General features: G+C 50.2%; 3 protein-coding genes, 1 long non-coding RNA gene, 1 other non-coding gene and 1 pseudogene across 7 annotated transcripts; 2 read left to right on the top strand and 4 right to left on the bottom strand.

Annotated features, from left to right (window-relative positions):
- Positions 1-22,514: 22,514 nt before the first annotated feature.
- LOC112299692 (U6 spliceosomal RNA) lies at positions 22,515-22,618 on the bottom strand. Its single transcript, XR_002974284.1, has one exon. It is a non-coding gene; the product is annotated as a U6 spliceosomal RNA (small nuclear RNA).
- Positions 22,619-34,566: 11,948 nt separating this feature from the next.
- On the top strand, positions 34,567-51,884 carry LOC123479151 (uncharacterized). Its single transcript, XR_006654687.2, has 3 exons — positions 34,567-34,704; positions 50,300-50,401; positions 51,759-51,884. It is a non-coding gene; the product is annotated as an uncharacterized lncRNA (long non-coding RNA).
- Positions 48,515-93,124, bottom strand: MYOM3 (myomesin 3). 2 transcript variants are annotated; one of them, XM_024554822.4, is made up of 37 exons: positions 93,027-93,124; positions 89,674-89,852; positions 89,339-89,419; positions 88,495-88,654; positions 87,641-87,798; positions 83,586-83,681; positions 81,908-81,996; positions 80,205-80,249; positions 79,596-79,736; positions 77,950-78,111; positions 77,200-77,341; positions 75,863-76,062; positions 75,079-75,132; positions 74,606-74,733; positions 71,918-72,101; positions 69,261-69,435; positions 68,131-68,252; positions 67,585-67,772; positions 67,253-67,379; positions 66,679-66,857; positions 63,841-63,955; positions 62,700-62,856; positions 61,866-61,975; positions 60,512-60,556; positions 59,823-59,959; positions 58,064-58,208; positions 57,868-57,927; positions 57,449-57,516; positions 56,346-56,456; positions 54,600-54,687; positions 54,014-54,052; positions 53,651-53,759; positions 52,356-52,519; positions 52,107-52,143; positions 51,895-51,917; positions 50,077-50,132; positions 48,515-49,134 (listed from the first exon to the last, which is right to left on the bottom strand). In XM_024554822.4, the coding sequence occupies exons 2-37, from the start codon at positions 89,832-89,834 to the stop codon at positions 48,871-48,873; spliced, it is 4,320 nt and encodes a 1,439-aa protein (XP_024410590.2). In that variant the 5' UTR covers positions 89,835-89,852; positions 93,027-93,124; the 3' UTR covers positions 48,515-48,870. The 2 variants fall into 2 exon arrangements, with proteins under 2 accessions (XP_024410590.2, XP_053777277.1); XM_053921302.2 differs by lacking the exons at positions 83,586-83,681; positions 87,641-87,798; positions 88,495-88,654; ... (1 more) ...; positions 89,674-89,852; positions 93,027-93,124 and adding an exon at positions 82,374-82,625.
- Positions 93,125-97,729: 4,605 nt separating this feature from the next.
- On the bottom strand, positions 97,730-113,117 carry IL22RA1 (interleukin 22 receptor subunit alpha 1). Of its 2 annotated transcripts, none has more exons than XM_045190977.3 (7): positions 112,992-113,117; positions 110,405-110,537; positions 109,344-109,522; positions 107,039-107,214; positions 104,519-104,657; positions 101,191-101,312; positions 97,730-100,070 (listed from the first exon to the last, which is right to left on the bottom strand). In XM_045190977.3, exons 1-7 carry the CDS (start codon positions 113,032-113,034, stop codon positions 99,222-99,224), a joined length of 1,641 nt encoding a protein of 546 aa, XP_045046912.2. In that variant the 5' UTR covers positions 113,035-113,117; the 3' UTR covers positions 97,730-99,221. The 2 variants fall into 2 exon arrangements, with proteins under 2 accessions (XP_045046912.2, XP_024409867.2); XM_024554099.4 differs by having other exon boundaries at positions 97,730-100,097.
- Positions 113,118-120,299: 7,182 nt separating this feature from the next.
- On the bottom strand, positions 120,300-140,592 carry IFNLR1 (interferon lambda receptor 1). Its single transcript, XM_024554918.3, has 7 exons — positions 140,480-140,592; positions 136,395-136,518; positions 128,637-128,824; positions 126,484-126,626; positions 124,811-124,970; positions 124,382-124,503; positions 120,300-123,481 (listed from the first exon to the last, which is right to left on the bottom strand). Exons 1-7 carry the CDS (start codon positions 140,535-140,537, stop codon positions 122,738-122,740), a joined length of 1,539 nt encoding a protein of 512 aa, XP_024410686.1. The 5' UTR covers positions 140,538-140,592; the 3' UTR covers positions 120,300-122,737.
- Positions 140,593-150,571: 9,979 nt separating this feature from the next.
- Positions 150,572-151,065, top strand: LOC112299592 (protein tyrosine phosphatase type IVA 1 pseudogene; annotated as a pseudogene).
- The last annotated feature ends 68,137 nt before the right edge of the window (positions 151,066-219,202 follow it).

Below are 219,202 nucleotides of genomic sequence, written 5' to 3' on the forward strand. Positions count from 1 at the left end.
GTTCTGCATCTTCTCGCCTCTCTGTGCCTCTCTGTGTCTCTGCACCTCTCCACGCCTTTCCATGTCTCTCTGTGTATCTCCACATCTCCATTCTTCTTACCCATCTGGATGACTGTGGCTTCTTTAAATCCTTGGTTGTTGGACTTCCATACAGCTTGATTTTCTAACATTTCTGGGTAATAGTTGATTTGTAGTCTAGATGTAATTTTTGCTGTAGTTGTGCAAGGAGGCAAGGTGTGTTTACCTATGCCACCATCTTGACTGGCAGGAAAGATATTCTTGAAAAAATGTTTCTTGGGAAAAAAACATTATAAAACTGTATGTACAATATGAATCCAATTTTAACAATTATATAAATGCATAGAAATACATGAAAGTCTTAATAGTTCTGTAATTAGTTCTGAGTGGTAGGATCACAGGTGATGTTTGTTTTCTTTATTTCCAAAATTTTAACGGTAAACACAAGACGTTTATAACTGGGGGAAAATGTTGTTTTAAGACACTAAAATGAGGCTAAGATATAACAAGTGACTTTACCTTAAGGAGATTTCAGGTAGCAATCTGTGCGCTAGAATAGATTATCTGAGCCTTAGATTCTAAGGCACAAATGCGTGCATTAGCAGTGAATCCACCCACAGAGCAGAGCTGGTGGGAGCCAAAGCTTAAAAGAAGAGCCTGTACTTAGGTAAATAAATTCTGTGTGCCCCAGAGTTTCCAAACCACAAGTAAGGAATGTCTGAAAGGGAACACTGAGTCCTGAGTGGTGTGGCTCAGTTGGTTGGGCTTGGTCCTGCAAGGTGAAAGGTCCATTCCAGGTCAGGGCTCATGTCTGGGTTGCCAGTTTGGTCCCAGGTTGGGCATGTATGAGGGCAAGCCAGTCGATGTTTCTTTCTCCTTTAATTTTTTCCCTCTCTTTCTCCCTCCCTTCCCTTCTCTCTAAAAATAAATAAAATCTTTAAAAAAATAAAAGAAAAAGAACACTGAGTCCTCTTTAGTCTGGGAAGTTGGCTTGTTGCCTACATATTAGAGTGAGAAGGCATATAGGAAAATGCCAGGCATGCCTTATTAAATAAACTTAAAGAGCATGCTTCCAATCGATTCCGTGCCCACGCAGACAGAGACAGTGCTGCGACCATCTGTGACAATTGTCTGAATTAAACAATTGTATCAATAAAATTAATCTTTATGTATTGACTGAAGGTTTTGATTCTGCTGATGGAGACAGGCTTAAAATTCCACGGCTTTAACACAGAATATGTCCTTATGAGCTCCCTTCCAGCAAGTACCATGCTTGCTCTGTTTGTAAGAAAGAAGAGGGAGGGGAAGGATTTTCTGTGAATACATTAAAAGAGTACATTCCACTACATGACTGTAGCATAACTGATTTATATATAAATGGCATGATGATGATACTGAAAGCTAACATTGAATAAGAACTAACTGTATGCCAGATGCATGCTAATATTTTATCTGCATTATCTCATTTAATCTTCTTTACTGTGAGGTAGGTGCTATAACTCTCCCCACTATACAGATGAAACAACTGAGACTTTATGACATTATAAGGCTTTGTGACAATATACAAGGCTTAGGGAGTAAAAGATAAGACAGTTCCTATCCAGCAAGGTCATGGTATTTGTAAAATTAAATTTAAGGTTAGTTTTATATAGTTTATAATTCAGTCATCTTAATTTTCACCAGTTTAGTTTTATATCAGTCAAGCTACCCATCAAGTACTACCCAACCCCAGAAAGTAACAAGTACAAAACACTGTTGTCAGCTTGCTTAAAGGTATTTGCTGATGTTATAAGTGTCACCGAGCCTTTCGTCAGAGACTGTTTGAAACGAGCACACATGAGCAGACACAGTCAGCCTGGCTGGGCGATGTCATTTGGTCAAACATTATTCCGGGTATGTCTGTGAAGGTGTTTCTGGGTAGGATCAACATTTGAATCAGTAAACTGAGTGAGGCTGATTGTTCTCCCTAGTGTGGGTGGCCTCCATGAAATTAATGGAGGACCTGAATCACACAAAGAAGCTGGGTAAGAGGGCACTTCACCTGCCTGATTGAGTTGGAACATTGGTACTCTCCTGCCCTTGGACTGGAACTTACACCGTTAGCTCTCCTGAGTCTCCAGCTTGCCAGCTGCAAAGTTTGGGACTTCTCAGCCTTCATGTTCATGTAGCCGATGTTCATGTTCATTCTTTAAAACAAATCTGTTTAAATGAATGAATGAATGAATCAATCAATCCTTAATCACACACATCTTATTGGTTCTGTTTCTCTGGGAAACCCTAACACCTATGGCTATACTATAATCTGTTTATTCATTCACCTCTTGCTGGACATTTGGGTTGTTTTGGACTTGGGTCCATTATGAATGAAACTTCTATGAATACCTGTGCACAAATCTTTTGCGGATATATCTTTTCAGTTCTTTTGAGTAAATAGAAATGGAATTGCTAGGTCATATGGTAGGTCATCCAGGAAACAGAGGCTAGGATGGAAAGAGAGATGCAAGAGATTTCTTTGGGCTAAGCCCTTGAAAAATAAAAGGAAAAAGGAACAGGAGATGCCAGGGAGGGTCTTCAGACTGAATCTGACTCTGTAAAAATAGAGGAGGAAGCAAGAGAGATTGGATGGGGAGAACCTCATATTTCAGTACAGATTGAGAAAGTTTCACCAGCTCAACAGGGAGCCATGGCATAAAGATGGCCCATGGAAGAGTCCTATGTTGGGCAGAAATGGCCAGGCCCTAGTACAGTCTTTGGTTGGACTGGCCTGGGAAGAGCTCGGCCTCAGCTCAGATGCTGCAGTGGATCCTGAAGGTGCTGCGGCTGAGACTGTAAGCTAACCACACACCTTGTGGTAGGGCCACTCTCGAAGGGAGATCTAAGCGGCACACTTCCCTGGTGGCCAAAGTCCATGCCTTGCTCAGTGTAGATCCCCTTATTCTTATATTCTTGGGAGCAGCTCCCTCATGGGTTCTGTGGGTCTCTCTTACTAAGGGGAAAACTCAGAAGAGAGAGGCTCTTGGGATGAACCACAGTCCCGTGGCTGCAGTTGGTGTCGGGCCACAACCAGTACTTATCCTCTCCCTCCTCACTCTCCTCACCTCACAGTCATCTCTCAAATATTGAAGCTTACCCAGTGGTGGTCCGCGACCCTGGTCACCATGCCCCTCTTAGGCCGAATTGTCAAAGAATAGTAAGAGGAACTTACTGAGATCACGTGGGTTCCACAGATATTCCTTTCAAACCCCGCAGTATAACAATAACCCTACGGCTTCCTATTGATAGGGTTGATTGTGATCGGTTGTTAGGAATCATATCAAGGACTCAGCATTAATCTTTGTACCTGGCTGGTTGGCAGAAGCTAAATCAGCCTTGGCAAGTGGGAATTTATGCCAGGGGTCAGAAAACCACAGCACTTCGGGCCAAATTGAGCTTATAGCTTGTTTTTTCATGGCCCACGCACAGAGAATAGGTTTTACATTATTAAATTGCTGAAAAAAAATCAAAAGCAGATTAACATAGGCCCTGATTGGGTAGCTCAGTTGGTTAGAACATCATCCCCTTATGCCAAGGTTGTGGGTTCTATCCTAGGTCAGGGAACATAAAAGAATCAACCAATGAATGCATAGATGAGTGGAACAATAAACTGATGTTTCTCTCTCTCCCTTCCCTCCACCCTCAAATCAATAAATTTAAAAAAGATTCATATTCATTTACTTGTTTATTACCTGACTCCCTCTGCTAAATGTCAGTTTTTTTAAAAAAGGATTTTATTTATTTAGTTTTAGAGGGGAAGGGAGGGAGAGAGGGAGAATCATCAATGTGTGGTTGCCTCTCACACACCTCCCTGCTAAGGACCTGGCCCACAACCCGGGCATGCGCCCTGACTGGGAATCAAACTGGAGACCCTTTGACTGGCAGGCTGGCACTCAATCCACTGAGCCACACCAGCCAGGGTTGAATGTCAGTTTCTTAAAGCAGAGACTTTGTTTTATTCATGCTGGGACACTCTTGCCCCACCAAAGCGTGCAGTGAAATTCTAACCTATGGAACCCTTGTGCATTGCATGAGGGTATAAAATGGTGCAGTTGCTGTGGAAAACATTTTGGGGCTTCCTCCATAAATTAAGCATAGAATTACCATACGATCTAGCAATTCCACTCCTGGGTATATACCCAAAAGAACTGAAACAGGCGTTCAAACAAAAACTTGGGCGTGAATGTTCGTAGAGGCACTATTCACAATAGTCAAAAGTGGGAACAACCCAAATGTTCATCGACTGATAAATAAAATATGGTACATTCATACAATGGGATATCGTTAGGCCATAAAAATGAACAAAGTACTGATACATCCTACAGGGTAGGTGAACCTTGAAAACATTATGCTAAGCGAAACAAACCAGACACAAAAGACCACACGTTGTATGATTCAATTTATATGAAACACCTCAAATAGGTAAATCTACAGAGACAGAAAGCAGATAGCGGTTGCCAGGCCTGGGGGCAGGGAGAATGAGGCAGGACTGCTCAACGGGTAGGAGGTTCTCTTGCTGGGTGCTGCAAATGGGCTGGACCTGGGTAGTAGTGAGGTTGCACATCACTGTGAAGGCATTAAATGTCACAGAATTGCACACTCTAACATGGTTACAACGACAAGTTGTGTGTGTATTTTACCACAATAAAAAAAGAAGAGAAATGAATCTATTAGTAATGTCGGACATTTGCAGTAGTTCTTAATTTTTATTATTAAAAACAACCCTGAAATAAACACCACTGTACATCCAAAGTTTTGTACCTTTTGGTTAGGACAAATTCCTGAGTGTTGAATGGCTGAGCCCAAAATAAGAAGTTTGATGACTCGATATACACAAGCAAATGCCCTTTGGAAAGTTGTACCAATTTCGCTGTCCTTATTCATTCAGTAAACATGCAATAAATATGTGTGAAGTTTATACTCTGGGCCAGGGACTCCGTTAGGGCTGGCAATAAACTGAACAACAAGCCACAGTTCTCAGGGTCTGAAATCTAACTGGGTGATACAGCCATGTAAATAGCCAGTAACAATAAGGTATGATAATAACAGCTGGAAATTTAGGGTGGCGCTGAGCAGCAAGGATGAGGACTGAACTCCATCTCTGTTAGGAAGGCAGGTGATAGCTAGGAGATCTAGGAGTTTTCTCAGCCTGGGTCAGCCACTCTCACCAATTCCGGATATTACCTTAAAGAAGAGGTTGCAATTTTTATACCTTGAAACTTTTACTTCTTGAAACTATGTTTCTTTGACTGCTAGTGAAGATGAAGATCTTTCTCATGTTTACTGATCATGTCTATTTCTTCTTTTCTCCACTTTCCTATTGTGATGGAAATGTTTTTCTTAGGACTTTAAAGAGTTCTTCATGTAGTAAAGATATCTCTATTTCAATTATTTTAATGACAAATACATTCTGCTAGTTTGTAGTTTGCTTTCAGATCCTGTGTAGGGGGAGTTCTGACTAGTGTGGCTCAGTTGGTTGAGCATCTGCCTGCAAAGTGAAAGGTTGCCAGTTCGATTCCCGGTCAGGGCACATGCTTAGGTTGTGGCTTTGATCCCTGGTTGGGGTATGTGTGAGAGGCAGCTGATGGATGTTCCTCTCCATCTCTTTCTCCCTCCTTTCCCCTCTCTAAATGTAAATAAATAAAATCTTCTAAAAATCTTGTATAGGGTGGTTTTTACAGACAGCATTATTGAGGTATAATTTACATAATATAAAGTATACCCATTGTAAGTGTACAGTTGAATGATTTTTAGTATATTTTTAAATAAAATTTAGTACATGTATACAATTCAATGATATATACATATATACTCTAGTTTGGGCTATATATTAAGCATATAAATACATAGTAACATTATACAATTGTACAAGGTAAATTTTATTTTATTTTTAAAAGATTTTATTTATTTATTTTTAGAGGGAGGGGAAGGGAGGGAGAAAGAGGGAGAGAAACATCGATGTTAACACGTTGACTAGTTGCCTCTTGTCCACCCTCAGCTGGGGACCTGGCCTGAGACCCAGGCATGTGCCTTGACCAGGAATGGAACCCATAACCTTTAGGTCTGTGGGACGACACCCAACCCACTGAGCCACACTAGTCAAGGCACAAGGTATTTTAAAATATATATAGCTTTAATGGTATGTAACCAGAGTTTTATTATTATTATTTTTAAGCCCAAGTTATTGTAGAGATGAAAAATACCGGTAAACAAGTTTTTAAGATATTCTTTTTGGAACCATATTCTGTAATCAGTTGTTTATTTTCATGTCTGGAACATGAGAGGAAGCACAGAGTTATGGGGGAAAATCACAGTAGGTTTTTCACGTGAGAAGTTAGGCACGAAAAGCAACAAATGCAGAGATTTAATTGTTGAGGTTCTCTGCTGCAGTCCTTGCGACGATGTAACTTAACGTACAACTTGCAGGCAGGTGGGAGGATCAGGTGACTTGGAGCCCTTGGTGAGAAGCTGAAGCTGTTACGGAATCCTGATTCAGTGCAAGATTCGGTCTGTTTTAAGCCTGCCCTACCTTCTGACTTTTCCTTCTCTCCTGGCTCTGAACGCAGTGTCCTACTTTAGGGCATCTTTTTTTTTTTTCTTTCTTTCTTTCTTCTTTTAAATTTGACTCCTTCTAGAATCCTCTTTGCTTGGTGATAACTGTTGGAAAGGAATGATTTCTGGGTCATCTGCATTTTTAATGGAATTGCAACCTTGGTCTTTGCCTTGATGATCAAAACATAATCACCTGGGGTCATGCTCCTTACAACCGTTTCACTCCTGTCCTGGGAGTGTCTCCCCTTTCCCCAAGCTGCCACACCTGAAGGCAGGAAGCCTTTTCCTTTGTTCCCTGGGCTCTCACTCTGTGAGGTGGGTGTTATTATCCTTATTTCCAGCTGAGCAAGCTGAGGGTGAGAGAGGGTAAGGGCTTTCCCCAGGACCCACAGGTTAAAACTGCCTTGTTTGGGGAATTCCCCACTTCGTGTGTCTCGGGGAGAGGCAGGGCCTGCCTCAGGGTTTTATTGCTCTAGAGCCCACACTTGTTTTCCCAGCCTCCCTTCCAGCGCAGGTGTGGCCTGTGATGTAGGCTTCACCAATCACGAGCCTCTTTCCCAGATTTAGACAGCAGGGTTGGAGCTGCAGTAAAGTAGGGGCCACAGAGAACTCTCCTTGGTGGCTGTGGTGGCCACATGAGTGGGAAGGACCAGTGTCCAGCACCACACAGCACTCCAGCAAGGGCATCTTCTTTGTTGGACGTGGCATGTGGGACCCTGGGATTTAAACCCTCAGCATCATGGGAGTCTTGGCAGTGAGTGAGGTCCCTATGGCGGGGCATGGAGGGATGGATGCTATCAACTGTCATCTTTCGATGGGCCATGTGGCTTTAGGTAATGAGCCTTTCTTTTAGAGAGAACCTTGAAAACCTGAAATCAGAGAACCTTCCCCCAAATTTCGGGATTGCCTAAGTGCCCTGATACCCGAGAACAATTCTGGGAAGGGTGCAGGCTGTTAACACGTAACTAAGATTATCTTTTTCCCCTCTAAATAGGAAAAGCTCGGAACCAGACATAATTTGGAGCAGAAAAATAAAGAAAAGATTGTATCTTGCATTCAAGTGTTATTGAGCAGAAAATATTAGCTGTACTTGAGAAATAATTCACACATTTTAATTTTATTTAGATCTCCACTTCCCCCACCCTTATAATCATAGTCATAATGATTTGACTATTCACACTGAGAGGGAAAACCTGGTCTGGATCTGAAACTTGCTCATTAGGGTGCCTCCTAGTTCTGTTGAGTGATGCGAAGACAGGGTCTTTAAAGGAGCAGGCAGCGTCGTTCATGTGTCAACCCTTATGAGGAACATAATGCCTGATTCATAGAGAAAGGTCCCAAAAGCTGGAGACACCAGAGGGGAGGAAACAAGGGCTACTGACAATAAGCAACCATCTCAAAGCCTGTATAGAATTAAGTTATCAGATCCAGGGTCTTCGGGGTGAGGGGGGAGTATGGGAATGCCCTTTGGGAGGCACAGAGAAGCAGGGACCACAGGGAACTCTTCTTGGTGGCCGAAGTGGTCACAAGAGTCGTACAAGAGTGTAGGTGAGGCCAAAAAGACTAATGAAGTCTTTCCTGGTACTTGAATATCCTAAGAACTTCCCAAGACATCACCCCGCTTTGATAGGTGACAACCCTGAGGCCCATGGTGACACCATCAGGATGGAAATTGGTGAGTACTGGTGTTCTCTCCAGTGCATCTGTGCTGTGTTACTGCTATTTCCAGTTAACCGAATGTGCTCATTATTTGCATTTGTTCAATGAGGTCAAGCTGTAGGGAGACTACAGAGCATACAGAAGGTGCTCTCATGGACCGCAGACTGGAAACAGAATGAGCTTTGGATCCTCATTGCAGCCACTTCATAGCTGTGGCTGTGAGCGCTGGGGCAGCTTACTTAGTCTCGCTGAGCCGCAGCTTTCTCGCCCAAAGATAAGGAGAGTGGTTTATACCTCATAGGATTCCATAAGGATTGAGTGTAGTAATGTATGTAAAGTGGCTTGCTCGTGGTAGGTGATTAATAAATACATTGTATTAATGTTCTTGTCCTCATTTCATGTCCATGAGGAAGAGTTAAGCAATAAAGGAGTCCTTTGCTCAGTATCACATGTTAATGTAGTTGCAGTTCTGTCGGTTGAGACCCAAGACCAGTAAACAATGGATATTAAGAAAATAAAATGTGAAACCTTAAATATTCACAAATCGAAGAGCTGCTAAACGTGGACGTTGAGGTTGTGCACAGTGCAGCACGGGGGTATCGTTTACACGGACTACGATGTGAGTGGTGCCCTCCGGATTTGTTCAGTATACAGCCTGAACAGTCCCATGTGGTGGCCCGAGGAGAATATATGATTAAGAGTCTTCAGTGAGTAGTAATTGGATGTTTTGTAACAAGGAGAGCAGAAAACAAAGGTGTCTTCAGATTTTACGATTAGAAGGGCCTGTGGGGGTTATTGGGTTTAACGTGCTCATTTTTCAGATGAGGAGCCAGTGATCCAGAGGGGGAAAGGGACGTACTCCGTCCAGGGCAGAACTGGGACAAGAACCACGTTGCTAGTTCTTTGCTAATTGCTCTTTGTGTTCATGAACCATTTCCTTTGTTGGCAGGCGTCAGCATTCTGCACCATATCTTAAAACCTCGATAGGAAGAAAGATTTATAGCTGCTTTGCTTCTTCTTACCTTTGTCAGGAGCAGACTCAGCATGGCTAAGCAAACTTTTGTTTAGTTCTAGGCCTCTGCTTTTCAGCATCCTGCAAGGTTTCTCAGGGCCAACAATTCCTGTTGATCAACATCTCTCCGAGTGCATTTTGTTTGCTTCTGTCTTTGCCTGGCTATTAGCTGGCTAGCTGTGTGGTTTACGAATACCCTCAACCAGCTTGCTAGCTTGGCAGTAATCTGAGAACAGTGTCTTTGGAGGCCAACTGAATTTCTTTGAAGTTTGCTATGGAGAATTGACAAACTTCTTCAAATTATAACTCAGCCTCAAATAGGCAGAGTCATAGTGGGGCCTAGGGGAGGCGTCAGAAAGCTGATATTGGGCAGTAAGTGCCTTGGGCTTCAAATTAATTGCCCCTTATGCACTGCCAATTCATTTTCCCTATCCTCCATAGCCAGGTATCAGCCAGTAAGTGGATATGCGGGAGGCAATATGCCACTAGGTGCTGCGGGGGAGCCAGGGTGGCTAGCTGGCCTCTCAGTGGCAGAGACTAGAGGCGGTCAGACAGGGGAGAGTCCTGAGGGCTGGTGCCTTTGGGACAGGGCTGTGTGGAGGAATGGGAGCTGAGCCATGCCTCGAAAATGGGGTCGTCTTAGTGGAGGCGAGGCTGAAGAGGAAAAGAGATGGGGAATGCCTTTTAGGTGGGGGAAATGATAAGCGCAAAGACTTAGAGGAAAAAATATACAAGTTGCGTTTAGTAAATAAAATACAGATCAGTCTAATTAGAGTAGTGAGAAGCTGTGAAAGGAAGCTGGGTCTAGCTGGGAGCTCCAAGCTCTGAGGTTTTGACTTTACTCTGAAGATAATGGAGAGCTATGAAAAGCTTATAAACAAGAACAATATAAGATGAAGGCCGTGTTGGTAACTAACGTCAATTTAGTCTCTGAGTTATAAAATATTTAGATGGAATTGTGATGGGGCTATAAGAAGATTTCACATCACCCAGAGATGAATACAGAGATGGATTTTATAGTTCACTTTTTTTTTTTTTTTTTTTGGCAAGGGGAGAGAGTGAGTCCTTGCATATTCTTAGGAAGGAAAGCATGAAATTGTTAAATTGTATGAAAGTCAAATATAGGTAGAAGAATGAGAATGAATGCTGAGTAACCAAAAGGATAGGCTGTGCCAATCATGTGCCTATTGCTCGCAGCCCTTACCGGCGGCCCCCATGTGCTCGGCTACACGTCAGAGAGACATTACATTTTCCAGGCTCCTGTGCTTTCTGGTTTCTGCTCAGATTTTGTCAATGAAAGACAGTGGAAGGTGGAGAGAATCAACTCCCTTCCTGCCTCCGGTTTCTGGTAGCATCTTCTGCAGCAGTGGCAGCAGCGCAGCCGCGATGGCAGCGTTGGTGGTGGCGGCAGCCCTGGCTGTAGTGACAATGACAACAGTGGATATGGATAGTGACTGCAGAGATGGAAGCAACCACCTGCAAACTACAGGCTCCTGGGTTCCTGCTCAGACAACTGGACTCCATCGGCCAACAGGGCCTTAGGGACACTGTGCCTCTGAGCTTTGGGTAGCGTTTCTGCTCCTCCAGCCCACAGTGGGGATGGTTTCCCGAAGGTAATAATCTTTGAGTAATCTCCCTTCCCATCCTCTGCTCCTCCGTCTCTTCTAATCCTCCAGTAGCCAGTTCCTTTATCAATTCCTTCTGTTTGAAATACCTAGACTGGTTTTCTTTTCTTTGATTGGTTCCTGATTAATATAGTAGGTAGTATATTTTCCTCACTTGGTTTCTAGGAGGGACATTCCTAGAACATTCCTTGCATCCTAATGGACATTCCTTCTCAGTCTCCCTTGCCAGCTGGTTCCTCCTCTTCAACTTGACTCTTAAAATTGGAGTGCCCCATGAGAACTGTTAAAGACTTTCATGTGAATAGTTAACTTTTCAAGTAATATAAAGATCTAATCTTATCTGTAATATAATTCTATCATCCAGGAGCACAGGAATTAATTAATTTCATTTCACAGGTGAGGAAGTTGAAGATTTCTTGCCCTGGGGACTATTTCTTTCTCTTTTTTTTTAAAGACTTTATTTATTTATTTTTAGAGAGAGGGGAAGGGAAGGAGAAAGAGAGGGAGAGAAACATCTATTGGTAGCCTTTCTCACTTCCCCAACTAGGCGCCTGGCCCAAAATAGGCATGTGCCCTCACGGGGAATTGGTGACGTTTCTGTTCGCAGGCCAGGGCTCAATACAAAGAACCACACCAACCAGGGCACCCTAGGGACCACTTCATTGATACCTTCTTGATTTCACATATTACTTCTACTTCTGAAGCTGAGACTTAATCCCAGATCGTTAGAGTGAAAGAAGAGTCCCTTCTGGGGTGTTCCTTCATAAAAACCTCTACAATCCAGGTTCCGATGGCCTCCTTTGCCGGTTCAGAAATTACTTTTCTGTCGAGCTTATCCTGAAATCAAACAAATTCAGCAACACAGAGTGTCCCAATAAAATGCTTACACTTTTCAGATGTTAATAGTATAAAGTATAAATCACCATTTTAAATAATGAAATACTGAGGGGGGACTTTTGTAGTTTTAAGATAACTAAAGCATTTCAACAATATTCAGTGTTCCAGGCCATGGACATGGTATCTCTCCATTTAATAAGGCGAGAGCATCCTGTTAGCATTTTGACCTCCTCCACTCCAGGACCCTTCACCTCTACTTTATCTAAGGTACCCACTGCCACAGCCACCCCCTGGACCTTGAATCACCTAGGATTCCCTCATTTCTTAAATCTTAAATTTAGATATCTCACTGCGACCACACCCTCCCACCCTTCCACATTTTTCCACCCAGTTGTTCCCACTACAATTGTTCTTCAAATTTATTTTTTAAAAAGATTGTATTTATTTATTTTTAGAGAGAGAGGAAGGGAGGGAGAAAGAGAGGGAAAGAATCATTAATGTGTGGTTACCTCTCGCATACCCCCAACTGGGGACCCGGCCCACAACCCAGGCATGTGCTCTGACCGGGAACCAAACCAGCAACCCCTTGGTTCGCAGGCCCATGCCCAATCCACTAAGCCACACCAGCCCAGTCTGTCATTGCATTTTTATTGTATTTTTTCCATTACCACTTAACCTCCTTATACCTCCCTCCCCCTGCTGTTCTTGCATTCATGCTCAGCCCCTTTCTCTTCCTGTTCTCTCTTCTCACTTCCCTGCAGGTTATTGCTAAGAATGCTTCCTAATAGATCATTGCACAGAAATCTTCACCTCAGGGTCTTGCTTTTGAGGAACTCAGTCTCAGACACTCTGCACCCAGCTTTTCCTCCTTCCTTTCATGATGGAAGAGGTGCTTTCCCTTTAGTATGACCCCCAGATATCCGCCCTCCTTCTCCTTCCATGTCCTTCCCTTTTGCACCCACACAGTCTTCCTGGGCAAGCTTTGTGTAACCTCATGGTTTAACTTACAGTCTGTATTAGTTTCCTAAGGCTGCTGTAATAAAACACCACAGACTGGGTGACTCAGGCTGTTACAGAACCCCAGCCTACGCTGCCATACTGGAACAGCTCTGGGGTCTGATTGCCCGCCACCAAGAAGTGTGACTCCAATGCCAGAGTTTGGTGAAAAGGAAAGGAATTGTTTATTTAAAAGTTATACAGATTTAAAATAATGATGGAATTCTGCCATTAAGTCCCTCCCCCTTTAAAACACCCACATACACACAGTCCTGCCTCCCTTTGCCAAACCAGGCCAGTTTCAGAATACGCCAGTCAGAGGTACTGTCTTTCAGAAAAACAGAAGTCCATGGCTCAGCATTCCCCGTCACAGTTCAGCACTCCAGGTACCTCCCATTTACTTGTGCTTGGCCGGGCAGGTCCCTGCAATTCCATCAGCTGTGCCACCGTGATCTCCCCGGCAGGTTTCCCAGCAGGCCTTCTCTTTCTTCCTCCAGCTCTTAATCCAAAACTGCATGGCATCTCCTTACTCCAAACCATGTAGCACCTCCTCATACACCAGACCTCATGGCGGGCCAGTGGGGGGCCCTTCTATACCCTTTCAAACCACATGGCCCCTCATCATGGCTGGCCGCCCTAATTTTAAATGCTTACCTGGGGCTTCCTATGTGACCTCATACTTGGTACTACACGTACTGTTATGAAAAGTATCTTAAGCTGTTATCATCAGCTTCTTCCCTTCCCCCAACCATGGCTGTGGGGGAACATGCTCTATATTGGGGGGTGGGAGGCACTTTGGCTTTGCACCATGTTTCAAAACAACAGAACGTACAGTTTCACAGTTCTGAAGCCTAGAAGTCTAAGATCAAGGTCATTGGGGTTGGTTCCTTCTGAGGGTGTGAGGAAAACTTTGTTCCACCCCTTTCTTAGTTTCTGGTGATTTGTTGGCCATCCGTGATGTTCCTTGGCTTGCAGATTTCTGCCTTCATTTTCACGTGTGTGTGTGTGTGTCTGTATTCAAATTCCCCTTTTTGTAAGGAAACCAGTCCCGTTGAATTAGGGCCCACATTAATGATCTCATTTTAACTTGATTTCCTCAGGAAAGACCTTACGTTTACATGAGGACATATTCTGAGGTACTGGAAGTTAGGATATCCACATATGAATTTTGAGGGGGGGGGCACACAATTCAACCTGTAACACCATTTCCATGCTCCCCAGCTCAGGTGGCCCCCTACTCCGAACTATAGATATGCCTGTTCATCATCTACCCATCGCCCCACAAAACAGTCCTCACGTCCCACGTGGACAGTCGTGCTCTCTGGCTTTTCCTCACTGGCGCTGTTTGGGGAATTTCCAGCCTCAGAAGTCCCATTTTCTCAAGGTGGAACCCAGAAAGGTGTTTCCCAGTCTCTTTTGCAGTCATGCGTCAGGCCTCTTAGCCAGTCCGCACCCGTGGGACTCAGTCACAAGCGACTCTGATTCAGAAGGGAGCAATGTGAGGATGGAGGCGTCTTCCTGGCCGGGGCGGTGACAGAGGGGACTGGCTTTCAGGGGTGCAGTAGTTGCAAGCTGAACTGAGCTCGTGATGCCGAAGGGCTAGCCTGACCTGGTGCGGCAATGGTTGGAGTCACACAGGGATGCCGATTCGAGCGCCCGTGATGGCGTCCGTGTGTCCTGGCAGTGGTGGTGGGAGCAGCAGTGTCTCCATCAGGCCAAGTTTTCAGTTTTAGGTAGTTTTCTTGAAAGCTCAATCCTGAGCCAGTTTGCTTAGTTTCACACAGAATCTGTGGGCTCATTGAGATCATTTTAATACTTTTACTTTCTGCTTAATCAGCCAGAATTCGCTTCTGTTGCTTACAGTTAGGAACCCTGGTGCGTGTAGATGTTAGTATTTTAAGGTGGTGATTTTTCTGGAAAAAAACAGACTTTAAATTGTGGAACCGATGGACTGGAGGATGCAGAATGGTGGTTCACGAGGTCCTGGCTGCAGCAGGCCGGAAACCTGGTGACCCTTGTCAGGCGGTGGAATTTATTCAAACTATTTCCTGCCATACAGTGTGGGACAGAGTCATGCCAATCAAAACTAGAGGAAATGGTAGAAAAATTTAGAAGGTTGCTGTGTACTGGCGATTTCCTGCCTCTTTCAGCAAAGTCCTCCACAAGAGGGTTACTCCTTTTGAAAGGGTTTTCCATAAGAATTATCTGAGAAAGTAAATTACCAACAAAGAGGACATTAAGGGTGTTTCCTTTCCTACTCCAGCCTCCCACACCCATGGTTTTGGATTATGTTAAGACCAAGATTTTTAAACTAAGTGAGAAGAGGATTAGCAGAATACAAAGGTGAAAAATCAGGTCTTCAGACTTAAAGGCTCTGTAGGGGAGGCAAAACTTACCTCTGTTCTCTTAGGGTCTTTGGCTTGACCTGAGAATTAAGTTGACAAGACAGGTAACAAGAGAAAAGCATACAGATGTTTCATGGACCAGGGAGCCCCATACAAAAATGAAGACCCCCAAATCGGATAGGCCCAAGTGCTCATGTACTAGTGTGGACACTGATGGGCAGTGGGGACAGTAACTAAAAGACATGGGGAGACTAGAGGACGATGAGTTATTTTCACAAGGTCTGTTTATAGAGGTTTCTCTGTGCCTTCACACTCCCCTCCTCCCCCACCTCTGGTGATAAGAATGTTTCCTCCTGGTATGGGAGGGTGACTTTCACAGGGAAATTTTATCTCTTGCTTTCCAGAAGAAAGGGGGGAGGAGAGTCAGAATGTCCTTCTTACACCTGCTGGTTTTTAAGTATCTTTAACTCAACATAAGTGGCATATTTTGGGATGGCACGTTCTGTCACTGTTCAGCTCTATCTGGACAAGATCTTTAGGTAAGGGCTGTTCATGGAGCTGAAGGCAGCTAAGATCCTGAAGGTCTGAATTGTCCAAGAACGCCCAGAGCTGCTCGGCACAGCCTGCGCAGTCCCCAAGGCAGCGGCCATATGTCCAGAATGAAACTCATCACCTTCATCCCGAAGTCTACTTCTCTCTCTGAGTTCCCTACTTAGTTTATTTGACTGCTGCCTATTCAAAATCAGTGTGTAACTTCTGGTGACTCTGCTCCAGGACAGACTTTGGGACTTTCCAGTAAGTCTGGGTATTTGGCAGGGAGTCCCATTGGCTGCCTGGACTGGGGGGCCCCCAGGGTGCAGATATGGAGACTCCCTAGCAGCTGCCAAGTGATTTCACTTGGGGACTCTCATCCGACTCTTGGCACCTCCTGTTGTCTTCACATTTGATTGAATCATTCTACTTTGGTTCAGGTTAGAATCCCAGGTCATGACGTCGATCATTAGGAATCAAGGTGCCTTCTGGGCTACAGAGCTCTGGCTGGTGTGGCTCAGTGGACTGAGTGCTGGCCTGTGAACGAAAGGGTCACTAGTTCCTTTCCCAGTTAGGGCATGTGCCTGTGTTACGGGCTGGGTCCCCATTTGGGGGCACATGAGAGGCAACCACACATTGATGCTTCTCTCCCTCTCTTTCTCTCTCCCTTCCCCTCTCTCTAAAAATAACTAAATAAATCTTTAAAGAAAGAAGTATCAGCACAGTAACCCAGATTTGCCAACAAGCAGTGAGGCTGAGGTTTCTTGGGTTCCTGATTGAATCTGGCTAAAGGAGTCTTATTGGAAACAGGAAAAAGATCTCTAGGTAACAAACAAGAGTTCCCAATACCAGGAAACAGTTAAGAGTATTCTTGGGAATGGCAGGCTACTGCCACATTTGGATTCCAAATTTTGGCCTCATTGCTAAACCATGACTGGAATACAGCCCTTTAGAATGGATGAAGGGGTACTCTCAGGCTTTTGAGTCCCTGAAGGTGCTATCCCAGCACCTGGCTCCTGCACCAGCCTTGGGTTTTCCAAACCTACTAAAGCCCTTTCAATGATATGTGCACGAAAGACAGGGCATTGCCCTAGGAGTCCTCGCCCAAATACTTAGTGACATTCACAGTCCATCGTGTACTTGTCAAGGAAACTAGATCACATTGTCCAGGGGTGGCCAGCCTGCTCGAGAGCTGTGGCAGCCACCTGCAAGCTCTTACAGGAAGCTGAAAAATTTTCTTTGGGACAGCCTGTCACCATTTATGCACCCCACCCAGTGTTGAGCCTGCTGGAACCAAAGGGAAATTTGCGGATCACTGCTGGAAGAATGGGCAGGTACGAAGCAACTATCCTTGACAATCCCAATGTCTCCCACGAAACTGTAAGTAAGTTAAATCCTGCCTCCCTTCTCCCAGGGCCTGACTTGTTTGCACTGATGCATGCCTGTGCTGAGATAACTGATGAAGTGTGTTCTAGCAGAACTGATCTACAGGACCAGCCTCTGGAAGAGGCAGGCTGGACTCTATATGCAGATGGAAGCAGTTATATGGACAAAAGGAAACGGAAAGGCTGGTTATGCAATTGTGACTCTTGAAGGAATAGTGGAGGCCAAGACCTTGCCGCTGGGAACCTCTGCCCAGAAAGTTGAACTGATTGCGTTGACGAGGGCACTGGAATTATCTCACAAAAGGAGAGTGAATGCGTGTACATACTCAAGATATGCTTTCCTAATTTTGCATGTGCATGGTTCAACCTGGAAGGAAAGAGGACTATTAACCTCCAATAAAAAGGAGATTAAGCATGCAGCAGCAATTTCAGAATTGTTAGAAGCTGTTCAGGTACCTTTACAGGTAGCAGTCATGCACTGCCCAGGGCATCAGAAAGGGGACACTGAAGTGGCTAGAGGGAGCCATCTGACTGAGTGATGCAAGAAGCTGCTGTATGAACATATATAATGTCTTTGGACCAGTTCTAGACTTGTCACAATTTGACCCTGAATATTTGTCTGCAGACTTAGAGAAAGCTAAGAGTGGGGGTTTTGATGGAGGATGTGCTGATAGTGGATGGAGAAAGAATAAGAAAGGAGTTATACTGCTTCCCGAACATTTGGTAGAGCCAGGCATGAAGCATTTGCATGAGGCCACTCACTATGGAAGATACTCATTAACCACCTATATCAAGCTGTGGCTCACAGGACCTGGAACTTCTAAAGCCATATGAAAAGTAATTGCTAGATGTGTTGTGTGCCAGAAGAACAACCCATCAAAAGAAAGAAGAGAAACAATACCAAGGACAGTGCCCACTTGAGGACTGGCAAATACACTTTACCCAGATGCCAAGGGTCCGAGGGTGGAAATATTTGTGGGTCTTTGTTGACACCTTTTCAGGATGGGTAGAAGCCTGTCCTACTAGAATGGAGAAATCCTTCAGGTAGTGAAAGCCTCACTGAAGGAAATAATTCCTTGCTTTGGCCTCCCTGGCAGCATCCAGAGCGATAATGGATCTGCTTTTGTTTCAGAAATTACACAGAAGGTTAGTGAATTTTTAGGAATCAAGTGGAGATGCCACACAGCATGGGGATCTCAGGCCTCTGCGAAGGCAGAGAAGATGAATCACACCTTGAAGAAAAACATAGCCAAGCTGGGTCAAGAAACTCATCTCTATTGGGATCAAGCTTTGCCTATTGTCCTACTTAAGATGAGGGCGGCTCCTCGAAGTGGGATTCAGTTGAATCCTTGTGAAATTGTGTATGGGCGACCATTTCAGGCTGTGAGTAGGGTGGGAGCTATGTATATAGATCAAGAAGTGAAGGTAAAGAAATATGTACAACATTTAAGTCAGACCTCAGCTGTCATGAGTGACCTTGCTGGTATTAGAGACCTCTCCCCACAGGTTTGGCTACATTCCTGTGAGCCTGGAGACAAGGTGTCACTCAAGACCTGGAAGACAGGATCTCCAGAGGGCCAACTAGAAGAAGAGTGGACTGGGTGTTGGGACGTGCTCCTCCCCACCCCCACCGCAGTGACATTGGCAGAAATAAAACCTTGGACTCATCACACCTGAGTAAAGAAAGCACCAGAGAACAATGGACTGCCGAACCTCAAAAAGACCTGAAAATCATCTTTCAAAAACAATGACTTAGGTTCTTTTCATTACTTTTTATTTAACCCCATGGGATGGACATCTTATCCCTTTCAAATGAGATGAAAATATTTGGGAATATTTAGCAAAACATGGTCTAAACATATCTGACTTTTGCCTTGCAGGAGGAACTTACGTTGAACAAGCTTTCACTTCATGTCCTGTAGGTGTTTGTACTCCCTTGGAAAGCCTTCAAAATTATACTGTGTTTGAGCATATTGGTAAGAAAATGACCTACTACAATATTTATAATTGGGGGCCCGTGGTAACTCTAAAGGACAGGGGAATGCTTTCCTTAAGGGTCGCTAGTAGAGCCCCAGCTAGAGAGTGTGCAACTTTTGTCAATGTGCTAAAAACTGTTCCGTGCTCTCAGCGGGTGTGAAGACAAATTGCACCACCACCTCTGCCGTATCTTATGCCTTTGGTCCTGGTAAATTGCCTGCAGGATGGTAATACGTGGAAGGCCTGTTTACTCCTATGTTCCAGCAACCAGTTCTGGGAGAGCATGCTCTCTGGGAAGACTGACAGTGTTTATGTCTCAGAAGCCCCACCTCACCTGGGCTCGCGGGAGCGCTCCCTTGTGCCTGATCGTAATGGTGATTTGCACCTTTTTAGCCCCGCGGAACACGTGTCTTTGACTATATTTGTAATGCCAGCCATGGTAACCTATTTGAGTGTAGAAATAAGTAGATGAGTTTGTGCTGTGGCAAAAGCTTTGAATGCCACCTCATAGGCCAACAGTGCCATTAGTCAAGACCTAAGACAAGTCAGAGAAGCCGTATTGGAGAATCGTGCAGCTATAGACTGCCTCCTTTTAAGACATAATCATGGACGTGAAGAATTTAAAGGACTCTGCTGTTTCTGCCTGACTGATAATCCACAGCTCACAGAGCGTAAAATAAAGCAAGTAAATGACGAAGAGAGGGATTCTTTGGTACTGATGTGTCTAACCTAACCTCCTGGTAGCCTAGTATTACTGGTCTTAGAGACGCATTTGCTGATTTCATTTTCTTCAATATCGTAGCTTGTTGCTGCATACAAGGTGCCCCCTCATGTAGATCTGCAGTTAAGTGTATTTTGAAGCCCCCTACCAGGTGGTCTAATGCTAAGATACGTGCTTAACAGCAAAATGAGCACTTCCCCATGAAACGGGCCTCATAGAAATAAGCTCGTTTAAATTAACAGTGGGGAAATGATGGGGGACTGAAATGTTGGAAAAATTTTAGTTTCAGGTAATAGCCAATAAGCTTAGTAATCAATGTATGTAAAAAGCAGCCCTGGCTGGTGTAGCTCAGTGGATTGGGAGCAGGCCTGCGAACCAAAGGGTCACCGGTTTGATTCCCAATTGGGGCACACGCCTGGGTTGCCGGCCAGGTCCCCAGTTTGGGGTGCACAAAAGGCAACCACACACAAACATTTTTCTCCCTCTCTTTCTCTTTCCCTTCCCCTCTCTCTAAAAAATAAGTAAATAAAATCTTTAAAAAAATTCCTTAAAAAAAAAAGCTATTGTTCCAGGAACTAAAGATATGACCCACCCTGGCTCCAGGAGACCACAGGCAGCTCCACCTTTGTGCCTGGAAAGGATGGCCAGCGGTCAAGATGCTATCTGGGCCATTGTCCTGCTGAGACACCCACTGCCGGGACAGGGATGAAAGAATGCTGCGGCTTTGTATCTGATTACCTTTGTCCCTGAATTCCAAACCTCTTAGCTACACTTTTCTTCTCCTTGTAAAAAGGATCAGTTTAAGATGGAATTTTTGCCGGCCATCTGAATAAAGTGCCCATAAAGATTCAGTCCCTGTCTCTGCCTATTGAGTCTGGTAGGCGACAGGCAGCTCCAAACGCCGGCTTTTCCGGTTTCATAACCCTGACTTCTAGCTCTTATGTGTTCCTCGTCCAAATACATAATCAATCCCTAAATCTTATTGATTCAGTTTCTTAAATCTCTCCCTGTCACAAGTTGAATTGTGTCCCCCCAAAAGATGTGTTGAAGTCCTAACCCCCAGAAACTCAGAATGTGACCCTATTTGGAAACAGGGTCACTGCAGGTGTGATTAGTTGAGATGACATCATGCTGGATGGAGTAGGGTTCGGTGAGGTGTCCTTAATCCACGACGACTGGGGCCCTTGTGACGTGAGGAGACAGGCATGTGGGGAGAACACCACGTGATGGCAGAGGCAGAGGCAGACACTGGAGTGATGGCAGCTGCAAACCAAGGACACCAAGGACTGATGGCCACTACCAGAAGCTGGGGAGAGGGGAGGAAGGTTCTACCCCGAGTCTCAGGGGCAGCACAGCCCTGCTGACACCTTAAGTGTGGACTTCTAGTCTCCAGAGCAGCGAGATCATCCACACAGTTACAAAGTACTGTCATAAAAACCCTGTTACTTAGGCCACCAGGTTTGCAGGATTTTGTTACGGCAGCCCCAGGAGACTAGTACAGCCGTCATCCATTCACACGCTACCCCGGGCCATCAGACTCAGTTTGCTGCAAGAGCCTCTGAGCTGGTTTTCCAGCTTCCAGTGTTGCTTCTTGACCTTCATTCTCCATATAACAGCCTGAATGAGCTTTTGAGGCTCAAATTACTGCCCTGTTTACATGTCAGTGGCTTACTAGGACTCAGGTTTTCTGACTTCCATCCAGGACTCTGCTCTTTCACCATGGGGAAGCTAGTTGTGTGTTGGCGCAATGTTTAACAATAGGCTCTCTAGCGGGGGAAAAAGTCTTGATTTGTAGCATTTACTGGTTTCTGTGGTGTAAGTACTTTCACCTTGGTGAATTTCAAGGTATGTATGTATGTGAAGTCACTGAACCAAATTCTATGCTCTCTGCTCTTTACTCTCTTCAAGTGTATAGTGCTGGGGAATCCAACCATTCAGAGAGTGGTTGTTGTCAGAACATGCAAAAGTCTGTCTATGAAATGACGCAAAGGGCTATAAATAAAAAGAAAGGATCCCAAAGGGATGACCTGTTGAAAATATGCCCAGACAGAAGACTCCTGTGAATAGGAAGTGCTGTTCACGGTCATGTGTTGGAACCAAAAGCCAGGGGGAACTTCTGCAAAGATGAGTTGATGGGCCAGAGATACAAGTCCCCGAAGCAGGCCCACCTCATCTCTGTAGCTTTTCTGATTTACCTCGAGCAGAAATAATTCCTCCTTCCTTAGTAGTTCCTGTATATTTATATTCAGCTGCTTTTTAATTTTTTTTTTATTTTTAGAATTGCCTACAAAATATATCCAAACTTCCTAGCTTGGCAGAGAGGTCTTCTACCAAATGATTTTCCAAAGAAGTTGAGCCAAGACAGCAGGAACGCAGGCTTTGGGGCTTCATCAGCTGTGGGTTCAACTCCTGAACTGCTGCTTAATGCTGTGAGGTCTCCTGCTGGTGACCTGACCTCTTGGCCTCAGTTTCTTCATTCTCAGATTCCTTCCTTGTAAGATGAAAGCCAAAACAACATGAGTCATGTCAGGTGCCTCACGTGCCACCTGGCACATGTTAAGGATGGAAGACATGCCTGTTCTCTCCTTTTATAGGTTAAATATATCCTGCCAGTTCAAATCACCTTTACATTTTTGAAGACCTTGTTTGCCAAAGAATGAATTAGTTCATTTACTCAGCCACTGTGGACTCATCTCTGATTCCATTGTCTTTAAAAATCAGTGGTTTTGCAGAACTAGGACACCGGTAAGTTCTTGGGCTCAGGAGTCAGGGAGGCAAGGTAAGTTCCCATGAAATTTGTTTTTCTTTCTTTCTTTTCTTTTAAAAAATAGGGTGTACTTCATGAATTTATGTGTCCTTCTTGCACAGGGGCCATGCTAATCTTCTCTATATTGTTTCAATGTTTAGTATATGTGCTGCCAATGCAAGCGTGAAAGTTGTTCTTAAATGTGGACCAAGATGCTGAAGGGTGGTAAGGAGCGGCCTGTTCGTGATTAAGCCTCACCAAGTTAAAGCTCTAACAGTGAATGCCACTAGCGCCCCCACTAGGGGCTGGGCACTTAACCCATAGCCTTAAACTCACTCCTTTAACCCTCGCATCAACCTTATGGGAGGAATATTATCCCCATTTTGCTGATGAGAAAACAGATGTTCAGAGAAGTCCCTGCTCTGTAATATTCCCTGCACATCTAGTATATGCCAGGCACAGTCGTAGGCATGTGAGATAGAGTGCGGACAAAACAGATAAAAACCCCTGTCTTCATGGAGCTGACATTTGAGGAAAGAGTGCAGAAACAAGATGGAGTCACTGTAGTCAAGCTGACAGAAATCAGAGTGGACGAGAACATGAGGACAATGATTTTATTTTACTTCACCTAGCCTGGGACCTTAAACCTGTGAACTTTCCAGTTGGGTATCAATGCCTGGAGGCATCTAAATTCTACAGATAACCTTCTGAAAAACTTAAGAAAGAATGTTCGCATGTCTAGCCCATTGGACATCTGGCAGATCACTATCTCGGACCAAATCAGAAGCTAAGAATGCAGGACTGATTCTTCTCAAATGCATGCTTTTTACTATAAGAACTCTCAACTTTTTTCTTTTCTTCAGAATACGCTGCATGTTGCCTAGTAGTGTTTCCTGAGTTGTAATTCACTCGCTTAAGATCCTTGAATAAAACTTTGTTATTTAATTCTAGCAAAGCCTCTGATTCATTAATGCTTGGTTGACACATGAACAAGGGAATAAACAAGATAAAGAAGTAAAATATATTGTACGTCAGGTGGTGCTAAGCACTATAGAGAAACGTAGAGCAGGAGTTTGAGGTGCGGGGGTAGGCTGCGTTTTGATTTAAGGTGATCAGGGAAGGCTTCACGGAGAAGGTGCCCTCTGTGCTCTCATGTCAGCAGGCCAAGTTTTTCAAGAGGCAGTGCTGCTCTCCTCCAAGCTGTGTGTGTGTGTATGTGTGTGTGTGTGTGTGTGTGTGAGAGAGAGAGAGAGAGAGAGAGAGAGAGAGAGAGAGAGAGAGAGAGAGAGACATCCATCCCTGGGCTGATCCTGCTGGAACCCTGACCTTCCCCTACTGACACCTTCCACGAGTGGTGGTCTCACATTGTTGATTTTCATGAAAACTTGGCAACTTCCTAGTTTCCCTGCTCTGAACCCCGTTCCACATTCCAATGGCTTTATTTGTGTGCTTTGGAGCCCTGCCAGGGCTGGGCCCGGGACAGATTGCCATGGTGATCTCCTGCTCTTTCCAGACAGAAACGTCTGGAGGATGTTGCCCTTGGGCCTGAAATAGTTCAGGCCTGCTCTCAGCAGGCAGCAGGATGAACTCCGACTTGGTGAATTGAGCTAGGAAAGCTACTCCTTTTCTCCAGCTTTTGAACTTGTGCAAACCTGGGAGAGACTTCTGGGGAGCCTGCTCCAGGGCCCCGAATTACAATCCAGTTGTTATATTTAGGGCCTGCCTCTGAGAGATGGGCTGAAACAGAACAGTTTTTAAAAGCCCCACTTCACTGAGATATAATTTGCATACAATGAAATGCACCCATTTGAAGTGTACAGTTTGCCCTGGCTGGCGTGGCTCAGTGGGATGAGTGCCAGCCTGTGAATTGAAAGGTCGCTGGTTCAATTCCCAGTCAGGGCACATGCCTGGGTTGCAGGCTAGGTCCCCATTTGGGGTCCTGTGAGAGGCAACCAATCGATATATCTCTTGCATGTTTCTCTCCCTCTCTTTCTCACTCCCTTCCCCTCTCTCTAAAAGTAAATAAATAAAATCTTTAAAAAAAAGAAACCATAGGAAAAAAAAATAAAGTGTACAGTTTGAAGAACAAACAAAACAGAAACAGATTCATAGATACAGAGAACAAACTGTAGTCGCCAGATGGAAGTGGGATTGAAAGCCTGGGTGAGAAAGGTAAGGGGGTGAAGAAGCACAGACCGGTAGTCACAAAACAGTCGTGGGGAGGTAAAGGACAGCATAGGGAATGCAGTCAGTAATATTGTAATGACTATGTATGGTGCCAGGTGGGTACCATACGTGTTCAGGGGGATCACTTAGTAAATTATATCATTATGCCGTACACCTGCAACTGATATAAAACAATATTGAATGTCAACTGTTATTGAAAAATTAAAAAGTTAAAAATTAATAAATGAATCACTTTCAGTTAGTACTAGCTATTTCCACACACACGGTTCTCATTATTCACAGTGTATACACACACAAAAATAAAGTGTACCGTTTGTTGAGTTTTGATAATGTATACGCTTGGGGAATGACCACTACCACGAAGATATACAGCGTTCTCATCGACCCCCTAAGTTTCTCCCTGTTGCTTTGCATTATCCCCCTGCCCCTCCACTGACCTCTGTCACCAGGTTCGTTCTGCCTTTTAGGGTCCAGAAGTCCGTCTAGACGGAAGCACCGAGCACGCACACCTTCAGTGGAGGGCGTCTGTTGCTCAGCATACTGTTCCTGAGCTTCATCTGCGCGGTTGCCTGTATCAGTAGTTCACTCCTTTTCATAGCCGGCCCGTTGTGTGGAGTAAGCAGTTTGTCCATTCTCTTGGCGATAGACGTTTGGGTGGCTCTCAGGTTTTGGTCATTACCAATAAAGTTGCTGGAGTACTTGTGTATGAATCTTTGTGTAAACATACACTTTTATTTCTGTTGCGTAATATCGGCAGTGGAACACCGGGTCATTCGGTAAATGCACGTTTAACTTTATAAGAAACTGGGCGCAATTGGTTTTGGCTCACAGGGACTGGAATTACTAATGCCTCGTGAGCTGGGTACAGAGGGGGTTTCAGGAAAGGAGAGCAGGGTCCTATTTCAGTGAATAATTTGCCTGGCTATTTAAGGAAGTCCATGACCACCTGCCGGTAGGAAGCTGAGAACAGGTGGGGTAAGAGTCAGGTAGGGAACTGGCTGTGAGGGGTAATGTTTGAGGAGCAAAGTTAGGTAAGGAACTGGGTGAAGGAGGGTTGTGGGGACTTTGGAAAGATGTGGGTGAGAGGGTGGCACAAAACAGGGTTCAGGTGCAGGCTAAAAAATCTCCGTATGGCCTGGTTTCAAGTAATCGGTAGTTCTCCTAGGGCAGCTTGCTTGTCTCTCTCTGTCTCTCTCTCTCCCCCCTCCTGCCCTCTCTCTCCTCTGTCTTTCCACTATTGTCCAGGAGAAAGGAAGCCAGCAAGAGGAACACACATTTGCCACTCTGTGCTGCGCACTTGTCATATTTATCTCCTTTCATCCTCAGAGTAACACAGTGAGGTCTGTGTTCTTCCTCAGTGTTTGAGACCAAGGGTATTTTAATGATTTGTTGTAGACAATCTTCAGAGGAAGGTTAGGTGAGGTCACCGCTGTTCGTAAGAGAGGGACAGCTCGACTGCAGGTAACGCCTGAAGGGGTGTCAGCAACTGAGAGAGAGGAAGAGGAAAAGAGGTTAAGAGAGGAACACTTGTGGCAGCTAATAAAAAGAGAATTTGAGGAAGGAGTTGAAAGGCGGCAGATGTCATCCCGCAAAAGGTCGCTGGATAGATTCTCTCCTCTCTTTCTCCCTCCCCCTCTCTCTAAAAATAAATAAATAAAATCTTAAAAAAAACAAAGTTATTTGACTAGCGGCCAGTGCCAGAAGGGCACCTTGACCTTCCCTGTCTCCTTGGATGCAGAAAACAAACCTCCCATGTGAAAGAAAGGCACCTCCCCGCACCCACCAGGAAAACACCCTCATCGTTAGAGCTAAACAACTCAGAGCGGAAAGGCCTATACAATCAAATCTTACTGCCTATTTTCTAATTTATTACTGTTTCAATCCCTCATTAATACATGCCCAAACCTTGTTTGATTCCTGACTTTCTTTGTCCGGTCAACTTTTTTTTTTTTTTTTTTTGGTCTAAAAAGTATAGTTTCCTGGTTTGATCATTTCTTTGAGCCTCATTTTATGAAAGCATAATATTGTGATTCTTCTGTACACACATATTAAATTGGCTTTTCTCCTGTTAATCGAGTCGAGTCAGTTTCATTTTATCGCTAATCCAGCTGTAAGAACAAAAGAAGGGCAACAGCACCCCCAGACAAACTTTGTCACAAACTATCACACCTCCCACGTGTCCCTCTAAGGGCCCATTTGTCTTTCCTACAAATCATGTACTTTCTCCTGAGAGGCCAACCCCCTCTCCTCTTTCCCTATTAAAATGGTATTTAATCCTGAATTCTGGAGCCACCTCTTCGGGGTATTAATTTTTCCTGGGCATCTCCCATGTATGGATGATATATGCATGTGTCTGCTTTTTGCTTTTAATCTGTCTTTTACTACAGATGTCTCAGCCAAGAACTCAGAAGTATAATAGGGGTTATAATGATTTTTCCTCTCCTACGGAGCCAAGACTTTTTGGAAGTTTTGTTGTGTAATGTGCACTGTAATTCCCTCCTTAAAACTTTCAGGACAAACACTCATTATATTCACTTTGCTTTTGAAGTCGGGAGCATACGTGTGTGTTTTAACGTGCTTACGGGCGAGATTGCCTTTAAGTCTCGGGTAGGTACAGGGGATTCAGTTACATCTGAGTTGCATGTAAATGGAAAAACAGAGAATAATTTATTTGAGAGAGAATAATTTGCCCAAGATCACCCAGCTGGATCCAGATTGACTGACTCCAGCATTCTTTCTTTTGCTCTGTATGGTCCTGCTGAGGTTCTAGGAGCTTGCCTTGGGTGCCAGAAGAAGGTACATTCCTCAGTTTTGTAATCCCCAATTTTCTTCAGTGATTCCACCTGCAGATGGATGGCTGGTCCCACACAACCTGTGAAGGAAACTAGAATATGTCACCCCGCAACATGCCTCTTCAACATAATTATTTAGAGTTGAAGGAAATTAAGAGATAGCAAATGCAGGAGAAGCTCTCTATACCTTTTCCCTTCCTGCCTAAAGGCAGGGTATAAAATTTCATTTACTGAAGATGACTTTAGACTCTTCTCAGCCCAGAGGTGGCACCAGAGGAACCTGCACACAAACCTTACTTGGTTAATTTTTCCCCATATATTTATCTTCATACAGTTTGCCAACCTCGGAAGCCTAAAACCACTTTTATTTGTCCTGCCATTTCTCTACAAATGTATTGTTCTTTGTTGAAGATGCTACATAAGCCTGAGTTCTAAGCCATCTCTTTGAGTTATGCGTCCCTGAGTTTCTCCCATGTACACGTGAGATATATGTTAATAAAGTCCTGTTTGTTCTTCTCTTGTTAACCTGTCGTTTGTTACAGAGCCCCAACTGAGTACTTACGTAGCTATAGGATAATTTTTTCCTCCCCTGCACCTGACATCCAAAATCCACATTTGTGGCATTTGAATCACGGAAGCACAAAACAATATTTGTCTTTAGAAGTCTGATTAGGAAGCTCACATCCCTCGGCCCTGACTTCCAGCTGTGTCCGGATGTTGAGCTCCCCGCAGTTATCTGATTAGTTTTGTAATTTGCATTGTGTGAGGAATATGCCAGAGTTTCAGAACTGGAAGTGGCCCCAAGATAATTAAGCCCAATTCCCTCATTTTTTAAAAAAATATTTATTTATTTTTAGAGAGAATAGGAGAGGAAGAAAGAGAGGGAGACAGATAGCAATGTGTGAGAGAAATATGGGTAGGTTGCCTCTCGCCCGCCCCTAACCGTGGACCTGACCCACAACCCAGGCATGTGCCCTGACTGGGATTTGAACTGGTGACTGCCACGTCCAGTTCCAGTACGGTCAACCATGTTGTTTGACAAGGTCCAGACATGGGGGATATGTCTTCAAGGAAGCGTATTCTGGCCTGGAGGACGTGGCATTACTTGGGATCTGTGTGTGATTTTGTTCTTTCTCTTTCTTGGAATCTGTATTTTTACTGCCTTAATCATCTGGAATCTCCTAGAAATGATCACCACTCTTAGAATTGACCCGCAGCTGACACAAACAGGATATAATCAGACCAATGTGTCTCTAGTCAACAAGTCCCTGAATGTCTAAAAGTCGTTAGAGTAACAGCCCCTCCTTTACCTTGAATAAGAATATATATCAATTAGACAGCCATAGAAATAAGAAAAGCTGGTTAGCTATTAAGCATATAGAAACAGTTACTATGAAGTTAAAGTTTATAGTACACAGAGAAACATTTTAGACAGAAAAGATAGATAGCTAAGTTAGATATCACAAAGGCCTTATTGCCTCTGCTCAATCTACCCTATACTTTTGCCCTATGAACAATTTCTGAAAATGTCTAATCGTCTGATTTATAACTCTCCTGGTTAAGATAATCTTTGTTCACTATAACTGAATCTATGGAAACTTTGGTCAAAACAGTCCTTGTTTAATATAATTAAATCCATGGAAACTTTCGTACTTTTCCTAGTTACCTTTATATTGATTTTTCTGCTTAAGTGATCATGCTATATACTTGGAAATGTTAATCTATGCCAAAAAGGAAAATATAAAAATCCACTTGTACTTGTAATAAACGAGTCAGTGCTTCACCCGCCTTTGAGCTGTGTAGTTGCCTGATCTCCACGCGCCGACGCCTCATAGCACCTTCGGGACCCCCTGGGCTCTGCTGTGGCTGGACCGCGGCAGATGACCTTTTGGCTCAGTCCACCGAACCACACCAGCCAGGGCCCAATTCCCTCATTTTAGTGATGAAGATTTGAAGCTTAGAGAAGGGAATTGCCACCCCCTCTGCCCCTACTTTCCAGTCCTTCCACATTTTATTTAATCAGCATTTACTCGTTTCTGAGCGTCCTTGGTGAACTTTTTCAACCTGTCCCGCTGTGCCCATTCCCCACCATGCCCCATGGAACCGGTCATTTCTTTGTGCCTTCCTGCTCTCTGCACAGATGGCTCTCACAGGTGGCCAGTCCATTTGCATGCTTATCACAGGCTGGGAGCTTTCTGAGGACAGGGACAATGTCGAGCTCATGTTTTTTATCCTAAGGCTTAGCACAGTGCCTGGGACATACCGGAGTACTCAGTGAATTTCCTTTTATGTTAAATGGAACGCACATCTGTAAACACTCAGACGTATGGAAGGTGATCTTCCAGATGTTTTCTGTGCACGTACAAAGAATACGGAGGTGTATGTATCTTTAAAAACGTAAGACTCCTGCTATAGAAATGATTGTTGTTTATTTCTTTTTCCTAATAAACATTTTGCCCAAATTCCCTTCACTGTATTAGTCATCTATTTTTGTGTAGGAAACCATTCTCAAGCTTATTAGTGGCTTATAATAATAATCATTTGATTTGCTCAGGCTTCTGTGGCTCAGTATTTGAGCTGGGCGGGGCGGGGTGGGTGTCAGTTCTTCTGCTGGTCTTGTCTGTGATCACTCTCTAACTGCAGTCACCTGGCAGGTCGGTGGGGCCTCAGCTAGGATGAGACACTACTCCTTGGTCTTATCCTCCAAAAGACTGGCCTGGGCTTCTTTGCACGGCAGGCCTAGGTCCTCTGAGGCTGGCTGCTTCCCCAGGTTCTGTTCAGTAGTGAGACCCAAAGCCCCTCAGGGGGAGGATCCTGGAGCTTGTTCAGTTCTGGGGGCCCTCTCTAAAGAAAATTAAAAAATTACTAATATAGAAGCAGGTATAGGAGTTGGCAAGAGGCCTCCGCGGGTGAGGTGCTCCAAGCTTGAGCTTCGTGCGCTGCCAGGTGGTCCATCTTCCTCTGGTGTTCTCTGCTCCTGTGTGAGCCTTTGTGGATTCCATTGTCATTCCCGTTGTCAGGAGTGGGCCAGGGATCGAGGATAGCAGGGAGCAGTGACACAGCACCGCCCAAGCCTCCCTGCTCTCTCAATCCTGGGGCTGGAAAAATGCTCTTACTTGACTGCACATCCTTCTGAACGCATCGAGACATACGTTTTATGTTCTGAATCTTTCATGACTTAGATTTTAAAATTCAACACTCTTCCCCCTTTCTCTCCCCCTTCCCTGTTTTCAAATATAGCCTTACCATAAATTTAAAAGGTCTATTTTGAAACTCAAAAGCTAAGAATGGACTCTTTGTTCTGCTGTATCCTCCCTTGTCCCTCGCTTCCAGGGAGAGAGCTTTACTTGCACTAGCTGCTTCTGGAAGAGGGGGAGCTTCAGGAGCACAATCCACATTAGTAACAATGTAAAATAACACCCTCCCGCATGGTTACAGCTGTTTATTCACATAGGCCTAGGAGCCCATGGGGTGGAAAAATTTGAACTTTGCTCTCACTTGGGGATAGAATTTATTTGAGCATATTTGGTGAGTGGGGGTGGGGTGGGATGGGGGTGGGGAGGGTGGATCCTCACAAGCTGAACTGCAGGTGGATTGTGCTCCAGGGAGGGGTGACAGTGGGGAGGAAGGACTGGCCACTGTAAGCCCAGATACCTGGTCTTGGTTGAGATGAGAGTGGTGGGTCTCTCACTGGGTGAGGCTGTAACCAGAACGCAGGGATGGTGGCTTACAGTTACCCTGGGGAAGGAGCATGCTCCGGGCATAAAAGCTGCTGAGAGTTGTGATATCTGGAGTCCTTCCCCTGCCAGCAGCAGACAGGCGAGCAGCAGGGTCAGGTACATGGGTGGCAAGCGGTGGTGGTGCACTGGCTGCTTGTGGGCAAGAATAGAGGTTGGTGGAGGCAGGCAAGAGGGGGAGTAAGCTCAGCAGCCCGAGGGTGGGGGTCTGGGTGGTGGGTAGTGAGAACTGCAGGAGCACTGTCCAAACGCCTGCACAAGAGACCTGACCAGCCGCAGCAGGGCTTCTAGCAGCCTAAGGCGGTGCCCTTGGGAACACCCAGCCCCTTTTCAGTTCTAATCTGGTAAAGTTCAGGGTTGTCAAAAGAATTTATTATTTGTTCTAGCCAACACTTGACAGAGGCCTCTGACTTAGTGCATGTACTAGAAAAGGCTTCCAATTCCTTCCTCTGCCCCCTTGAGATATATGTGCATCTCTTACAACTCAGGAGGGTCTTTCTCGAGGACCCGAGAGCCCTTCCTGTGAAAGTAACCATCGGGAAGGGAGGGCCTGTCTCCCAGTCTCTTCCTCTCCCGACTCAGTCTCCCTTTAAAACACCCTTTGCAAGTTGGAATGGAGCTCGGCAATTTCCTAACTATCAGTAGTTCCTGAGAAAGATCTATTTTTGCTGTTTGAACTCATGCCCAGCTTTGTTTATCTTTGACAGTTGCTAAAGGGTTGGCCATGGCTGTGGAGAACTACTCTAAGCTGCTGCCTCGATAAGGGGCAATGACAGTGAGCTGTGTGTCCAAATCAATGGCATGATGCCCGCACTGGAGGGCCGGCCAATGGGACTGGTGCCTTGGGCACCATTTGAAGGTACATTAGAGGCCACTACAGGGGAACATGGGGACTTTGGCCCAAGAGGGGCAGCCAGGTGTGCGGTCTGGAGCAAACTGATGTGGGGCATAGAACATGAGAGCTCCCCTAGAGAGACAGAGGAGGGGACCAGGAACCCAGGAGGAGGCAGCTGGGGTCCTGCTGTTTTGCACACATTAGTTGTTGAAAATGTCACCAGACAGGGGACCTGGCCCCGAGCAGGTCTGCGCAGGGTGGCCTGTAGTATGTGGCTTCTTGACTTCGTGCAGGAAAGATTTCACAACGTGAGTCCAGATGATTTATTTTATTTTACTTTATTTATTTTATTTTTTAAAAGACTTCATTTATTTTTAGAAAGAAGGGAAGGGAGGGAGAAAGACAGAGAGAGAGAAACATCAATGTGAAGACAAACTTTGGTTGCCTCTCTCATGCCCCAGCTGGGGACCTGGCCCACAACCCAGGCACGTGCCCTGACCAGGAATCAAAACGAGCAAGCTTTCGGTTCTCGAGATGGCACCCGACCCACGGAGCCACGTCAGCCAAAGTGAGTCCTGGTGAGTTTTAGAGTATGTTTATTAAAGCTGGGGACAGTGAAGCAAGGATGGGCTTGGGACAGTGGAAGCAACAGGAGAGGGACTAGATGGGGAAGTGAGCCTGGGCTGGGCTGCTGTGGCTCACTAAGAAGTCAGAGAAAAGGGGGCTTTGGGGACAGGTTCAAACTGCCACTGGTGGGAGTCATCATTTTGAGGGGTTTTAAAAGCTGGGAGTTTAGGGGAGGTCTTAGGGGAGGGTCTCAATAGAATAGTCATCAGTTTTATGCTGGTGTGCCAAAATGAGACCTATTCCCATAACTTCATATGTCCTTGGGGGTGGTTGGCAAAGGACACTAACTGGATTTCTGCTATCTCCCAGGGTAGGGTGATTTAAGCTGTTTACCTCCTGGCTGAGGAGGAGAGGTGTAAACCATTTACTCTGAAGTGTCCTCGGTTTGGGGAAGATGGGATTTACCAGATGGCTGCAAACTGCTTGTTTAACCATCTGTCTCAGTTTCCCTGTTCCGCTTGTCCTGGCTCACTTAGCCTGTCTCAAAACCACGATCAGTCGATCTGTCGATGGACCTCATTGGTGCACACAAACCGCAGATACAAACCCTGGTGTGTTACCGTGACAATTCTTGGGGATTTCTGTTCACCCACAAATCTCTTTGTTGGGAACTATTTCTGGAGGTCATGGTCTCTGTCCTCTTAAATAAAAGGATTCTTTCTCATTTTTCCAGTGGGAGGGAAAAGGTTCTTTTGAGGAGAAAAAAAAATGCCGAAAAGAAAATGCTAGTAAGTAGAATATGATCTGGAAGTCTCCTCATGGACTTGATAAGCATAAGGCAGCTTTTTTAGGGTGAGATCCGACTTTTGGGAAATTAATGAAGCTCTGTTTAGGGGAAGAGAGCTGGAAACAGGGCACAAAGTTGAGAATCCAGCCTGCCTGTCCCTTGGGGACCAAGAGTGACAATTTCAAACCTGGATTTCAAGTGATATTCAATTTTTATATGGGGACTCAAGGTTTGCTACGTTATTTGCAGACAATTATGGTTCCTTAGACATTTTCATATTGAGATGAATTGTTTGTTTTAGGCATTTTTTCCCAGATACCTGAAGTGGGGGCCCCCAGAGTGAATGGTACTTTGTTGATACTAGGACTTCAGCTAAATGAGTTCAGCCACCCTCTGACTTATGCTCAAAAGTAAACTTTTCTTTTAAGATTTAAAAATATATTTAGGGTTGAGTGGAAGAAGCAAGATAGCAAAGAGTAATACCGTATAATTCCAGCGATCAGGCAGAACCTAACATAAGCTTGTAAAAATCCGAACAGTGCCCACCTCTGAAGCGGCTTGACTGGCAAAGGTTCGTGCAGGTTCATGAAGAAACCTTCTGTGTTGGTAACAATGTCCTGCGTCCTGATTGAGGTGTTGGTATTCTTGTCTTATATATTTGTCCAAATTCATCAGACTGTACACTTAAGCCTTGTGCATTTTTCTGCATGCAAAAGGTATCTCAACAATAATTTAAAACACAATTTTAAAAGACACAGTGAGCTCCCACATTTTAGATGTTGAACAAGCTTGGACTGATCTCTTCCTTAAAACCAGCTCTGGAGGAACTCGAAGCAAGAGAAAAACCTACATTCCAGAGCCTATGGAAAATAACCGTGAGGCCGCCCTTCTGCTCCTTGCCTGGCCACCCCGCCTGTAGGCAGAGTCTGTCTTGAACCTGAGTGTGGTAGGTAGGTAGCTACTGCCTGGGGAGGAGACCTTTGAGGAGGTGGGGGGGAGTCCCCAGTAACCTGGGGTTACCTGGGGGTGGGGGTGCTCACGGTCCTGGGGCTCACCCACTTCCCTCTCATTAAAGTCATAAGGCTGACCTAAATTGGGACTTAAACTTGGACTCTTCCCGCTACTTACCCAGACATTTGCTGATGGACACCTGATTTGATTCTTATAATTGAGCCACACAAACTGAAAGCTTTTCAGTTTCACTTTCCTTTTCCCCTGCTGACTCTTGATTGCATGCATAAGCGTAGATTTTTTCCCATAGAGCAGGCTTTATTTTTTGTCTTTTAAAACTGTTCCCACCGTGACAATTCCTTCCGTACGCACATGTAACATGAGTTTCCTCATTTTCTCACCATTTTCAAAGTAAGTATTATTTCCACATTTGTTTCTTTCATAATTGCCTCTTCCTGGTGCTTTCGGGATTCTCACTGGCCTTATGCTTATTGGCTATTACGGGGTGGATAATGTAGGAAAAGTTACTTGGGCACATGGACAGCAACACAATAGAGTAACGGACCGTGTGCCGTTCAGAGCGGTGAGTGTAAAACTACCTCTCACTGTAGCCGATGCCATCTGTCGGTGGAGGGAAGAGTTGGCATTCTTTTTTCTGGAGTTTTAATGTCTGCGGATCTGTAGACATTGAAATTTAGGTGGGAAAGCTTCTCTACACATGCTGTTCATTACATGTAATAGACATCTTGTCAATGCGTGCAGGTCTCCTTCGTTCTTCTCATGGCAGCCTAGTGGCCCACGGTGTCCGGGTCCTACACCATCGCTTATTTGATCGTTCCCCTGTTGATGGACATTGAGGCTGTTCCTCGGTTCCTCTTTCTTACACTATAGATAGTCCCATGAAATGTGTATCTTTAGGTTGAAATGTGCATTTGTTTGATTTTCTATGAAGTTGAGCATCTTTTTGTATGTTTATCGGTCATGTCCATAGGTAAACGTCTACTGCATGATTTTCAGGTGCTACACAATAGTAAAAGGTATGGCGACGTCGCAGCTTATCCGGGCAAACTATATCATGTTGAACATTGTGTTGTTTCTTCAGTGGCAAAATCAAATGCCTTTTCTATCTCCAGAACTGTCTTAAAGAGGGAAAAGTTGTCCAGTCGACCAGCTGTCTGAAAAATGCCCTGCAGTTAGTGAACTGCCTTTTGACACCCGTGTCAGGGGGTTTCAGATATTTATATTTTACTGTGGAGATAGAAGAGCGTGATTTTTTACGTGTTTGCCTGAAAACTGACAGCCAGCCAAACTTCTACACTCTCCTCTATTATTCTAAAAAAGTAATTGTCAAATTGTAGTTGGATAAGCATTATACCAGAACCATTTTGATTCATATGTGTGTGTGTGTGTGTGTTTGTATACCTGTCTTTTAAATTAGGACCTGTTTTATTTGTCCATGGGAAGATTCAGAGCATCATAATTTGTCAGAAAAGGGGAAACATAGACCTGAAACTCATAGGACAAACTTTTTAGCATTTTAAGGATTTTTCTTCTTAGCGTCCCTCAAGGGCACTTTACTTGACCAGTTTATACGGCTGAGTAGTATCAACATTAAAGATTTTTACATCAGCTTGAATTTTGTTTGTAATTGGTTTGTCCTGCTGTGTTTATCTTGACTTACGACGCTGCATCCTAGTTGATGGATTTAACACATCCCCTTTGAGCAATCGGCAGGTAATTATAGACCCTGTGATTTCCTACCCTGCATCCTCGGGAAGGACCCTTGCCTGCCTGCCTCCCTGCTTTAATTTTTCTATTGAGATTGAGACACATATTGTGAAATTCATAGCCTGCACTAATCCTCAGTGCTTGATAGATTTTTGGATATGAACACATCCATGTGACCATAACCCAAGTCAAGATGGACAATGTTTTCGGCAACCCAGAGAACTTCCTCATGCCTCTTCTGAGTATATGTCACCCCCTTCTGGAGGTAACCACCATGCTGACTTCCATTATCATCAGCTTTGCCTGTTCTTGTACATACGGTATGTGTTCTTGTGTGCGGCTCCTTTTGTTCAGTCTTCTTTGAGATTCATCCACACTGTTGAGTGTGCAAAGAGCAGTTTTGTTGTCTTGGCTGGTGTGGCTCAGTGGATTGAGTGCCAGCCTGTGAACCAAAGGGTCGCCGGTTCAATTCCCAATCAGGGCACATGCCTGGGTTGCAGGCCAGGTCCCCAGTGGGCGATTGCGAGAGGCAAGCACAAATTGATGTTTCTCTCCTTCTCTTTCTCCTCCCTTCCTCTCTCTCTAAAAATAAATAAATAAAATCTTTAAAAAAAGCTCTTTAGTTGTTGCTGTGCAGTATTATTCTATTGTATGACTACCACAGTTTATTCATCTGTTCATCTGTTGATTATCCAAATTGTTTCCAGTCATTGGCTCTTATGCAAAACATTCTCGTACGTGTCTTTTTGCGCAGTTATTTCTCTTGAATACTTAGAACGGGACTTGTTGAATGAGAAGATAGCCATATATTTAGTTGTAGAAAAATCTGATGCTAAATATATGAACAGATTTCCAAAGAGGCTCCACCGTTTATACTCCTACCAGCAAGAGATGAGCATTTCCGTTGCTCCAGGTCCTCATGAGCACTTGTCATTCATTGTCAGTCTTTTTAATCTAGCCATTCTGATGGTGTGTTGTGGCATTTCTTTGTGGGTTTAGTTTGTATTTCAACTAAGGCTTTAAGTTTTTATCTATAAGCCATTATATTTTGTGCAGTGGAATATGCCAATCACCTAAAATGGCTTCTGAGATAACTGGGGAGCTGTCACCAATTTGCTATTCCCAGCCTGGGAATCGGTATCCTGCTGGCTTTACGAATGCCTCTGTGTGTGTGTGTGTGTGTGTGTGTGTACTTGGCAAGTCTTTGTTTTAGGGAAGAAGCTTTCTCTAGAATGCTCTTAGCCTATGCAGCCATGTCAGGTGACTCCACCTGTGATAAACCCTTCAGATAAGGTAACTTTTGAGTTTTAGTAAAGATCTTTGTGAGTCCATGTCCCAGAGAGTCAGTTCAGAGCCTGTTCACATAGGATTGGGAAGGGAAAGGTGAGAAATTTGAGTGGTTCTGCCTCTTAAATACCAATCTGGGTGAGAAAAGCCTGAGGGAGTGAATTTTGCTGGCGTAGACACACATTGTAAGTGCTGTAGCCGCCTCCAGGGCATGTTGAATGGGGCCATTGTTGGATCAGAGGTAAACCTCCGGACTCTAAATGACAGCGCAGGCGTTATCTGCTCGGTGAGGCCCACCCTCTTCGCTCTATTTAAAATGGAACGCTCCCAATCCTTTTTACCTTGCTCCTTTTTCCCCATTACCCTTACCATTTTCAAACAAAATTTATCTATTTATTATTGTGCCACTTACAAGGTATGGTTTCTACTCTGCAAACTACATTTCTGCTCCTCCGGTTGGTCCCCACTGGACTCGGCAGGTAGACGATGCAAGGGGAGGCTGCAAGGGTGGTGGAGGAGGAAGAAGGGACTTGCTCCTTCCAGTTTGTTTCCTGTTCCCATCAGGGTCTCCCCAGCAACAGATCTTACTCCAGCATAGGCAGCAGCTGACGCTTCTAACAGCAGAAGCATCTGCAGGCATGACCCTCACCAGCACCAGCACCAGCCAAGCAGCGCCTCCTTCTTAGGGGTCTGACTTTCACTTCTGCAGGGCTCGCCTCCGAGTTTCTCAGTTTCAACTCCTCCCTTTGTTCCCCCTGCCCTGGCGTGCTTAGCTGCTTCCTGCCCGTGCTACCTCTGTGAGAGCTTAGTCTTCTCCTTTCGCCCTTCAGTTACCAAGTGAACAACGTTATGCCTTGTTAACAATTCTTTATATTAAATCCTCTAGGTTCACATCTCCGATGTGATTTCTGTCTCCTGAAGCCAACCTTCCTTCCTTCCTTCCCTCCTTCCTTCCCTTCACAATGGGGTAAATCAGAATTATTTTTTATGTCTTCTTCTGACAAGATGGTATAAGCTCAGATTAGATCACCTGTTGGAGTTTCTGCAGTGGTTATTACCCAAAGAGGAATAATTTAGGCCATTTAATATTTTTAGTGGCACATATTTTAGCCAAACTCACCTTTCAGGAACAAAATTTTAAATTGCTCCTGAACTCTGGGGATCACAGAGACAATATAAACTATGTTGAATCAGGAGGAATTTTGAGATGTTTAAAAACAACCTTCCAAGTGAAATGAGCACCTCTGTTGCTTGAAATGGACAGGGTTGGTCTCCAGTGGAGATTAATATCATGAAGGCGTTTCTTAGCAACCGTGGCAGAAACAGTATTTGTACGTAACAGGGCTTTAATTCTTCCAGGAAAAGAAACCCCACTTTATTTAATTATGAAAGAGCACTGACAGGAATCAGCCTTAGGAAATTGAATCAATGTCATTTGGAGGTGCAGGAAGGGACCAAGAGACATGGGCCTCATCACTCACTGTCTTTAGGGCCTCCCCCTTATTGTACGTTTGGCAGGCAGGGTGAGAAAGAAGTCCAGTCCAGGCTGAGATAAAAACGGCAGACTCTCATCCAGCTGAGTTTCCCCTTCCCCAGACTCAGAGTCCTGCGGGGTGGAGACAATGTCTTCTAGGCATCTTCTCTGATTCGTCCACCCCTGCTGCTGCTTTGGGTCTCCCCAGGGCTGGGGAAGGGGGAAGGACAGGTCTTCCTTGGTGGCTTCAGTTGTCATCTGGCATTGGTGCCTGGGCGTGTGGTAGAAGTCCCAGGATGGCTTGTGAGCTGCTTGTTGTGGATTTTTTTGAGATCCTCTCTCTGGGGATCGCTGCTGGCAGTTCCACAGAGTGGGGGACAGACGCCTCCTCTGGCTGGCCACCCCGCCTCACCTTCTGTGTCTGAGAGTCTCAGAGCCAGCCTCTGCGTGGATGTCACCTGGCTTCTGGCAAACTCTCTTGGGCAGATTTATGTTTGGGCATCTCTCTCCTGACAGTCCCCTTGGGGTCTGCCCACGGAGAGCACGCGTATTCACCATGCGGTAGGTTAAACTTCTCTCCCTGCAGACAGATATTTTACCAGTTTTTAAAGCGTGCATTTCAGTGGCATTGTACATTCACAATGTTGTGTAACCATTACTGTTTCTGTTTCCAGAAGTTTTCATTGTTCCAAATAGAAGCTCCACGCCCTTTAACAGTAACTCCCCACTCCCTCCTCCCAGCTCTCGGTGACCTCTCTCCTACTTTTTATCTCCACGAATTTGCCTATTGTAGGTTCCTCTTGTAAGTGGAATAAATACAACATTTGTCCTTTTGTGTCTGGCTTTCAAGTCTCCTCTATGTTATAGCATGTGTCAGAATTTTATTCCTTTTAAAGAATAGATGATATGCCGTTGTATGTATCTACTACATTTTGCTTATCCACTTATCTGCTGATAAACGCTTATGAGTTTTGACCGCTTGGCTGTTGTGAATAGTGCCACTGCGAAGGGTACACATGTCTGCTCGAGGCCTTGTTTTCTCCGATTTGGGGAATGTTCCTGATGATATTATTGTTTATTTGTTCGCGTACTCATTGTCTCCCTTCCACCAGAAAACAGACCCCAATGCCTAGAACAGTGCCTGACTCACCGTAGGAGCTCAACACACGTTTTTGAAATGAACGAGTTTCTCAGGTAAACCGAACAGGGAATTATAAAAGTAACCCACCTCATGGAGCTGGTAAGGGGGTTACATGCAACCCCCCATGTCGCACCGCAAGGCCCCAGTGCCTGGCCACAGTTCACCTTACATTAGCTCTGAGTCTAAAGGGATACTTCCCAGCCCAGGTTCCTGAAGATCGTGACTGCTTTTTTGGCTTCTATTTACTCTCTGTTTCTAGCTAAGATTTTTTGACCTTCTCCCATTTGCCCAAAGTCGAGAGGGCACCAAATATCAAGATGATTAAGCCCTGGCTGGTGTAGCTCAGTGGATTGAGTGCCAACCTGTGAACTGGAGGGGTCGCTGGTTCGGTTCCCAGTCAGGGCACATGCCTGGGTTGTGGGCCAGGTCCCCAGTTGGGGGTGTATGAGAGGCCTATATATTTTTTTCTCTTTGTAAAAAAAGCATATAGGGCAAGTTTATTATAGAGATTTTGAAAATACAGATAAGAGAAGAAAATAAACATGAGTTGTAATCCCATCATCCAGAGAATTCACTAACATGTGGATGTTTATTTTGGTCTCTAAAAGGTAGAGTTTTCATTTTAATAAGATAAAATCACCTTCTGTATACTGTTTGAAATCTGCCTTTTGATTTTTTTAAAAGGTTTTATTTATTTAATTTTAGAGAGGGGGGAAGGAAGGAGAGAGGGGAACGAGAGAGGGAAACAGCAATGTGTGGTTGCCTCTCACATGCCCCCTACTGGGGACCTGGCCCGCAACCCAGACATGTGCCCTGACTGGGAATCCAACCAGCGACCCTTTGGTTCGCAGGCTGGCACTCAATCCACTGAGCCACACCAGCCAGGCGAAATCTGCCTTTTGATTTTTACAATCTATTCTGAACAACTTTCCACGCATCTCAATATTTTTTCTGCAACATCATTTTTGAGAATGGCACTAAACATGATACTGGGTTGTAATTGTATATTATGCAGATTAGCCTTAGAGCTTCCATATAGGTCACAAATACTTTTCTCAGTTGGCTTTTACTTCCTAACTTTTATGGCGAGCTCGTCCTTTCATTGGCTGGCCATGGTCCAATAAAACCAGCCATTCCTCTGGGTAGCCACCCGATAAATGGCATTTCTCCTGTGGGCAGGGCCCACGCGTGTTCTGCTCATCACTGTATGGCCAGAGCCTAGAGTGAAATAGCAACTCAGCAAATATGTGTTGGCTGATTGGCTAACTTCTGACCGTAGGGGAAGGCCGAGGTGCCATCACTGGTTGCTGGTGTCCATTCTTACCATATAGCTTGTCTGTTTTCAACCTCGTAATTCATGCCCTTTGACCCAGTAATTTCTCTTCTACAATCTATCCTAGAGAATTTTCCAGAGATGCCAGCAAACACTTTTTTATCTATATACAAGGATGTCCATCCCAGTTTTATTTACAGTAGTGAAAAATTGGAAACTATTTCTAGCAATATGGAAATGATACATAACTACATAGTAGAGAAACACTAAAATGGGGTTTGGAATGCTTTTTGCTGATGTGAGAAAATCCTCATGGTTTAATGGCATATGAAAAACACAGAGTGTAAAGTCATATGTGAGCTCTCTCAACTCGGTTAAGCCTAGCATGGAGAACACCAAAATAATCTTAACAACTGGCGCATGAATTGGGAATGCTTTCAGCTCCAAGGAACCAAAAACCTGATTTATGGTGCCATAGGCCCAAGGGGCTTATTTTTCTCTCCCAAGTAGTCTGGAGGTCTGAGGGCCTGGGGTCAGCCTCTTGGTGATGTCAGGGGGGTATCCCTGCCACTCTCTTTTCTTTATGGTCACGGGATGGCTGCGTCAGCTCCAGGCATCCTATCTAGATTTGAGGCAGGAAGGGAGAAGGGGATTAACACTGCCTGCAGCGTCTGTTCCTTTATTGGGATCATCAAGACCCTACCGAGGTGCCCCAGCACATTTCTGCTCAGGTGCCAGAACCGTGTCCTAGGGCTGTGTCCAGCTACAAGGGCCCTGGGGACCTGAATTTTTAGCTTCGCAGTCTGCAGAGTGGAGGTGGCAATGGGGAAAGGGTAAGAATCCCTGTTGGGTTAGTTAATAAACTGTGTCTTCCCTCTGTGCTTATTTCTGGCTGGTGGACTTATGGATATTTTTGCTTTTCTTCCCGATTCATTTCTTTCCTGTCTAATATGCCTACCAGAAGCATTTATAATTTCTGAAATTGAAAAAAATACAACAGATACCTACTTTAAAATCCCCCTGTGAGGCTGTGGGCTCCTGTGGAAGTGTCTACAATGTCATCACTCAAAAATGTACGGAAGAAACTATTTGATTCTGTGGCAGCTGGATTGACCAGTCTATCCTCCCCAGCAGACTGTGGCCCCAGGGCCCCGCTCCCAGGCCAGGGAGTGGTTGCGAGGGGAAGTCTACCATTTGTTTCATTCCTATCAGGCACTGTACTAGTCACTTGGTAAGCGTCCCCGCATCTAACAGCAGTCTTTCTTTTTCAGACGTGGTGAAAAAGGCTTAAATAAGAAGTCACACATGACATAAAGTGAAGCTGGACCTCAGAGTATAGTGTCAAGCTCTAATTTTGTATGTTCCTATCATATCATAAGCTCAGCAGAGATTGTGTTGAACGAATGCAGAGTTGATGGATCATTTGGATGTGTAAAAACTATAGCCGTGACTTGATAGTTCTTTCTTGTGGGGCATCTACGTGACCACTAATTTTAATTAGTGAGGTTAAAAAATGACAGGCTATTTAAATTGCCTGCAAGAGACGTACTCTGTGCTCACTTGCCTGTGTCTGTTGCCCTTGACTAAGTGCTGGATATATAACTAATTTGACTCCAGATGAAAATGCAGCTGAGGACTGATTGCCCATGGCATCTTCAAATTTCTTATTATAAAGAAATTCAAACACATACAAAAGTAGAGAGAATAGTAGTATGAACCCCATATATTTATCACCCAGCTTCAAGAGAATTACAATATTCTGCTAACTTTTTCATTTATATCCCTTCCTCCCATTTTTGCCCCCCAAACTGGAGTATTTAAAGCAAGCACAAACACTCATTCCACCACGAACATTTCTATGATTGGAATGAAAAGATTTTTGTGTGGCCCTGCGTTTCTCTTTCTTTAGATCGGCTAGCCCAGGAAGCGATGACTTAGAAAAGTCAGGCGCAGAGACTTCTGGGAGGCCCAGGAGAGGAGAGGTGCACTCCTCGCAGGCTGTGCAGTTTGTTCTGCTCTCAACCCAGGGCTCTTCTTGGCTGAAACTCCTCCAGCCTCAGGATTTATACTTTTCTCGAATGCTGAAAATAAGAAATCTGGCTTCCTGTAACTGGAGACATCTGGGGAATGTTGCTTCTGAATCCGTTTTTGGTGTGAACATGTCACCCAAGTCGCTTGAAGTGATTTGGAAATTTTAAGGCATCGAAAGCGTCTGACTGGAGTGGAGGCTGAGTGGGTGGATGTTCATTGTTACACAGGCCGGTTGTTTTCCATTGTGGCTCCTGCTTCCTATATCTTTCCTGTTTACCACTCTCAATGCTTATAGGCCAAGGATGGCAGGTATTTGAAAGGGACTGATGGGTGAAAGGTGGCAGAACAGGTGTAGGGGAGGAGTGGTGGCCAGTGGTATGATAAAGGGGGTATCTACTGGTTCCCAGGCCTTCTTCAGCCTGCACACCCCGCCTGGCTGCCTGCAGCCCAGCATGCCGAGAGGTCCATGAGGGTTGCTGGAGAACGCTGTGGTGGTGTGTTTGCTGCTGGGCTCCAGCAGATAAGGGAGACCAAGTTCCTGACTTCCTGAGTCCCATGCAGGGTACCGGGACCAGGCTAGACCAATTGAGATATTTCCCAGGATAAGCCAGTAAAAGAATAATGCAAGGAGCAATCGGAGTTATAGCTAGGGAGGAACAAGAGGGGTCCAGCAAGCAGGATGCTGGGAGTAGTTTAGGCCATGGGCAGGAGTGGAAACCACTGGGACCAGATCGGGAACAGGAGAATAGAGTATGAATGAGGTGAAGCGGGAGAGTCTGGCTTCATTGGAGGATGGCATGCCACTGCCACCTACTACCCTGGGCTCGGGAGATACAGAATAGATGAAATGGAGAAGACCCCGTGGGGAGGGAGGTAGCTGCTTTATAACTCTGAACTTGTTTTGGTTACAACATTTCCGACAACATTCTTTCACTGTTGGTGAGTTTTTCCACACCAACAACCAGTTCTCCAAGCCCCCAGCCCCCGGATGTCAGAATTGTTACCCTACAGTGTTACTTCAATTCCAACACTAATTACCCAAGGCCAGTGTCAGATCCCACAGGTTTGAGGGCTCAGTCCCACAAGACCACCCTCACTTCAGATACCAGTCGAAAGTCCCTGTGCCACCTGCACTTGTGACTAACCAGCTGTAACCCGAGGGGTCCCATGACTTCCTCCTCAGACTCGATAATTTGATAGAACAGCTCATAAAACTCAGGGAAACATTTTACTTCCATTTACTGGTTTACTATAAAGAATGCAAATGAACAACCAAGGGAAGAGGTGCAAGGAGTGTGGGGTGGAGTTACCACGCCCCCTCTGGCTGTACTGCCCTCCAAGCACCTTGATGTGCCCACAAACCTGGGAGCCCCGCAAATCCCATCATGTAGGGGTTTTTATGGCGGTATCGTTACTTTGGCATGATGGATCAAATCATTGATCATCGGTGATTCAGTCAATCTCTAGCCCTCAATCTCTAGCTCTTCTCCTGCCCCTGCAAGTTGGGGGTAGGGCTGAAAGTTCCAAGCCTGTGATCATGCCTTGGTCTCTCTGGAGACCAGCTCCCATCCTCTAAGAGCTCATTAGCATACAAAAGACACATCACCCTGGAGCTTCCAGGGGTCAGGAGCTGTGAGTCAGGAACCAGGGACAAAGACTAAACATTTATTTTTTATTATATCACAATATCCTTCAGCAAGGTTTATCCTACTTTCTCCTACCTGAGTGGGTTGAGGTTTCAGTGGGATTAAGTGGGAAGAACTAAGAGAACAGTGAAAGTTCCCAGGGACCTCCAACCCCTCTGTCCCACTCTTGGGACCTGCCCTGTCCATGTCTTCCTGGGTGGGACCCTAAAGTTGAATCCAGCTGAGCCTGGGCTCTGGGAGGTGGAAGCAGGGAAGAGAGGGCAGAGCAAACAAGGGTGATGGGGGATGTGGGTCTTCAGGAAGCTTGCTGAAGCATGCTGCTCTGGGGATTCTGTCCAGGGAGACCAGACAAACAGAAACTGTCCATATGCAGCACAACAGCTCAGCTCCCAGATTGGTTTCTCACCAAATAACAGAGTTCATAGCAACTTCAGCCACATGATGCACTGCTTCTGAGCGGCTTCTTAGCATGCAAAGCTCACTTCCCACCAGCAGGGGGCGCTCACACCGTGTTCCAGGAGGGCCAAGAGTGGGATAAATGGATAAATGCTACTGGGAGAACTTGTGACAAATTGCTGTGTACCATGGTCCCCCACCTATTCCCCCTCCTCTGGTGGAGAAAAATTTACCCTTCCTGAAAGATGGAGCCAAGAAGCCACTTCCATTTACACATCTGCTCACTGATTTGCTCATTCATTACTTTGGCAGTTCTCACGTGTTTATTGAGAATGTATGATTGCTTCGCCTCTGGGCTCCAGGCTCCATGTAACCCTCTGCATTGCTCAGGGCCAGCGTGGCAGAGCAGAATGTCCTCTGAACCAGGACAAAGGGGCTCTAGTTCTTGTCTTGACCCTGCCATTTACCACTCAGGTTCTCAGCTGCCATATCTGCGAAAATGGGGCTAGCAATGCTGTTCCATTAATCTGGTGACCACTGAGATATTGAAACCCGAAAAGTCTGTGTTCGTGCCGCCTGTCACTACCAGAACCAGTAAGTAGAGGCAAGGATTGAATCTTTGTAGGCGCTTTATTCAGATGCTGTGATCTATGAAGACAGTGGGTTATATATCCTCAAAAACCGTCTTAATATCTCAAGCTGACCTTTTTATGAGGAGAAGAAGGGGTAGTAAGTAAGAGGTTTGGGAAAAAGGTCAATTGGATAAGCGTTGCAGACCAGGAGTGATTTTCTTAGAACTTTTTTATCCGTTGATCAACAGCAACTCACACACCCTCTCCACCACTTTGTGCCCTGGGGCACAAAGGTTGAATTGCTTGTTGACCTCCTGGAGTCAGTAGTCTGCATTCCAGTTCCTGAATAACAGCTTTCCACACGCCTTAATCACTTAAGCCTATCAACTAAGGCTAATCAACTAAGGCTAAAATATTTAACTCGTGAGTTCCCCTGTCAATATGAGAATGCTTGGTTTGTGACATTTTTCGTGTGGTGCCTCTGACATTTATTGTCATTATCGCAATCTCTGCCTCCCTCCCTGTGTTGGAGTGATGATTACATGAAGGAGAAGGGAGGGTGCTTTGTGTGAAGATGAAATACCTATGTAAGCGTGTCCAGGCTGCTGTTGGGAGTTAAGTGCATGGGTACTGTGCTGTGCTGATTTCTTTGAAATTGGTGACATCCTCCATCGATGCATGTAAGAAGCCAAGTCTCTCCACTGACATTCCAAGTATGAGAGTGGGAGGGAGAGTGAGCACAAGCCTTTTTCTTTACCGTGTCATCAAGAGAAGAGAAAAGCAAAGGAGGACTGAGTTCTGGGAAGTAATAAAGATCTCAGTGTCAGCTTGATGGGGCACTCAAATGTTGGAAAAAATTTTGTTTCAGGCAATAGCTAATAAGCTTAGTAATCTATGTATGTAAAAAGCTATTATTTCAGGAGTTGAAGGTATGCCCCGCCCTGACTCCAGGAGACCGGAAGCAGGTCCACCTTTGTGCCCCAGGAGGACTGCAAGCAGTCCGGATCATATCTGAGCCATTGTGCTCCAGGGTGAGACACCCACAGCCCAGGGCACAGATGAAAGAATGCTACAGCTTTTTATCTGATTAACTTTTCCCCTGAATTCCAATGCCCTTACCTACTCTTTTCTTCTCCTTATAAAAAGGGCTGGTTTAAAATGGAATTGAAGACGGCCTGTTAGGGTACATAACCCGTCTTCTTCTCAGATCACCGGCCGTCTGAACAAAGTGCCCCAAAACATTCAATCCCTGTCTCTACCTATTGGGTCTGGTAGGTGACAGGCAGTATGAATGCTGGCTTTACCAGTTTCAAGCTGAAAGGGCCCTCGGAAATGAACTTTCAGCCTTCTTTTTTTAAATTTAATTTTATGTATTGACTTAGAGAGAGAGAAGAAGGGAGAGAGATTGATTTGTTGTTATGCGTTCATTGGGTGATTCTTGTATGAGCCCTCACAGCAGATTGAACCTGCAACCCTGGCACATTGGGACATGCTAACCTCGCCATGGCTCAGCCTTCTTTATAGGCGGGAAATCGAGGGCCAGAGAAAGGAAAATAATCACCCAAGGTGTGTTTGCCCCTAAGACCTGCACAATTCCCCATACCCATTCCCAGCCAGGGCACGTTCGGGTCCCCTGCCTCCCTCCTGCACCCTTGAACCCCTGGCCTGACCACCATGAGCCCAGAATAAGAGCTGGGGGATATAAGTTACCCACCATGCCCGGTGCGTGTGCAGGTGGTGGAGGGAGGAGTGATTCATTTTACCTTAAGTTCAGAAGTCATTTCAGAAACCAGAGGTACATTATCTTCCAGTGCTGGAACTATAGGTGATTTTTATTTTCTCCTTTATGGTTTTCATGATTTTCCAACATTTCACAACAAACATCTAAAACTTTATAAACCTCACCCAATCCAAATCTTGTTTTCAATAAGAAGAAAATTGGAGAGTGTTGAAATGCCCAGCTCTGAACTGAGGTCTGCCAAGCAAAGCCACCTGGTGTCTGTCACAGCAGGCAGAGGCCCCGAGCTGGGAGAAGTCCCGAAGGTCATCCAACTCACCAGCCTGGCACCCAGCGCCGCCAGGGCAGCGTCACCCCACCCTTGCCTTTGCTCTCACCATGCCCCACTCTTGAAATGTCCTCGTCCCATCACTCCCCGCCAACTTGGACTCATTTTTCAGGGTCCAACCCAATTCTGCTAGTTCCGTGAAGGGGTTTTAAAGCCCTCGTCCCTTTGGGACAAACGTCTGCCTCTCCCCTGTGACCACCAGTGGCACTTTATTTGCACCGTTTTATAACCCTTAGCCTCTGCCTTGTCCTGGAGCCTTTGCACCCAGGCCTGACTCTCCCAGTGGGCTGACGCCTCCTCGAGAGCGGGGCCTGGATAATATTTATCTTTGTGCTCCCAACGCCATCCTCAGCCTGGCACACGCTGGGTGGTTGTGGAACTTACAGGAATGGAAAATAGAGTACCCTAGAAGAGGGCTGTTGGGCTATACGGCTCTCCAGCAGGGCTGACAGCCCTGGCACTATTCACACTTGGGGCTGGAGAAGTCCGTGAGGTGGGGAGCTGTGGTGTTTCGCAGCGCCCCTGCCTCTGCTGATAGACACATCTGTCAATAGACACCCCCACCTGTGCCAACCAAAAATTTGGACATCGCCTTTTGCCCCCCAGATTGAGAACCACTGGTATATGGTTTATAAAGGGTGTTCATAAACGACCCCCAGGAGTAGGCATTCCCGTCTGGTAGATGAGAAAGGCAAGCTCATGGAGAGTGCAGAGTTGAGACTGGGTCTCGCATGTGGATGTCTCATTCCAAGTCCAGGGCTGATCCCACCATCCTGGAGGGCTCTTGGAACCCCAGAAATGTCTTTGCTGTTCCACTGTGGTGTGTCCACTCCGTCCTACCCCCATGTCCCGGTTTCCACCTTGTCCCTTTCCCCTCTGCCCAGCCCCCTGGGCCTGTGCCAGGCTGTGACTCACTGGTTGACCTTACTGGTCCATGTAGATGAGGCCTCAGGCTGTGCCTCATCATATATCCTTCAGCACCTTGAGCTCCTCCCCATGCTTGAACACGCTGATGGTGACCTGGCCCGTCTCCGAGCCGTACTTATTCTTGACGAAGACGCCATAGCGCCCGCTGTCCTCACTGTTGACCTTCTCAATGGTGATGGTGACCTCTGACCCCCTCACCTCCATGTGGTAGCGGTCAAGGAAGGTGACAGGCTGGTCATTCTTCAGCCAAGAAATTTCAGGGGCAGGGTCTCCTGAGATGATGCAGGTCAGGCACAGGGTCTGGAAGGATGGGGAGGGAACACTTAGTCATCTCAATATAACCCCGGCATTCACCTCCACCACCCCGGAGAGCTCCCAGTGCAAGCTGTCCCTGTGATAAGTCCTTTCTGCGTGTTTTAGTGTGCCACATAAAGAGAACATTAAAGGGAGACACTTTTTACTTTAACCGCACGTCCTCCATCCTCAGCTTTTCTACAAGAAGACTCACGAGTGAGGATCTCAGGCCATTATTATTCTGACAATTAATGGGCCCTAGAATGGCCTGCACTTTGCTTTATTGCTTTCTGTTGCATGTATGTCATTATGCAAATAAGGCTATGTTGCTTTCATACAAAGATTTATAAATTAAGTTTGAAAATTCTTGAAGAAGCTATAACTCAGAGCCTTATCGTGGTCAAATACTCAGAGTCTGGAGCTGGGTTGCCTCCGCTCTGCCCTTTCAAGCGGTGCAACCTTAGGTAGGTCCTTTAGTCTCTCTGGGCCTCAGTTGCCTCAGCTATAGAGCGTGCCCAGTAATAACACGCCATTTCATGGGGTTACCTGGATGGTTAAACAAGCTAAAATAGGTAACACGTGTGCATTATAGTGCCTGGCACAAAGTAAGCACCGCGATCACGGTAGCTCTCATTTTCTAGAATATTAGACTTGCATAATTTCAGCCCTGGAAGGAGTTTTAGGGATCATCTCATTTAACTCCTAATGGAAACAGGTTCACAGACATTAGTCTATGACACTCCGAGATCCGGCAGAGCCGAGGGGAGCACCCCCCGTGGGCCTGGCACCAGGCTGAGGGGCTTTCCTTTATACTACAGGTGACCAGTGAGGTCGCTTGGCCAGGCTCTGGAATCCACAGTGCTACGCTGTTTTGTGTCGTGACTTTTGATGGCTACGTGAAGGAACACGGCACGGGACTGCCGGCTGTGGGCTGGGGACAGTCAGTACCTTATCCTCCATGATTGTGGCCACATCTGGCAGGCCCCTCACCACCTTGGCACGATCTGGAAGGCAAAAGCAAGACCCCCAGTGGTGAGTGTTTCCCTGCAGACTGCTTCCCAGAAGCAAATTTCCACCGAGTTGAGGCTTGTTTTTAAGCAATGTTCTTTTTTTCTATTTTTAGCATTTTGGGGTGGAAATCTTTACGTTGTTTCCTTGCCTTCATAAATAGGGGACATAATGTGTTTCTGTCACTGACTTGAAGTCACCATCATGATGGGTGGTACCTGGAGGTGACAATGAGGTGCTCCTCCCTCAAGAATTGGGAAAGAAGGTAAGTCAAATTGCTCAGAGCCTTAAACGGGCAAATTGCACACAATAGGGGTTGATGAACCAGAGATCCAAGAGGAGGGACAGGAAAAGTGGGATGGAAGCTTTTGGGATAGTGAGTCTGGTCGAGGGGGGACCTGGTGGCCATTGTGGGTGGGTAAGAAGACTGGTTGTACATCACTAAGCAGGAAGTCAATATATTCCTGAGGCTGCATTTGAGGCTGTGGGGGTGGAAGGGGTGGGTACCTCGGACCCTAGAGGACAGACCAGGGAGGTGCGAGAGCCTGGCTGGCTGGTGTCAGTCTGCTGGACGTAAGGGGGCAGGACACTGAACTGGGGAGGGGGGAGAAGGCCCCAGAGATGGGAGCCGTTGAGTGTCCACCAGGTGGGCGAAATGGTTCCCTTCCCTTGACTCTTGATTCCAAAGGCCCAGCAACCATACATGGTAGATTCAGCTTCCTTCTTTTAGAGTCCTGGACAGGTGTCCTGTCTAGGGACACGTATTCCAGGATGGGAGGGGATAGTCTCGCTGGGTAAGTGATGAGAGTGGCAGCATGACGGGCTTGAGGTCCTCCACGATCACGTCAGAACTCCTCCTGGCAAGGTGCGGGAGGAGGGGTCTCCGGGCTGCGCTCTTCCCCCCAAAGAGGCCACCCCCCTGCAAGGACTCCCCACTGCACGGTCACATAGACCCCCACCACGGCCCCTTCCAGCTTATATTTATGAACACCGATGCCTGCACTTCCTGCCAAGTGGGGACACTCAGGGACAATGTCTCCATGTAAGGTGAATTCTGTGCCCCCTCAAGTGACCCCCAAGCTAGCAGAGTTTTCGTTCTTCTGTTTCTCAAAGTCATTCAGTTTCCTTCCTTGTTGTCACGCTGTGGGGGGCTGCTTTGCTCTGCGGCCAGAAGTCTTTTCCTCATTGAAATTGCTGCTTCTGATCTGCTGGGCCAGTGGGACCAGACAGTCAGTCTCTTAGAACTGGGTAGTTTAGAACTGGCGAGGGCAGACCTGATGAAGTTCAAGTGCACGGACTTGGTGGTGGCACCCTGGGCACCTTAGACACTGTGCCCTATCCATCTGGGTTTGGGGCTGGGCCCTTGATTAGATAAGGCCTCAGGGTCCCAACAGCCAGAACCAGCTTCAGCTTTAAAGCTGTCCTCTCCCTACACCTCCCTCGGAGAGGCCAGCCCAGCCTTGTTCTTGTCTATCCCCTGCCTGTCGGGTTCTACCTGACATTGCACCTGACGTTGCCCATGAACCTGCTCGGCACTGGGCTCACGCTGGGCGCTTCCACACCCACAGTCTCAGGTACCTTCAGACTCCGTATCCATCTGTCTTCACACTGCCACTGCCCAGGTCTCCCTGGCAGCTCCGTGACAGCTTAGAGCCACACAGACCCCAGTGGGACTTCCACAGCCTGCGAGGAGGCATAAGCTCCCTGGAAGCCACCCCAACCCCAGAAATGAAAACAGCAGAAAGACTGTGGACTTACTCTTCTCGATGATGGCCAGGGCTCTGAAAAACAGAAATGGAAAAAAAGGCTCAAGGTTCCATTTGTTGAAGGACAGTCCTGCCCGGGTAGGGGCGAGGGGATGGCGAGGGAGAGGAAGAGCTGGACAGGGATCCCAGAAAGGACTCCTGTGCACAGTTCACACCATACCAAGGGGCCTATGATTTACACTGAGAAATACAGAGGCAACTTACTTCAGTCTCTGGTGCTCAGCCATGGCGTCCTCAAAGGCTGTGAGAAGGAAATAGGGGAAGGGAAATGGGAGTGTCAGGGCGTCTGCCGCTGTGACCCCCAGGTACAGGGCTCAGGGCTGACGGGTCCTGCACGCTCTCTTCCCTCCCAGTCCAGTGTTCTCTTGGGGCAATGCCAGGTTGGGTGGGGGTATGGGAATCCCCCCAAAGCCCATGGGGTGTTCACTGAGGACAGACAGGTGGACGGCTCACCTTGCCCCGAGAGATCGGTCGAGAGCTGCCGGGCTTCCTTCCCGGCAGCTATCTCCAGGGTGTATTTGCCCTTGTCTGAGTCTTTGGGATCCAGGATGTGGAGCCAGATCTCATCCAGAGTGGTGCCAGCCCTCACCCGATCGCCGCTCTCCAGGCGTTTCTCTCTGAATACAAGGGCAAATGTGTGGTTAACATGGTGCAGCCCGTCGGTGCTGCTCGGGGCAGGCTGCCTGCCTGCAGGTCTGCAGGCCTCCTGCCCCCAACTCCTCTCCGGGGGGTTTGTTTCCAGGTTTGTGGTGACCACCCATGAGACATTCCTTAACTCTCCATCCACTCATCCATTCATCATCCATCCATCCATCCGTCCAGCCAGCCATCAACTCCTGTGGAGCATCAGCGATGTGCCACTGTTCTGTCTGTACTTGGGACCTGTCCTGCAGGCTGGGAGTGGGAGGAAGTGGTGCTTCAGGGTCAGTGACCGCCAGTCACTTCCTCACCTCTTCATCCTCCTCATCTAAACCCTTCAGGGTTTCTCCCAGTCACTCCTCTAGCCCTTAGAAAAGATATAAACTTTTTTTTTTTTTTTTTTTAACTTCAAGTTCATTCCTGGAGCAACACGTCCCCAGGGTTGTGTTGTAGAAATGATAACTCCAGGCCTAGTCAAAGGGCCCAGAAACTCTAGAGAAGGAGCTCCATTGTCCGGGAATTCAACTTGGCCTTGGCTCTCACTCACTTGACACACTTGTCCAGGTCAGTCTAGCCTTCTCCACAGAATGAGTGCAGCAACGTCTGCTCCACAAGGCTGAGGCGTGCAAATGGCAAGACACCCTGGGAAAATTCTGCTCTCCAGTGATCTGGGGTCACTAAGTTCACGGCCAAGTCCTCATGGATACCTTATCTACCCTGCCTTCAAGTCTTGACTCTCAGTTAGTTATCAGCCCCACAGGCCCCTCTGCCTGAGCCTGAGGTTACTGAGGCTGCAGGGACCCACGTGGGCACCCGGACCCACCTGACTGTCTGGTTCTCTGTCGTCCCTGCACCCTCCCCTCCCCCAGTTCCAGATGCTGCTCTAAGACTGTGATCCCTCTGTGGATATGGATATTCTTGGAAAATGGTCCTACCACCAGGCTACCCACTTTCTCTGGGGGATATCCCTTCTGCTCCCCATTCCTCACTCCCTCTGTGGGCAACAGGACCAGTGGGAGACCCTGTCTGCCGGTCCCTTGGGACGGGGCCGGGGCAGGTGCTGGGCCCCGCTACAGCCTGGCTAGGGCTCTAGGGGAAAGCCGACCTACTTGTGGAACCAGGTGGTTTTCATGTACTCCACGTTGTAGTACTTGACCTTGCTGAAGATCCGGATCCCCTCCTCAGTCCCCTGGACTTTCAGCGGGGTCGCAGAGAGGACTGGGGAGGCAGAGGAGAAGCGTGAGTCTTCCCCAAGCTCTTTTGGGCAGCATAGTTTGCGGCCCGCCAGCTTGTCCCTGCTCTCAGGGTGCAGTGGGGGGATGCAGTGTTGTGAGGAGGCGGGAACTTCTCCTCTCCTCTGACCCCCATCTTTGAGTTTGGAGATGAAACCCACCCATAGGAGCCAAAGCCAGTTGTAGGTCCCCTGGAGGTGATTTGGCATCTGGGCAGGGCAAAAAGAGGGGCTTACTTACCACCAATCCTGCCCAGCTCAGTGAAGACGGCATCCAGGGCTGGAGGGAGACAGAGAGAATGGTCAACTGATGTCAGGCTCCCCTGTGGACACATCAGGGTGAGGACTCCCTAAGAAGGGCCGTGGAGCTCATGAGCAGCTCTTGGGGCACAGGGAGCTCTGCCGGATGAGTCCTGTGGCTCAGGGATGGACAGGGTCTAGGGCACTCAGTGACTGATGGGGCGGGGCACCACGGTTGGAGAACACCTGGGCCAACCTGACAATTTTCTGTCTAGCTGAGCCAACCAGCTGGGTGAGGAGCCCTGGGCCCACTGTGGGGCAGAGGAGTGAACTTGGGCCTTGAGTCTTAAAGCCCGGACTCGCTGTAGTGTGTGTCAGTGACTGTGGACACCAGTGTCACACAGACCAGGCCCCTGCCACTGACTAACTGTGCAGCCTTGGGTGGGTCACTTAACCTCTCTGGACCTCAGTGGCCCCCAGTGACGTGGGGATCCCATTCATTTTAACCCACAGGTTGCATCACTGTCTCTTGGTTCCATGTGATCACCTTACAGCCCTCCCAGCCCATCTCCACTGCCAGCTCCTACCTTCACCTGTAAGGTCCAGTATGGTGTCATCCTCCCCGCGGTCATCAGAAACCACCGCTCTATACGTTCCCATGTCCTCTTTGGACAGCTGGAAAGAGGGGTGAGTGGAGGCAGGGTCAGTCTGGGCTCCAGAAGGAGTCATGGACAGCAAGGCAGCCATGCTCCAGGACGGCCTGCCTGTCTCTGTGATCTCAGGCAAGACCCTTCTCCTCCCTGGGCCTCCGTTTACCCATCTGGAGTGGGGGAGCTCTAAGGCTCCTGCCAGCTCCAGAGCCCTCTGATTCCAACTCGGAGCTTGTCTGGCTCTGAGGAAGTGGTGGGGTGCAGAGCTGAGAGCAGCTGCCCTGAGCAGAGCATGGGGACCCCTCCTTGTGGAGCTTGTCTGCACCTGGCACACCCTCCACCTGGGCTGCCCTGCTTCCTGGGGGCCCCTGGAAAGAGGGACCCCTCTGTAGTTCTCCAGAAAGGGGTATGTGATTTCTCCCAGGACAAGAGGGTCCTCTGTGGCACATGCTTGTTAACCTCAAAGTGAAGCCTGAATCAACACTCAGCAAACCAGTAACTTGGGTGGCCCTTGTAAAGTGAGGTCCAGAGGTCAGAGGTAACCTCTCAGTACACAGTGTCTCCTGCAGGGCCTGAGGAGCCCTGCCTCTGTCACCTCAGAGGGCCTCCCACCCCGACTGTTTCTACGGAGTGTGCTGTGAGGCAGCACCCCAGGCAGAGGCAGCTCCTAACTTGGGGATCAAAGGGCTGAACCCCAACAGTCTCTCCTAGGTCCTTTCCCTCCTCCCCCAGGGCAGGCTCCGAAGTCCCCGCCACACCTCAGGGAAGGTGGCTGGAGTGACTTCTGACCCCACTGTCTAGCCTTGAGCCTATGTCCTTAAACCCTCTGAGGCTCAGTTTAGAGCCATCTAAATGGTGGCGTGATCCTTGCCCCAGCTACGTGCTCTCGCTGCTGCGAGGGTCAAGGGAGGTGACTCTTCGAGAGCCAGAGAGTTCTGCCCCAAGGGGCCGGTTGATTATGAGACTCAGCTGCCATGAAGCACCTTCTCGATGCCAAGCCCTGTGTGAAGAGCCTACACCATGATGACAGAGTCCGACCTGGCACGGTCCTGGCTAGGGTTTGGGAGAAGACCCTGACACCATCATTCCCTTCCCAGCCAGCAAACCCGCCTTCACGCCAGCCCACCTTGGCGGCCAGGGAGGCTGCAGAAATCTGCAGCAGGTCAGAAAACATTGATTGTCTGGGAGCAAGACTTGCCTTTCCATCTTAACCCGGTCACACTCCTAGAGGCCATGGGGGACGTGGGTGGGTGAACTGAGTTCCAGCCCTGGTGCGCAGGCTTCCTGCCCTAAATTCCCAGACTCTCAGGGCAGGAAGGAGGCTTTGAGGGAACATCCCTCCCAACCCTCCCATGTTCCCTGTGGAAACCGAGGTCAGAGGGGAACAGTGCCCAGCCCGAGGTCACACAGGGCCAGGGCCAGGGCTGGAGTCCACACAAAAGGAAAACCAGTATCACTGATCCTGCCTTTATTTAACACAGGGGTATTGTTTCCCCCATGGTCTTTTCTTTGCATTAATTTTGACTTTTAAAAATATCGTGTGAAATATTTTTTATCTCGATTACTGAGTTTTTAGTGGCCCCTGAAGTTTTGTACCTGTGGTGAGCGCCTCACGTGCCTCAGCCTAGCCCCAGCCCATTCCCGGCTCCCGGCCAGTGCTCCTGGCACTGCGGCCGCCCTCACCTCCTCAATGCAGAGAAGCCCCGCTCCAGTCTGCGGGTCGAACTGGCCGTCGGGTGTCTCTTTCTTCTGGAAGAACCACTGGAAGCGGGTTTCCTTCTTGGTGTTGGTCACCTGAGGGAGTGGGGCACGAGGCTCCATCAGGTTTCCTCTTTCTAACTAAACACTCAGCTCATCAGAATTTTTTTTTTTACATGTGTGACCCCCAGACTCCTTGTACACACACACCCTCACCGTATGCATCAGCCATCTTCTCCCTCACATGTACGTCTCTGCTGGCTTCTGAAGTTTGGACTTTGGCTAATGGTGTTCCCTCTGCCTCTTGATCCCTCCCTCCTCTATTTTTCCTTGTAAATGCCTATGCATCTTAGATTCAAGTTAAATGTCACCTCCTTCAGGAAGCCTTCCTTGAAGCACCCCAGAGTGCTTGGATCACAGCAGGAGGCATGCTGTTTTCCAAGGGTCCTGATTCTGACCCCTGGGCTCCTAGAAGCCCACTGCCTTGTAGAGAGTCTGGTGCACAGTAGGTGCTTTGAGTTTGCTGAATGGATGTGCTTCTGGGAGAGTACCCACCCCACCTTGCCCTCCCCTAGTTTCCTAAAGAGGCTGCAAGGTGCTGAGAAGGAGCACCGCTTGCAGTCAGGCAGACACTAGGTTCCACCTCTTGGTCTTGAGCTATTTCCCCATTTTTCTCATCCGTAATGTCGGGGGAATAACGCCCAAGTCACAGATGCTTGTGAGGCGGAGACATAAAATGCCGTGAAGCACTGGGCAGAGCATCTGACAAGGCTGCCAATAGACACAGGGGACCTCCTCAACATATAGACCCCTCACTTGCTCTCAGACACCTGGCCCCCAAAAAACCCTTCCGGTACAGCTTGGAGATTGGGTTCAAGGCCAACCCAACTCACACTCATTCTGCTCCCTGGGCTGGCTTTACCTTCTGGTTAGTCTCCCTGGGGCTACTTTCCAGGTGTGGGATCAGCCAAGCCCAGGGTACTGATTTTGGGGCAGTGGGGCAAATACAGCCACCCGACTTGGGGGCAAGCCAAAGATATCACCCCAGTGGGCCCGGGAGCAGGGCTGGAGGCAGGGACGGGATTTGCCTTGCATGTCAGCAACACTTGGCAGTCCTCTGTGACCTTCCACTGTAAGAACTCCTCGAAATAGGGACCTGCGAGTGCAAAACAAACACACCTGCCAGTCAGAGCTCCAGGCTCAGCCAGCTGGGGTAAGGGCAGCTAGTGGTCACTGGGATCCTCAGATTCTGTCCCCACCAGGGCAAGAGCTGGGGGAAAGCGGGGCAGGAGCTCAGGGTGCAAAATTTAAGAAGGTGTTGAATTCTCTGGTTGGACAAGTATTGTTTGGTTCTGGCATGGGGACAGAGCTGGGTTGAATTGCAGTGGCCCTCCCTCAGGGGCCCAGCGGGGCTGAGGGACCTATTAACCCATTAGCCCAGAATCCCCCAGCACTGACCACTGGCGTGGTGTTCCAGGCCTTTGAACTTCACCCCAGAGACTCTTACCTTGTTTTCTCTTCCAGTCCCTTCTCTTAGCATCTGCCTTCCTCAGAAGTTTGTCAAAATCTGTGAACACACAGGGAGGGACCAGTGTGAGCCAAGAGGAGAACAGGTCCAGAGAGGGGCAGCGGGTGCACAGAAGAGCCCAGAGCTGAGAGCTGAGGCTGGACGCATGGGGCGGGGAGGGCAGGGCGCAGCTGACCGTCGTCCACCAGTGCCAGGGTGATCTGGTTTTTGGCTTTTCCGTCTTGGAGCTGAGCCGTGTACGACCCTTTGTCGTCCTCGGACAGTTCCTGGATGATCACTTCCACCAGGCCCTTCTCTCGGTCAAAGTTGATTTTGCGGTTCTGGGGAGAACAAACCCCGAGAATCATTGTTGCTCTTTTCTGATCCCAGGGAATTTGCACTGTGAGGCACCAACTGGGGTGCTGTTGCACTTGGGGGTGATATGTGCAGAGTTAGAAGCCTTCAGAGATGGGGAGGGAACCCTGGATAACCCTCTGCTGCTTATAGAGTTGGGTTCTCCCCACACTCAGTCCCCAAAAGCACACCAGAGGTCCAAAAGACATCCCTAAGGTGCCACTTTTTTTTTTGTTATTTTCTACTTCTTTTACAATTCTTCATAAAAGTATAAAGGATAATATTTAAAAAGCCTGCACACTCGCTACCCAGAGTTAACACTCATTTATGTTTTGCCATGTTTTAACAGTTTTTAAAAGTTTTCTTTTCCAGTTTTAAATCTTTTTTAAAAAAAGATTTTACATATTTTTAGAGAGAGGGGAAGGGAAGGAGAAAGGGAGAGAAACATCAATATGTGGTTGCCTCTCGTGCACCCCCTACTGGGGCTTTTCCAGATTTAGAACCTTATTCCCTCTGGCCTTACTTGTATGTGTGGTTTGAGTGAACCATCTAGTTTTATTTGTATTTCTACTGGGGCCACCGATAGTCCTGGTGCTGCGTACTAGGAGTCTACACTTTGTAACACTTCCTCTGCCATGTGCCAAGGTCATGCTTAATTGTAAGCAGAATATTCAAACTGATTTTCTCATTTGCTCCTCCTGATTCTGGGACAGCCAGCCGCATTGTGCAGATGCAGAAGCGGAGGCACAGAGAGGTGAAGGGTCCTGCCCCAGGGCGCACAGTACAACCTGGGGGAGGGGGTGATGATATGGGTCCTGTGACATCCAGCCCCGAGTTCTTTCTCCTCTGTCAGAACCAGAGCCCTCTCTAGAACACATAGTTTCTGAGGGCGATAAGATCCATAAATAATATGATCTCATGATTGGATCTCTCATGAGATTGAAATTGTTATGTTTGTAACTAAAAACCGTTGAATACAGGCAACTCATGCGGGTCACCTAATAAAAAGCAATGGAATGCCACAACTGTGATAGGAAGAAATAAAAGCAATATGATTTTCAACACGTAGGTGCTCAGGTACACTCTCATTCATTCTGCGCTGCTTTATAATAAATTGGTTTGAATTTAAGCGAAGTAAGGAAAGCAAAATGATCAGAAACGATTCTACACAGGAACAGGAAAACGAATGAAAGAGCATGGGTGGAGTGTCTACTTGAATAAAAACTATTCAGTGTATATTGAAACTGCAAAAATTCTCTGTGCATCTCAGAGTTAGGGTCTAGACTTGGGCAATTATAGGCATGAATGTAGGTTTTCCATCTGAAGAATGTCTGGTGGGACGTTCAAAAGTTGTAAGCGGCATGAGAAATTCTTTCTGAGATCGTCCCTCACATTGGCAAGCACCTACAATCCCTGCTATCTGCCTCCCAGGCGCTGAAAACCAGATGTCCCCCCACCCCATCCCCGTCCCCATCATTGCGACAGCCCACCAAAGCACGTGGCCGTTTCTAAAACGTCCGCTAGGGGGCGCCCCCGACCTGTGGGGAACCACTGCGGGGGTGGGGCCTGGAACTTCCCTTAGGAATCAGAGGTCCAGTTACCGGTGAGCTGAAGATCTCCTTCTGGTTGAAGATTAGATGCAGCTCTGCAGCCGGAGATAACTTTTCTACTTCCAGCCACAGCCGAACCTCTCCTCGCTCAAGGATGTCAATGTTCCAGCCGGAGATCAGCTTGATCACTGGGAGGGAGAGGACAGAGCACAGGAAGAAGGGGGTGGGGCCTCCTCCCCTCCCTACTCCGACCAGCCCCTCCCTGTACACACTGTTGGCCTTCTGTGAAGTGCTTGGATGACAGAAGGAGACAGATTGGGGTGGGGTCCTGAGGGGGGTGTTACGCTTGCTTGTTCTATTCACTTTTGGGAAGTGTTTCCTCTTCCCCTGGCTCTAAGGCCAAGCGAGCTTCTCATGCTGGCTAGACACTGGATCCCTGAGGATTTTCAAAAGCCTAATATCCTTGGTCAGGCCCCCAGGTTCTGATTTGTCTGGGCCTTGGCTTGGGCATCAGGATTTTCAAAAGTTCCTGGGGTGATTCCAATGTGCACCCCCGTTTATGACCCCTGCATGCTACTGGGCAGCGGCTTCCTCATTCCATTTCACCGACAACTGCTGACACCCAGGTCTCTGGCCCTCCAGCCCCGTGATGACCCCACTCTCTGTCCCTGGCCCCCCAGCTAGTTCTTGTCAACTCAGCTCTGCTCCAAACACCCAGGAGGTGCCTGAGGATTGCTTACCTGGGTTTCTGATCTCATGGCTCAACTTCTTCAGCTTGTCCAGCTCTGGGACAGGGTGGAGCAAGGAAGAAAACAGAATGAAATACTGGGGCTGTGGGGTCCATGGAAGCCATTGTAGGGTCCATGCTGAGACACCCTTCTCAGTCTGGGGTCACTTGCAACACAGGGGGTGATGAGCACTGTGGACCTTGGATGGGCACCAAGGGGGATGTGAAGGGCTGCTGGAGGCCACCTTCAGATCAAGTGCCCCCTCCCCAGAGAAGCACCTACTACGTGCCAGGTACTGCATTATCCCACTAGTACACAGTGCTGTGGGGCGAGCATTGTTGTCCACCTCTGACCGCTCCAGGCCCGCTGGTCCCTGGGCCCTATGCTTCACCCTCTGTAATATGCTGTCCTAGTCTCCGAGGCCTGGCCCCAACACTGAGCACTTCAGTCTAGAAGTCTGTAGGGTAGCTCTGCACAGTGCTGTCATGTGCAGTTTCTTTGTTAGATTTGTCTCTCTCGCTAAGCTGAGCTCTGGCTCCACGTAAGTGTCTGGCGCACAGTAGATGCTCAATAAATATGTGTTGCATGGGTGAATTGGCAGGGGCAGAGCTCCTACTTATTTGTCCTTGTGAGCCCCAGAATCTTAAGCATGATGGGTCTGGACAAGAATCCAGCCAAAACCAAACCAAACCAAAATGAAAAACCCATCCCTTTCGTGGATGGCTTTAGCTTGCATAGACTCATCTAAATACATCTGCATAACATTGTTTTAGTTGATGTCCAGAGAAGTGACATGACCTGCTTAAGGTCAAACAGCCAGGAAATTGTGGCTTTGCAACTGGGTCTGTCTGGCTTCTGTTTCATAACAAAATCAAAGGACCTCCTGCATAGTCAGCAGGGAAGACAGCGGGCTGTCCCTCAGTTGCTATGGAGACAGCAGAGCATGACTCTTGTCAGTCATTAGCATGGATTTCAGTTCTGTTTAAATCATCAAACATGGATGACCCTTTAGACACGGCATCTACTCTCTGGTTTGTCATAGTCCCCACTGCTCCCTATTGCCATTCTCATGCCTCTGACCAAATCATTTTTTTTTAAAATTAGGCTACAGAAGGAAGTGAAATAATTCTGGTACCTTTGCTTTTATCAAAAGTAGAAGAAGGAGAGAGAGACAAGAAGAATGAGAACTCCACCAGGCAGGGATTTTTGGCCATCGAGTTCACGGATGTAATCCTAGGACAGTATCTGGCCTGTGGTAGGTGCTCGCTAGATATTTATTAATTGACTGGCTGATTGAATGGGTGGGTGCAGACTCTCCATCTGGGCCTGTCTCTCTGGGGAGGTGGCAGTGGAGCAGGGGCATTACCTTCCTCTGTCAGCGTGTGGCTCGCTGAGATATCTTCATCAGCATTGGTGACCACCACCGAGTAGGTGCCCAAATCCTTGAGGCCAGGTTCTTTCAGGATGACCTTGGACCTGGAGGAGAGAGGAAGTGGATGCTCTGAGAGGGGCCCTGAGCACTAGAGGCCTGGGGGCAGGGGTCTCAGTCAGCTTTGGGGCCCTGCAGCCCAACTCTGGACCCTAGCCAAGCTGGGAAACAGGGCGGCTGCCTCCTTATGCCTCCTCTAGGGTCCCCTGCCTAGGGCATCTCTGGCCTGGCACCTTCAGTGGCCCCTGTTTGCGGGATGTCTGGCACAGGGTCTTCTTACTGGCTGCACTGCTCTGTCTCTCTCTCCAGGGCCCAAGCCATCAGCCTTACCTCCTGCGGGACAGGGCTGAGGCCACGAGCTGCTGGGGGTGGAGAGTGAGACCTGGGGACATTTGACAGAGACCCTTGCGGTTATCTGTTCCCAATCCTCTTTTTACAAATGAGATGACGCTGAGCCCAGGAAGTTCTGAGAACAAGCCTCTGGCTCCCAGGCTGGAGAGCAGGTCCTGAGCATCTCTGCGGAAGCAGTTGCTCACAGAAAAAGACTCTACATGAATATTGTCACATCAGCCCCTTAAATGCTGACATGTTCCTTCATTTTTCCCTGAAGTTGCAGTCAGCATCCTTAGTAAGAGACAAGCAGCCCCTCTCTGCCCCACTCATGCGTAATCTGTGGGTCCTGCCGGGTGGCCTCACCCACGAGCTTCTGCCGACTCATCTGACAACACGTGGGACCTGTAGACTAGCTGTGCCACCCCTCCTGTCACTTACTTGTTAACTTCCTCCTCGATCTTGACCCTCTGGGGGTCCGGTGGGCCCTTGTAGTCCTTGGACCACTGAAACTCTGAGGAGTCGGGAGCCTCTGGGGCTTCAAAAGCCAAGTAGATGAAGCCTTCTTCATCCACACCCACCTTGATCTCCGGGGCATCTGAGGGCAGGATCCAGCAGAGGGCACCAGTTGTTTATAAACAGTAAACCGCCAGGTCATGCCCCTTCCCTGCTTAAACCTCCAGTGTCTGCCCATCGCACTTGAATAAAATTCACAGCCCCAGGCCCCTTACTGTGGCCTCCAAGGTCTTGCATTTTCCGGCTTCTTCTCAGTTCCAATGTCACCTCCTCAGAGAGGCCCTCCCTAACCACCAGGGTTAAAGTAATCCTCACCCCGCCCCATCACCCTGTTTCGTGTCCCTTACAGCATTTATCACTTTCTCCTTTACAGAACTGGTTACTTGCTCACTGTCCACCTGTACTTCTGCTGCCTGCACTAGAGCAGGGACCCTGCTCTCTCGTCACTGTGGCATCCACAGTGCAGTGTGGGTGTCACCAAATATTTGTTGGATGAATGGATAGGCTTCATAGTCAGGAGAGCTGAGTGGGTCTGTCATGGTCTGCTGTGTGACCTGATCATTTAACCTCTCTGAGCTACGATAATATCCGTCCTAAAGTGGGGACAGTGATGGCCCCTTCAGTGGCTTGTTGGGCGGGCCGGGGCAGTGTAAGAACCTAACGCCGCATCTGGCGTGTGTGGTGGGAAGGGATTCCAGGGGCTGTGGCTGCAGGCCGGGCAAAGCCTCGTGCAGTGTCTGAAATAACGCTTGGGCCTTGGCGTTGAGTATTGTTCTAAATATCCATGAAGAGTGTGAGTTTACGAATGTGGCAGGTGAAAGAATGGGAGACCCCTCCAAAAGAAGGAGAAGATGTGTTCCTGTCTTGGGATTCCACGGAAATTCACGGAGTGGGGAATGGGGAGAGAAACAGGCAGGAAAGAAGAAAACATTGGAAGAAGAGTGGAGTGATGGTGGGGGGAGGGCCCCTCAGGTCCTGTCCTTCTGCAGATCCTCCCGACCCCCCTCTGAGCCCCTCCTCAAAGGCACAGCCCAGCAGTGATGCTGGCACCTCCACCTGCCCCTACCTGGCTTGTCCTCTAGGAGTATGGGGTCGGTGGGCATGGATGGCTGCCCTGGACCAGCTGAATTCAGAGCCTGTACCTGGAACATGTAACTCTTCCCCGGCTGCAAGTCAGAAATCTGGAGGTGGGAGTGGGGGAAGAAGGCGAGAGTGAGCACCAAGGATAGCAAAGAACACATCCTTCCCAAAACCCTGGCCATGGGTGCTGGGAACCACTCATCTGTGGAAGCCCAGGAAGGCGCAGGCTGCCTGAGGCATGGGGATGGGCCAGGAGCACACTGCTCTCCCGACTTCCAGTTTTTAAGGGGTCTCCCCGTTGTTGGGATTATTCCATGCCTCTGACTCCTGGAACTCCATCCACTCGGAAAACCCTCTCCCTCCCAACACCCTGGTCTCTCCTCCGCTTATCCCCTCAGGAAGAAGCCTGGGGATCACCCTCAACATCTGTTTCTTGAGCTCTGCACTTGCAGTCCCCAGGTTCCCATGTTATTTCCCTGACGGTTCTTGAATGTGGCCGCTCCTGTCCGCGTCCCAGCCACGGCCTCCGTGGAAGCTTTACTTCCCGCCTGCATCAGTCCAACAGCTTCCCCGCAGCAGCTCCATCTCTAGACCCTTCTTCCTGCTCCGTCTTGCCCTCTGTCAATCTTTCCAGGAGGCCAGTCTGATTATGCTTCAATCTTTCAGTGGCTTTCAGGGTAAAGCTCAGATTGTGAGGTTTAATACCTAAATTCCTCCTGATGTGACCTCAGCCGCTGTCCTCTTTCTCCTTCCTCTCTGAGCCCCCTTCACTCCATGACTCCCTCAGGGTCCGCCTGTTTATCACGCAAGTGGTTTCACGCTTCCCTGCCTTTGCCCCTGCTGAGCCCTCTTCCTGGAACGTCCCTTCTCCCCTCCCCCAATTCATCCTTGACCTCTCAGCTTGGGTAGATGTAAGGATTCTGGGAAGGTCTCTGATCTTCCCCCTTGGAGCTCTGGGAATCCCTCAGGTGCCCTTCCATTGTACAATTCGTGCTGTTGTAACCGCGTTACCCAAGCATGGTCACGTCTAGGGCCTGGCTCCAGACCTGGCACTAAGTAGGTGTCAAGAGGTATTTAGTGAATGACTGAGCGAGTGAATGCCAGCCAACCACCCACATGCAGAAGTGGTGCCAAGTCACTGAGGCCCGCCCTGCCCTGGCCGGGCAAACCTCTGGGGGTGGGGGCAGAGAGACCATCCACTCTGAGTGGCTCTCTCGGGCCAGCTACCCAGGCCTGGCTGGCTCTATGCACGGGGCCTGGCCCCGTGGGGGCAGCGACTGCAGGATCTCAGAGCATTCTGCGGGCTGAGGCTTGGCCTCACTAATTCTCTGTTAGGCGGCCTTAATGTTACTTTTTCAAATGAAAGATTTTTATATATATTTTTCTGGTTATAAAAGAAATACACGCTTGTTGGGGGAAAATATTAAAGCAGTTGAGAAGAGTAGAAAACAAAGGGTTGAAGCTCTCCCAGCAGTCCCACCCCCCAGAGATGACCAGAAAAAACAATTTCATAGTAATCCATTTAGACTTCAAATGCACATAAAACATGCGTGTTTGTAAATGCCCATGTAAAAGCCTGAGAGGCACCGTATTCTGTTTTTTTAGTGTCTTATTCTTTCCATATTGTTGTGGGCGGCTCCAGCCTGCTTTCTCTCCTCTCGGTGCCAACTAATGGAACACTTGCGTGTGGTTCTAGAAACCGCACACCCTCCTGCCCGGTGGTGAAAGACACTTCAGGAAAGTGAGTCGGAAAAAGTCTTCCCTGCCTCCCTAGGCTGCAGAAAGTAAACCCTAGTCCACATCACAGGACTGTCCGTATGAATGTGCCACAAACAAAGGCGATCTGGGAGACACCCTGGCTTCAGAGATGGGGCCCCCGGCCTGCTCAAGGGACCCTGGTGGCCTGGAGTCTGTGATTCTGGTGGATCGTCTCAGTTAGTCTTTTGTGCCTGCGGAGAATGCGCCAGTCAATGCCTTTGCTCTCTGGCCTGTGAAACGTCTGTGCGTTGTCTTTGCTGTGCTAGGGCAGGATGGTCTGCGCTTACCTTTCTCCTACGTAGGTGGAAGTGCGAACAACCACTGCAGGTGAATACAACCAATGACTCTGCCAGATGTCTTCTGTATCCAGAGCTTTTTTTCTCATTTAAATTAAGACACATCTATCTGCATACGTGTTTGTTAATATGTGTACTGTGATATACATATATTGCATGTTATCTAACATACGTATCTCCTACTCTGTATTGTTTTTTTCTTGGCCATGTAGGATGGGTATATTTTCATGTCGATATGCACATGCACGTGTACCTGGTTCTTTATCTTGTTGCCCCTCCTAAACCATCTAGTCTTCATGCCATCTGGCACAGGATTGCGTTTTGAGGACGCGCTATGATTTATTTAAGCTACTCTCTTGATGGACATTTAAGTCGTTTCCGTCTTTACAAAAGATGCAGTAGTGGGCAGCCTTGTCCTTGGGTCTTTGCACGCTTGTTCAGTTAGTTCTCTGCAATTTAGTCCTTGAAGCAGAATTCCTGGTTCCGGGGACGAGCATATCCAAATGCTGATACACCTCGCGGATTGTAAGTGAGGTTCTAGGCAGGAGTCTCCTCAGAGTGGAGCAGGTTAAGTCTACCAGCCAGCCAAACCTACTACCACTTTGCTGTGTGACCTTGGATAAGCCACTCCCCCTCTCTGGTTCGCTGCTGCCATGAGGTGAGGGCAGTAATCCCTGAGGGTCCTTCCAGCTCTGATGGGCTGCAGTCCTGCCATGTCTGGTGGCAGGGAAGGCCCAAGGTGGGTGGAGGATGAAGGGGCACGGACTCACCCTCAGGTGGGTGCCAGAGACGGGGTCTGGGGTGACTGGCTTCCACTGCTCAGAGCCTTCCTCCTGGAAGCTGATGAGGTAGCCTGTGACTGGTCCGGCCCCTGTGTAGAGTGGGGGCTCCCACTTCAGCATCAGGGAGGTGGCCCGCACCTCCAATGCCTGCACGTCGTACGGGGGACCTGCGGGAGAAGGGGTAGAAGAGGAATCAGGCAGCCAGGCGGCCAGGACTTTCAGTGGTAAAACCAAACTGGGAAAACTGGGATGAGTTGGTCACCCTAGCAGTGTGCCTTTGGGGTTCGAGATGAGTGTGTGGCCAGAATTGAAGGTCAGGTGATGTGTCTAGCTGGAGCATAGTTTGTGTTGGGGTGCAGGGCCAGTCGATGGGCAAGGCCAGGGGCCCTCTAAGGCAGTAGTAGGACTGCCAGTGCCAGAGACCGCAGGGCCCACTGGCGGAAGGGGCCAGGGGTCACAGTAGAGCAAATGTGAATGCACAGGGAGCTCGGCAGTGGTCATCTCATTGGTTAGATTCAGGGAAGGGGCCGGTGCAGAGGCCCCGCGCCTCCCAGCCTCTCACCTGGCTGGGGCATCGTCCACTCTTTGCACTCAAACAGGCTGCTGGGCGCTGATAGCTCACCCACACCTGCCCAGTTTGTCGCCCGGGCACGGAACTCATAGAAGTGGCCTTCACGAAGGTTGCTGACCTTGAGGAGCAGAAGCACAGACTGAAAACCCGAGGCTGGGGAGGAAGGGGAAGGGGTACAGCAGCAGAGGGAGAGGTTCAGAGCAGGAAGTCCATGGGGGCTTTAATCAAGACTGGCCAGTGTTCTGCACTTCAGGTAGCTGGATTTTCGAGGCCGCGAAGCTACAAGGCAGGACACCAGATGGGCGGCCACTTTCCTGCCTTACCTTGCAGACCTGAGTGGGGACAGGCTGCTGGTTGACTGGGTGCCAGTCCAGCTCCTCTGAGTCGTGCTGGTCCAGGAAGTACCCCAGGATCTTGCCTCCTCCACGACGCTTGGGGGGTTTCCACCCGATGACCATGTCGTTTTTCCCACAGTTCAGGAGGATGAAATCATATGGGGCAGATGGGGTGGCTACGGGGAGGCAGGGAGGTGAGGCCGGGGCAGTGGGGCCTGAGGGAGCCAGCAAGCTTTCCCCAGTGGGCGCCCTCCCCGCTCTGGGGGTACTAACTTAGCCAGAGGTGCCTGCTGGTGACAAGGACTTTGCCCCTGGGTGGGCACCTGGTCAGGCTTCACAGCATAGCCTCGGGTCATTGTTACTTCCTTCCCAGAGAAACGGGTGGTCAGGGAGGGTCAGCTCATGCCCACTGGGGCTTATCCCCTCGGCCTCTGGGATTGGAACCTTTGAGATGTGGTCTCTAATCCCTTGCTCTCTGCCCAGCCCAGAGATGCCTCCCCACCCCTGCAGGCTGGACCTGCCCCTTGGACTTACCCAGGGCCTGCTTGACCCTGATGGGTTCGGTGGGCACTGAGCTTTCCCCTACCCCGGCCTCGCTGACAGACCGGACGCAAAACTCATACTCCTTCCCTGTCCTCAGCCCGGGAACCGTAAACCTGGGAGAGACACGCGCAGCATTCAGGGACAGCCAAAGGGCTCACAGATGTCCCGGACTTTCCAGAAAAACCTCGTGGGATAAGTGGTAACCAGCACGGTCAGATCTGAGGGTTCTGGGCCAGTTGTTACCCTTGCCCCCCAGTGATACATATTCCTGGAGGGTAAAGGCCGTAAGGTTCTAAAGGTTGGGGGAAGGTGGTTAAAAGGTACAAACTTCCAGTTATAAGGTAAATGAGTACTAGGGATGCAACACACAATGCGATAACTATCGTTACCTCTGCTGGTTCCTATGTGGGAAAGGTAAGGGGGTAGACCCTGAGAGTGCTCATCGCCAGGAGAAACTGTTTCTTTTCTCATTGTATCTATGTGAGATAATGGATGTTAACTGAACCTACTGTGGTAATCATTTCACTGCGCATGTGAGTCAAACCTTCATGTTATATACCTTAGACAGTGAGGCACGTCAGGTATTTCTCAATGAAACCAGAAAAAATGGTTTACAGGATGTGACTCTTCTAGACCCCCCAGTAACATGCAGCTATGCTGGGAAAGACACCAACTGCAGGCAAGCTGGCCAACCCCTGAACGGCGCACTACTTGGTACATCTCCAGGACTTCAGGCCTCGTCCCTGATACACAGGCGGCTTTTATTACCTGCTTGAATGCTGTGATTCTAAGACACGGAGTCCTTTTAAAGGCCCACCAAAGAGAATTGTCATCCAGAGCCATACAGGTACACTCTGGTTTGGAGAAAAATGTCCTTCCTCTGCTGTCCCTTCTTGCTAGAACCCAGTTGTGGGCATCTTTTTCCCTTTTCATTTATCAACATTCTCCTGTAGCAAAGCTTGAGAGTTTAACCTTGAGGAACCCCAAGGACTTAAATCAAGCATTGATGGCTGACACAGCAAGTTCCCTGCTCAGGGACATGCTCATCTAACAGGCCACATGCCCTTACGAGAGGGATCCTCGGAGGATGCGCTGGTGCAGGGAGGGGTGGGAAAACTCACTTGTTGCCCTGGATGGGTTTGTTGTTAACTGTCTGCCACTCCGATGATCCTGCTTCCCGGGAGTAGATGTAATACCCCAGGAGCTCCGGGCCTTCATTCACAGAATCCCAGGTGAGCAAGACAGAGGTCTGAGTGTCTCGGAAAGCTTGAACTTGAGCTGGAGGAGGGAGAGTAGCTAAAAAATAGAAATGTGGGCCGATTAAGGATACTGAGTTACACGGCACTCACATGATAGGGGAAAAGTGGGGTGTGGGGAGAGGCAGGGAGAAGCCCCCACAGCAGTCAAGGGTGGAAGGTGGATTCCAGATGTGCCTTGGGGCTTTGGGCAGCTCTTTCCTGGTCCCAGAGGTGTGCCCCAGACTCCTATATTCTAAAAGTCCTCTCCCCTCTTACTTCCAAACATCTCCCCTTCCTCACTAAAGCTCCCATTCATTAATCCTTACAATCTTTCTCTCTCTCTCTCTCTCTCTCTCTCTCTCTCTCTCTCTCTCTCACACACACACACACACACACACACACACACACACACACACACACACTTACTTAGGGGTCACCAAATCTGCAGTTTTCCTCAGTGTTGAGCTTCAATCTCTAGAAAACTTGATTTCCTTTCCTTGAAATGTCTCTGTTGACTTTCATGGTTCCCTGAGACCGAGCTCCTTGAGGTAGAGACTGCCATGATTTGTTAAATGGACAGATGGGTAGATTGATGGATGTATGGATGGATGAAGAGATGGATAGATGAATAAGTGAATGAATGAAAGGGTGGATGGATGTAAAAATGAATGATGAATGAATGGATGAATGGATAGGGGATGGATGGATGGATGGATGAATGAATGGATGGATGTATGGGTGAATGGATGGATAGGGGATGGATGGATGGATGGATGGATGGGTGGATGAATGGATGGATGTATGGGTGAATGGATGGATAGGGGATGGATGGATGGATGGATGAATGAATGGATGGATGGATGGGTGAATGGATGGATAGGGGGTGGATGGATGGATGGGTGAATGGATGAATGGATGAATGAATGTATGGCAGGTGCAGGAGCTTCCTTCTCTTTCTACTTCTCAAAATCCTTGTATATCCTTTGGTGGCTCCCAATCTTCTCCCAATTACTGCTCCTTGACTTGCTGTATTTTTCTCTTCTTCTCTCACCTTAAGGGTCTATCCGTTCCCATGTCTCAAATGCTCACCTCTCTGCAGGTGACTCCCCAGGCTTTAACTCCAGCCCTGCCCTTGCCCCTGAGTTCTAGAGCTCATCTTCCATTTTCCCCAGACACCTTTCCTTGTGTTCTGCTGGTGCCTCAAAGTCAACAGGAAAAGGTTGAACTCAGCATCCTTCCAACATAAATCCAGTGTTTATCGAGTGTTACTCTGAGCCAGGATCTGTACTTAGCACAGGGGAAGCACTGAGAAACAGACTTGAGGTCCTGGGCACAGAAAGGTCCTGCCAGCAACTTCAGCCTCTCAGGTTGAAGACAATGCGGCTGTGGATGAAGACTGGGTGGAGGGGAGAGGCTAGGAGGAGGCCACTCAGGGACCCATGTTCCTGAGACCTGATTCTACCCAAGGATGAGAACTTGAGTGGAAGATATCTGTTGTATGGAGTAGTCCTCAGACATTAAAATCATGCCTTCAAGGAGAATTTCATGACCTGAGGAACTCTGTGTGATGTAATGTTAATTTTTAGAAGTGGGATGCAAAGCCCTGCATATGCACGTGGTCAGAAGGCCAGAAACCCAGGTACCCAGATGCTGGGCGTCGGGGTGGGGGGGTGGGATGCTTCTCTCTCTCTCTCTTTCTCAGTTTCTCCTTTCATTCCTCCCTTCCTTCATTTCTTTCTTCCTTCCTCTCTCAATCTTTTGCATTGTGTGTGGGGGGGTATTTTCCCATTTTTATATAATTTGACTTACAAGTAAATACCTTTCTCTTTCCTCCCCTCTTCCATACCCTTCTCTCCCATCTTTTCCTCTTCCTTCCTTTTTTGAATGGAGCTGGAACCTCCCCCTAAGTCTGGCTTGTGGTCCAGAGACAGCCCACAGCCAATCACAAGGCACTCACTGGCCAGGCCCCAAATCAAGCCTAAATGTTAATTGGGCCAGAATTAAAGAAAAACATCACTTGCCCACCAATGCATTCATACTTGCTATGAATATAGATTCATTCGGCAGGTGTTTGGTGCTCTGGAATGACTTGCCCAGGCCCTTGCTGTGTTCTGAAGATGAAAAATATCCTTCCAGGTGAGCTAGGGCTCGGGATGGGACAGCTTAGCCCCCATCGCGCGGGAGCAGGAGGCCTGCTCAGGAGGCGGGAGTGGGCACTGCCTGGAGACCTTTGGAATGAGGGACCAGTTGGCCACACTCAGCACCTACGCTGGACGCAGCTAGATTGTGCAAGCTGTGAATGGTTGTTCTGGAAATAAAAAGAAAAGTCTGTACTTCCATGAGCCACCCCTGCCCAGAGAAACGTGATTTCTGATGTCCTAGCACTGCACAGGCCTGCGATCGTGTTGCTTTTCAGCTTCATGGTAGGTGGAAGTGGGCAGGGACAGGGAGATGGGCTCGGCCCTATCCCTGCAGCCCTGCATGCTGACCGCCGCCAGGGCTGGCCTGCCCTGCCGCCATCCTCTGCGTCTCACGGGTACCTGGCTTCCCCCTCAAGGCGATGGGCTCGCTGGGCTCCGAGGGGTCGCTCATGCCATACTGGTTCATTGCTCGCACTCTGAAGACATACGACTTCCCCTTCTCCAGATCCAAAAGGGCGAACCTTGGGGATTTCACAGGAGTTTCTGTGCTGATGGCCTCCCAGGTGCCACTACCTATGACTGACTGTGACAAAGGAGAGAAGGTTGCATTGGTTCAGCAGTTGCCCGAGCCTGGCCCTGCGTGGCCACTTCCCGCAGGTGCTCTCACTAACTTTTATCCCGGCCACGGCTGCCCCTGAACACCTGAGCTCTGGATCCACCTGCCTCCCCGCCATCGCCACCTGGATGCCTATTGAGCAGCTCACGTTCAGCGCGGCCAGGACTCAACCCTGGAGCTTGCCCCCTGCTCCAAGCAGCCCACGTAGAGTTAGCGACACCCACCCTTTCGCTTGCTCAGGCCAAAACTTTTGCAGCGAACCTGGGCTCTCTTCCTCTTTCCCCCGCACGCCCGCATATGCTCCACCCACAAATCCAAGTGGCTCTACTTTCAAAATGTACCCAGAATCCAAGCATGACTTGCCACCCTCATGTCCCCTGCCACCACCTTGATCCAAGCCACCACTGTCTCTCATCTGAGTTACTTTAACAGCGTCCTGACGGGTCTGCCTGTTTCTACCTTTAACTCCCTCCAGCCTTTTTTTGCTTCCTCTAAATGACAGTCTGAGGGACCCTTTTACAGCACAAGGCAGATCACGTCCTGGTCTGCTCAGAACCCTCCCTTAGTGAGGAAGTGGGGCCGGCTCCTCTTTTCCTTTAGGCCTTCATCCAGAACTCGCCTTCCTGGGGAGGCCTCCCCAGCCCTTCCAGTTAAAATGCCAGCAGCCCCTCCCCTCCACACTTTAAATCCCCTCCCTGTGTTATTTCTTTCTCCTAAGTGCTACCATTAACTGCTGGGCTAAGTGTGCTGCTCATTTATCTTGTTTATCATTGGTCTCCACCCCCTACTCGAATGTCAGCTCCAGAGGCAGGGATTTCTGTCTGGACCCAGGGCCGAGAACATGCCAGCACATGCCAGGTGCTCAGTCTGTGTTTGTGGGGCAAATATTTGAGTAAATAGATGAATTCTCACAGTAACCTTGCCAGGCAGGTGTTAATTTCCCCACTGATGGGGAAGCTCAGGGTCAGGGAGTTTGGGAAACTTGGCAGGAAGTCATGCACCTAACAGCTTGTGTATTTGGTGTTTAAGCTCAAGTGTGGGCGCCCCAAACCTGCTCACTCTCCACAGCGTCAGGGGCCCCAAAGGCACCCATAAATTCTGAGGCTCTGGGCAGGTAGAAGGTGAAGAGCCAAAGGTGATGCAGGCTAGTAAGGCACCCAGAGGCCACATCTGCTGAGTCTGGATATGAGACTTAAGACCTAGAAGCACCAGGGGACCCACTGGCCCTGCCTTCCCTGTGCTTTCCCCCCTCCCTGAAGGCCTATCTGGCTGCCAGTGGCCTAGAACCCAGCTAGGCCAAGAAATCGCTATAAAACCCAGTGAGCGCTGCTGAGCACCTGCTGTATGCTAGATCCTAAGTCCTACGCTTTACTTACTTTGTTCCTCACACTGACCCTAGAAGGGGTGTGCAGTTAGTATCTCTGTTGTACAGAAGGAAAAAACAGAGGCACAGGGAGACGAAATAACTTGCCTGAGGTCATGTAGCTAGCACGTAGCAGAGATAATAGACTTGAACCCAGGCAGCCTGAATGCAAGGTCTTAACCATTATACTCACAAAACAAACCCTCAGTCACCGTAGCTTTCCTATTTCGGGGACACAGGGTCACTGGGAGTGTGTGAAGGGAGGCCCATTTGGACAACCGGAGCCAGAACTTTTTTACTCATTGATTCACTAACCCTGTACTGTCCACCTACTATGTGCCACGCTCAAGAGCACCTCCTTGGGAAGCGTCCACAGGCCGAGGGCTGCTGGCCCTGGCTGCGTGCTGCATCTTATTCCGCCCTCACAGGGGAGGCTGCCCCGTCTATGCTGGAGGAAGCTGAGGTTCAGCGAGTTCGGACACCGGCTCTCACGGCAGAGTTCGGATGGGAATGATCTTAATGCCACACTGTCTTTCACTCTGCCTTGCTGCCTCTTGTTCACTGTGAAATCCACTCTGCACAGCTGCCCCCTCCCCAGACCCCTGCTCCGACCCTGTTCCCAGTGAGGACCACCCCCTATATACCCCCCTCCATGCCCTGTGAGGTCCACCTGTCATGACCCTGGCCGGCGGGGACCACCTAGCTTCCCTCCTATCATGGCTCTGGCCAAGAAGAAGCACCAGACTCCGTGCGTGGCCTGATGGCAGCCAGACTTGGGGGCCAGGAGAGACCCAGGGAACGGTGGATCTTACTGTTGTTAGTGTCCGTGTCTCCTAATTTTTATATTTCCATGAATGGCCTCAAGAACTGCCATCAGAAACTGGCCTCTCGAGGTGGGAGGTAACCTCAAAAGGTCATTGAATCCACGCCCCTGCTTCTGCATCAGGCCTGCTCAGGGAACTCTCTTCCATGGTCTGAAGGCCTCCCCAGGGGCGCGTGGCCTTGCTTGGGGTCTCCCTGCCCTCCCTGAACTGCCCCACAACCAGGATCCCACTGCATATCTACTTCTCGGGCTAGCCTGGGGCTGGGGGCCTTGGGGTCTCCGTACCTTCTCCAGGGAGTATGTCAGTGGAGCTCTGCCCCTGGGCCTGGGCTCCTCCCAGCCCAGAACCACGTAAGCCTCACGGATCTCGATGGCGTGGACATGGGTTGGAGGTGAGGGGATGGTCACCAAGCCTAGAATCAGAGTCATCCAGAGGCAGAGATGAGTGGGCCCTCTGAGATCCCTAATCTCAGACCCTCATTTGATAGAGGAGGTCACAGGGGCCCAGAGACAGGCAGGAACTTGTTCCAGGTCACCGAGCAAGGCCAGGCAGAGATCCCCATGTCCTGCTCCAGGCTTGCCACACCCTCCATCACCTGAGAGCTCTGGCTCCTCTGACTGGACCCCTCCCCCCTCCCCTCCCCTCCCCCTGCAGTGGACAGCTTCCGTCTCTTTGCCTGGTGTTTGTGTACGGGAGTTTCCAGAACCATGAAGGGTGCTAGGGTCTTGGGGCAAAGTGTCAGGAGGTTCATACCTACCTTCAAAATCATCAGCGCTGACCGTGATCTTGTTTCCCAGATCAAAGGGGATCTCTAGGATGGAGAATGGAGCAAGTTGGGGAGGGAGTAGGGGTGCAGGGTATGTGGGGGCCAGGTCTGGAGGGTCAGGGCAGGACCTGCCCTGCGCTGGGTGCCGATTCCTCCCCCTGTTCCTGGCCTTTGCCTTTCAGCCCCTCGTGGCGTGACCTCAGGCAGGACCCAGCATTCTCAGGGCTCCATGCTGGGGCACTGCTGCTGCAGACTCAGTGGTGTTCTGTCCTCTTGGGACAAATGAGAACAGAGAGGAGAAGTGACATGCCTTGGCTCAGAGTCCTAGGGCACAGCGGAGCTGGCAGCAAGCCTGAGGTTGACCCCTTGGGGCTGAGGGCTGTGTCCCCTCCCCTCTCCCCCACCCCCCAGCTGGGGGCTCCTGAGGCAGGGCTGCTTTCCTCCCTCAGAGTAAGGGCATCTGTCGAAGGTGCTGCGGTCCTCCTTCAGCGCAGCATCTCCTGTGCACAGGTTTGTGTTCCTTCCATCAGACTAGCTCTGCCTCCCCCCTCAAGCCGGGGGGTCCCAAGGACGGAGCCGTGTTTCCTCCAACAGACTAGAGGTTCCTGAGGCTGTGTCTCCTTCATCAGATTAGGGGGTCCTGAGGGCAGGGCTATGTCTCCCCCCTTGGAACAGGGCTTGGAATGGGGGCTGTGCCACCTGTCTCCTGTGTGGTCAGTCCTGAGCGTTCCCTGAGTGATGCTCTAGAATGTCCTTTCAGGGCCTTCATACACACCTGTCTTCCTCCCGGCTTCATCGTGGTCATCCATGACAACGGGTTCTGAGGCCTTGGAGGGCAGGCTGCTGCCTGCCTTGTTGATGGCTCTCACCCGGAATCGATAGCTCTGGCCTTTGACGAGGCCTTGGATCGGGCACCGACAGGTCCCCCCGGGGGCCTCGTGGCAGGGCACCCATTGCTCGGACTCGCCCTGGCACCTGTGCGAGAGACGGCCCGGCCTTAGCCCCTGCTCGTGACTCATACCTCCCAGTCTGAGCCTCTACCAGGGCCATTTCCCCATCCTGGGCTGCCTGCCCAGCTGGTCTTGGCTAATTAAAGTCCTGCTCTCCATTTAAATGCCTGGCTCCAACCTCAGGCCTCCAGGAGGTTGGGGGCCATCCTCCACCTCCTGTGGTGGAACTTTCCACGCCTTTCATGGAGATTCCTGTGTGCCTGGAGCTGTGCTGGGCCCTTCACATGCATCGTTTCTCTTAACCCCAGCAGTCCCTGGAGTTAGGTGTGGTTGCCTGCACTCTACAAATTGGGATCCACAGCTCAGAGAGCGAGATGGCTTGCCCAAGATCTCACAGCGCGTGAGTGGTGGAGTTCGAGTTTCACTCAAGGGCTGTCCACTGCCTGAGGTGGCGTGCATCCCAGAGTGACCCTCGGAGTCTGGGTGCCACTGTCCTCAGGTCATATCACAGCACATGTTACTGGCGGGCTGGGGCAGAGGTCACGTGTGGGCTCACACCCTGCCTCCAGGACTAACGAGCCATGTGAGGCATCGCCCCAGGTACCCCAGTTTCCTCATCTGGAGAATGAGGCACTGCAGAGTCCCCCTGCCCCTTCGACGGGGTTGTTGGGGGGATGTCATGAGATAGGGCAGGAAGCTCCGGGTACACAGTCTTCCAGCCCGTCCGTGACAGGACTGTGTGCTGCCTAAAGCCTGGACCTCTGAGCTGGCAGCACCGAGGCAGGCGGGGTGTCCAGGCCCTCCCCTGCCTGGTGTGCCCCCTCCCTCTGGGGTCACAGCTACGGGCGCCTGTCTGTCACCCAGGGAGGAAATTAGCCAACAAATGCACATGTGCTCGGGTTTCAGACTCTGAGTGTTTGCCCTTCCCAGGGCCCGCTCCCACTGTACGCATTCCAGAGGGCAGTGCCCGACGTCAGCCGTGGGGCTCCCGCCTCCGGCCAACACCCTTTTGTCGCCCCTAAAGTACACAGCACAGCCGGCCTCCTGCCCCGTTCAGAGGCTGGGCATGGGGCTCCCTCTTTCCTGTGGCCATATGCTTGTCCTCACAACCAGGCAGAGGGCTACCTCCCCAGGGATTCTGCCACTCAAGGGGCTGACTCACAGCTCGATAGAGTAGCCGGTGATGGGGCTGCCCCGAGTGTCACTGGGCGGGGTCCAGGTCAGGATGAGGCAGTCTCTGTTCACATCCAGGCACAGGACATTCAGTGGGGAGCCTGGGGCCCCTGGCTTCTCTGCTGCAGCGTCTGAAACCCAGGGTGGGGGAAGGGGGACAGGAAGCTTCCTCTGGTCCATGTCCCCCGGGCAACTGCTCCCTCCCACTGCCACCCAGCATCCTCTGCTTGTTAACCACTCAGGGGCTTGGCTTTGATCTTGAAGAGCAGGACCTGAGTAATAGCTTCCTCTTTTTAAACAAACTATCTGAGGTGGCAGGAGCACCATTTATTAGGGCCCCCATACACCACACACCTGAACAATGAGCACAATTAATCTAGGGGCCTCAGAGCAACTCTCCACTTTGAAGATGCAAAAGCAAGTCTCACAGAGAAAAAGTGACTTGCCTAAGGTCACCCCACCAGTGAGGTGACAAAGCCTGGAGGCAGAAATGGAACAGGGGCCAGAATCACCCCAGCACTTGCTCAGCCCGCCCTCCCAGCTTCCACCGAGTTTGAGGCTGTCAGCTGTGTTCTTTGGAGGGTCATACAAAGCTGTAGGGATTCTTAGAGCGACTCTAACCCAAGAGCCCGTTTATAGCAGGGAAACTGTGGCCCCAAGGAGCAGGGGACTTACTCAAGGTCCCACAGAAAATCAGTCAAGGGCAGAGCCCTGGTCTCTGGGCTTCAGCCCCCCTCACCTCTCACAAACACATAGGTGCTCTGCTCCCGGGGCCCGAAGGGCGAAGCCACCTGGACTGTGTAGAGCCCTTCGTCCTCCTTGTAAGCGCAGGACACCTTTAGGGACGCCTGGCGGTCTGCATAGAGGATCTGCTGGCGCTCCGAGGACCTCATTAGCTGTCCTGAGGAGGAGAGGGGTCCAGTGTGAGCTCATGGGCCATCCTGGCCTCACCTGGGAACCTGCAGATGCTCTGGGGTGGGCAGTTGTCTAGGCAGGGCTGGGGCTGGCGTGGCCATGACCCTCATGAGGCTCAGCTGTGGAGTCAGGGATGGGGTGGTGGCCACTGAACTCTCCAGAAGGCTTGGTGGTGGGGGGGGGGGGTGCTGCAGTGAAGCAGGGCCTGGGGAATGGGCTGAGAGCTCAGCCAGGGGAATGAGGATTCAGGGAAACGGTTGGGTGCTCAGCGAGCAGTCAGAGGTTCTGTGAGGAAGTGAAAACAAGAGACAGGGCCCTGTGCGAGGGTAGGGGCTCTGTGAGCGGGCTGGGACTCGTTGAAGGGGCTGGGGCTCTAGGAAGGGTGTGGGAGCTCAGTGAGGGGGTGGTGAGCTGAATGAAGGGAGTGAGGGCTTGTTGACGGGAGCTCAGAAAAGGGGTGGGACTCATTGAGAGAGCTGGGGTGTCAGTGAGGAGGGGAGAGGGCTCATTGTGGGGGTAGGGGTGAGCGAGGAGAGTGGGGACTTAGAGGGTGGGACCTTAATGAGAAGAATGGGGCCTCAGTGAAGGGGCTCCAGGACTCAGGGAGTGGTCTTTCCCCTGAGACAACACGGTTGGGCTGTTCTGCTCCTCGTCCCACTCGGAGGTCCCTCCCTCCTCTCTGCACCTCTATTCTGGAAGGTCTGAAGGTTGGGAAAACGTCCAGACTTGCTACTGCAGCTGTTCCTCAGGGCTCCTCCTGGCTCCTCCCCGCCCCCTGCCCCTGTTCTGGCAGGTGCAGCCTCCCGAGGCTCAGAGCTGCGGGGTGCTGGGGGCGGGGGCTGTACTCCTTGTTCTCTGGCTGCCGGCCTGGTCACCGATGGGGCAGGAAGGAGGTCCAGGCGTCCTTCTCCTCCCTGGCTGGCTTATGTGACCAGCCTTCTCCGGCCTTGCCTGTGACACGCCTGGGTCTTCCAGCTCCCTGGGTGGTAATTATTTCCCGGTACCCACACCTTGACTGGGAAAAGCCCTATGCCGCTGTCACAACCTGCCCTGGTGCTCCTCGTGCCATCCTGCCTCCTGGCCTTGGCCTCTGTGGCTTTGGGTGTCGTCACTCACTCTTAGGGTGCAGATGAGGATCCTATCGATGTGAAGGGCTGGGACAGGGCCTGGCCATGGCAGGCTCTCAGCGGGCAGTGGCTACAGTTGTGCTTTGGCTTCCTCCATCCTCCCAGACCAAGAGCCCCTTGAGCTCATGCCCCTCTGTGCCTCTCCTGCCCTGGCACCCATGTGGCTGCCCTCTGCTTCCCTCTGCCTCTTCAGCCCCCACAACCCAGCTTGGACTAACTGGAGGAGGGGTGTAGCTGAGCTTCTCTCTCCTACAGGGTCCCAGGGTTGGGGATAGAGCCAGGGCTCTAGTCCCTCTCTTCCCTCTGCCTCCAAAAGCTGGGGACCAGGACTGGGGGTTCTCACCGTCTCGGAACCACTGAATGCTCTGCTCAGCGTCTAATACATCTTCCGAAAATAAGCAGGTCAGGGAGAAGGGTTCCTTCTCACGGGCAAAGACCGGTTTCAGCACCGATGTGAATTCCACGTTGGGGCCAAACATCAGTCCTGGGTGGGAAGAGAAATTGAGGACAGACAGCTCCTGAGGCCGGCAGCCTAGCCCGGGGCTTAGGTGGGACCGAGGGCCCTTCTGGGGTACCTTCACTCCTCTGGGTCAGGAGTCGCAGTTCCTGAGGTGGTCTTACCCAGGAGAGGGGCCTGGTCCTGGGGGGCGGGGGTGGGGGTGGGGTGGGGATGGGGAAGAGATTTATCTACGTGGGACCAGATGAGTGGAAATAGTAACTACCCAAAGTCGTATCCATTTGTATTTTTGGCTTTGCCTTTTTCACTCAGTTTTGGCCCCTGGACAATTTAGCAGCTGCCTTGGGCCCCCCAGAAACCAGTCTGCAGATGTTAGCAGCTCATAGGCAAACCCCACATGCACATTCTTAGTGGGCAATGGATGGCTATATTCAAGGGGGTGCTGTGGGGGGGCCTGATGAGAAGTCCCAGACACCCTTCTCCCAGCCTCCTTACTTTTGAAGATCTCCGAATCGAAGCCAGCATCCTTCCCCAGGTAAGCTGAAAACCCAGAGTACACGGAGCTTGAGAAGGTCCAGACCCACGTTCCTGCTAGACTGTGGTGGCATGGTCTTTGGGTGCGGGTTTGAGTCCTGCTCTGTTAGTGGCTCCCCTTTGGCTTTGGGGAAGTTCCCTCACTCCTCTGTGCCTCAGTGTCTACCTCGGTAAAATGGGGACCGTGACCCCTACCCGATGGTGGTGGGGCTCTGAGCAATTGAATCCACATGAGCAAAGCCCTCGGCCAGAGCCTGACGCAGTTGGTGCTTGGTAAATGGTGGTTTCCTTCCTCTGCCCAGCTCACCGCCAGGGTCACGTGTGTTCAGAGAGCTAGTGCCCGCTTGGGCTGGGGTTCCTGGTGGGGTCAGGGGAAGGGGAAGCACTAAGGGAGCTGTCTGGGGGTGTAAGGGTGAAGTCCAAGGAGACATTGCACAGAACACCAGAGAAGAGCACGGATGCTTTTGTTCACATAGCAAGTGCCATGTGCCACTGGTTAGACGGTTTAATCTCACAATCCGCCTGTCTGTTGGTGCCTTTATAGTCCTCTCATAAAGACGAGCAAACCGAGGTATTATCACCCAACTAGCCTGAAGCCATCATGTGACATTGGTCCCTGGAAAGAAGTCTGGGAGTGACCTGTTCAAGGTCACACAGAGTCAGTGGAAGACTCAGGATTAGAACCCAGAGCTCTGGCCTCCCAGCCCAAGGCCTCCCACTAGGGCCACCACAGAGGCCATGGAGATGAGAGCAGGGAGGGGTGGTAGTGGCAGTGAGTGGACGGGCTTGGTAAGAACCTGGCTGGAGTCTGGGGGCCGATGGATTCAAAGCTGTTGGACTTGATGAGGGGCCAAGATCTGGAGGAAGCGAGGGGAAGGGTGGGTGGACAGAGGGGGCAGGGCCCTGATGCCTGACCTTGGGCTTGACTCTGGGCACATTCTGTTTCTTTCTCAGGGTGGCTGAGGTCATTGTCCTGGGCCCAGAGATGTGGCCTCCTGGGCTGTGCTCTCTCCTGGTCATGGGGTGGGGGAGGGAAACTAACAGAGACACACCTGGCCTATACCACTTAATTTAATCAGCATGAGAGTCTGGGGGAGGCGGTAAGTGTCCCCTGGGTAGGTGGACAGGCTGAGACGTGAAGCCGCCTGCCCCGGCTCACACAGCCAGTCAGCAGCGGAGACAGCCTGAGAACGGGGTCTGCCTAACTCCCGAGCCTCTCCCCCGGCCTTGTGCTGTGATTGCAAATGCCCTTGGGGTAGCCTTCAGCGGTACGACTGGGATATAGCATCAGAACCCAAATGGGGCAGTGGGGGTCAAGAGGGTAGTTGGTAGGGCTCAGCTTTTGCCCTTGAGGACCTTTTAGCGGGGCTGGCAGGGCCGGGCCACCCTCCCAGAGACCCTGAGCTGGGTCAGGACCCAAGCCCTACTCGACAGGACAAGCACACTCCTTGGAGCCGGCTGTGTAGGTTGTGCAGCCTGAGGCAGAGACTCTCACTTGCTTCAAAGGCCCCCAGGAAGGGAGCGTCTCCATGGCAGCCCTGGTCACCTGGTCCCAGGCCAAATACCCCTGTGCCAGGGCCCTTCCTCGAGTCTGACCACAGACTTGCGTCCTCTTCTGGGTGTGCTGTGGACTGCCCTGGCCCACTGGGGACGGGGGGACTTACTGCGGACAAGGACTTTGGCGTAGGAGGACGCCTGTCCGTAAGCGTTCTTCACCTTCACCGTGTAGGTGGCTGAGTCCTCCATGGTGCATCTGGAAAGGAGAGAGGGAGAAGGGCCCCCCAAGACTGCTGGGCTCCATGGGGAACCCAAGTCCCCATCTGCGGGTGGGGAAGGCCTCAGCAGGAAGACTTTAGGTCCTGGCTCAGGCTCCCCCTCTGAAAAGCTGTGTGCCTTTGGACTGGCCCACACCCCTCTCCACACCTTAGTGCCTGCCTCTGCAAAGCTAGGGGCACACCATGAGCCTAACCCACCTCAGGGGACGGAACTTTGAAAGCAAGATCGTTATTATTGACTCTGTAGGATTAGAGAGGTTAAGTGCCTTGCCCAGAGTCACACAGCAACTGGAATTCAACCCAGCTTTGAGGCGACAAGCCCTCTCCCAGGCATGGCCTCCCACCCTATCAACACCTCCAGAACAGAAGCCTGGAGCAGGCGCGGGGCACGGGCTTGCCGGAGACACACTGCCAGTCTGTGCCAGAGCCGGGCCAGATGCCCAGGCTTTCTCGGTCTCAGGCCCAGGTCTCCCCACCATCCAGGCCGTGCCTGTCACGTTCCCAGGGACCTTAGTGACAAACACAGTACTTAGTAGGCTGTGGCACATCTGGCACCCATCAGCAAGCAGAGAGGACCCTTGGTGCCCCCTCTCACCCCCGGGCTGCTCAGGGCAGGGATCCCTCTTGTTTTAAGGGTCGGTCCCACCTGCTATACAAGCACTTCCTCCCCCAACCCCCAGACCTGAGTGCCTTCCCTGACTACACAGCCCACGGGACACCTCCCTTAGCAGCATTGTGTGGTCAGATACTTATGTCCACGTAGCCCTACATTGCTTCTGGAGGATAGGATCAATGTCCTGTTCATGTTTGTGTCTCTAAAACCCAAGTTGGCTGAAGGGGAGGGTTTGGTGTATTGGGAAGAACCCAGATGGAGAGAACTTGCTCCAACCCAGGCCCTGCCCTGTAAAAGCTGTGCAACCTTTGACCTGTCACAACCCCTGTTTCCTCACCTGCAACAATGTGTCCCTGCATGAACAGTGGCGGGCACTGTCGACTGAGTGTGTAGCGCACCTAGCACAGGGCTCGGCACTGGGAGGAATGCAACATGGGGCAGCCTGTGAGTTATACGTACTTTGGGACTGAGCTTTCCTGCCTCCCTCCACGTGTGCAGACTCTTCCTGCAAAACCGTGCTTGAGACTCGCCATCTCCTGAAACGCCTAACTTTCCCTGCCCACTGCTTCCCCTTGCACGTGTGTGTGGACATGAGTGCATGCACGTGTGTGTGTGTGTGTGTGTGTGTAAGGATTTGTTTCTCTCCCCCAAAAAGGAGCTCTCCCAACTTGCCTAGCTCAGCATTCAGTCCTTGCTCCTGGCCTCTGGGTCCCCATTTCTCACGGTGGACACATTCCCACGGGAGCATGTATTACATACCGATTCCTGGGCCCCACTTAATCTGGATCTCTTGGGGTGAAAGGAGGGTCTTTCCCATGAATCGATATTTTAACAAGCACCCCAGACACTTCCGAAGACGTGGCCCACTCTGTTCCCAATGGTTGGGAATCTTGCTCTGGCTTCAGCGGTATCGGAGCCTGGGGGTCAGCGGTGTCTCAGGGCTCACAGCCTCACCTCCTAATCTCCAGGGTCAGCAGCCCGTAGTTGTTGGTGATTCGGTACTTTCCGGCAGGGAAGAGGCGAGGATCGATTCGCACATCATTTTTGTACCTGTGGAGACACAGTGGCCTGTGGCACGCAGCGTGGTTCTGAGCAGGAAGGATTCAGAGCCTCTCTCTCGACCTGGATTCCAACCTCAGCTTTGGGCTGCGTCCTCGCCCATGTGACTCAGGGCAGCACGTTCACCGCTCTGCACCTCATTTGTTCTCATCTGTGAAATGGGAGTAAGAATAGCACCAACCTGTTGTAAGGTTGCCATATCAATTAAATGCGGTAAGATGTGCAAAGCTTTTCCCCAGCGGCCTTAACATTGTAGATGCTCATGAGTTCATTCCCTTCTGGGAGGCAGAGAAGAGGGAGACTGTAATTAGGGATAGGGGCTCCTCACCATATCGGGGTGCCTCCAGGGACCAAGGCCCAGATATTCCCTCCTCTGAGGTGGGTTTCCAAGGAAGGTACTCCCATCCCTACCTCCCTGTCGACCCCTCAGGACAGAAGTTCTTTATCTTGGCTCTTGTTAGAATCACCAGCAGAAGCTTTAAAAATCTCCACACCCAGATTTTAAACAGAAGCCTTCGGGAATTTGCATCAGAAACTGCTAATTATTCTCCTATAGGCATTCTTCTTTTATTCTAAAGGAATAGAATTTATCACGGAGCCACTAAATAATTTATCACTGAGCCTCTTTTCTGCTAGGTGTGGCCATGTGACTAGGAATGGTCAACAGGAAGTAAGACAAGTCTCACGTGGTCCCTTCTGCCCCCTTTTACGTCATCTTTCCTTCCATCCCGAGGCAGAATATGGCCGTGACGACTGCCATCTCACACAGGGGAGACCAGACCTGAGTCCCTGAGTAATCCGTGAGCGGTGCTGCGACAGCAGCCCACCCTGCCTACAACGGACACACGAGAGAAGAGGAAACCCCCTTATTTAAGCCATTACAAAAGGTCTCCACGCCCAGGCCACATCGCAGAATTAAAAATCACAATTTTTGGAGGTCGGACGTGGGTATCAGTATGTTTTAAACTCTCAGGTGATCCCCAAGGGTGGCTGAGCAGATCACCCCTCTGCTCCTGGATACTGCTGCTTGTTTCCTGTGACCACTGGGGGCCTGTCCTCCCTCCTGTGGGCACTGGACAGTGAGGTGGGCTTGCCTCTTCCATCTTCCATCATCCATTGAGGGGGGTCTGGAGCTTGAGGAGTCAGGGCAGGTGAATGAAAGTCTGTGAAAGTTACGTGGCCTTGACACATATTGCTGGGTGACCTTGGGCAAGTCAGTGCCCCTCCCTGGGCCTCTGAGTCCATGAGGCTGGTGCAAGGGTGCCCCAATGGTGGCTGAGGTTGGAGAGGAGGCCTTGGCTGAGAGAGGGCACCCCGGCCTTAGTGCGTTGCCTTCCATGGACCCAGCTCCCCCACCCCATGCCTTGTTTGTCTCCATGGCAACCAAACAGTGCCACGCTCACACCCCACCACATAAACCCCAGGCTGTGCCCTCTTCTTAAAGAATCCCAACTAGGTCTTGTGTAGGGAGAGCGGTGCCTAATCTGAGGGCCCAATCTCTCCACCTCTCCCAGACTTGGGGGCCAAGGTCAGGTGCCCCACCCCCCACCTATCAGAAACATTCCAGACATCTCAGCTTGGCCAGCCTCTGCCTCTCCTAGAAAAAGCAGCAATCGCGGCTCTGGGAATGACCTGGACAGCCAGGGGCCTCTGAGCTCATCTTGCCCTCTCTCTGGGCTTCTCCTGCCTGTACAGTGAGCCCTGTTAGTGTGGGCTGTGCTGATGATCCTCCACAGCAGCCAATCATAAAATAGTAATACATGAGAGAGCTGAGGCTGGAACACACGGCCCAGAGCCTGGCTCAGAGAGGTCCACGTAAGAAAGTGAGATTTTTATTATTTATCTAAATTTCCCTTTCCATTGCATGCTTTGGTGTTAGGTTTTAATTTTTCAGTCTGTTTGGCCTAGGAGACTGATTCTGACCTCAGAAAGAACCATGTCCAGCGTCCACTTCGGCAGCACTGATGTGGCCATACGAGAGCCTTGCCCAACTTGCCCTACTGTTGCCCCTGCATCTGGGAAGTACTCAACAATTGCCAAATAAATGGACTCGCCCCTGAGCCCGGTGGGCCAGGGTCTTCCTCTGGACCTGGGGGCTGGGTCTCCTGGAGCTTGGACAGAGGTCCCGAGGCCAGTCCCAGGGTGTGTGTGTCCCTGCCAGAGGTGATTGATGGTGGAAAGCCAGTCCCAACGCCAGGAGCCACAGGCTGGAATGCTCTGTTGTGGCAACCTCGCCCTGCTGTGGCAACACTGCCGGCCGGGGGGCGGGGAAACGAGCCCGCCTGCAGCACGGCTCCCGCAGAATGCTTGGATGTGGCCCTCAGTGCCAGGGCAGGGCAGGGTGTGGCTGCCCCTGGCCGGGACAGCCGAGGGGCTGACCCGCGCTTCTCCCAGCCCAGCTGTTGGGGCCAGTCCTCCCAGCGAAACAGAAACTCTCAGGCAGGGACCGCCTTGGCTCCCACAAAGCCCCAGTGCCCAGCATGGCGCCTGGCATGCTGTTTTGAATGAATGTCATCTGACAATGGCCAGTTCCAGTGTCAACGCCCTCCAGGCGCCTTTCCTGATTGCTCCTGGCCTAGGTGCTTCCTATTTCTCTGACTTCTGAAGCATGATGTGGGCTTTAAGGGGAAGAAAGAACTAGGCTTTAGGACTTTCCTACTCTCTAGGCCAGTGGAAGGAGATATGGGCTGGGAGGCAAAGGACCCAAGTTTGAGTTCTGACGCACACTGGCTGTGTGACCTTCGACAGGTCACACTGCCTCTCTGAGCCTTGCTATCTTCACCTATGAAATGGGGATAACAGTACCTCCCTCCTGGGTGGCCCCAGGGCTCGAATGAGAGAAAAGTTCTGGGTCATTGAAAAGTGGGTTCAAGTACAAACTTTTCCCTTTGTGATCTTGGTTTTTTGTGCTTATCTTCTCTCTTCTACTAGACAGTAGTCTGTTTACCTTCAAGATCTGGCTTGTATGTTACCTCCTCTGAGAAGCCTTCCTGGATTTTCCAGGTGAGGGCAGCTACTTCCTCCACTTCACCTCCACTCTTTTACCTCAAATGTCGCCTATGAATACACTTCTATGTTGACATTTCTTTCTGGGCTGAGAGTTCCTCGAGGCAAGACTGTGTCTGGGTCATTTCTATACCACAGCGCCTGGGACAGATTATGCTTTTCATAAATAATTGGTTGAAATCCCATCCTCAGCTTCCAGCGTGGCTGACAGTGGGCCTTCCACCCAGGGGAACTCAGGAAGCTGCGGGATCAGCTGTGTGAATGACACGCCTCCCTCCATGGTAGAACTGGGACCCCGGACACGGACACGGCCACCCCCAATTTCCACAATGCTTGTTCAGGAGACACCTGCCACCTCCCCAGGAAAGAGAGCTCCTGCTTTGCGAGCATCTCTCACATTCTGAGAGTTTTCTCATTGTTGTGGCATTAAATCTCCACCACTGGCAGGCTGGGCGGGAGAGGTTAAAAAGACCCAGTTGGGAACACCCGGTGAATTAGTAGGGAGACAGAGAGCCAGGTCTGGAGTGCAGGGCTCCCACTCCAGGCCTGAGCTGCTTCTCACTGGAGGACCCCCGCCCTCCCTCCTGCTTTCCTGTTCCCCTGCCCCCTGCCCTGCCTCCCACCATCATCCTCCCACACCGGAGGCACCCAGCTGGGAGCAGCTGCCTTTTCATGACACCAGAACCGTATTTTTACAAGACCTGGCTCCCTGGTGGCCCAGGCTTCTTCTAGCCCCAGGCTGGCTGGGAGGCAGCTAAGAATAACTTCTGAGCCTCCCCAGCAGCTGCTGCTCCGTTTTGGGGGGTGGGCAGGGTCTGGGGGCTGCAGGAGCTCCTGGGGGAGGACTGGGCACCTGGGGGACGTTGGGCTGTGAGGAACTCACACTCATGTAACCAAGGAGGCACGCAAGGCAAGGACCCTCCTCTCCCACCCCAGTGGCGTACCAGGTGACCTGGGGCGGAGGCGAGCCCTGGATGGTGCAGGTCAGCAGGACGCTGGTGTGCTCCCAGACGGCGTGGGAGCGCAGTGGGATCCAGAACCAGGGCCCCCGGCCGGAACACAGCTCCCTCAGCTCCTTGGCCTCCCGAACCTTCTCCTCGGTCTGGAAGCAGGGGAAGGTCTGTGACTCCTATGAACCACAGATGGGTGCCACCTGTCCCCCATCTTCACGGCCACCTTGCTCCCTGACACCCAGGCTCTGGAGTCAGGCCTATGGCAGCTGGAGCCCCTGCAGCCACATCTGAGAGGCAGCGCAGCCCAGAGGGCAGAACGTGGGCTTTGGAACCAATTGGCCTGGGGTCAAGGCTGACTCTGCCACGTACTATCTGTGAGACCATAGACAAGTCCTCAGGCTCCTCTTTAGCAAAATGGGGAAGATAGTAATATGTCCCCACCCGCTGTGGGGTTGTAATGAGGATTCAAGGGGTTGATGTGTGAAAAACACGAAGAAGCCCATGCAGGTGTTAGCTATTGCTCTCCTGCATGGAGATCCCTGATGTCGGTCAGGAATAGCATTTCCTGAGGGTCCTGGGAGTCCTAGGCACTGGGAAAGTGACTTTACAAGCCCGATCTCATTTAATTCACACCTCGACACCGAGAGCATCTATTTGGCCGATAAGAAAACAGGCTCAGGAAGCTTCCGTTGCTTGCCTAAGGTCACACAGCTGGGGGTGGGGGCACTGGGATTCAAACCTGGGTCGGCCCAGGCCAGGGTCTGCAGAGGGGGTAGAGTAAGGTGGGTGGCACACGATGGGCCCCAGGTCTCAGGTCCCCGGGGCTCCCCAGCCCAGCCCCTCACCCGCCGTCTCAGCGCCTTGCGGTCGCGTCTCTGGCGCAGCAACCCTTGGGTCCGCAGGAAGGCGATGTCCGCCCTCTCTAAGTCATTGCCGAAGCGCACCCGCTTCTGCCCTCGCTCCTCCAGCTCCACTGTGGAGGTCCGGCGCCTCATCTGGGCCTCCCTGTGTGGTGACAGAGGATGCAAGTGGCTGAGAACCTAGGGTTGGTGGCTGGAGGGGAGGGCATCCCAGCCGTTGCCCACACCCAGCATTGCCACCTGCACTTTAAATTTCTTGAGGACAGAATAACTTTTAATTCTCTCTTGCCTCCAAAAATACCCTGAATGGGTCCTGCATTCAGTAGGTGCATAATAACTACTCTCAAATGGTTTGCAAGGGTCTTTCACAAACCGTTGCTCCTCTTGTTCTCACTGCAGCCAAGTAGATAGGCATCGGTCTTGTCATTTTGTAGGACAGACACCTGAGGCTCAGTGACTTGATTCAGAGCAGCCAGGACCGTGACCCAGGCCTCCTAGCCCAGGACACGGCCTCCTGATGTTGTCACCCTGAGAGCCTTTCCAGTCTTGGGACTCGTTGGAAACTTGGGGCTGGAAACTTGCTCCTCCTCTCTCCAGCCCCCTCCCGCACTATGTGCGGCCAGCTGGTGCAGGTGGACCCCCCACCCGCCCTCTTGGGGATGGTCTCCCACTACTGCCTATGGATTTATCCAGAAGGTGGTGAGGTGGGCTCTGTGGTCAGATAGCCCTAGGCTTTAAGCTCAGTGTGGGAGCCCCACATGGAGGCAGGGGACTGGACAGGATGGCCCCTTCTCAGCCCAGTGCTCTCTGGAAAGGTCACTTGACTTACCAAGACATCTCTGAGGAGGCCGTCAGAGCCAAGGCGGCTGCGAGGGCATAGTCTGCGGCGCTGAACTGGTACTCTTCCTCACTGCCCGGGAGAGGAGAGGTTATAGCTCCAGTGGGTTTGCTGGGGCTCCCTGAGTTTAGGGCTGTGTCCGTCCATCTCAGCCTCAGGGACTGGCAGGCCTGGCTGTGCCTCCCTCCTCAAACTGGGGTCTCAGGAAGCAGGCTGTACCTCTTCGTTCAGACTGGAATCTCCAGAGGAAAGGGCAGTGCCTCCCCCTCAGACCGGGGACCCCAGGGATAGGGCAGTGGCTGGGGTAGGGTCCCTGATGCCCCCACCTGCTGCGGAAGGTCCGCCTGCGCACCGAGGACCCCATGTGCAGGCTGTGCTGCCGCTGCTCCTTCTGCTCCTCCTCCTGGCGGTGTTCCAGCCTGTGGACCTCCACGGTCTGGCGGGGCTGGGACTCCCCTGCATTTCCAGGGCTGTGAGGCAGAGTCATGGCTGCAGAAACAATGACCTGCCAAGCCAAGGTTACATGGTCACTTCATTGGTCCATCCCTTCCCCATGTGGTCCCAGCATCTCTGGGAGGTTTGTGGGGTGAGGAGGTGGGGGTTCTCTCTCCAGTGGGCAGACAGGGGAATGGAGGCCTGAGAGGGAGAGGGACTTGCCCGAGGGGACAGAGGCGGGCTCTGTGCCCTGAGCCTGGCTTATCCACCACCCCACGTGTTCCCCAGCTGAGTGAGCAGAGCCCCACATGGGGGATCGGGTTCTAGCTGCAATCCTGTCTTTGCTTGCTGTGTGCCCTGGGGCAAGGCCTTGCCTTCTCTGGGTCTCAGCTTCCCAGATGATTGATCTTGGTGATGTTCTGTGACTCAAGGTAGACAGCTCTCCTTACTCTCCCTGCATCCACCACACTCAGTCCCACCTCTGAGCCTTTGCCTGCACTGGTTTCCTCACCTGGAGAAGCTTCTCCTTCTCCTGGCTTGCTTAACTCTGTTCATGCTTCAAAGCCCAACCTGAGCATGCTTACATGAGTGCAAAGGTTGAGCGTGGAGTCTGCGTCCAACCCCCTGACTGCGATCCCAGCTTCTCATTCCATTTAAGTGTGTGACCTTGGACAAGACTCAATGAGTTGGTTTCCTCATCTATAAAATGCGTCTACCAACCTCCCAGTTGGAAAGGTTTGATGAGCGCCTGACGCATAGCAGGTACTATATAAGTGGTAGACACCAACATTACATTTCTAAGCGCTGCTGAAAATCTACAGGCCACCTAGAGTTTTCCCCCCTCTAATCCCTTTTGTACTTTGTATCTGGACTTCCCAATTTAGCTCTGATTCAAAAAACGCCTCCTCTTCCTATTTAATTATTTCATATCTGTGCATCTTGACCCCTCGGCAAGGCTGTGAGTTAAAAGTCACAACAGTGAGTGCTTACTGTGTGCCTGGCCTCACGTTAGGAGTTTGCAAATGCATTACCCCGGTTCCTGCAACGATCCAGACGACAGCACCGTTATCATCCCATTTTGCTCATGAGGAGGGAAGGGCTTGCCCAAGGTCACGCAGCGGGCCAGTGGTGGGGCCGTGACTGGCACCCAGGTCTGCCCAGCGCTGAGCTTTCTTGACCTCTATGTCATGCACCTACTCAGGGCCAGGCCTCGGCTGAGGCTGGGGACACAGTGCGCCCCGTGGCCTTTCTTCTTGTAAGGGGGTGACGACAGAGGGGTCCTCCCTTGTGTTCCTGAGGCTTGGGGAGGGGCCCCCAGGTCGTGCCTGGTGGAGCTGGGTCAGACTGGTCTGGAGGAGGCTCAGGGGTCAGGAAGTGAGTCCTGGAGAAGGAGGCGAGGAGGATGGGAAGCCCCTGAGCTAGCTGCTTTGGGTTCTTGTCCTGAGTCCTCTCCCAGATGTGGGCCTCAGTGTCACCACTGGGTCTCAGAGCGCCCCTCTGAGACGAAGCTCTAGGATGCTTGCAGGAGTCCCTGGAATGGTTTTGACACCTCCTCCAGGTGGGAATTCTGGGCGGCAGGCCCCTGACCTGGGATGGTCCTTGCCGGGCTTGGACCTCATACAGACCCTGACCGTGAAGAAGGAGGCAGAAGAGAGTGACACTCCAGCCCCGTCCTGCCTGCCCCCACCAGGCCCAGCTCTGCCCTGGCCCCCACTCCTCCTGAGGGGCCTGTGTGTGTGTGTGTGTGTGTGTGTGTGTGTCTGTGTGCGTGTGCGTGTGCTGACCTGGGTGTGAACAGGGAACCCAAGTGACCATTTCTCTAAGTTCATGACATGGCAGTTGGCCCACCGGCTCGTCAGAGATTCTTGGCCTGTTGTGGGGTGTCAGGGGCTCAGGCTGCCAAACGTCACTCTTGGTGGGCATTTATTGATTCCTTCCAGTTCCTAAAAGTTTGTTCCTTTGGGGCGTCCACAAAGAATACCCAAGAAAGGCTGGATTGCTGAGGGGAGTTAGGGACCAAGGGCTTGGCCTTGTGCCATGATCTCAGTTGAACATAACAAGACATTCACCCCTTGGGTGCCCATCTGGTTGCTCCCAAGGAAGAGGGTCTGCCTGCACCCAGAGAATGGCCATGCTCATTCTGACAGCCTAGAGGAGAGCTACTGGGTACCGCCCTCGGTTGGGGGTGGAGCAGCTTTCTTGGGACGCTGTGGCCCTGGCCCCAGCAGCTGAGGCTTAACATTCCCTGGCGTCAGTGGCTGGCTCCCTTCCCCGGATGCTTTGTCCCAATTAGCAGGGTGGGTGGGCCTGGCGCTCATCCCTGACCTCCTGGGCTTCCCGAAACCAGACCCCCAGCTTTAGCAGATGAGCCATCGGTTCTTTTTAAAGCACTGACTGAGGCTCGGGATTAAGCGTCAAGAACGCAGCCTCCCTTGCCCTCTTCCCAGAGCTGTGTGCCTGGTGGGGAAGGGTCAGCAGGGTGAGGGCCAGGTGAGAAAACCACCCCCTTGCCCTCTCCTAGGGGTGCAAAGCCCTAGGCTAGAGGTCCTGCCACTTGGCCACTTTCCTCCCAAGCCTCAGCCTGCTTTTGCACTGGCCTTCTGACAGGCAACCCCGGAGTAAGCAGGGGCAAGGCAGCTCTCCTCTTCCTTAGGAGGGAGAGTGCCCAGAGGCTTTGTGCTGGGTCCTGTGGGCAGGGGCAGCGGCAGCCTGTCCAGCCTTTCTGCTGTGGCTCCACCAGCTTCCGAGAGGCAGGATTTCTGGCCCTGACACGGGGAAACTGAGACAACTCCTGCCCTGTCTGGGCCTCAGTTTCCTGCCAGGCTTGTTGGGCGCCCTCCTGGCCCTGTGATTTGTGCCCAGCGGGCTTGCTCTCTTTCCCTGCCCGCCCGGTCTGCCAAGCATGACCCGGCCAGCACTACTTAGGTTTGCTGGACCTGCCAGCTCACTCTGTCCCACTTCCCAAGTTCCCCCAGATGTCTTTTTTCCCCCCCAGCTTTTGCATCACAGAAGGATCAGCTCGGAAGACCCAGGACCACAGAGAACAGTGTGATGGATAGAGATTTCTAGGCTCCCCTCCCGTTTTAATTTGGGTGCTGCCTACGCCCCTGTCTACCTTCTCTTTTCGAATCTCCCAGGCTCCTTTTCCAGCACACGCATACACACAGCCCACTTCCCCGTGGGAAGTGAGGGTCTCACTCCCTGGAGGTATCCCTCCCCATCCCGATCCCTGGACGTGGCTTACAGGAGCAGTGTGTCCACTTAGGTGTCTCTCGGGAGCAGACTCCAGAGGACGAGAGGATCCTTGGTCTCTTCTTGCCCCGGGCTCAGCTGGCACAGGAAGAAAATGTGATCCTGGAGCCCGCACTCAGGGGCCTTAAATATAGCAGCGCTGAGACCGTGATGACAATGGACAAGGACCATAAGGAGGGGTGGTGAAGGAGGGGCCTGTTCCTCCCTCTGACTCTGCTCTGCTCCGGCAGCCGCAACAGGTGGAGCTGTCCCCACCCCCACCCGGCCTCCCCACACCGCTCCTCCTCTGTCAGCTGGGTCCCTTCTGCCCAACTCCAGCCCCCCAGGAAAGTGGGAAGAAGGTAACAGCTCCAGCTTAGGTGTATGGAGAGCGGATAAGGGTAGTTTCCTGGCTGCTGAGAGTTCTCATCTGAATTCTCCCCCCACTGACCAGTGCCTTGGGGAAGACACCCAGCATCTCCAATCTGATTCCCCTCCTAAAAAGTGCGGACAGTGAGACTGGGCACCCAGACATCATGAAGACCGTAGAAGGCATGGACCTAAAAATGAGAGGTGCTCGGAAGTTATCACTGGCTTAAATGGAAGTATGTGGCTTCTCGTCTCTCTACCACCCCCAGCAGCAACTGACCCAGCCCCTGCGTGGCCCTGGCCACGTGTGTATGAGGGCATGGCACTGGCAGCAGGCCAGTAGGGAAGCCATCTCTTCTTCACTGTCCAGGTTCCTGAGGATGTCACAGTGGCCGATGTGGGACCCTTCTTCCCAACCTTTGCTACACCCTTCCCCCATCTCAGTTCTGTTCCCTCACGTGGCTCGCACCTGCCCTTTGCCGGGCCCAGCGGGCATGGAGGATGCAGAAGTGAATGAGATGGGACCTATGATGTGGAGGCATCTAGGTGGGAGACAGGCCGTTACAATGGGGGCGGGGGGATCAGGAAGGCACGCCCGAGTCAGGTCTCAGGGCATGGCCAGGTTTGGGGAAGGCTGTGCCAGCTCCGGTCCAGAGAGCACAGTTTCCCCCCACCCCCCTCGCCCCTTTCTGGGGCTCAGGGGGCCAGGAACATGGTGCCTGTCACTCTGCCTACTGCCTTGGGACCTCTCACTGGAGGGGGAGAAAGAGAGAGAGAGAGAGAGAGAGAGAGAGAGAGAGAGAGAGAGAGAGAGAGAGAACAAAGTGATCTCTTAGCCGAAATCCCAGTCTCCCACCCCCTGTGAAAGCCCCTGTCTAGGCGTTCTCCCTTCCTCCCTGGACGTAGTGTTAAGAGCACCTTTTGGGGGCAACACTTGGCAGCTCTCTCCCACCTCATACTGGGCTGACCCAGGACTTTCCGGGGCTCACATTTATGCGTTCATTGTGAGAGTGAGTGTGAGTGTGAGTGTGTACATACAGCAAAGAGGGGCGTGGGCTTCCAGTCCAGCAGGAGACTAACATTTAGACCAGTCCTGCACCCCTCTTTCCCCCAAGCCAGCCTGTGGCGGTGCCACCCCTCACGTGGTGTATGACCTTGGGCAAGTTGCTGAAGCATTCAGGGTTAGGTATCCGTACAGTGGGGCCAATGAAGCCTGCCTCGCAGTCCGATTGAAAAGATCCATCTAGGAAACAGTGCCTGGTTCCCAATACGCGGTTGCTAACTCAGGGCCCCACCGATAACCGCACGGCTCCAGGAATGCTGAGGGCCTTCTCCCACCTGCCCTTCTGGGCGTGGGATTCCCGTGTACCCCTTTGCTGACCACACCCCAATGACGCTGTCACTCCTCACAGGGGGACCTGACATGTCTCGTTGTGACCACAGCCGGCCCTCAGGTCACGAGGCTGAGAGGAAAGTCTTGGTTTGAATCCTAGTCTCTGGCACCTGCACTCACCAGCGGGACCCCCCAGGGCCTCATCTCTGGGCCTCAGTTTTTCTTAAACTGGTAAATTGGAGATAAGCTCTAAGATAACAGGGAACTCGCTTGCCTCTTATTCACAGTACCCCTCATCCCCAGAACAGTATCTGGCATACAGCTGGGCGCTGGTGTCTGCTTGTTTAAAACTGAGTGGATGAATGAATGACTAAATTCTATCTTGCATGTTAGTTTATTTAGTTCATTAGATTCCTCTTATAAGCGAGATCATATGGTATTTGTTTTTCACTGGAAAAATAAACTAATGAGCAAAATAGAACCAGAGGCATCAGAGGCGTGGAACAGACTGACAGGGGCTGGGGGGGGCAATGGAGGAAGGAGGGGAAGGGACTAGTCAAAGAACATGTATGAGTGGCCCACGGACATGGGCAAAGGTGTGGGGATGGACTGTGGGAGTGGGGGGTGGGGTGGGCCCGGTGGAGGAGGGCAAAGGGGGAAAAATAAGGACGACTGTAATAGAATAACAATAATAAGAAAAGTGAAAAAATACTTATCATGCAGAATGGTTCTGAGGGTAAAATACATAAAGTTTTGGTGTAGTACCTGACTCATGGCTTAATACTCCTCAAAACATTACCTCTTTATCTTCCCCACCCTTCTCTTCTTTTCCCTTTTATTGCCCTCCCTGGACTTGTGAACATTTAGGACAGTTTTTTGAACCCCATTTCACCTACACCCACCCTGAGTCCCCACACCATGTTTCCAGAAAACAGCAAGACTGTCATTGGCTGATTGAGGAACTGTCCAGCCCAAAGCTTTCTCCCTGCTCCCCACTGTATCCTGTACCCCATCTCCGTCCGCTGCCCCTGTCATGCTGCACTAGTTGATTTGAATTACTGTTCTTCTCACACATACAAGTCAAAAGGATCTTCCTTCTGCACCCTCAGCTGTAGAGTGAGAGGGGACAATGGACTCAAGCCCCGCCCCCCGGGGGCGGGGCTGGGGCCTCAGAGCTGCGTCTCACCAGCTTGGGAGCCAGCTGGTGAGGCCGAGTTGTCTGTTATCTCTGTCTGTTCCCGCCTCAGCTGATTGTCTATCTCACTTTCTGGAAGGTAAGGTAGCAGTAGCAACCGGGGACAAGCCTTGCTGTTGACATCCGGCCATGGCCTCCTTACCCAGGCTGACACTCAGACCTGGGAGGGCAAGGAGGATCTGGCCCCGTGGGGTCCCGGAGGAGCTCCAGTCCCATCGGGCCCCTCTTCTCTGGGTGGAAGCTCAGGCAGCTCCTCTGTGTTGCTGGGGGCTGGGGCTCGGGAGGCTGGAGTTCTGCAGGCACCCAAGAAGCCCTACCCCCCTCCAGGAGGTGTTACAGGAGTGACCCTAGGGAGGTGATTTGAGACCATGCATAGGAAAATTCTTCCCTCAATATGCCTGAGATGAATCACTAAAGGTGCTTATGAAACGTCCAGACTCCCCAGGAGCCAGGGATTTAGTGGGCTCGGGAGGCTGAGGAAGCTGTATTTTCCCTAAGCTCCCCAGGGGATTCTTATTATTAGGAAACCAACCTGGGCAAGTCACCTGCCTGAGTAACACTTCCTCCTTTGCAAATATCAATGAAACAACCTATCTGAAACGTTTCCAGGAGGATGACTAATCACCTGCTGAAACTGTGGGGCCACATGGCCGAGTTCCTCCTCCTGCTCCCCGAGGACTGTGTTCCTTTACTCCTGGGCTTGGCTCTGCCAGGCCTGGGAGGCAGGTGACAGCTTGGAGATTCCTGGTAATGGGGTGAGGGCTTGGGTCACGCAGGAATGCCAACACCCCTTGCCCCCCACCAGCTCCAGGGCCTGGGACACTGCCCTCTAGCCAGTTCCGACTGTAACTGCAGGGCTGGGCTGCCTGCTTAGGAGACCAGGACCTTACAGGGTCAGGCAGCCTGCTGTCTGCTCCTCAGTTGGGACGAGTCCTGCCTGAAGAGGGTCACAGGGCTCAGAGCCATGCCCCTCTCTCCTCAGGCTCTCAAACTCCGCCCTTAACAGTCATGGAGTGGTTGGGACGTCTGTCACCCCGAGGAGCTTAGAGAGCTCTGTGGCCCTGTGAATTGGAAGAAATGTTTATGGCTTTTAATTTAAAAAAATCCCCTCTGTGTTGCCACGTCCCACTTACCTTTGGCCAAGTTCACACCGGGTGACAGGAAGCAGACTTGTTTGCAGTGTGGGGAGAGGGGGAGCATCATTAACCTCAATTCAGCGGGTGCCATGAGGAGGGGAATGGGGTTGGGGCGGGGACGCAGCTGCCCTCTCTTAGGGAGATATTGGGTCTAAACCAGCGACCCTGAAATGTTAAATATTAATGACAAACAGACAAGAGCACCCCCACCGGGCGCTGTGTCGCGGGGAGGGGAGGATGGGGAAGGGAGGCGTGTCTGTCTGGGTGCAGAGAAAGGGTGGCACTGTACATTTCCAGAAGGTCACACTGAGGCAGCTGGGCTCTGGTCCTGTTTCTCAGAAACGCTTGGATAGGGCTTTGGGACAGGAAGGTGATGGCGGCGCTTGTCCCTTAGGGACCCCATTGGGGCCCTCCCCTCCTAAGCCTCATCTTCCAACGAATCCAAACCAGTGTGGAAAGTTCTTTCTCTTGATGAGGAAAGCAAGCACTAGATTTGAGCTCTGGCCATGTCATGAGTTCAGCGAGGGGCAATTGGGTGGACCCCTTCTCCCCTCTGGGCCTCAGTTTTGTTTTTGCTTTTTACATATTTTATTTATTTATTTTTAGAGAGAGGGGGAGGGAGGGACAAAGAGAGAAACATCGATGTGAGGGATCGGTTACCTCTTCCACGCCAACTGGGAATCAAACCAGCGATCTTTTGGTTGCAGGCTGGCACTCAGCCCACTGAGCCACAGCAGCCAGGGCTGGGCCTCAGTTTTCTCATCATAAGGAGCATCTGAGATGCAAATGATACAAAGAAGGTGCCGGGACCCTCAAAGCACAGAGAAAGGGCCCTTTGCCTATGTGGGAGCAGACGCGGGCAGGAGGGCCTCCACACAAAGGGGGTCCTCTGAGAATGTCAGCACCTCCAAACAGCTTTCCCTTACAACCTTGGGGAGAACGTTCTGCTTGCCTCTCATCCCTGTTTCCAGAAGGCCCTGTAATCCCATCGCTCGCTTCCGCCACCAGACAGCCTCACTCCTCTGGTGTGGCTGGAACAATCCTGAGGAACCAGGATGCTGTGCGAAAACGCCCGGCCCGAAGCTAACCTGAACTGGGGCGAGGTGTCATTCCCTGTGCTGTCCAATCAAAAAACAAAAAATCACAACAGGAAATAGATACCATTTATTGGGCACTGCCCGCACGTCAAGCACTATTAAGTACTTTACAGATGCTATTTAATTTCATCCTCCCCACTACCCGGTGAGGTAGGTGTCATTCTCCCCATTTATGAATGAGGAAACTGAAGTTTTGAGCAGTGATTCATTTGCTTGAAGCCATATAGCTGGTAAATGGTGAGGCTGGAATTTGGATCCAGATGGGCCAAACCCAAGGCTGAGTTTCCAAAGTTGTGAAGAGTCAGCACTGTTTGTCGGTTCTGTCTCTGGGGGCATGGGGGCCTCACATCCCCACGTTCCTTTGAAACCCTACTCTCAGATTAGGGTCCGAAACTGCTGCCAACAGAAAAGGCTTACGTGCTTGCCCTCACTGCTGGACCTGCATTGCACTTGGGGCACATACAGCCTCTAGCAGAGGAATGAAGTAGAAATGGTGCAACTTCAGGCAGCAGCCCTGGCTGGGAATGAGCCCCAGGCCGCACCCCTCCCTGGAGTCTTGCCATGGCGCTGCCTCTGGCCTTGGCAGAAGTGCAGGTTGTTCTGGTTCTGCCCAGCCTGCTACAAGGCATCTTTTCAGGCTCCTTTTCTCACGCACAGAATCACAGAGGTGGCAGAGGCCTCACTGTCTGTCGAATCAGTTTATGAACCTGACCAGGAGTGGGGGGAGGAGAGGTGAGCTCCAGGAGGACTTTGTGACCAGCTTATTAGGAGCTGGGTCTCAGGAGGTCTCCCTGCATTCACTCCTCACTCTGACTGTCCCGTCCTCCCTTGCAGAGCTCTGCGTGCACATGCATCTATACACGATACCACCCATAACTCCCTGTATGGAGTCCTCATTGTGCCTCTTAGCTCCAGCCACGGCAGGGACCCAGTGTCCCCTTCCTCCAGTTCTCTCCAGGTCACCCCCTGAGGCTGGGCTGTGTGCACAGCATGGTGGGGATGGGGGTGGGAGTGATGGCCGAGGCAGTGAGGCTGGGTTGGGGATAAGGAGGAAGGCCCAGGCCTGCCCACTGGCCACTCAGGGCTCCCACTGCACAGTCAGGGCCAGGCCTCTGAATAGAGAGTCCAGCTCTGCGGGCTGCTCCGGGTCTGAGGCCCGAGGGGCTGCGCTCTTGGCCTCAGTCTCAGACACTGGGTCCTTGTCACTGGAACACACGAGGGACTCCAGCAGACCCCAGGGACTAGAAACGTGGTCCGTGGGAGAACATGAGAGGGATGGAGTGTGCAAAGGGAGGGGCGCCGGGTAGCCCTCTATCTGGACAGAGGAGAGGAGGGGCAGCCGGCTCTTCAGGTACCCTGGTGTCCCTGGCTGTCCTTTGTGAAACTCGTTAATGTCAGGTGCTCCATCTGTGTCAGCACACAGGGGCGGCTGGAAGGATTTTGCTTCTTTGGGCTCCTCCATAGCCAAGGAGGTCACCCCCTGCAGAGAAAGGTCACCTGCGGTGCAGCTTCCAGCTGGTGGCTCTTTCTGGAGCTGACCCTTAGGCCTGAGGTGTTTGGGACTGGAGTGTGTCACAGAGGGGAAGTCTTTGCCAGGGTCTTCCATGCACAGCCCATAGGAGGGAGGCCAGCTGTCCGGGATGGCCTGAGGTGTGTAGGATGGGGGTCTGACCTCAGGCGCAGCCTGCGGAGTGTAGGACAGCGGGGAGAGTGCCTGGTGAGGCGGCGCTCTGGAGGGCTGGAGGACGGAGCTGTCTGGCTGCCCGAGGTAGGAGATCTCAGATGGGTCGTGCAGTGGTGGGGCTCCTGGAGGCTCCCGGGGTCCAGAGACCATGACTTTGGAGTACTGGACAGGCTGGGCCAGGCTGCTGGGGCCTCTGGGGTCACAGACGGGGATCAGGGTGTGATCCTGGATGAACTGCAGTGGCTGGAAGGTCAGCACATGCTGGATGTCCTGCACAGGGATAACAACGGCCCACCTTTAGGGCCCATTCTCCACCCCTGAGGGTGCCCTGGGGGGTGGGGTCCTCCACGGGGAGGCCAGGGCAATGGGGTCGGCCACTGGGGGCTTTTCAAGATACATGTCCTGCATGTGCCCTTCACCTCCCAGAGACTCCTTTAAATTCTGGGGCTTTCGTGAAGGGACAGAGCTGCCAGCCCTTCGCTGAGGACCGCTCCCGAAGTCTGGGTTATCACAAGCAGAGAGATTTTAGCTGTGGTTTCTCCAGGAAACAGATAACCCAGGAAGTAGATGACTTAGATTTGGGGTGGCCTTGGGGTATTCTCTGAAGGTGGTGGCCCCCACTGCTCCTTGCTCACAGGTCCCAAGAGACTGATGTAGGGGGCAAGGTGGGAAAGGATGGGGAGGAGGGGAGGCCAGGAGAGCTTTACTAGAAATGACTGTCTGGGCTGTGACATCAAGTGACCTGCCCTTGAGCCTCTCAGGCTTGTGAGAGCCACTCAGAGCCCCGGTGAGAGCCACTGCAGCCACTGCAGCCACTGCTGGTGGCCACTCAGGGGCTGCCACGTGACTTGTGTGGTTTTCACACGACTTTACGTTTTAAGAATTAGTTGCCAACATTTGCCAATTGAGAGATTTCACATTATAATCTGAAATTCTGACTTCTCTGGAAAACGTACGTGAAGATCTGACCACCCTGGGCCAGCATTCCCAGGGGGTAGTACTTGGCTGCCCTCCGGACAGGGCGTGAGCTCTGATACCCCACAGTGCCCACCACCCCCTGCAGTGACCTGCTCCCTCAGGTCCTATGTTACCTGCCTGGATGTGGATGCTTTCAAGCTGCGTGGGTTTTCTATTCCAAGCCCACCCTTCCTGATCACCAGCCCCTCTTCAATACCCCCTGGCAAGCCACATTTTTAGGTTGGAGGGGAGAAAGTAGGGCTAATTTCCTGCTTTGTGTGCTGATCTCTGTATTTCAGGGAGAGTCAGGGGTTCCTAGGTCTATGCCCTCTGCCACTTTGGGGCCCTCTGCCACTTCGGGGCCCTCCCCAGACCTGTCCCTCCTGCCCCAGGTGGGGCTTCTCACCAGGGATTTAGGGGGCCGAGGCGGCTTGGTGACATATCTGTAGCTCAGGAGGCAGAGTCCGGCAACCACAAAGCCCATGGAGAACAGGAAGGCACCGGAGAAGGAGTAGGTCCATGTCCGGTCTGCAGGAGCAGAGAGATCTCCTGTCAGGAGGAAGGACTCAAGGAAGAGATCCACCTGGAGGGGACACAGGCTCAGAGCATTTCTCCTGGGAACTTCGGGGTCCAAGGCTCTCAGAGTGGGGTCTGGAAGGGAGGTCACAGGCTCCAGGGGAATTGTCCTCTTGGGCCTAAGGACTCTTCATCTCAGGGGGAGGGCCATGGCCAGAGCCAGGGCTGGAGTGGGGGGCCTTCTGAAGTGGCCTCTCTTACCTGGCTCTGAGCACGGCCCTGCCTTCCTGGCAAAGGATGGGCAGTGACAATGGGAGGAGCCTGTCCTCCCACACCCCACCTTGGTAGATGGCTGGGTGTCAGGGAAGACCTTGCTCAGGAGGCAGCTGGGGAGGCACCGCCCTTTCTAAAAGGGAGGGAGACGACAACTGAGGGCTTTGGTGCTGAGCCTTCTCCTGTGGTCCCCCGTCTCTGGGATGGGCACAGCTAATTCTTGGCATGACACACTTCTTGTCACCAGCCCAAGTGGGACTGGTGAAGGGGTTGGTAAGGAAGAAGTAATTGGAGAGTTTGTTTTTGTTGTTGTTGTTAAAACTGACAATTTATATTATCCAGGGGTCTTGTCTCTCCAAATCACCCTCCTGTTCCCATGTGGCTTCAGCTTGAGGAGCTGATCCCCAGCTGCCCATGACTTTGGCAACTGCTGTGAACACTGGGAATCGGAGTCCCTGCTTCTAGCCCACTCCTCTCTGCTCCCCAATCCCTGTGGCTTGGGCCTCTCTGGGTCAGCTTCTCACTTCAGTGATGCCCTGTCCCCTGTCACATGATACTCCCAGCACTGCTCCAGGGAGAAAACATGACCTGAATGTCTCTACGTGACATGCCTAATGGAAAACCACTGCTCCTTGTACCAGGATAGGACAGGGACATGGAACATTCCTATATGCCATTTCATCCATGGCAAGGCAGGAAGAAATAACAGAAATAACACCAGAGTGTGAGGGATTAGATGTCTGGCTCAACCACCGATACGCTGAACATCCTTCTCTCTGCTGCACAACCCTCTCTGGTCTACCATTTATTAACAGTAGCCAGCGATTATTGAGTTCTTAAAATGTGCCATGCACTGCGCGGTTGCTCCACCTGTGTTAGCCCACTAAACACAGAGAGCCAGGGATGCTCCCTTTTCACAGATAATGAAGCGAGAGGTTAAGTGATGTGACCAAGGTCGCACAGCTATGCCGTGGAGAAGCCAGGACTGACACGGAGAGCTCCAGAGCTCACCCTCGTAGTCACAACACAAGGGTGCCTCGTTGCATCATCTGTAAGAATTAGATGTGCGGTCAGATGGCTGTTAGAGTCCTTTCCATCATCAAGACACTGGGTGTTGCTCTGTGACCCTCCCAGATATTCTGAGAGGTAGATAAAATGCAGATTATGGGCTCTGGGGATAAGACAGACCCCAGGATAGGGGGTCAAGGGCAAGACATAAAGGGCAGTGAGAGGAACAAACGTGCAGTAGAGGCAATTAGCTGTAAACAAAATTGCAAAGTGATGGTTACAGCTCAGGCTCTGGGTCAGAGGAACCTAACTAGGGGTTACCGAACAGCTGTGTGGTCACCTTCAAGTTGCTTAACCTCTCTGAGCCGGAGTTCCTCCTTTGTGAAATGGGGACAAGGCTACCCATCTTTCAGGATTGTTATAAAGATGAAATGGGATGACAGAGGTAAAGCATTTAACACAGTGCTTGGCAATAGAGTAGGAGCTTAATGAATGGCAGGACTTGTCATTAATATGCTTTAGCTTTGAGGATAAGGTGCTTTCTATATGCCAGTAGGAAATAGCTGGCAAGAAGTGTGATTTATATAAAAGCAGCTCCAGTCTTAGGGAAAAAATGGCATCACAGCACGAGCTGGGTCATGGAGGGGCAAGCCAATGGGAGGACAAGGGTGGCGTGGTCTGCACATTCTCAAAGGCAGAGGGGCAGCGGTGGGAGAGGTTTGTCTAGTTTGGTCCAGGGCAGAGGTCACGAGTCATCTATATGCTCCCACCTTAGTGCCTGCAACACTACCCCCCCTTCTCCCCTGAGTTTTCCTCTTGCCAAGTTCTATTCTGGTCTCCTCAGTGGCCCTGTCCCCAGGAAAGGCATGCCCCATGCAAGCGGCCAGTGCTGGCTATGCCACCGGCCATATCGTCCCCTGAAAATGAGTGCACTGTGGTGGAGAATAAGTCTCTTGTGGGCCCTTGGGACAACTGATGGGTTGAGTTTTCAAACGAAACTGAAAGCTGGAACCTACCTGGGGATGACTCTCCAAGCTGCAGTCGTGCCCAAGGGCCCCCCCCCTGCAGCCCCCTCAGCTCTGCTCCTCAGAACAGAAATCACCTGCTGACCTCATTCATCTGCACAAGATGTCGAAAGTGGAGACTGGTTTTCCAAATCCATCCACCCCCCGCTATCACTTTTATCCCCCAAACTCGCTGCTCTGAGCATTACAACATTTCTGCATGTCTAGGAAAATGAACACTAAGGAAAACACCACAATGCTTACGGCGAGAGTGGAGTTCCAATGTGCCAGAGGAAGGGAGCGTGGGGCACTGTCTCAGCGAGCCAGTGACTCAAAACTGTTGCTATGGTAGCACCATGGTGAGGACGTTTGGTCTCCAGGATTAGGCCCAGTTCGATTCCTCACCACCTGTGTGACCTTGGGCAAGTCACCTAACTGCTCTGAACCTGTTTCCTCATCTGTAAAATGAGGATGACAACAGTACCCACCTCATAGGTTGCTCCTGAGGATTGCGCCTGGTGGTCCCTGGTCCCTGGTTAGCACTGCAGAAATGCTAGTTATTATTGCTGCTGTTATGACTTTGGAAGAAATTGAGTGACCTTTCTATCTTCGTTCTCCCCCCTGCAGATTCTCTCCGAGTGTATCTCACCTGAGTTAATATTAAGGTGCGGTTGCTTTGCTGGGGCACACACTAAGCTTGCCACAGAGAGGAAATCCGGACCCAGGCTGGAGGGTGAAGATTAAACGTGTGGTGTGATAACCCATCAGCTAACACACTTGTGGATAAACAAAGATTAACTTTAATAACGTGCTGATAACCCTCCTGTAGTTTTTCCGAGGACCGCCCAGCCTCACCTTGGTTACAGGGGGGAAAGCATGTAGTCAAGACCTGAATTCAGGAGTCCCACTCCCTCCGGCTTCGGCCAGACTCACCTGGCAGTGTCCTCACACGGCACACGTAGGGGGCACTCTCTTTGGACCAGGTTGGAACAAAAATTGTGGTGGTCCCAAGGAACTCCGTGTCAGGGGTCAGGCCAGTGAACTCGTATTCCCTCTGGTTTCCTTCAAGGTGCTGAATTTGACAGAGAACCCAGAGTGACTCCTCGTACACCCCAGTCTCCATGTGGAGCCCAAGCAAGTCTCCTCACACCTCTGCCTGGGTTACTGCATTTAGGGAAAGGGTACCACCAGCTCCCGAACCAGAAACTGGTGGATCCGCCTGCCACGCTCCATTTCCTTCCCCTGCCTTCTGCTTTATCCCCACACCTAATCAGTCACCCAGCTCCATGCACTGGTGCTTAGAATAGTGTCTGGTACGTAGTAAGCACTCAGTACATACTAGCTGCTGTTATCACAACTGCCACAATCACCATCACTACCCCCACCACCATCACCACCACCATCACCACCCCCACCTCCATCACCACCATCACCACCATCACCCCCCCACCCCCATCACCATCATCACTGCCATCACCACCACCTCCAGCACCTCCACCACCACCATCGCCGCCACCACTGCCACCACCATCACCACCCCCCCACCCCCATCACCATCATCACTGCCATCACCACCACCTCCACCCCCACCCCCACCCCCATCACCATCATCACCACCATCACCGCCATCATCACCACCACCTCCACCATCTCCACCACCAATTTATCAGGAGGCTCTAGCAATCATGAATGTGTATGTGCTTGATAATAGTTTCAAATACACATAGACTTAAATGGAAAAATAGACCATTCCACAGTCATAGTTGGAGAACGCAATGCTCTCAGCAATTAAAAAAACAATCGACCCCTCCCCAACCAGGACAGGTGTAGAAGATCTGAATAACACCCCCAGCCCCTGCGCTCTAACGGACAAACATAGTGTATTCCACCAAACGACCATAAGAATATTCGAGTGCACATGCCACAGCCACCGAGCAAGGCCACTGCTGAGCCATAACACAAGTCTCGATAAATTTATAAGGACTGAAATCACACGGAGTGTTTTTCTGACCACAGAATGAATTAAATTATGATAACCTCAGCGATTTACCAAAATACAGTTGTGATAAGGACTCTCCCTACACAACAATCTCACATTGCCCCCGTGACGACTGAAATAAATAACGGCCCCTCCCTCTGCCATCCCAGACATCTACAGCACAGCCCTGGGCCTTCTCCTTGGGTTTATCTCCCACGGCTCCTCCGCATCAGGTTCTCAAACTTCAGTGCAGGCAGGAAGCACGTGGGATACTCACTACGCTTCAGATCCCAGGTGTAACTACAGAGTTTGATTAAGCGGTTGGGAGAGGGAGCACTGTAGACAAATGCTGCAGAAGATTCTGATGCCCTTGGTTTGGGACCATGTTTTGGGAAGCTGTTCTCCACGTCCCCTTGCTCCAGGCAAACCGGGCAGTTCTGTGCTTTCCAGCAACATCCAGGGTGTTTCTGCTTCGCCCTATGATCATGGTGGGGGCGATGCAGGCTAGTGGGGGAAACGTGGGCTTTGAATGGAGCTGGGTCTGAATCTCGATTATGCTACCACTTGCTGGACAATCTTGAGCTAGTGACTTAACCTCTCTGAGCCTCTGTTTTCTCATTCAGAAAATGCAGGAGATAATAGCACCTACCACACAGAACTTAGGTGACAATTAAGTGATGTAATAAGCATACATGACTTGGCACACCTCAGAAACTGGTATTGGCACCAGAAAGTTTTCTGATCCAGAAGTCTTGTCAGACTTCCCTGAACTGCCATCTCCCCTCTCACCTGCTGGCTCTGCTCTGCCTCAGCCAATACCCTTATTTTCCTCTACCCATACCTATTTAACTTCTCGTTTTAATTCCATTCCTTCCCACCAGATTATAAACTCTTTGAGTGCAGAAACAGTCAATGGAATTATGGATTAGTGGTGCCTGCTGGGGGGAAATGCCACATATTTTCTGAGTAGAAAAAAACCCCTGCATATTGTTTGACAATGCAGGTCCCCGCCTTCCATCTTTCACTATTGCTGGTCTTCGGACACTGCCTGTGTCCACTCCCCACAGATAGTGGAGCGCTGGCGACAGGAACGGCAGCAGTGGCAACTGATTCCAGCATTTTGCGAAGTGGACACCTGAGAATGTTAACAGAGCTTGTTCCCCCAGGATGTTAAAAGGCATTAGGCAAAAAACTAAGAAAAACAATACATATTGTGCAAAATAAAAGGTCAAGTAAATGTGGGAGAAGCTGTATTAAACAAGCTGAGACCATTTGGCTTTGCAGGGCTTGTCAGAGACGGGAGCACGCTATTGTGCGAGTGAGCCCATCAGGGAGAGGCTGTGGCCGTGTTTTGGGAAATGCTAATTTATATAAAACATCTTTCTACTTGAAGCCACGTAGATCTAATTGAGAGGGAAATGGGTTTCCCAGGCAGGGAAGGACCAGGGCAGCACGTATATTTGCCCTTTATTTACCATTTGGTAGGTTTGGTTGACATGGAGGTCTAAGTGATAGAACAGGTCGTGGAAGACGTCCTCCAGGGTTAGCCGGTGGCCATCCTCGGCACGGAGGGGCGTGCAGGTGGGGTGAACAATCATCCGAATGGATCTCACCTTGGGGATACAGGTCACATCCGGTGGTTTGATGGTAGCTGGAAAAAAGGAGGGAGAACAAAGAAAAGTCGGAATCAGCCGGAAGTACATTTCCCCGCTCCTCCCTCCCAGCCCCAGCTATGCTTCTGAAAGCATCAGCTAAACACATAGGTGAGAAGAGAGACGTCCTGCGAGCAACTGGGGTTTGGGTTAAGGCTAGCAAAGGGGTGACCAAGAGTGAGTAGGAAGGTCTCAGGGAGGACACTGGCCTCCTAGGGGGTTGATCATGCCCGTGGCCCAGCCCCCATACACCCTGGGCCCTTCACCCCACCTGGAATCTGCCTGGAGCACACACTCTCCCCCAGCCTACTGACAGCTTTGGGGAGTGATGATGGTCAGTGAGATACCTTAAATAATGTTTGCGGTGTCCCATATTGTTGACTCAGCCTTAATTCCAAGCCTAAGAATTTAGTCTCTCCAGACGGAACTTTCTAAATAACCACATGAGCTTTACTGGCGTACAGACCTCTTTGGGAATTGGATGAATGCTCCCTATGGCTCTTCTCTCCTCCAAGATTTACGTATGCGAAAACCTTACCCTCGATTTCAGGGATTCATGAACCCCATACTCCCCGAAGCTAATTCATAAAAACCCTCAAAGGTCCATTGACCTCCAAGTTTAAAAACATCTGAGCCAAGTCCTGACCAGTGTGGCTCAGCTGGTTGGGCTTCATTCCACTGGTTCTATTTCCAGTCAGGGTACACGCATGTGTTGTGGGTTCGGTCCCTGGTCAGGGTGTGTACGAGAGGCAACCAATCAATGATTCTGTCTTACACTGATGTTTCTCTCCTTCTCTCTCTCCCTCCTTCCCCCCTCTCTAAAAATAAATAGATAAATAAACAAATAAATAAATTCTTTAAAAAATTTGAGCCAAAAGAATGTTCACTTCAGTGTTGTTTATAAAATTGAAAAATGGAGTTAAACGTCTTCAAAAGTGCATTGGGGAAGTAAATTAGAGTAACTCCATAGAATGGGTCGTTTTTAGCAGTGAAATATCATGTTGTGAAAAACACTTACTGGGAATGAGCAAAAGAATGGGCGTGACACCATCACATAGAAAACAAACAGCCAGATGACGAGAGGACAGATGGGGTTGCTGGTGACTGCAGCCGTGTTTAAACGCTCAGACTATTTTGGGCTACTTTTCTTTTTCTTTGTGTACTTCTATATTTTCCACAATTTTTACAATAAACGTGTATTCATTGAACAAAACAAGAAAAATAAAATAGCTTATTCACTTTAATTTTTTATTTTCTTAAAAAAAAAAAACATGTGGCTGTTGAGTCAGTGAACGTCATCACTCGCTTAACTTGTGTGGGGAACTTGGCAATCCCCCTTCCTCCCTCCTTCCTTCCTTCCTTCCTTCCTTCCTTCCTTCCTTCCCTCCCTCCTTCCTTCCCTCCTTCCCTCCTTCCGTCCTTCCTTCCCTCCTTCTTCCCTCCCTCCTTCCTTCCCTCCTTCCTTCCCTCCTTCCTTCCCTCCCTCCTTCCTTCCCTCCTTCCCTCCTTCCTTCCTTCCCTCCTTCCTTCCCTCCTTCCTTCCTTCCCTCCTTCTTTCCCTCCTTCCTTCCTTCCTTCCTTCTCTTCTGTATCGATTATGTATTGAGCATCTCCTATGTACCAGGCACCATGCCAAGGGCTGGGAATGCTGTGGATTGCACACCCACACACGGAGCTCACCTGTCAGCAGGGAGGCTGATGATATATATTATAAGCAAACACAAGAACTGCAGGCTGGGATATGCGCTGTGAAGGCAGTGAACAGCTAATTGTCACAAAGAATACCAGGTGGTGACCTGGTAAAATCAGGTTGGGGGCCGGTAGCGGGGACGCTCCCTTAGGACATGGAATTGAAGCTAAGACCGGACGCAGGATCGGAGAAGGGTCTGAGGAGGAGTAGCGGGGTGGGGTGGGGGCTGGGGTCAGAGACCCTGGTTGCAGTCAAGAGAAGAGGAAGGCAGTCTGCACTGGGGAGTTCAGGGTGGGGGTGGAGGAAGACGAACAACCACATGAGGATGTTCTCCATTTCTAAAAGTCACATCCCTAACAGCCCTCCTACCCCCGAAAAGCAGAGCCCTTGTGGGCCATTCTCCTCTCCTCCCCTGTAATAACAGGGGCTCCTACTCACTATGTTGCAGTGAGCTGAACCTGTCGGTCATCTTGGTGGCTGACCGGCCTCCCGCACTGGTGGCAGTTACCCTGGCGTAGTAGAGCTCCATGAGGCTGCCTGTCTCCATGGTCAGGTTGCAGGACTTCCTGGTGATCCGCTGGCAGCCCTTCTTCACCAGCCACTCTATCTCCCCGTACCTGTATGCGAGGGAGGGGCCGGAGCACACCTTTAATGAACAGGCTTAGCATCAGACCCGTGGTTTATTAAAAACGATAATGATACCTAATATTTACTTAGCATGCTTTGTGTTCCAGGCCTTTTATGGGGATGATTTGTTATTCCACACATTGATCCCGTGAGGTTCATACATTATTCTCTCCCTGTTCAAATAAGGAAGCTGAGGCTGAGAAGTGAAACCTGCCCAGGTGTTTGAAGCATGCCTGTGGGGAGGCCGGATTTGAACCCAGCCAGTCTGAATCCACATTCTGGGCTCCCTGCCAGCGTAACCCTCTGAAGCAGACACTATTATCCCCACTTTACAGATGAGGGAGTGAAGCTCGGAAAAGGGGAGTGACTTGCCACAGGATGAAGTATCAGGATCAGGAATAAAACCCAGGTTTGCAGACTCCTGAGCCCACGCCAACCGTCCTTCCCTGCATGGGAACTGGGACATAGGCTGGATGGGGTAGGCACAACTTTGTGTGACTCAGTCTCATTGTTAATAATAAAACAATGATTTGCCAGGCACCAGTGCCAAAGGCTATCTTATTGAACCCACCTAACAACCTTATAATGAAGGAAATATTGCTATCCTTATTTTATCGATGGGGAAACTGAGGCTTGGTGTGGCTACCCAATTGCCCAAGGTTATATAGGTGAGAGCTGGCTTTCAAGCCAGAGACTGTACTTTTAACCATTATCTCATCCTCCCTCTGCAAAAGAAACAAAGGAGCAGAGCTATATTGGGGGTATAGCCCCAGTCAGGGTGGGGGGTATGAGGCATGTAGAAGGGTGCATTTTCTCGGAAGGGGTGGTTTCTGAGCAGAGTCAGAGGAGGCCACGCTGGGAGGGAAGCCTACGTCTTATACTCCACACTGTAGACTGTGTCAGGGGTGCTCTTCGGCCCGCTGTCCCAAGTCAGGATGTTTTCGAAGTTGCTGGACTGGAATTTCACATGCTGAAGGAGATCCGAGGTGTCCTCAGCAATGTGAGCTGCGGGAAGCGGGAGCAGGGTGAGCCGAGGGGCTCGTGCACCCCACCCCCCAGCACCAACGGTCCAAGGAGGGGCAGTGGGAACAGCGCCCACCCACACACCACAGACAGTGCTCGCTGACCACCACTGCTCCCCTCCACTTCTTCGTTTCCTTTTCCTTGAGCTCTGATTCACATTCCATGAAAGTCACCATTCAGAGTGTACGATTCAGGGGTGTTTTAGCATATTCACAAAGCTGTGCAACCATTACCGCTCTCTAATGCCAGACCATTTTCATCAACCTGAAAAGAAACCCCGTGCCCACTAGCGGTCTACTCTGTTCCTCCCCAGCCCCAGCCTTAGGCTGCCACTAATCTGCTTTCGGTCTCTATGGATTTGCTTATTTGGGCTTTTCATATAAATAGAGTTACGCAATATGTGGCCTTTGTGTCTGGCTTCTTTCACTTAGCATAATGTCTTCAAAGTTCATTCATATTGTAGTATGAACCTCGTTTTTATGGCTGAGTAATATGCCATCGTATGGACATAGCACATTTTGTATATCCATTTATCGGTGGATGGACATTTGTGTTGTTCCCTCTTTTTGGTTATTGTGAATAACGCTGCTGGGAACATTTGGGTACACACTTTCAAGTGGACATGTCTTCTGTTCTCTAGGCTGAATGTACAGCTGGAAGTGGAATAGCTGGGCCATATGGTAACTTTATATTTAAGGTTTTGAAGAACAGCTGAACTATTTTCCAAAGTGGTTGCACCATCTTACATTTTTACCAGCAACGTCTGAGTGGTCCAATTATCCCACATCCTTGCCAGCACTTGTTATTGCCTCCCATTCACTTAACGCCATCTGAAGCTGGTGTCCTCACCCATATTTTAGAGACAGTCAACTAAGATGTCTAAGAAGTAACTTGCCCAAAGTTAGCAATTCCAATCAAGGCTGAAGAAGATGTTTATAAATCACCTCCTCTCTGCTGGCCAAGCCAATCCCTGCCCACCCATTTCTTAGGAAGGCAAAGGCTCCACTTGAGGTCAGAACTCAATGGTAGCTCCTGGTGGGCTGGTAAGGAAGGGGCAGGAGAGGGAGAGGTTGGGATTTGAGACAAGGCCAGGGTCTGCGTGGGGCTGGACGCAGCCCCCTCGAGTGGAGGGGTAGGGTCTACAGTGGAAGATTGCTTGTTGGGGTCAGTATCCAGGTGGGCCATTTGGCTTGAGGGGAGGCAGGTGGCTGAGGCTGGGACATGCTCAGGGGGCAGTGGCCTCATTTGAGTGGAGTTGGGCACCCTGCTCAGGAGGGAACTGAAGTTGGTTCCCTGAAATGGGGTGGGTGGACCGTGGTTGGGTCCCCTCTTTTAGGAGGTGTCAAGGCCTAACAAGTTCTCCCCTCTCCTCCCACCCCACTGACTTCTTTTCCTCCTCAAGTCCATCATCCGCTCCTGCGCCTGTGTCTCTCCCACACTTCCCGGGTAAAAGACTATGCTGTGACATCCCGGGACACGTGTGTTGTCGAGACCAACAGGCTGGCAGACGTCTTCCTGATCAAAGGAAGCTATCACACTTTTGTGGAAAAACAATTTTATGTCAACCAGATGGGAAGCTGAGGAAAAACCAACGAGCAAAAACAATTCAACATGCTCTGGAATCAGCCTAGGAAAAGGGGGGGTGAGGAAACCTAGGTCCCCAGAGTGACCTCACTGACTCTCAACAATCTCCTAGGGATTGTTCCCCCTGGGTACCCCATCTTAAAGGGCCAGGAGCCTCCATGACTCCCAACCAGAGGGGTGGAGGTCTAAAGGACCAAGTCTCTTGGGGATGCATATCTTCCCAGCTCACCAAAGTCCCCATGTGTTGGGCCAGTGTGATGCCAGGGAGAGGAGAGACTGGAGGGGCCTGGGCGGCAGCCGCAAACACTGTGGTCCAGTCGGCACTGGCCGGGCACAGCAGTGAGGGGCCTGGGAGGCTCTGATCCTTCCTGGGCTCGTCCTGAACTTGAACTATAGGGCCTTGTACAGGCCATCTCCCCCTGAGAAAAGTTCCCTCAGTGTTATCAAACTTCTCAGAGAGCAGACACAATCTAGGATCTCACACATCTGCCCGTAGGTTCTCCATCACGATGAACCAAAGCATCCACCTAATCGGATCTGAAAACTATGCCCTTTCATTCTGTTTTGAAAAGGGCTCATGCACTCTGTACCCCAAGTGCTTTAGAGCCTATGAAGGCCCCACACCTGGCCACTGTGGGGGAAAATGCTCTTTCAGAACTAGCAAGAAGGGCCAGAAGAGGCCCCCATGGGGTGTGGAGGGAGGCAAGGGTCTGTCCCTGCAGTCCCAGCATGCAGCTCAGCTCCAGCATAGAAGAAACTGAAACTGGCTGTCCTGGGCACGGCAGGGTACAGGGACATGACCCTGATCGCTGTGCTGGGGTAGGTGGGGGCCACGGGGCAATGGGCACTCACCAGCCAGGGACCCCGCAGCCAGGATGGTCAGTAGTGTCCTCATCGGGCCGGGCACAGAGCCCTCTTTTGCCTCCACTCTGGACCAAGCACTGGGGGAGGACTGGGAAGCTTTGCCACCTTGGCAGCTGGCTCCACCCAGGCTAGGGGCGGGGAGAGCAGGGGAGGGTGGGACCTGGCAGTGGGGAGCAGGTACAAAGGTACCTGGCGTAGGTGCTGCGGAATTCCAAGTTCTGGGTGGGATCCAAGGGAGTTCCTTCCCTAGATGCAAAAAGCAGCAATAGCAACTGGCTAGCGTGTTTATCTGGTCTGGTGGCTGAATCATCCCGAGACTCTTCGATGATTTATCAGGGATCCGAGAGGCAGAAAAGGCAAAAAGAACCACGACACATGGAGCCTTATCGGAGAGCAGTTTGGCACTGTGGATCAAAATCCTACGACGTGTGCCTATGTCTTGCCCCAGTAGTGCCATTCTCAGGGATTTACCCTGAGGAAAATAGCTGAACCAGGGAGCAGAAAGTACAGTGTGGGCAAACGTAGGTTTACAGTAGGGAGAATGATGTAATAAGTGATAAACAATAATATAGGAAAAACTCTGTGTTTCACAAACTCACAACTGTAAACCTGCTTTGTACTTACCCCGTATGTTCCAGAATGTTCCTTGTGCCAAAGCTCTTTGGCTTTGTTCCGGCAGGAGGAGGTACAGGATGTCTGCTGCCCCTGCAGTGCCGTGTATCAAAGAAGAGAGCCTTCCTCCTAGAGGGGCTGCTGGGGTGAGAAGCCCCTGAACTCTCACCTGGAGCCTTTGGTGCCTGGGATCTGCTAAAGATCAGGGAGGAAAGAATGGATCTGAAACTTCAGTGACTCTATTGTGCTGCAGTGGGGGCAAAATTTATGAGTGGGTCTTTAGTTTGGGATGATGAAGAGTCACATGGCTCACCCAAGCTACCATCCTACCGAGAGCTGTATCCACAGGGGTTAACGTGAAGTTCTTTGGGATGGGTGTTTAGGATATACTTTGCTAAATAATTTCAGAAATATTTTCGCCTTCTCATTGGGTCTCAGGGAAAAATTGAAGGGGCCTGAGTTCGGGTTAGGGAGGACATGACCATAGAACTCTCTGCCCCTGGGAGAGTTCGGCTGACCCCCGGGACGCAACAGCAGGCTGAGGCCAATAGCAGGACATCTGGCTCCTAAGGGAGCCTGGGCATGGAGGGGGGGGGGGGTGCCTTTTGGATGTAGTAGGCTGTGATATCCAGGGATCTGTACTTAAGTTTTTCTTTTCTGAGTTGTAATTGTACTCTATCAGCCCTCAGTCTCTGGTAGAGTTTGTTTGACAAAACAGCCAAATTTGAGCTGTGCTTTGGGAGAGAGAAGGTTTGGCTTGAGCCAGTCTTGTCCTGTAATTGCAGGAAACTACATTTCCCAGACTTCTTTGTCAACTGCTTCCTGATAGGTCTGACCAATGGGAGGCACTGGAGAAAGACTGGAATGCTGGAGGAGGGAAGTCAGGGTATTCCTTCCCCTCTTTCTTTGCTTTGAGTAGCATCCCCAGCAATGGCTGTGTGTCTTCTGGACCTCCGGCTCCCTCCAGCCAGGCTGCCATCAACATCTTTCTGTTAGGTGGCCAGCTCCTGGAAACATCACCCCCCTGGCCCCCACTTTTCCCTTTAGCTCAAAGGGTGGAGCAATTTCCTGCTTGGATTACCAGCTCTTTCATCATTTAGATAACCAAGTCCCTTGTATTAAAAAGTGCCTTAGATTTAAAGACCTGAGAGGTTTCTGTGCTCCTGAGGGGACCATGATGGATATGGGGCCTTTGTTGACTTCAGGCACAAGATGGTGTGGGGAGATCATGGCCAGAGAAACAGGTTACAAAATGCCAAGAAGGGCAGAGAGGCGAGGAGCAGTAGCTGGAGCCGCCTTGGCTGGCTTGCAGAGCTGACAGATCCGGGGACTGTGAAACTGTCCCTGGGGACTCTCAGAGTGCCTGGAGGGAGGAACTTGATGGAAAAACTAGACTTCTTGTCATTCTGAGGGACTATGGTTATGTAGTAATTAATGGGAAGGAAGACACCTGGATCTTTAAAGAACTTGGGAATACTCAGACTTCATTTCTAATAGTTAAAAAAAGAAGAAGAAAAAACCAGAACAGTCTCTGTGTCCAACAATAGGGGTTTGGTTAAATGAATAATAGTATGTCCACCAAATGCAAGATGAACACAGCCTTCAAAATAATGCTGGAGGAAAATGTTCTGGGGCCTGGTAAAGATTCACAGTATTTCATCAAACAAAAACCAGTGTGGCCTGAACTATAGTATAAGCCTGGTTAGAAGACATACATGCACACGTAGAGAAAGGTACATACACGAGTCTTGAAAGATATAATATGAAAATATCAATGGAGTTATCTCTGGGTGGTCGTAGAATTACAGGTGCTTTTTATTTTCTTTCCTTTGCTCATCTGCATTTTCTTAAGAGAAAGCTTATAAACAAAACAAATAGCCGCCAAAGAAGTGCCTCCGTGCAATGTCTGATTGCCTGACCCTCTGCCGCACACCTGAAACCAGTACACAATGATATCGAATCTGAACAGTAATCATGAAAAAAGAAGTGTCTTTGTCTGGGCTGCACCCCGCTCCTGGACTGTCACTTCCCCTCCCTTAGGAAAACTCCCAGTTCTTTGAACCCCCAGGGATGGTTTGTCCTGCAGCAAGAAGCTGTGACAACGGCAGCCCACCACACTCCCACTCTAAAAATCCTTCTAGAGCTCCGGTCTGCGCACATTTGGCATTTTCCAATGTTATTCTTCAGCGTTGCTCCTTTTCTCAGGCTGGAAGGGAGAGGCTCAGGTCGGGGGCAGGTGAGACAAGAGGCCCGTCTCCAAAGATCAGAGGAGCTGTTGCCTGGAGGAGGGCCTCGTCCCCCTTTGTGTAACTACCTCTGCCCAGGGGTGCTGCGAGGGGACAGGTTAAGAAGGCAAACTTCTTTGGATTTAAGGAGATGGCTCTTGTTATGATGGCGTGGCTGACTTGAGGCCGGGCTGCTCAAGGGTGCTGGGGCTATTCAGTGAGAGGCTGTGGCCACTGAAAGATGGCCCCTAGATACCTTTATTCTCTGGTCTCTAAAATTCAATAGTTCTTGTCTTCTCAGTGAGGGAGACACGCTTCTGAGTGCAAGGAGCACACCCGGTATTTCTCTGAACCCTCCATGCGGCTGAACAGAGAGCACCTGTACAGCGTTGACTCACGGGATTGACATTTCCAGCGGCAGGCTCACCTGCTGACTCTCTCTGGTTCGGACGGCCAGAAAAACGCACTTGCTTTCCCTCGGGTAAATTTCTCCAGCGCACCTGGTATTGTCCAGTCTCTGAGCCTTGCTACAAGCTGTAGCTGCCGCCCGGAACACACATTCCCCACCCTCTTCCCTGTCTGATTCCTGCTCCTTCTTCAGACCTCTTCTGAAATTCTCATCCTCCAGGAAGCCTTGCCTATATGACCACTCACCTGGGTGGGTGCGGAGCCCCAGCTCTGTACCTTTGTGGTTCCCATCCCTCCCCCATCCTAGTGTGCATTGCACCATGTTATTTTTCCACCTGTCACCAGTTATGGGGACAAAGCATGCAACTTGCTCTTCTTGACATCTCAGCGTTCATCACGAGCCGGCACCAAGCAGGTACCTGGCAGTATTTGTTGACTGACTGAGTGAGCATGGGTGAGCTGGCCAGGGCTTCGATATTGGCTGTGGAAAATCCCTAAGCTGTAGAAAAAGCATATCCTAAAATCACAAATATTTGGGAATGCGATCTGTCCCTTCTTTCAACACCCAGGGACTCCAGAACCCATTCTGCAGGAGCAAGAACATCAGGAGTGTGCTTGGGGGAGGGGGGTGCCGTGTGGTTGGTGACACAGCTGTGAGAGAGCCTGAAGAAGGTCCCTGGTCACTCATGGGTGGGAAGAGCAAGGAAGGAAGCTTTGCCCCAGAGCCACCTCTTCTTAGAGAAAAGCCCAAGAATCAGACTGACTTGGAGTCCCCCAGCCTGGGCATGGACTTCAGTGTTCCAGGTTGGGATCCTGGGTTCTGTCCTTACCCTGCCCCTGACTCCAGATGACCTCGAGTAAGTCTTGTCCCCTCTCTGGGCCTCAGTTTCTGTGGCTAGGTCTAGAAGTCCTCTAAGGGCCTTTGGAAAATCAGTGACCTCTGCTTCCATGCCCCTGTGGGGTTGGAAAGCCTTCCCTGACATCCCAGAATTCCCTTCATGGCTACGGTCAGTGACACAAACACGAAATCACTCGGCAGCTATTGCGTCTGCTTAGAATTCCAGCTCTCTCTCAGGGAAGGAGTTCTGGAAGCTTATTACATGCTCATAAGACCAAACTTCTTCCTAGAAACATTAAGAAGACCCTGTGTCTCATGCCAGGATTGGGGGAGCAGGTTCACATGGCCCCTGGCCACTAGGAAGTGAACAGAATATGGGTTTTAGGTAGACAGACCCTGGTTCAAATCCTAGCTCTGCCGCTTGCCGGCAGTGTGTAGGTCACTTAGTCTCTCACCCTCAGCTTTCTCATCTACAAAAAGGAAATAACAGTCTCTACTCCTCGGGGTTGCTGGGAGGGTTCAACTAGCTGATGCCTCCTGACAGATTCTGAGGAGGTGACCTCCTGCCGCTAGTCTCTTCTATTACAACACCAGGAACCAAGGATCAAGAGAGGTCCCTCAAAAACTTTGCAAAAACCCAGACTCCTTGGTGTGTAGGGGTGGGGATGGTAGGGGGGCAATGAGGACAGTGATAAATGTTCCCTTTAGAAGTTTGGAAGTTCAAGTGGACATTAGTGTCTGTGGCCAAATGCCAGGGGCGGGGGAGCGTGGGCATTGCACCCCACAGTTTGGGCACTGAGGCTGAATAAGGGTTATTTAGAGGGAGGGGGTGCATTCTATGAAGGGGCCTGGAGCTCAGAGATGAGAGTGGGGGCGGGATTCTGAGCCCCTGTTGGAATATGGCTTTCAAGACGGCCCATTTGCCTAGAGAAGTCGAGGCTTAGACTGGGGTGGGGGGAGGGGACACATGCCATGCAAGAACCCATGAGACTTATCCCAGAGGTGTGGACCCCTGGAGGGGGCTTCTCACCACCTGCTGGTGGTTTTTTCCACCAGGACAGTGTACACCGAAGCATTCCTACCTCAGGATCTCCTCCTAACCCACTTCTCCTCCTAACCCACTTACAGAGGAAGTAAAGTGGGAACAGACTCTTGCCAATTACTAAAGAGCTGTCACCTCTGTATCCTGTGTCATCACATGCCGAGAGGTGGGGCTCCCCGGGCCAGAATGGTTCCTGGCGCCAGCCACTATCTCTCCAGTCATTGACTCATGGAGCTGACTCACTCATTCAGATAAAGATGTAACTTGGGGCCTGCGTGTGTGTTTTTAAAACTTTGATCACTTTCATCCCACTCTGCACACACAGGAATGAACTTAAGGAAGATGTAAGCAAGCAGCCATCGAAGTTAGTCAGGGGGTCATGGTGGGTGCTGTTTCATCTTCCGTGGTGGCCCCTCCCTCGCCATTGGCCTCACTGAGCAGCATCCGATCCCCTCACCTCGGACAGGTGATGGGTTGAGGAAGGACAGTCATCCGCATGCAACAGGAATTTGGTATCATCTAACGCAGGATCTCTGGCCATCTTATAATTCCAGTTAGTCATATAAGAGTGTAGGTCAGCCACGGCCAGCTCCTTACTGACTCCAATTTGTACATCAGTTCACACATCCCTTCATTCATTTGTTCAATACCAAGCCTCCACCCTGTGCCAGGTGCTGGTGCCAGGAGAGAAAGTCCCTTCCCTATAGGAATTCTGAGGATGTGATGCCCATTACCCCCTCCCTCCCCTCTCCCAGCGACCCTGAGCATCGTTCCTGTAAGAGCCTGGTAATCCAGCAGCCCAGTAGCTGGACATACCACCGCTGCCCAGAAGCTGCCTGAGGACCGGCAGACGTTGAAAACGTGACCTGGCATCGGAGGTCAGTGTGGGAGGCAGCTGGGGAATCACCTGAAGAGGAAGTTCTGCCTTGTTTTCTGGAAAGAACCTACCACACATACACCCAAGGGGTCAGATGCCCCAACCTGTCCACAACCTGTGACATGCATGTAATGTGAATTGGCAAGGATATTTGGTTATAAGTATAGAAAGTCCTGGGTGATGGCTTAAAACTAGGATGCAGGGCCCTGGCTGGTGTGGCTCAGTGGGTTGAGCACTGGCCTGGGAAACAAAGGGTCGCTGGTTTGATTCCCAGTCAGGGCACATGCCTGGGTTACGGGCCAGGTTGCAGTAGGGGGTGTGCGAGAGGCAACCACACATTGATGTTACTCTCCCTCTATTTCTCACTCCATTCCTTTCTGTCTAAAAACAAATAAATAAAAAGTCTTAAAAATTAAAAAAAAAAACCCAAAACCTAGGATGCAGGGAAGCTGAGGACAGGGCTTCCACTGGGATGGATCAGAACCAGGGTCTGATCTCAGCAGCTGGTGTGGCAGCTGCATTTTTGTCGCTCCCGCACACTGGGTTCTCCTGTGTCTCGGAGTGGAGGATAGGGCATCAGTAGGAGGCTTCTGAGTTCCAGGAAAAGGGACTTGGATCAGCTCAGCTTGGGTCTAGCACCGAAGTAAAAGGCGACAATCTGCAAGAACAGTGCTGGGCATTTACCAGGTGGCCTGGCAATCACAGGAAGCTGGGAGGCCTTCATTAGCACTTTACTGGAGTGAGTTTGGCTTTGCGAGGCCAGCCACCAAGGATGTTCTGTATCCTTCCACGTACCGGAGCTACCATGGGGTGAGCTGCCAGGGTGGTGGACACAGCTCCAGCCTCACTGTAGCAGGTGATGTGGGTGTCCTACCCCCATGGCATTCACCTTTCTCGTGGGCTCACCCCGATGGATTCCAACTGCAAGTACCTACAGCTCCATGGCAGGGAGCAGCCCTCTCAGGACTGACAGGAGTTGCTAGATAAATTCCCCAGCTCCTGCCCTCGGCAGAACAAATCCAGGGGGCCCAACACTGAACTCCCAATGCCCCTCAGGGGGAGAGGGCCCCTGGTGCCCCTGGCAGTGACCTGTTTGATGGTGTACCTGGACTGGCTGCCCTCCCTCTGTCTTGCTTCCCACGCCTTTGTTGGTGCTTCCTAGAATGGCTGCTGAGCTTTGCACTCAGAAACCCCGGTCTCTGGGTCAGCTGCTGGGACCCAGCCTCTGTGGTTAAACAGCTAGGTGAGTGGCGAGGATACTTTGAGAAATAAGAGCACACACTTTTCCATTCAATTCTGCCTTTTTCTCTAAAAATAGAGCTCTTTATTTAAAAGTTCAGAGTTTTAAAATGAGCTTTAAGAAATTATTTAAATATGATATAAACATAGAAAATTAGAAATAAATGCAAAAATCTAAGAATAATATATAATCTCAGTACAGCTGACCCTTGAACGACACGGGTTTGAACTGCACGGGTCCATTTAGACACAGATTTTTCCCAATAAATACACAATCCCTGGGTTTGCTTGAATCCTCTGTATCCCTGCATTTTGCATCCACAGATTCAAGCAAACATGATTGAAAACAGTATCTTTGATCCTTGGTTGGGAATTTGCGGATGTGGCGGACAGACTTGAGCATGCGTGGATTTTGGTATCTGCGGACATGGGGCTGGGGGCGGGGGGCGTTCCTGGAACCAATCCCCTGCAGATACTGAGGTATGACTAAAGTTTCTGGGGGATTCAAAAAGTTATATGTGAATGTTCGACTGTGTGGTGGGGTCAGCGCCCCTAATCCCTTCAAGAGTCACCTGTGCTCTGAAAAATTATAATGTTGCTGCAACCAAAGGCATCAGGTATTCTTGACCGGCCGCCCCTCAAGCGTGGCCCTGGAGATCTCTGTGTACATCAAAGGGTGAGTTATTATAATGCTTCCCACAGTTTTTTAATGATGTAATCACTATAAAGGACCTGGGATTTAAAATTACTAAAAAGCTCAGCTTATCTATGAAATTAAACATTGAAAAAAAGCTTAAAAAAAAGACCCCAACATTTAATAATAAAGATAATGTGACTCCTTTACCAGAGTGATAACTGCTTTCAGTTTTTTGAAATCACCTTCATGAAGCAGCTCATCTGGGTTCCAGAGAGCACTTCAGCCTTAGTCTGGCATTTTCCCGGGAAGAGGCGCTGAGCCACAGCCGTGTCCAGCAAAGAGGCTTCAGTGTGTTCTTCCTCCTCTGTGCTCAGCGATGCGGACAAGCCTTCACCCCTGTGCAAGCATACACATGTGTGCATGCGTGCACGTATGTGTGTGAGTCCCAGCACTGAAGGCCTCCTGCCAGCTTCGTGCCCCTGGGAAGTCCTGGCTGTGACCTCAGCACTTTGCTGACATGGCCAAGGGTACGGCGGACGGACCAGCTGGCCAGAGACCAAAGAGCTCACCCTTAAGGAGATACATGGCAAGTCAACCTTTCAGCTGCTTCTGACAAAATCTTGGTCCCTATGGATGAAAACTCAGCCGTGCTCGTCCACACACTGGTGGAGGTAGGTTAACGAAGTGAGCACCCATCACTACCCCCCGGTAACGGCCTGTTTCTAGAAGACACTGGTTTCTCATAACTGGCAGGGAAGATGGGACTTTTTTATAACCGCCATGGTCAGCCAGAGGGTCAAAGCGCTGTCTGCAGCAGGGTCACAGCCAGGGGTCCCGCCCCTGCCAGGCTGCTACCCCACCCCCAATGAACCAGAACCCCCTGGAAGACGCCCAGTTTGGTTTTTTACTGGGCAAAGGGAGACGGACCAAGAGCCCCCTGGGCTGGGTTTCCTGACCAGGAGGTGGAGACAGCGAAGGTGGAAGACAGGAGGTAGACAAGGTGGAAGACAGGAGGTAGAGGAGAGGTGAGACAAGCTGAGAGGTGAGTGCTCCCAGGCACTCTGAGTTCAAGGCCAAAGTGGGAGACAGTCCGGCAGTATCCCCATAGCCCGGGCAGATGGAGAACCTGCCAGCCACCAGGAAGAGAGTGCCAGTGATGTGCAGGCCCTCCCCACACTCCAGGTGGGAAATGCAGGTGAGGAAACCCCGGCGCAGAGAAGGAAGGCGCTTACCCAGGTCACATGACCAGGCAATGGCAGAGCTGGGATTTGGGCCCAGGTTGGCTTGATAGCAAACCTGTGCATTTCATGGTGGAGACTTGGATGTGGCTGACGGCCGCCCTTCCCTTCCCCTCCAACGCCCTCTGTCAACTAGGTTCTTCCTCACTGCGGCCCTCACTAGGGGTCTCGTGAATCAGGAGCCCAAGACTTGGAGGGAGGGTGCTGGAGAAAGGCAGGAGGCTCTGACACAGCTGTACCTCCAAACGTCCACCCCTCAACCCAGATGGCCCTTGTGGTGTCAGCCCTTGATGTCCACTGTGACCTGACCACACCTGTGTCCAGGGATGATTTTGCCACCTGACCTTTCACCCCAGGTACAGTGGGGGTGATCTGAGCTCAGCCCATTCTCTTCTCTAGTCCTTTTGGAGCTCTGCCCATAGCTGGTGGGTCCTAGGGTGAGGTGGCTCCTTACCGCTCAACCAGACAGACAAATGGCCTCTCAATGGGGTTTAGGAAGTGCTGCGAGAACATTCAGACACCCCAGGAATGATGCTCCTAGGCTTTCAAGTCTCAGTGGCATCTTGGGTCCTTGGGAAGCTCAGTAGCACCAGATTCGGCAGGGAGCTGGGGGACAGCTCACCTGGCCATGTAATGCCCCAGTGTCCCACTCCTGGTTTCAGTCCTCTGGAGGCTATGGGTCCCCCAGCTGCCAGCACTGCTGTCATCAAGTTCCGATTCACTCCCGCTCTCTTCCTCCTCCTCCTCCTCCTCCCCATCCTCGGCACTGCTGTCCCAGCCGAAGGTCAGCGTCTGAAAAGAAACTAGAGGCTCCCCCGGGGCCAGTTTCAGCCTTGGTGACGAGGAGCCCCAGCCGGCCCAGGGGGAGAGGTCATCTCTCTGGAGCTCTTCCAGGGAACCCAAGTCCTTGGAGAATTTGGGGATCAGGAGAGGGTCCTGACACCTGTCCTCACCCAGCCCATGGCCCGGCCCCTTCTTGACTAAATAGCCAGAGGACCCAGCCTCGTCCGAGGGGGAGGAGCCAACAGGGCTGGCCCAGCTTCTGTCTGAAGAATCCCAGGCAGGACAGCCTTCGACCTGGACCCCTTCCTCAGGGTGCCCTGGGGTCTGGTGCTCCAGGTCCAGGAAATGAGGGGGTATAATGTAGGGCTGGAAGCTGACATTGTCGTCTGTGTCCTCATCGTCCTCATCCACGGCACCGTCCTTCTCTGATCCTGCCTGGACAGTGGCTGGGGCCCTGACCCTAGAGGCCAGTCTGACCCTTCTGGTCAGTTCCTTTTGGAGGCAGAGGGTCAAGCCATCCAGGGGCTCGGGGCCACAGGGCTGAAAGGTTGCCACGGGGTGTCTGTGTCCAGAAAAGTCCTGATGGGGGCAGAGGAGACAAGAACAGAAAGTCCAGGCTTTCCTGAGGCATGGCTGTTCTAACTGGGTCCCCTGGAAACAGTCCCTGCGACGAGGATGCGAATGTAAATGGTTTCTTTGGGAAGCGATCCCAGGAAAGGCTGACAAGGGAGTGGGCACATCAGACAGGGGTGGGGAGCTGCCTCGAACACGGGTGTCATCTGGCAAGTTACTTCTAAGGCAGCCGGACTCGACCCTGCTGGGGACTCAGAGCCACATCTCAGAGTGCCACCAGCTGGGCGGTGGGAGGGGTGAAGGCAGTGCCGCTTCCCTGGTACTCGAAGCCTGCCATGTGCACGCACAGAGCGGACACCAGAGGCCAGAGACAGCCCCCAGGCTGCAGGTGCTGGCTGCTGGAGGGAACTTTACAAATATTCCCCACCATGTGGCGGGGACACTCGGAATCCAACCTCAAAGCCCCCACCCAGGCCGGGTACCCCCCCGAGCCTCACCTATGGCAAGTCTGGCCCCCTGACCTCTCCAGGCTTCCCCTGCCCTGGCTGGCCTCCACATTCTAAGGCAGCGAGCCAGCAGCTGAGTGCGGACACTCCAGGGTCGACCTGGGCAAGACTCACCCTGGGTCAGATTGTGAACTGGGTGTGGGGCCCTTCTAAGATTTCCCCTTTTGGTATCACTCTCTCCCCTCCCCTTCTGAGCATCTCTCCTGGGTCCCAAGGCTGGGGGGTGTGCTCTGGGCATCAGACACATCTTAGCAGAGATGAAGAAATTTAGACACAAAGAAAGGAGATGTTTCTCAGTTGGGGCCATCTTGACATTCTATCTGAACTACCTCTGAGTCTCGCCAGCCTCCTTCCTCGCCCACATCCCTCCCCTCAGAGGCTCAGCCCTGATTCGCCATACCAGAGCCTGCGGCATCTCTGCCCTCAGGAACCAGGGACTCCCTGCGAAGCTCTTCCAGATCACACACCCCACGGGGATAACCAACAGTAGTGGCGGCAGCACCAGGAACGCCCAGCTGAGTCCTAAGGAAAAACCACCATCATTACAGAAACAGCAACGGTGGCTCCTGTACCAACCGCACGTGTCCTGAGGGCCTCAGGGGCATACGTCATCCTCACTCATCCTCATGACAATAAACCCATGCTACAGACTGTGGAAACCAAGTTTCAGAGAGGTTATGTAAGCTGCTCAAAGACACACAGTGAGTGTGCTGGAGCCGGGATTTTAATGGAGGCGAGTCAGTCTCTAGACTCATACTCTTAACCCCCATATTACGAAGATCTGACGCTCAGGGGGAAAATCCTTGATTCCGTCCCACTTTGCACCCACCTGGGGTCTCCAGGGAGAAGCAGGTGGGCTTGGAGAACTGGCTGTATTTAGGGTCCCCGAAAGTGTAGATGGTTCTGGCGCTGACGCAGTGGTTCCCAGTGGTAGCTGGCTGGAGGGGGATCTGGACTTCCTGGCCATGGCGAGTGGCTGGAAGTCGGGTCTGTTTGGAGGAAGAGGCAGAGGTGAGCAGAGCTGCTGCGGGAACCAGCTTCCATGGGCAGGTGGGGCGGCCCGGCAGGCAGAATAAGGCTGTGATCCTGCATTAAAGTTCAAGTGTTAGGGAAGCACTTCCCAGCACTATCTGGTCTCTTTGCTGCTGAGTGTCAAGGTACAGATGGTCTGGGGTCAAAAGCACCCCTGCCATTCAAGGTCACTCCCTGTCCCTGTCCAGGGCCTGCTGGCCTTCACTCTGAGGGGCATATTCCTCAGGCTTCCTACCCTAAGGGCCTCCCAAGTTATTTTGGGGGGCATCATTCAGCCATTGCAGACCCTGTCCAATACAATAGATGCCTGTCCAGTATAGTAGCCACTGGCCACATGTGGCTTCCGAGCACCTGAAGTGTGGTCAGTCCAAACTGGGATGGGCTCTGAGCATAAAATACCTACCGGCTTCCAAAGGCTAAGTGAAACAGAATGTAAATTATCTCAATAATTTTTATGTTAATTACATGTTGCAATGATATATTCTATTGGATGAAATATATTATGAAAATTAAATTCACTTGTTTCCTTTTACTTCATTTAACGAGGAACACTTAAAACCATATATGTTTTTACATTATATTTCTCACATTATATTTCTGTTGGACAGCGGTGTTCTAGACTCTGGGGAAGGCCCGTGAAGGCCCGGACCACATCAGATGAAGAGGAACACCCTAGGAATCGGGGGACGCAGGGGGTCACGGGCATGGATGTTCAGGGAAAGAAAAATTTGGTAAGGATGGAGTCAGCCAACTACACAGCCTGTGGGCAAACCTGACCGCCAGCTTCTTTGTAACCAGTTTTACTGGGTAACAGCTAAGCCTGTTCATGTATCTATTGTCTCTGGTTCCTTTTGAGTTACAGGTGCAGAGATGACGAGTGGCTGTGACAGACCATATGGTCTGCAAAGCCACAAATATTTACTCTCTGGCACTTTACAGAAAACGTTTGCCAACCCTACCATAAATAAATACGCGCAGACAAACGCACACACACCCACAGGAAACAAGTCTGAAATTGGATAGACACCGAAGAGCTATTTGTGGTCAGCTCTGGTACTTTTGGTTTCCCCGTAGGGCTTATGTGTGGTTTCTGATTTTTCTACAGTGACTCTGGTGGCTTGGTAAGCAGGGCCCCTGTAGCTCATCCAATTTCAACGAGATTTTATTGTTAAAAAAAAAGGTTTTATAATTAAAAAAAATGTTAGGTAGAAGACTGCTGTGCTGTTACCACCTGTAAGATACAGAGACAGGGTGCCCTGACCTTGGCCTCTTAGGTGGAGAAGAACAGGGGTGGGCCACGGGCCATTTGCACTATGCGGAGTCAGGGGTACGCCCAGAGTGAGGGGTATATGGGGAAGGCTTCCTGGAGGAGGTGTGCAGGGAGCAGGCTGGCAGGGTGAGGAGCTCAGGGGTTTGGTGGGGCAGTGAGGGGAGGGGGTACAGTTAGAGGGCAGGAAAGGAGATTCCCACCTTGTTCCCAGTCGCCTCCTTCCAGAAATCCACCTCATACATCAGATTCAATGAGGGCATGCAGTGGGGCAGCTCGTACGTGGCGTTGACCTTCAGGATCTTCTCTGTCAGAGCGACTACCAGGATGGGCGGGGCCGGCTCCACTGGCAGAAACAGAGCAGGATTTGTCAGTGCCCTTTGGGGACCGCAACCCCTGCCTTCAGGCAAGCCTGCACCCGGCCCCAGGGGGCTCTCCTGGAAAGGGAAACTGGGCACTGGTGTCCGTCCAACACCTGCTGTGCATCAGAAGCCTCCCAGCCCTTTTATTTAATCCCTGCAGTGTCCCTGGGAGGAGATGTCACTGTTCCCATTTTAAAGAAGGACAAACTGAGGCTCAGAGAGGTGAAAGGACCCGGCCAAGCTCACAGTCAACCTGCCTTTATTCACGCTGTCCCTCCCACCTTCGTGCCCTTCACATGTCGCTGGTCCGCCAGAGGCCTGCCCTCCTGTGTCAGTTTCCTGTGTCTGCGGCAACACATGACCACAAACTCAGTGGCTTAAAACAGCGCATGTGTCATTTCCCAGAGCTACAGGTCGGCGTCCAGGGGACAGCGACTCCATAGTAAGCTCTGGGCAGGGAGCTGAGGGTAATGGGGAGGTGAGGCCTCTGTGCATCCTGACCTGCAGGAGCCGAAAGAAATTACCGGGAAATGAAACATGCAAACTACCAAAACCCAAGACAGAAAGTGACCAGGGCCCCAGTGGAGGGCAGAAAAAGGCAGGAGGGGTCACTCAGGCTTGAGGTGTGCTGCGAAAGAATCAGAAGAGCCTCGGGGAGGAGAAGGCAAAAAGGACTTTGTTTAAAAAGTAACCTTCCCTCTGCCTCTTTCTCTCCATTCCTGTCTCTTATTCCTATCTATCCAACCAGTCCAGGGGTCCCTCCGTCATTCTTCTCTAGCCAGAGAGCCTTTCTTCCTGTCTTCTCATCCTTCCTTTCCAACTGACATTCCAGACTTCCTTTCCATCCTTTCTAGCTAGTCCTCTATCCATTCTTCTTTCCTTTCTTTCTGGTACTTCCTTCTGTCACTTGTTTGTTCATTCCGCCTTTGCCTCCCCTTCCTTCCAGCCCATTGCAGGCAGCCAGCCTTGCTTCCACACTCTCCGACCACCAGTCCACCCATCTGCCTTTCCTTCCTGTCCTCCATCTCTCCATCCAAACTTGCTTCCCCCCTAGTAAGCATTTGTCCTTCCGCCCAGCCTCCTTCCTTCCACTCATCCATCGTGTCCTCCTCCAGCCTCTCCCTGCTTCCTTTCTTCTTACCCGTTCATCCCTTTCTTCCTTTTATCCTTCCACACACCCAGCATCCTCCCATCCGAGTCATCCCTTCTCCCTTCTCTGCTACCTTTCGTTCAATCCCATGCTCCCTTCCCTTCAATCTCTATCTCAGCTCCATGCGGCGGTTGTCTGAGTATTTACCCTCCTGTCCCTACCACCCTACCTCACTCCTGATCTGGTCCAGCACCTTGTCCAAGCTCAGAAAGATCCAGAGTCATATCCCATCTCCATCACTTCCTAGCTGTGTTTCCTGGCAAGTCACTTAACTTCTGTGAGTCTTGCTTTATTTATTTTGTAAAAATTGGGTTGATGAAAATGAACCTCACAGGTCTGTTGTGAGGATGAGAAATAAAATATATTGGGAGGAGAGTATGCTCCTGACTCAGTGTGAACACCGGAAACTTCCGAATGCTCAAAGCATGGGGAATGTTTTCCTCTCTATTTTTAACTTCTATCCACCTAAATTTCTACAGTGTACAGAAATTACTTTTGCAACCAGAATTTTAAAAAGTTGTTTTACGAAGAGAGAGGTTGAACATAAAAACATAGAAATAAGTCTATAAAGTGCCTGTCTAGTTCATAGCCAAGGTTGTGTTCAGTAGAAGATAATGACTGTTGTGGTAGGAGGTACAAGCTGAACTGCCGGCACTGGTGTCCCGCCCCTACCTGCCCGTCATGGGGTCAGGCTGCGTAGACAGGGGCCGGGACCCAGGGCATCTGCCCCACAGCGCTGCTCTCTGCTTTGGGGACCTGAGAGACAGATGGCTGCACAGCAGTGCCACTCAGCCAAGTTCTGGGACAGAGAGCCTCCCACTCAGTCCCTTACTCACAGACCTACCTTCAAAAAGGTACTCCAGGTACTCGGACTCCACCCAGGCAGACTTGGCGCTGGGGGAAACCACCCGTACACGTCCCTTGAACTTGTTGAATAGGTCCTGTTTCTCCAGGCACATCAGAGAGCATGTCAGCTCTTTGGTTCCTGCACACTTTTCTACTTTTCGCCACCGTCTGGGGGTTGTTGCGAAGCTGAGGGAGGAAACAGAACAGCTTGGGCCATGGACTCCGCCTCCTGGGGCAAGGGAATTTAGAGAACATGCGATCATGCATCCCTCCATTCTGCCTAATCCAGCCGTTCACCTGCCCATCTGTCCTCCACCCGTCCATCCATCTGTCCAAGCAGCCAGCCTCTGGTTGAGACAGAGTGAGAACATTCCAGTTAGGATTCAGGCTCAGGAGAGACATACGTGGGTGGGAACTGTGGCTCTGCTGCTCACCAGCTCTGGGACACTATGCAGGTGACCGCTCCCGAGCCTCAGTCTCCCCACCTGTCAAGCCTCCCTCAAAGGGCCGCTGTGGTGGCTGCTATTGCTAGACTGGTAACAATTTTCCATGAGTTTATTGATTGAGGCATTTATGGACTGGCCACCTGCCATGTGCCAGCCACCGTGCTGGGTGCTGTATGGATGTCAGAGGGTGACAGGTAGGTCCATGACACCAACCTCCTGAGGACACTGAGGTCCACAGAAGGGACCTGAGCTCTGGGCATTATTCTTGGGGAATCAGCAACGCACGATAGACCAGGTCCTTGGGAACTTACACTATGGCGGGAGGGGATGAGAGATCACGGGCACATCAACAAGATAAATGCAGGAGCTGGAAAATGCGGTGATAGCAGAGTGATGTGGGAGTGACTGCCTTCCAAAGGTGGCTCGGGGAAGGCCAGGAAGATATTATTCAGCTGAGGCCTCAGTGATGAGAAGGGAGCCGGGTGGAAGCTAGTGGGTAGGAACGGCAAAGCAAAAGCCAGAGACACGAAGGAGCTTGACCCGTCCAGACAAAAGCAAGCGCCCAGTGTGGCCGAGGCCCAGTGGACAAGGAAGGGAGAAGCTGAGGACAGTCCGGAGATGAGGACAGAGAGGTGGGTGGGGAAAGCAGGTGGGCCTCACCATCTGGGTAGGGAGTTTGGGTTTTATTCCAAGTGCGATAGGAAGCCACTGCAAGGTTCTGGATAGAGGGACTAATCTAATTAAAAATTTTAAAAGATTGCGGATAGTCCAGCTGGGAGGCGGCAGCAGTGGCCCCACAGAGAACGGTGGCAGGCTCAGCGAGGAGGGGCTAAATTCAGGATATATTCTGGAGCAAAAATAGACAAACTACAGGAAGAAAGAGAAAGCCTGTAATTATGAGAGATTCTTAACACAACTGACTCAATAATTAACACTTGAACAAAGAAAAATAATTGTAATATGTAAAGAACAAACAACATAATGATCGAAGCTGGTCTAATGAGCACATAGAGAACAAGCCGGACACACTGGGCATGCCGCACACGAACACTTACAGCACGTTAAAAATACTAACGGCTCTGACTGGCTCGGTGGGTTGGCGTCAAACTGAAGACCAAACTTGCAGGTTGGATCCCCCGTCAGGGCTCATGCCTGTGTTGCAGGCTAGGTCCCCAAGTGGGGGCATAGGAGAGGCAACCGATCGATGCTTCTCTGGCACATCTATGTTTCTCTCCCTCTCTTTCTCCCTCCCTTCCCCTATTCTCACTAAGAATAAATAAATAAATTCTTTAAAAAATGTTAATAAGGATTAAGAAAAATAAAGCAACTGTTAAGAAATTTCAAAGAATAGTTATGTCATACGCTGTTTCTTCTGACTGAAAATAATCCAGTTACAAATTACTAATGCAAAGAGAACTAAAGAAAGGTAAAAAAAAATTTTAATGTTTTAAAATTACTCATGGATCAAAGAAAGAATAATGGAAATTTATAAATACCTAAAACTAAATGATTACAAAATAAATATACATAAGAATGTATGAGATACAGCTAAGTAATACTTAGAGGATAACATATAGCTTTAAATACCTATAACAGAAAATAAGAAAGGATAGAAATTAAGAAATTAATAAGCAATCAGCTGAAGAAGTCAAAAAATACTTGTAAAAAACCCCATACACGAACAAATCAAAACCATAACCTACTCCTCCTGCAAAATGGTCTAAAAGACATTAAGAAATGATACAGCACATGAAAGAAAAACATAAAACCAGAATTAGAAAAGCTCAGAAAAAATGAGATTTCTAAAAAACTCAATTTATGAATAAATGAGATTACAAGGGCAAGTTACTGCAACAGATGATGTCTTAAAAGGAAGAGAGAGAAAAAGAAGGAAAGTGCTTGTTTTTGAAGGTTTTTTAAAAATTGAGTTTAGAAAGAGGAAGGGAGATAGAGAGAGAAACATAGATTTGTTGTTCCCCTTATTCATGCATTCATTGGTTGATTTTTGTACGTGCCCCGACCGGGGATCAAACCCACAACCTTGGTGTATCGGGTTGATGCTCCAACCAAGTGAGCTACCTGGCCAGGGCAGAAGGAAAGTTTTAAAAATAATTAAAAAAACAGAAATGTAAATGCTAAAATTATAAAACTTGTAGCAAAAAGCGTCAAAGAGTATCTTCATGACCGTGAGTCAGGTAGACATTGCTACGGACACCAAAAGCCTTCACCACTGAAGAAAAGAAACCTGGTGAATTAGTCAGGCTGAGCCGCCATGATAGAAACACCAGACTAGGTGGCCTCCAGGGGTCCCCAATCCCCTGCCCCCAGTACTTGTCCAGTCTGGGCCGCACAGCAGGAGGTGAGCAGCGGGGAGCAAAGCTTCAGGCATTAGCGCCTGAGCTCCACCTCCTTCTGTCCTGCACCCCAGCACCCCTGCCCCCGCCCAGCCTACCCCATTCCATGAAACCGGTTCCTGGTGCCAAAAAGGTTGGGGACTCCTGGAACCAACCAAAATTTCATTTTTTTCCCACAATTCTGGGACCTGGAAGTCCAAGCTCAAGGTGTCTGCTTTCTCCCGAGGCCCCTCCCCTTGGCTTGCAGATGCCCACCTTCTTTCTCTCTGTGTCCTCAATGGCCTTTTCTGTGTGTGAGCATCCCTGGCGTCCCTTTCTCGTCTTATAAAGACACTATCCTACTGGGTTAGGGCTCCACCCTTAAGACCAAATTTAATCTTAATAACCTCTTTAAAGGCCCTATTTCCAAATTCAGTCACATGGGGCATCAGGGCTTTAACATACAAGTCTGTACGGGGGGAGGGGACAGGATTCAGTCCGTATGGGGGCTCATCCTGAATTAACTGCTATGAGCATTCATGTGTAAGTCTTTGCATGCGCGTTTTTATCTCTCTTGGATGAAGATGTAGGAGTAGAACCTGGGAGATACAGTAATTTGAATCTGTAAGTACAGGACACTGTCCAGCTGTTTTCCAAACGGACTGCGCCTTTGTACACTCTCACCAGCAATGTTCGAGATTCCTAGTTACTCCATGTGCTTCTCAGCACTTGGCATTGTCAGTCCTTGAAACGTAACCGTTCTAGTGGGTGCACAGCAGTGTCTCGTTGTAGCTTTACTTTACACTTCCCTGATGGCTAAAGATACGGAACATGTTTTCATGCGCTTATTGGCCATTCATACACCTTCCTTTGTGAAGTGACTTCAAATCTCTTTGGGCAATTTCTCATTATTGAGATGTAGCAGTTTTTGATTTTGGAAACAAGTCCTTTGTCAATATATATATTATGAATATTTTTTTCTAAGTTGCTAGCTTTTCATTTTCTTCAGACTCTTCTTTTTGGAAAAGCCCAATTTTAAATTTAATAAAATTCAGTTTATTAGGCACTACATTGTGTTCTCCTCCATATTTGTACGTTGAAGCCCTACCCCCTGGTGTGACTGTACAGTAGTCCTCCTTTACCCACGGGGAAGGTGTTCCAAGACCCCCAGCAAATGCCTGAAACTATGGATAGTACTCAGCCCTATATATTGATATGTGGTTTTAAAAAAGATTTTATTTTTTTAGAGCTAAGGGAAGGGAGGGAGAAAGAGAGGGAGAGAAATTTCAATGTGAGAGAGAAACATTGACTGATTGCCTTTCATAAGCGCCCCAACCAGAGACCAAACCTGCAACCCAGGCATGTGGCCTGACCTGGAATTGAACCAGTGACCTTTCACTTTGTGGGATGAATCCCAACCCACTGAGCCACACCAGTCAGGACTACATATATGGTTTTTCCTATACATACACATCTATGATAAAGCTTAATTTATGAATTGGGCACAGTAAGAAAGGAACAACAACAACAAAATAGGACAACTATATAACAACATACTGTAGTAAAAGTCATGTGAGTGTGGTCTTTCTAGCTCTGATAAACAGATGGATGACCATAATGGCTACTAGGTGATTAACGGTGGATAGCGGATACAGCAGGGATATGCGGGACCAAGGGATGATTCATGTCCCGGAATGGAGGGGGATCATGCGGGATGTCATCATGCAACTCGGAATGGAGTGCAGTTTAGAATTTATCCATTGTTTATTCCCGGAATTTTCCATTTAACATTTCTGAGCCATGGTTGGCCTCAGGTAACTAAAACCACCAGAAAGCAAAACCACGGATAAAGTGGGACTATTGTGTTCAAAGACAGGCCTTTAAAGATATAATTAATATTAAATTCAGCCTGGCTGGTGTGGTTAGGTTGGAGCATCATCCTGCACACCAAAAGGTGGCTGGTTCAATTCCCAGTCAGAGCATATACCCAGGTTGTAGGTTCGGTTCCCAACTGGGGTGCACGTGAGAGGCAACCAATCAATTCTTCTCTTACATTGATGTTTCTCTCTCCCCCCACTCCTCTCTCTCTGAAATCAATAAATGTATTTTTTTTGAGTTTTTAAAAATATTAAATTTAGCCCTGGCCAGTATGGCTCAGTTGGTTGGAGCATCCTCCCATAAACCAAAAGGTCAAGAGTTTGATTCCCACTCAGGGCACATACCTAGGTTGCAGGTTTGGCCCCTAGTTGGGGCGTGTGAAAGAGGCAGCCCCCTGATGTTTCTCTCTCCCATTGACGTCTCTTTCCCTTCCCTTCCTCTCTCTCTAAAGTCAGTGGGCATGTCCTCTGGTGAGGATCCAAAAAAAAAAAATTAAATTTAGTCATAAGGGCGGGGCCCTAAACCAGTGAGACTGGCATTCTTATAAGAAGGGGAGGGGACACCAGGGATGCTAGCACACACAGAGAAAAGGCCAGGCAAAGAGGTGGCATCTGCCGGCTAAGCGGGCAGGCCTCAGGAGAAAGCAAACATGCCAACACCTTGATCTTGGACTGCCAGCCTCCAGAACTGTGAGGAGTGAATTCTGTTGTTTAAGCCTTGCCCCCATCCCAGTCCATGATGTTTTGTTATGGCAGCCCTAGTAAAACTAAGTTAAAAGAACTTACATTTGAAACTTAGATTTTTAGGTATCATAGGGGGACACTAATGTAACAAATACCTAAAAATGTGGAAGTGGTTTTGCAACTGGGCAATGGGTAGAGGCTGGAAGAGTTTTGAGGTGCATGTTGGAAAAAATCGGTACTGCCTTCAAAAGACCGTTGGTAGGAGTACGGATGTTCAAGGTGATTCTGGGGAGATCTCAGGTGGGAAGGAGGAATGTGTCATTGGAAACTGAAGGAAAGGTGATCCTTGTTATAAAGTGGCAAAGAACGTGGTTGAATCTTGTTCTAGTGTTTCGTGGAAAGTAGAAGTTTAAAGTGGTACACTTGTTAAAGGAGTAACCTGGTTTCTCCTCCCTGCATGTAGTAAAGCGAGAGAAGAGAGCAATAAATAGAAGGAATGTTAAGCAAAAACTGAAGATTTGAAAAATTCTCAGCCTATGCATGTTGCAAAAAATGAGAAACACGTTCTGGAGAGAACACCAAGAGTGTGGCTAAAAAAAAAAATCTTTTGATAAAGAGATCTTGGTGGCAACTTGTAGATTTAATCAGCCATCATGGTAGAAGCCAGGGAAAGATCTAAAAGAAATAGCTACGTAGTAATCAGCCCAGAGAGCACATGGGATTGTGTCCTTTAAGACGACTTCCTGCTAAATGGAGAAATGGCTGAGCCAGGGTTTAGGTTAGGAATTGTGCAGATAAACTTGGAATATTTGTCATAACAGACAGCAATAAAGTTCGCAAGGACTACAACAGTCAAGTTAAAAGGACTCAGGAGCAACTTGATGAGACTTTTGCTAGCCAAAGATGGGACAATTCAAGCCTCAATGAGTTGAATAAGTTGCAACAGATTGAAACCACCAGATATGTTTAAATACATGAGTTCATAATAATAATAAAAAAAGGAATCAATCACCATTGGGAGATGATAGGGAACCAGTTCATTATCTTGAATACTGGTATAAAAGAAAAAAAATTAAAAATTTATCCTGTCTTGCCTATTTGAAAAGTACCTCTGAAGATGAAATACTACTTGGAGGAAGCATCTCTTTACAAAATAATTCCAACTAATAAATGAAAAGTACAATCAGAATATTACCATTTTGCAATTTTCACAGAGGTTAAAAAAGTGTAAAAGGGAAGGAAAATATTATAAAGGTCCAGAGGATGGACTTTCAACTCTTCAATCAATTTATCCCAGCTCCACTATTCCCAGCGGTGTGACTCAGAGCAAAACATACTCTTGCTGCTTCAATTTCCTGAACTGCAGACTGGAGCTACTGCATCCTTCCGCAGAGGCCTGTGTGAGACTAAGTAAGCCCTTTTGATGTATGGTCTCAGTGCTGACATCACAGCAATCACACATACGTGTCAGGTGTTCTCTGCCTCCTGATTCAGTTCCATACAGTTCTTTCTTTCGCAAGCTCTCTTGCAGTCTGTCCTCCAAGCCAGGCCCCTGTCACTCACATCTTGTTGCTATGGGTAGAGGGACAACGGTGGGACGGCAAGAGCACAACTTTGGGGGCCAGACAGTCTTGGGATTTTCTTCTGGCTCCATCACTAGCTTCCTCGGGCAAATCATGGCATCTGTCTGAGCTCAGTTTCCTCCCCTCTGAAGTGGGGGAATGCAGGGCCTGCCTGGTGATTGGGCGGGGCGGGGGAGACGTGAAATATTCATACCGGCACTCAGCCTGGTGCCTGGTGGGGCCTGGGTTCACAGCAGTTTCCTCCCCTTCCTGCTTCTTCCTCCTCACCAATTCTAGATCAGTCCTCCTGAGAGTGTGCTTTTATCGTCTTGCTCTCCTGCTAAAGAATTTCACATGATTCCGTCTATCTGCAAAGACAGTGAATCTGTTTGCATGTTCAGATGCCTCTGCAGGAGTAGGGGCTGCCTGGCCTGCCACACTGGGAAGGACCCCAAGGCTCAGAGCAGTTTCCGTGGGGAAGAGGGCGATCACCTAGTGATGCCTAACACGGGCTCTGCAGGAGACCCATTTGTCCCCCCTGATCTTCGGGAACAACTCCAAGTCTTGAACTCCATCGCTGGGCCCTGGTGGCTCCACCTAAGCCCCCCTCAGACTTTTCTCAAAGACACACCCTCACCCCTGGCAGGCCTATCACCTGCGCACTGTTCTCCATTCCACCTCATTCCCACCTCCACACCATTTATCGAGTGCCCTCTCCAAATACCTGCCACATACCATCTCCTGAGGGACACAGAGAGCCAGCCAACACTGCCCACACTGACAGCAGCTTTCCTAGAGAAGCCCCGCCCATCTCCTTGGTTGCCCCACCCACTGGCCTGAAGGCTCCCCTTTACCTTTGATAAGCCACGAGATAGGTCAGGTTCTGCGGGTTGCCAGGCCCTGGGAGCCATGTCAGGTACACGCTGAAGTTCTGGGACATCAGCGTCACGTTCTGGGGAGGGGCCAGATGGGGCCTCCCTGTGGGGCAGAAATAGGTCATGAAGCCTGGAGCTGCTGGCTGGTCTTGACATTGGCCATTCAGAGCTGAAGAGTGGCAGGGCAGGCAGTCATGTGCTCCCTGACTTTGAGGAACCAGGAGTTACCTGGGGTGGCTGCAGCACGGGGGACATGGTGGAGGGTGGGAACCGGGGGGCCAGGATCCCTGTGACAGCCACGTCATGCCACGCCTGGCTGCACTGCAGCCCCTCCCCAGGCCTGGCAGCCGGCCAATGCCTTGAAAGGAAGTTCCTGCCCACTCTGACCCTGAGCGTGGGGGTAAACCACAGAGCAGGAGCCGTCTAACAGTCTCCTGAGTCTCCTGCACTGCCTGAGGGAACGGCCCTGAAGGTCTCCATGAGCAGTGTCCCCGGAGTCTGCCTGTAATGGCCCCTGGCACACAGTAGATGCACAATAAACAGCTATTGAGTGAATGAACAAATACTGTGATAACCTGGGTCATTTCCAAGGCCTCCCAACTGGTCTCGCTGCTTCCAACCTTGTCTCCTCGGTCTGTTCTCCACACAACAGCACAAGATGAAATGAAAGCCAGAATATGCCGCTCTTCTCCTTTAAACCCTCTACTGGCTTCCATTTCATGCAAGGTCAAACCCAGTCTTTACTATCACCCACAAGACCCTCTCCAAGCCAACCCACTCCTCTCCCCCTTGCTCCCTCCTCTCCAGCCACACTGGCCAGGCACGCTTTGGGAACAGCCAGTGCACAGCAAGCATCACTGTCTCACTGAGATGTTCCCCGACCACTTTTAACTGGCCCCTCGTTCCCCTCCTTGGCTCCTCCTCCATCTCTCTGCTAACCCTCTTCTTTCGGAATATTCATTTGATTACACAACTGCCCATTTTCATGCCCTTCCCTTGCCTTCAGAATAAAGTCCACAGTCTTTATCAAGGTCCTTGAAGCCCTGCCCAGCCCGGCCTGGTCAGGCCATCTGGCCGACCTCTCCTGGACAGGTTTGTTAGGCTGCACCAATCTTCCTTCTTGGCCTTCTCAAACCACTGTATTCTTTTGGGAGCCTTTGAACCCCGAAGTCTTTGACTGCCTAGTGTTCACCATCTAATCTTTTAAAGATTCGATTCGAATGTCACTTCCTCCAGGGAGTCTTCCCTGACCTCTCTAAGAGGTGGCAGTGGTGGTGATGATGATGATGATGATGATGATGATGATAGCAGCTAACGTGTAGTGTGTCCTAACTATGTGCCAGGCACTATGTTAAGTACATTGCCTGCATGTTCTCTTTCAATCCTCCCCACACCGCTAGGAGGTAGGTGCTAATTATGATCATCACATTATAGATGAGGAAACTGAGGCCCTCTCAGCTAATAAGTTGTAGAATCAGAACTCAAATCAAGGCCAGGCCAACTCCACAGTCTGAGCTCTTGACCACACAGCCTCCTCTAGGTTCTCCTGGGGCCCGTTCAGCTTCATTCTTCCAACACCAGTGGACCTTTACGGGTCAACAACATCACTGACCGCCATGCGCCAGAGGTTTCAAAGAACACAACTCCATTCCTGCCCTTTTGGAGCTCATGGTCCCATGGGGAATTCAGTGCCCTGACGTGCCACCTGGGCCACGATAGAGATCCACACAGGTTTCAGATGTGGGTGAAAAGGGGCCACGTGTTAGCCTGACAAGCTCAGGGGAGGTCTGCGTGGCAGCCTGACTGACTCAGAGACCTCAAGTAACCACGAAGGATGGTCTGAAATGAAAACTTGCTCACAAAAGCAGTTCGTGGTGGGTAGTAACATCCCAGGCTGGTATTTTTCCTAAACAAAGGTCACTCCACCTTAACTGAACCTATTTTCTTCCTGCATCTATGGCGACACACCTTTGCAATGTTAACATAATGTCCCTTTTTGCTGAACCCCTTGGGCACACCGCCTCGCCATAGCCAAGACCACAGATCCCGCCACTGTTGTTACCATGTTAGTTGTTGACTGTTAACTCTCCTTCACCCATCTACGTAAGGGAAGTTTGTGTCTCTCGTTTTTACCTTTTATCCAATCCCAGAAGTACGCCCCCCCACCCCCTGCACTTTGCTTTCCCCGCCTCCCTAATCTATCACCGTGGATTCCAGTAACCCCCTTATGTCTCCTCCTTCCATCGTAATGTATAAAATAGGCGCTAAACTGCCATTCTCTGGAGCGCTGCTCAGTCCATTGAGATTTTGCATCCCGGCAATTGTCACTGTTTGGCTTAAATAACTCACAAAAATTCTGTGCAGGTTTGAATGTTTCTTACATCAACACAGAACATTAGGCATCAGGGAGAGAGGTGTCAGTTCTGCCAATGGCTCTCAGCCGGGCTTCCTGCTCCTGGCCCTTCAGACCCAAATATGGGTGCCTGGCTCCACCCTACCCTGTGTCCACAAGCTGGAAATGGATCACTGGAACGCTGGTGCTGTCACTCCTCCCAGCAGATTCTGGATCTCCTAACTGATGCCTGGCAGGAGACCAAAGTCTGCCTGCAAGCCATTTACAAGGTATCTGTGGGCAGGACAGGCTCAAAGTCTGAGCTTGGCCACAGTGGAGAGAGAGCAGCTGCAGCAGCTGCCCTGTACTGAGCCTTCAGCGGGTTTGGCGTTTTATACACGAAACCTCAACCAATCCATCAGTCGTCAGGACAAACCACCCGGAGGGGTAGGCATCATTCCCCTTCCATGGAGAGGCACTAGGCTCAGAGACAGATAGCCAATTATTTGCCAGAGGCTACACAGCTAGTTTGTGTGGAAGCCAGGATTTGAACCCTGATGTAGCTGCACTTCACCCTAAATCATCACACCACAGTTTATGTTGCGCAAATTAAAATCCCTTCAGGGAAAGTACAGTTAGGGCTAGACAAGAAAGGTGCTGAGTTTGACAGTGAGCCTGGGAGACAGAGCAACCCTCCTCTCCTCCTCAACACCGTTCCTCACCAGCTGCAAAAACCCTCACTGCTTGGAGGCACCAGGGGCCGGGGCATCCCTGAGCTGACCGAGGTGGGTGGGCTGCTCTGTGCCAGCTACCCACCCCACCGTCAAAGCTGGCCATGCTGGCTTCAGCCAGTCTCCTCGGTTCTGTGTCTCACCTCTCTGCCTTTCTTCTTGGGCAAATCCCTTAATTGCTCTGAGTCTCAGTTTCTACCCCTGAAAAGGGAGAAAATAATATGTACGTAATGGGATGACTATGTTGTAAAGCTTAAAGAGGATAATGTGGTGCCCAGCACAAAAAAGCTGCTCAACAAAAGCTGGCTTTTAATATAATTATTAGGTTATGTCCAAGGGCCCTTCTAGCTCTTAAACTGTGAGTCTAAGACTAGGAGGGTGTCCTGGGGACAATTTCAGCACCATCTCCTCGGGCTGGTTGGGACTTTGTAGTTTGGTCCTATCTCAAGGTTTTTGTACTCTGCCACCTTATTTACCCACCAGTGAGGGCAGCAAAAAGGTGGCTTGACAGAGTAACAGCAGAGCACAGGCTAAGCCAGAGTTCCTCTCTCTCAGGCGGAGGTAGAGCGTCTGACACCCCCAGCTGGAGGAAGGGGAGGGGACTGGGGGGGGCAGGGCACTTCTGGCTGACTTTCCCAACTAGTGAGACTCAAGCGTGGTATTAAGGCAGAAGACAGTGCTTTCAGGAGACCTTAAAATGCACTTTATAAATAAATGCAGTACTTTACAACCTGTCTCCTTTTTCCTGTTCCCTGAAGCTGAACTGGCATTAGGACAACTGGATCAGTTTTCTTCCCGAAAAAAATTTCAAAAACTCGGATGCGTTTAATTCTTGGAAGAAAACTGGTGGTGAGTGGGCAGTGTGATTAGCACTCCGCTAGGGTGGCTGCTGAAAGGCTCGGCCCAAGTCCCTCCCTCCTCGGAGCTCCGGGTCAGGGTCCGAGGGCAGACGCGGCCCGGCTGGGGCGCCCTGCAGCCCCCTTTCCTCCCAGTCCCCTTACCTCCAGCGGACTGCAGTAGGCAGAGGAACAGGAGGGCCCAGCGTCCGGCCCGGCTCATGTCAGCCCTTCCCCGGCTCCATGTCAGCCTTACTCCGGCCTGCGGGGCTGGCGGAGTCCCGCCACCTGACACACCCGCGGGCAGGTGGCGCTATGGACAGCCAATGGGAAGCCGAGCCGCGCGCGGGCCCTCCCCTCCTGGGCCGGGACCCTGCGGGGTCTTCCCGGAGGAGCGCGGGGGGGGGGGGGGGGGGGGGCGGAGGGAGGCGGGGGGGGGGGCGGAGGGAGGCGGAGGGGGGGCTCCCCGCGCAAACCGTGCTCGCGACTCCCCGGTGCCACCACGCCATTGTTCTCACCTCTCCCGCGGGCGGGGCGGCAGTGCATCTGTGTATGGGGCGGAGAGGACAGGGGAGGAAAACTGCTCATTTTTAATAACCGCAGTTAGGAATTCCAAGGCAGGACTTTTAACAGGATCAAGAAGTGTTCAGGGCCAGCTTAATGACAAAGCCTCAGACACCCCTGGCAGGCTCTGAACCTGTTCTATGCGCCAAATGCTAAGCCAGCACTTCCCCACATTATTTACCTTAATCCCTTCTCCCCACCCATTATCCAGGGAGTTGGTCCTGTATTCTCCGTGTTCTTCACGTGGGGTAAGGGAGTGGCAACCTCCAGAGCTTAACAGGCTCGCACCAGGGGAAGCTAGTCCCCGCACACCAAAGCCGTGGTTTGTTGCCCCTCACCTGAAGAATAAGCGCTTCCAAATAATGGAACCAGTCTCACCTCAAAATGGTCTAGAGTCGTTAAAAAAGTTGTGACTGAGAGATGTGTACAGTACCTTCACTCGGTATCAGAAAAGCAGGTACACTACCCAAATATGGGCCCATTAAAAAAGGGGAATCTGTAGCATGAGTGACAGATTTGGGGGCCTAGGCACCAATGTGTTAGTGGTTCTTATCTCTGGTGGTGAGGATTAAAAAAAATTCTCCTTTCTACTCATGTTTACTTTCTAAGTTTTTCAATCATTTGTGTACTGCTTTTCCAAAAAGAAAATTCACTTTTATTCTGATAGGAATCATAGCTCTCCTTTGTTAAATATGTTTTCTGTCCTTCCACAACTCTCGAAGGAGGTATTGCCTCCTCTTTACAGATAAGGATTCTGGATTCAGTCCCAGGCCTGTCTGATTCCATGGCCACCCTGCCTCTGTGACAGGCCAGGTGACAGGCTGGGAGACCTCTGCTCAGTTGTGACCAAGCCCAGGAACTAACACCAGACATGCAGGCAGCAGAGAGAAACATCTGTCGCAGATGCTGGTCCTAACTTGAATCCCAGGGGTTCCTGGGAGACAGAATGCATTTTCATAGAACTGAGTGATCCCAAAGTCACCCTGTGTTTAGCCCTGGGTACAAACATGCAGAAATTTCAGGAAAGCTCTGGGATTCACATTATGCTTTTAGCTCAGTTGGTACTACTTAACAGGGACTCACGGTGCCCAGCATCTCAAGGGCAAGGAAGATGGAAGGGGCCTCGTGTGGGAGGCACACTTAAGTATCTTAGAATTTCCTCTGAAATTGTGACTGTGTGTGATAAGATAAAATAATCAGTCTTTCTGACTCCAACGTGTTTGAGTCTGCCCAGTTCCCAAGCATGCAGTAACTTCTGCTTGATCCTGTAGGTATGCTCATCACCAAGGAATCTAACCTCCAGCCTAGGAATTCCTGAGACAATCTGCCTGTTTAATACTACCTCCCCAAGGAGAAAAGGAAGGTAGTACAAAACCGGTGATTGTTTATTAAAAGATTTAGACTAGAAGAATCTCATGTCTGGGATGATGGCAGCCAGGGGTTTTGACAATAGCAGAGAAGTTTCACCATTCCTCGTGGACCCTTCCTGACGTCCAGGTGTCAGTGGTCATCAATCGCCTCCTGACCTCCCCTCTCCCTCTCCCATTTCCCCTCTTCCCCTAACATAAAAGAAGCCTAAATTCTGTACCTTCTCAAGATGGTTCTTTAGGATGCCAGTATGCCACCTTCTTGGCTTGTTGGCTTTTCCGTTAAAGTCAGTTTCCTTGCCCCAGCTCCTTGTTGGGCAACTTATTGGCAGCAAGCAGTTCAAGCTCTCACTCAATTACAACTTCGTTCAACCCACTGTAGCTCTTTCAGACCCAGAATCCCTCTGAACTGGGAGCAGTTCTGCAGTGGGAACAGATGCGTCTTCGTGTGTCACCTGCTCTGCTGGTGGGATGTTAGTCCGGATGTGGCTCCTGCTCTTTTTGCTCGTTCTGCCCTTGCTCCCTTACCCACCACCCCATCGTTCTGAGTTAGGAAATCGTGTGTCTGGGTGCCTTTGTGCGTCAGTACAGCGTGGGGCGAAAGCTGGTTTACAGATGGGAGCACAAAACACACAGAGTTCATTCTTGTGTTATTATTTATTAGTATTGTCTCATTTTCCATATGAACAACTGTAAACCTACTATTGCCCCACCCTATATAAAAGGGCAATTTGTGACCATAAACTTGGGCAAGTTGCATTTTTCAAAACCTTAAGGGAAAAAAAAAGCCATCTTGGATGCAGGTGAGAAATCTCCGCCAGGACACGGTATCCTCGGTGCGCTGCTTCAGTTTCCTTCTGGAACCTCAGATACTGAAAATAAGTACATCCTGGAGTACAATGGGCACATCTCTAGTGAGGTCTCTTTTCTAAAAAATATATTTTATTGATTATGCTATTACGGTCATTTCATTCCCCTCTCATCCCCCTCCGTCCTGCACACCCTCTCCCACCCACATTCCCCCCCACTTAGTTCCTGTCCATGGGTCATACATATAAATTCTTTGGCCTCCACATTTCCTATACTATTCTTAACCTCCCCTTATTTTCTACCTACCATTTATGCTTGTTATTCCCTGTGCCTTTTCCCCCATTCCTCCCGCCCCTTCCCCACTGATAACCCTCCATGTGATCGCCAGTTCTGTGATTCTGTTTCTGTTCTAGTTATTTGCTTAGTTCATTTTTGTTTTTGTTTTTGTTTTAGGTTCGGTTGTTGATAGTTGTGAGTTTGTGGTCATTTTACTGTTCATGGTTTTTGATCTTCTTCTTTTTCTTAGATAAGTCCCTTTAACATTTCATATAATAAGGGCTTGGTGATGATGAACTCTTTTAACTTGACCTTATCTGGGAAGCACTTTATCTGTCCTTCTATTATAAATGGTAGCTTTGCTGGATAGAGTAATCTTGGAGGTAGGTCCTTGCTTTTCACGACTTTGAATACTTCTTTCCAGCCCCTTCTTGCCTGTAAGGTCTCTTTTGAGAAATCAGCTGATAGTCTTATGGGAACTCCTTTGTAGATAACTGTCTCCTTTTCTCTTGCTTTTAAGATTCTCTCCTTATTTTTAATCTTGGGTAATGTAATTATGATGTGCCTTGGTGTGTGCTTCCTTGGGTCCAACTTCTTTGGGACTCTCTGGGCTTCCTGGACTTCCTGGAAGTCTATTTCTGTTGTCAGATTGGGGAAGTTCTCCTTCATTATTTGTTCAAATAAGTTTTCAATTTCTTGCTCTTCCTCTTCTCCTTCTGGCACCCTATGATTCAGATGTTGGAACATTTAAGGTTGTGCTGGAGGTTCCTAAGCCTCTTCTCATTTTTTTGAACTCTTATTTATTCTGTTCTGGTTGAATGCTTATTTCTTGCTTCTAGTTCAAACCATTGATTTGAGTCCCAGTTTCTTTCCTGTCACTGTTGGTTCCCTGTACATTTTCCTTTATTTCACTTTCCATAGCCTTCACTTTTTCCTCTAATTTGCGACCACACTCAACCAATTCTGTGAGCATCCTAATTACCAGTGTTTCTAACTGTGCATCTGATAGGTTGGCTATCTCTTCTCACTTAGTTGTATTTTTTTCTGAAGCTTTGATCTGTTCTTTCATTTGGGCCTTTGTTGAGGGGTTTGTTTGTTTATTTGTTTGTTCAACTCACCTGTTACGTAGTAAGGGCGGATTCTTAGGTATTCACCAGGGCGGGGCAACACACATGGCTCTGTTGTGGCACTGTATGTGGGGGAGGGGTCCGAGAGGGAACAGCGCCACTTGTTCAGCTCTCCGCTGGCTTTCAGTCACTTCCCCTGCTACCCACAAGCAAATTGGGCCCTCCTGGTGCTGATTCCAGGGTAGGTGAGTTTGTGTGCATTCTAGGACCCTGTGGGTCTCTCCAACAAACTCTCCTGTGAGGCTGGGAGTTTCTCCTGCTGCTTCAACCCCCACAAGTTTTTACAGTCAGAGGTTTTGAGGCTTTATTTCCCTATGCTGGAACTCTAAGTTGTGCGGTCTGTCTTGCTCCCCAGTTGTTTCTCCTGGTTTATCTGCACACAAATGTGGGACTACCTGGTCTGCCGCTGCCTCCTTGCCAGGAGTCCTCTCCGTCTGGTTGCTTGTCTCCACCCCTCCCACCTGTCTGGATGAATGTTTTTTCTTTAACTCCTTGGTTGTCAGACTTCCATACAGTTTGATTTTCTGGCAGTTCTGGTTGTTTTTTGTTTTTAAATTTGTTGTTGTCTTTTTTTGGTTGTGCAAGGAGGCACAGTGTGTCTACCTATGCCTCCATCTTGGCCGGAAGTTCTCTAGTGAGATCTCTTTACCTAAAACAGCATTCGACAGCATTAATATTTATGGAGACTTTGTGAGGCAGCAGGCCTACGGTTTACCTATATTACAGTATTTGACTTTCCCAACAATCCCACGAGGTGAGTATTAACATGCTCTTTTAACAAGGGAAACTCTGAGAGGTGACACTGCTTGCCTAGGTCACAGCTGATTAGTGACAGGGAGGGGTTTCAGATCTCGATCTGGTTGTCCTCAAAACCTGTGGTTTTAAAACTTCTGCTGCTCAGCCTCCAGAAGGTTAAGGTCAGACAAAACTAACATTCCCCTGTCCCTTTCACTTCCTGACATGCAAATGTCCCAGCATGAAACTCTCATGAATGGCAAGGGGTATGTCAGAGTGCCAGCCTCCTCTTTGGACAGAATTACTAGGTGGAAGCAGTGGTGCTGGTAAAAGTTTCTCAGGGAGCCTCCCTTAACTCCAACGTTGCTTTGTTTCCAATCCCCAGATAAATCTCCCCAGTAACACTCAATCACTATTTCATAGAAATCAACTTTGTGCCTTTAATATCTCTTTCCTGATTATATCTTTAGGGCCTTGCACATAGCAGGTACTCAGTGAAGAGTGAGTAACAGACCTTCAATGTCTGGGGCTCAGCTGAACATAAGTCCAGATGCCCAAAACAATCAGCCACTCACTAAATGTCTACGGAGCTGAACTTGGCATGTGACTCAGCGTTAAAAGACCTCAGTATCTCTTCTGAAAGTGTAACTTCACGGTCATGCCTCTAACTACAGGTGGGTGTTTATAGTCACGCTTCTTGCATTGACCCTAAAAATAACATGTGTAAAACCACCTTACTGTATGAAGATTCACAGCCTCTTCCTCTCCTGCCTAGGCCAGCAAAGGGTCCAGCAAAGTTGGATCAATGGACATTGGAAAGGGCAGGAGAGGAGGAAAAAGCCAAGAGCTAACTGGGGCTTGGGCACTTGAAGAAGGAAGGAGCAAGTTTAGGCTGTTGTGAATATGAGCTGTATGTAGAAAGAGGTGGAGAAAATGGATTTTAAAATGTTTTGCTTGGTATTAGGACTGGAATCCATTTGGGTATTTGTTCAAGAGTCTAAAGATTTTAAGTGATTGAAACTATTGTTGTTTTGAGGGCTGTCTTTCTTGCCATTGTTTTAGAGCACATGTTGGAGGGAGGCAGGTCCCAATACGAGAACAAGAAGGCCCATTTTGATATCTAGCAAGGACAAAAACCCCAAACTGGATGAAGCACAAAAAGGAACTCTAGTCTCACCAGACTGGAAAACTAAAGGTTGGTTGTGGCTATGAAACAGCTCCAATAGAAAAAAGATTCTGATTGGCCAGTCTTGGGTCACATGCCATTCCTTGAACCAATCAGTGTGGTCAGAGAGACTGGAATATTCTAATTGGCCAGTCTGGGTAGTATGCCCTCCCCTGGGGTTGGAGGAGTGAATGGAGCATCCTGATTACAACCCCTCCAAAATCTGGAGCAGAAAAAGGGGTGTTCCCCAGAGGGGATGCTGCTGAGACAAACAGCTCAAGTCCACTACAGAAGGTTAACTTATGAGGGGCGCCCCAAGATCATCCACACCAGCTTCTTACCCTGAGAGTCTCCCCTCTCCAACATCCTGGGAAGAGGGGATGAGGATGCTGCTTGGAATCCTCCAGTGATGAGTTCCCAATACACTTTGGGGCTCCCCATTCTGTTTCTGAACAATTCTAGTTAGAAACATCTCCATTAAATTGACCTACCTTCTTGTATCTTCCCTCAATCTTTTAGCTCTTCCTGTAGGGGCCTCACAGAATAAAACAAGGCCCTGCTCTCCATGTGAACCTTTCAAATGTTAAGATTTCTGGAGACTTCTTATCTGATGGTAAAGGGGCGACAGACAGTTTCTTGGGGATAAACACAGCAGGCTGGAAATTAAGTGGCTTGAGTTCCAGCCCTCACTCCGCTTCTCATGCAGAGTAATGGCCACTCTGGGAGAAGGTGTACACTGTTTTCATTCAACAGATGAGGATACACTGCCCTCCATTCACGTATGTTCAAATCCTAACTCTCAAAGTGATGGTTTTTTGAGGTGGGACCTCTTGGGGGGTAATAAGGTCATAAGGGTGGAGCGCTCATGGATGGGATTAGTGCCCCAGTAAGAAAAGACAAGACAGAGATCATTTTTCTTTCGGGTACGTGGTGAACAAGGGGAAGACATCTGCCATGTGCAAACCAGGAAGAGGGTTCTCAGCAGGAACAGAATCAGCTCACACCTTGATCATGGACTTCCCAACCTCCAGAACTGTGAGACATAAATGTTAAGTCATCCTGTCTATGGTATTCTGTTACAGCAGCCTGAACTAAGACGGATACTGATGTAAAGGGGCATGCCCAAGGTCACACAATTGGAAATAGGGAAGCTGGAATTTGCAGCCAATACATCCAAAGCTTTTATTCTTTACCACTTTATGGCCTTGAACCAGTTATGTCCTTCCCCTGGGCCTCAGTTTTCTCCTCTGTAACTTGGGAACTGTAGTTTGCATTGGAACCACCTGGAGGGTGGGCTGTTAAAACACAGATTGCTGAGGCTCATTCCCAGAGTCCCTGCTTCAGTGTTTCTGGGGTGAGGTCTGAGGACTTGCAGCTTACAAGTTCCCAGGTGCTGGTGCTCTGGGTTCCACACTTCGAGAATCACAGTAGTAGTGGATGATTCCAACTCTAACATTACCTTTGCATTCAGCTTGGGCTCAGGCCTTTATTCAATGGGGTGTGCTCCCCAGTAAAGTTAATTCAAGGGAAATTCAAGATGCAGGGCAACAGATAGGGATAACGAGGAGCAGTAGAGGCCCAGCCAGGTTTGAAGGGAACAGAAAGGACCGGGCTGAGTCATACAGATGTCCTAGTTACAGTAATCCACTTGTTGAGTACCTGCTGTGTGCTAACTGCATTCACTATTTTATCTAATTGTCACAGCCATTCTGTCAGGTAAGTGTCAGTACTCATGTTTTGCCAATGGGAAACTGAGGTTCAGAGAGGGTGAGAAATGGAGCGACTATAGTACAGCTGCTCTGGAAAACTGGAGGTTCCTCAGAAACTTAGACATCAAGTTACCATGTGGCTCAGCAATTCCACTCCTAGGAATGTATCCGAGAGAACTGAAAACACGTCCACTTGAAAACTGCACCTGAATGTTCCTTACAGCATTATTTATTACAGTCAAGAAGTGGAAGCAGCTTGCCTTGGCCAGATGGCTCATTTGGTTGGAGCATTGTCCCGTACACCAAAAAGGCTATGGGTTCGATTCCCAGTCCGGGCACATACCTAGGTTATGGGTTCGATTCATAGGTCAGGGTGCCTACGGGAGGCAACTGATCGATATCTCTCTCTCAAATCAATAAGCATATCCTCAGGTGAGGATTTAAAAAAAGGTGGAAGGAGCCCCGCTTTCCCCCAACTGGTGAATGGATAAACAAAATGTGGTGCATCCATGCAGTGGAACAATGTTCAGCAACAAGTTCAGCAATAAAAGGAATGAAGTACGGATACTTGCCGCAGCGCGGATGAACTTGGAAAACATTATATTAAGTGAAAGAAGCCCGTCACAAAAGACCACAGATTGTACGATTCCGTTTATAGGAAGGGTCCGAAATGTGCACATCTGCAGACATTAAGTGTGCTGCGGTTGCCAGGGGCTGGGGGGGGGGCGGGGGAAGGAAGTGTAGGTGTGACTGCTAGTGGGTACGGGGTTTCTTTCCCAGGTGATGAAAATGTTCTGGAATTAGATAGTGATGATAGTTGCATGACTCTGTGAATATATTAAGCACTGTACACGTCTAAAGAGCCACTTTTATGGTGAGTAGATTTTATCTAAATTAAGAGGAATTGGGAGGAAATTCCTAAGAGCACAAAGAGAGACAGGTGGGGCTGGGACTTGAACCCAGGAGCACAGCAGCCTGGAAAGAGCCCAAAGTGAAGACCTTCCTTAGCTCTGCCCTTAATGTTGCTCAAGCCCCCTCCTTCCCCTCTGGCCTCAGCTTCCCCTGCTGCTCTTTGGGCCCTGCCCTTAGGATACGGGTGGGGGAGCAAGGAGGCGGGAGCCCTGAGAAGAGGAGAGGCGAGGCTGTCGTCAGCCAAGAACCACCTCTCCCTTTCCGGTAGGAACAGCCAGGCGCTTTCCAAACCTGCCTCTGTCTGCTTCTTTCAGGCCTGGGAAGGCACTTGACAGCGGTTCCCAGGTATGCTGGCCGCAGGGCATGCAGGGGCAAACACCTACGTGCCAAGACCCTGAGACTTGGCCCAGGGCCCGAAGGCCCGCCCGCTACTTCTGGGAAAGCGGAGGGGGCGGTGCGCGAACCTGCGACTGGCGGCCTCTGTTGCCCGCTGCAGTTTTCCATCTCAGTGGCATCCTGCGTTCCTTTTGGCCTGTCCTTGTCCTCCTGGGCCTGTGCACTACATCGCTCTGGGGGGCTCCTCCTGCCCTCCCTCCCCCTCTCCTTTCTTTTTATTCTTTCTCTTTAATAGCAGATTCACCATACAGCCCCCATTATTTTTCCCGCCCCCCACCCCACCCCGTAACTGTCATTCGTTCGGGGGTGATTTTTCCAACCCTTTTTGTGGGGGGGGGCACAGAAGATATGTGACACTATGTGTCTCTCAGTGTGGTTCTTACATAAACTGTTTCCCACGCTATCATTCTGTAACCTGCTGCTGGCATTTTCCACTCAACAAAACTCCGTGGAAAGCTTTCCACATCCCTTCGGTTCAGATGGGCCCTGTTTTATTTAACCACTCTGCGTTGATGGGTATTTAGAAGGGTTTAACATTTTCGCGATGACAGCAGCGCCGCAGTGATCGCCCGCGTCCACCACGTGCACGGCCCGGGTGGGTCCGGGGCAGACAACGCGGAGACGGGCTCGCCGGTCACGGGGCGCGTGCATCAGAACACAGACGTTACAGGCCGCGAACGCCGCCGCCTCGGGACCGGCCGTAAGATTAAGACACAATCTTCAATGAGTAAACACATCCCTCAGCTGTGTGGCCTTCCTGGTCACACGTGTGTGGAGTTTCTGAAGGGCAGCGGAGATGACTGCCAGGCACTGCGCGACCTCTACGCAGACCAGTGAACAGTAGACCAGTGAACGGTAGGAATGCATGGCTCCTCCACCACGAAGCCCCGGTTAGAGCGGTTCACCCGGACACAGAAGCGTTGAATTGAAATCTGCAGAGCGCTGTGCAAGAGATCTGACCGGGCTGGGAAATCCTCAGTGCACTTCCTTTCTGCTGCCTCAGTGTTCCCGGACTGAAGAATTGCTGCTTCCTCTTAGGAGGTTCATTCCACTTCCCATCACTCCCAACGCCATACTCAGAGCACTGAGAATTTCAAGTGGAGCGGACCGAAGTAGACTCAGGTCTCTACATCATTTCTGTATTCAATTTTTAACTTCTTTCATACCCCCACTGAACATTTTTTAACCAAATTAACATGGCTCGAATGAACCGCCCAGCTCCTGTGGAAGTCACACGCAAGAACATGAGATTTCTTCTTACATGCAACCCAACCACAGCGACCTTAAACAAACTCATAGAGGAACTTAAGAAATGCGGAGTTATCATCACAAGAGTATGCGAAGTGACTTATGACACCACTCTCGTGGAGAAAGGAAGGCACCCAGGTTCTCGACGGGCCTTCTGGCGATGGTGCGCCACCGGCCAAGCAGATCGTTGGTGACTGGCTGAGTCTCGGGAAAACTGGGTTTCGTGGAGGCCCTGGTTGTTGTTCGCCGTGTTGCAGGCCTTGGCAGCGCTGCGGTGCTCGTTGCCCTAGCACTAACTGCAGGTGGAATGAAATATGAAGACAAAAAGCGGCGTGGAGCTGTTAACGGCAAGCAACTTGTGTGTTTGGAGAAGTCGCGTGCTGAAATGCGGCCGCGCTTCAGAGGCTCCGGTGGTCACAGAAGCAGCTGTTGCATTCAGTAAAGCGGGTGCCTGATGCCATGGCCCCGGAAGTGGGACTTGAAATGGGACCCGATTTGTCCTTCATATTAGCCAACATATTGGCGTAGTGAATGTCTAATGAAGCTTCCACAGGAGTATGGAAAGCAGCTTTACCAGGCCATGAGCTTGACAGAATTGCAGCCTCTATGTTTGGGTTTCGGTCCCCCTATTTGGACACTTAGCAAAAGATTCTCACTGTTCAGCTTTCAAACGTGCTTAGCATTTGTGCCCAGTGACTTTTCCTGAAATCGTGCAGTATTCAGTTATCTCTTTATATCTATTCCCATGCCAGAATCCTATCAATATATAAGAGATTCAGAAAGATTAGGTGCCAAAATGTCCAGCACAATCTCTGTGTATTTTTAGTAGCACACAGACCTAAAATCCCAGGACCTATGAACACTCTGGACCTTATGTGGTTTATGCCTTCGGTCATTCCAAACAGAGAAAGTAGGGCCCGTGTGGTTATTTGCCTGCTCGCTTTATGTTTGCACCTCCCCCATTCGTACGAGTACACATCAGGTTTGCTCAACATTTTTATTTTTATACCAAGTCTTAGTGATTATGTAATGTCTTTCTATGAATCTCATTTCGTGCTGTTATGGAAGGCCTCCATTTTGAAAATCGACGTCATAAATAAGCACGAGTCTTTAATGTCTGCAGACAAAGTCTTAGTTAATTTTAATGTTCGCACTTGGCGTGCAACCTACAGGGAAGGCCTGAGAAAAGACTGGGAGGGGCTATTAAGTACTTGTAGTGAAATACTGCCTTTGTCTTGTGTGGAACATGTAGAATATGCTCTTTAGTAAATACTTTTTAAAGGTACAGGTAGAGATGCTTTGTTGTAGCTAAAACAATTCTTAATCATAGAAATTCTTAAATTCTTACATTTCTTTTCATACATTCTGAAGTTGTTTACCAACTTATTTTTGTTTGAAGTGTGATTTTTTTTTTTACTTCCCACCCTCTCTTGCAAAGCAGAAGACGTGGGTTGGTGCTAATGAGTTGAACAGACATCTCATATTTTATATGCCTTTTGAGCTGTGTAACTTAATATTTGGGTACTTGGTAATTTGTTTTATTATGTAATTGATAAAATGGTGGTGTGTATTAATGTTAGTTCAACCGTATATTTACACTCTCTGGGAATGTGTGGTTATAGTTCTGTGGGAGAAATAATTTGTTAGTGTTCAGCAGCTTGTAACAAATCCAGTGCAAAAGCTTAAACATCTAAATAAATGATGAAATGCATTTATCATAAAAAAATAAAGACGGATATTACAAATTGCTCTCCGCGGTGGCTGGACCAATCTAATTCCCACCAGTAGTATACCTGAGTATATCTTTTCCTCCACACCCTTAGCAAACGTCGATCCTGTCACACTTATTATTATTATTTTTCTGCCAATAGCATTTTTCTCACTGTTGTGTTGATTTGCAGGGAGTTTCCTGGAAGTTGAGGGTGCGGGCATGGAGGAAGAACTCAGGAACTGGGGTTAGGTGGTGTGAACACTAAACCCACTCTGCCACCAGCTGCTGTGTGTCCTTGGGCACATTTAGTCGCCTCTCTGGCCCTGGGCCCCCTCATATACATGCTCTCTCTGCAGCCTCTGTTCCTCTCTGCCTGAGAATCTTGGTCATGAGCTTTCTTTGGGGTTCCCTGTTTCCTTGTCTCTGAGATCTAAGGTTTCTCAGTCCCTGAGGGGCCCTTCCTTCCTGCTCTGCCCCCTGCAGGACTCCGAAGTGCCTGGGTGAGCCGTGGTGTCCCGACTCAGCTCACCCACTGCTCCCTGAATGTTTTCCAAGGGACAGGGTGACATCGGACAACTCACAGTGGGGGGCCTGGGGGGCACCAGATGGAAAGGACTTTAATATTTTTTTCCTTTATAAAACTTTAGAAAAGCGAAATGTGCTCAGTATAGAAGTTTGGAAAATAGAAAATTATAAAGAAAACAAAAATAAAACATATCCTACTCCCCAGAGAGAATCATTGCTGCCCATGTGTGTGTCTGTCTTTGGTGGACGGGTACATAGACAGTACTTTTATGAGCATTTTTTGTACTAATTTTTCACTAAGCATTATATCATGAACATGTCATTTAAAATCTTTTTTGAAATCTTGATTTTTAAATGAGTGCTTTCAGGAAAGCTGTACCAATTTGGTTTCCCTTGAGGTGTGGATGGGTACGCTCTGAAAGTGGCATGGCCCTCACCTACCTGGACACTCTTTGGTCTCTGACGGATGGAAGATGCAGGCTGAGAGGCAGCTCCTTTAAGAGGTGGTCAGAGCGTTCCCAGTTACCCAGTTCCACTTAAAGCCCACCCCTCACGCAAAAGCTTTCTTAGATCATCCGTTGCGTTTCATAAGAGTGAACACCAGAGGGCACCACACACCAGAGAAAAGTGACTGACTGTGAGACCTTTCATTGAACCAAGACGTTTCCTGGTCTCTCTAAGGAAATGTTCTCTTTCGGCTTCCTTGACATCTCCCTTACCTGACCTCTTGCAGCCTCTGGGGCGGGGGGAGTGGGGGAACCTTCAGATGTGCCGGCAGGGAGCTCTGGGAGTCAGAGGGGCATGTCTGGGAGGGCCAAGGCAGTGCGCAGCACAGTGGTAAGAGCCCTGGATGCAGCTTCCCCTCGGTATGCCTTTGGGCCAGTTACATCACTGTTCTGAGCCTCAATGTTTCTTATCTGTCAAATTGGGGGTGACGATTCCCTGCCCCTCTTTACTGTGTGTGCATGATTTACGCAAAAGTACTTTGAAAACCACGCTGACCTGTGGGCTCTGCCCGCAGAGTGGACAGTAGAGTGTAAGCAGGGGTGTCCAGCCCGTGGGCTGCATGCCACCCAGGACAGCTATGAGTGCGCCTGACACACACTCGTAAATTTACTTAAAACCTCTTTTTTGCTCATCACTTTTCATTAGTGTTTGTGTGTTTAATGTGTGGCTCAGGACAAGTCTTCCCCCAGTGTGGCCCAGAGGCGCCGAAATGTTGGACACCCCTGGGAGCGTCGGGTGCAAGTAGCAAGCGGGGCTGGCTAGGCGGTGGCAGCTGTGGGGGTGATGGGCAGTAGTTGGACTCGGGATATATTTGGAAGGTAGAACCCATGAGCCTTGTTGAAACCTTGCGTGTGAGGTGTCAGAGGAACAGGGGTCAAGGAGGATACCAAGGCTTTGGCGTGAGCCCATGGGGATCAGTGGCGCCTGGTGCTTCGTGGGGAAGAGGGCAGGAGGATGGCTGGAGAGGTGTTGTCACATCTGGACACGAGAAGTTGGAGGTGCTGTTCAGGTCACTGAGTGAGTGAAGACAGAAGTCAGAAGACTGAGCTTGATCCTTTTCCTGGGGGGACCATACAGCACCCCCTAGAGCAGGGGTGTCAGACTCATGCCCCCCGGGGCCACAGCAGCCTCGCGGTGGCCTTCAAAGGGCCGAATGTAACTTAGGACTGTATAAATGTAACTACTCCTGAACTAGGGGCAAGGAGTGTGGCTCTGCCGCCGGGTAGAAACAAGGTGCGGGGCTGGATAAAGCAAGGAAGAGGGCGGGATTCGGCCCGCGGGCCTTGTGTCTGCCACCTGTGCACTAGATAGTAGGCTGGACTAGGTCACAGAGGGGAACGTGCCGGGCGTGCACGCTGATGACCTTCCAGCGGCCCTGGAAGGCACCATTAGTTCATCACGGCACTCAGGATCCTTCTCAACCCAAACCTCTCGGCAGCCACCACCAACCACCTGCCATGACACAAAGGTGAAAACTCTCCAGCATCCTTCGACCCAGCGGATGCCTGAGAGTTAAAACCACGGGCCTCTGAGTCAGAGAGACCTGGGCTGGAAAGCTAATCTCGCTACAAACTAATCTGAGACCTCAGAAAAAAGAATTTATCCTCATTGTCTCACCTGAAAAATTGGTTTAATAATAGCTCCTATCTCATAGGGTCATTTGTGAAGATTAAATGAAATGATCCAAGAAAAGTATGTAGCACAGTGCCTGGGACACAGCATGTTCTTTATAAAAGCGGCAGCAGCACCAATAGTGTCACTCCAGCTGGAACGTTCTAGAACTTATCCCCCTTGCTTGCTGTTTCTGACCTCTAGGACAGACATTCTAATGCTAGGGCTGTCCAGCAGGAGGCACTGTTGACATTACTACATCTTTATCGCCCACAGAGATTCAGGAAGTGGAGAGCAGTTTTCCCTGGACGGCATCCTCCCAGGACTGTCCTGGCAGCCACCTAGACCCTTTTATCCTGGTACAATAACTGAGCTCTTGGCTCCTCCCGAACAACAGCGTCTCAGCTTTCTTCACTGGGTCTGGGCCTACTTCTCAGATACAGTTCCTGGCCTCCTGCTATAGACTCAAGCCAAGCCACTGAAGCTGGCAAAGCAGACCTCCTGGTCAATCTCTCCCTCTTGCCCAGCCTCCCAGCCGCTGCCAATTTCCCTAAAGGAGCGGGCACGTGTCTGCGGCCTTCCCTCTGCACGTGGTGCCCATTTGGAATACGTGTCTCTTCCTCCTTGCCTCTGTAGACGCCCTCTTCCCAGTTCCTCCTCTTCCCAGCAGGGAAGGGCTGGAGGTGGGTTGCACTAACCCCCCTGTGCAGACGGAACGAAAGGGCAGCACATGCTCCCCAGTGCGCCCACGCTCTGGGCACGGGCAAGCTAAGGGAAACCAGAACCCGGGTCTCCCCAGCCTCAGGTGTGGCTGAGTCACCCGCCTTGCAGACCTCAGTCTTGTTCAGACCCTGGCCTTCATTCCGCGTTGAGCCCCTGTGATTTTCCACGCACTGTGCCCAGCGCTGGGCCCTACTGAGACGGAGGGAGACCCCAGGCTGGGCCACAAGGCGCACACCCCTGGAGGGCAAGACAGTGCCCAAGTGGGTGGGGATGGTGTAGGGCTAACATGGAAGGATGGGTAAGCAGGATGCTGGTCAGGGGGCGTGCTTCTGGATGCCAGTGGGAACCCTTGAAACCACAGCTTCCCCAAAACCCTTGCTTTTTAAAAAAGGTCCATCTTGGGTCTATTTTTGCCCACAACCGATGTCCCACGTGGATGACTCCCCAGCCTCCATGTTCCTTTCCTGGCCAATATCACCTCTTCCCTGCCTCCACCAGGAGCCCCCCCTGTCCCCCCCGCCCCACTGCTGCTTAGACTAAGATGACCTCATGGGAAAGCTTCCGCTGGGAAACAGTCTCTGAACCACTTCCTTTCTCTCCCAGCCCTCCTGCTCCACCGCCCACCACCCCCTTCCATGGACCCCCTTCCTTCGTCCTCCTTCTTGGTTTGGTATCCGAGGCCTAGAGAACACCTGTCCCCAGCCTTTGTCACTCTCCAGTCACAAGCCCAGTTCGGGGCTCAGGAGATGCCAGGACTTATCACCTGATAAACTGCAGCATGCCTTTGCCACCCACCGTCCCTCCCTCCCGTGTGTGAAATCTGCAATCATTGGCATGTGTTTGTTACACAGAATGCCACCAGGAGGTCATCAGCTGTCACTGGGAACAAACAAGAAAAAGAAACGAAAAGCAGGCTGCTTCTCAGGGCCCTGGCGCCCCAAACCGCAGCGACATACCTCGTGGTTTCCGGTGCACGGCGGCCCGGGTCAGACCGCGCCCTGGCTCGGGGGTGTCACCTGAGTCCGTCGAAGTGGGCGGCAGTTATTATTTAGGTTGATAAAAGTAATTTTTTTCTCACAGAAAAAGCAATGCACTTAGGTAGAGGAAAACTAGGAACTAGAAATTTTAGATACAACGGACAGAAAGCAAAGGTGTGCTTGTTACCCACCTCCCCCACCGGGGCACAGTCCTAGGGAATGCTGTGGGGGGTGTCACCAGACAACACACCTCTCTTTTTTCTGTAACAAAACAAGCTCGCACTGTGCCTATGGCTCAGAACCGCCCTTTCTGTGCAACAATGTATCTCAGGTAAAACCCCCTAACGCTCACGAGCCTTACTCTGTGCCAGGCACTGTGCTAGGCCCTTTGCATGCAGGATCTCGTGTGGTCAGTCCCATGAGGCCGGTGACTTACTGTCTCATTTTACAGATGAGAAAGCCAAGGATCAAGTGCTCTGTTGACCCTAAGAGGTGGTAGGAGGCAGGCAGAGCCCTGGCCTGGGAGGCGGGAGGTTGGGCTCCATCTCGTCTTCTCCCTCATTCAGGCACTGGGGGTCTTTCCTCATCTGAGAAGTGGGAGGGCTGGGCTAGCGTGACCTCCTCCCTCCCCATGTACAGAGGCCACGCCTCCTCTGAGGCTGACAATAATCACTGAGCCTCGTGCCAGGCTGTTCTAAGCACTTCATCTAATCCTCCCCAAACCCTAACGAGGTAGGTTATTTCTATCCCTCCTTACCGATGAGGCCACTGAGGCACAGTGAGCTGAAGTAACTTGCCCATTGTCACTCCATTAGTAAGGGACAGAGCCAAGAGTCAAGCCCAGACTCATCCAGCCCCACGGCCAGCTTTCCGATGCTCCCCACCCGCAGAAGGAAATACATTTCACTTCCCTACTCAGCAAGCACACGCCGATCGGTTATCAACCGGAGTAAAAATGTCATGAGCTAAAAACATATCTGTACTGCGTGTAAAGCTCTGTGATATTGCTTCTTCTAGTCCGTTGGGGAAAAAATTCCTGCTTTAAGCCTCCACATGGATCAGGACCTGTAGTTTGAAAATCATTGTGCGTGCTGTTCCCTCTCTGCCCTGGGGGGGGGAAACCTTTTTAAATGGGTTGGAGGTCTTTCTCATTTGATCTCAGGAAGTGGCCCGCACAGGCCCTGGGAGCCCACTCCAGAGGGGAGGGAGCTAAGGACCAGAGAGGATAGGACAGCTCCTGCTGGGGTCACCCAGAGGGCACTGGATGAGGATGGAGAGACAGGCCGAGGGCAACCTCGGGCACAGCTGGCCTCCTGTGAAGGGAGCTCCAGTCACCACAGCGCCTTTATTGCGCGTCTGCTCTTTGCAGGGTGTCCATGCCTTACAGCACAAGGTTTAGGTCAGTGCATCTTCCCAGCGCCCCAGAAAGTGGGGCGGTAGGAGCCCCCTCTTCCAGCAGAGGCAGCCGAAGCTCATAGACTTGTGCGGCCAGAGCCACATAGCCTGTGAGAAGCCAGGTCTGGTTTGGGTCCCCGCTGCACTCACAGAACCCAGCTTGGGGACCCAAACTGAAACATAACAGGTGCTCAGTACACGTGTCTGTCTGGCTGACCCAGAGCCTCTCCCTCCGCCATTGCTCTGCGTTCCTCACTAGCCCCCTGGCTGGGAAGGGCAGGTCTGGGGCGGGTCTGGGGCAGGGAGGCTTCAGGTAGTGTGGGGCTTGCTGGAGTTCTGCCAGGGCAAGGGTCCCCCCGTGAGTACTCCTTGCTGAGCACTCTCTGCTGAGTTTCGGTTCCACGTCCCTGCACGCTCGCAGTGCCCTGCCCTGTCAGCTGAGAGGGAGGGAGGGAGGGATCCGGACCGCTCCCCAGGGCTGGGTTGGAGGAGCCTGGCCGGCGCCTGTGCTCAGTGGGCCTCTCCCAGCCCTTGTCTCTCCCTGCTCCCCGCTCACCTCTCACTCTGGCTGGGCCCTGGGGCCTCTGGTGGGGCCAGAGAACTCTGCTCCTACCTCCAGCCTGAATCAGGTTCCCACTCCTGGGCCTCCCTTCCTCGGCTCCAGGCACCTGATTCCTGTACCTTTCCACTGAGCAGGTGCTTGGGGTGAGAGGGCTGAGCCTCAGTTCAATCTCAGGCTGAGGTCATGCTTCCCCTGGCGGAGAGGAGCAGATACAGAGCCTTGCAGTCTCTCCTCCTTTCAGGCTGTGCCTCGTCCTTGCCCCAGAGGAAAGGTGAAGGGGCCCTGGAATCCTAAAGCTGGTGTCCCTTCCTTGGACAGAAGGGGGTCTGATGCCCCCAGCAGGAGGAAAGGAGCTGACTCAGGAGACTGTTCTGAAACTGGGATGGGAGGAGGGAAGGAACGAGGGCTACGAGCGAGGGCAGAGAGCCAACAGCTGGCTTTGACAGGGCGATGCATGGTTTGGAAGGTGCCAAATGTTCCAGGGGTGTGGCATTTTCACCTCCACCCTCTTCCCTGCCCAGCTGGGCCCCACCCCTTCTAAGGAGCTGGCTCAATGCTCCCTTCCTCCAGGAAGCTTTCCTGGGTTGACCCACCCTATACTGTCGGGCATCACTTTTCATACTCTGTGAGGAAAGGAAGGAGAGTGAGATCAGGCATGGCATAAACTCAGGCGTGAGCTCATACATAGCAGAAGTGAGCATATACATCGCGGGAGGCTCGGTTCTTCTTCCATCCCATAGTCAAATGTTGGGTCCCTCTTTGGAAATGGCCCTCACAACCAGCATTCAGCTGAAACATACACACACATACATTATCATTAATCGATCATCCTTTCTTGTTTGGGGCCAGGAACAGTAGCTGTTTCCAAAGTGAATTCTGAAGGATGCCCATCAGTGTGTAGCCATCTGTGGGACTCTCCCACCAGAGCAAGGGAGTCCTGTGGCCAAATGGATTTGGGACCATGGGCTTTAGGGGTTCAGCAATACCTGTGCCGTTCCCGCACCACAGGCCTTCTCAGGTCCTTCAATAGTTACCACATGCTGTGACTCTCCAAACGCCTATATTTTCCCAAGTTTATGTGACCTCAGAATTTTTTTTTTGTAGTGGAGCATCTCATGAACCTGACACGTCACTGAGCACCCTTTGGGAAATGCTGGGATGCAGAATCTTCTAGAAAAGGACGGACCCAGCTCAGCAATGACTTACAGCAGCACAACGTACGTGCAGGGGCTGCCTCTGAAGGAACAGTTCATTGCCGTGACGTAACAGCATACATTCAGCCAATCAGAATTTGACGAGGGACTGTTCCTTCAGAGGCAGAGGCATGGGTGGACTGGGTGCCTGGGCAGTGAACAAGGGGCAGCACGTGTGGCCGAGTGAGGCTGTGCCGGCTGAGCTCCCCGGACAAGTCACTTGCCCTGTCTGGACCCAGCGTTCCCACCTGTCAGATGAGGGTGCTGGAGGATGCGACTGCCAGGGTCCCACCGCTTTCAGCCCCACCCCCATTGTTTGGCACTTCCCAATTCCTCCCTCTGCCCTTTAACCAACACCCTCTCTCTTAACCAGCCCTGGCCCTGCTCCCCTCCCTGCTCCACCAAGCCCTGCCCACTCTCCTTCTCCTGTGCCAACGCTCCCTGCGATACAGCGCTGCCAGTGTGACAGCCCTGGAGCACACCTGTGCACACGTCTGTGTGACAAGCCCTGGAGTGCACCTGTACACATGTCTGTGTGACAGCCCTGGAGCACACCTGTACGCACATCTGTGTGACGGCCCTGCAGTGCACCTGTACGCACGTCGGTGTGACAGGCCCTGGAGTGTGCCTGTACCCATGGCCGTCAATTCAGTCCTCACTACACCTCTGCTCTTATTCCCAGTTGACACCCAGGGAAAATGAGTCCAGAGTGCTTAAGTAACCTGCCTACAGACATGAAGCCGGTATGTGCTGGAGCTGCGATGCGAACGCAGGCAGGGCAGCTGTAGAGCTGTGCGGTCCAGTGGGGAGCCTCCAGCCGCGTTTGCACTGGAAGATTGGCTTGTCTGAGCCGAAAAGTGCTTGAGTGTATGATGCACACTAGGTTTCGGAGACGTGCTATGACAGAAAAGAATGTAAAACATCACCACGCCAAGTATTTTTTTGCATCGATCACATGGTGAAATGATATTTTAGATGCATTGAGTTAAATAAAATATATTATTGAAATTATTTCACTTTTTCTTTTTATTTCTTGATGTGGCTACTTCCTGAGTAACATATATGGCTCATATTATATAATATCTCAATTGGACAATGCTGCTCTGAAGTCTGTGCTCACTCTGTTGAACTGCTGTTTTTGGGTGAGGGATGAGGGGGAGTACGGGGGTGACAAGAGTGACGGTGGTGGTGATGGTGGTAGTGATGGTGGTGGTGGTGGTGATGGTGATGGTGGTGATGGTGGTGGTGAAGGTGGTGGTGATGGTGGTGGTGATGGTGATGGTGGTGGTGATGGTGGTGATGGCGGTGGTGATGGTGGTGATGGTGATGGTGGTGATGGTGAAGGTGGTGGTGATGGTGGTGGTGAAGGTGGTGATGATGGTGGTGAAGGTGGTGGTGATGGTGGTGGTGAAGGTGGTGGTGAAGGTAGTGGTGATGGTGGTGGTGAAGGTGATGGTGATGGTGGTGGGGGAGATAATGGTGGTAATAGTGGGGTGGTGATGGATAAAGCCTTCTCATTTATAGCATCTAATATGTTAAAAGAAACACCTGTTTTTCTTAAAAGTACACACTCATTGTAAAATATAATTCAAACAATACAGAGAAAGTGAAAACTCCCCCTTTGTTGTTTTACTCCAGACATTGCCACTGGTGTAATGAGACGTGTCTCTCATCCTTTCTGTGAACGTGGACGTGTGAGGGGGATATAAGCTTTAAAGACAGTTGGTTTGATAATACATAGTCTGTTTTGTAACCTGTTTTTTCACCCAGCAATGTACTGTGTCTATTTTCCTCCAGCAGGATAGACAGACTGAATTCATTCTTCTCAGCAGCCGCACAGTACTGCGCTGCGTGGTGCTGCCCAGCTATTTAACCAGCCCTCTATCCCTGGAGTTGTTTCCAGTTCTTACCACTTTAAACAGTGATGAAATGGACATCTGTACACTGGTTAGTCTTCAAACTTCTGTGCCAACATTTTGGCAGAACTGATTTGGAGAAACAGAGCGGCTTGGCTGAGGAGCCTACACACTTACCGCTTTGCCGCAGACTGCCAGCCGGCTCCTCAGAGGCGCCCCTCCCGGACACAGCGGAGGCAGCACCCTGCCCCCACCTAAGCTGCACGCGCTTTCGCTGGGATGTGCGCGCTGTCTTCCCACACTCTCCCTGCTATGTGTGTTTCTCCAAGATTTCTCCTTCTGTGCCAGAGTCACCTTTTCAAATGACAAGTCTGATCATGTCATCACCCCCACCTCCTCCCCAAACCCTTTGGAAGTCTCACTGCCCGTGGTATTCGGAAGCCTGCCCTGCTCTCCAAGGCCCTGCAGGGTCTGGCCCCGGCCCACCTTGCCAGCTCCTGGTGGTGCGTGTTCGCCTCAATTTGTGCAGCCACACCAGTTCTCTTTGAGTCCCCTGCATTCTCTGTGCTCTTCCCCACCTCAGGGCCTTTGCATGAGCTGTGCCCTCTGCCTGGAACACCGCTTCCGGCCCTCACTTCACTCCTTCCCCTAGCCAACTCCTGCTTATCCTCCATCTCTCAGCCTAAATGGCGCTTCCTCAGGGAAGCCCTCCCTGAAGCACCCCTACACTGGGCTGTAGGGGGACCCACTCCACCTCCAGCACACTCCTCACTGTGGGTGAGCGCACTGCGTGATTATCTCCCTTCTTGAAGGCAAGGGCTGCTCGTGGCATCCCCAGGCCCAGCACAATGTCTGGCTCCCAGACACTCAGTAAACATTTGTTGAATGGCTTTTTTTTTTTTTTTTATCATCATGTACTTGTTCACAGAATCCTGAGCCATATGATGTGTTCTTATTTGACCCTCCCTGTGACCTTGTAAATTGGGAAGCAGGACTTGGAGTGCTGTGCCCATTTTACGGAGGAGCGAACCGAGGCCAGGGCACAGGGCTCAAGCCCACTCACCGGATCAGCTCTCCCACCAGCACTTCACACACCCAAACTCCCCCGAGGCTTCCAACCCTTCCTGTACTGTCTGCAGATTTCGTCTCTATCATTTTTCTCTTTCGCATCTATTGCTGAAGCTCCCACCCGGCCTCTTATGGTTCTGAACACTAAGGGAGTCACAGACAATATCAGAGGAGGCAGGAGCTTGCCGGTGGGGCTCAGGGGCCCCGTTCTATGTGTTTGCAGAGAGTGCCCATGACTTGCTCACGGTACCCCCTCCCCCTGCCCCCGCAAAGCACTGTCGTTCACCCGGCGAACACGTGCACACTGGGTGCCTGCCCCACAGGTGTTGGCTGTGGTTCTGGACACCGCGGACCCAGCCCTTGATCTCACATTGCTGACATACAGGGGAATGACAATAAATAAACCCGATAATTTCAGAATAAAATATGTTTTATAAAGAAAACAATTTTTTAAAGGGACAGGGAGGGATCGACCATGGTGCTGAGAACGAGCCTCCCTGAGGAGATGACATCCTGGCCGAGTGGTGAATGATGGGAAAAAGGGAGACCCGGGAAGGGGGGGAGGAAGGGGGAGTGTCCAGGGGGAGGGGACGATGAAGCGGGCACAGCAAGCAAGGGTGACGTAGAGGCTCATGGGGAAGGAGAGCTGGGCAAAGACCAGGTCAGGCAGGAACCTGAGGTCGCAGTGAGAAGAGAGGCTTTTGTTCCTCGCGTGATAGGAAGTCGGTGGGAAGTTCTGAGCAGAGAGTCATACAATCTGACTCACATTCTTAAAGTGCCACCCTGGTGGCCACATGCAGATGGACTGAGGAAGGGCAAGTGTGGACAGAAGGGCAGATGAGAAGCGACTGGTGACTCGGCCCAGGCTGGTGGGGGTGGTGAGAAGTGGTCAGGTGCTCATATTTTGGCGGCAGACCCACAGGAGGTGCTGATGGGGAGGAGGTGGGGCATGAGGGAAAGAGCGGGAATCCAGGACGACTCCTGGGTTTTTGACCCAAGCACCTTTTACTGGGCTGGGAAGCTTGGGGGTGATAATGAGAGTTCGATTTGGGGATATGTTAATTTTGAGAGTTAGCAAGACATCCAGTGGCCCAGGAGAGTGACCAGGGGACATATGAATCCAGGCTGGGGTGGGGGACTGCGGAGGCACACATTTGGAAATCATCAGCACAGACGTGGGACTGGGGTGGTGGGTCACCTGCCCCTGACTCCCACCCCAGTGCCATTCCCCTCTCTGCCAGGCCCTTTCTGGCTCCCTGAGCTCTCCCGCAGACCCTCCCAGCATCAGGCAGATGAGGTGGGCCTCTGCGGGGCTGCCAAGCCCTGCCCTCCACCTCCCCCGCCCGCCTGGCCCTAGTTCCCTTGGCAAACAGCCCCGGGCCTCTAGGCTGCTGTATTTCAGAAAAGCGTTCCAGTTTGGCAAAGCAAATACAGTCAAGCAGAAAGGCAACACCTTGCAAAACAGCACCAGGCCCCCCAAAGGAGATTTTTCTTGGTCTTTTCTTTAACTTTCTCAACTGGCCTGAAGCCAAGAATGTGTCCAGTAGTTTTTTTCCTGGGTCCCTCCCCACCGCCCACCCCATCCCTGGTGTCTGCGATTCCCAGAGTGCTAATCTCCCATCGCAAGAGTGGGAAACCTCAGAAATGGCCCGGAGGTGCGCAGCTGTCCCGCGCCCTCCCCTTCCCGCCCACGTGTCCAGGGTAACGGTGGGAAAGAGTGTGGGCTCTGGAGCTGACCTCCTGCCTGGGAGCCCTGGCTCGGCAGCTGGGTGACCTTCCGCAGTCACGTCCCTTTCCCTGCCTCAGTCTCCTGACCTGTAAAGTGGGGGTGGGAATAGTACCACCTGGCAGGTTTGTCGTGGAGAGTGAGTGAGTGAGTACACGTGAAGCTCAGAATGGCACCTGGCAAATAGGAAGTGCTCAGCGAGTGGTAGCAATAAGGATGGTTTTCCCGGGCTTTTCCCTTAGATTGCCAAATAAAAATATGACAACCGCCAACACAACAGTACTATCTGGTGTGAATGAATCAAAAGTATACCTACTTCTTTTCAGGTTGGCAGAACATATCTTTTGTGGTGTGCTGCAGAATCTTAGTAATTAGTTCATGTGTGCCACGAGATGGAAGAGGTTGAAAATCACTGGTCTGTGTCCTTGCTTCTGAGCACCGCCCCCCCCCCACCACGCACACTCCTGACTTTTGAGGCAGAGTAATCCTCTGTCGGGAGCGCGCCCTGCACATTGTAGGGTGGTGAGCAGTGTCCCAGCGTCCCTGCCTTCTTCAAGCCAGGGGCTCCTCTCTGGTGTGACAGCCTAAACTGTCCCCCTGGTGGTGTGTGGCCGAGGACCACAGGTGAATGACGCACGGCACAGGATTCGGAGTTGGCCGGACCTCGGGGGTCACGCCTGGCTCTGCTCCTGATAACGGAGGAGGTGGGCGGGAACTACCTGAGCCTCAGTTCGCTCGGCTCCACAGTGGTCGCAATAAGCCTGTCTCACAGATGACATTTTCAAGTGATAACTGGCGCCTGCACATGTGACGTTAAACTTCAGATGACAGCAATCATTGGACTCGGACCAAATTCTTCCTCCCAGTTTCCCCATTTCAGGAAGTGACACCGGTTCCTCCTCCCAGTTCAGTCGGGCCCCAACCTTGGGAGCCTTCTTTGGTTTCCACTCCCCACACCTGTCCACCAGCAAATACTTTTGATGCCTCCAAAACACCCCCAAGCCCAGCCCTTCTTCCTGCTTCCACTTCTCTCACCCCAAATCTCCCCTGTGGACGCCACGGCAGTCTCCTCACTGGCCTCCCAATTCTACTCGCCCGTCTAAGCCACACAGCAGCCAGAGGGGCCTTCTGACAATGAACTTGAATCGGTCACAAACTCTGTTACTAGCACCTCTACCACCTTGCTGCGCTGGCCCTGCCTGCCCCTCCCCTTGCCCCGCGGGCACCGTCCTCACTGAACTCTCTGCAGTTCTCAGACAGAAGTGTGACCACCCCAAGCTCACAGGCTGGACACTGATAGTCGCCCCGCCTGGCACGTGGGGCCTCGGCGCTCACCTGGCTGGTGCCTCCACGCCAGTCACGGTGCTGTCCTTGGGGTGGGGGAGCTTGCCTGACTCCCCACCTACAACACCCCCCACCCCCAGTTTCTCTTGGTCCCTTTCGCCCACTTTATTTTCTTCACAGCCTTTATCATGATCGGAAACTATGCTCTTTGTTTATTCACAATGTTGCCTATTAACAGTCTTCCCCAACCAGAATGGTCAGCTTCTTGGGAGAGGGGCCCTGTTCTGGCCGCTGCTGCATTCTCAGGGCTGAAAACAGCAGGCATCCAATACATGCTTGGTGGGCATGTGAATCCAGCTGAAAAGTGTTGTCCATCTTCAAAATGCAGCTCAGATGCCACCTGCCCTCACCCTTTACCCCCGTATTCCTCTCCTCCGAGCCCCTAAGGCATCTCTGCCTCCTCCTTGGCTGAGTCACGTGCCCGATTACTTTGTTCGTTAAGGAATGTGGCCCGTTTTCCCAGGCCTGCAGTGAGTTCTTGGTGGGCAGGGACCAGGGCTCGCTCATTTCTGTATCCCCCACAGAGCACGGTCCAAAGAAGGTTCCGAATGACTACACATGGGGACAGCAGGCGCCTAGGGAGGGATGAGAAGGGCCCTGTGATTGGCTGGCTGTCCCGGGCTTGGCAGACAAATTTCATCTCCCCAGCTGCAGCAGACTAAAGATGGCTGCAGATTCTTTGACACTCCCCCCAAAGAGAGGCCAGGTCTAAGTCCCCTTCCCTTGACCCCGGGCGCGCCTGTGACGGCTTTGACCAACAGAACCCAGCAGAAGTGACGCCCTTCCAGGTCCGGGCGAGACTGCAGTTGCTACGTGCTGCCACGCGGATCCCTGAGCTGCCACGTGGGCAGGTCTCACTGCCTCGGCTGGTGAGACCACACGCAGAGACCCCAAGACCCTTGGAGAGAGCGTGCCCAGCCGGCCCCACCTCTCGGCAGTCTTCACTGAGCCACCGGGAATGTGGGTGACGCCAACGGGCCCTTCAGATGAGCCCCGCTGTCGCCTTAATCGAGCGACCTCAGTAATGCCATGTGGAGCCAAATGATCGCCCTGCCGACCCCTGCCTGAACTCCTGACCCGCAAACTCATGAAGCGTAATAAAATAAAACGCTTGTTTCAAACCACCGACTTTGTGGAAGGTTACTGGGACACATGTCAGTTCAGTGTGTCGGAGGTGGCTGCCGCGGGCTCCGCCTCGAGCAGGAGTCTGAAGCTGTGGCTGGGCCCGGCGTGGAAGGGTCCCGTGATCTGTCAGTGGAGTCTGCCACAGGTGCAGGAGGGAAGGTGGGGAGTCACCGGTGCTGTACCTTTCATATTCCTGGTGAATTACACGTTCAACACGTGAGACTTGCTTTCATTTCGGCGGATCATCCCCATGTTGTAAACAAGAGGACTGAGGAGCAGAGAGGTTCTATAGCTTGCCCAAGGTTCCTCAGCTAGCAGGGGGCAGAGAAGGTTCTGTGGCTCCAAAGTGCACACTTTCCCCACTGCACAGGTGAGAATGTTTTCCGCACAGGCTTTCAAACCTCCCCTCTGTTCTGATGGATGGCTCACCCCTCATCCGACCTTCTGTTTGCCAGCCCTCAGTCCTCACAGCCAGGCCTGGCTTTACTCAGGGGCTGGGGACAGCTGGCACTAAGCCAGCGTCACCAGGGCCCCAGAACTGCTGGGTTTCCCCCCCTGTCATGGGAGGCTGGAGCTTAGGTATCTCCCAAGGGTGGAACCACGTAAGTTTGTAAAGAGCTTAATGAAATTATGCGTTTCACAGCTTCAGGAGGCAGACAAAGTCAAGTGCTCTGTTCGAGGTTTTAGAGAGCAGTTACACAAAGCTTTCTTGGAGGAGTTGGAAGCCCTGGGTGGGGGCAGGGAGGAGAGAGGCGGGGAAGGGTGAGGCGGAGAAGGGGGAGGCTAGAGCTCAGGCCCAGCTCCACCCCGTCCTGGAGGTGTGATCTTGACTTCATCATTCTGACTCAGTTTTTTCATCTGTCAAGTGGGGATTATGAGCCTTACCTTGCATGGTTATTTTGAACTTAAAAAGATTTAATGTAACTGAATTTCTAGAACAATGCTTGGCACGCACTGGTGCTTATTAAATATTTCTTGGCGGATGAATGAATGAATGAATGAGTAGTTGGATGGTGCTTTACCACGGTGAGGCGTGCCCTCAGCTCTGTGTCCCATGCGGACTGGCTGTGCCACTGTGCCTGGCACAGGAGCAAGCTCCTAAAAATACATATTTGCCAAAATAATTCTTCTGAGTCCAACCTGCAGAAGTGGTTCCTGGTCACAATGAAAGAGTCACACGAAGCATCCGAAGCAACAGAATTTATCCAGGTGGTGACAATGCCTGTGCTCTTTAGGCCCCGTATCAGGCGGCCTCATCTGTGAACCAGGAAGTAAACAGAAAAGACCTCTGAACACACGAAACCAACAGAATAAAGTTCATGCACTGATACCTATGGCTTTTCTCCTAGAAGCACTCTCGGGTCCTCATTTTTAACCTAGTTACTCTTGGTTTGCAAACAGATCCAACAAGGATTGCCTGGTGGTTCTGAAGCCCACCTCAGACTAGGTGAAGCGAGCTGGGGATGAAGAGGAAGGAGTGTGCCAGGCCATCTCCAAATCTGTCTTAGGCTTAGAGGGAGCTGGTTCTCCCTGAAAAGGGGTCCCCTATCTGGAGCTACTCTCCTGGGCAGGTGTGGGACCTGGGAGACAAGACTTTAGAAGGTAGGCCCTTCAACAAGGGAACTGGGCCTCTGCACTCCTCTGGGCCTCGCCCTCTGTGATCTGGACCTGGAGGAGTCTGGTGTTCTAGGTGGAGAGGGGTCTCCTGCACACAGAGTTGGACGGGAACAGGGACATTTGCTGAGGTTGGTGAACCTGAAGCTGAGGGGGACGGCATGTGCCACAGAGAACGCAGCTATGTGATGCTGTCTGTGCTATTTCCACACACCTCCCCGCCCGCCCCCCCCCCCCCCCCGGCCCCACCGGCTTTAGTAGCATCTTGTTCAAAGGGTCTCAGCTGTGCAGTGGGGAATGAAGGAGAGAACTCCAAGGCCGAGCTTGAAGCAGATCATCAAAGGGAGAGTGTGCTTCCCTCCCCAAGACAGCCAGGACCAGGGAGAGGGCGACTCTGCAATGGAAGGACTTGGAGCCGCTCTGCCCTGCTGCCAGCCTTGGAGGCTGTGGGGTTTGGTCAGCAGATTCCTAATGAGACACACCCTCCCCGAGGTTAGGAGCTGACTCAGGTCCCGAGTCAAGGGGATCTGGGGAGGATCTGAAACCATTTCGCCAGCATGCACAAGGATGGCTCCATGTACATGTCCCAGCCCTCGGGGGACCCTTTAAACTGCTCTCTGGGTAAGGTGACCACAGAGCCTAGATCTTCAGGGGAGCTGCTCTTAAATAGTCAGATGTTTCATCCCGAAGTGTTAAATGATACAGGTTTTAAAAGAGTGGTAAGCTGCACCTTGAGGCGAATGAATTCATTCAATATATATTTTGTGGAGCGCGTCCGTGTGATCGGTACGGTGTCAGGCACAGCAGCGAACAGAACAGACAGACGTCCCTGCCCCTCATGGAGATGACGTGCTGGGGAGAGACACCGACGACAATGAGTGAGGAAGTAAATGGAGGACACGCTGCACGGCTATAGGTGTGAGGGGGAAAATAAGGTGGAGGAGAGTAATGTATCTCTACCTTTTTACGTGGTTTGTGTGTCTGCCTGTTAATGCAAAGAATAGATATCTCTTTTAGAATACATAAACAAGCTAAATACATTTTAGTTTTACAAATTATATATTTTTTTGCTGAGCTTTGCATTTTCCTCCTATATGTTAAGCCAGTTTTTAAACACATCAAAAAGTCGATTTGTATTTTGAAAGATTTTTCATGTAAGTAAAAACCACCTGCAGTCTTTTATGGAATGAAGTGGGTACAAAGTAACTGTATTAAGAACACAAAGTAGAATATACTTATAAAGTGGAACATCTGCTTCCCTCCAATCTGGTTATCGAGGGCATTCCCAGGGCATCGGGAACACTGAACAGGGCGCAGAGGCTCAAGAGCAGCCAAGGACACTGCTTTGAATCCGACTGCCAGGTTCTACTGCCCATTTCCGCTGCCACCCTGGGCAGGTTTCCTCACCTGAGGCTTGGTGTTCTCATGTATAATTATGACAATATTAGTGCAGGAAATGGAAGCCACTTAAGGAATTTAAACAAGAAGGATTTAACTTAGGGAACTAGGGGCTTATAGAATCATTGGAAAGGCTGAGGGAGAAAGCTCAAGCCTGGGCTCCTGGGAACTATGTCCAGAATTGACCCACCGGGGGAGCTCTAACCTCTGCTGTCATGTTCAAGGGACATGTCCTTTACTGCCAGTCCCAGGACAGGAAGGCAGATTTCAAAGCCACCATTGCAACGGCCTCTGGGCACCTGTGTGTAAGGGGCCTGAAATCCGCAGCAGAAAAACCCCGTATTTCCCCAAACTTTGCTGGCCAGCAGAAATAACTAAAAGGAGAGGAAAAGGGGGCCCTGCCTCTCTTCCACTGACAAGTATTACAGTATCTAATTGGTAGAATCTAATTCAGAGCCAGAACCCTAGCTGCAAGGGAGTCTGGAAAATGTAGTGTTTAGCTTTCCAACCTTCTCACAAAAAGGTGAGATAGTCTGAGTCCTCCGAGAAGCAGACATCAAGCAAGAATTAAAAAGGAAGGGAAATGCCTGGGTAGGAGCTGAGTAAGGCTGGGAGCGCTGTCAGATTGCAATGCAAGGTGACTCTGAGTAAAGGAGCGATGGAGAGAAGCTTGGGCAGAACATCTGAGGAAGTTTCAGCAAAGCCATCTGGGAATCCTTGAACCAAAGTTGTTTGACAAAGGAGTCCTTGTCTTTAAGGAAGGAGTGTGCATTAGTGTCCCTGTCACAGTCAGTCACTGATGGAGACATCCATGGGGACGAAGTGGCTGCTGGGGGCCCTTGGGCAATAACACTCCCTGTAGGAGGAAGCTTCCTGGCTTGTTCTCACAGCTACCCCAGAGGCTGGGATGGAGGTTGAGCAAGTCATCCACAGAACCCACCCTGATAACAACACCTGTTTCCTAGGGGGGGTGAGGGTTAATTGAGATAACACAAGTAAAACACTGAGAACAGTACCTGCCATACAGTAAGTGCTCAGCTAATGTTAGGGGCAGTTTGGAGACTGAAAAACGAGGAGGCCCCTCCAAGGTCCTCTCCACCCTCTGTGGGAGACCACGTGAGTGTCCTGGAAACACATGATTACAGGATGGTGTGCTGCAGGCATGGAGGGGGTACACTGGCTGCGTGTCCTCATCGATAGGGAAGCCTATCACCACACAGACTCCGGGCCCCACCCTGGAAATTCTGATTCAGGTGGTGGGAGGTGGGGCCCGGACACACACAGATCTAACAGGAGGCCTGGGGCTTTGAGACCCAGCCAGGTTTGGGATTGTAGCCGTAGGTGTCAGAGGAGGGAATGCTTAGCTGGTTAGAGGGTGGGAAGGGAAGGAAGAAGGACTTTGAAACAGAGATAGAGCCTGAACAGGGTCTTGAACGGATGAACAGGAGTTGAAAGTGAAGAAGCAGAGGGAACAGTGCGGAGGGAACAGTGCGTGGGAAGGCAGACTGCCTCTAACCCTGCGGAGGTCGCGGCTGATCTGAAAGACACAAACGAACTTTTCTTAAGGAGCTCAGGGAAACCACAAAGATCTTGGAGTAGTCAGGCTCAAGGATCTTTTCTTCTTTTATGGAACATTCCCCAGTGGCCAGGCTCAGTGCTAAGAACTTAACATGCTTCTGTCACTGAGTCCTCGCAACTCCCTTATGAGGTCAGTGTTATTATCACTCCCAGTTTGCAGATGAGGCCACTGAGGCTCAGAAAGGCTGAGCGACTCCCCCCAATGCATGCGGCTATTTCAAGATGAAGTTAAGGTTGGAATCCGTTTGTGTCCCGAGCCCATGCTGGTGACATTGCTGGGAGAAGAGGCTGAAAGAGCCGGTAGGGATGCCTGTGTGCATGTAGAGTGTGGCATCTAGGGACACAGGCTTTGGCGTCGTGGGAAATGGGTTCAAACCTGCCACTACTGGCTCTGTGGCTTTGGGCAAGTTAATTAACCATTCTGTGCCTTGCTTCCTTTGTTAAAGGAGGTAATAAATGCCCGCCTTATGGTAGGTCATGAGATTAAATGAGTTATGGTAGGTAAAGCACCTAACACAGTGCCTGATACACAGTAAGTACACAGTAATCGGACACAATCATTTCTCACGCAAATGCATTGGGACTTCAACTTGCAAGGAAAGTGGAACCAAGAGGGTTTTAAGCTGGAAGATTGCAAATCATTCTAAGAGGTCTGTTAGGGAGCAAAGCTCTAAGTTAAAGGAACGCCACTCAAAGGGGGAACTTTCGGGCACTAACCGTGGTCCAGAAGTCTTTCAGGACAGGTGCGAATTGGGGAGGCAGCTGGCTTTGAGGGTATTCTGCACGTCTCCCCTTGTGCCCAGACGCCCGCTGCCGGTTCTTGAGAGAGCAGCTTAGGTTACTTTGGAAAATCTTGTTGGAGGGCTTCCTGGCCTTCCTGGGGGAGAAAGCCATCATGCCCACTGCCACCAGGTTGGGGCCACAGCTTTATAAAGACTCAGTTCCTGGGGGGTGGGGGGAGGTAGAAGAGTGTATGGGGGCATAAATGGTGATAGAAGGAGACTTGGGGTGGTGAACACAATACAATATACAGATGATAAATTATAGAATTATATACCTAAAATCTATATAATTTTATTAACCAATGTCACCCCAATAAATCCAATTAAAACAAAAGACCCGGTTCCCTAAATATTAGGACAAACACCAAAATGTGATGTGTACTTATTCCTTGGGTAGTGGAACAACTGGGGACTCCTTCTCACCCTCTTGTGGTTTTACGTGTTTTCCACCCTGTGTACATGCTGATTTCTGCTTTTTGAGAAAGCAAAACAAATGATATTTAAAAGGAAAAAACCGAGATCCCTGACTCCAGTTTCCCATGGCAACCCAGCGAGAAGGGCTGTGCATCACTCTGGGAACAGGCTGGTCAAAACCACCTGGTTGCTCCTTCGTCCTGACCTGCAAGCCCACCGGTGGCCTGTGTGTTAGGGCAGTGGTTCTCAAACTGCTTAGTCTCAGGATGGGTTTGCACCCTTAAAAAATTATTCAGGGTTTTGGTGGGTTACAGCTATTGCTAATGTTCATTTTAGCAATTTTAGCTTGGCAATGCCTGGGATTTTTTTAAAAGATTTTATTTATTTTATTTTTAGAGAGGGGAAGGGAGGGAGAAGAGAGGGAGAGAAACATGAATATGTGGTTGCCTCTGGAATGCCCCCTACTGGGGACCTGGCCTGCAACCCAGGCATGTGCCCTGACTGGGAACTGAACCGGTGACCCTCTGGTTCACAGTCAGGCATGCAATCCACTGAGCCACACCAGCCAGGGCATCTGGGACATTTTTGTTTGTCACAACTGGGGCTTGGGAGGTGCTACTGGTATCTACTGGGTAGAGGCGTGCTACACTGCCCACATCCCACACTACCCAGGACAGTCTCACAACAGAGAATTCCTGCCTCAGAATGCCACCAATGCCAAGGCCGAGAAACCCGGATTTAATCTGACAACAATAAACTCATTCCATGTCGACATACATTTTATAAAAAATAGCGATATTTTCCAAATAAAAAAAATGAGAAGAGTGGCATTGTTTTCAATGGTTGCAGGCTCTTCAATGTCTGGTTTCACAGGAGAGCGTGAGATTCTTGTATCCACCACTTCATTCAGTCTTTGTGATATCGCATGCCGTGCAGCTTCTGGAAAACTCCAGAGAATGAGTTTTGTCAGAGAATGAGAAGGAAAACGACAAATGACATCTCAATACGATTATGAAAATTGTTTTGACCTTATGGAGTCCCTTAAAGGGTCTCTGGGACCCCAAGGACGACTCCAGAGGGCCAGTTTCGGGAACTGCTGCAGTGGGAAGACACTGTTTCCGGAAACAACCATTTTGCTCTGGGTGTGGACGTATCGGCCCCACCGGCCCGGGGGAGCGCAGTGGGGGAAGAAACTGGTGAAAAGCCAAGTGTGTGTCGGTGCCCTGCACCCAGCCCCCTTCTCCTCGCTGCCGATGTCTGTCAGCTGCCAGACCATCGTGTAATTTCTAATGACAGATCTCACGTTTCACCCGGGCGAGAAAACAACAGGCCAGACAAGTGGGAATAAAGGGAAAGAGGAGAAAGGGTGGGGGAGGTGGGCTTCCCTGGCAGTTCTGGAAGGAGGACGGGGTGCTCCCAGCTGCTGCGGGGTCCCCGCAGGGTGTGGGTGTGTGTGGAGGGCCCACGCCTCAGCCTTGCCCGTGGGCCCTGCCCTGGGAGCAGCAGCAATGGAGGAGGCCCGCCTTGTCTCTGAGTCACCCACCTGAGTTTCACAGGACGTGATAGGCTAATTTTTGGCAGGGAGAGAGGGAGCCTCAGCCTTGGAGGCTCAGGAGGCTGGGGCGGGTATCTCCCCTTTTCTCAGAAGGAGCTAAGAATCCAGGTCAGGAAGCATACCACTCAGGAGGCCTGGCTCCCTCGGTCCCCCTCTGGGCCACACCCTTCACGGTCCCCACGCCCCTGAAGGGGTGGAGGGTTCCAGCTGCCACGGTATGGGGGCTGAGGGAACAGGGGCACGGAGGGCGAGGACGGAGTGCTTGCTGTGTGCAGCGGGCTCTGAATGACTTCATGCCAGTTCCTGTAGCAGGTAACCCTCACAGCAACCTGCACTGTGGGAACTGTTATCATTCCCCCTTTTATCCATGACGACAAGGCCTGAGGAGGAAATAACTTGTCCACGGTCCAAGCCCAGGAGACTGGAGCTGGGACTGGATCTAGGTTTGTCTGGGCTCATAACCTCTCCCCTAACAGTTGTGCTGAGAGTCAGGCATTTACTAATGTACCTGACTATTGAGGGGCCACTCTGAACCCTGTGCTAGATGCCCAAGATACAGATGAATAAAACATGCTCCTTGCCCTCCTCCCAGCTCTCGGTCTCCTTGGCAGGGAGGTGCAAGGGGAGAGTAGGTTGAGCAAGCAAACAGGCAATGACAATTGATTGTGCAGGTGCTGTGATGGGGTGAGCAGGATGTGGTGGAAGCCAGAGGAGGCCCCTGACTCAGACTGGGGAAAGGGTAGGCAAGGAAGGCTTCCTGGGGGAGGTGGTGCATAAGCTAGAGACAAGTCAGGGTACCCCAAGCAAGGAGGAGTTTGAGCATCCCAGCTGGAGGAATAATAACATCTTAGGGACACATATCCAGTGACCCTCCTCCCTCTTTTGACAACTCGTAGCCCAAGGGGAGTTCCAGGATTTCTCTTGCAAACCCCATCCCCCATTTCCATTCTATGTCTGGAGTGAGAATCAGATGGGATGCTAGCTGGGAGAATGATAGCAGCCCCTTCCCCTACATGGAAGCTGGGACCAGTGGTGGCAAAGAGGGTCTCAGGGTGGCCTTCAGGCCTGAGGGGACAGGAGGCCAAGGGCTTTTGGAAATGGGTGTTTGCACGTTGACTACTCTTTCTATGCCGGGCACTCACCTAGGCGCTGGGCATGAAGTATTCCATTGGAATTTTACAGTCCTGGGAGTTTCGGGATGACTTTGTTTCATGCGAGAATCCTTTTGCTGAAGACCTTTCATGATTCCAAACTCACATGGTACAAGACCCGTCCTGACAAAGGCCTCTCGTGTTTCTGGTTACCAGATGAAGGGCACAATCGTGTGGCTATGACGTGAAGACGTCACAATTTGCTTGCGCGGCCTGCTGTGAATTAGGTGGGGTTTGTTGTTTCTCATTCACGGAAGGGAAATGTGTGCTCTTTCATATTTTGTGTGATATTTTATTGGTGTGTCTATTATTGCGTAATCACCCTCTGGGTGCTGTCACTGTACCATTGTGCAGATGAGGAAACTGAGGCTGGAGGGGTTAAGGAACCAGCCTGGGGTAAACAGTGGATCTGGAACTGGAGCTCAGGCAGCCTGACGTCAGAGCCCAGCCTTTCCACCTTCACCCTGCCTCTCTTGAGCTAGAAAACTTCCAGAGTCTGGGAAGCTCCTTCCCTTTAGTCTGTCTAAGCCTAGCTCCTGGACGGCTCTTTCAACCCTTCCTCTCCCCCAGGGGAGCACAGCCGTGGGAGAGGGAGTGAAGTGTCCGGAGTGTGTGTTTAAGGTTTTCCCAAGTGACTCAGAGGCTGGGCCCCAAAAGATAGTCAGCCCTAGCATGCCTGGGCAAGCCCCTGTCTCGGGTTTCCCCCCCCAAACAAGGCGATGAGTGTGAGGCCACTCGGGGAGAGAGAGGCTGTGGCGGGCCCACCAGTGTAGGGGAGAAGAAAGAGATCTTAAAACTGATCAACAGGAGGGAAGTGGTTTCTCAGTGCTTCCAAGTAACAGCTCTCCATTCCAAAAGTAACAGAGAAAACTTAGGAACTCCTGATAAGCCCAAAGAAGACACTGCAAATCCCACAGTCCCATCCCTCCTACATAAACTGTTAGCTTTTGGGGTGTGGTTCCTTCCAGTCTACTTATCTATCTACATATTTGTATTTATAATAATAAGTGTACCCATAACATTTTATTATTGCCAAAATAATGCATCTTCACTGTAGCACATTTGGAGAGTAGAAGTGAACAAAAGAAGAAAGCAAAACAATGCTAATCTCGGGAAGTGTGGCTTTCTAGGTTCTGTGTATTTCCCTTGCGAGCTGTGTTACAACGAGCACAGGAGTGTGACCCACTGTGCTCCTGCCCGCTAGGCCTTTCGGCACGTAGGCGGGCGTACTGAAACCATTTCCCCACATGGAACTTAAAAATACAACACAGTTGAGAGTCTTCACTTGTTGTTTAGGTCACAGACCCTCTGAGGATCGGGTAGGACTAGGGACACAAAAATGAGCAAGGAAGTGGCATCCTGAAATGCCGGGGGCCCAGTTTACAAGTCCCCCAGTTGTCGGTGACTTGTCACGTGAAGGAAAGTCACACCCAGCACCCCAGCTGCACGTACCAGCCTCTCACCCAAATATGTGTGTGCGTGGCGGGGGGGACAAAGGGGAAGGCTTTCCAGTTTAGCTGGCAGTGTAGGAGGGGGTTTCCACTGGTTTAGTATTTCATTTCTGCAAAAAAAAAAAATCACTATTGTCCTTAATCTCTTTTGAATATTAATTTTTTAAAATTTTGATGTCATTTCAAGCTTGCAGAAAAGTACAAGGAATAGTGCAAGGAATCCCTATGCACACCGTTGTGTTAATCCCCAAAATACGGTATGCTGGCCGGAGCACGTCAGGCAACGTCAAGTGTGTGAAGACAAAGTTAACAGGCTTCCATTTCTCTGTCCAACCCGTGGACGTCGACCTCCTCTAAGACCCTGCGAAAGTACGTATACATGTGTCATTTACACGAACATGGTCCTTCTGCCTTAAAAAAAGAGGCCCTTACTTTCTATACACAGAGTAGCCTCAGTGTCTGAGAGTTATGTTTTCTGTTCACTGGAGGCATCAGTACTGTCATCCAGGGCTGGCTTAATGACTTCCAACCATCACAGGGGAGATGTCCAGAGAAGCACAAGGGAAAAGGGGAATATACGCAGAGGGTAAAGGTGATCACTGGGCCACCTCCATGGAGGGGGGGGTGGGGACCGTGTGGCTGCTCAGAGCGCAGCTCTGTGCAGTCCGCTTCTTTCATTCCTGTTCTTTCCGACACTGGCCTGGGTTAACTCACGTCCCCCTCATTCTTGTTAGTAACCTCCTACTTTTCCATTGTGTTGTGGGGGGTACTGTCTTCAGCCCTTCCCCCACAGGGAGGCATTCAGGTTGTTTCTGATTTGCCGCAGTGGATGTTGCAGACAAGCCTGTAAAATCATCTTAATGTGTCTTTAACTGGGATGTGCCCAGACCATTTCATACCTTTGTGTAGATCAGCAAAAGGTGTCCCTCTAGGTAGACATGGACCTGGAGGCACCTGCCTTGGCCAGTGGAACATAGGCTGGATTCCATCCCCGCGCACCCCTCCGCCCCACGCCCTTGTGCAGTGAGCAACCCGCACGTCTGTCTTCTCCCCTGTAGGAAGGACAGACCCCTAAAAGTTGGACTGCTGGAATAAAGGGCATGCGTGGATGTTTAATTGGAAAAGATTCTGTTAGATTCATGTGTTTGTTTATAAAATTGATATTACATATTTGCTCTCTTATAAGGTGGTTTTTCAGTATGACATTATTTCAGTCCTAACATAGTGTGACTGTCTTTCCTGTTGTTACCAATTCTACTTTGGTACCTTCAGTCTTTTAAAGACAGCTTCTGAGGTATAGTTGACATACAATAAGCTGTACTTATTTAAAACACACAATTTCATAACTTTTGACATGTAAATACACAGTGACACCATCACCACAAAATGGACTTATCCGTCACCTCCAAAAGCCCCTTTGAAGTCCCTCCCTCCTTCTCTTTCCTGCCCCCGCCTCCCCATATCCTCGCACATCCGCTGGTCTGCTTTCTGTCACTGTAGGTTAGATTGGTTTATATTTCCTAAAATTCTAAAAAGTAGAACCACAGTGTGCAGTCTCTCTGGTCTGGCTCTCAGTCGGCCACGCCGTTTCGTGTGTCAGTGGCACCTTCACCTGCGCTGCTGGGCAGAGCCCCACTGGGCGTGCATCCCACGGCGTGCGTCTTCATCCACTTGCTAACGACGTCTGGGTTGCTTCCGGTTCAGGGCTATGCCAATAAAGCTGCTGGGAACATTTCTGTACAGACTTCGTGTACATACAGGTTTTCATTTCTCTTGAGTACAAACCTAGGAGTAGAATGGCCAGATGACATAGCTGGTATATATTCAGCTTTTTAAGAAAACGCTGAACTGATTTCCAGAGTGGTTGCACTATTTTACACACCCAGCAACGGTGTGTGAGAATTCTAGTTGTCCCGCATCTTCACCAACACTTGGTATCGTTGGTCTTTTTAATTTGCACAGTTTTATGCTGACCGTCTTTTCTCATGTTTCCCTTTCACCTGTGCATTTTATAGTATTTGGTGTAGTGTTCATTCAAATCTTTCGCCCATTTGTAAATTTGGATGGTTGTTTTCCTATTGAATTTTGAGAGTTCTTTATATATTCTGGATAAAAGTCCCTTATCAGACATAAGATTTGCAAATATTTTGTTGCTTGTATTTTGTATTTTTACATTTCATTATTTGTATTTTTGTTTTTATTCATTTCATACTTTTATTTTTTTAATTTTATTTATTTTCATCCTTTGCATGTCATCGAATTTTGTAACTTGTCTTTTAATTCTCTTTATGGTGTCTTTTGAAGAGCAGTTTTTAATATTAATGAAATTCAATTGATCAATTTTTCCTTTGTGGATTGTATTCTTGCTATCTTTTATTAATCCAAGGCCACAAAAGTTTTCTCCTAAGTTTTTCTTCAAGAGTTTTATAGTTTTAAGCTTTAAGGTCTATGATCCAATTCGAGATAATTTAACCATATATGGTGTGAGGTATGGATGTATGTTGTAAAGATTCCCTCCGTGGCTGGTGTCCAGCTACCCATCTGACATCACCCGGTGCAGAGTCGGGAAGAGATGCGCACGCCGGCTCTGACGCCTGGTACAGGCTGGCCTGAGCACATGGCTGGAGGGGCCAATCAGCCTGGCTCACTGAGGAGCATGATTGTCCGTCACATTCACTGCAGGGCTGTCCACTGAACAGCGCTGTGGGTCTGGGGAGGCACTGGGGCGGGGCTGCCCCTCCCTCAGCCCCTGCCTGTCTCCTGGTCCCCAGCCCAGGAGACCTACAGTAGGACTGGGGAGTTCCCTGTCTGTTGGCCACCCTCAATACCAACTCCCCACTCAGTCGCCTTTTTTAACTGTAAGAGTAGATAGACAAAGACAGGTACATATGGACATACAAGGTCTGTCCGGAAAAAGTCCAGCCATTGTTAATATAACGAGAACAGTTTGTGCGACACTGATGTGACCTGGCAGCCAAGGAGAGTGGACTGGGATGCGCGTGCGTGAACAATGACTTCATTGGACTAGTCAGTTGGGGGCGGTAGATGGTATAGATGGTGTACTGTGTGGCTGTTGCATTCAAAATGACTGAGCAAGTAGAGCAACGAATCTGCATCAAATTTTGCATTAAGCTTGAACATTCCCAGGTGGAAACTATCCGGATGATTCAGAAGGCCGCAGCTGTGGGCAATTGGTGATTGGCAGCTTCATTACAACAATGCTCCCGCTCCTGCATCATGTCTCGTGCAGAATTTTGGGGGGAAACATCAAATCACCCAGGTGACTCAGTCCCACTACAGCCCGCATTTGGCACCTTGCGACTTCTGACTTTCCTCAAAAGTAAAATCACCTTTGAAAGAGAAGAGATTTCAGACCATACGTGAGATTCAAGAAAATATAATGGGGCAGCTGGTGGCAATTAGGAGAACTGTGTGAGGTCCCAAGGTGCTGACTTTGAAGGGGAGTAAGGCATCACTGTCCTATGTACAATGATTCTTGTATCTTCTTCAATAAATGTCTCTATTTTTTCATAGTGTGTGGCTGGATACTTTCCGGACATCTGCATGCTCTGTACTGTTCTGAGCTTTATGTATGTGAATTCAATGAATCCTGACAACCACCCCCCAAAGAACATACTATATTCACCCCCATTTTATAGATGAGGGCAACTGAGGCACGGAGTGATTAAATAACCTGCCCAGAGTTATGCAGTTAGTAAGTAGTAGAGGCAGAATCTGAGCTCAGGCGGTGTGGGTCCAGAGCCCACACCCAGAGTGACCATCCCGCACTACGCTTGTGAACAAGGCCTCCTTGTGAACTCCACAGAAACAACCAAAAGGCATTAGGAAAACTATTCGAGCTAGGGTCCCTCCAGTGTGCAAACACGAAGCACTTTGTTGTTCGCACACGTGTTTATTTAGCACCTATTATGTGCACACCTTGCGCTGGGATAGAATGCAGAGGAAAACAGATGAGGTTCCTGCCTTGCTGGAGCCAACAGTCCAGCGGTGGCACCAGACATCAGTTAAGGAATCAACATGAAATTATAGAAATATGTGCAAGAAGGTTCTGATCTAATAGAATGGTCAGAAAAATCATCTTTGAAGAGAAGACAATTGAGCAGAGATCCGAAGGACAAGCCAGAACTATCTAGGCAAAGAGAGAGTGAGGGGACACCCCTGAGAAAGCATTCCAGGAAGAGGAAATAGGAAGTGCAAAGATCCCATAGTGGGAAGAAGCAAGGCTTGCCTAAACGAGGGGACAGAGAGCCCTGAAAAGCATCTGGAAGCCGTGTGGGCCAGAGGAAGCCTTTAGAGCAATGGAAGTCATTCAGAGGAGTTTAAGTGTACAGAGCGGTGTTTGTAGGAGACCCAACCCCATTTCCGTGACCCCCCAAACACACTGAATCATGACAACTGCCTTATGAGTGAGTCCTGCTCCCCCAACTCTGTAAATGTTGTCATGGGGGAGTAAATGCTGGGGGGATGCTGATGGCCTGGGAGCTTCAGAAAATCTCCAGGTGCAGCTCTAATCTTGACAGTGTTTCTTCACCTTCTCACGGCCCTGTTTGAAACCTGATGAAAGCTAGCGGTGCCCCTGGCCACCAGAGGACCGTACCCACACACTTCTGAAAGTTCTGCATACTAATATGCAATATCAACTCTTGGGCCTTTTCTGACATCACCTGGGGATGAACCAATTTGAAGCCACCAACAGAGTTTGTACAGCACACACCGGTTTCAAGATACGTAGGGCCCATCAAGAGATGAAAGCCCGGGGCCTACACATCAACTCCAAGGTCCAACTCTACTTGGTGAGGCAAAGAGAACGGTGGAGGTTCTCATTGTTGCTTACGTTTGCATTTTCTTGCTTATTAATGAGGTTAAGCATCTTTCTGTACATTTCTTGGCCACTCCGGCTTCCTCCTCTATGAAAGCTTGCTCCCAGCCCCAGTTTTTCCTCTGCGTCCCTCCTCATTTCGCACATGGGAAACCAAGGCTGGAAAGTCAAGTGACTTGCCAAAGATCAGTTAACTACTTTTCCATAAAATTATAGGAAACCATGTTACCTTGCTCAAGACAAGCACTCAAGACTTGCTTGTTGAACTGAATTGGAATTAAGAGAGAGTGACCTTGAACAAGAGGCAGCATTGGATCTGGGCTCTGGAGTCAGGCAGCCCTGGACGACTCAAACTCTGGCTCTGCCTGGTGTTTGCTGTGTGGTCTTGGGCAAGCGCTAAGCCTCTCTGAGCCCTGATTTCCTTGTGCAAGTGTAAGAATTTCTATCCCCGGGACACCCCCCCAGGGCTTGCTCTGTAATCACTTATTTTCCTTTCTAGTACCTTCTGGGAGGAATGCAAAATGGCAAGGGCACGGGGTTGTGGGTGGCCAAATTAAGTAGCCAAAGGGGTATTGATAGGCTGAATAAAGACCTCCCGAAAATGTCCAGTCCTGATCCCCGGGACTTGTGAGTGTGTTAGCTTACCTGGTAAAAGGGACTTTGTGCGTGTGATGGAGTTAAGGGCCTTGGGAAGAAAAGGTGGTCGGGGGGGGGGGCCCAGGGCCATCACAAGCTTTTCTGTAAGACCCAGAAGGAATCCCAGAGGTCAGGGAGGAGAGATGTGAGGACAGAATGATGCACTTGGGGGATGGAGGAAGAGGTCACGAAACTAGCCTCTATTCTGAACGAGGAAAGAGATGTGAATTTGTGGTGAAAAAATAATAACAGCTCTTTTTAAAAAGTGATTATTTGGTACCAAATAGTGTTCAAAACCCTTGTTTCAAATGATCGCATTTAATCCTCATCTCCCCAAGGGAGGTGAAAATCAACTAAGAGATCAGAGACCCAGCAAGTGAAAGTAATCTAGTCACATTAAGCCAGTGGAGGAGTGGGATTTGAACCCAAGCCCACTCATCACTAAACCATCATGCTTTCCCTGAAGGGACGCATGGATCTGCTGTGGCATGGGCAGAGGCCAGAGGAAGTCCGGGAGCCTCAGAGCTGGCAGGTCTCTGCCAAGTCCGTTCAGTGAGCATTTCTTCGTGCTATTTCAGGGAGCCTTGTATTGCACTGGTGCAGGGGAGACCTGTGCTCCCTGGGGAGGTAAGACACAGTAAAGCACTGGAAATCCACCCAAGTGACTCTGAAAACATAACCACCTTATGAGATACCTGACTGTGCTAAATGAAGTGGAAAGGAAGAGAAAAATAGAGACTGGGGCTAGCAGGTGGGCTACTTGGAGAAAGTGGAGCTTTAACCGGGCCTTGAAGAGTGTGCAGAAGTTGGGGGAGGCCGCTCTAAGGCAGCAAAGGGCTGGAGAAGGGATGGGGCACGCATCATCCCAGGCTGCGATGGGAGTTACATGATGTATCAAAAGCTTGGTCCTGGGAGATCTTGTGCAACCCCACAAGAAAACCTCTGAAGACTCTAAGAGCTAAAGGGATGAAGAAAAGGAATGGTTAGAAGACAGGAATGAACAATTCATGGACAACATGGAAAGATGTTTCTTCTCATTAGTTATCAAAGGAATGAGAATTAAAACAAGATGTAAATGTCTGTCTACCAAATCAGCCCAGATTTGAAAAAACAACAACACCCAGTGTTGCAGAGGGTGTGGTGAAACAGGCACTCTCATTCATTGCTAGTAGGAGTGGAAATTCTTACACCTCTTTTGGAAAATGATTTGGCAATGTACATCCAAAGCCTTGGTATGTTTTCATCCTTTGATCTGGTGCCTTCTCTTTAGCCCAGGGAATCGTAATAGAGAAAAGTTTTATATGTGAGACGCTCTACTGCATCTTTGATCATTCAATAAAGTAACAACCTAAATGTGCAAAGGGGGAAATATTAAGTAACTTACGGTATCTCTACCTAGTAAATATCATGCAGCCACTAAAAACAATGGTAATAAAGACTTTGGATTTAAGATTTTACATTGCTAAGTGACTAAGACAGGATTCAAAACTACATATATGAGGGGGGTACCAAAAAACAGAATTTATATATCAAAAATTGTGTATTTGTTCCTGCATGTTTAAACTTCAGCCATCTTCAAAGTATTCTCCGATTGATGCAAGACCCCTATCAAGATGTTTTTTTCCACCGCTCAAAACAGTCTTTGAACTCATTGATTTTGATGCCTTTTAGTGCTTCTGCCATTTTTTGTTTCACCTCTTCCAAATTGGCAAAACATTTCCCTTTTTCATCTGGGGAAACGAAAAAGAAAAAGTCACTTGGAGAGAGACCAGGTGAATAGGGAGGGTGGGGCGCAGAGGTCATGCTGTTTTTGATTAAAAACTGCTGAACACTCAGTGCTGTGTGGGCAGGTGTGCTTGTAAATCACCCATCATGAAATGGGTAAATGCATTGAAAGAGTCTTCAAAAAAAAAAAAAAATCACTGAAGCCAAACACAGCTTCTCACAACAACGCCAGTTGGCACACTGATACAGATGGATTCCTAGAACACTCACATAGTGGGGAAAGGCTGTACTACAAGGGACCTGCCCTCAAGAAGATAATTCTGGAGTTTTTTTTTGTCCCCTAACCCTCATATAGAAGAACAGTCATATAAAAACAAAGTATTTTCATTGTGACAAAAAAATCACATAATATAAATTTACCCTCTGTTAAGGGTACAGTACAGAATTCTTAACTCTATCAATATTGTTGTACAGTAGGTCTCTAGAGCCTTTTCATCTTGCACAAGCGAAGCTCTGTCACTCATTGAATAACTCCTCATTTCTGCCTCCTGCCAGCCCGACAACCACTGCTGTACCTTCTGTGTCCCCGAGTTTGATTACTTCAGATACTTCATGTAAGTGGACTCACGCATATTTGTCATTTTATAATTGGCTTATTTCACTTAGCATAATTTCACAGTATTTATAAAACTATACTGTAAAATAATTCAAACAAAATATACCAAAATATGTTGTCGACTTTGAGTGGTAGGTCTACATATGGTTTTAAAAATTCTTTCTACATTTACCTTTTTTCAAGTCGTTTAAATGTATGTTACCCTTTTAATAATAAAATAAGACTTGTTTATTTTTTAAAAAGATTTTATTTCTTTTTTAGAGAGAAGAGAAGGGAGGGAGGAAGGAAGAGAAACATCCCTGTGTGAGAGAAACATCAATCAATTAATTGCCTCTCACATGCCCCCCACTGGGTACCTGGCCCACAACCCAGGCATGTGCCCCGACCAGGAATTGAACCAGAGATCTTTCAGTTCACAGGACAGCACTCAATCCACTGAGCTACACCAGCCAGGGCAGACTTATTTCTTCTTAAGGGGGAAAGAAATAATAAGTGGGCTGAAGAAGCCTGGAAATTATCACCTTCTCAAATTTGTCACAGCCTATAGAGGTGATAACCTGGGACAAAGGAGACCCTGGACTCAAGAAAAGACTCCAATATGAGGTCAAAAGCATCCTATCTTCCACCTGACATCTTGCCTTCCCAGAACACCAGGTACCTCTAGGTAGGACCTAAGACTCAGGGACATGGAGGCTGCCCTGTTCCCTTCTCCAAGAGGCTGCCCTTCCTGGCTATTGATTAGAGACAGGGCCAGTTGGCCTTCATTGGCCAAGACAATCTGTGATTCATTCTTCCCTCTTCCAGGGAATGTTAAATAGCTGTCTGCTCTTGGCTCTCTCCAAACCCACCCAGCAAGACAGCCCTTGGCGACTAAAAGAAGCTGAACTCCACCCAGTGCGTGCAGAGTTAAATGGAGGGACTGACACAGATTTAAAAAGAACCTTGGCGTGTGTAAACCAGGAAGTAGGTGGAGGGGACAGGAATACATCCACCCAGTACTGATGCCTGGGCCCACTGCTACATCAGAAGCTCCTTGCGGGCCCAGATCTTTTTTTGTCCAGCCTCTCCACCCTCCAGCCCTGATTACAGGGTTGTCTGCCTTGTAGGGACTTCATAAATATTCAGTCCTTGGGTGAACCAAGAGCATCCTATCATTTAAGCAAACAGCTTTTTTGAGGTGTGGTGCACTCGTCTTGGGAAATCACCAAGAGACTGGAAATTTACAGCAACAGGTCAAACACTGGCAGGGAGGAGGCCTTGGGCAGGGGGGCTGGAAGGATGCAGGCACATCACAGGTGCTGCCAGTTCCCTCCCATCCCACCCTGCTCCCACTGCTGCTGCCACCTCCGAACACTGGTCAGCTCCCAGCCTGATGCGCGCTCCTATCCCTGAGAAGCACAACATGAGAACCCAGGGAAGCTAAAGCACAGCCTCAATCCCCTCTCCTGTCCTGTTCAGGTTGGTGGAACCAGGGCCAGGAGAACTCAGTGTGAGTCCCAGCTCTGCCTCTTATGAGCTGAGTGATGTTGGGTAAGTCACGTATCCAAGGGCAACAGACTGTATCATCATTATATAAGGCAAACCTAATTTTTAAATACTCAGTTTTTGAGTTCTTCCAAATGTGACATATGCCATCTAATTCCCACAACAGCCTATGGTGAAGGGACTGTTTTTATGCCCATTTTACAGAAAAAAGAAGCCCAGGCTCAGAGAGGGTTAGGAAATCTCCCTGGGTCCTAAGACTAGTAAGTGGTGGAGCTGCGGTCTGAACCAGGTCTGATGACTTTACAACCTGGGTTCTGTCACCAGGCCAAGCTGCCTACCATCCACACCTACCCATAATGTCTCGAGAATGGGCTCACGTATGTGAAAGCGTGTCGTGCACTCCAACGCACGGCATGATCGTCAGGCTGGCTGCGGAGGCAGTCACAAGGCTGGGAGAGGGGACGGAACTGGAAAATTACATGACCACCCACCACGCCTATGTCTGTTCCTATAACCTCCTCAGTCTTAGGAGGGTGTTCGGCCCTCTTCAGGCAGCCCATCCCTCTCCAGGTGGGCAGGAAGGAATTTTCCCTGCTCTGGAACCAAGATCGGTTTCACAACAAGGGCTGTGTCCCGTGGACTCTGCGTCCTCCAGTGGCTCTATCCATCAGCTGATAATGTGACTGGGGTGCCTACTGTGGGCTCGGCACAGTGCCGAGCCCTCTGCCCCCGCTGTGGACCATGTTAGGGCAGAGGGGGTGGGTTGGCCCCATGAGCGCAGCCCGACTCCAGGTCCCTAATGGAAGGGAGTTGGACTAGAAAAAGGCCTCCTTCAGACGCCAGTGGAATAAAGGAAGCACAGGTGACTAATCCCATGTCACACTGGCTGCTGACTGACTCAGCTGCACAAGTCATCCCCCATTCATCACGGTTACTGGACAACTTGTCAGTGGGGCTGGGTGCATGGTGGTCACCGCATGGGCTCCAGAATCAGTCAGACCTGGGTTGGAACCTGCTGCTGCTGCTTCCTCGTTGGGTGACTTAAATCCAGTCATGTCACTACTCTGACTCTCCGTTGCCACATCTGTAAATGGAGCTAAAGGGACCTACTCATAGGACTTCCATGAAAAGTGGAAAGGTGATGCATGCGGAGGCTTCAGCACGGTGCCTGGCATGCGGGTGGTGCTCAGTAAACGTGCCTGTGTGTGGCCAGTGCTGTTGGGGTCGGGGTGGGGACAGATAGGATGAATAACCAAAAGCCTTGCCCCCGAGGATTGCACATTTAGTAATAGAGGCAGAAAAGCACAGAGCTACACTGTAACAGTGACTGCACTTTCATATCATCATTTCACCTCATCCTTGTCCAGAACCAGACCACAAAACAGATACAGAATCAGGATTTGAACCCAGGTCTGGCTTATTAAAGAGAGAGAGAGAGAGAGAGAGAGAGAGAGAGAGAGAGAGAGAGAGAGTGTGTATGTGAGAGAGAGAGAGAGAGAGAGAGAGAGAGTATGTGTGTGTGAGAGAGAGGTTTGTTGTTTCACTTATTTACACATTCATTAGCTGATTCTTGACCACAATCAAGAATGTGCTCTGTATGTGCTCTGACCAGACCCACAACCTTGGCTATGGGGGTGACACTCCCAACTTAGCTACCCGGCCAAGGTCCTTTGCCCGGTTTTAAAATTGAGTTGTTTCTTTGCTATTTTGGGTTGTATGAGTTCCTCATACATCTTTTTAATATCAACTCCTTATCAGAGATACAGTTTGCGAATATTTCCCCCAATTCACAGGTTGCCTTTTCATTTCGTTGTTTCCTTTGCCAAGCAGACCATTTTTAGTTTAATGTAGTCTCTCCTACTGATTTTTGCTTTCGTGGCCTGTGCTGGTCTGACTTCTGAGCCTGGGCTCTCTCCCACGTGCTATGCCAGCCTGCCAGCCTTGAAGGGTGGGAAACACCACAGGTCTGCCCGTGAAGCAATCGGCTGGCCAACCAGGACCACGATGGGCAATTTACTTGCTTTGTTCGTGAAGCAGAAGCATAGACAAAACTGTATCGATAGTTACTGAGACTGAAGCACAAGAGGAACGTCAAGACGATACGCATGAGGCCCATGTCTACAAAGAGCATCTGCTTCTTCTTCTTTTTTTTTTTTTTACAAAAAGAGATTTGCAGAAATAATACAACGTAGAAAGGATCTGTGCCTCAAAAGAAATGGAGACAGGGTACTGTAGTTCTCTGGGAAGGCTTCGTGGAGTAACACTGGAACGCGGGAGCAGATGGCTCCTTAGGGTAATGCCTCTCTGGCGTCACTGAGCATTGGGGACAAACTCCTGGTGCTCACAAGATCTCTCTCAGCAGAAGCAGGGGGGTGTAATGGTTAGGAGCACAAGCCTTGGAATCAGTCCCCTTGGTTTCAAATTCTAGTTCTTTGATTTCCAAACCTTACCCATCTACCTCCTGGAGTTATGACTTTTAAATGAGATAATGAAAGCAGCTCAGTGCCTGGCCTATACGAAGAATGGTTATTATCGCCAAATGAATAATCACATGCTTTCAAATCAACACAGCACAAACTATAGAAAGCTCAAGGACAGGACCGAAACTGTGGACTCTTCCATGGGGATAACGAGGATGAAGCAGACGGACTGACTGCACACAGGCCTGTAGTCAACCTCACCCCTCCTGGCTGATGGCCCCGGGTAAGGCGGGAAAGGCACAGGAGAATCCCCGAAGCCAGCCCTCCTCCTCCCTCTTACATTTGTTGGGTTTATGATGTTGTTGCTTACTGTGCACCTGGCCTTCCTGCAGACCTGGATCTGGGACTGATCTCTCACGGGATGAGACAGACTCCTTCAATGGGTGAGGAAGACAGAGGCTGACCCCTGCCTTCTGTGACCTATTAGGAGGCAGTGAGCAGCATAGAGACATGCAGAGATCTTCAGGCCTTTAACTCTTGATTTTCTCCGCCCCATCCTCCTCTAACTCTCTGCCCCATCCTTCTCTAACTCTCCCCCCAATCCTTCTCTAACTCTCTGCCCCATCCTTCTCTAACTCTCCGCCCCATCCTCCTCTAACTCTCTGCCCCATCCTTCTCTAACTCTCCCCCCATCCTTCTCTAACTCTCCCCCTCATCCTTCTCTAACTCTCTGCCCCATCCTTCTCTAACTCTCTGCCCCATCCTTCTCTAACTCTCCGCCCCATCCTTCTCTAACTCTCCGCCCCATCCTTCTCTAACTCTCTGCCCCATCCTTCTCTAACTCTCCGCCCCATCCTTCTCTAACTCTCTGCCCCATCCTTCTCTAACTCTCCGCCCCATCCTTCTCTAACTCTCTGCCCCATCCTTCTCTAACTCTCCCCCCCATCCTTCTCTAACTCTCCGCCCCATCCTTCTCTAACTCTCCGCCCCATCCTTCTCTAACTCTCCGCCCCATCCTTCTCTAACTCTCCGCCCCATCCTTCTCTAACTCTCCCCCCATCCTCCTCTAACTCTCTACCTCACTCCACCCCCATCCCCTTAGGAGCAGGGGAGGCCTGTAGGGTGACTTCAGCCCCTCCACAGTTTTCATCACTGACTGGCATTCCCCTTCCGGTTGTTGTTTGTTGCCATATTCTTATCCATAAGAGATATATTTTAAAGCTCCAGTAGGGAAGGAATTGTTGGGGCTTGCTCTGTATTCTGGATTACCTTTATTTCAATGCTAACCTCAGAGTAATTAATTGTGGCCGGGTTGATCAGCCTCCACCCTTGTCCTATGGACTCCTCAAGGACCAGGTCTGTCTGAGTCATCTCTGGGCTTCCAGAGTTGAGCCCAAGACCTGGTGCACAGTAGGTGCCCTGTGAATATTTGACAAGTGGATGGATACATGACACAGCTCATTCGTTTGGGCCCAGACATTCGGGAGCTCACTTCCCAACAGGAAACCACCCCAATAATATTTCATCCTCTGACCGGATCTAGGTTGTTGCCTAAAATTCCCCCACTTGATAATTGATCTTTGGAGGTTCATCATTGCTTTCCCTGATGCCCTGGAGTTTGAATTCTCTTTTAAAATCAATCAGTCAGGGTTTCTTAACCTGGAGTCTGGAGCAAGTCAAAGGGTCAAAGATCCCTGAAACCATTTAAACCAATACCTTCAACATATATGGAGGGGGTAGAGGGATGAGTTGTTGAGGAAAATGAAGTCATCTCTGGTCAACTCCCCTTCTTTCCAAGGGAAACCTTGTTCTGCAGGCAGGGGCCCCACACCTAACAGAACTGCCTTCTTTATTTATCTGTTCACTCATTTAGAGGTCCCCATGGTTACTCATTGCCAGACCATCAATCCTCAAATATCCCTGTTGGCTTGATGGTCAAACAATAGAGGTCCTCATGTCACGAGCTCTAGACCAGTGGAGATAGCTCAAATCCTTGGGAGGTCCGTGGTCTCCGGGACACCAGCCAGGATTCCTTTCCCATGGGGCTGCATGCAGCCCTGCCAGCTCCACCACCAACAGACCAAGACTCAGCCCCGTTCAAATGCCTTCAACAGCTCACTTCTTACACGATGGCCTCCAAACTCCTCGAACCAGAAAGTCTTCCATGATCGGACCCCAGCCCTCCTGGACAGCCTTATCTGTCCCACACTTTGTGCCAACAATGCTAGGCTGGCCACAGCACTGCACTCTGTTCCGTGTGGCCTGGGCTCGGTGCTGCTCCTCTCGCAGCCTCGTTGTGTTATCTGTGAGGTGGTGGGTTTGGAACAAAATAATCTTTATGTTTGGTAAGTGGAATGGTTCTCAGATTGCTCTCCAAACACACTGTTCTCTTTCCTGTTTCACTCTTTTGCCCAAGCTGTGTGGTCTGTTTAGGGTGCCCACGATTGCCGCGGGCAGTTTCTATGGGCTGATGTTCTATCTAGATTTGCTTCCTTCAAGATGGAGCTCAAATAGCACTCTGTCCAAGAAATCCAGAACAATTCACTCTCTACGTTTCCAGAATAACATGCTTGAACCTTTATAAGAGTACTTGTTGCCTTCTTTAACCCATAGCTATACAGAAACACTAATAGCCTAGAGCTGAGTGTGGACTCTGAGGTCAAACAAACCAGGGTTCAAATCCCAACTTTGCTGTAAAACCTTTGCCAGTCATTTAACTCTGGGAGCCTCCGTTTTCTCCTCTGTGAAATGGGGATCATAGACCTTCCCACACAGTGTGGTGTAAGCTAAATGTGAAGATAAACAGAAGGCATGTCATAGTGTCTGTCAAACAGTGAGGGCTAAAGCCACCCACCCTCCTGTACTATGCTCTCAATCCCTTCATGCAGGAACCAGGTCCTATCCACCCCTGTGCCCCTCCCCCAGAGAATTCAAACAAGAAAAGGGAAATGGAACAACAAATGATTCCACACCTACTGTGTGCTGGCATCATGCTGTATACACACGTTCCCTTTAACCCTCACCACAGCCGGGTGAAGTAGGTATTGTAATTATCTGCATCTTACAGGGGAGGGAAGTGAGGCACAGGGAAGCGCAGTGACTTACCCCAGACCATGCAGAGAACAGCTGGCGGAGCTGGGATCTGAGCCCAGGCTCTGTGCCTTCACAGGCCATCCTGGGTCTGAGTGACTCAGCCAGGGCTGTTTGGCACAGCTTAGTAGGCCCCCGGGAAGCACTCGCAAAGTGGATGGCAGTTGTCAGTTCACTTCTGTTTCCCTATTGGACCATAAGCTTCTTGAGAGAAGGGTCTGTGTCTTAGTCCTCTGTGTATCTCTGATACCTCCAAATCTACAGGTGTGCCTTGGATATGGATGTTGGCTGGATGGATGAGCAGATAGATGGATGGATGAATAGGTAGGTGAATAAGTGGACCAGTGGATGGATGGACGGGCAGATGAACCAATGAGTGGATGAACAGAAGAGTCCCCAGAGGAAGTCCTCACATGCCAAGAATTCCTCTTTAATAGTTCTCTGCCCCCTTCCCTAGGGACAGCCTCAGGGCTGGGCTCAGAGTGGACACAGGACTGTGGGAGACAACTGGGGAAGAAAACACACCCACGTGACCACCAGGCTTTTCTCAAAGCGCATATGGTGGATGCAGCAGTGGTCAGAACCCAGCCCCAGCAGTCACGCCAGGCTCTTGGATACCCCTCAGTGAGGCCGGTTTCCTGGGCACCCACTGAGCATGGGGCCAGAGCCCAAGTCACACTTCAGCTCCCTCCTCTCTCTTTCCCTCCATCAGCACACACTGCCCCACCCCAATTCTCAACCATAAGGAAGCCATAGGTCAGATTTTGCTACCAGAACCACCAAACCCCCAGAAAGGGCGAGGTCCTGAGGCTGGCTTTGGCCCAGGAAATGGGTCAAAAGCCACTGCCTCATTATTGAAATAGTAGCAAAGGCCTGAGATGCTTAATCACCACACTGAGCTGATAGAATCTCTGGCTCCCCAGAGAGATAACCTGGGAGGACGGGAGGGGACCGAGGGCGATGTGAATATCTCCAGCCCACACTCACTTGGGAGGGATGAAGGATATGATACACCCAAAGTGCTTAGCACAAGGCCTGGCCCACGGAAATGCTCAGTAAGTGGGAGATGCAATCATTCGTGTCATCGATTAACATGAAAAGTAATTAATTGCTACTGAGGTGGTGCTTCACTCTGGCTATATCTAGAAAGGATTTGAAAGCCTGTGGTTTTGAATCTGAGTCCATGTCACACCCGGGTGCAGTGAAAATAAAGATAAAAAGGAAAGATCGGGTTTGGTGCCAGGCAATCCATAAGGCAGAGTTTCAGGCAGCTATTAAAAGCAGATGTGGCACCGTATTTATTGCTGGTATTTTGACTGCAGCGTGTAAGCATCCGGGTGTGAAGTCAGGGGAACCTGTGAGCGTATAGGAGTCACTTACACTCCAGAGCTTCTGTTTCCCACTCTGTAAAGCAAAGGCAAAAAGTCCTACCTGTGGACTTGTTGAATGATTAATGTGTGCTGGTGTCCCCAGTTTGGGCATCAAATGAGAATCCCGGAAAGAAAGATGCAAATGTAAACTCTGAGGTTTCCAGCAAGCCCCTCGGGCAGCTCTGATGCGGCGGACCACAGGCCAGCTTTGGGGAACCGTGGAGTCAAGGTGTGTAAATGACCCAGCTCTTGGCATCAGTAAGTGCTCTGAGCATCCTTGAGCTCCTGATGCCTTCCCTTTTACATCAGTTGTACTTCAAATGAAGCCTGAATCCGTCCAGTGCTCGCCATGTCTACTGATACAACTCTTGTGCGTGCCACTTGGATCTCTGCGATGGGTGTCCTTGCTTCCACTGTTGATCCTCCCATAGTCTAGTCCCCACCAAGCAGCCGCAGAAATCTTATTTTTCAAATGGCTAAATCAGATCGTGGCACTTAAAATCCAACCCCCTCCCCATGGTTTGCAAGACCCGGCTCCTGCCTGTCTCTCCAGCTGTCTTTTGATCTCTTAACTCAGCTCCAGCCACACCAGCCTTATTGCTCTTCCTAAAACAGACTGACCTTGTTCTCACCACAGGACCTTTGCACTTGCTGTTTCCTCTGCCAGGATCCAGCCCAAGGCTGGCCTCAGCTCAGATGTCACCTTCTCAGAGAAGGCTTTTATGACCACTCCTTTCAAATGCTGCCCTCAGCACAGGGCGCTGTTTTCTGCACAACACTGTCTGAAATGAACGTTTTCAGTTACTTTATTTTTAGTGGTGTGTGGCCTGGTGACTCCAGTGAGGCGAAGCCCTTTTCTGTTCTGTTCATGTCTATATCCTCAGTGCCTAGAAAATATTTATGGACGTCATATTTTGTTGAATGAATGAAGTTATTATTATTATTGTTACATATTCAAATGTGATTAGGATACCAAAAAAAAAAAAAAAAGGTAGGCTTCAAAAAAGCATGTCATTTATTCTTCCTTTTCTAAAAGTTTGTTTCCAAAAACACAAACACACACACACACACAATACCTACCCAAATGTACATATCAAATTCTATAAGGGGATAGATACATCAAGAAGGTGAAATTTTTATTTATGGTCAAGATGCAATGTATTCTAAAACCAGAAATAATCTATAAAACAATTTCTATTTTGAAAAAACATTGTTAAAAAACCTTTTTGTTTTCAACAAAGGAAGCACCCAAGAGGAAAAGGAGAAGGCTTGTTGTACCTCCAACCTGGGCTTAGGCCAATGAACGTCACATTTCCTTTCCTTTAGAACTGACGGCGGTGTCGAGCCGTCCCAAGGCAGCACGCGGTGGGGTCCTGGAGACACATGCTGTGCCGGTGCTCTGCTCTAGGAAGAACAGAACATGGGAATCTGGAGATAAGGGGTATTGTGCAACCTGGTGAATAACATCCCCGGCTTTGCCAATGACACTGACACATTCTTCAGCAGCTGATTGTCACATCCACCCTCTATAAAAACCAAGGTATAACATCAAATTACAACTCAGCAAAGATATTTTTGCAGGTGGCGGAGCCAGAGCACCGTGGGTGGGCACCTCGCCTGGCCTGTGGCACCTCAGGCCCCTGGACAATGCTGGCAGCGTGGCGGGCTGCGTTCCGAGCACTTTGCATACATTACCTGCTGTGACCGTCACTGGAACCCTTCGAGGGTCGTGACATAGATGCTCTTACACTGTCACCATCATCCCCATTTTACAGAAGAGTTCAGCAACATGCTTAAGGTGGCACAGCTAGTGAAGGGGGAGCTGAAGTTTGATCCCCGGTGGGCGGGCTGTGCTCTTCACCACTGAACAATACTGTCCCCAGAGAATTAAGGGCCTCGGGGGGCAGTCACACATCCCTTTGGACCCACGTAGTTTCTTCTCCCATCCTCCCGGACATTTTCCTGCTCAGCGACTTACTCAGGGCAGCCAGGTGTCATCCACACAGCGCTGCTCTTTATTAAGCATGGCTGATGGCAGCTGGCACTGGGGTGGGGGTGGAGGGGTGATGGCAGCACTGCGGATCTGAGGGACGGGCTGCCTCGGCCTTGAACCCCAACTCTCGTACTTTTAGCCGTGTCACAGGTTACTCAACTGCTCTGAGCCTCAGTTTCTCCATTTAGAAATTGGGAGCACTCACACCGACTTCTTCCTGGGGCCGTGAAGACTACATGAGTCATCACTGTGAACGTGCCCATCCCACTACCGGCTCCATGGAGACGGCCCTTGATAAAGTCAGCTCTTCTTTGGGACCACGGCCAGCGGCCATTCATTTATTCAGCTTCCTCTTCCATAAAATGGAAAATAATCATAGTGCCTACTTCACAGGGCGGTTCTGGTGATTTAACACAGCAATGTTTTCGTGTACAATGCTTAGCGCCGTACCTGGCACACCGTCAGCACTTAATTAATGTTGGGTATTATCATTGTCATCTTTGCGGAGCTAGCACACCACGGCGGGCTTTCCAGAGTCACTCCACCTGGATTCTGGGACACATTACTCCACCTCTCTAGCTTCGGTTTATCTGTCCGAGAAACGGGATAATAGTAGTACCAAATGTAGCAATGCGGGCAAGGTTCCGACACACCGCCTCGCAATGAAGCCCTCAGCTACCGTACTCTCTAATGCCTGTTTACTGAGTGTCCTCTTGGTCCTGAGCACCCAGCCCTCTGGGCAGGACTTGGGCTGATTCTCCGTCTGACGGTCCTTGGCTTGTAGACCACCTGGTCCATGGCGGCTACACCCTGCACAATGGGATGACCAACAGTCCCCAGGAAAGCCAGCCGGGGCCCTGGGCACGTGGGCGAGTGGTAGAGAGTCTGGCTTGATGCTCAGGGGTGAGCACGTCCTGCGAGCCTGTGCTTGGCAGACACCCCTGGAAAGTGGAGGCCAGCCTTTGGGGCCAGGCCTGGCCAGAGGCCCAGTGCAAGCCTTTGGTCTTGCCGGCGCCCTGGGCACGCACCGGCTTTGAGCCTGAACAGAGCTTCCTTTGTGCGGTGACAGTGGCAGGTAACTGCTCCAGGGTGGCAAGTTACTCACCAAAGAGCGGCCATCGACTTAATAACTGGGGAAGTGCTGGGCTGCTGGGCTAGTCTCGGGCGCAGCAGCACCCGCACTGGTTGGGGAGGGCGGGAACAAGGGAGCCCTGGGGAAGATGGGGAAGAGAGTAAAAACACGGAGCAGAGGCTAAATGGTGATTATTGCTGTATGCTCATCGCAGCCAGTCGGTTAACACTGCAAATCTTTTTGAAACCCATTTATTAACATATATTTAATTTAACTTTTTATTTGCTTCATTTAATTAAATTTATTCACGTAAATTGAACTGAAATTAATTCCATTTAACTATTCATAATTTAAAGAAAATTTACATTTTATTATACATACAGGTGTGCTTGAATATAGCAAGCAGACGACAAGAATGGGTGAATGAATGGAGGCCGGCCATTTGGGCACTTAGGAGACCGTCCCCCAGCACACCCACCGCTGTGGCGTTCCTCGGGGTCAATAACGCCATTGTGATAGTCACATCCCGCGTGTCTTTTTCCACATGCGCAGCTGTGAACCTACTTTGGCCCACCCGTGTACATGCAGAAAAGAGCAATAAACGTTATGCACAAGTGTGCCAGTCACGAATTTTTCACACACCGAACACTCCCCTCAGCACCTAGGGGGAGGCGCAGACCCCTCACGGTGTAGACCCCCAGCGTGCCCCGGCCTGACTGCTGTCCCGTGGCCAACCCCGCCGCCTGCGCACGCTGGCCTTGTTCTTCCGCGGCAGGAAACCGTGCGTCACGCCCCCTTTGGTCAGACACAGTAGCGCCTCTCGTGCCGCGTTACGCTTCTGTACAGCAACTGTGTTTTTTTAACATTTATTTGGAAAATTTTCAAAATACAGCCAAGCTGAAAGAATTTTGCAGTGAACTCCCACAAATCCACCACCTAGATTCCACTACAAACATTTTATGGCCCTTGCTTTTCTTTCATATAAAGCCATCCCTCCGTCCAGTAACACGTCTATTTTTACTAGGTGTTAAAGTAAGTAGTAGACATCAGTATGTCCCCCCTAGATATTTCAGCATGCTTGTCATTGAAGAGTTTAATATTTGTTCACAAATTTTGCCCTCTTCATGTAAAATTTACGTATGCACAAACCCTAAGTACACCGTTATTAAGTCTTGATGAATGCGTGTGCGTGTGTGACCAAACCCTGTGAAGTCATCTTCTAGCGCTAGAGACCTCCCTGGAGCCCCTTCCAAGTCAACACTTGGGCGCGCTCACCACGTCCCACTTTCTCCCCCCGAGCAGCCACTGTTCTGATCTGTTTCTGCGGTAGAAGTTCATGTCAATGGAATCCTAGAGTATATGCCCTTTTGTGTAAGTGATTTTTCAAGTGTCTGCAGGGCCCTCCACCTCCTCAACCCCGGACGGAGAAAGGAGAGTGAACGAGAACCCATTCCTGAAGATGGACTCGCCTGAGCCCTCTGCATCCTGCTGACCTTCTCCCCAGAGGTCGCTGTGCCTCGGACAAGGTTGGGGTCCCTTAGGTAGACATGGATTCACCTGGACGGATGGGGAATTGCACCAGTTGCCTGTGCAGATGCGTGGCTCATGCCTGGCTATCCAGTGCTCACCCAGGTAGGTTTGTTTACCTGGGGACAGGTGAGTGCCTGGGCCACACTACCACTTGGAGGCTCCAATCACAGTCATCCTGTCCCTGTCAGGGGGCATGGGGAATGCCATTTAGAACTTCCTCAAAGAACATCACCTTCTTCAACCCAGGGGGTTAAGCCGTGGCTCACCATGGGATGGGGGCAGCTCACGGGACTTTTAAATAAATGTGGAGTGAGTCACAGTGAGCGACCCCTCACTCAGGCCTCCATCGGGAACTGCCAGAGCTGCCTTCTGCTTACTCCCGGGGGCCTAGTCACACCGGTGTTTTCATGTCCTCTTCAAGTTAACCTTATTCGACGACGCAGGGAAAACCAACAGTGATCCATTAAACTCAAACGGAAAGATACTCTGTTTTGTCTGGAGACTCCGCAGAGCTGCTTCCTTGCAGGAGGCGGGAGCGGGGCCACGGGTCTGGCTTATTTACTTACATCCACACATCTGGCCTACTTTGCATTGTGATTCACTGCAGCCGCGGTAGATCAGATGGGACAGCATCCAAGGAGGAACCAGGCCGGAGAAGGGTATTTGAATCCCGGAATCACCTTGCCGGTAACCTCGGAAGCAGGATTCTCCTGTTTCCCATCCACGCTCTCTCTCCTCCGTGACGACGGTCCTCCCCAGAAACCTCATGAACCCTGAGACTTTTTGAACATTTTCCAAAAGTACATAGGACTGGTCTTCTGGAGGAATGGGTGACTCAGGTTGAGTCCCCAGGTAAACCCCACGTGCTTGGGATGCAACTGTGGAACCCAGGACAGATTACATAACCTCCCTTTCTTCATCCGCAAACTAAGAAATTTCCTCTTTGGGGTGTTGCAGGGTTTCGGTGGAATGACACTGTGTATCGGTCGTGCTTCCGGGCTTTTGCACCTGCCGGTCCCTCCGCCTGAGACTCAGTTCTCCTCTCCCCTCCACTGCCCCTGCCCCTTCACATGACTGACACCAACAATCCCTCTGGCTCCAGCTTAAATATTACTTATTCAGAGAACATCTCAGCCTAGTTCAGGCGCCCAGTTAGGAGCACCCATAGTTCCTCATAGTTTTCCTCCTCGGTCTCATCACAGCTGTGATTTAAGTAGCTCTTTGTTGACTAACCTCCACCTCCTCAGCCCTACGGGAGCTCCTCAGAGGAGGGCCCGGTCCCCTCCCAGGCCCTCGCACAGGTCTGACCCTTAGCTGGCACTCAGGAAGTGTCGGCGTCCCTCTCCCAACTGTGGTCTGTGGATCTGAAAGCTCCAAGACCCATGTGAGGCCCTTGGACTTGGCGTCTTGTGGGATGAAATTTGGGCCAAGGCTAATGAGGCTGTGGCAGAAGACTTGGAGTTCAGGCTGGGGTGCTTCATGGATCTGGGTCCCAGGCTGAGCTCCCCTCAAACTTGGGGTTCAGTCAGTTCCCTGATCTCTGGTCAGATTAGGGGTGGACAGGCCCAGGCAGGTCACTGGGGCAGCCAAACCCTGGGACTCACCCACGCCTCCTTGTACCCAGCACACACGCAGGCTGCCACACGCCCAGCGAAACATGGCGGGCAGCTTCCGCTCTACAGTACACCCCACCTCCATGTTGCGAGAAAGGGAAGCCCCCCAATGGAAACTGTGGCCCCACAAGACTCCCATGCTTAAGGAAAAACACACAGACACACACATTAATAAACACACACCCGCACACACACTCCTCTCAGGGGAAAAGCACTGGGCAAGGCCTAGTCAGCCCTCTGCTGTGGTTTTTCCTGGGTCCAAAGAATTCTCTTGCTTGGGTTATAAGCTGAGGAGGGTGGGAATCCTGATAACCATGACAGAGGGCCTCAGGGACCCCGGGAGTCCCCTGAGAAGAAGAGTAGTGCCCACCGCAGCCGCTGCTCCAAAGCCACCTGTCAGTAGATGTACCACGGGCCAGGCTCTGCATGAGGCTCTTGGGGTATGGTGGTGAGCAGGGGGTCCGGGGCTCCATGCTGGTGCAGCTCATGGTTGGGGAAGACAGATGATAAATGACATAAAATAAGTAGCTCATGTAGCAGGTTAGAAGGTGACAAGTGCTGTGGAGGGAAATAAAACAGGAAAGACACATGGGGCGGGGAAGGAGGATGCTGCTTTCTAAACGGCATCCTCAGGGAAAGCCTCCCTGAGATGGCCTGCATTGTCTCCGGTACCCACTTAACAAGCTCTTGAAGTTGTTACCATTTTTGTCTCATTTTATGGATGAGCCTCCCAGGGAAAATGAATTCAGTCCAGGACTCTCAGACCGTGAGGGCACAAATGGGATTTGAACCCAGGCCTCCCTGATGCCAAAGTGCCAACCTGCCATCAGACCTGCCGCCTGGCCTGCCATGCCCCTGGGAGTGCAGGCCTGCTGAATCCCGAGCGGTGTTCAGAATTCCACCTGCAGAGTTACCCGGAGAGGCAGCTCCCTAGGGCCTGGCATTCCTGCTGGGCATGCGGCTCCAAGTCAGACCTGTTTGGGCTGGACAGCCTAGCCTCTGAAAAAGTCCTTTTGTGCTTTCTCAAAGGGCCTCACAAGAGGGTTAAACGCCCTCACATTAGTGCTAATTTGGGGCTGACTTTCCCATTCAGCCTGTGACAAAGCCGGTGTTTGCACAAGGGCCTGAGGAACGGGACCACACACACTGCAGCGAGCGAGGAGGCCCGTGCCCGCCGCCTGCCCTGACCGCCCAGGCACCTGTTTCTCTCACCCGTAATCGGAGCTCCGCGGAGGTTGCGGGTCCCGGGCCCTCGCTCTGCCCCACATCTGCACAAATCTCCATCACCGTATCTCCTGGTGACATCTTTCCAGGAAGGAAAGGACCTTGATTCAGTTACGAACCCCTGTCCGCACGCACACACACAAAAATGTTTGTAATAATGAAAGATGGAAACAACCTAAACGCCCATCCACGGGGGAAATGGTGAAATCGATGAGAACGCTCACGCCACATAGGCAGTTACAGAGGGTGAGACAGCTCCTTGGGGTCAGAACACAGAAACTGCTGTGCAGCCTGCAGTTGCTGGAAAAAACAAAGTGCAGAATGATACATAGAGTAAGGTCCCTCTGAGGTGACTTAAAAACAGCCCTACGTAAGCGGTACGTGTCCTTCGATACGATGGTAACATTTCTGAGTCTGATTAAGGAGATTAAGAAATCATTCACTTTAGTAGGGAAAGTCATAAATATACCTTATACATTTTTTTTTTAAGAGCCTGAAAAGAAACCATTGAACTGTTAATGGGGGAGAGTGATTGGCTTGGGGTGAGGATAGAGAAATGAAGGCGAACTTTCAATGTTTTATATTTTCTCCTGATTTATTTTAGAAATTTTTTAAGTAACAGGAATATATGTGTACACATATGTATTTGTGGGTGTGTGTATGTATCTGTGTGTGTGAGACAGAAGTACTTTTTTTAAAATTCTCACCTGAGGACATGTTTTTCACTTTTTTCTTTTTAAATTTTTTTAGAGAGAGAGGAAGGGAGAAAGAGAAACATCAATGCGAAAAAGAAGCATTAATTGCTTGCCTTCTGTATGCGCCCAGGCCGAGGATCAAACCCGCAGCCTAGCCACGTGAGTGCCCTGTCCAGGAATGAAACGGCCGACCTTTCGGCTGCGGGTCGACACTCCAGCCCACTGAGCCACACCGGCCAGGGCTGAAGGAGAAGCACTTTTGATGAAGAGTTCCCATTTTGTTATAAACAGCCAATTCTCTTTATCTGCGACCGTTATTCTGTTCTGTCTGTAAAGTCACCACCAACTCTGACTTAGTGAACTCTGATCTGCTGCTCCTAGGGGAAGGGCAGGCTTCCGTGCCCTCGAGCCTCTGGTCACCGCACGTGCATGAGCTGATCCACACGTAACCTTCTTTTCTGTGTTTCTGTCAAACACACCTCCCTTCGCATAAACTGTTGGTTTGTTAACCTGACCTCACGGCCAGCAGCACTAGGACTGATGACTAGATGAGGCTCATCGGACTCACAGTGGGTTTGTCTGGAAGGCACGTCCCCACGTTTTTAAACAGTAAAATCACCAAGAAAAAGCACAAAATAATCTGAACCGCATGCCACTAAACAGTCTAGGAGAAGGCCCCTTGTTTACAGTGTGAGAGCCGAAACAAGAAGGCAGAGTCACTTTGTTCAGCCTGGGCTGGGGCCACCCGACTTTCTCACCACTAGCATGAGTCTGAGAACGAATGCAAAGCACCTCACTCACTGTAACTCAGTGGACTGAGCGCGAGCTGTGAACCAAAGGGTCACTAGTTCGATTCCCAGTCAGGGCACATGCCTGGGGTTCAGGCCAGGTCCCCGGTGAGGGCCACAAGAGAGGCAACCACACATTGATCTTTCCACCCCTCTTTCCCCCTCCCTTCCCCCTCTCGTAAATAAATAAAATCTTTAAAAAAAACCCCAAACACCTCATGCACTGATTTGGGGGTTACAAATGAATTTCTGCAAGTAGGCAAATTCACAAAGATAGAATCTGTGAATCCCGAGGGTGGACTGTTTACACTTCTTCCAGTAACCCCCGGGATACACCTTGTGCTTTTCAGATTCAAGGTGGCATTCTGCAAGCTCCCTGGTGCCCATGCCAACCACTGGCAGGTGTGTGATCTTGGAAGTGTCAATATCTGAGCTCAGGTTCGCTCAGGTTCCCTTCTCTTGCAGAGCTGAGAATCAATACCTAGCACAGAGCCTGACACATAGTAGGTACACAAAAACAGCCAGGTAGCAGCATCACTGTTGCCCCTGACCCTGGGGGCTTCAGTTGAGGTTTGCAGAAGGGGTGTCGGCACCCGAGCTCCAGGCTGGCACGCTTTTCATCTGTCCTGTGGTCCATCCTTCCCCTTGTCCGGCTGTCCCTAAAACCACGCAACAGTCTGGATGCTGCAGATAATGAAATGACCTTGTGACGCCAAGCCAAATCAGGACTTTTCCCCTTTGAAACAACAGCCCTCTCCTCCCTTCTTCTGTCACCTTTCACATAGCCCTGGGGTTCTGCTCTTGTCTTGGAAGCCCCCTGAGACTACTCAGCATGGACCCCACTGGTCCGGAGCCTCAGGCTCAGGGCTGGGATGGCAGGTCCCCCAGGGCAGGGCTACAGCTTACACATCACCGGCACCCACACTCAGCACAGGCTGGCGGAGACAGGTGCCCTGTGAAGTGTCTGAGCTGAACGTCAAGGACCAGGATGGAACTGAGCTTCTCATCCCACACCTCCCCCAACACCAAGTCGAAGGCAACGAATGCGTGAAGGGTAGATCCAGCCAGTGTTTGTCACCAGTCTGTGCTCACCAAGTGGTGTCTTGTGTTTTTGATACGTTCGGCCTTGTCGGTGCTCTAAACTTCCTAACTGGCCCAACCGTACTTTTTTATTCCAACAAAACTATGAACAATAGACTGAGAGAATAATTTGAATTGTAGAAAACTTTTTAATTGTGGAACCTTTTTAAAAAAGAAGGAAGCAGTGAACACAGTGAGTACTGAACAAGGTGACTCTCTGCCTTCAACACGTGTTTGTGGAAGGGGGCGGGCCAAGGAACGAAGTGGGATGCTTGACCGGCGGGATGACAGAACTAGCCAATGGACCAGCGCATGAATGGAACCCTCATGGCTCCGCCTCTGTGCACCGCTGGAGGGGAGAGCAGTGAACGGGCACAAGCGTAACAGGCATTCCTGCTACGTGACTGGCTCTGTGCTGTGCCTTTTGAGTGCTAATTAATTGAATCCTCACAGCAATCCTAGGAGGTAAGTATTACTGCCCCCATCTTACAGATGAGCAAACTGAGGCCTCAGAGAAGCAAAGTGACTGGTCCAAGGTCACAGGGCTAGTTAGCAGAGCAGCTGGACCTGAACCCACACAACTGGCTCCAGAGGCTGCCCTCCTTGCCACTATGAGCCACTGTCCCTCTGGGCTGATTGTTCTTGTCCTGAAGAGGCACTCCAGGAGGCCCCCCCAGGTAGTGATGACACAAGAGTGGGGCTGTGCCCTGCTCAAGATGGTGTCCAGATCCTGATGCCCAAATCACCAGGTCCGGACACCTTTGCTTGCCTCTTTCCTGTTCTTCCTCTGTCCGTTTCAATGGAAGTTCCCAGTCTGATCTCCTTCCACTTCCTTTCCTGCACCGAATGCAGTGCCCCCAGCCCAGCCTGGTTACTCTCTGTGCCCTCGTCACCCATGCATTCTTCCAGGCCTTTCCCACCACTGTTCCTTCCTTGGCCCGGAATGTGTTTTCCCATCTCTGTCTATCACAGTCCTCCCCACGTCTGCAAGTCAAACTTGGATGCCGCTCTGCCTGTAAAGCCCTCCCTGGTCATCCCCGTTAGAATGCATCGTACATCGCCTGCCTGTGGGCTTCAACAGCTGACTCTTCATCACCCCACCCCCACCTCCCACCCCCACATCCCACCCTAAGAAATTCTCATTGACCAGCACCCAAGGTTGCATCTTCAAACCCCTCCCCACCCTAGATGTTGGCATGCCAGAGAGAGGGACCTCTGTCTAGCCCATGTCTTTGTCCTTACAGCCTAGCATAGTGCCTGGTGTAGTAAATGGAAGTTCTTCTTACCCCTCGGATACAATGAGTATATTGACAGTAAGAGCCAATGACAATTGGAAAGTCATCTACCCCATGAGTCCATGTAAAGCCAGTAGCTGGTAACAGCATGCCGGTGTCCCAAAGTCTCCCATTCCAGGGCTCCTTAAGGTTCCCTCCGTACACACCATTTCCATCACAGCCTTTGCCGTGCTGTTCCCTCTATCTGGAATGCTCTTTCCCACCTTGGTTGCTTGGAGAATCCAATCTTTGCTAGCTCAGTTCAATGTCCCCTCCTCCAAGAAGCCTTCCCTGACTGCTGCTCACTGGTTGCCCCAGAGCTTACACTTCTTTCAAGTTGTATCCTCATATCACACCTACCTGGGTGGTTGCAGAGCCTGCTGCTGTACTGCAATGGATTTGTCTATATGTCTGTCTGAAGACTAAACAATAATTTTCAAGTATTTTTAGGGGTGGACCTCTTTTTCCAAAAGAAAATCTATGTGCATCTCAACATAAAGCAGATACAAAGAAAGCAGTTCTTGACAGAGTAGGGGCAGGGGTGGAGTCTGGGGGTAACCGTGCCTGTGTGGTCCCCTCAGACCTTGCCTGGGACCCTCCTTTGGAGCTCCTGGGCCTCTACAAAAGTTTGAAAGCCCCTGACTCAGCACAATGCGGAGAACAAGGTCGCTGCTCAGCAAATGCCTTTTAAAAGATTTGAAGACCAAGCACTTCATGACCCAAAAGAATGGATTCCTTAGAGTGGAATTTTTGACACCTGGAACAGTAGGAGGGACGCTCTTGGACTTCGGGTCAGCAGTAGGGGTTGGAGTCTCAGCCCCATCGCTCTGTGGCTGGGCAAGAACCACACCCCTCTGCTCCTCATTTTTCTCCTCCACAAAATGAGGGGGATAACACCCCCTCGCCAGGACGATGAGGTGTGACTATTCCTGGGGGCCAGGCGGTCTGCCCCTCTCTTCCTCGTTAATCACATTATTCGTGTCCACCTGAAGAAGGCCAGCTGCAGTCAGGATGGAGGCCAGCTATACAAAGATTTGAGCCTGGGCCCTGGCCCCAGATCCCAGCTCTGACACTGACTAGCTGTGGACTGTCTCTGAGCCTCAGTTTACTCATCTGGCAAGTGGGGATAAGAGCAGCAGCTTATAGGGTGGGGGAAAGTAGGTGGCCAGGTCCACCCTCACTTTCTAGCCCTGTCACCTGGAGCAGGTTAGGTCACTCAATCGCTTTGACACGCAGTTTCCGCATCTGTAAAAAGGGGGTAATAATAGGACTTACCTCACGGGCTTGGGTAAATTAACACACACGGAGTGCTCAGAATGGGGCCTGTTCTAACATAGTAACTGTATCTAACATAGTAACTGTTAGATCCACGTAAGCAGTCGATCCCACCCCACGAGACTATTAGGAGAATTAAATTAGACCATATGTAAATTGTGCCCAGCCCAGAGCCCAGTATATGGTAAGAATTCAGCTTACAGGGGCTATTATTTAATGTGAATTTAGTGCAAATTCAGCATATTACACATGAACTCTTGGGGGAAAAGAACAGGACCTGGGCAGAAACTCCAGGGCTTTCGAGCTCACTCTGCAGTCTCCCGTGAAAGGGGCAGCAGCAACTCTCCGTTTGGGTGGGGGCCACACGGTGCGGTTCTGGGTGTGTCCTGCCGCCTGACTCAGAGAAAAGGGCCCGGCTGCCTGCTCCCCGCCCTTCTTCTGCGGCACCGCCGCTGCCGGTCCCTGCGATGATCAGTCCTGACCCTGGAGAACTGCAAAGATCCTATCACTGCCCCAGGGCCGGGGGTGGCAGGAGGAGTTATAATTATGGGTTTCATCGAAATTGTGGATATGAGGCGCACCGCTTTCTGCGGCTCCTCCAAGGGCTCTGCCCCGGCCTCCCCAGCCCCTCCCGCCTGGTGCGGCCAGAAGCCGGCCCTCCCAGCCCAGTGACGTCTGACATCTGAAGTGTGCTCAGCGCTTTATGTGAGGCATCTCATTTAATTTCCACAAAGGGCTTTACTTTTACCATTTTATAGAGGAGGAAACTGAGGGTCAGGGAGGCGAAGTGATTCACCCTGAAGTGGCCAAGAAGCTCCAAGGACTTTCTGGCTCCATAGCCCTGGATTGTCACCTCCATCCAGTTCGCATCCCAAACCTTCCCACACGCTGGCCGTACTCACACAGCCAGGAACCTGGGCTCTGGAACGCAGCAGCCCTGGGTTTGATTCTTGGCGCTGATGCTGTGTGATCCTGTACAATCACAGCGCCTCTCTGAGCCTGGGTCTCCCCCCAGGTCTGCTGGGGGGACTAGTGAGAAAATACATGTGTCTACATGCGCCTGAACTGGACAAGGGTTTGGTAAGGGTCAGGTGCCATTCACTGCCCATTGTTGTGACTGGTAATCCTGAAGTCGCGGTCCACGTAGACGCGGTCATCACAGCATTAGGAACCCTCTGGGTATTGTATGGGCCACATGTGGTATTTCTGTCCAGATCCTGAGCCATGAAAATGTGGACTGAGTCACGGGGTTTCCTTTGCTTGTATTAAGGCATCCAAACTGCGGGGTCTGTAGTAGCAACAGGATCTTTCATGGGAAGCAAATGAAACTGGTGCCTGTCTGCTGTGTGAGTGGACTTCAGTCTGTGAACCGTTCTGCTCCCCAGTCTTCCCCTAGTGGAACTCTAGTGTTCTTCTTTTGCCGCAGTGTAGAGCCGGGAGCTCAGAGCGAAAGGGACTTTAGAAGCCCAGGCAGTCCGGTCTTTACTTCCCACCTCTCCCTTATTTTCCGTGATAAGTGGCAGGGAGGGGAAGATGTGCAATAGGGAGAGGAGGAGGGAGAGGATGTTATTTACCGGTCTGGGAGCACCTCTCCAAGACAAAGCACGTGTTCTGCTCATCTCTGGGGACCACTTCCCTCTGGCCCAGAGCAAGCATCACTCCGCTTGGCGGTGACTCCCGTGCTGTGGTCGCTTCCCTCAGACTTACTCATCTCTGCCAGGGGGGCGGGCAGGAAGGAAACACCGTGCCTGGCGTTGCGCAAACCCAAGGACCAGGCGGGTTCCATTAACCCCAGCAATGAACCTGGGCTCCATCTGCCAGGCCCCACCCTCAACTATGCTGGGCTTTGTCGGTAATTTATGAGCTTCTCCACGTTGCCTGTTATTATGTCCCCTCTCATTAATGAGCATGCTTAGGAGATTCAGGATTTCCTTAATTAGAGTTTCCTTCTTCCTGAGCCTTCTGTCCCTGTATTTTTATAGGTCATTTACACCATTGTTGCAAAGTTTGACATGGTACCAGGAAGCTAAGTTGCTTCACTGGGAAGGACAAGGGGCAGGTTGAAGGACAGGAGGACAGCTCACGCCAGTGGACAGAGAGGGGCTATTTCAGCTCAGGTCAAGCGGGGGTGGGGAGTCTTCCTCACCAGGGCCGAGAGCTTCCCATTTCCTGGCCCCAGAGGCAAACAAAACACACACAACTGTCACGGAACTGAGGAGAGTTTGCATACACATTTCTTTTTCACTTCAGAGGCCCCGGCGTTGGTCTCCACAGACAGCAGGGTCACCTCCTCTCCACTGCGTTTCCAGGGTCCCGGTTTCTGAGGAAGGTCTGTGCTTTCACCGAAGGCTCAGCCTCCAGCTGTTACGGTGAGGTGGGCGGGGGAGGGGGTGGAGGTGAGGGGACACAGTCCTTGTTCACCAAAAAAAAAAGCCTTTCTTTTCATTCTGAGGCGTTGGACACACCAGCACGCTTAATAAAACAGGTGGCGGCAGGGCCAGTGCAGAGTGCTGACTCAGCCCCCCACTGCCCTTTCATCTGGGGCCTGGACGGCTGAACAGCCGAGCTTCTGGAGAAGAGATGGAGGAGTTTATCTCCTTAATAAGCCACCCTGAAGTTGCTGTGCTTAATCATCTTCATCTCCCAGGAGGCGGGGGGGTCAGTTCTGGTTATATTAATAATTTACCTGGTGTGCCTCAGAACTATCGATATGGACATTTAAAAAAAAAAAAGCAACAAAGAAAATCCATGGATGCAGTTTTATTCTTTTTTAAAGCAAGTCTGTGAGACACAGTACCTCGTGTGCCATTCCAATTGTGTGCACAAATCCACTTAGCACAGAAGAAAGCAGTTTGGAAGGTTTGAAATTTGGTACTGACAGCATTGTGGCGATCACATCGTAGGGAATATAACTGTTGCTGTGTGCCTGACACTAATATAATATTGTATGTCCCCTGTGCTTTAATTTAAAAAATGGTGGTGGGGGGAAGCACTGAATGGTGGAATAATGTGGTTCTCAATTTTTTGGTTATTTATTTGCTTTGGACAATTTTGAAAAATTTCTCCAACACACATGCATTCTATTTGAGACTTAAGAAAAGAAAGTAAACCCACAAACCCCAGGGTATCCTTGGTAAATCAAACCCGAGCTTACACTGTCTCTCAGATTTAGGCCGAAACAAAATCTCTTTACTTATTTTTGGTAATTTATACCACCTTTTGCAATTCAGGCCCACCTCCCCGCAAGCCCAGAGAGTTGAGGCTAAAGAGAAATTCTCGTTAGTCATTGGTGTTTGGCTCTGTAGCACTTTCTGTTTCTTTTTTCTTTTTTTGGTTCTGGCTCCTTCCCATAATGAGAGCTGTCACAAAAGCACACAGGGCAGGAGCGACTGCCTTTCCCCGGCCCTACAACGTTTGGTTTCCCCTCGCCCGTGCTTTAACCCGAAAGGCTGGGGATCGGAGCCACCATAAGGCTCTCCGAGGGGTTTGTCTTCAAAAATTTGCTGGTTGAGCTGGGCTGAGGCTACTGGAACCCGCATGTGGAGCCATTCTTCTCCATCTGGGGCTGAATTCTCAGCAGGACCTGGGGGCAGGCAAGGCCCCAAAGGCATCTTCTGTTCCTAAATCTCCTCAGCTTCCTCCAAACAGCCTGACCTCCTCCTCCCCTGAAGTTAAAACTGGGAAGTCTGGGTGTTGTCCACTTGGAGGAAGGAGAGGAGTTTATGAAACAGACCTAGGGTATATTCCCAGCAGCGGAATTGCTGGGTCAAAAATCAGTTCCATTCTTCATTTTTCGAGGAAATTCCATACTGTTTTCCACAGTGGCTGCATCAGTCTGCACTCCCACCAACAGTGCACGAGGGTTCTCTCTTCTCTGCATCCTTGCCAGCACTTGTTTTTGTTGATTTATCATGCTAAGTGAAATAGCCAGTCCGTGAAAGACAAATACCATATGATCTCTCTTATAAGTGGAGTCTAATGAACAAAATACACTAATGAGCAAAACACAGCCAGAGGCACAGAAGCATGGAACAAACAGCCTGACAGCTGCGGGAGGGGCTGGGGGAGGTGGGGACGGGTTGAAGGAAGGTGAAGAGATCAGTCAAAGAGCATAGCTGCACTGACCCCTGGACATGGACAACAGTGTGGGGATTGTCTGTGGGAGTGGGGAGTGGGCTGGGTGGAGGGGCAAAGGGGAAAAAATCTGGACAACTGTAATAGCATAAACAATAAAATATTTAAATTAAAAACAGAACAAAACAGATCTAGAGGATCCAGAAGATGACAATAGGTCATTTGGGAGTAAAACAACATTTTTAGCCAAAAATGAAGCCTAAAAACTGATTTTGAAACCCCAGATGGTAGTTTCCCATGGGATGGGGACAAAGACCCCGGCCCGCCAGGCAGGAGGCAGCTGCCTGCTGGTCCCTGCTCCTCGGTTGGTCTGCTGTGCCTCCCTTCCTCCCCGCGTGGGTGCAAGGAGGGCCTTCTGAGCGGCCCAGTGCCGAATGGGGAGTAGAGTGGACTTTGGAGCTGGTGGGTCTGGGCTCACATCCCCACACTCCACCAGGAGCTGTACGGCCTTAAGCAGACAGAACCGAAGGACCACTACATAGGGCTGTCGAGGGGATTAATTAAGAATGCTCCCGTGCAGTGCAAAGCCGGGGCCTGGTAAATAGTGGGCAGCCAAAAAATGAAAGTGCAAAACAGTTATGGGCAGCAGAAGGGAATCGGGGAGTGACAGAACCGTCCTGTCACTGACTGTGGTTGAGGACACAACCTAGGGAACAGTGCACCACAAAGGGAAGGTGAATTGTTGAAAACTGGTTACGGCAGTTTCTCTGATGTTGACAACCTGTGGAATTCCTCACCTACAGAGTCGCTGTTGGAAAGGTATGAAAAATTGGTATGACTTTGCATCATGGGGTGGGGGAGAGAAGAGGTGCATATACCCTTTTAGCTTCATTCATTCACCCCGCTGTCCTCGTACCAATCTGCCTCCAGTCCTTCAGGACTTACCCAGGGAGTGGCCGGGGGTGGCCCGGCATAAGCTCAATGGGTCACCTGGAACAGCAATACCTCAGAGCTGCACTGTCTGTTACCGTAGCCACTGGGCGAATGTGGCTTTAGAAACTTGAGCTGTGGCTGGTGTGACTGAGAACTGAATTTTAAATTTTATTTAATCTTAGCTATTGACATTTAAATTTGGAAACTGAGTCAGTATCAAATATTTTCCTATTTAAGACAACTTTATTGCTTCGGTAGGAATACATTTTATTTTTAATATATTTTATCATTCATTTTTATTGAGATATCATTCACGTGCCATTAAATGTGCCGTTTCTATGTACATAGCTCAGTGGCTGTTTGTATATTCACAAGGTTATGCGGCCGCCACCATGAACTCCAGGACATTTCATCACCCCAAAGAGAAACCCTGTACCTTCTAACTAGTCATTCCGCGCTTCCTCCCAGCCCCGGTCCCTGGCAACCATAACTCTACTCTACTCTTTGTCTCTACGGGTTCGCTTATTCTGGACATTTCCACATAAATGGAATCAGTCAGTGCGTGATCTCTTGTGTCTGGCGTCTCTCACTTCGCATGTTCTCAAGGATTCCTCCACGTTGTACTTTATGTTTTTATGGCTGACTGATACCCACTGTACGGACACACCGCCTATGGTTTAGCTATTCATCAGCTGATGGCCATCTGGGCTGTTCCTGACTGCTGTCCCCTGAAACTCTGGGATCCAAACTGAGATGGTTGCAGGTGTAAAATATATATCAGATTTCAAAGACTTGTACAGAAAGCATAGAAAATACCTCATTAATAGTTTATATTAATGACATGTTGAAATCATAGTTTTTATATGTCAGGTTAAATAAAAGGGACTGTGTGGAAAAGATTATCCTAAAAATAAGGCAGGGGAAGTATGATCATGCTGGGGGGTAGGGGCCGGGCAGGGGCCTCTCTTCCCCCATCTCTTCCTTCAGCGGCCCCGCCCACTGGTGGCCTGAGGGACGGTGCAGGGACGGGCCTGCCAGAAGAGTGTCCACTTCTGGCGTCCTCTTGCCTAGGCGCTGAGGGGAGCTGTGGACAGGACAAGTCCAGGCAGAGGTTGGCCGATGCCATCCCCCTGCAGTGGGACGGGGGACTGGAACTACTGGACAAAGAGAGTGACTGGAGTGGCCAATGACAAAAATGGCTTCTCCTGGCAGCTGGCCTGTGCTGGACTGCAGAGTTGCTCGAGTCCACACATGCTCCTGGGCTCCTCTCCCTGGCCCAGGAGCAAGGGCAGCAATGTGAGAGGCTTCCTCGCCTCTGGGCACCAGCAGCTGGCATAATAAATCCTCAGTAAATGTTAGAAGGGAGAGGGAGGCAGAATCCCATGATTGTTAAAATGCCTCTGGTGGGAACACTATGAAGCTCCCCCAATAACCAGATGGGGACACCAAGCCCAAGAGGATGCAATGACACGTCCTGAGCCACTGCCAAAATGGTGACAGTGCGAAACCCAAGAACCCTGGCTCAGAGCTCCCCTCAGTATTTGGACCTGCACTGGGTCTCGGGTTACACTTGCAAATCTACTGGCAGAGAAGGGCCCCAATGCAGGCTGACCTCAGAACCTGCCGCTTGGCTGATTAACATCTGAATATCATCAGGGCAGCGCCTCTGGAAATGCCTTTGCCTTGCTCAATGTGCGGTCTCTGAATTCCACCCAGGCACAATTCCTAGTTGCCAGGCTTTGCACTGATAGGAACTGGCTGTCCAGGGTACTCAAAACAGTCACTCTGGGCTTCTGAGACTCGGTTCAGATATTTCTTGAGTGCCTACTATGGGCAGAGCATGCACGAGGCTTGGGAGCTACCCAGAGATGAAGGAACTAGCTGTCCTGCCCTCCGGGAGTTCCCAGTTGAATCAGGCAGATAAAAGAAATTCCCTTGCTCGAGAATAATTGTTTCAAGATGAACAAAAATGATAAAAGCCAGTGTTGGCGATGGTTCAGTGAACTCATCACTCTCATCCCTTGCTGGTGGGAAAGGAACGTAGCACAACCTCTCTGGAGGGCGGTTTGGTAATAGGTATCAAGTATAAAATTGTATATTCCCTTAAAACCCTGCACTCCTCCCCCTTGAAACTGGCCCCAAGGAAATGACTACGTCTGGGCACAAAGGCGTAGCCATGGCTGTGTTCATGCAGCAGCAGTGTTTGTGATAATGAAACACTGGATGTAACCTGAGTGTCCGTCCATGGGAGACTAGTCAATGAGGCCAGGTCTTCCATACGATGGTCACTAGAGAATACTGAGCCCTGGCTGGTGTGGCTCAGAGGGTTCGCACCGACCTGCAAACCGAAGCATCACCGGTTCCCTAGCTGCGGGCAAGCAAGAGGCGACCAATCAATGTTTCTCTCCCTTTCTTTCTCCCTCCCTTCTCCTCTCTCTGAAAATAAATAAAATCTTTTTTTAAAAAAAAGAATATTTAATGCTGGAAAGAGATTCACGTTGTTGCCTGGTGTGAGGAAAAAAGGCAGGTTACAAACAATGTCTATGGCGTGAGCGCATTTTGGGGGTGAAAATATGTATTTGCTATACAAAGAACTAGCATTTGTTGAGTCATATTTAGGCATTATTTCAACCCAACGACATAGATGCTCTCTTTATTTTCATTTCACAACTGAGGAGACAAAGGTCGGAGATCTCAGCATCCAGCCCCCGTATGTAGGGCTGGGACGAGGGTCCCCCTGGTGGGGCCTGCACTCTAACCCTGGGGCAGAGGCCCTCCTCCAAGCAGACAAAAGCAGAGGGGAGAGCCACAGCGGTTCTCCCTGGATGAAAAAGTCATCAGTATTGAATTTTTCCCTTGTATGTATCAGCATTTTGTTTGTTTTTCCTGTCAGCGAGCGTGGGCTGCTTCTGTAATAACAACACGTTCCTGTTGAGCTCTCCAGATTAAAAAGACCGAAGCTTCAATTATTGAGAGGGTTTTCTCCTGGCAAGTTCTCCACCTGACAGAGGGCTATTTTAGGCAGAGGCCAGGAAACCCCGAGGTCTGGTCTTCGGAACTACAGTGGGCGCACCTCATCCCCAGCCAGAGCCCTCAGACGGAATCCCAAAGGGCCAGCAAGGTTCCAGCCGGCGACCCCCAATTCCAAGGCCTGGACTTCACCTGCACTTCAAAGGAGGGCCTCACACCACAGTGGCCCCATTCATCCTATTGTAAGGCTTCCCATCTCAGGACGAGGTGGGCAAGGAGAAGCCCAAAACAGGTGGCAAGGATTCTTTAAAAAAAGGAAGGAAAGATTCCCCCGCCCCAAATCATCTAGGGATCCCTGGGCTGACTGGGTACTGTGCTTAGTGTTCATGCCAAACTATTTGTCACAGCTGCTGGTAGAGAACCATATTCTGGGTTTCTGTCCTCTGAGGAGAGGGAGGGGTTGGGAGCACGCCCAAGGACTGCTGGGGGTAGGTGGGTCGGGGAAGGAGGAGGAGGGCAGGGAGCTATAATCACAGTAAAAATAGTGACGTAATCACAGTAAACTCAACAAACATTTACTGGGAACTTACACACGCTGAGAGATTTACAGGCACAATCTTGGAGAACCCTCCCTTCAAACACCATGAGGTAGGCACTGCCGTCCCGCCAACCTGGGTGACAGCAGATAACCTGCCCAAGGTCACATGTTGCAGCTGGTAAGTGGTACATTAGGACTATAAACCCAAGGGCTTCCCTTGCCAAGCACCCCTTCCCGGAGCCGGGGAAGCCCGACACGGCCTTGACTCTTCTCGGAAAACGCACACACACCCTCACTCACACAAAATTTTCACCTCCAGAGAAACCGCTGTTCTTAAGTCTCTTGGCCAGAAGCCTCACGACATTTCTTCTGGATTACGTGACGCCTTTTTGGAGGCGGTCCAGTGAGTGGCTCTGACGGCAGCCGTCCTGGGCTGGCGTCCTGCGCCGCGTGTGTCTCCGACCTTGGGCCTCAGTGTTCTCAATGTAACGGGAGACTGGTGATCATATGTACACCCCCGCACACAGTGGCAGTGACTATAAAGTGTGGACACAGACACTGTTGTTTGCCTGTATTGTGATGTAATATAGCTAAACCGTTCATGTTTGGTATACATATTTGCCTATTTTCAAGCTTAACGGCTACTCTGTATTTATCTCATGGGGCTTGTGCATGTGTGTGCATATCTGTGTATGTATACACCTGTATGCATAAACACATGCATTCACAGAGTTAAATATGCCGTGGGGAACTTAGTGTGCAGCTTGGCACACGTGGGTATGTAACACATGATGCATGCTATCCTTTGGTTTTGTGGATCTGGCCTCATCAATCCCGTGCTTGTTGAATGCTTGCTGGGCGAGGGCCGAAGGGGCAGCTCACTCTCGGTGAGGGAAGGCATCGGGCGTGGCCCCGAGTGACCCTCACAGGAGGCCGTCTGTGTTAAGTGGTGTGCTGCCAGGACAGGCAGAGTGCTTGGAGAGAGCAGTGAACAGAGAGGGGATTCTTGCCAGGGAGACCTAAGTGCACAACTTTTATTTTTAGATTAAATTAAAATACAAAGAAATGCACGGGTCTAAATTCAATGACCTCTGACAACTGTATACGCTCAAGTACCTACCACCAGCATCAAGGATAGAATATCTCCCCCAGGCCCCTCGCTGCCCCTTCCAGTCAGTGCCTACGCCCCAAAGGCAACCACAGCTCTGCTTTTCTACAGTGGATTAGTTTTGCCTGTTTCCCCCTCATACTGTCCGCTTTTTGTATCTGACTGCTCTCATTTAACATGGGTGGGAGGTTCTGAGCTGAGCCTCAAAACACTGCTGGGATTGACTAAGTAACAGTTGGGGCAAGAGAGATGTGAGGCAAAGAGTAGTTTGAGAAAAGGCAGAAAGGGAGAAAGACCAACATAAAGTGCATTTGGGAACGGTGCGTGGGACTACAGTGAGGGGTGCCCAACAGGGAACAGTGAGGGAGGAGGGAAAGGCAGGGTGGGGTTTTGTTTTGCAGGGTTTCGAATGCCAGGTCAAGCCACACGCCTGTTTTCCTGAAGGCAGCGGGCAACCGCCGGGGTCTCCTGATCACAAGAGCAGACTGCAGAGACCTGGGTTTGAAGAAGAAGCGTCTGTCTCCACCTCAGGGAGCGTGAAATGCGCGAGTCTGGAGGCCGGGAGACTAGTGGGTGGTTCGTCCATTCATTCACGCGTGCACACATCCATTCGCCCAAGTCAGTCAGTCACCCAACTTTCCAACCAAATAAATAGTCCATTCATTCCTTTGTTCATCCACCCCAAAGTTATTTACCTCATATTGGGGTCTGAACTTTATTCCCCATCACATTACATCCCTGGCTTTGGTCCTTTGACTGGAAAGCAAATAAAAGTTTGGCTAACCCTGGTTGTCTAAATTCTACTCCCCCTTCCCAAATTCTGAAAAACCCTCGATCTTTTCTGATAACATCCTCATGAAATCTTGCTAGCAAAGTCTTCATTCCTGTTGAGTATGTCTTTCTCGAAGACCCTACTGAGCGGACATCTCCTTAGATTATCTGTGAGATTAGCCCAGAGAAACCGGAAGGGTTTAAATCAATGAAGGTCAGCTCCATGCTTTGGTAGAGGGCTAGGGGCAGCATTTCGCAAAGTGTCTTCCACAGAGGACCACTGGCTCTGTGCGTTGCTATAGATACATGGTGAGGATGCAGGAGATGATTTCATGGTCATCTCCGTTTGGGAAACTCTGGGTTAAAAACACTAACAAAACAGGTTTCCTGACTGCAGGACTTCCCAAGGACTTGCCTTGATGGCCTGGTATGAAGCTTTTCCCAAATGTTTTGATCCCTGAATCCTTTCTGCCTGGAGCATTCTTGGGCATTCTTGGGCATTCTTATGTTACCCAGAATGCAGTTGTGGGATTCCCTGACATGACTTGGGGAATTCAGAAGTGGTTCAGGTCCAGAAGAATTATGGAGCAAACTGCCCGGAGCCTGGTGCCATGAAGAAGAGGGAGCTAATTCCTCAGGAAGTTACAGGGAAAGGAGGGGAAGGAAGTGGACTTGAGCTGAGTCTAGCAGTTGCAAGGAAGTGGGAAGAGGAAAGCAACTTCCAAGCTACAGAGGAAACTGGCTCAGGGGTATTCTGGGGCCCAGAAAGGATATCGATATTGCAGAATTGCTACAGAAACGTTATCTTCAAAACTGGCCGCATCTGGACCCTGCAATTGCTGGATAGAGGGCAAAGGAGGGAAAAGTTCATGGCCACTGGACATGACAGTGACTGGGAGACAGGGTCCCCCTTCACACTCTTACCCCCAAGCTGGCTGGCCTCTTTCCTACAGACAGAGGCATGAAGACCACTGAGCTCTGCCCCCTTTGCAAATGGCTCCAACAAGCCGCCTTTCCCTGCTGTGTTTCAGTTCCCCCAGCTGTCAAAGGACCAGAGATGATCAGAGGGGTCTTCCAGAAAACAGAGTCTGAGCTTTCGCGGAAGGTGGGCAGATCTGTGTCTCCTTATAGTCTGGGCAGAGCTTCCTCAACAAGGCTTGGTTTGCACATGAAGTCATGGCTGCAGCTGATGTTCTGGAACAACCTGGGCCCTGGGTTCAAGCCCTACCCCTTCCCTTGAGAAAATCACTTTTCTGAGCCTCAGTCTTCCCACCTAAAAAATGAAAATCATATTTTCCCCCATGGGAAATATGGGGGGAATATTTTAATATTCTTTTTATTTTATTTTAAAATAATATTTTTATTATTTTTAATAAAAATAATTTGGAATAATAAATTAATGGGTATAAAATATTTGGCACAGTTTGGACACTATGAGCTTGATAAAAGCTGCCTGTGTTTGTCAGTTACCACCAAGAAATTCCGCTAAAACCCTCTGTCTCTGTAAAGGAAAATGTGTTACATTAAAATGGTTAAGTGATGTTTCACTGTGGGAGGGAGGGGTAAAAACTGGTAGAACTAGTTGAAACCAATTCTTTTTTATTTTCTGTAAGCTCCACCTATATTACCCCCCATAACTCAGTGGGACTCTGCCTAAACAGAGACTCTTATGGGGGAAAATTCTCATTCTTAGGGACGCTGGCTGCTGCACCTCCTCGGGCCTCCTTCATTCCCAGCCTTGGTCTCCTGCTGGGGGTTAGACTGCTAGGTGGGCCACAAAGAGGGGAGGGGTCAGAGGTCACCAGACCAAAAGACAAAAAGTTCTATTGCTCTGGTGGGCCTGTTTTACAACAGATCGGGACACCCTCAGGCCCCAGAAGAAAGAAAGGTCTCTCCCTTGCCGTAAACTAATCCATTCTGGGGAAGTGAAGGGCGACACTTGCCCAAGGCACCGAAGGGGGAGGCCCTGGGTGGGACTGGCTGGTTCTTTGTGCTGTGGGCCTTCCTTCCCCAGGCCTCACTGTGGCTCCAGGGAGCCTCCTGGGGTCTTGAAAACAGTTTGTGTGGTTGGGAGGTTCTCCCCCGAGGCCGCAGGTTGGGGCGGCTTTCGGAAGGTGGCATCCAGGCCCTGGCGGACAAATGTGATTTTGGCAGACAAAGGCATCTGGTATTAATTCTTTTTTCCTTCTGTTTTCTTTCTTTTTTGGGTGGTACCTTCAAAGTCATACATCTTAGATAGCTGGAAAGAACCTGAGTGACCTTCAAATCTAAACCTTTCATTTCACATTGAAGAAACACAAGGTCAGAGAAGGGAGGTAACTTGCCTCAGGTCAGCACAGCCAGTGAGCAGTAGAGCTGAAACAAACCCTCATCTCCCGACTCTCGGTCCCGTGCTCTCTCCCTCATTGCAGAGCAATGGTACTGGCTACAGCTATGTCCCAGATACTATAGTAGGTACTTCACCTGCATTGAATCCTCACAACCTGTAAAGCAAATACTATTATCCCCATTTTACAGATGGGGAAACAGACTCGGAGAAGCAAATGATAAAGTTCAGGGTCACAGTTAACAAAAAGCTGAGCCAGATTTCAAACCTAGGTCTGTCTAGAAACCTGAAGCTTGGAACACTAAACTGTCTAAGATACACTGAGTCTTTTAAGATGAGGGCCTTAACTTTCAACACCCCAAATCCCCTCACAGGAGTTAGGGAATCCCGGGACCTGGGGACTGAAAGAGAATGAAACAAAAAGCTCCCAAACACGTCCCATTCAGATGGGGCTGTGTCTGAGTCATCACTTAGTCCAAGGGCAGCCAAAGGAGATGACCCAACGTTGGGTCATCAGTCAATTCAGAGGCCACTAGTATTTTTGAAATATGGCCAACCAGCCAAAGCCACCTGCTAAGAGTCAAGTCACTGTCATCTGCCTATCAAGACTCTTAACTTCTTGGAGGCTTCCCCAAGGCCCAGCCGTGGGCAATACTGATCGTGTCTGCTTATGACCTCAACACGCAGAATGGAGCAAATGACTGAGCTTATTGTGAAAGGCGAGAGGGCTGAGGCTCAAGGAAGCATCTCTTTAGGGAGAGCCGTGGAGGCGTGACTCAGATCTGAAGGAGCCTGGGAAGAGAGGAACACTCACGCTTACCTGCCCGCGGAAGCTGCGGAACCCGGTGACTAACCTCCCCCACGAGG

Source organism: Desmodus rotundus, chromosome 3 (genome assembly GCF_022682495.2).
Source record: "Desmodus rotundus isolate HL8 chromosome 3, HLdesRot8A.1, whole genome shotgun sequence".
In the NCBI taxonomy this organism is placed as follows: Eukaryota; Metazoa; Chordata; class Mammalia; order Chiroptera; family Phyllostomidae; genus Desmodus; species Desmodus rotundus.

Coding starts and splice junctions, on each gene's coding strand:
- MYOM3 (XM_024554822.4), bottom strand. CDS start 89,834: ATGACTCTGCCTCACAGCCCTGGAAATGCAGGGGAGTCCCAGCCCCGC. Junction 59,960..60,511: donor CCATGAGATCAGAAACCCAG/GTAAGCAATCCT, acceptor TCTCCCTCCCAG/TGATCAAGCTGATCTCCGGC. Junction 53,760..54,013: donor TGAGCTGGGCAGGATTGGTG/GTAAGTAAGCCC, acceptor CTGCCTCCCCAG/TCCTCTCTGCGACCCCGCTG.
- IL22RA1 (XM_024554099.4), bottom strand. CDS start 113,034: ATGAGGACACTACTGACCATCCTGGCTGCGGGGTCCCTGGCTG. Junction 104,658..107,038: donor TCAACCAAACCTACCAAATG/GTAAATAAAGGG, acceptor TGTCAAATTCAG/CACCTTGAAGGAAACCAGAG. Junction 101,313..104,518: donor CCGTGTGAGGACACTGCCAG/GTGAGTCTGGCC, acceptor CTGCTCCTGCAG/ACCGGACATGGACCTACTCC.
- IFNLR1 (XM_024554918.3), bottom strand. CDS start 140,537: ATGAGCCGGGCCGGACGCTGGGCCCTCCTGTTCCTCTGCCTACTGCAG. Junction 126,627..128,636: donor CCTGGAGTACCTTTTTGAAG/GTAGGTCTGTGA, acceptor TGTTTCTGCCAG/TGGAGCCGGCCCCGCCCATC. Junction 123,482..124,381: donor CAGAGATGCCGCAGGCTCTG/GTATGGCGAATC, acceptor TGCCCCCATCAG/GACTTTTCTGGACACAGACA.